Here is a 288,358-nt window from a genome sequence, read left to right on the forward strand (position 1 = left end):
ACCAGATCAGGCTCAAGGCCAATGCTTTTATCATAGTTCTCCCAGGCAAAACACAACCAAGTGTCACACTGCACAGCACATGGCAAAATTCAAATACAGCCTTTAACAAGCTCTCAAATTCAACGTACAGCAAAAAAAAAAAGGAGCATGGCTATGATCAGATAAACCAGTGCCAAGAACAAGTAAATCAACATTGTCACCAGCAACTGTTAAACAGATAAAATAATTATAAGTTCCCTCTAACATGCTGTGGTCAAATTTGTTATCTCAAACCCTTCAAGCCCCACATTGGGCGCCAAAAGGGACTGTTGTGGTATAACTTCACACAGTTGCTTGCTGACTCCCCCACAGTGGGACAGTGAAGAGAATCAGCAGAGTAAAAGTGAAGAAACTTGTGGGCTGAATTAAAGATGGTTTAATAGATAATAAAAAGAAGGAAAAAAAAAAGAAAACAAAGGAAAACAAATCCAAGCAAAAATGATGAAAAAAAATCCCAACTACTTACCACCAGCCAACCAATGTCCAGCGAGTCCCTGAGCAACTCTTGCCCCGGCAAACTTTTTCCACAGTTTTTATTGCTGAGGACCATGCCATATGGTCTGGAATGTCCCCCTGGTCAGTTGGGGTCCTGGCTGCATCCCCTCCCAGCTCCTTGTGCATCCCCAGCCTGCTCAGTGCTAGGGCGGTGTGCGGAGCAGCAAAGGCCTTGATGCTGTGCTCAGCAATAGCTAAACCATCCCTGTGTTATCAACTCTGTTTTCAGGACAAATCCAAAACATGGCCTATAGGAGCTACTGTGAAGAAAATTAACTCCCTCCCAGGCAAAAACCAGTACAGAGCCTAAGTCTTCATAAATAAAATAACCCACATTAGATACTTCATTTGGATGTTGCGGAAGTGACAGCAGAAAAGGGAGACTGGTACAGAATGAATTATTCAGGAGGTAAGACCCAACAATTATAATCTTAGCACATCTAAACCCAAAACAATATATTAGAGGGTGTGTTCTCTCATATAAATGCATCATGGAAGATTATGAACAAAATTCCTGTAGACTTAGAGCTGAACACGTGCTAATCACTAATACTACCCTATGTAAATCTATGTCAACCTTTTGTCAACTACATTTCTCTATTTTTCATAGGCCAACTTTCAGCAAGTAATCAAAAGTTACACATATGTTTATATTTATATATATAAATATACATAGATACACATTCAGTTATGAATACATACTACGTTTATAGGTTGACTAGCAGATACAACTCCGTCAAATTGAGGTCTTGGTGCAGAAGATGTTGTACAACTGTAGGAAACTGTCAGTTCTGCTCCCAGGGCAAAGGGGAAATTAGAACAAGTCGGGTAACTACAGGAAGCCACCTTGATGTACACAATCTCTGTTAATATATTGACACAGACATCTTCCTGAATGGCAAAACAACTCCACAGGATATTTTCTCCTAACAATGAAATACCTTTTGAGACTAACTACAAGTGATATGTAAGCGAGTACTCCTATACCCACTTGCATAAACCAACAAGAAAGTGAAAGCATATAGGGCAGAGGGGGAGAAAGGGAACTGTCTCTTATCACAGCATTATGGATTCACTGCCTAGAAGTATTTATCTGGGTACTGGCATGTGATGGAAAGTTTTGAAGACTTCTTAATATCAACTGTACTGGTGAGTAAAAACCTTTAGTTACTGTAACACGCTACTTGCGTCAAACGCGATGGATCCAAAACTGATCTCTTAACTAATAACCTAAATTCCCTTTATCAACAAGGCACATGAAATACACCCTAGAAGTGTCTGCATCTCATCTTATATCTCATACTTAAGCTGCAAAAAGCCATTTTTTTGGATCAAGCTTTCATCTTTACCCAGTCTCAGGGACAAATCTAAAATAAAAACCAGAGCACACAATGAGAAAAGTAACTACTTTTTTCCTTTTAATATAGATGTAGTACAGAATGTTTAATTACAGCAGGACAGTGGTTCCAGTTAAATAAAATTAAAAACCTTTATTTTCCCCAAATATAAAATTACTAAATTAATGTCTTAAAAGAATAAGAATATGGAAAAAGCTTTAAATTATACCACCATTTACCACAGTAACCATGATCACCAATTACATACTCCATTGCTTTGGCAAAAAAGTTTTTTTCTTTTAATAACTGCATATAAACCTAACATAGCAAAGACTGTATACATCTTTATATTGCATTTATTTATATACAGGAATAAATGAACTGTAAAGTCTGCATATACTTGGAATGAGCAAATTTTCACAATAAACTGAAAGAAGAAGGATAAGAGCTGGCATGGATATTAAAAAATGCTTAGAAATGTAATACATTTATGTACAGACTGTATGGACTGTATTAACAAACAATATGTACAGAACAATTTACTACTATTGATATTTTAGTGTAACTCAGTGTTCATTAATACAGACCTTTGGTTGTATTTAGTTGTTTAATAAGATCTAAGCTCACATACCTCCAAAATGCAACAAGGTATAAAATAAAGCACAACAATTTGCCAAATGGTACAAAAACTACTATTGTCAGTTCCATTAAACCCAAAAAACTAGTGTCTTTGTCTAGCCCCAAAATAGTTCTTGTACTTGGAATCAATCTCTATGTGCCATACACAAAAAGAACACCTGAATGTTACATATCTGCAAAATTACATCCCACAACACTTTTTTTTTTTGTAATGTGCAATTCATTTTAATAATACTTTCTAACGAACAAGAGAAATTAACTTCAACTTTATAATTTTCCAACACGCACCTCTGCAATGACATTGTGAATACTTTTAAATGTTACCAGCAAGATTAAAAAATATATGTGCGCTCCCTTACTCTAAAAGACTATTACCAGTAACTGCTATTTGCTAAGTGTGCCGAGACATTCGTATGAATTATGCAGCTTGCACGTGCCCAACATTTAGCTTCAAAATCATCCTGAGTTTGCACACAACGAAGCAAATCCACATACTTTAAAAAAAAAAAAAAAAAACGAACATACTTTCCTTTACAAAACAATCATGCAACTGAAGAAGAACTGGGCATCCCATGAACTGTTGTGCTTGTCGGAGTTCCGCTTATGGCATTGAAGATGTGTAGCGAATTAGGCATAACACTGGCCTTTTCTTCAACTGGAGTAATCTTAAAACGGAAAACATGTATTTACCAAAATGTTACAAAATGACACAAGCATTTAGAAAAGAGTTAACCAATTTCATAACCTGCTGCCTTGCAACTCCACTTTTTAGTACTCTCTCAATTGCCCCAAAGTTCTTCAGAGGGATGGTTACTCTTTTCAGCCATCCGCTATGAGATTTAGGAGGGCAGTAGTTATTTGTCCAACATCAGTTCTCCTAATTTAGGTTATTACACTGTTCTCCCTACAGGAAGCTTGAATAGATTCTCTCTTTTCTCTTGTTAACTTTCAAAAGGAATTTCACAAGGACAACAGACTTGCTTTTTGCACCACCACCTCCCCCCAGCTTTTTTTCCTGACTTAAATGTATTTTTTGAGCATTTTTATCATAAGCTATCGAAACACCAAAAACACTTCATTCTTAACGGCTATGAATTTACTGATGCTAAGATTAGAAATACTGTAAAAGAAGGAATTATATGAAGATTAGACAAATTAAGAGCAGAAATAAAGAAAACTAATTACCATCCCATCTGATCATATTGGCAAGCAGCAGAGGAGAAAAAAGAAAAATCTGTTAAGATTCTTTTTCTATATTTTTCATAACACAATTTTTGCAATTGTTTAAAATCCACACTATTATAAGACAGCTAATAGTTTTTTTTCAATGACATTACAATAAACATTGTGAGAAGCTCTTTTGCCAAATACAGCAATAGGCAGACACACAAAGGTGACATTTTTAAAGACTTCAGTGAAGAGTATCATGATTCTAAGCCTTCAGGGGAATGGCCAATCTAATTTTTTTTTTTTAAAAAAAAATCAACCCAAAATAGCATATTTTACTTACTTACAACTAATTATATAAAAAGAACACAGTGGTAAGCTAACAGTACACATTACTGCAGTCAGCGCCATACTTTCATATCTGTTCACACTATCTTACCGGCACCAGTTGTTTGCCCCTCCTTCTCTTTGTTTACTTTTAGACAATGTGATTTAGTCCTGAAGTTTCAGGCATTACATGTTTTTTCTTACCATCAGTCTTTGGAAACTCACACACCTGAGCATCTTTTAAAACACACATACCCTGCATTGAGTTCAAAGTATTCTTTCTTGTGTAGAAACTGTCATGATATCCTTTTACTTTTTCCTATGCCAGGGGAATATTAATCTTTCATTTATTATCCTTATCACTAAATTATTTGACCAAAACAGTTTCCTCTCTTTTCTGAAGGGGTCTTCTGTACCTCTGTCTAATTCTCACAGATACCTTGTTCATCTTAATTAGCTGTCCAATCAGTTATCCTCCTTTCTAAAACCCTCCACTGCTTTCCGCTTTTCAATACACCACATCAAAACACAATCAAACTGTCCCATTTCTGTCAGCTAAGCAATCTCTTTTCCTGTTCCATGGATCTTTCAAAACTGTTTTTCTCTACACGCCTGTCTGGAAGATACTGTTTTTCATTAAAAAACAACACCACATGGATTCTGACAAAATGCTATCACTCCCTACAAACATTGTTTCACAATATTCTGTCATTCGTGGTTAAAAAAAAATAGTTTTGTGGTAAGCTTTTCCCTGTGATAGTATAACAAAAGAATAAGAGAATGAAAATAAAGCCTGTACACTCGCTGTATTCTCGTACTTCACCATAATTATACCATAGCACAGAGCTACTCATAGCACGGTACCTGAGCAAACTACATCAGGAAATAATGGAGAGCAAGAAAGTGTGCAAAGTGAACTTTAGCCATTTGACACATTTTTGAAAAGAAAAAAAATCACCATAGAAGTTTTGGATACCATATAAGCAAGGGTAGAATAAAGGTAAATCTTTCTTAGATAAGCCTATGACTATCTTTTTTGAGCAAGTATTTATTGGATAGAGTAATTTAGAGATGTCAAAAAATAGTAAATGGATAAAGTCACTGTACATGTAAAGGATGCAATCCTGAAAAAGAGCTGGAAGATTAACAGAGTGTTTAAATGTCAGCTAGACTGAATGCCTCAGGTAGGTCTCAAGTTTGATTTTTTTTGATAATTTGATTTCTGATAAAGCCTGCAGCATGGACAAGAGAAATTCATAGCTCCTCTTGTATCAACTGGTTATCCAGACTAGGATGCATTAGCCCTAGATTAAAAAAAGTTGCTATTATGGTCATACGTCTCAGACATGTGTGCTTGTAAGGTAAAATATTATCAGAACACACAGGTATCAGAAATACAAGTCTTGAGGGATACGAACTATGAGCCACTCTACGGCTCTGGGAAAAGAGCATACAAATAACAGTGGATGAAAGAAAAGGAACCTGAAGTAGTGATGAATAAAAATGCCAAGAAGGCAGGGATCAAGCGTGAATCTTCAGCCCTTCCTGCCCTCCTGGAAATAACATCCTTGCCTCTGAAGTCAGGAGACATTTCTACCATGGATCCCAGGTGCAAGGTCCTACATCTCAATCCACAAGAGTTTTTCCATATCTACAGTTTGTCTGTAGTGGATTCTCCTCAAGAAAATTACAGCTATGTTTTGAATGCTAATATGTATAATTTAATTTCAGCACATACTTGTTCATGCATTATTTCAGAAAGCTCTTTTGCCATTTCTCTGTAGTTGGCCTTCATTTCTTCTTGATATTCCAACTGATCTTCCTTTATAAGTCGTTCATTTACACCCAGAGCATGACCACAAGCTTCAACAAATTGCCTGATTTAAATAAAACAATAAAAAAAAATAATCTCAATCAGGAACACAAAATCCAAAAGATTAATTCAAAATGACAACTTAAAGTATGTTTTTAATGCTTTTTAATGCATCAAAAGTTTTTTAAAAAAATTCTTGCAATATCAAATCTTGGAAAAAAAGACAATTTTTTTTTTTTTTTTTTTTTTTTTTCAAAAAAACATACCTAAAAACTTCCTTTAGTAGCTTTACTTTATTATCTGGATATCTTTTGGTGTTTGTATCATCTAAGAAAGCTCTTGCATATGCTAACGGACCAGCATTAACCTAAAAAGAAAAGGAATCATGAAAGAGTCAATTCTCTGACATACTGTCTTAGCAATAACAGGTATTAGAGGTGTCTGTCTGATTTGCTTTTCTTAAGAGAATGCATTGATTTCAAAGAAGTTGGACTTATGAAATAAGAAAACTGCTGGAGTAGGAACATAAGAGCAGGAGAGGTCTCGACAGCATTCTATGAATCTGTCCTGGCACAAAGAAAACACTTTGATGATGAGGCAAAGTAACTGCTGATATTGCTAATCTGTCATCTCTGTTTATGAAATTAGGGTGGGAAAATGAGCTAAATCTACTATTGTTTGGTCTGCTCATCTATTGAAGACCCTCTTCCAAGCTGAAAATTATGCAATAATTAGCAGAAATTTAACTGTGCTATTATGGCAGCTACAGGAAAAGTGGATTCAACTATTTCTGACTCATCCCTATTGTTCTTTTGTATTAACAGTAAGAGCCCCTCCCTTCTCATCCCAAATGCTAGCTTGACAACTTCCTGATTTTGGAACCTTGGTGGTTTGTTGCGTTGTTTTTTTCTTCCCTTTTCTCTTCAACATGACAACAGTTCATTTCAGAGGACTGTGTTTACCATTCCCTTGATTTGAATCAGTTAAAAATAATAGAGCAGCACTTCTGTCATTGCGTTCTTAAGTCCCTTACGATAAAGATTTGTATATGCTACAACTGCTTTATGTACCCTATTTTGGTGAATCTGATGGTTTCTTTATACATTTAGTTCTTGTTTGCCTTAGGCAAAACAAAATGTTGCACAGTGAGATTTTCTACTATTACCCTTCTCCTATATTTTGGCACTCCCTCTTCATCTCCATAGGGATCTTACCAAAATACAAGAGCAATAATGACCATGTTGAACATAATGTAAGCAGACCTATATCTAGGCAAAACAGGTTAATTCCTCCTCATATGGGAAGTCACTATTTTATGGTAGTTTCAGCTTTACTCCAAAACCTGGTGGGACTCAGATCAGATTCCAGAGGTGAACCTTAATTCTTTCCTCTAACTGTCCATGATCAATGTTTATATGAAATAACTGCAAACAGTGAGCGTATTTCTAATTTAGGACATTCTTGAATATACGGAATAGAAACTAATGATGAAATGCTACTTATATTTTTTTTTTTCAGGGACAGAAGCAAGTGGAATAGCTGAATGGCAAAGTGTATTGGTCTTACCTGAACACTGACACTTCCTTGTAGCTTCAGCTGCAATTTGATCATATCTACTTCAGCTGAAGAGCAAAGCTGCCTAAGTTCTGCAACTTTTTTACTCATTTCATCAATGGCTACTTCAATTGGGTTTAAATCAGTATGGTGCTGGTACATTACTGGAATGCGCTTTTTCACATATGGGAAACAATGTATAGCTATGGACAGAAATAAGTTTAATATAGTTAGAAACAGGTTTTTGAATAAGGTGTGTTTTGATAGAATTTTATGCTAAAATCTCATTTTGATGTAATTAGGTGCCCAACTTAATAACATATGTAATCAGAAATACTACCAAATGTACAGGAAAACAAAATATTGAAAATGCAAATATGCATAGCTTTACATGTATTATAGCAAAGAAAGATCATTGTCATTACCGCAACTAACAATAACCAAGAAATAAACCATTGGAACTTAATTCATACGAGAACTGTAAAATGAATTCTTATCACCCACATACCTCAAAGAGGAGAAGAATCAAAAATAGCAAAGCTGTATTTGCTATTTCCTCAAAAGTATTAGCTACGGACAGCTGACATAGAAGTCATTTATGTTGTTTTTACCACTATACTAACACAGTGATACAGAAGCTCACATTTAACAGAGACAAAACACAAAATAGTCTTTTTTCCAAGAACACGGAAAGCTAGCCTCCAGATTCACAATTCTTGAAGCTTAAGGAAAAAGAAGAAGAAACCAATATGGAAACCTATACTTGGTTAAATATATGAAAAGTTTTTTAGCTGATAGCTATAAAGGATTTTAAGGAAGTGAAATGGAAAAATCCATACAGAACAGAATTAGACCATTTGAATTAATACTTCCAGTCAAAGCGCAACCTATTATTTCACAAATTCAGAATTACATGTTATACAGAAACATTGCCAAACACACCATAACTTTTAATTATCTCCCTTAAAAGCATAATAAAATGTTTTGCACCAAAGAGCTAAATATTTTTAAAGTTTGAGCCTATGGGGAGATAGATGGGCATTCTCCCTCTCTTTTCTAAAGCTAAGAAATGAGAAACTAAAGTGCAGTGATTAGATCAAAGTCACAATGGAAGAGAGGTTGGAAATCAAACAAGAACCTGCCCTTCAGGCTCTTTTGGAGCTTTTAGCCAGAAGAACCAACACTGCATTTGATAGGTCCAAAGACTGAAAGAATGCTGAAAGACCCCATACCCAAACCAGCAAGCATAACACCACTGTTCTTCGATGTTTTATAGCTAAGAGAGGTAAACACAGGGAAGGGGAAGGGTAAAGGGAGAGACAAAGACACTCCATTATTAAAAAAAACCCAAACAAACCAAAACAAAAGAACAAAATCAACCATCCACACCCCCGCCAACACACAAACAACAACAACAAAAAAGGCAGCTAGAACATAGTAAAATATAAGATTTACTCTTTTTCCGGTATTTAGGGGTTATGGAACCACACAATGATAGATGTATTCTCAGATGGTCATTTATAAGTGTGTTGGCATATCACGTTTTTCAGTATTACTTTCAAGTATGTACTCAGTTTAAAAGACTGTTTTGTCTAATAATATTTTGATATACTTTTCAATCCTTGTCACCTCCAACAGCAATGTGTGAAACTTTCTAAAGAACTTTTTTTTCCTGACAAAATATACAACATATAGAAAAACCTAGTATCAAGAATTAAGAATAAAAAACAAAACAAGAGTAGTTTTCTTTTAAAGGAAATTTCCATCCAGTCAGTACCTGTCAAAATAGTCCGTCGCTTACACTGTTCTTCTACTCCTCCTTGTCTTTTACCAGCTTGAGTAAAAGGCATCTCAAACATAAACCGACGAATGTTATGAGTCCTTTCAAAATCCGTTTTTCTTTCTTGCAATTCTTTTTCTTCAAAGTATGGAATGACATGTGTAACTTGAATATATGCATATTTTGAATCTAAATCCTTAGGATTTACCTTAAAAACATGATAAAAAAACCCCAAACAGCTACATTGTGAATAAAGTGGATTTAACTGTAGTCACACAACTTCCAGAAATTAAATTTGTTCTCAACCTGTTAATTACTGAAAACACAGGAAATGTTAATGCTTGTCTGCATTCCGTTTCTAACTATTCGGAAGACAACACAGCTAGATGCAATACAACATGTTGTGGTTTTGTTAGTTTGTTTTTTAAAATTGATATTTGCTATATGCAGAACTGCAAACAAAAAATGTAATAAAGAGTTTTACCCATGCTTAACACTGGAAGGCACAGAAACAAACACTTGTACTCCATGACAGCTGATACAACAATAGATTGGAGACCAAAAAAAATCCATTGATATAAAAATATCTAATAATTACAAATAAAATCCTACATGGTAAATGCTTCAGATATCACCTTCAGAAGGCACTTCTCCCAATCTGTCTGTCTCAACTCTGACACCCTAGGAGGGTCCCAAACCATACACCGGTGAGAGAAGGGCAAATTGAAGGTTTCACTATTCAGTTATTTTCTTTCTAGAATGGGATGAGTAAGAAAGAGCCTCATGGACTGGCAGATCTTTAATTTGGTAAAAGTGGCAACTAGTCTCCAGCACCAATAGACATGGCCTCCTAAGTCTTTGCCCAACAGGGTTCCTAAATGGACCAAGGATTTTTATTTTTTGTAAATTCCCCCAACCACAGGATAAAGAGGGCACCCTAAACCTGTGCATCTTTCTAAAAGTTGTTGCCTATCATTTTAGTCCCACATCAAATACTCATGTTATCTCTGCCTGTCTCTGAGCAATTTCACTTCTATAAACTAAGTGGGAAAAACAATGCAAGTACACACATGAAATCACCAGGGAAGTCCTGGAGCAAACTGGGAACAGAGCTAAGGTCTCCCTGCTGTTATCCATTTTTATTGGAATGTGCTGCTTGATTAATTAATTTATTTTTTTTAAATCTGGTGGGTTTTTTTTAAGATTATTGGACTGGAACTTAAGTGGTAATTTATGTACTCATTCTAGTACAACTGATAGAAAATGTTCCCTACAAATGCTGACAAATGTATGCATTTTAATTAATTGTAAAGTATTCAGGAGAGTACACTGGGAGAGATGTGAAAAAAATGAGATTACAAAATAAATCTCTTGCTTTCCATGGCATGAAATCTAGCCCTTGCCTAAGTCGTCCTCTCCTTTTAACATTCCAACATTGACAAGGCCACCATTCTGAGTGCTGCATTTCTCAGTCTGAGAAGCACAGAACTTTGTGATCTTACTGGCAGAATGAAGGAACAGAAGAGATAGGAAATTATAATACGAGAAAATCACCATGAAATTTGAAGCCAAACAAAAGTTAAAAATTGGCTGAGGAAAGGAATGCAGAGAGGCATCTTGTGCAGTATGTGTTCTTCTCAGCCTACAGGATACCGTAGCTCTTTTCAGTTCACCAGTTTTGGAGCCTTCAATTACAAAGGAAAGCATTTCCTATGACAAATCTAGACTTCATCAGATGACTTTGTATGAACATTTTTTTCTACAGTTTAAGCATTCATAAAATTGAGAAGGCTCAAGAGACATAGGCAAAGGATAACAGGAACAACTGATACAGAATTAAAATGTTATTTACATGTGGTACTCGTCTCAGAAGAGGGGTCTGTTTTTTATTTCAGAAGAAAGTTTGTACTCTGATCTGGAGGTGCAGGAAAGGGAAAAATTCCAAAGAACGTCTGCATGAACTGGCAAGAAATATAGCTGAAGATAACAAAGGGCTATGATCATAATCCAAATTTGTTCTAAGATACAACTATTATTTTGCGAGGTAACATTACGAAAGTTAAGCTCTTTTGGTTGTTTGTAAAAGTAAACTTAATAGTAGAGGATATTTCTCCCATGCCCTTCAAACGAGCAGAGCTTTTAGACGTAAATGTTTTTGTACCAAATGAGTAAAGGACAGCAATCCCACAGTATTTCAAGTGGATTGACGGAAGTAATACATTAGAATTTTTTAGAGAGAACAAAAGTCATACTTTGCCAGAATCCTGAATCATTTTGACATTTTCAGATCCAAATTTGTCAGAATAGAGTTTTTGGAGTCTTTGGGAAATTTCTGAAAGAGGCGTGAGTTTAGGCTCTTTATAGATATATTCCTTTCCGTCTTCATCCTCAAAGAATCCCTGTTAAAAAAAAGTAATCATAATCTTGGAAAAAACCCATAGGGCAATGATTAAGATGAACATAATGTGTGTGGCTCAAAGCAAATATAAACATTTAACATTAGGATTCAAGCAAATGTAAATAAAGAGAAATTAAAATCTAAGTAAAAAAGGTTTCCTAAGAGAATTTAAAAAAAAAAAAATCAGAAAAATGTAATTGACTACAGAATGAGTGAAAGATAATGGAAACATACAGTTAAAATTTTAAAGGTTTGTTGTAATTTTATGGCGTGCCAAGCCTTTGAGATAACTTTTTTTCACTTTTATTTAAAAGTGAACTTTCAGCACTGTTTCACTTGCCAAAACAGTAATTTTGATACCCAACAGAACCATCTGATTCACAAGTGAGTATATTGTCAATGGTTTACATAGAAATAATCTGAAAAATTTCTTTATGTACTAATAAAAAATTAATTCTGGAAAATGAAATTTTATTTAAAGATCGTAATTTTATGGTGTACTACATTGGCATATACTTCTTTATTTTTATTGCATAAAGCATTTGTTTTAAACCTGTAACTAACAGCAGCATAGAGTACATGGAAAGTGAAACAGGTCATTGGTTTAAAACAAGCCATGTCTGAGTTCATGTTTGAAACCAGAAAATAAATATTTTTGTCATAAACGAAACAGACAAAATAGAAAAGCACAACATATCATGTATAAACACAGGCTAGATTGACAAAAATACCCACATCAAACTACGGTGAAATGCAGTAGTTTTTACTGCATTGCTTGCTTTGTAAGCAGTTACCGTAATTACCTCAACATCTGTTTCACTGTCTGTAAACTGGTATTGCTATAAAGTTATAAAAGACAACAGAATACATGTAAAGTTATACTGCTCAGAGTATTTTACAATTCTCCATGCTCAGCTGAACAATTAGCAACTGGGCTATGCACGTAGACAGTGTATTACTTGACACTGCGTGATACCGTACTGATACATATGCATTCTAGACATGTAGTAGAGGATGTGAAGCTGTCCGATACACAGCCAGAACTTTTGTTTGAAGCATGCAATACTGATGCGTAGAAAAGAGTGACTTGTTCTCTAAATGGAACTTAATGTTAAGTTTTTTAATTGCAATGGCTATTAATGCATACCATTCTAAGAAGCAGCCTTGCAAACCACACTGTAGCACTACAGACATTAAGTCAATACATTGCTAAGAACTGACATTACAGGAAACTTACCGCTGCCTTAAGGTAGTAAATAAAAGAAGAAAAAGAAAAAAAAGCAAAAAATTTACTGAGGAAAATAAGGAAGAAATGTATTGGAATTGATAAGTGTTTTAAACTAAATTATTGATGGTGTTTAATTATTCCTTACAGACCATATTTCTTGTGCTTTTTATGTCATGGTATCAACACAGATGATGAAATAGTATACCTTGTAAAATGAGTTTTTCTTACTGCATAGAGCAGACAAATGAAAGTTAAATAATACTCACCTGTCCAAAGAACGCTACCCTGAAATAAGTTCCCAGCAGTCTCTTGCCTGTATGCATAACTTCCGTTACTTTACTGTATGCTCGATGAAGAGTGTCATATAAATGAGCAAGCCTCTAAAAATAAAAGAAAACAATCACGGGGTAAAAAGAATAATGTAGAACTTTCCTATCTTAAAGCAACAATTAATGACGTCCTTGTAGTTAATAACTAAATATATTGTTTTATTGAACACTAGTAATAGGTTTAGCACTTGTACTAGAATGACAATATGGAAGATATAATTTTTAATTATTTGTATTTAATTAAAGAAAAACATTTTTAATTATTTAAAAATAAAATTTCAACACATTGGTATTTCACTTACAATTGTAATACTGTTATTCTGTGAGGTGCAATGTGTCATGCAGTTAAGACTAAAAAAAATTAGGATTTTTTTTCTTGCTCAAATTTACTTATGATGAATTTAGTACCTCAAAATCTCTCCGTTTTTCATAAATGGGAATTATAAGTTTATATATGTCAGCAATGAGTTCATAGCGTTCTGCCTTCCAGAGTCCATCAGCACACTGCTCCAACAATTCCATCAGCACATCCTAGATTTGGATACACATTTGAAAAAGCAAAACAATTCAGTAGCCATGAAAAGCACGGCAAATAATTATACTAAATGAATTCTTCCCAATGAAAAGGGAGATCCTCCCTCAAATCAAAATTATCTACACAGAGTAATTTAAATTATTGTGGCAATCAAAAATTGCTAAGAGGAAACAAAACATAACAGAATGGTCTGAGTGTACACATGTACCTTTTGGATTTACCGGGAACATCGTTTTTCTTTTAGATGCTCCTGACCTCTTAAGTCCACAAATGACACCTATGTGAGAACCCAAACTTGTCTTACCTTGTAAAATGTTTTTTCAAAGTGTTGGGTTTTTTTGGTTTTGCACAAAGAACATTATTTTTAAAAGGCAGCTATACGAATACTTCCTTGTAATGGTTCTGAAGGAAACTATCAAATAAATTACATCAACAATAAAACAAAAAGATAAAATACCAAAATCCGTACTCAGAATAATTATCAAGGTATAACACTGGAATTTGGTACACTTGGCCCAGAGTGAAAAGATATATAACAACAGTTACAGAAGCTGAGAGATCCTGAAGGGTCAAAACAGAGTCACAAGCAAGAAAACACCTTTGCTTTGTTGGATTTGATCCTAATACTCCGGTAGCAAAAAGATAGTTATTTAAGGTTATACATGAACCACGTTTACCTGTATGTTAGAATGGAAGCATACATTTTGCATTAGTTACATCATAAAGTCCCTTCCTTCAGTTTGTCATAATTATTTACTTTCCATGCATTTAATTTCTTCTACTTCAATACGTGTAACAAAACTAAGATAACGTTATTACTTTGCTCTACTTTTCATAAATTTAAAATCACCTGGCTGACTACATTAACTCAGTTATAACAAACAATTTTACAGGTATTATGGAACAGCTTATAGCTCCTGTGACAAAGCTGTCATATACTTGGTCACAGCTTGAGTGTGACAGAACCACAGTGAAGAAGCCCATTCACATCCACATACCCTAACAGATCTCAGACCTCCTCAAACATGTCTGGAGCCCCAAGAACCTCCACGAGAATCCAAGTCTGAGACTAAGAGGTTTCAGAAGAGATGACATGTCTACTTCTTGAGACTTTCTGGTACCACTCTTACATTGCAGTGTGAAGCCAGAAGCCGGAAATAACTCCTTTTATTCTTAGAAGGGATCCAATGCTACTCTATTCCCTTCCTCCCTTTGGTAGAGCACTAAGACAGCATAGAGACATCACTAAGAAAAGCCAACTTTAATACTGAGAGCAAAAAAGAGACTGAAAAATTCTACACTTGTCCATGTGCTGCAATGGTCCCTAAAACATCTCCTGACTCCCCAGTATCTCCATCTCACAACCAGGTGGTGAGAACTGAAAGACCAGTGTCAGAGCTGGACCACGAGGGCTGCCACAAACAGGTCTTATGACGAGAGTCTTAACTCAGACACCAGAGGGCATCCAAATGCAGTAAAGCAGTAAAATTTTGTTTGCACACAGGAAAAAAAAAATAGAGCAAAAGCTTCATGCAGGAGAGCTGACAGGAGGGAAGAAAAGAACACAGTCTTTCTGGGACACGTCTCAGTGCCTATCCATCCTCATGGGAAGAGGTTTTTTTTTTTTTCAACATATCCATAAGAGTTCTTGTAATCTGCAAGAACGGCCTCTTATTCTTTTACTGTGCACCTCTTAGAAGGGACTGGCACTTTCCCTAACCCCTAACCCAGTGTCTGGACTTTTTCCAGTTTGTTGATATCTCCCTTGATTTTGCGGGGGGCAGCACTGGACACAAAATTACTGATTGGGCACCACAGATGTCAAGCAGGAGGGGAAAACCCACTTCCCTCCACTTCTTGACTCTATGCTCTTTCTAATACAGCCCAGCATGCAGTTGGCCTTCGTTGCCACAAGGCTACGCTGCTGATGCCCATCCAGCCTCTTGTCCAGCATAACTCTCAGGTCTTTCTGCAGAGCTGCTGCCCAGCCAGTCCATCCCCAGCCTGTACTGAGACATCAGATGATTTTTTCGCTGATGCAAGGCTTTGCACTTGTCCTTGTAAAACTTTTGAGAGGCTTCGGTGTTCCTTCGGTTCGAGGTCCCTCTAAATGGCAGCCCTACTCTGCTAAAGAAGATGTTCACCACCAGCCTTTATCACCAAATTTAAAGTATCTTGTATGTTTGGGTAAGTACCTATTTCTGTTTTTCATAAAGTGCTTTAATATACCGAATTACACCGTGTGTTGATCACTTACAAAAGCTGTAATATCCTCTGAGCTGTGAAGCTCTTTCATTTACCAATCTGCAAGTTAGAATAATTGCTCTCATGTAAAGTCATAGCTAACGAGACCAGAAGAAAACACATAGGAAGGTAGAGACTGATGTAGTGTCTGTGGTGGAGCTGTATTCTGGCAGAGTTTATTTTGGAAAAAAAACAACAAGTCTGAATGAAATTGTTTCCAACCTTAATCTGCATGGAATCTGGCACTTGCCACAGGCCTGTTAGCCACAGCTCAGATCTCTCTCAGATGGATTGCTTACAGCAAAGTCCAGCATGGAAAGGATAGCAGGTTCCAGGCTTTTACCTTCCTATTTCTGATACTCAGAAGATTTCTAGTTCTGCAAGGAGAACTTGACTTGTACTGCTGAATAAGCTGTCTGAGTAAACAACTGTTTTAATAAAACACACACAGTAAGTATTTGGGGAGGAAAAAAAAAAAAAAAAGAAAACAACAACATTTTGATTTTTCAATTGGCTAGTTTAGGATATGTGACAGAATAACCCTGGCCTGAGAGAGAATTATTTTAAAATGAGAATTAAACTGAGAATTTTAAAAATCTCAACTTTTTAAGAAAGAAACTACATAAAGTCTTAAGACAAATTTCACTTAATTAGGAAGACTTTATATAAGTTGGAGAATATTTTGCCCTTTTAGAAACATGGAGGGATCCCCCTGAGCTTCCATACTTGTAATTACTCTTTGGAGATTTAACTCTAAATTAAGTAGCATCCAGGGAAATCCCAACTTTTAAGAAAGAAATTCCACATGAGTCATTACCATGTATAGGAATAATTCCCATCAAAGCATCATTTTGCTCAGTAAAGTACAGATTGAAAGATATGTTTCTGCGTTTCTGATTTCTGTACCCAACTGATCTGTCATATGATTTTTTTTTCTTAGAATAATATAGATTTGCTTACATAAGAACATACTGAAGAAACACTCCATATATGAATACGTTCCTATTCACAAAGCAACTAGACTACCTGTTTTGAAGTACTTCTGTGAAATACTAATCATCTTAATTTCTCCATGATTTTTGCCTACTAAAAACCTAACAGATCTTCCCTATTATTACTCTTCCTGGGGTGAACTATATGAAGTTATCTGAAAAATAGTAATTTTTTTCAATATTTAATCAGCTAGAGTACTACATGGTTAAGTTTAAAAAGGGTTGCATGCAGGGGAAAAAATGAAATTTGGCAAGGTTTGGTCCTTTTGGAAGCTCCACAGGCTTATAATTTCACTCTTGGCTTACTTCTGTTCCATGGAAACACTGAGAGATGGAAATAAATTTGCGTAGGGTTCAATGACCCAGAAAAAGCAGTATATCTTTTTGCAGCAACTGACTAATGAGAAAATTAATAAAGACATTCCAATTTAAAAAATACAAAAGAATTTAGCTCTGACAAACGGTTTGTCAGGTAGACACTGTCAAGAATTTCTAACAATTAAGTTTCCATCATCAGTAGTCACTAGAAACCCAACTCTTGGCTTCCTAAGAGCAGCTTACGTTTTGCTTTGAGTAATATGCTAAATTCCATGCTGGATCAGGAGAATCAGTGATTTAAAGAATATAGCACATAAATTCAAAAAAAAGCAATCTCCTACTGTGTGTCTTTGGAAAGAAAAAGCACTATTATTTCTCATTTCAAGTAATTCCAACTCCTGCCTTGCCAGAAAAAGGCAAGTCAACAATGTTTGTCTTAAAACTCTAGAGCAAAGCAGTACCAGAACTTATGAGTAAAACACAGGTACCCTAGGCCTAAACCCAGGCTTAGACCATTAAATCTTTCATCTGTTCCTCCTAAATCTGTTAGTATAGCCACAATTTGTACATTCAAATAATTTTGTCATACACCTTCGCCATCTACAAACTAAAACACACACACAAAAAATATTTTGTTGTACAATTATACTTACACACCAGGGATTTTTCCAACACAGCTACTGCAAGTAGTGGTCTGTGCCTCCCTCCCCCACCTATATTGGCAAATACATAGTGTAGACGTAGCTCTTCGTGAGCAAGATTATTCATAATCTTGTCACATAGACTTCTCAATAGTAAAATTTACTGTGGAACCAGCACAGAAGGATCAGTGAAAACACGAGGAGTGAAACTTAAGCCAGAAAAAGACAACATTGACGCAAGTTTGGTGTCAGTAAAACCACTTTCATTGTTATGGCACATTTGCTTAGGGAAACTGTAATTTTCATGATTGTTGGTATAGTAGCAACCTAAATCAAAGCCAGTTTAAAAAAAAAAAACCCCAAACCAATCAAATCTTGTTAACTCTAATAAATAAGCCACATTTGTGTTCATCCTGTCAACTAGCTTAAAAATCCATTTTGCTTACTTTTATTCCAATAGTAGTGTTGAGTTGATTTGCTAGCACTTTATTTAAAATATATGTATATAGTAAATTTTCTAAAGCTGGAACAGCTCACATATTTTTTTCTTTCAGTTTTAGGATAAGAGTAGCAGCTAAGAAAACAATTATAATATCCCTCCTATTAGTCAACCTCCAGATTGAAACACAAAACTTGGAAAAACAAACAGCACTTCAATGTGCATCAATTCTAACACTTTTGTGTTTACTTACTTCATTGAAGTGAACATCTTGCATTCCAACATCCTCCATCATTGAAGCCTCTTCATCTATATTAGGTGTGATTACTCTGAAAGCAGTACAACCTTGCCTAAACATCCCTGTCATTGAAAAAGAAAAGCAGACAAATTTACTTTTCTCCACCAGGATAAGATTAGGCCATTTTGTGATGCTGGATTAGGCAGAGGCCATATTTAAATATACCTTCCACCAAATTAATAAATAAAAAAAAAAATCCAGCCTCCCACTACATGATTAAAATACTAGACCTCACATTACCTCACATTATCTAAGAATAAATAGATTTTAAAAAATCACAAGTGTTAATATCTGGACTTTTACCTACCAAAATAAGTAGCGTCTGAATCCTCGTATTTTATCTTAAACATGTGTCTAATCTACCCCATCCTAAGTCTAAGGTAATCAAGGTAGCTTTTACAGTATTTAATTAAATTGGTGTGAAGCCATGCTGTAACTGTGTGCACAAACAGGCGTATCAGCTTCCCCAGTCTGAACAATACGAATGGACTGACATCAGCCATACAAAATGATCAAAGGATGGCAAACCAGATTATTCAGCTGTAGATATAGAAAGTCAGTCTACAAACAAGAAAAAACCCCAGCAAACTAACTTCCTGTACTCAAATAAGTATTTAGCAAAAATGGGTTTTCGAATGTTCTAACATGAAACCCACCTCTTTTACCCATTCTAGTTAGATTTTTTTTTTATTAGATCAAATTGCTGAATTAAGAACTTGGGATTTTTGGCCAAAAAATGTATTAAAGCCCCAAGAGCAATTAGTAAATACTACAGAAGCACAAGGACTTGCGCATATTTATTTCACAGCTCATTCCTACAAAGATTCTTTCTGCTCAGGTGGGATTCTGATCACCAGAGGTTTTATCGAATGATTGCCTCAAATGCATGGTTTTGTTTTGTTCCTGGATATATTGCTGAGAGGAAATAACTTCTATATGACAGAAGACAAAAATAGCAGATCAAACAAAGGAATCACAAATTGATACAGATTATCACTAGTTATCAGTTAGTTGTTATCAGACTTCCAAGACGGCATAGTAACTTCAACAAGCAACTTAGTTCCAGATTTGGTCTCAGAGAAGCTTCTGAAATCATTGGGGCAGAGGGGAGAGCCTATACACTACATGAGTATCTGGCAAGAGGCAGGAAAGGACCAGAGAAAAGGCATCTTGTAGATCCACGACTTTGCTTCATTTTGAACAGTCATGAAAAGGCAAAGCTAAAAAGCTGCGAACATGAATTCTTCTCCTACAAAACCAAAACACTAGCTCAACATCATAACCAGTCTGAACAGAATTCCGAAATTTTCTTCTAGAGATCTATTTTTCTTAATAAAAGCCACATAATCTTTTATTTTCTCAAATCTCTGACCGAGAACTCTTCTGATCCTATAGATGAAAGACAGTTTTCTACTTCATCTCTAGGGTCATCAGAAATCTGCTTTTAGAGACAGCTGCTAGCACAGAACAAGACAGGTGAAACATTCTGAGCACAGTTATCACTGATTCAGCATCTGAAAAACCATACAAATTTATTTTGACTTCTCTGGCAATGCCAGGTTTCCCTATATGCAGTGAAAGACTTTGTCGAACAAGAATATTCACTGGTAAATTTGCTTTAGAAAGGGCCTGACTTCAGCTGTTAGCAGCTCTGGTGTAAAGTTATAATTTTTGCTTTCTTAAAAATGGTGATTTACCTTCAACTGAAATGCTGCCCCTTAGATGTGCAAGTATACTCTTAAATATATGAGAATGCTATCCGATTAGGTCAGAATTTTGTCCTTGGTGAACACTGAAACGCCTACCACTTCCTCAGGGAAACTATTGCTTTTCCTAAACTATAATGAAAAAATATAAACATTAAAGTAAGATTTCAAAATCATACCTTTTCGTGTGAGATATTCTGCAACCAGTGCTGCTACGTGGACATAGCACATTGCCGCCTAAAACAGAAACAGTAACAATCTTATAAATCACTACTACAATGGAACTACTAAAAGCAAGGTATATAAGAAGAGCCCTAGCCTGAGACAATTTCTTTGGTTTCCTTCTTGTCGCTTTGCAGATGTCCTATGACTGGTGTAAGAATTCTCCACCTCATTTATGCAAAACAATAACCATGCCAGAGCACTCACTCCTTTACGAGAGCACTGAGTAGCACAGACAGCAGTGCACAATCTGAGAGTGACCACAGATCACAAATTACAAGGTAGGAATGCCGTGCTATAATAAAACCAGACAAATCTCTGTTTGGAATGTATTTTAAGTGTTATGTGAAACAAAAGAGCTATTAATTATTCTACCTAACATTTGATGGTTCTTCTGCTAACCTGTTTTTGTTTGCCTTTTGGCTCCAGACCAAGAAAAATGTAGGAAAAAAAACCCTGGTGACAGATCATCTAAAAGCATCAAAAGAAAAAGAGAAGAGATCAGACCTACTAATGGAATTTGAAGGAATATGGTGAGTGTAGTATGGAAAACAGGAGAAGAGTAGTCTTCAATTAATTGAGATGTTTTATGAAGTTGACACTGCGTGCTTTTCTCCACAGAAAGGACAAAAAAATATTTAAGATTCTTCTTTTACTAAGTAAAAAAGGTTTAGGCTCACAGCAAAGTGTTATTCTAACTGTAATTCTCAACTGAACAGTTTACACGTGGAGGTTGCAGAATCTCAGACACTGAAGGTGAAAGAAAAAGGCAAGCATCTGTCAGAAATTCTCTCTAATTCATACTTTGTATAGGGTTGGGCTTGGTGATTTACAGAGGTCCTCACCTAGTCGTACAAAGATTCCAAGTTTTTAAACAAAAAATTAAAAAACAGACCTGAAAAGGACCGAAAGATCTTGTCTTCTGAGAGAGCTGAAGTTGTTTCCTTCGACATACAAGCTACTAACAGAGTACTGTATAAGCCTTCCGTGTTGCTACCATACAGAAGCAAAGAATTCTAGTACTAAGACGTAAGAGAGCAGCTACTATTTCGTGGAGATATTTACATGCTTACATGATGCTAAGTTTAACAGACACATTTATGAAATTCAGTGATGTCATGTAACGTGATTTACCTTCAGATGGAACAAACATCCAGAAAGAGACAAAATTCATTCTGTATGCTGATAAAATATTTACATCATCAAGACATATAAAAATCCCCACTCCCAACTCTCCTTTTTGCTAGAATTAAATATTTTAACAGCACAGTGGAATCAGATAGCTTTCTTTTTTCAAGCAAAAAATGGTGATTTGTCAATTTTAAGAACATTAGGTGTTTGTTTTTTTTTTTTAAGCAGTCTGGAATAGAAACAAGCTAATTCTGTAAAGGCAACTGGAGAGGAATTCAAGGAGTGGCTGTGTTTTAGCAACAGATAACAAAGATATTTTTAAGTAGGAGGTCTGTGTCTTCCATAGTTTGCAATGAGCATTCCTGGCTTAGTAGCTCGTCAGCTACAGTAGTTAAACATATTCCTTACGTTACTAATCAGAAATTATTTACAGATGTACTTGGGTAGCACAAAAACTTATCAATCATTGAAACTAATCTACTAACAACTCAAAATTTATTAAAAATGCTTATTACATTACTTGCTAACAACTACGTATAGTACATTCAATTTCAAGAAAGATAAGCTTAAGCTTATTACAAAGCTAAAACTAGTTTGATTTTTTTCCTCTTACCTCTGAAAGATCTCCATTTTTAACATGGATCCTTGCCATGCTGTCTAACCACGTCTTCCTTAGTTCAGGTGTACTTGCATAAGACTTGGCCAAACTGTACTGGAGGTCTACAAGCATTTCTGGATCATTCTCATGCTCCTTCATCTGAGCTGTAGCCATCAGTACTGTACGAATCCGTTTTGTTAAATCCTTAACATCAGAAGGGAATGTAGTGTGCTAGAACATGGAAAAGTTAGGTTAACTACCTTTTTCTATTCTTTGCATAATAAAAGGTTGAAACACAATTGCATAAGATGCTATGAATGAGTTTTCAAGCACCTTTCTATAGTACGGAAAGAAGAATAAAAACAGACCTTTATAATCCTGTCATTATTGGCACAATTATTGATGATGGAAAGAGACTGCTGAAATCTAGTTCCTCCAATTCCAACAACATCAGCAATTAACTGGCTTACTGAAATAATAACCTTGACAGAAACAAATGTCTTGTTAGTGCATATTTCATGAAATACCCTTGAGATGTACCTATGAAGCAATTACAAAGGAAGATTTGTTCTTTTTAATTGAAAGATTATTCCCATAAGTAAAATGATATTTGATTATTTTTTTTTTTCCAAAGTTACTTGTAGAGTAACATAGGCAAGAAAAAACAGGCTTGTGTAAATTTAATGCATACACATTGCTAGGTGACTAGTGACTCTCTGCTAAGTAAGCTTAGCCCAGAGGTCAGTAAAGTAGTAAACTATTGTTCCCAGCTTTGTCAAAACACACAATTTTCCATGTATTTGTTTTATTTTAGACTTCTACATGCTTGTTGCTGCATTTTCTTCTTCAGACGCAACAGGGTATGCCATTTAACAATCAAAATAACATCTACAAAACAGAACATTTCTACTGACATAATTTTCTACGAAACACAGGGCCATCCAATTGTTTCTAAGTATTTCCTTGTACTGAACATACTTTTACTGACATCATCTTACTCTTAGAATAGTACCAACCTTGCTTGAACCCAAAATAATTTCATTTATGCCTTTATCTGACAGGGCTTTGCACACTGGTATGCAACTGTGCATCTACAAATAGAATATTTAAAAAACAAAAAATAAAGAAAGTATACTAACTTGCAGATGTGTCCTAACAAAAGACTTCTTCCCTGTGTAATCAAAATTATTTCTCATTAAGAAGTACAGTAACTGTGAAGCTTCAGTACGAATTGAACTCAGTTTGGAATTACAATACTTCAGAATTTCATAGCAGAGTGCAGAACACATATCAGCTCTACCTTCATAAAATGTAGAAGGAAACTGAGGAAAAAATAGAAAAGAAAGAAGTTATTCATTAAAACTAGCTTAAGTTCTTGATAAAATAAGCATGTAAAGAAAAATACAAATATATTAATACTCCCAAATTGTGGAAAAAAAAAATGGTTATAGTAGTTAATGACACAAAATGATTTTAGAGCAATTTAAAGGACAGGTATTCCACATTGTTGGGATCAGATCGGTTTGAATTTGGGATTTTAGTTCTTAAGTTTTTACATAAGTGTATTAACTAAAGAACTGGGTAAGTACTTGAAGACTAGTTGTTTTTAAACCTCTTACCTTAAAAATAAGTGCCCTTAAAGCTATGAAGACATTTTTCAATGCTGTTTCAGACTGATTCTTTTGAAGGAAGCAGAGGTACACATCGAATACTTTCTTCATCAGTGGATTATGCCCATGATCAGTCAGTAGTTGATTCTTGAAATTGATAGTGAGAATTTAGGATTATTATACTGAGATACATTTATACTATTCTAAGAATATACACAGATCATCCAAAAGCCGCAAATTAAAAAAAAAAATAAATCTGCATAGTATTAACACAATGTTTAATAATACTAATTGAATTTTAATTAGATATTTCTAATACTTCATTAACCTTGCTTATAAAGAAAGTTTTGGCTTCTGAGTAGACTTATAGAACACAATTGTTTTTAACAGCTGTTAATTAAAGCAGTTACTATTAACAGTCCTTTGGAGGCACACTCAAAGTATTAACACAGTTCGGTTACACTGGCTTTAGCAGCTGAGACGGGAATTTTCTCATAGCAATACCTCCTACTACTATCTTCTCAAAAAAATCTCCCCCAAAACCAAACTCCCACCTACTCACCATCTTTCTTTACTGTCCTAGAACTAAAACTGAAAGGGCTCTTAAGGACAAAGACAATAGTTACTTTTCAGAGTTTTACCTCCATCAATATTCTCATTCTAAGGCATGCAATACACAGGGTTACTCTTGATTTCTGTATCACCAACAGCTGCCTTCTATCCAGACTTTTTAAAAAAAAAAAAATCTGGTCTTCATCAGTTTCTCTAGCACGGGTACTAGCTGTGCATCTACTTTTAACAGCTCGTATTGCTTCTGTTTTGCTCTGGGGACCTGTTTTCTCCCTTTGCCCACTGAGCGTATGCACTAGGTTCCTATGGGATCCTAGGACAAAACCATGAGGTTTCTCCCCTTCCAAAACACCAAAATAGTTTAATCAACTCGGGCACTGCTCAGTCCAGTCCAGGGAGTCCAGAACTAAGAGGACCATGTTCAGTATTGCTCCCTCTGACTCCACTGGCCCTCTGACATGATTCTACTAAGTCTTGCACCTCTGCAACTCCCCTCTGCACGCTCTACTCTTCTTTGTCATTACTATATACAGGTATCCAAGGGGCATGCTGCAAGGCAGCTCCATCACTATCTCAAGTTTTAAGGTAATATTAACTCAAAGAATCTAGTTCAACAATTTTTTTTAAAAAGATTCTTGAGGCCCAGTATAGACCTGGGGGTCTTGTAGCATGCCTTAAGCTCTCTCAAACATGGAAGAGACATTTAACTGCAGATGTCTCCTTTGCTATTTATGGAGACAGAAGAAATTCTGCAGGCTAAAGAATTTCAGCACAGCCCTAGGCATTTTGAATGTTCCTCAATACTAAAAAAATTGAAGGAGGCAGTCCTCCCATTAAAAGCGATTCTGATAATGTGACTTGCAGACCAGAAGAACTCAGTGTGGTTTCAAGCTTTGTAGATGCATAGATACAAATGCTTGCAGGAGACCAAAGGTCTCCAAATGCTATGCAGTAAAGCCGCAGGCGGGGGCCATTTGAGAGGAAGCTAAACATAAATGGTTGGATATAATCTAATCAGACTATTTGGTCATAGGAAAAAGTTTTATCTCTTGGAAGAGTATACAGATCTCTGTAGATGACCCAAACCTAAACACCTAACTGCAAGTTCTAAAAGATGGTAAGGCTTACTACTTCCACATTTATAGAAAAACAATGAAAAGCTGTCTTACAAACCCTATCCTTTTGAGGAAATTGATATAATATCCTTTCTTCAGATGTCCCAAGATCATAGATAGGTAGTTCACTAAAACCACCTAGAATAGTAGGAATTCACACAGGATCAGTTAAAATTCTACCAAGAAGCAGACATTACTTGTGATTTGCCTGCTGTAATAGATAACACAGATCTGGATCCCCACTGCTGAAAGATGACCTCGAGGGAAAAAGGTTGTCTGCCTTCTATATAACATGCTAATTGTTCCCAAAAGAAGCAGATTGGTATTACTAATCCTGTGGCCTTTTATGATGTAGTGACTGCATCAGTGGACAAGGAAGAGCTATGGATGTCACCTATCTGGACTTATGTAAGGCCTTTGATATGGTTCCCCACAACATTCTTGCTGCTAAACTAGAAACATATGGGTTTGACAGATGGACTGTTAGAAGGGTAAGAAATTGTCTGTATGGCTGCATCCAAAGAGTTACACTCAATGCCTCAATGTTGGAGTGGAAACCAGTAACGAGTGGTGCCCCTCAAGCACCCATATTGGAACCAGTACTACTTATTTTCATGGATGACACAGCCAGTGGGTTTGAGTGCACTCTCAGCAAGTTTGCAGACGATACTAAACTGAGTGGTGCAGTTCATTTGCTGGAGGCTTCCCTGTAATATGCCATTCAGAGGGACCTTGAGAGGCTTAAGAAGTGGGCCCACGTGAACCTCATGAAGTTCAATAAGGCCAAGCGCAAGGCCCAGCACCTGGGTTGGGGCAATCTCCAGTATCAATGTAGACTGGGGGATGAATGGATTGAGAGCAGCCCTGTAGAGACAGACTTGGGGATGCTGGTAGATGAAAAATTGGATATGAGCCATCAATGCGTGCTTGCAGCCCAGAGAGCTAATTGTATCCTGGACTGCATAACAAGAAGCATAGCCAGCAGGTTCAGGGAGGTGATTCTCCTCCTTTACTTCGCTCTCATGAGACCACACCTGGCGTACTGTGTCCAGCTCTGTGGCCTCCAGTATATGAAAGACACAGAAATGTTAGAGCGGGTCCACAGGAGAGCTATGAAACACTGGAACACTTCTCCTATGAAGAAAGGCTAAGAAAGTTGGGGTTGTTCATTCTGGAGAAGGGAAGGCTCAAGGAAGACCTCATTGTGTCTTTTCAATATATAAAGGATGCTTACACAAAATATGGAGAGAGACTTTTTACCAAGGCCTGCAGTGACAGGACAAGGGGCCACAGTTTTAAACTGAAAGAGAATAGGTTCAGATTGGAGATAAAAAGAGGAATGTTTTTGTTTTTTTTTTTTTTTTTTTTTTTTTTTTACAATGAGGGTGGTAAGACACTGGAACAGATTACCCAGAGAAGTTCTGAATGTCCCATCATTGCAAGTTTTCAAGACAAGGCTGGATGGGGCTTTGAGCAACCTGATCTAATGAAAGATGTCCCTGCCCATGGCAGCAGGGTTGGACTAGATGATCTTTCAAGGTCCTTCCAACCTAAACCATTCTATGATTCTATGATTTTATGTATTTTAGTGCAGTTGATTGAATAGAAGCTCCTAATGCTCCTACCTGTTTTGTTTGGATCTTAAAACTATTCTGGTATACTCTTACCTACTTTCTCAACATACTAGACACAGATAACCTTAAAGGGCTGTCATTCCAAGCATGATGGGCAGCTGATAACTAAAAGATTAGTGTTCATTCTTCTTTAAATCTTTAAAACTAGGTATCTTCATTTTCAATTTTGTCATGAAGTCTGTAGACAGAACTGATTCTAAACTCTATCTAACTAAATTGCTAATAAAAGGAATCTCATTATAAATAAGCTCATGTTTTCATAACTAGATTAAAGTTAAGACACTAAATTTGAATCTTCAAGCAAGGATATGGATACATTGCTCTAATTAGGGGAGAAACAAGCTAGAGGTATCATCTCTCCTTTTTATAGCTTCACTTTTAATGTTTTGAAAAGCTCAAAAAACCAGACAGGATGGGTATGCAAGTGGGCGTGCTATAAAAAGATTCCACAGGAGAGCTACAGTAACTGATACAACTAAGAAGAAGTCTTATTAGTGGACAAATTGAAATAAAGTTACAGAAAAGGAACACAGACAACTTACTGTTAATTAGTGAGTGACATAATAGAGGAAGAAGCCAAGTTCAACATAAAAGTCTGATAGTGTCCAATTATGAATTATGGTTTTGCCATACAATAGATCTTTCACCCTCCATGGCCTTTAAAAGACAGTTTTACCACTAATATTAGGTAGACACTAAAGTTTCTAGAAATATTTTTAGGAAGTTAGGATGAGGAAGGAGCTTTTCCCACAGATTAATACTGATCAGTAAGGAGTCTGCGTGCAACGTGTAACTGAAGCCCAAGCATTTTGCTGCGAGAGGTAATCAGCTTTTCCATGACACAATAATGAAATACAATGCTGTAAATGCTAAAAATACAATACTATATCACAAGAATATAAAATATAAACATAATTTAAAATATTTTTTTAAAATATTTTTTCTAAAATATAATTATGGGAGATGTTAACACCAAGTCAAGAACAAACCTTAAAAGCCATTGTGAATAATGACAGAGTATCCAGAATTGTAAGGCAAACTTCAGTGGCAATATTTGCTTCAAGTAAAGACTGGTGAAGAACATCTGCATCTGAATGGCCATAGCCTACAGAAATTCCAAATGAAGTGTAAGTGCTGGATATACTCATTTAAGTGTTTCTCATTTCCAAAAGACTTGCTGAACTAGGAAAAGATTAACAAGTAAAGAGCCTGACAGAAGTTAGTATTCGATACATAAAAATAATTCATATGCTTTTAAATATTTTTCAAATATATGCATATAATTATTCTAATATAATTTGCATAATAAAATATATTAAGTACAAATGTCAACAGAAGCATTAAACAGCAGTTAAAACAATAAATGTCTGATGTTTCATATATATGTGTATGTATGTATACACACGTGTATGTGTATGTACACAGTTATATATATACACATATATATTCTTAAAATAACTGCTGCAGTAGGATGGAGCTGAAAATATGTATCGGTAATTTAGCGCTGTTATAATAATCTCAAAGTCAATCATAAGTCAACCATTATAAAAATACAAAACACTAACTGTTGAAGGAACACAATCATGTACTTACATGCAGCTAAAGACCCAAGTAATTAACCCTGCTCTGTAGCAATACCATGCAATAACTCCATATTTATTCAAAATATTTTATCGCTTCTAGCCCCATAGTGTATTTAAATAATTTTAAAAACATATCCTGCTTCAGGACTGGTTATAATATGTTGTTTACGTTCCCTAACGTTGATCTTTAAGAACCAGATTGACAGATGTACCCTGGTTGCTTTATAAAAATTTGGTCTGGATCATGTTTATATGCTAGATTTACAGACAACTTAACATCACTAAATCAATGACAAGCATGACAAACTTGTTGAGACCAAGAAAAGAACAGAAGAAATGGCATATTCTTTTGTAATAATGCCTGGCCACTTCTTTCTGCACTTTCTTGCCTCCCTGGCTGAACTAGGCACCCATACCCATAACCTGCACTTTCTTTGGATTTATACAATGTTTCTGTTAGGAAGAATACATGTCTTTCCTATCATCTTTTGCATTCTCCCTGCCTCCACCTCTTCCTCCTCCCATTTATTTTGTTTGTGGTTTCAATTCAATAAAGCCTTCACCTCTAATGACGGAAAGCAACAACTGGCATTTGGAAGTAAGCTTTAGCACAACAGCCATTTGCCAAATATTTTTTCTTCTAGTAAAAGTGTTCTTTTCCTTAAAGAAATTCAAAGAAATTTTTTTTTTTTTTTAATAGCAATCACCTTTGGGTGATTCCTTAAATCAGGAATTTTTTTCACCAGAATCATTTTTTCCACCAGAAATCCTTAAATTAGCCCATAGTTTCAATAATGTTGAAGATACCAAGAGATGATGACTATTTTGAGAACTGCATTAAGGACAGGGGAAATATTCTTTAAAGAAGAATACACATGCTAAAAAACTATGCTTGTTTCAATTTTCTATTATTTTGGAGAAGCTAATGTTGTATTCTTCATGTCTAACTAACATACTGGATTCTATTTTTCATGTGTAACTTAAAAAGAAACTATGGAACTACAATTACCACGTGTAATATGGACATCTGCCTGGACACGCACACAAACACGCACCCATACATTCACACTGCTGCAGAGTAATTGGATTTAAAACCATCTAAGAACAATGAAAATGGAATAATCTCTAATGACAATGATCATATCCTGCTACTACAGATCAGGGTATATCTCCTGGATTTCAGTATGTTTGCATGTCACTATCCTACTGAACGTCCTCCTCTCCTCCAGCCACAACAATACACATATAAATCTAAATTCTAGTAGTTGTATTGAGATGCTTTAGAAATTTGAACAAAAGGCCTTCTTTCATACTTAAGCAGAAAAGTATACTGAAATTCCTCAGAGATGTGAAATATCACTTACAGCATTACTTCAGTTCTATTTCTTGCTTAAATGATTAGAAAGGGAGAAATTAAGTTTATTGTTTAGATTTATAGACAACTATCTTGCCAAAGAATCATAATTTTAGAAACAAGTAAAGTAACTATTTCCACAGATACATCTTTCCTGTATGTATACCATACAGGATACCTAAAAAATTTATTCAAGTTCTGAAAACTACTTTGGATACACAATACAGGCAGACTAAATAAAAACAACAACTAAATAAACAACAATGACAACTAAATAAAAAACAACAACAAGACCAAAGATGTAAAAATCAATTTCACGGTTGACACAGTTTTTAGAGCAACATATTTTTACTTTGCAAAACCTCGGTCAATACAAGGTGTAATATCCTGATATTCATTAAATGTCCAAAATTAAAAAAGAAAGCTATTATCACTTTACGCAAAGTTATCTGAATGAGACACCTTCTTTCATAGTTTCCTTCAGATGGAAAAGAACAGAAAGTTTCTTTTTACATAAGCATGCGTTTATTAAAATCTTTCAGCTCACTGTTTCCTAAAAATCAGTAAATTCTGCCAAATTCTGGAAGTATGAAATATCTTTGCGCTGGGTCCAGAAACAGCTGCGTTATTTATTTCCCAGGCATGTTTTTTTAAATTAGTCTTTATCTACAAAGTATTTTACCTTACTGTATGTATAGTCACATAGTGTAAAAGCTCTTTTTGTATATCAAAAAACATCTAGAAATTTTTGTGATACAGTAGTAGCAGATTGATCACAAGAAAAAAATGTAATTTGTACAGCTACATAATTTTCTGACATTTTTAAAATCAAAGAATTGCATTTCTTATATTTAAACAGGCATGAGAACGCATCTGTAAATAGGGAGGTTTGGTGGGATTATTTTTTTTTTTAGTTTTCCACTAGACTATGTGGTAAGTCTTGTGCAATTAGGTTAACTTGCTTTGTATTATAGATAACGAGCTAAAAGATTTTAAAGGACAGTTAGATTTGCTTTGGGAAATAGAAGGATGAACAGAGTGAACATACAGTTGACTCAAATAATTGCTTTACTGCACACAATTCTTTTCTGTACCAGTGTTGCATTTTACTGGATTAGTCAATCAGTTTCATTGGTTTTTGGAGATGAAAACTGAAAAACAGTGCTTCAGAGAACTTTACATACAGTATATTTTGCAATTTAAGAGCAGCATGTTTAAAAAGATAGGCCAGAAGCAGATTTAGTTTTCAATACAGCAGTCTTACACAAACTGACTTCAACCTGATTTAGTCTTACCATTGTCTACAGAAATTCCAAGAATACTTGATATCTTTCTCACACTGAAAACAGAAAAATCACTTCATTATTGGACGCTTTTTCACTTCCAGACAAACCAAATCATGGGCTTCACAATCTCTGTAGAAATTCTAAGAAATTTATTTCTCCTTAGGGGATGTCAAAACATGGAGATATGGTCAAAGTGCATATTTTTACTTTTAGACTAATAATTTATAAGACCAAGTAGGGAAAAAAAATAACGCTTAATAAAGCAAATAGAAAAAATAAGTAAATTTTGTAACTATATGCAGCACAAAGTTGAAGGGCATCTAATTTTATAATTTTAAAATACGCTGTAGTTAACCATGCTCCATGTTATGGCATCAGCCAGCGTCGATTGTTCTATCACAAAGCAGGGAACAGACCATCGACTGATTCCAGCTATTCTTTTGACCTAGAACAATAAAAGTTATTGAAACGCACTGGTGTGGCTCTGGGTCCTGCCTCTGGTGTTGTGGTACTGGTTGAGGATGATGAATGTTATCATGTCATGAGACTTACTGTGGTTAAAAGTGAGAGAGTTATCCAGGCTGCTCAGCTGCTGCAATCTGGCATGCATCATTCCTGTTCTGTTACGGGAAACAGGCAATGTCTGAGATTTTCGATCATGAACTATGGATCCCAACCCCTCCTGGTTCCTGCAAGATGGGTGAAATGGGATAGAAGCAAAAGTTAGACATGTCAAACTGCAGCAAGACAGGAAGTGTTAGTTAAGCACAAGAAGTTTTATAGAAAGAATTATAATGCAACCTATTTACTGTTTTATTTATAAAACAAAAATAGGTAGCTTAAAAAAAAAAAAAGCATCACAGCAAACTCTTTCTTAAAACCTCAAAGCATGAAAGCAAAAGCACACAAGCAGTTGCTCCTGAAGTGCTAAATTTACTTCAGAGCTTTTGAAAAATAAAAATATTTGAGAACATAAATATTCTGAAAATATTCAGAACTCAAAACCAAATCCTCTAGCTTGATTGTAAAAATTTTAGAAAAAAGTTAGAAAGACACACGGTGGTAAAATTAGAAAGCATACATGCAACAGGAGAGCAGGAATTAATTGAGGTATTATCATATATATCTTACCCAAGCAGGAAGGGAGAAGAGCCATATACTTTGTTAAACTTGCAGCAATTAAGTCAAGAAAACAGAAAAGTGATCTGTGTTAGCAATCAGTACAGGCTAACTTCCTATTGTGTACCACCACCAGAGCTGATGAAAAACGAAAACCAGTGCTTGAATTACAGAATTCCCTGTTCCCTTTCATTCTGTCCTTTGTGTATTTTAAGAGTACGTGCATTGATTGTGATATACTTCAGTGTGATGACCATGTGAAAAGACTAGAAAGCTACATTAACTGGGAAAATTCAGTACCTCTGCAGAACACCAGATGATTTCCATAGCTTAACAATTTTAGTGTTAACATGCAGTACACAGACTAGGTGATCAGTAAAAAAAAAAAAAAGAAAGCGTAGTAGTCTTCTCTACAAACCAGTCAAACAAATTAGTTTGAAGAATTTTTACAAAAAGCCTGAAAATTAGAATACTGTAAATCCAGAGTTTGATGTACATTTAAACACAAAGTTTACAATCAAAACCTTAAGAGAGTCAGATTTATTTTGGCCTTTGATTTTTTTTTTTAGGGTATGCAAACAGAGATGAGATTTTTTTTTCTGAAAATTCTCCAAAGAGATAGTCATTTGTTGTTTGTAGAAAAAGATTCACCTATCATTAAATCTAAATCAAAACCCAAAAAGCTAACATTTTAGTTAGAATGCTTTACCACCCAAAGTCAGCAACAACTTTCTCTCTAAGTTCAAGAGGGCCAGAATTTCAACCCCACAAGTTTAATTATAACAGTATTACTATGTTAACCACAGTGTAAAGCCTAAACAAGTTGCTATATTTTACTCTATTAAAAAACTACTTTGCATTAAAACCCACATTAATGCAAAGATATTCAAATAATTTAGTACATGTTTCTGATTCCCACAGATTTTCTCCTAAACAGGCTTCAATGGGAACATAAAGGTATCTAATGCATGTTCTAATGTACATTAGATGATGTAACATCTAACGATCTAACAGACTTCAAATCAAAAAACAGCAGCCTTGGAATGTTCACTACTCACCTTTCAGTAAAAACACTATATATAAAATTTCTAAAATATTTCAACAAATATGATTCTACGGCCAAGTGAATAAACAAAACAATTAAATCATAAAATTTCTTCCCTAAAGACATTATTTCCAGGAGAAAAATACTGTAAAAGATAGCATTTAAGGGGTGGATTTTATAGTGATTGATAATAAACACAACACACACACACCATTCTTAAACAGATACCAGACTTTCAGACAGGATACAGATTTGTTAATATAGTAACCAGTTACTTACTTTGAACTGTTACGTATCATTTCACGATAATTCTTATATTCATGCAATTTATTTGTAATAGAGATTCAAGGCATATTGTGCAGGCTATTACTCTTAGTGAATAAGACACCAAAATTTAAATTCCACACAGTACCTGGCTATGTATCGTTTTCCCATGTACTGGAACTGATGTAAGCATACTCTGCAGAGAACACATAAGTCAGAGAAGCAACACTTAAAACAATCTCTTCTAGATTTATTTACATTGGAATTATTAAATTATTATTTTGTTTAACTTTAAACTCTTACATCATAAAGCTTCTTTATTTCTCCCACCCTTAAAGTTAAAGTTGAAAGTAAAACCTAATTTGCCAGGTGCCTCTGCTTGTCTTCACAACTGGTAAGTACACAACACTGATGACTAATAAACTAGAAGTCACACTTTCAAACCAAGAAAAATGGTGTGAACAGAGGGTGTAATAATGATTTTATTTGACTCTTTTCCCACTGTAAGTAATTATCCTAATAATTTAGAACATGTAATGCAACTTCTCTTGCCTCTTGAGAAGAATATTCTGAAAGTTCTTCTTTAAAGTGTAAATCCAAACTGAAAGGCGGTTTTCAGTCTTGTCTTTTCCATGTACCAGTTGTGAATGAGGGAGAAGACTGGCAAACAGCCTCTTCAACTCAGCTCCATTTTGTACTCAGACCTTAAGTAGATTAGCTGTCTCCAAACTGTGGAGTCAGAATGGCGTTTGCCTCCTCCAAACTTGTCACTCTATTTGCAAACAAACCTCAGTTCCCCTTTCTGATACATTCTTGTCTCTAGATTCTAAGTTTTTCAGAAAAAGTTCTTTGCATGGTGAGTACCTACCTACCAGAAACACTGTCTTACTGCGGTAATGAGAAACTACTGTAATGACCTGTATTAATAAAAATCATCATCAAAACAAACATTATTTGCATTGGCAAAATAGTCCTAGAATTAGAAGAGGTAGACTTTTATGAGCCTTGTTCCTGCTGTAGTTTAAGGAACTGTAATATTATCCACTACACTAATGAGATGGAAATTTTATTCTGTATTCTGTATACTGCTATTGTGATGGAAATCTTCTTTGATAATTAGTAATTTGAGATTACTGATTTGATCACAAACCAATCCTAACCGGCTCTTAAATAAGAAGTATCTAATGTCAAAATGCAGTTCACCACTGATTCTGGCCAGTTTATACCTCACGCTTCAGAGAGTCTACTAAGTAGGCTCATTTACTTGTTCAGTTCTGTCTCTGATACACTCAGTATCACGACAGAGGTACTCAAATGAAGAGTTAAAACACTATCTACAATATATTCCTAAAATAGACCTTGAGTAACACATTCCATAACACAATTAATGACTGATATTATATTGATTGAGCCTCTACTACAGAAACAAAGGAAAGCAGTCCAGTGAAACAAGCAAGGCAAGCAGGTGGCCTCTGTGGTGCACCACTTCAATCAAACAGCATCTTCTTCACTTTTTATTAATGTATCAGTCAATTTTCACGAACAAAGTGTGCACAGGGATGGAGTGTAGCCATTGATAACAAATACTGGATTCATCCTATATCTTTTCCCTTACAGAATGGCAGAAGACACAAGAGGAACGCTCGGAGGATGGTTCATATCCCTTTGTTTCTGAAGTTATGCAATTCAATCAATTTTGATATGCACCCATGTAATTTCAGCAGCTCATGTTACAAGATGCATTTTAATGCAGACAGGTAACAATACAGGTGGCTCCTCTTCCACGACCATAGCAATATTCTGAGCACCACTCACTGTTTAGGAACTTCCCGAGATCACTTCTGTGTAGCCTAATTCCAGAAACTATCATGGAATTGGACAGACATGCAATTTATGCACATCAGGTTAAGGACTTCTAAACAGATCAAGATGGGATTATTTTTTCAAATAAATAAAAACAAACATATACACACACTTACATCCACACTCATGTTTTTAACAGGATAGCTAAACATATGATTTTAAGACCAGCTCAACAAAAATCTTACTCTGTGATCGTGAAAAAGTCCATGAGTTCAGATTTTGTAGCTTTGTTCCAATACGTAAACAATGCATCTAGGAAAAGGAAAAATATTAAAAACAAGACAAAAGACAGCAAACACAAAAATATTAAGAGTTAACATCAGTTCTTAGTTTTCAGATAATGAGGATTCAGAGAATCTAAAAATGGCTTGTGGGGTACAGATAATTATTACTATTTAAAGTTTTCCTTCAAGCTGATTATACGAATGCACATATCAATTCTCCAAATGATTTTCTACAGTAAGCTTTTAATTAATCCATAATATTCCCATACAATTTTGTATTTTAAATAGTAATAATTATGTAAGTCAGTAGTGAACACAGTGTTCTAAAAATATAAGACTTCAGAATACTTTGGATTGTTAGTCCTATAACCTGCTTCTTTATAGATTGGGTCTCAACAGTTTTTAAATTGAAATTTATGATGTCTTCTTTTTAATTTACAATGCTTTACTATGGATACATTTTTCAGCACAGGTTTCAGATTTTCTTTATTTGCACTGATTTAAAAAATGGCTATATATATTTTATAAAGCTTGTAGTTACCTAGCCAAGTCTTTGGTGTCTTGCCAAAAATGTCCAAAATTAGCTAACAAATCCAAAATTATTACAAAGATGTGTGGCAGAGTTTATTTGACACTTGTTCTTCTCCAGGTGAATTGAGACCAAAAAATCCCCACTGTGCTTATGTAAGTTTTAACGTGAATTTTCTAGAGATTACAACTAATTTTTACACGTTTCAAGGTGTAAAATAATGAAAAAGATTTTGAGTTTTACTATTCTTCTTAATTAAAATACATAAAATAGTATTGATGTAGTTACATTAAAATCTAACAGTGTGACCGTATAATGAATACTTATTAACCTTTCAATTCTTATTCTTAAGTGGTGCAATCAATTAGAGTCCAGGTTTACTACATAAACGTGATCTTTAGAAATTAACATCTAAATAGGCAGAAGAAAAAAAATTAACTACTTTTGATATGTTTAGCACAAACCAAAAAATTCAATGTTTTTACCAAAAGGGACTTGCCCTCTATTTTAAATATTGATCAAGGATAGGGATGATTCTGAGTTGTATGATCCTAGTAAAAACTTAAGATTTGTCATTCATCCAGTATTTCTATACCTCCACAACCTTCTCCAGGATAACATGACTCATTCAAAAATTCAATGGATCATCTCACAAACATCCCTAGAGAATGAAGAAGCATTAATATCCCCATTCCAGCCATTGAAATAAACACAGAGATCAAATCATTTGGTTCCTTGTCATATAGGAAGTTCTGCAGAATGGGGGAATGGACTAGCCGGAGACTTTTCTACTGATCAATGAACTATTCTTCACCTCTGTTTCCCAAACCGGACTGTACAACCACACACAAATACTCACTTTCTTACCAAGTCCTTTAGTTAGCCTCAAACTTCGAAGGAATAATGACTATTTAATGCTTGCAAGGTTTCAGTCAGAGTTTAATTTGATCAATCACACATACTTATAAAACACAGCACAACGTGGTACTTACACCTAAAATACTCAGCTGATTTTGAAAAGGCATTAAAATCACAGGCATAACTCCAAAACATGATTTTGAATTTATGAAGAATAGGTGGCACTACCTACCTTCTGACATACTTCTTAAAATATGAAGGAAACACATAAGCAGGCTTTTGATCTCTGCTTGGTCAAGTTTGTCATATCGAACTACAGAACTTCCTAAAGTGCTGCTCTGTTGGTTCTGAAAAGAAAACAGACATATTTGGGCTGAAGGCTGATTTAAACTGATAATAAACTAAAACGTTTTAAATTGCCTTATTAATTCCTGCAACAGAAAAAGGATCTCAGAACAGAGACAAAAATGTTTCATGTAGAGACAGGTCACTAAAACACACATTATACACATGAAGTATACCAATTTAAGCCTCTTCACCTTTGTTTATTTTTATGTTCTCCTTTGTATGATTTTTTTCCCCCCAGAAGGAGGAGTAAGAAGAAAAATTACCTAACAGTGATTATTAATCCAGTTAATTATACACCAATACCCACACCGTAGAAGTCAGGCATGCCCCTTCTGCTTACATGAAATACTTTAAAAATAAATGCTACTGTTAGGTGATACATATATGCTGCTTTGCTTTTGAAGAGACTTTACGCTGAACTGTAGACAGACCTGCCTCTACAAAATTCTTTCCATTTAAAGGTGCAAGAACCTCAAGGAAAACATACACGAATGGCAAGAATACGTGTTCTGGAAGATTACCTACTGATAAATAACTTGGCCTTGCCTGGGGGGGGGAGGGGCGGGAGGGGGAGGGAAGTCTTTCTTCCTGTTCATTTGTTTATACAAAATTCCTGCTCTTGTGGGAATTTAATCAGCAATGCTCAATATTAGAGTCTGTTCAAAAAGAAAAAAAAAAATAACTGATCTTTCAAATTGTGTACCAGAAAAGGAAAAAATAAAACTGTGAGAATATATAAATTGAACCTTAGGCAAAGACCTATCTGTAAAAGAACAATTTCCACACAATCAAGTGTTACAAAATCCTCAGTCTGAGGATTTAAATGTTTGTCTAAAGGATATATTATGCCCTTTTCAGTGCCTAATTCTCACATCCAACATGAGGCCATTATGCAAATAGAAAATGAAACAGACATTTAATAAGTTTGCTGGAAAGTCAAGAGTCCGGTACAATTGACCTGTGAACTCTAGTTTCTACAAGAAAGTTGGAACATCTTGGCTCCATGACCTTTTTAAGAACACATACCAGTGTTGAAAGAAATCCTTCATATCAAAATCAGAAAAAAAATTAAAATAATAAAAACATAGACTCAAGGGAGAAAAGCACTTGGTTTCACAAACCAAGCAAGAAGTGCCAATACCTCAAGGGTAGAACAACCCTTCCAGGAATGCTCGTCACTAAAAGCAGGAGACATGCTAATCCATGAGGGAACATTTCACAGCACACACATCAATCGACTGCTGAGCCCTTTAACACATTTTGTGTAAAAAGGAACAAATTGCTGTCCTAAAACAATCTGTGTAAATCTGTCACATACTAGTCATTCAATGGATGCGCAGTGAAACTGAATGTGAAACTATGATTAATACTAGCCAAAAGTTACTGTAATTTAGGAGCAAATGGACACCTATATAAGCTTGATTATTGCAGATTGTAAAGACCTCACAAACTGTTTATCTTTGAACTCCCTCTGGTGAACAATGAGGTGCTACTCTACAGCTTTATGGATACTGAAATAGAGCAGGCAATTAATGGGTGTCAGAGAAGAAAAAGAATTCGAGTTTCCTAGACTTTCAGATACTGTCCAGAGCACTAGATAATATTCCCTCTAAAATAGCTGAACGTGTACATAGATAAAACTAGGACTATAGCTACTCACAAGCTTAATTTAAAATCATGCCAATAACCTGTAAAGTATTCACATATTAAAATAGAAACTGATATACTTCCAGCCAATTCTGATTCCACAAGTATAGTTCTACAGGTTATTCTGAAAGAAAATTAGAACAAAAACATGGCTCTTCAGTAATGATATGAAGCAATGAGCAAAAATTCGAAGATAACGTGCATGGAACAACTGATCTACTAGAAAGAAAGTTTGGAAAGCAATGAATAAGAAGCCAGGATTAAGTATTATTCAGGGAAAATATTAACACACATGCAAAACATAAATCCTGTATTACCTAAACTGGCAGACCAGAGTAGAATTTTCAAAGGATGTTGACTCCTCTGAAAACCCTTTTACTTGGTAAAAACACTACACATTAGTAATTAACAACATGACAACTAAGTAATAGATGACAGCATTGCCATTTAGCAACAGTGTATGCACAAGATATTTATTTATTTACTTCATCAATGTCGAAGAAGATTCGTTAGTTCTATATATATTAAAAGACCCTAAGACTCAAATTCTGCGAATATTTAAGCTGATCAGATTTTTATGCTTTAATCAAATCATGTACATGAACTAGTCCAGGTTTGGCATTTAATGGCGATTTACATGGATACATTGTACATATTTGGCTTGAGATTCAACTGTTGCAAAAAAGTGGCAAAACTACCGATCACACAGTTCACTCGGAAGCTTAACTATACCAAGCACAAAAACCAAATACTTCTTGTAACTGAAGAGAGAAAGCGGCATGCAAAACTTTCTCTGGCACAGCTGGAATTGTCAGAAGTGAAAAATCCATAGTAACACGGTTTTTCTTTGCAGGGTGAGAATTTTCTTCTTCTTCTCCATTAGGGCGCATCGCATGAGCAGAGTGCCTTCTGAGAAGCTTCTCTCTCTGCCACACGAAGGCATGTCAGAGTCAAGGGGAAAAAGTTAACACGTTGTGACTTGCACAACAAGATCTAAGAAAATGAAATGTGATCACTATCAACACAAGCTCTAGAAAGACATGACTGAATACCTTATAGTTACTGCAGCCAGAGCTCCTAATTTGTAACAGCTTTAAAGTGAAATGATTTATAAAAGTCAAACTAATATAAAAGAAATCACCTAGAGAAAGCACAGCAACTGTTTTTTTAACATTTAAAACATACTACGTATATTGTGTATAGGATGGAGTGAAGGTCTGCACAAAATCAAAAAAGCTGTCCTAACTAGAATTCAGTTCTCAAGTGAAATTCAATACACTTCACCTAGTGCCTTTATCTACCAAAGGAAAAAACAAAACCTCCTTGTTTATGTCTCTACATTGACAATCTTTTTCTATTTTCTACAAAACAGCTTAATAAATGCAATGCAAAAAGAGTTCATAAGATAATTACTTTGCAAAAGAAAAAAACTTATGTAAAATTCTGCTCTACATTTATTCTAGAAAGCTCATTCCCAATGGAGATTACAGAAGTTAACTCATGAGAATTAAGACGAATTTTTAGGAATATACTTTGTGTTCTCCGTTTTTTTTTGTTTGTTTGTTTGTTTTTTTTTTTTTTGTTACCTTGTCAAGGGAATTGCTCTTGTCACTTTGTCTTTCTGGGAGACTGTTTCCTGAGTCTGTACTTATAAGAGAGCCTCTTGAGTCAGCATTCCTCACGCTATTAATATTTGGAGTTGACGTGGTGTATGGGGAAGCTAAAAAAAAAAAAAAACAACAACCCAAAACAATACAAAAAATCACAAACAATACATACACTGAAAAAAGTCACTCCATAGATTAGTCAGACTTCTAAACCCACCATATATGTATATGTTTTTTAAGAAGGCAAATAATTCCATTTAGTTACTTTTAATGAAGACAAACTTGTTCTAGATTTTCAGGAAAGTATTTATGTACGTACATACACACAGACCTATGTAAAACTGCATACACACATGTAAAAACAGATGTAGCAGCACACACACACTTTCATGAAGAAGCATGTATCTCTCAAAAAATTCCCCTTCCCCATCCCATTTTTCATCTGGTTTTCATTTGTTTTTGGTTTTGTTTTTTTTTTTTTTTTTAATTGGCTGGTGACACATTACAGCAGACAACAACAAAAAAAACCACATTAAGACGACAGACAGAAGGATGCCCACAGGTGCGTGCAAGCAGCACTCCACTTGGAGAGGCTGTCTCTACCATCATGCGCGATCATGGATTATGGCACTCTTGCCGCAAGCGACTAAGGCTAGTCTTGTCTCCTATTTCTCTGCAGCAAGATAAGAATGATCACCTTCGAAAAAGCAGCTCTCTCCAGGAAACAGCTTTAGTTTCAAATAGAAAAGCAAAACAAAACCAAAAAAATCCCAAAAGAAAGATTTCATGTACAGACTGTGAATTCTGGCCCACGCTGAACAGCTAACTGCAGTAGGGTTCTGTTAATTACAGCAGCACTAACATTCAAGTATACATGCAGAGAGCAGCCAAAGTTGAACACAGAACAATTATTTCTGGTAACAAACGAAAAAGGAAAACGGTTCCTTTTTAAATTATTGTATTTTTTAAGTGCTTACCAATGCCAGAGATAACACCAAATAGATCTTTAGGAAGATTGTTATCCAATGTGTTTCCTGATTTTTGTGGTGTTACTAGCTGACTTGCAGTTGGCAAATTAAGTGCATCATCCTTTGCACTCTGTTCGGAAAAGAGAGGAAAATTAGATTATTGTGAATATGACATACTTTATCTTCGAGACCGGTATTTGTTATATATTTGTTTCTTAAATTTTAATTTCTATTAAATATGCTCAAAAGGAAGGAATGAGATGTTCGGCTATTTGCACAAACTTAAGATCCCTCAGGAAACATTGAAGAATTTAATATTCCATTGAATTTTAAACACTATAAAACAGATATTGCCCGAAGATCCAAATTACTTTTATTTCAAATACCCAAACATTTCTCTTGGTGGAAGGGTATCGTGAATTTCTTGATACCAAATGGAATACAGCAAGATACGGGCAAAAATAAAATACATTAATAATAAAATCTTCGATTCAAAAATTGTATGCAACTATGATATATCAATATACATCTTCACAAATTCCATTTGAATTCATTCTCCTGTAGCCCTCTTACACTAGAGCTGTTCCAAAAGCACACTCCTTTAAGGTTAAAATTTTTTCTCTAATTTCTAGAAAATTAAATTTTTTTTTTTTTTTTGTGGTCCATTTATTTCAGTGTTAGACTAAACTGGAAAATAAGATCTTTTTAAAAATCTATGACCAATATGCATTTTTTTTTCTGCTGAACAGCAATAGCAACTAACGTATCTGTTGGGATTTGAGTCAACATAACTATGTGTTAGATGTCGGGAGAGTATCCTCTTGCATAAAAATGAAGTACGTGCAAGTGCCTTCAATGCCAGAATCTATAAGAATAGAGGCAAACTGTTTATACAAACTAGCAGGCAGACTAAAGGGAAGTGTAATTTTTGAGTAAAAAACAGAGACAATTCAATGAAATCTCCTCTCACAAAAAATGTATCAAAACTGGTTAACAGATACAAAAAGGAAGGCCATTAAATTGTAGAAACAACTGATATTTTTTACTTGAAATACATTGTTCCTTCAGCTATTTTGGCTGCTTTTCTTAGAGCACTCAAAAAGATGCAGAAGGTCCAATCCTGTTTGGTGTGTAGTTTGTATTGAAACACAGACACATGCACCAGAGATATAGAAAAAGTGGATGTGACATGGCAGTATGATCACATGGCATTAGAATGATGCTGTGGCAATCTTTGTGACCTAGCATTCTCCAAAGACCTTCAGAGGTTCATGTAAAGATCAATAAAGGCACCGTAACCTGTATGTAGGACCAAATTAACCAATTATCATGTTAGGCGTAACTTAGCTGGACCAGACAAACTGCAGCCAAAATCATGAAGGTTAACTAAGCTTTTAATCTTACAGTTTCCCACTAGACTTTGAGGAACCTGGCCTAGTGGGAGGTGTCCCTGCCCATGGCAGGGGGGTTGGAACTACATGGATCCTTAAGGTCCCTTCCAACCCGAACCATTCTATGATTCTATCAAAAGCAAGGAGTACAAACTTGCAGAATTCTGAAGCTTATGAAACTCTGTTTGCCAGAAGTATGGCATTCCATATACATGTTACCAATAAATTATGAAAAAAATAATTCAGAATATCAAATAGAAATGGTCACTCACGTTGCTGGAAGGGTTAACAGGAAATGGAGACACATCTTTAACATTGATTCGCTGAACATTTTCTATGAGCAGTCCAAAGAGTGGCAAATACATAGTGGCTATTCTTGCTTGATGGCTCTAAATAGAGTTTAACAGTTCATTATCAAATTACAGATTTAATTTTTAATCATTAATTTTTTTTAATATTTTTAATATTTTTTAAGCTATTCACTCCTAAGTTACAAAAAAGGAGCATTTAATAAATATTTGCCAAGCCAGAGCCCCCATTCATAAGTTCATAAAAGGCAAAACGAGTGATCATCACTGCATTTAATTCTTATTTACAGAAGGTCAGTAAATTTTATTTACTGTTTCCACATAATGCAGAAAAAACCACTATATTAATGTGATTTTAGCTAAGACAAACCAAGTAAATAAATATTATGTTAGCTTGATAAATTAATGACATGTTCCATTAAAATTTTATGGCTTCTCCACAGCACAGCTGATGTTAAGAATTAAGTCAAGAAAATTAAAAATCACTCAAAAGCTTTCTTATACTCATTTGACAAATAATAGATGATGGAAGGAAAGCTGCGAAATATTACTAGTTAATGTTTAATGAAAATAAGAGCTTTAAAAACATTCGTAAAAATCTGATTACTTTAAGAATAACAGTTAGATTATACTGTGCTAAAATATAATAGACACATGTAACTATGTTAGAAGGTGCCTTGTGCTTTGATTTGGTAAAAATATGGGATTTACCAATTCATTTTGATATAATTTTCATACATATTTTTAATCACAGTCTGAACAGAAATAGCATTACTGCAAATTAACAAGTTTTTTGTGAAAGAAAAAAAAATTTTCTGTGTGTGTGCAAACTTAATATTTATTATTTTGTACTACTAGAATAGCAATACACTTACCCTGGAAGCATATCTGTCATCAAAAGAATGCTTTATCATCAAATTCTTGAGCACACTAATAGCAATCTGCCGCACGTCTCTGAACTCCTGTAATGCATTGCCCACCTCCCTCAGAAGCAGTCCCACTAAGAAGTGATTTTTACAGAACTCATCAGTTAATGAGTAGTCCAGGTGAAGGTCTGGAAGTAAAGTACAAGTTCTATGTAAGGAATGGTATAATTTAAGTCAATTTATCCATTAGCTTAAGGCTGAACTAAAATGTTTCCAACATTATTGACAAATTCATATATATTCATACATATGTAACATTTAATCATTAATATACCCCCAGCCCAATTCACTGCATAATGATGCATTTATTAAAAAGACAAGGATAACATATATTCAATCAACAGAACACAGATAAATCTAAATACGTTATTTTAAAAAGATACATATTTTAAATACTGCCCAATATTCAAAAGTGTTCCTATTAAATTTACTTGGACCAACATCTTACAACTCCAAATTCAAATTTTAAGTCTATATCGAGGCACTGAAACACTTACAGTGCGCAAAGGTTGTGCAAATTCTATCTTTCAGGAATTTAGTTGCATGGTAGAAGTATAATTTAATTTTTAGTCTGTGGTTCAGTCCTAGATTAGTAAATTTGAAGGAGACCAGCTACAAGAGCAGTTTCCCAGGGTCTACCCTACATAATACTACTCCATCAATGACCTGAAAGAGGAGAATTGAGTGCACCCTCATCAAGTTTGTGGATGGGGTACAGTCCATACGCTCAAGGGCAGGGCTGCATTTTAGAAGAATCTAGATTCTACAGGAACAGGTCGACAGAAAGGTCAATTAAATTCAACGAGGACAAATGCCAAATTGTGCACCTGGGATGGATGAACTTCCGGCAATGGTACCAGCTGTGGAATGACTAGATTGGGAGCAGCTCTGCTGAAAAACACCTAGGGGTCCAGGTGGACTGTAGCTTCAACAGGAATTAGCACGGCATCCTGGCAACAACGAAGGCTAACAGCATACTGGGATGTTATCAACAGGATCATTGCCAGTTTACCAAGGGAAGTATTTATTCCCCTTTACTTAGCACTTGTTAGACACGTGTGTAATACTGTGTGTAGTATTTGTGCCTTCCTAGTACAAGAAAGATCTTAACTTGATTGACTTCAGTGAAGGACCACCAAGGTAGGTAGAGGGCTGGAGCACATGCCCTATCAAGAGAAATTGAGGGAACTGAGCTTGTTTCACCTGGAGAAGGGAAGGCTTGAGGTGACCTGAGCAGGAGATTACTACAGACCTAATGAAGTTCCTTTTAACCTGAATGGGTATATGAAAAATGGAAAAGGAAAAAAAAAAAAAAAAAAAAAAGAGCACGCCAAACCTCACACTGCACACCTACCTACAGGAGTCCTGCAGGCTTGCACAGCTAGTGAATTAAAACCTAACTCATGAAAAAAAAGCAAACTTAATAATCATAGCAGGAAATGGAGGCAGAGTCAAGGATGTAGTTTACTATTTCTTTTAATGACTAGATACTTTGGATAGATTACCCTGCTACCTAAACTATTCCTTTAAGTTTAAATGAAAAGATTACAACTTTAGGCTTCTGTTTAACAACTTCAAGGTTTCCAACATCTCATCTGAAGTTACACAGTCTACACATCTAATAACAAAATGGTGACATCTAACAGACGTACCATACACTTCTTTGGAAGAATTTACCTTGATATCTCTGAACTCTGCCTTTTCCAAACGGCATTGGTAGATTCAGAGGTATGTAGTGCTCATGATTACAGACCACACGGAGAAATTCAAATTTGAATTCGAAAAGAGTCTGCAAAAGTAATTTTAAAGGACAAATTAAACAACTGATGCAGTGATTTGAGTAACACATTAAAACCATCTTTCTAACACAAAAGGGTGATTTCTCTCAGTCTTGCAGTATGAAGGATATAGACTTGTCAAAGTTCCATATGTCAGTATAAAATAATTCCAGCATAATTCATACTTGATAACTGGATATAATTCTATTTACTGTTCCCATTATCCAAAGTTTACTAGCACATTACGTATTGATGTAAGAAAAGTTCGGACCCACAGAAGAAATTCTTTGGACATCTGGTACATGCTTTCACCACTAGAGTAAATGTATACCAAAATTTATCAGATGTAAATTCCAACTTTGGCCACTCACATTCAGGCTTAAAATTTCTGCTTAGTGTTGCACCCCCACCCCCCACCACTTTCACAATACACACACTCTAGGGTGATAAAGTTGCCATCTTCCCTGAAGATGGGAATCAAAATATGAAAGGTGATTTGATGGGAAAAAAATGCTATAGGCACAGCACAGGGACTTTTAATGTAACTAGGAAGAAGTCTGAAGAATTAATGCAGGACTCTATCCACATGCATCAAGAAGAGGCAGCTCCTAAAAGTAGTTTTTTCAAAAACACTGAGTACCTTCGGATCTCCTGGGGCAAAGCAGCTGATGTAGTTATTGATTTGCTTGAAAACAAAGCCTCTATCCATAAAAGTAAAACACCTCTGGGGAAAATAAGCAAAACCAAGATAGTGATGATTTAGTACTGTCTCAGTGCTCAGTAATGATATTTCTGTATTTAACAAGTTTATTTTCCAAACACATTATTGATATTTCAGTTTGAATATAAAAAAAAAATAAAACAAACTAAATATATGTATACATATATGAATACCAAATTTTCCCTTAGAGTGCAGAATATAAGCAAATTGTAAATAAAAAGCAGTTTGAAGAGAAGAGCTATATCTTGACAGAAATGAAAATTACATGGCACTAGCAGCTTTATCCACCATTCTATTTCCCATCCTTTTTTCTCCCTACTGGATGTTATTGGCTGAAAAAGGAAAGACACTGAAAGTCTGTCTACATAAACAGCATGCAAATAAAACACCACTCAATGTATGAAGCTGTTATAGGATTAGAAGGCAACCTAGATAATATTTTTAAAGGAGAAAAAAAAAGAAAAATCAAAATACATTTTGGATAAAATATAGATTCATTTAAAAATTATCAAACTTTTGAACAGATGTCTTCTTGATTACAGAAGATGCAAATTATACTTCAATGCATTTTAACTTGGACATAGAATTATACTTAAAAAGCATGATGCTTATTCAATTTTATATGAGTGGGTTTTAACACTCTTTAAAATGCATGAAGCAGTATTACTGAAAAAGTAACCGCAGAGCCCAAGTCACTTGTGTACTTACTTTTATAAAGGCAGCAAGACTATGGTTTGCATTCTTTGAAGCCTCTGGATTGTCTCTGTACTTCTGAGTGATGTGTGGCATTAGCATATTAACAACTGTTTCAACTGCATGATGAAAGGAAGCGGAAAATCTCTGGTTTCGCAACAGCTAGAAACAAATTCAGACATAATATTTAATATAGTTTATAACACCAAAATATATCAGAAAACTTACTTTAGATAAGATATAGATAACCTGACAGGGAGAAGGGAGACAAAGAAAGCTTTCAAATTTTCTCGTTTGTCATTTAAAGCAACATTTTCTTTAAATTCAAGATCTTCCTGAACTTTCTAGACTGAGGGTGAAAAAAGAGCATTTGGTTAAAAGAAAAATATTACAACATGCACTAACATCTGTTATTAAAATTCAGGCAAGGCAGTCTTTGATGACAAAAACACATGTATAAAAGTTTGTAAGTGTAATGCATTAATAATTTTGTATACTACACTAAACTTGATGACAGAAGCCAAGAATAAAAGGGAATCTTTTAATTTTATCCATCTTCCTTTCCAAAGCAGACACCAGCTGGTTCACATACAGTAACTGCATTATCAGACTCCCTTTTCTATTTCGAAAAAATACCCAGTTTTTCCTGTTCTGCAACTAGCTTTTTAGTAACTCCTTTGCCTTTTTCCATTGTGGAAATTCTCATCCATGCTTCTTTCTTTCTCTTGCTCATCAGTGACTTCAAATCCCAGCTCTTCGAGGCTTCAAAATCTTACTCTCCATGTTTTTAAGTTTCCACAATCAGAATTTTTTCCTTTGCTTTTAGGTAGTTTGCCAGTTAACTTAAAAGATTTCCTCTGCGTTCACAATTTCCTGCTTTCCCCTCACCATCTATGCTATCTTCAATGATTTTGTTCATTCTGAACAGTATTGGTCAGTAAGTTCTCTTCAGCTTTTTGGCACTGCAGAGCCTCTTTTATTTCTCTACATCTTACAATCTTTAATAAAGATTCTGTCTTTTGTCTGAAGGGACTTAATGACAGGTGGTGTGAGGCTGAAGAAGTTGATGTTATCAAAAACTGTTTCAACTGTACAGTCATTATGTCTTTTCTTTCTGAAAACTGAAATCAAAACATCCAAGTGCTCTGAATACTTTGTTACTTAAGTAAGTTATTTTAACTATATTGAATGCAACATTCCTAGGCAGAACAAGTCATTGTCAAGGCCCTGCATAAATCAATGATTACACAATTTGCTCCCTTGGTGTTGGAATTCCAAAGTCTCTAGTTCTATTTTTTTTTTTAATAGATATTAAGGTTGAAAAAGATCCCTGAATAAATACCAACACCATTCGTTAATGAAATAACAATTAACAATTAAAAATTCTGTTGGTGGATATGCCATTCAGTGTCCTTGTAACTCAGCCTTTGTTGGACAGTAATTAAGTATTTTTAAAAATACTACAAAATTCCTGCTACAGAAATAATTTTGCTGCACCCATAAATGCACGTTTTTATCGGATCTCATAAGCAGGAAATATCTGAATTCATGTTCCATTTATTCCTTTACTCAGTAAGACAGAAAAAAGCTGGAAAAATAATTTATTTGATATCTAAGGGGTTTGTAAATCAAGAAGCGATGTTCAGGAATGAGGATACGTGCAAACAAGAGGTGAATTCTGCTCCTTTTTCTTTCATGTCACAGGGAAGATGACAACAAGGTTAGTTCTAAAAGCAGAAACATCTTTTTTAACATGAAATGTGGAGACAACAAAAATCTGTCATAAAAACTCACTCCAGTAGTTTATAAGCTATGAACCTTACATCATGTTATTGCAGGGGAGGAACGGGAAATGACAGCCATTCAAGGTGATACACAGGAAAGTACTAGAATCTAAAGGGGTCCGTTAAAAGAATTTCTTTCCTTTGTACAATTGAACAGTTCCTATTTGGAGCCTGCTTTTGAAGATACAATTAAAACCAAACAAAATATTAACCTGAAATGAATGAGGTTCCTATACAATAATACACCTAGCATGCAGAACATTCTATTGAGTAGGACAACAACAGAAACCAAACATACATTTCTCAGTATCATGCTCAGGGTTTTGGGGGTGGGGTTTTTTGGGTTTTAGTTTGGCTTGGTTTTTTTTTTTTCTGCACGCTTCTATACCTACAAGTCCTAACAAAAAACATGGCATCATTTTGGTAGTTTCTGTGCTGCATAAGAAAATCTCTGCATGAACTGTTATCATCGTAGGAAGATTTATGGCCATGGAACCTACTAAGTCTATAAAAAAAAACCTCACTGTGCATCCTTATTTTCTGAAATAAAATGGGGTCTCTTAGAGTTAAAAGTACCGTAAGTATTTAGATCAAATCAAAGAGATGGAAGTCTTTCTGAGTATTAGTTTTGCCGACCCCAATTCACACCATATTTCCATAACACCAGGTAATCAAATCAGTCTCAATAACTGACACACTGTTCCTTTAACAACTTTGTTTTCCCTAAAGTGAAAGTCTTGTCAAATTGAATTTGTTCCTCAGATGTATATGTCATGCTCTCCAAATATAATTTATTATTAGGATTACAGAAACACTGAGGAAATGAGTCAGTATAGCACTTGTGGAGGAAAGAAATAATACTAAAAAATTAAAAAAAAAATATCAAGAACTAGTAGTAACGTGAATGCTCAGCAATGGTAGAATACCATACTATACAAGAAATGCAGATTACATGGGAAAGGATACTAAAAACATGGACACTGGCTGAGTCATTCTGAAAAGTAAATTACATTTGTTTTTTGTTCGTTTACACAGATTCCTGCTTTAAAAAAAGATGACATTCTACTGTACTTATTTTATCCACCATCTGATCTCAATTTAAAAATGTAATCCCTATTGTAAGGAAGTTATAATTAAATTAAGGAAATGGGTTTGCATGGCAGCAAGTTAGTGGTTTCTTTGAAGTTTTTTTTAAACCAATACACTGTTTCCAAACTTGTGAGGATTTCTGCAAGTTTGTTAAAATCAGGAAAAACTAAATAAACTTTGTTTAGCCCAGCAAAACTAGCATGTTGCTGTTTTTCAGAGTATCACCTACCAAATCCAAGAGAAAACATCCTCAAGCTATACAAGTTCCACACACACCATGTTTTGAAAACCTTGCCCAGATGCACCACATTCTATAATTAGAAAAAAATGCATCTTCTCACAGACCTGAATACTGTAAAATAAAAAGTACTGCCAGTACTGTCAGGTAAGTACTGAAACCAACAAAAATTCTTTCCATTCTTTTCAATGTAATTTTTAAATTATAAAATTCTAATTCAATTCTAGAAAGTCTCTAGAAATTTTCACCTTTAAATATGAATCAATGTTTTCTGCTTTATAAGATTATACTTTCATTTCAGTTTAAATGATTAATTAAATTGATACAATTAATTAAACTGATTATGATAAGTTCAAAATAGGGGGGTGAAATAAGTAGTACTCCATTCACAGAGTGAACAGAGGCACAGACTCCTTCAAGGAACATCAAATCAATAATGAAAATATAAGTTTACAGATTCCAAATTATTTGAACAGATACTATGAAACAGGAAAAAAAAAAGAGTGAAGAACAGAAGAAAGTCCATCTGAAATATTATTCTTACTTGGATTTGCATTAAACAGTATTTCTATTGATTAGTGGTAGAAAAGGTTGTCTTTTCTTTTTGCTATAAATTTTGAGGAATTCCCAAACAGCTAATCAGTTCACACGAGCAAGAAGTTTGACATCTTAAATGTGAAAGGATGCACTGCGCTACACGCCCAGCAAACCCGTTATGCATATATTTCCATTCTAAAAGCTCCTAAACAAATGGTAGCTGTCGCAGTTCCCTAGACAGTTTAAGAAGTTAGCAATAAAAGCTTGCCCTCTTTCACACTTCAGAAGACACTTAAATCTGTAGTCCTTGTACCATGTAAATGCTCAACTATGACCACCCCCTCAAACTGCAGACCTATTTCTAGATTAAATGAAGTACAAATACCAGGTAAAAGTTTATGTCTCTACATTGGAGAGTGTCATGTTGTTTTGTGCAAAACATGTCTTTCCTGACAATTGCCTAACCTGTTTCTAAAAAAAAAAAAAAAAAAAAAAAAAAAAAAAAAAATCACCCAATAAAGGTTCCAGCATTTCCAGTACCACTGCTCCAATTAAAAACTGAGATTTTATTTAAAAAACAAAAATTATTTCATCCTCTCTTTTTAGTAACAGAAAGGAGATCACTCTCTTCTTCAAATTTCAATTTCTACAAGGGGTGCAATACTGAAGCCTGGTATCTTTACCTAGTGATGTATTTCAGTAGAATGAGTTCAAGTTCAACTTGAATCCATAAATCATGCTCTTCCTTTTCTCTCTATTATGATATTCTGCAAATTATGTATCAGCATAAGAAATAACACAGAATTAAATACTGATACTTCTCACCGCACATAGAAGGATTGTAAACTGCATGATTCACTCTTCTGAGAGTAATTTTATATCACAGCTACTGTACCGCTCGGGAAAAAGCCCCCACGGGGCTTTTACGTCAAAGACCACTATCTATTGCTTCCAGCTTCATTGTACCATAGGCATTAAAAAAACCTTACTAAAGAGTGATGATTTACACAGACTGCTCTACAGTATGGATTTTAAGGGGTTTTTGTCCTTTTATAACAACATTGAATCTAGCCCTGTAGTTTTTTCTGTCTAATATTTCAACTGTTTTCTCATGCTGCTTTGCTTTTTCCCCTCCCTTTCTTATAAAGTTACTATGTATAAATCATAACCACAATATAAAATTTTTTTTTCTAATATGCAATAAAAATACATGATTGGAGAAAGAAGAGACTATATAAATTCTCTTTAGAATAACATTATTTTCTGCAAAAGTTGACATACCTTCACTTTAGAGTTTTCTATCAAATGCTGAGCCATTGATTTTATCAGAACTTCAAAGAAAAACCATGAATACTGCAGAGAAAAGAAAACATTCTGTAAAATTGCCACATGCATTCAACAACTATTTCAATACAATTAGTTCCTATTCCTCAGTTTTGACCAGATAAGAACATATGGTAAAAAGTATAGTTCAATATATACCTTAAGTAGCTTGTTGCTTGTAAGAAAGTCAGCAGATGGCTTTAAAATTGTCGTCATGGACTTTGTCAGTTCTTCATGTACTGTCTTATATTCAGAAGCAACATAGGGTTCTGCTTTATATGCATACTTGCGGAAGAAAACCGGAATATAATATGAAACTATGACATAATATGAAACAACTGAATTTAAACAGCACAACTAAATTTAAATATACTCCTTTTAAAGAAATAAAAAAGGAAACATTTCATTTACTTCTACCTACCTTGACATAAGACCTCAGGTAGCTATCCAAGCCTTCTTCATGACACTGAGCAACAATATGGATAATAACCCTAAACAGACAGAAGACAAAGCACGTAAGTCTACAAAGAAAGCTATGACTGCAATAGCAAAAACGCTACTCAGTTACAGATTTGTGTGATGATGCAGTCATCACTTAAACTCTAAGAAGCACGTAAAATTCTTTACCTCGTCACATTGACTGCAACTTCCTCTTGAGTTGCTCTAGTGAGAACTCTAAACAGCTGATTTAGAACAGTTGGCAGGAAAGCTATCATCACATGACCTTCCATAGCATGAAGGCTCTGAAAGAAAGCAGTAATACTGTCAATCCCTTCAAAAAACAGCATTTAAACCACAAGTTCTGAAACAATAAATTTTAATGCAAGTCTTTTTTCAAAAATAGATGCTGCTTGCACTATTTGGTGTTAATTATCTGAAATACAACTGGACAGAATGCAATTGAAAATAGTTTCCAACATAAATGTTTGGCAAATATTTTCTACATTTAGGTAAATTAGGGATAAAACTTAGGCACTATTAAAAGGACTTTAGAAGTAGTTATTTGTACTTTTCCACTCAAATGCATACTAGGTAATGTTTCAATGAAAAGACAACTTGTGTATACCACAGCAAGCTGGCGCTGACACTCTGGAATACTTTGCTCTTTCATCCACCAATGAAGATATTTAGCAAACAGGAGTTACACAAAACCATACAGATGTGATGTATGATGTACACATGCTTACCTGTGATAAGTGTAATACTAGTTATACTAGTTACTGCAAAATAATAAACTACTATGTTAAAAAAATAGAATGAAGTAAAATCCCTAGTTACCTAATGCTGGAAATTGGAGACAGTGAATTATTAACCACCCAACTTCTTCATGATATGCCTTTGCATTCCATCACATGCAAAAGATATTACAGACATAACCACCCTGACATGAAAGGCAGTGATGGCATTTCATCCTACATTGTTTTATGCCACAAAATTCCTTGGAGTTAAGGGGAGTTTGACAAAAAAAAAAAAAAAAAAAAAAAAAAGAGTATATTTGCTAAACATGTACGCAGACAACACATTTCCAACATTTCCATTCAGTGTTAAGTAGCTGTCATGTCTTTGAACTGTGCCTGTAGGCACATTCGCGCTATTCAGGACTCAAAACAGTCTTCCCTTCTACGTGATGTGTGATTTTTCTTGCAAACAGCAGTCATACACTGCAAAATCTTTTCTCTAGCTCTTGAACATTAGAGCATTGGGTGGACATGCAAATCGAACTTCGGCTCACACTTTTGTCCAGGATGCAGATGTTTTTTGGTAGAGGTGCTCTTTTAAGCAGGACTCTGAAACAACTCGTAACCCTATTTCTGATGCCTTTGAGTACTCAATTACACTTAGACTGCCAGAAGCAGCTGTGCCCTTTGATCCCTCAGGCAGCAACGCAGGTAACTGCATGCAGATACCTCAACTTATGAGATGCTAAGTGATGTTTGGGCTCATGAAACATGAAGGAAAGCAAACATCTTGAGTCAGGTGAGTCTCAGAAAACCTTTAATTAGAAGTGTCAGATGGTGCTCACACAAAATCCTGTTAGGGAGGGCAAGAACAGATAGAACAGAGAATAGAACACTCGTCAGGTTCAGTAACTCAAGCTACTCTGCCAGTAGCACACTGACTTCGTGGAGGAAAGTAAATCCTAGGTATTTAAATGTGTCATTGCCATTATAGCATAGACATTACCTGCAGGGAACTGTCACCAGCAAACTGAAACGTTGATCTTTAAAAAAAAAAAAAAAACAAAAACATTTAGCCAGGCTGGTTAGACACAGGCTGGTCAAGTCTGGCACAGGTAGGTACAGGAGGCGAGCTCTCAATACACAGAAGCAAAAAGTATTTAGGTCCTTGGGAGGCAAAGCTAGACAGGAATTAGGCCCAATGGAATTGAGAACAGCCATAATTTGTATTTAACACAGAAGATAGTATTTGTTTTCTGTTACCATGAAGCGAGGGAATAAAGTCAATATGATGTGCTAATCTGGTGGCATGGAACATGTTCATACTGTACTGTGCGGTGACAGTATTCTGGTGTTTGACGACAAGCAACAGCTATAAAGAGGTATTGTAGAGTTAAAGACTTATAAAGGTCGCATTATTCTGTTCCAGGGACTTTGGCAAGACATGGTCTTGTCACTGAACCTAAAGAATCTGCTACTGTAGAATTAATATAAATGTAAATAAATTAAGTGTTTAAGCAAAGGAATAAGCTACTGAAACATATTACAGCATATGTGATCATATATGACTGAATTAAATTATGTGATTTGGGAGTGATGTGAGGAAGTGTTCTTTTGAGCTTTCCTTAAAACGATGCTTCAATAGCTGATAGTCATTTTGTTCTACCAGGCTAACAAGAGTTGTGAATATCAAGAAGAGAATCAAGCCTATGATTCCAGCCAATTGTCATTTTTGACCATCAGTGGGCAGCAACATAAATCTGAAATTGCCATGCTAGTCCCTGGAAGAGATTTTGATTACATCAGATTCAAGTAGAGTTCTGGTAAACTTAAGAAACAGTGGGATTTCTTGAAGTACTGTGAATTCCAATGAATCAAACAGGTCAGAAACTGACTGCGCGTTGTTTACAGTTTCAGCTCCTGAAGTAAGAATCAACCAACTGCCCACATCAAAGTACAGGGCCATTCCATTCCTCATAAGATGAAGAGTCACTGCTGCCAGGACCCTGGTAAAGAGGCTCTCCATGGTATGCAAACTGATTTTTTAATAGCACTGATGCAGAATTGTCACGTATGCAGAGATTTTAGTAATAACGGCTCTTCTCATGTAACATCTGACTGTTTCCCAGACAAACGGCTCCATATTATAGCATCAGAAAAAGCAAATTCTGTTTTTTCACCTGAACTTATCAACAAAGATATTAAATTCCCTGAGGTCCAGTATGGGCAATAATCCTTCCCTTCTTCTTGATACCAGGAAACATCTGCTATTTTCTCTGGCACCTCAAGTAGCAGGAAGGCCACATCCCTTGAAAAAAAGTGATGAAAACAATACTGACAATTTTAAAGAGCTTCAATGAGCCACAGGTCAGACTCCAAGACCTCTCACTCATCATGACAGATACTCAGAATATACCATCTTTATTATGTGGAGAGAAAGAAAGACAGGTTAAGCCCAATGATAAAAGGTTCAGTGTCCCAACTGATCTCAAAACCAAAACCAGAGGACAAGAAGGGAAAGCTGTACCAATGAGAAAAAAAGCCTTTTATGAATTAGGACTTATAGAAATCTGGACGATTCCTTTGTTTGTATTTTCATGTAACATGGGAGGAAATTGAATACCAACAACTTTAAATCCCTTGCCAAAAAAGTACCAACAGTAGGAAGTGGGAAGTAAAGATGTTCCTTTCTTCAAACAGACATCTCAGACGGCAGGATCACAATCTCCCGGAAGGATTACTTGGGGAAAGACAGAATATTCCCCTTGGCCTCAAGGCAAGATGAAATACTCTGAAAGCAGCAGTTCTGCTTTTCTGCCTCTATTGGAGAGATTTCTTCAGGGAACAAACCACATATACACAGTTCGAAAGACTATATTTTGAAAAGTGTCACAATGACAGAAGATAGGCAAGTGTTGTATCAGGGAGCATTTCTTCACATAAGCTGCCTCTAACTCCAGTAGGGCCTCTTAATACTGCAGAGTGCTGACTTTTAAAGCCAAAACACTACCAGGTTTAGTGCTAGCGCCACCTAATTGGGGACCATTTGGTACAATTACTGCTGCAGAAAGCAGTGGAAATAAGGATGGCTCCGGATCTAAAACTACCAAGGAACTTGAAACAGATACTTTAAGTGAGAAACACAGAGAAAGGACATCTTATATCAAAACAAGAATGTCAGTAGCAGAAACCCCAGTGAGAGGCATCTCTAATGACTCATTCCAAGTAACAACAGGGGATTATGAAGTTCAGCTACAAGACTACTTGTTCTTTGCCTTATCCTTTTGATGTGAAGCTACCATTGCCAGAATCCATTCTAAAGAGTGGTATTATTGTCACATGCTCTGCCAGCATGTTTTGGGATTGCAAAATTTCAGAAAGATAAAGACAAATAGGAGACCAAGAAACAGGTCTATCAGTAAAAAAAAAGGTAATAATAATTAAAAACCAAAACTATTTCCAAATAGACCTATTCCACCTTCCTGCTGTTAATGTACTGCGTTCTGTTTCGTACCAAAGTTGACCACAAGAGGTCTTGGGGCAAGGAAGAGGGCTCAGAGGTATGGTTTTGACATAACCAAGGTCACAAAGCGAGTCCACTTCATAAGTGTGCCACATTCAATAGTTAAGTTCTTAAATGACCGGAGTACACAGTCTAGTTTTATTAATCAGTGGTATTCAGTTACAACAATAAACTCTGTTGCGCCTAAGAAAATCAGCCTACTGATTTTTGTGCCTAAGAAAATGGGTCTCGGTAAAAACAAAATTGCTGTGGAAACCAGGTGCTCTATTGGTCTAATCCTGAAAGAGGACGGTAAACATGACAATTATGACCCCCTAAGCAAAATTTTAGAAAATTAAGAGTCATCATTCCTTACCATTCCCATGTGAGTTCAATTTGATTCTGTTGACAAACTAAGCCATTAGTGTTTTGAAATCATCACACATAAGACTGATCAATAATGTCTCATTATTTCCTCATGGCTTCCTCTTATATTGCAATTGTAAGTTATCTAGGGCAGGAGTATCTTTTTTTCTTTTTATACTGCATATTCCATTAAAGAGACCTAAAAAATGTCTGAAGCTCCTAGGCTTTGCAAAAGTATAAAAAAATAACGTAGGTTATTCACTGCCATTTTATACCTTAAGATATTTTACAAGATCAGTTCCTAGTGCACGTGCTCCAGACTCTGTCTTCTGACAGTACTGAAAAAAATTATGCAAGTGCTGGTCCTGTCAAAGACAAAAAGAACAATAAATTAAACAATATCTAACATTACTATCCATAATCGAAAACAGAACACGTTAAAAATATTTTTTAATAGAAATCCATATACATGTCCATAGATTCAATTTTCAAAAATAACTGAAGTGCACTACTCCAAAGACTAAATTAGTCTACATGTAACTGATTTCTTTTTGTAATCCACATAAGAAATTTCCAGTGATTTTGGAATACCCATTATATAAAACACCACGTATATTTCACGAAAAGCAACTGACATGCAGAAAATAGCATACTTAATGTTAGTTATCCCAGCTGATCACAATATGTATTTTAAGAGCAGCTATAACAGACTCATCGCTTTGTAGACATGCCAGTAAATAGCTTTCAGACAACTATGACCTCTCATCTAACATGAAAATTCAGATTGGAATAGATGACAATGCTAGACAAAAGGGCCACATTTTGAATATCTTCCATTTAAGATCTACTGTTTTTCACAGATGATGTGAAAGAAAGATACCAAGGAAAGTGTTCAAGAGACAAAAAAATAAAATATCAACACACTGAGTTTAAGAATCTTCTCAAATATTGTATATACATATAATAAACATACATTACTCCTAAAACTTTCTCTGATTTAATTTGTTTTATAACTCACCTGTGTATACACAGTTGACACCAGATGAGTTGATATTTTTAACAGCTGTTTGCCTCCATCTACCCATTTAATTTCAGGACCAGAATGCTGCGCACACACATGTGGAAGAGAAGTAAAATAATATAGCAGTATACTAGAACAAAACAATTTGTTTGTAGTACCACAAACAACAATTTTTTAAAAAAAAACCAGGTTGAAGAAATGTGTGCAATGAATAAAGTCATAAAAAAAGGAAAATTATGCAGGCAATATTACCAAAAGCATTTATGAAGCTTAAAATGTTTTGGGGTTTTGTGTTGTGGGGTTTCTTTGTTTTGGGTTGGGTTTGTTTTTTTTTTTTTTTTTGCGCATCCCCCCCCCCCACCTTTTTTTTTTTTTTTTTTTTTTTTTTTTTTTAAGTCCCACAATAGTTTCCTTAGTGGCTAACAAACCTGCTTTTCTGTAAGTCACAGATTTCACACTTCCCCTGCAACTCCTCAAAGAAACTTCTCACTAGAGAGAAATACGTACTAGTTTTCTGAGAAGAATTTCCACAGACACTGACACAGTTTAAACCTTAACATAGGTCACTGATACGTGAAGCAGCCAGTGCTTCCTTCCCATCTCATTTCCAAAGAACTGAGAATGGGAATGCCCAGCTGTTGACCCTGATAACCAGTTAGGGAGATATTTTATTGCTAGATATACAACTAGTCGTATTGGTCCTAACCTTCTACCCATGGGCATGAGCAGAGACAAACAGCAGAGGCATAAAGAATACACCTAAAATGTGAAAAGATGAAAGACGTGAAGGAGACGATGGTTGGAAAGCTTACAGCAGAGTTTAAGAAAGAAAAGGTGGTAGAATAGGAGGAGAGCAGCACCTCTGGCTGTTGATTTTAGGCCTCTTCCTCCAAAGTGAGTAAATTTTGTCTCTGCATTTCATTCTCTTAGTCAAATCCCCTACCACATTTAACATCTTGTATTCTCCTCGGTATCATTTTTATTACTACAATTTTGCAAGCTTTCTGCTTTGAAAAGTACAACCATAAATTTTACTAGTGAAGTAGAAAGATCACAGAAATCAAGATGTGAGAATAAGACTTTTTCAGGAATAAAGGACTTACTGAAAGGAGACAGCATGAAATGCTAAAAAAAATTTAGTAAAGGACTTCAGATTATTTGCATATCTTAATAAACTCGAAATAGTTTAATGTATTTAAAGTTACTGTAATTTCTAGCTAATTAGTACCACAAAAAAAAGAAACAAACGTTTCCTAAGTACATCAGCTAAATAATAACAGAAATAAGTACTTAACAATTTAAATGAAAAACTATATTACAGGAGGTTGATTCAAATTCTTGTAAAAGTCAGAATTTAGTCCTAAGTTTTGTCTCCTATTTCTGTCTGGGTTGGTTTGTTTCCTCTAAGTCAGATGTCTAACTTTTGCAAAGCACACCATTTCAACTATAAAAGAAAAAAATCCTACTAGAAAATTACTTAACTCTTATCAGACTGAGGAATTACAACCAAACCTCCTCTCCACGTGTGTTTTTGAAAGATTAGAGCAATTTTATATAACATACCTTTCCAACCCCCACTTCTTGATAACTAAGATAGCCTGATGGAAGATTTGCTGACACTGGGATGTGTTGCTCATTGGTCACCACTCTTCCATCTTTTATTAGAGGAAGCCAAGAATACCCAACTACGGAACATGAAAGGCAAGTAATTTAAAATATGTTATGAATCTTTACATAAACCCTTACAACCCTTACTGTACACTTCTGATATGTGATTCATAAACCAGTTACTGCAAGGGCCAAATGATTTGAACTCAAATGATTAGAAATAATTAAAAAGGCAAACAAATTGTCACTGAGTTTGAAGAAACCCCCATATATTTTATAAACATTCTAAAACAACATTTGAAACATTTAAATTAAAATAAGTACTTAATGAAATCTTTCAGTCAGTATAATGTAATTAGAAAGCGCTGTATGGATCACAAAAATCACAGGTTACCATATGAGCATACTTCATAAAATCTCCCCAGTAGTTACTGAAAGTAAAGCATTAGCGTACAAACCTTGTGTTTCAACAACATCTTTCTTCTTTGTACTCCCTTTGCTTGAATTATCACAGCTGACATGGTAGAAGGTGAACAACAAATGGTGCTTTTCATGTAACTGAGTGGGCAATTCTATTTTAATCTGAAAGGCAAAGAATCATAACCTTTGTAGAAGTCTTCAGCTAGAGCACTGACATGCCTTACTGCCTGCACATGTAAAAAGCAATTCCAGGTTATATGTTATTTGAAGCAAGATCAAATCACACACACAAAACTTACAAAAATCTACTTCCAGTGAAACGGGGGGTCTGATTTAACTGAAATAATTGTCAAGAACTTTGCAATCCTCAAATCTTTTCTTGGATTTTTTAAACTTACATAATACTTAAACCAGTAAAAGTTACCTCAGAAAGGTAGCTTACCTCATCATAGAACTCTGGATTTTGATGGTGGTGCAGAACGGCAGCAAACGCACTTCTAGTAAATACTGGTCCACCTGGCCTACCATAGATACACTAATAATAGAAGAAAGAAAAAAAGAACAAAAAAAACCACCCTGTGATCCTTTTTCACTCTCAGTTTAGAATCTGTTTCACCTTGAATTTGAAGTATTTTAACTTGTATTTAACTTGGTTCCTTTGCACAGACAGGGAATTACATGATCTGTAGTCTGCCTGCTGTGCAGTAGAGCTGACACTGATTTCACTTCAGGATTCCTGTACGTTTTTCTGCTTTTCTTCCAGACACCTCTTACACACTGTGGTAGCTCACAAACAAACATGGAGCTTGGCTTTGCAGTCGCTCTAAAGCTTTACTGTTTTAACTTAAAGAACTACTCCTGTAGAGTAGGCATAGGCCACCCTTGTTCACAACAAGTTTATTCTTGGCATTTTTGTTGTTAGAAAGAAATGAAAGGCTCTGAGGGTTCTTTAGTAATCTTTTACATTAAAAACAAGCAAGATATCTAGAAGATACTCTTATGCCAAATGCAAAAAGAGACAGAGCGCCGCCATCCCAAACCAGATAAATTAATGCAGTACTACTGTGTTACTTAGCTAACTGTCCACTATTTTCTTTTATCAGACACAAAAATCAAAAGACTAACCTTTAAAGGCAAAGAATCCTCTTCATCAGAATCCTTGAACTCAATACATACTGCAATGTTTCTAGCCTAAAGAGGTATTTGAAAACAAAACACACGAACACTTAATCATAAGGATCAGAACAGAAATATAATATGTAGACAACCTTACCAAACCTGAGAAAAAAGAATGTACAGTTTTCCTGTACTTACCTTTGCAAAAGACTTTTGACTGTCATATTTCAAGTGCTTTGGATAAACATAAAGATGATTGTTGTAGATGGTGAAAGGCTGAGTGTGTTTTGGTATACAGGGAACAAATTCCTCTATTTCAAATGTTATTAGTGCCTTGGTACTGTTTTCAAACTGTTTCATGGGAATGTATGATGAGTTAACGTAATCTGAAAATACATAAGAAAACCCAATTAAAAAAAATGAAAAGAAAAACCCTGAACGACCATTTAACAGTGTTTATTAATACTTACTTGGAAAATCTGGTGACACATTATCAATTGTAACATCCAGATTTCCTAAAATAACAGGAAGTTTGGCCATCTTTTCAGGTCTATAGGAAAGAAAAAAACCTCAAAGTCAGGCTAAATGCAAAACTATCAGATGCCAGAGAAAAGAGATAATAGGAAACAGAAGCAAAAGTAATATCCTGAAATAGGAGTATGAGAGGAAAGGCAGTTTGGGGGTGGATGACTGATCTGGTCTTGCTTTTTGCCTAGATTCAGTGTTTTCCTCTTCTTTAAATTCTCCAAAAAAAAAAGTAAGGCTTTATTCATGAGTGTAAAGGTAAAGAAAAAAGCATGTTGTTTTTCTTTCTTTAAATCAAAATGAAAAACTTTGTTAAAAGACAGGTTTTGTTTGCCATGTAATAAATCACTATCATTTGTGGCAAAGAGGGGACCTATAAGTAAGCTTTTTAAATCTCAATGGCCAAAGGCATTTATGGTAATGGGGTAAACTTGGGGGAAAAGTAAAGGGGGAGAGAAATCAGTAACTTAACAAAGCGTGTCTTCTACTCACTATTTTTTTTCCTACCTCCTCCTGTTTCCAGAGTAATAACTCACTCTGCAAAATATTTACTATTAACTAGCCTACTATGAATTTTCGTAGATGTTATCATCTAGCTAATTCAGAAACAGGATTTGAAGTAGGAGTATTTTCCATGTTAAAATACCAGTGTAGAACCCTTTACAGTAAAGACAGTCAACAGCATGATTGGTTTTTTTTAAATATTATTGCAAAGGAAGTGGATGCAAAACTTTCCCAAACTGCAATTCCGTGCGGGCAACCTTTTCTGGTTAGAGTCTGGATTCTAATTCCAATAGATAAGCCTTAGACATTACAATCTCCTTCTTACTAAAATTCCTGTATAATACTGCAAACGATTCCACAAACAGGATGCAGAAATAACCAAGCACATTTCCTTAATCCGCAAAGTAAAGTGATGTGGCAGGCTAATTTACCATATTGGTTTCAGTTTCAATAATATTGTTTATGACAAGGAGTATCAATACACAACTTCAATGCTATGTAAACTTCAATGAAACTTTGTGCAGCATGCTGAAATGGAATCATAACATCTGTTACAAACCTCATCTCCTTATCATATTTGTTAGGCAAGAATAAAACAAAGAAACTAGAGCCCAAGCCTTTTGTGATTAGTCATTGTTCAAATTAATACAACTCCAGCTAGCTGCACCATAACAGAAGTGGAAATGCCTTTGTGACGCAGCAAAGATCACTCTATTATTTTACATCCTATTTAATAAGAAAGAGGATTAAAACTAGTTTATTAATAGGGTCATCTATCAGTAGGAGATTCTTAAGCCTTGCACACAAACTGATGGAATACTTTGTCTTCAGGAATACTTTGTAAGAAAGGATGACCAGTGTTCTGTTATTTAGGCATCCTGAGCCACACGCAGTCCCAAAGAAGGTGGCGCGAGAGTGGCTTAAATACTTTTCCCTGAGCGCTAGCATTCTCTGTCCAAGGTCGGTGAACATGAGATTTATGCTCATACTTGTTTTCCTTTGAGAACCAGAAGAGTGCATCATGCAAGCACAACTCCTAACACGGAGCTACTTCAACATATGAAGCTAATTGCATGCTAGACATACCATAATACTTCAGTCCTGCTTGTAGCCCCCAAAAACTGCAAAGGAAAGATCTGTACCTTGTATGAAGGCCTTAATTATATTTATACAACTTCTATATTTGAAGTGAAAAACATAACTGCATACATCAAAAGCTTATATGCTCCACTTCAAGACCATAATAAAAAATGGTGGGGCTTGGAGGAGGGGGTGTGTGTGCGCGTCAAGGTGTGGTTGGTTTGGTTTTGTTTTTTGAAGTGGGGAAATTAGACTTACTTCCTGAAATCTGCTAACAATTTCAGCATATCTTCATTTGAAAGTTTATTACTGTCTTGTCTGAAGAGAGGAGAAAATCTTGCATTTTTGTCCAGGGCTCCTGAGGCATCTTTAAACAGCGTCCTGAAAGTCAAAAGCTTGCTTTCAGCTGAGTTTATGAAAGTGTTGAAATTCACTTCAGGAAATTTCTTTACTACAAATTAGAACATACTGCACCATCCTTTATATTAAGCATTTAATACATATACATAGCTCAGTCTAACAAATCAAGTGTGAACTATTTCATTCTTAGTAAAATAAAAAATATTGACAACAGAAAACAGCTGGCAATATTCAATGGTTTGACTAATAATATAATGAACGTTCATTACTTTTTTCCTACTACAAAGCTGAAGCGTTAAGTTTGTCTGTCAGAAATATTTGGTTAACTGAAAGTAAGACAATAAATAATTAAAATAGCATATTAAGTTTTAGAGGAAGTGAGATGCAGAAAATAAAGTTAAAGAAAAGTTAGAAGAAAATACAGATTGACAAGATCTGTCCTTACCTAGCTGCCCAGGCAAAAGGCATTCTATATTGACCTAATCTCTGGCATGCCTGCTTAGCATTCTTCAAAACTTTCTGTGCAACCTGCAAGGGATATAAGAAATAGCCACATTTTCAAAGCTATATTTTTTTGTACCATTAGTACACAAAAAAAAAAACCCACATATTGACACTGATATGAATTAGAAAATCTTCTTTAGAAGATTAATCCTAAGTATGCAAGTGAAAGACAAAAGAAAATACCTCTTAACAATTCATTTCAGGTTAACCTGATGATTTCACAGCATTTCATGGGTGAAAACACAGATCCTTCTACACTCTCAATAATACATATTTAATTAAGCAAGCAAAAAAAAAAATATTACATACAAAACTCATACAAGAGCTAGAGCAAAATTCAACTTGTTTTTAAGACAAAATTGTGGCTCCAGATAAAAACATTTCCCCCTCACTTGCTCCCCTATTCACCACCCACTCCGTATACCAGAACACATTCCTGCAAAGTAAATAGTAAAGTACTCTGCAATATTTGTATTACAAGGACACACAAAATGAGGGGAGGAGTTCCATGAAGATCACATAAGCAACCCTATATATGGACATGGCAATTTTGTTTTCATTAAAACTTTATATTTTTGCTTTTATTAACTTTTAAGTGAATAAACAATTACATTACAAAGCACCAACCTGTTTAATAATCAGAGCTAGAAACCCACTAGTTTGAGATGTTCAACACTGAGCTGAACCATTTGAGTTAAAACAGAAGCTCCTGACAGAGCAGTGGACTTCTCTTTTCCAGAAACCAGCTTCTCCTACGTGCCTACACAGAGCAAAATTGTCTGCCCGAGGCAAAAAACCACAGAGTAAACCTGCGTGAATATTATCCCTGATCTACGCTGTTGACATTATGGAGAGCTGTTTCTATTAGTGTGTTGTTGGAGCCAACTCTCCATTACCCTTTCCTGTAAAAAGGGGGAGACTGCACTCAGAAGCACAGAACCTTGATAAATTAATCATCATAAATTCACCGTATTCAGTGTTTAAGGGGAGAACAAGTGATCTCTTGGCTACAGAATTTGCTGTTTCCATTTTCCCTTTTTCTTGTCTGGAGTAGTAATTCTGCAGGGAACTGGAACTTGCCCATGGCATTGACACACATGAAGGCTTACATAGCTGGTACTGTTCTGGTTTGTTTCAAATTAATACAGTGCATAAGAAAATAAGAACAGGGGAAAAAAAATCCAAACTAATTGTTCAATTGTATAAAATTACAAGCAAACGAACATCAGAAACGCACAGCGTAAGTTAATATAGCCATGAATTGGCTACTCCTGAAGTACAGGGCAACATAAGCCTAGCACTCAGCATCAAATTTGGGAACACTTGGGCTTACTTAACCATCCCATGTGGCTCAGGCCCAAGACCACCAAAATCAGTTACTCAGTTCAGGTTTGTTTTAACTCAGTAACAGTCAGCGTACACACTTCAAAACTGGACTCTTAAAATACAAAGCTGCTGTTTTCCAACAACAGATGAAAAAAAAATCTCAAGTATTCCTGGAAAAGCAAATCGGCAGTCTGATCTATATTAAGACCAAGTGAAAAATACAGGTTTTTTACATGTAGCTTAGTCGGCATTAAATCAGTAAGAAAAAAAAACACTGTTCCTCTGCAGAGACTGAAATTTAACCCTTCCTTCTTCCCTTTCGCTAGCTAAAAACAGGAAGAACGTCAAGAGTAGCTGACATTGCTTAAAAAAAATCCTTTTCTCCTAGTATCTTGGTCCAACTATTTAAGCACAAATGTAAATCAACAAAACTGAAATTATTTCTTCAGCAACAAACAAGAAGTGGCAACTGACAAAGCTTCTTGTAGATATGTTTCAGAAAACATTAAAATGTTACGCCATCCTAGACTCTTGCAAACTTAAGATGTTTCAGTGGTTTATTTCCAAAAGTGATTTGGAGTTCTACCAGATCTGCAAAGCATTTTATACATAAAGCCTCTGTTTTTATGATCTCCGTGGTTCTCAAGGAAAAAACAGCAAGAGTGCAGATAAAGTTACAGCAAACTGTGGTCACCAAAAAGTGAAACAAAGGAAAATCAGCAACAACGATACAGTAAATAAGATGCATTAACTAAGAGAGACATACAGTTAATTTCTGACCTATATTTAATATTCCATTGTTCAACAATTTTCAACTCAACTTTCACATTGAAGTCTAATACTGTTTTGTCATATCAGTTTATGTAAAGTAATTATAAAAAGTATATTGTCACAATTATAAAAAGCTAAATAAATGTTTCCCAATAATATGTTAGACCTTACCTATAACATTTCAATTAATAATAGTTACTAGTAATAACTACAACTTACTACCTGAATTTCCTATAAAAGAACTAAGCTTTTAATTGATATTTATTAATTTGAAATCAACCTGTCCTGCCTCAGCATTTTTTCCATGCCCCAGAAGAAGATAACATACCTTTGAAGAATCTGAACTTTTCATATATGGTTCAGCACAATGTGTAATACTTCCCTGTAACACTTTTTCTATTCTAGCCACAATGAAAATGTCAGTATGAGGACACGTGACTGAGAAAATTCCCTAGAAATAAAACAAGAGATAAATATAAAAGGAACATGAACACATGTTTTACATCACATAACAGAAAGCCATCTGACGCATGTAGGAAAACTCTCCACTTGTATCCAAAATCCTACTTATTCTTTAGGTTATTAGTACTTACCTGCTTTGGATATTGTAACACAGTTTCATGAACGTCTTGAATTCTGTGTAAGCTATCACCGCTGCCATTCATCATTTGTTGAGATGCATTGGGTATCATGTGCCTTACTGAGGGGTGGTTCAAATCAACATGGAAATCTGCTGAAATCTTCCGGTTGTTTTTAATATCAAATAGTGATAACGTGACAAAGAAAGGTTCTACCTAAACATTTAAAAAAAAGAAGCAAGTGTCATTGCTGGCATCTATATTATTGTAAAACTAAGTATGAAAGGAAGATGAGTTACATTTTTATAAACAGTTACACATGGCCATCACTAGATTACTGACTAGTAATTAGTAGCAGAATTACTTTTCATAGGATTTAGGCTATCATTTTCATTTAAAGGAGTAGAAAACCCCCCCCCAATATAAGTTTCTTAATCACAGGAATTCCTGCCATTAAAAAGTGCCAACAAAATATTAAAGATATTCATTACCATATTAGCAGAAAATAATTAGATGAGTTATTTACATTTGTTGTTGGTCCTTCTTCATTTTCGGCAACGCAGCTTTGCAAATTAAAAGATAAATCATGACACCTCACGAGAATTTTTTTTCCAAATTTTTCTTCAAATGGCTTCACTTCTGGTTCAATACCAGAAAAGTCAAGTTTCTTTAAAAAGAGAAAAGAAAAATTAAGGTAAGGGTTTTTTCATCTCAAAAGGATCAACATAAAAGAAGGTAACATGCTTCCTTGTAAATAGTCTAACCTGTGCATCTGGATCCAAGGTAAAAAGTTTAACTCTGCTTTCACTTTTCAACTTGTTTTCTGCTTCTCTGGTACTCTGTTCAAAATAAGAAAAAAAAAAAGTCTTAATATCACACTATTTAAATTAAAGGGGTTTTCAATTTCATTCTTTTTTCTGTGGTGTTCAAAGCTTTACATATTTTTAATACATGCACTCTGTCTCTCCTTAACTGAGCTTTGCAACTCCTTAGTTTCAAATTGCTCTATCACATCCAAATAAAAAGCCTCTCCTCTAAAGGCTTTTCCAGCCCTAGAAACACAAAAACTTATATCAGCAGCACGTAACCTCCCAAGCTCATGGGAAGTATACTCCAGTGTAGCTCAGATAGCACTTTGCCTCCTGAAACAGTAACTTTCATAACACTACTTTATTAAAAAAAAAAAAAAAGTATGAATGTAGGTTAAAGCTCAGAGCTATCCTGAGACCCTAAGATTGCTCAGGAAACAACAGGTTACCTAAATTAAGAAACACCATCATAGCTTGCTCTCTTTTTTCTTTTTCTTGGTGTGTTGTTTTGGTTTGGGGTTGTTTTTTTTTTCCTTTTCTTTTCTTAAGCTCTACTGCCAAAGAAGTGGTTTTCCTGTGGGTAGATGGAAAAACTCAAAAAACTTCCAAAAGATAAAACCCTCACACTGAAAAGTTACTTTGCAGAGTACACTGTACACTGATCCTGCCTGGGATTACAGTAAACCAAAAGTAAAGTGTAACAAAATAGAATGTGAAAACTGTTGGTATACATAGGTTACTTTTTAAAAAAAAAAAAAAAAAAGTATTATTTGAAGAGTATTCTAGGGTTTTTAAAGTCACAGGACACGACAAATGGATGCACGCACATGCCAAAATTACCCATGTAGGAGAGTTGCCATTCCCAAATTAGTAGCTGGCTAAACAGGAATACAAAGTATTATATTACAGACAGGTATCTATTTTTTGCATCAGCCTCTATGTGTTAAAAGAAATGACCAACCCAGAATGCTCATCACTGACCATCAGCTGGAAGCGATCTACTGTCTACATCTGCTTTGCTAGAGGTTGAAGAAACTCCTACTATGTTTCAAGAAAAATAATAATAAAAAAAATAATAAAAAAACCAAACCACCAAACCAAAAAAACCCCAAAACCAAATCCTCATCAGCTCTAAGAGCTCAAAATCCTACTTTAGGTTGATAATAATAATTAGAAAAAAGAATTTGACTTAACGGATTTACAGCATTACAGAAGCGGAACTTCTGAAGTGTGATTCTGAGTATAGATGCTGTAACAGATTTCATGTACTTTGTTATCTTTAACACACACAGGAGAAAAAACAGGAGTTGCTGTGAAAGACACAACCCAGGCACTTGATACCAGCAGAGCATTGTCAGATTTTGCTTGTTCAACGGCCGGTATGATTGAGAAATACAGGAGTAAACTGTGAAGAAGTTTAAAGACAGCAAGAAGGTTGCATGTATATTTTGGAAAGGGAATAGTCAGTGGCAAGAACTGAAGAGGAAGATGATCTAGTCATTGGAGCAAGACAGAAACTTTCAGCTAAAGCATCTTGAATAGTTTTAGATTCTTTGGTGTTTTGTGCACTAAAGAAAGACAAAAGTATGCATTTTTGGCTAACAGATTAGGGGCAGTCAGTCAGAAGTCAGGAACTGAAAATGTATGTAGTAATTGACTGTCTACAGCACGGCAGTGACTCTGTAATTCCATTTACCCATTTGTAAAACAGGGACAATGTTTTCCTACCTCAAGGAATACTGGGACCCATAATGGTTAAGGAGGTACTTGGGCACACTGATCATGACAGTCACATAGTTATTTAAGAAAGAGGTCAAATTTGTTTTCTCTGAAGACTAAAAACAAAAAAAAAACACAACAAAACCCCCACATTCACTCTTGGTACTTAAGTTACCGATAAAACGAACATGAAGCAGGCAGGCCGGACAGATTGAGATATATGTGTGCACATCTCTGCACTGAAGCGCACAATACCATCTTATTTAGTTTATGTTATAAACTAACAGCTGTTGATAGAAAAATGAAGGCTTGGAGACGTAAACACAAGGGTTAAACCCTTCCCAGGAAGACTGTTTTTTCCCTTATTGTCAGGTGCTCTACAATCACTCCTGAAGGAATTTTTCTTTCCTCATAAGGATATGAGGTCAACTATTGTGAAAATCTCCTAGAACCAACAAAAATAATAGAGCGACTATAAACTCTTCTAAAAGAAGGCTCAATGCTTTATAAGTCTTCCACGGCGAAAAAAGAACCAAACTCAAATAACAGCTGAAAAGACAATGCAAGAAAGAATAGAGGACAAAAAAATCCCCAAAACAAACAGCATTTATATAGAGTAATCAAGTTAAGGCACAAAGAGTGTATTAATTCAAATGGGCAGGGAACTAGGGTTAGAAAAATACTTTAGATTAAATTATTTTGGAAGAGTATTTAGTAAAAGATGAGCTACAATGGCAAAACTGAAAAACTTATTTTGAAGGAAACAGAAATTTAAATGGGTTATAACCATGGAATAAAAAAAGCCAGCATTTAAGAGCGGAGTAAAATAACCTGCTAGAAAAATACCTAGCTTAAAGAGCTGCATGTTACCAATCAGAAAGTTATGGAAACAGGAAGAAGCATTTGTAGTACTAAAACTATATGCAGGTGCCGCAACCCTGAATAAAAGTCCCCTCTGGAAGTCATAAGACATTCCAATAATTCTGACTATAAAGAAAGAAAAATCACAGAATTATAGAATCGTTTTGGTTGGAAGAGACCTTTAAATATTCCATACAAAAAGAGCATCTAATTTTATATTTGTTTCTGAAATAAATTTTCATAGCCTCGTGTAAGTAAGGTGTTTGATGTTTACAGCATACAATCAAGTTTACAAGGAAAACTTGATTGTATGCACCACAATCCAAATTAATTTCCAAATACAGCCGTATCTGGAGCTAGATTATCACATAATAGCTTTTTGTGTACATGTGCTAAGTCAATTACAAAGCACTAATAGAAAGAATTAAGTCAGCCAACCAATTTGGGTGCTAAAAACCTGTTAATGTATTCTGACTGAATCTTTTGATATGTTAGCGAATGTAATAAACAGAAATTGTTTTACTGCTTGTTCTCAGTTTAGAAGCTGCACTCCCTTCAGGAGTAGTTACTAGGTCAGACAGATCGTCAGAAAAGAAGGGGAGAGCATTCCAGAGCATGGTCAAGCAGAAAAGTTTCAAGACTGCAGGCTGTACCACACAGAAGAAAGAGTAAGGAAGTCACAGGAAGGAGTTTGGATGCTGCAACTAGGTCACCAGCTCCAGTCACCAGCTCCAGTCCCTAGGTGATTTAACAAAAATTTCCCCTTAGAAAACTCACAAAACTTATTGCAACACACAAGTCACTGATTTAACGGAAATAAAATCTGCAAGTGGGCTGAGGGAGAGTTACTGTTATTTTCTATTTATTTCTACTTTGTTTTATTCTTATTTCTATTTCTACCACATCTCCGTAAGAACAAAATTGAAAAGCAAGAGCTAGGGCAACACAGGAAGTATTCATGAACTTGCCGGCTCGTTACAAACACAAGCATCTTAAAATACATTCACATCATCACTGCTATTAAGCTTCTCTGGACTAACTATAGAAATGAAACTTGACTTTAGTATAACTAGACTTCTATAGAAATGCTCTAGCACTTACCTGTATGCAATAAAACTGTACAAAATATGCAAAATACAGTAAGCTAATAAAATAATAAAACATGCCGCTTTTAAACAGCATGTCAATATTTATATAAGCAACTTTAAGACAGTAGCTAGTTGGCTTCCAAAAGCAGAAAATAAGGAAGCACAATAAATGAAAATGAAGAATCTCATCTATTCACGACACAGCTTCTAAGCTTCCAAAGCACCACAAACTGACTAGAAGCTAGAAGCCAATATGTTACCTTTACTGAAAGTTCGTGCGGCTAACTTTTAGTTTAGAACCTTATAACCTGAGTTCGTGTTTACAATATATATTACCTTGGCAATTTCAGGATAGTAGTTATCAAAACTACTTGATGAGCTTTCCATTTTGCTTTGTTCATCATCTGAAATTATAAAAGTGCATTTTAAAAAAAATATTAAAAAACAAACAAAACAAAAAAAAAACCCAAAAATCCAAGCTACTCATAAAACTCCATGGCAAAAATATTTTTGTGTTTTTTTTTTTTTTGAAACTCCTACCGCCTCAAAAATGGACAACTCCATCATTGTGATGCAGTCACTTCTTGGAGGACATAACCAGTTACAGAAATTGGTAAAGTAGCAGTTATTTCTAATCTTACCTAGAAAATACCTTTAATATTAATTTTGATATCTGCACAGGGAAAGGGGATACTTAATGCACAAATTTACATTACTCTTTCCACTATGCATTGTAACCTGATTACAAAACAAGTTCCCTCTGTTACTTAAGTAAGTTCCCAGCTCTACTCTCCAATGGTTACTGGATTTACAAAGCAACCATTCCGTTAGCTTACAGCTCTACAGTCAGTTGGAGACCACTGACTGAAACGTCTTTCACAGAGCTACAGGCTTCTCTTTTTCTGATTTGCTTGTGTTGCACACATCATGTTCATTTCTGGCAATCTTCACCAAAGACTGCGATATCTAACTTTAAACTAATGATCCCTTTGGTATATTGTGCTATTTATAAGCAGAACAACCTTCTATAACCTCTTCCAGGTTCTTCTGGATATGCATACACTTGGTCTCACATACCAGTTGCCTTCCCCATCCACTCTCATCAGGAAAAATGCACAAGAGGACACCTAGACTACCCTTTTGTCACCAAACTAACCAAACTACCAACTACATCTACATCACATTCCTTACAGATATCTGCCTTAGCTGTTCTTAAAGGGCTCCAACAGAAAAGATTCTACATCCAACCAATCTATTTCAGTACTTTAGGGAAATATTTGTGCTCAAGGGAGTTACATCTAAATTTAAAGTCCCTCACTGCAAACACAATTTCCTATTCTTCTACCTACAGTGACCACAGAATAGATTATTCCATTTTCAGCAGCATTTTACCCATTTCAAAACAAGTGCCTCCTAAGATTTCTCTTTTCCTTAAACTGCTTCAGTCCATATTTTTCATTGTGGGTTTGATTTTTCTAGACTTCTGATCAATCTCATTATTCTCTTCTGGACTTAACTCAATTGGAATCAATACAGAAGAGTGCTATTTTAATGTCAGAAAGTCAAAACTCTCATCAGTTCAAACAGACAGTGAAAAGATTTATAATTTTTGTCACCAAAGAAAACAAAAAAATTTAGCCACAATAAAGCCATTCTTTCCAAATGCATGTACACAGACACTGTCACATAACCGAATTAGCATTGCTAGAAAGCCTGCTTACCTTCGTGAGACTCTCCATTTCTTTTTTCTTGCATTGCAGCCTCAAAGTTAAGCTGTAGGATTTTGTTCAGAGTGTTTATCCATTCTTCCATTTCAAGTTCACTGTCTGCAGCTAAAAGGTAACTACTCTTGTCTTGCATCTTGAGTTCAAAAGCAAAACGTCTGACTTTATTGTTCTATAAGAAAATAAAAATCTTTATAATATCTTTACATACTGTCAACTCACAATCAAAGGAAGTTACATGTATTTCAGATCTTTTAACAAAAATACATGGTTTGATATTTTGAACAAGTGTATAATTACACTGTTTCTTTTCTAACATTTGACCTCTTGAATTTTTTTATACCTCTGCAACAAGTGGAAATATGAAAGATAACAGCTCATCTTTCAGTTTCCCCACATCGTTCTGCCTGTAATCATTTAAAAAAAAATAATCCTGAAGTAAATGAAAAATCTTAAGAACAGTCACTTTTAACTTTCACAGTATAAAACCTTGACATAGGTTTTCACAAATCACTGAATTAGAGCAACCATATCTATATATGACTATGTCTGTGAATATATACATTGCATATATTATGTGACTGCACTTCTGTTTGATGCAGAAAAGTCACAACATACAGATGCCAAGATGAACACTGATGGTACCGTATAATACGTTGTAGTGTTCAAGACACAAGCCAACTACAAAACTTTAAGCATCCAAAGCACAGTTTTACTTAAAGACTACTGTATCACCCCGAAACCTTACTTGCAGTAGAAAAAAGGAACAGTAATTAAAAAAATAAAAAATAAAAAGCTTCTGACAAAGAAATGTCAGGTTACTTAAACTGAACTGATGGGACAGAAAGTATTTAACAGTACTTCATGAAAAGACGGATTTAGAAAAAAGGTGATTTTCAGGATTAAAAAACAAAAACATTGAATCACAGAATGGTTAAGGATTGGAAGGGCCCTCTGGAGATCATCTGGTGCAACCCCCTTACTCAAGCAGGGGCACCCAGAAGCAGTTGCCCAGGACCACCATGTCCAGATGGCTTTTGAAAACCTCCAAGGATGGAGACTTCACAACCTCCCTGGTTAACCTGTGCCAGTGCTCAGTCACCCTCACAATGAAAAAGTGTTTCCTGATGTTCAAAGGGAACCTCCTGACTTTCAGTTTGTGCCCATTGGCTCTGGTCCTGTCAACTGGGCACCACTGAGCAGAGCCTGGCTCTGTCATCTTTGCACCTCCCTTCAGGTATTTATATTCATTGATGAGATCCCCCTGAGCCTTCTCTTCTCCAGGCTGAACAGACGCAGCTCTCTCAGACTCTCCTCATAGGAGAGATCATAGAATCACGGAATGGTTAGAGTTGGAAGGGACCTTAAAGATCATCTAGTTCCAAACCCCCTGCCATGGGCAGAGACACCTTCCACTCAACTAGGTTGCTCAAAGTCCCATCTAACCTGGCCTTAAAAACCTCCAGGAATGGGGCAATGCTCCATTCTCCATCCTTTCATCATCTTCATAGTCCCTCACTGGAATCTCTCCAATATGTCCGTGTCTCTTTTTTACTGGGGAGCCCAGAACAGGACACAGGACTCCAGGTCTGGCCTCACCAGTGCTATTCAGTGGTTCAGAGGGGAAGGATCACCTCTCTTGACCTGCTGGCAACACTCCCCGCTAATGCAACCCAGGACACCATTGCCGCCTTTGCTGCAAGGGCACATTGCTGGCTTGTGTTCAACCTGGTGTCCACCAGGACCCCCAGATCCTTTCCTGCCAACTGCTTTCCAGCTGAGTGGCCTGTCCAGCATGTACCGGTGCCTGGGGTTGTTCTCCCCAGCTGCAGGCCTTAGCACTCCCCTTTGCTGCAGTGCCTCTCTTTCATTTGTAACTTCGGAAAAATCTCAATGCGTTCTGATGATGTAAACTAATATCGTAGCGCCCACAATAGTCTGTAGCAGAGCCACAGGCTGAGAAGCAGAAACAAGCCATCTCCTAAGTGGGAAACAAAAGGGTCCAGAAACAGCCCAGAAGATGGAGAATTTATATTATCAGAGAGAGGGGTGCCAAAGCAGAGGAAGCTGAGAGTCAGAAAGAAAGACACATTTTAAGTGCAAGACAAAGACTACAACTGTGTTTAGGAACCATTTTTTTGTTTGTTGGTTTGTTTTAAAAACACAGACCAAACTCATTTCAGTGGAGTTGGCCAGAATTGTACTCCTAAGGCAAAACAATTTGTGTAAATCTCTATATACAACTTGCAATATGATTAAATTTACTACAGTTATAAGACTTTCCATGAAAAGTATCTATTAAATGTGGATCCAAAACCATTATTACAATATTTGGAAAAAAGTAATCCTCTGTAAAGCTGTTGTACCTCTCTGCATAAATCTTTAAACAACTTTATACTCAAAAAAATATTATTTAAGAAATATATTTTTATTAAACTTTGCCTGTTTCTATCCAAGTTAACAGAACTCTAAAACGCAAGTGTTTTTTTCCAGGTATGCTGTGCCTAACAAAACAGTTACATGCTGTACTGTAAATACATAACAGAATCACAAGAAAAGAAAACAATCTTTTCTTTGGCACTTGCTACTGACAAACATTTTACCAACGCCCTTAACTTTTTAAAATAAAGAAAAGCACATAAAAGTAACATTACAAAGGTCAAACGAAAGCATCTGGAAGGGTGACTGAATTTAATACAATTCCCACAACAAAAATCCCACACAAGAAGCTATGCAAAACATTTTACAGCTCATGTAAGCACAAAATGCAACTGAAATGAACTTTAATTTTATGCTGTCATTACTTTGCCATGATTTAAAGTTGGTGGGTTTTGTTGTGTTTGCCTTAAAATTTTGTTTGATATTTTTGATACATACAGGACATCAACTAGTAATTTATATTCTTTTCAGAAAGATTTTTAAAATTCTTGCTCCTGCCTTTTAAAATCTCATTCACTGTTCTTGCAAGATCCAGCGTGTCTAATTGTTCCTCTGTATAACAGGTACTTACCTACATCTGTCGAGTTATCTGTATTTTTAAAAAAATTCATTTGCTATCAAACACAGAATTAACTGAAGATTAGGCAGAATAATTATAATTACCTGAACCACACCCATGCACGAATCTAGAAATATTGATCCTTTAGGTTCTTTTGATATTTTTTCATCTTTGTAGAAATTGAGATTATAGGATCCATCACCAAGTTGGATTAAGTGGAAAAATCTTCTTTTAAATGACTAATGAAAAGAAAGGAGGAAATAAATAGAATTACAACACTAGTATTCATCAGCTTCATATTACGAAACCCATAAGTGCTATTTACACAGTAGGTTACAGAAGAAAGTTTTTATTTACACATAACCTTATCAGTATCCTCAGAAAACAAAACAGAAATCATTATTTTAAAAAAAGTAATAATTTAACTTAAAAACCCGCAGCAAGATCGGACTGTATTATTTGAAAATATTTTTGACGCATGGACAGGTATTTAAAACTGACTCTACAATATTATACGTAATAGATATTTATTGTAATAACCGTAAAAATAACTTGTTTGTTTCTAAATAAAGAGTCAATACAAATAAAAACTCATATTGCATAGTCTCTTCTCTACTAATAACACACCAGGGTCCAGTTAAGAAAATTATTTAACACACTGGACTTCTCCCACATAGTGGATTTTTAATGCATTTTTTCTGATTTAATTAGAAGGAAAGTAAGATTTCACAATATACATTACATACACGGTTCCCTCTTTTGTAAACCACATACAAATGGACTTCTCGAAGGTACAGCGATATTTATTTTAATATTAGTGTTCAGTTTTTACCACGCGTAAGACATTTTAAACTTACTCTCATTGTCACACTGATTGCACTATTCATGTTGCCTTTGTACAACCATCCTTGTTTTGTTATCCCACCCTTCTGAGACCCAAGAGATGCTGCATCCTGGAGGTGAAGAAAGGGAGATTGGGGGAGGGGGGAGAAGTAAAGTTTTGCATCACAGTCTGTTATATTTATTGGCATTTTCAGAAGTAATTTTTAAAAGATGGAATAGCTATGAGCATAAGAACATACTAGGAGTCCCTGTTGAAATTCTGTAGCTTTCTAATTCCAATTATTTTATTTAACGACTGGGATAAGACTGACCACATCTAACTTTTGATAGTTAACTTGGCCACATATATAGGCTTCCTCTGTGGCCAGCAGGATGACCCAACTTCTAGATAGCTAAATATTAGTCAAGATAAATCACGCTGAAACAGGGGAAAGAGGGAAAAATCAAAACATTTACTTTGTAAGCTTTTTCACATATTCTAATCTTCCAGTGCAAGAATTTTTACCAATTTCTATTACCAAAAAGAACAATGTAAACTCATGCTTGCCCAAACCTTCAACCAAGATTTCTCAAACCATTTTGCTTTATATGTATTACTTCAAAGATATTACTTTAGAACTTACAGAGAAACGTCTTGAATTCTTGAATTGGATCTGCCCTTTTACAGATGAGAATCAAGGCTTTCAAAAGACAACAAGCCGAAACTTGGCAGAAATGGCAAGTTCACAAACAGCAGAACCAATGCATGCATCACACATCATACCCACTGCCTGTATACCTCTTCCATCTGCCAGCTGATAGAACTTACTAACTATATCAAAACCCACAGGATGCTAACAACTACCAAAAAGCAGTACTCTACCATCAAAACCAATCAAAATGACAGATTTATAATTGTCACAGAAAAAATATTAAATCACCAGTTCAAATAATCTTTTAGAGCAGTACCAAGCTGACTTTACCAGTTGAGGTAATCCATTTTGACACTACAAAACCACTACTGAATTAGACGCATATGAAGATTTTCAACCATCTAGAGGAGACATACTCCTGATAATTTATTATCCAAACATTCAAAATTATTTAAGAATCCAGCTGAAAAAAAAAAACGACAAAACTTCCTCAAGTGCCTCAACTACTTTTTCTAATTTCTCTTCTCAGCTATTAAGAGAACTTGCAACAAAAAGCGGTTACTTATGGGAGACAGTCATTAGTTCAACAACTGAACATTAAACCCAAACTTTGGAACAATATGAATTAGTTTCAGGAACTAAATCAAGGAACATTCTGTAAAAAGTTACTAGTTAACTGTAGCTGTATTTACAGCTTATTTAGTCTGTCTAGCTTGCATATTCATATGCATATGCACACACGAACTTCAAAAAACTGCAAACAGAAGGCAAAAGCTAGATCAATCTGTTCCTTCAAAAATTCTAGTCAGCTTGATACTACAGAAATTAGGTCTAGTAAGGATGACATGGTCACCAATTATCAAAGCATCAGAAGCACAGACAAGAAATACTCAGTAAATTTTTGTGTGCCCCAATGAGTCTCACTATCCAAGCAATACAGTCTACTTGTTTCATATTTTCGAGTCATTACTCCTCAGTCCTGTTCTACTACCTAGATAACAGTTTTTTCTTGTACAACAATCAAGATACAGAGACAACAACTTAACACACTAGGTTTCCAACTATGATTCTCCACCTCCGCTGGTGGGAGTTATCTGCAAGGAAAGGATGGTTTAAAACCACTCTTACAAGTTTAAAATTATGAGTAGATGATGAGTTGTCATCAAAGCCCGGTACAGAACCACTAATGCTTTTCTGTAATAACATAAGACTTACACAGGACTATCTCACATGACAAGAATTCCTTCATTACCCTTGTTAACAAAAATTAAGACCTAGCTCTAATTAAGACTGTTTTTCCAATTCAAAGTCTCTGAGGTGCACTGTTTCCAAACTGTGTTGAACCGCATGATGTTTCCTAACAATAAAGCTGACTGTCATTTGAACCTCTCTAGTTACACCATTTCTTTCTGTCAGGCAGAATTCCTGCCTCCAGAGCCAAAAAGCTACTGAATCTTTCCAGCTGACCACCTGTTAATACAAAGGAACCCAGAACCCAGTCATTAATACATGACTTTTACACTGAAAACATACTTCCTGTTTCCAACTGGTAAGTGAATTTCCTCACTTTTATTATTACTGCTGCACACTGTGCTTCACTTTTTTTTTTTAATGGTCTTTCCCACAAACTGGGCTCCAAAATTTAGTTCAACAGCAACTGTTTCAACAAAAACAATTCCTTATCTTGATCTCATATCCCAGGCTGATTTAAAAATTCCATTTACAAACACCAACCTGATGGCCTGATCGCCCAAATTAGTTTTAAAAGGTAATTCTCTCCTTTTTAATGGTGCAAGATTAAACTTATCTTTATCTGGTTTTCCTCCAATTTTTAATCCCTTGCAGCTTTTTGTTTTCTACCATTCCCCTAATAAATCAGCATTTTTTAAGAAAAAAAAAAAACACACAAACAAAAGAGAAACAAAAAGACCACGAAACAACTTTTAATCTAAGATTTGCATATGCGCTTTTTGGCACACAAAGATGTTAACGTTTGAAAGAAAAACTCTTCCATTAATTCTTCCCTCAGGGAAAGAATTTATGGTTCGCCCCCCACCCTATACCTATTAAGGACCCTTTTCTTCCTAGCACGCTTTTTTCTTGTGTTTATATTTTAAGTTCCTCAACAAAGAGTAACAGACCTCTCCTCCAGTGACTCTACCTCTGAAAGAGATACGACGTTCCTGCCTACTCTGACAGGAAACTGGGCAGAAGGAAACGGGAAGTCCTCCCCACTTATACTTCCTAGTAAATAATACACCATTTGACAATAGCCAAGCTATTTTTTCAGTGTTTAACTAACACTAGCCATAAGTATTTTCCCTAGTAATAACCACAGTAAATTATATTTCCATTTCATTTTTTTCATGTTTAACTCACTGTTAAAAACTAAAACACTAAACTACTAAAACACTTCTCTTTTCAGAAATATTATCACAGTAAAATAATGCCAAGTCTTTTTAATTTAAGTGTAATAGGAAACATAATTATTCCCACCTTACAAATAGGAAGATTTGGATACAGATGCATGAAATTGTTTGTCCAAATATCACAGTGCAGATTAATAGCAGCACTGGAGAAACAGCATCCTGCAACTATCTGTTCAGGAATCTACCTAATCAGATGCACCCCCTGGACTATTTTTTCACATTTTATCCAGAAAAACTTGAAACCTGCATATTTCACATGTAGCAGTTCTGAAGACAAGGAATTTAGAAGCAAAGTAATTATCAAAGGGTAAAACCCACGAAAAACCTTTTTATTTTAAGTCTTTTCTGTGATGCAAGAGTTCAAGTACTCATAAGAAAAGAAAACACTGGCATTTAAACACTGTGTTTTGAAACAGGGTGTGGTAAAAATTAAATAGAACACACAAATAACAGAAGCTTATTTGTGTTACTGAAAAAAGTCTTTGACATTTGAAACACAATTGAAAATTGCTTGAAGCTACAGATATAGAATGATAGAATTGTCTAGGTTGGAAGAGACCTTTCAGATCATCAAGTCCAACCATCAACCTAACACTGACAAAAACCATCACTAAACCATATTGCTAAGCACTACGTCTACCCATCTTTTAAATACCTCCAGGGATGGCGATTCCACCACTTCCCTGGGCAGCATGTTCCAATGCTTGATAAACCTTTCAGTTTAAAATTTTTTTCTAATATCCATCCCAAACCTCCCCTGGCACAACTTGAGGCCGATTTGTCTTATCCTATCACCTGTTACTTGGGAGAAGAGGCCAACCCCCACCCTTTCAGACCAACGCCCTACCCTTTCAGGTAGTTGTAGAGAGCGATAAATTCTCCCCTCAACCTCCTTTTCTCCAGGCTAAACAACCCCAGCTCCCTCAGCCGCTCCTCATAAGACAAAAAAAGAAAATACCTTAGAGTTTTAGTCAATTTTTTTGGCTTTTGTTTCCATGATGGATGTCCAGGTCTTATCCTATACTCAAATTTTTGACAAATTAATTTTAACTCATACTGTATGCTATACTGTCACACATGCTTAAGTGTGTGTACTTTCATGTTGGAACAGATTCACCTATGATTTTACTTGACTTTGTGACTAAACTGCATGAAATATTTCTCTCTATATGCCCACCTATACAGAAACAGTATAAGGCAAGACAGATATTATGAAAGCTGCGGGATTATACATCACAAAGTATTAAAACTTCAATTTCACCATCTGTCAAAACTTGTTCTACTCACATGGGAGATCTCAGGAGTACAAGGCTATTTGAAAGGAAATAGGTAAAATAACTACATTTTTTTTTTCCAATCAGGCTGTCCGAGCTAATCTCTGTTTTCACTTACCGATTTCAACACTTACAACTTGTAACCTCTCCTTACCCAACATTCTTTACTGAAAGCAACAGAAAGTAAGGAATTACTATTATCTCACCTCATCTTTATCTGCTTCTTCATCCACTTCGTATAAATGAACTGGAAGCTTCTCTGCTTTCGTCCCTTTACTATGAAAGAAAAAAAACTTCTAAAATACCAGACATTTTGTGATTAGTTACATATTTCATAGCTGCAAAAATAAAGATGTTATTTTCCTGACTGAAGAGGAAAAAGCCCAAAAATAATGGAGTAAAAGCATGTATTTTTCACGAAACATATTTTTTAGCCAGCAATTTTACTAACTTGCACATCTGGCCACAGCCTTTCTTTTTTTCTGCTTGTCACTGTCCTTACACGTAACTGGAGAGAACTAAATGCCTTCTCATTCACTGCACTCATAATACCTTAGGAGCAAGAATTCATACCTGTAGCCATTGGCTCCTTTTAGGACAATGCATTTATTTAAATTCCTATTGACTAGAGTGGTTTCTCTCCAGGGCAAGTAAAAAACCAGCTACTGACTTTTACAAAATCTGTGAACGTATCAGAACTTTTCATGGGAAAAGGGTGTTATTTCTTAACTGACGGACACAGAAGAGTAGGTAGGGAAGACACAGATCTTCTAGAGTTGTAGAATTCAGAGCACTCAGCAACTCTCAGATATTGAAAAAGTTGGAAAAGATTTCTCTAGCAGATGGGTTAGCAAGTCTGTAATAGACGTGGACTAGGCTTTTGCTTTGAATCATCCTGTGAAAATCCGCACTAGTTCAAACACTTGCTCTAACCATCTCAGTTAGGTTCTATTCCCTAAACTCCTAAAGAGAGTTCCAAAAGCTGCCTTTGAAGCTACAAAAACAGGATATCACCATTTTAGTTACATCTAAACACTAGCCTGTTTTAGTTACAATACTGACATTCACATTGTTAATGATACAATCTCTTGTTTTGACCTGCCTATTAATAAAGCAGAGTTACTATGGTATCTTTCCAGAAAATGGTTTAACAAGATTTTTTCACCTTCATGTTTATCAATATAAATTTCATCCAAGAAATCTTTATCATCTCTATTGACTATTAAATATTGATATGACATATTTCATGTGACATATTACATGTACTAATACATTTCTGTAATAAATACAGTTATATTAAATCCAGTTAGAGTTCCTTCACAAATGCAAAATCTTTATTATACCACTAGATAACACACTTACTTCGGAAGCTGTCGAAACTCTCCTGAGTAATCTTCATATCTATAGTTAACAACATGCCAGTCTGAATTGTAGGTTTTGATGCACTGTTTCAATGAAAACCAAATATCAGTATTAATTAGAAGAGGATTAACATCATTCCCTAGGTGCACACACACAAAAAACCCTCTTAAAATATGTCTGTTTATGAACTACTATGGTTACATGTCAATCTCTGCCAAAGAAGTGAAGTGAACAGAATTTTCAGTTACAGTCTAGTGGAACACAGCTTTCTGCAAAAAGTGATATGTTTCAATAGGAAGTTATCATCTGCTAGATGTGTTATCTTATAAAACTAGAAAATGGTGAATACACTCAGCATTTGGATTAACCATCTTCAGTTGTCTGAAAAGTTAAAGCAGCATTTCGATGCAGCTGAAAACATGACTGAGCCTTTAGAAAACTCAGCATTAAAATACAGGTGCATTATTAAAATAGAATATTCAGTTTTGAACATACAGATATGGAGAAACTAAAACCATCTTTCCTTAAATTTAGACTTCTAGTGCAACTAAATTAATATTTAAACTACATGCTTCCAGCTGTTGAAAAGCAATTATGTGATTAAGTTCTGGACTAGATCACAGGAAATACCATTTTACTCCACCCATATTGCTACAACATAAAAGTACTGATTTATCTAGGCTTTGACCAAAGTAACATAAACCCAACAAAATCTGCTGCCAGAAACCATACAGTACAACCTTTTATGTTACACAAATAGACTTATATGTACTCAAACATAGCATGTAATAATTCAAAAATATTTTCTTTATACTTCAAAATACAAAGTTAATACTTGCCAAGCAATTGTTTCTGCAGAAACTCATTAAACTTAATTAATTACCTATAACACTCCTCCCTCCTTGTCTACCTTCTTCAAGTTTATTTAGAGCTGTTTAGGTTGGGGATTAAAGGTACATATCACTGTGGAGAAAACATTAAGTTCTGACATGGATTCAGCTGAGCTCCTTCAGTTTTCTTAGAATTATAACAGACATTTACTTGTTTTCAGATGTTAAAATACCAGCTTAAAGTATATCAGTAGAAAACCAGTAGATAATATAAAAAAGACAAAAATTCTAAACCTTTCATTGCTAAAAGCCTTCAACTAGACACTGAATGAAACACAACATCCCAGTCAGAACCAAGGGAATGCCAATGTAAGCAAGTAGTTATGAGAAACTTTAGGTTTGAGAATGTTTCTTCTACATACAGCATACAAACTGAGCAGGCATAATAAATTCTGGGCTCTACAGGCATTATAGTTATGAATACCTCTGTTCCAGCAAACTGTACAAGATTATTATGCACAAACAAAGAATGACTGGAGTGAAACACTTCATCAGGAAAAACAAGTCACAATGTTTCATTCAGATTTACTATTGCTCCCAACATTATGTATGTAAATCACCCATGTTCATAAAGAAGGTGAGGGAGAAGCACTTGCAAAAGCCAATCACCCAAACACGAACAAAATAATTCAAAGCTACGCTGTAATCCTTCTTTTCCAGACACCAATGGAAAAATAACTAGGTTTTCCTGGAAATTTTCCCTTGAAATCATTGACAAGTAAATTGCCATAAATATTTAATATTTTTTTCAGGGCTTTTTTCCTTGTTTTTTTTTAAACAGGGTAAATGGTAAATGAAGCAGAAGAAAAACAATTCAGATATAATATTGCTATTACACACAGCCACATACAATTCCAATATTACCTCAGTAACAAACAAGCTTTGAGCTTCCTTCTCTGCATTTTCAGGAACTGTTGAGCGAATATATCGACTCTGCCGTTTCAATAATGCTGTCTGATAAACGACAAAAACAACTATTGAAATTTGCAATTAAAGGAAAGATGACACGTTGTGCAAACACTTGGTTATATAACTATAACTAAGACAGAAGCTCAGCAGAAAACATCCTGTGAATACACTGCTTCAGAATAGCCAATTAATGAGAATTTGCTTTCATTCAAAGATTAGTAACGTGTTCCATCTTTCACAGCAAGGACAAAATTGGAATCAGTAAGAAATAGATGCCATAGAAAAGTGTTTTCCTCTATTTTGTTAACATGGGCAAGAAAATACTCATAAAAATAACTCCACCATGACAACATAACCCCAATATTTTGAAGACATTAAGGTAGTGTTATTACTACATATAAAAACTATTACCCAAGAAAAGTAACAAACCACACCAAAATAAGAAGTTCAACTGTAGATCTCAGCTGAGACATGCATTAAATCATAGATGAAGGTTAAAATGAAGGTTTAGAAAGAAGGCCTGGATCACTAAGAGTACATTTCAGCCTATCGAGTCAGAACTTACTCCTTTCCTGTGCTGGAGTTCAGAGAGTCATAGAAAGGCTGACAGAGAACAGGAAATCTCTCTGTGACCATGAAATTCTGCTTCTCAGATGAACGCTAAAAGCAAGCATCAGGGTACTTCAAATTTGTAAGCGTAAAAGATGAAAACTACAAAATCTTCTGAACCACAAATGAAAATAACTACCAGCAACAGAAGTTATTCTGCACTACGTGGAAAAGAATCTCACAGAGATGGACAAGAGAGTCCCCATAGCCTGGACCTGGAAGAGCATTGTGATCCCTCACCTGTTAAGCTATACTCCCCACATTGCAGCACCAGGAAGGATCAGAGAAAAATGTGAAAAAAACCCCAAACCTCCACATATTGAGAGTCAACAAGAAAGGGTACCCAAGTACATTACTTATCTCTGTTGAGAGTTTGATACATAAGGTGACCATTTCTGTCATTACCAAAGCCTCACCCCGTTATCTGGGGAGGGTATTTGAAGTCAGAGTACTCAAGCACAGTAAAGACTTAAAGAAAAAAAGAAAACCAATAAACTTATCCCATACTCATGGCCAAGTCATTCACCTAGTCCAGAACTTTGCTGAAAAGCGCCAATGCTAACTGCTTGAGTGGGAGAGGCGGGGAGGTATTAAAAGCGAAAACCACAAAACCAAAAATATTTCATGGGACCAGTAAATATTGCAATGTACAGTTAAAAAAACCCCAAAAACCTGCAAGAAGATAATCATTTATATACTAACAGCACTTAAGAAGGAAGTTTTCTGAATTCTAGAAAGATATGCCTCATTTCATTAAAGTATTTGTTTTTACAAGCTACAGGAAGAATGATTATTAAGAGTATTGAGCTACCTTATAAGAGCTAAAGGCCAAAACATCTAGCTCCTCTTCTCAGCCTGAAATAGTCTGATACTTGATAGCAAATTATTTATACTTTGTATAATATATTTTCTATAAGTACACAGGTAGACTATGCTTTTTTAAAAAGTTATCATTATTTAAAAAAACCCCAGAGATTAGGGTGGCATCTTTCCAGGCACTTTTCATGGGAAAGCCATGAACTTGTGAATCAAGTCCTACCACTATAGTGGAACTTGGTAAAATTGAACTAGCAGTACATACTTCTAGAATGTCTGCTGCTGTTATCCTGCTACACAATTATCAATATGATAGTAAAGTTTTTTTCTAGTCTTTCACATACAAAAAGTAGTACTGCAGCAAGGTCAGTGACAAAACAGAAGAATTTCATTTGTCAATTTTGTCCATATTAATAACTGTCTTAACGCATGCTGCCTCTTTCTCAGCTCGTCCATCAGTTGCAGTAATTTACTCAGCTGATATTTTAGAGAAAAGGACTACGGCAGATAAAGGTGAGAGACAGAAGCCAGCCAACACACAACATTCCTCAGGTCCATTTGACCAGCCTTCAAACATGTCCATTTTTGGTTTGTTATTCCTTATCTTTTGCCTTTCTCCCTCCTGTGTTTTTAGCATGGGTGTTTTATATTTTTCTCCCCAATTTGGAGGCGTTCAAGCAGTTTCTGTTATCTGATAAGGTTCTCTTCCTGTCCTGTAAATTTGACAATGTCCACCTAGTGACAGTACTCTTATTCTACACAAGTCTCAGCAGCTACAGGGAACAAAGTATAAAAGATTGCTGCTGACATCACATACTTACTGCCAATACCTGTTTTAAAAATTATTTTTTTCCTCTTCACGTACTCTTTCTGGTGTTGGCTGTTGAATATGAGCTAGTAAAATTTTCCCCCAAAACCACTTTCTCCTCCACATCCCTTTAGGATGCTTGAAATGATGGTTATTAACAGTTGATTATTCAAAACATTAAGAAGGAGTAAAACAAGAAAAAGCCTTAACAGTGTACAAGCGTATATATATAACCAGGTTATAAATAAAGTCCTGTATCTTGCCGGTAAAATAGGGATATGCAAAATGCAGGAAAAACAGGTGGAAGAGTACTGGATTTGAATTCAACAACCACATACTCAGGCCATCCTTACTTTAGATAATGTTAGAGAGGGAAACGCTCAAAAAGCGGTGACAGGAATTGTTTTAAGAGTCGATGGAAAAGATGGCATGCTGTATGTTAGATCATGCCCCTAAAGCTACTACATGCCAGAAGAGACTTTTCAGTTGTATGGGAAGTGCCAGAAGCTGCATTGTAAGGTAATTTCCAAACTAAATTGAAGCCTTGATTTAGAATATTGGTTAAAGATTCAAGGCAAAGCACAAAATAGATTTTAAAATAAAAAAGTCATAGTGAAATTTCTTTGAACGTTTCAAAATAAGTTATTGTATTTTGACCAGTTTACTTTCATAGAATCAATCATAGAGTTGAAAGGGACCTCTGGAGATCATCTAGTCCAACCCACCTGCCAGAGCAGGGTCACCCAGAGCAGGTTGCACAGGAACACGTCCAGGCGGGTTTTGAGTGTCTCCAGAGACGGAGACTCCACCACCTCTCTGGGCAGCCTGTTCCAGTGCTCTGCCACCCTCAAAGGAAAGAAGTTCCTCCTCATGTTGAGGTGGGAGTGCTTTCTAAAGAAAGCACTCTAGACTTTGTGCTGTCTAAAATAAGGACGTTGGTTGAATTTTTTTTTTTTTGCTTGTTCCTTCTACTCAAGATGTGCCTTCTCGTACAATGACCTGGGTTTACTTTTATTTCTGCAAAGTTGGCATAATATCTATTTTCAGAGGTACTTGACTTGTATTAACTAAAAGCCAAGAGCTTTAAGCGAAAGTGTGCTAAATCCACATGGCTCAAAAACAAGAGTGAAACAATGTCTAAGCTAGGCACCAAAATGCCTTCAAAATAACAGTGAGATAACCTTGTAGTGGCACCTTTAATTTAGATAAGAACGTACCCACATTGTATTTCTTACAAGCAAACTTATCCAGTATTGTGAAAAATATTTCTTATTAGAATGGAGATAGTACTCAGAAGTTAGGTATTTTGAAACAAACGCATTTAGATAAAAGATGTCTTACTGCAAAGCAATCATTAGTATAGTTTTGAGTTAAGGTTTCTTTTAACCATTTACCTGCTGTGCAGTTAATGTAAATATCACCAATTCCACAGTCACTGAGCATATAATTTTCATGTGATACACAAAGGTGGTCTGTTTCACACTAATGCTATTTAGTTATGAGGTCATTTCATTATTGAGTAAATTACTGAAATACAGGTGATTTGGAATAATTATAAGCCATGAAAAGCCACAAAATTGGATACAAGAGTACCCAATGGATAGCGATTCAATGTTATGAAAAAGAAGACTCTTCTCAGCAATCATCTAGAAAAGGTATAGGTATAGCCTTGAATGACTGACAGCATTGTAACTGAGAGTAGCACGAACATTAATAGCAGATGTTCCAACAAGTGGCAGGAAAGTGGTTCTATCATCTGAACTAAACAAATGCATTATATGAGGACCATAACAAAAACAAAACAATGACAAAAAAGCAGCTAGAAATGAACAGACTACAAAGAACAAAGGTACTGAAAGTTTAGGCAGCCCAATTACTAAGAATGAAAGGAAACAGTGATGTTAACAGTAAAAAGGATCTCCAAATACAACATATCTGCCCCTATAAACTCAATGAGAACAAGTTATGGAATAACCTGATTAGTGAATTCAGCACAGAAAACTCAGAACTTAAGCCTGTGAAAAGCAACTGAAACAATCTTGAAATGATAAGTTAAAAAATTACATATCATGCTGACTAAGAGCTCTTCTGAAAACTAGAAAACAGCAAATCTTGCTATTATTTGGATATGATGGCATCAAGGAAAATGTAGAAGCTCGAAAGAAAGAAAAAAAAATTACAAGCCTACTTATCTGGATTTGAAGTAGGACAAAAATCATGCTTTTCTGAAAAGGAAATGAGCTGCTACCAAACATATAAAAGGAGAGAAAACAGGATTCATAACCTCAGCTAACCAAGTTTAGGATGATGGCAAATGGATTTAAGTGGAAACCTGGGAAGGTTCATGTAACTAGATCAGTCGGCTGAAGAATAATCCTTCAATCTTTATGAGTTTTCCCAGAGCAAAGCATTTTCTGCTCCATCCTTGCTCAAATATTTCTTTGGTAGTGGTTTGAACTTAAGAGCTGCTTCTGACAGCATGTCTGGAGAACAGTCACAGCTAAACAGAAAAGGGTGACTTACTGGTTTGTTTGTTTTTTCCCCTTTCCCTCACTAGGAAAATAACTTTCATTGGGAAAAGAAAGAAAAGCAAGCTGTATGTGGTCCAAAGAAGCCAGCTGCTGTACAAGCTTTCTCTTCTGATATGGACTAACAATTCTTATCAGTTCTCCTTTAATATTTAGCTTCTCTGAGGTGGTAAGATTTACAAACTGAATGTGGCACTGACCATGACATCAAAATATTTGTTATAAAAATCTTGCCTTTGAATTCCTGCAAGTATTATTACTAGTTATAGGAAAAAGCACACTGAATTAAATTACATTTCAGTTATCTAACCACGTCACCTGAAAAAAGTTATTGAAATTATGCCCAAACATTTGTCTCCAATATCTCCCAAAACAATTTAAACTTCAGCACAAATTCAATAGTGTTATCAATCTGCCTCCTTGAAACTATGTAACTTCTGTAATCTACCAAAAATTGTAGAAGTGTTATCTGGTGCTGAAAATTAGGTATTTTTGTGCTGTTTTAAGTGCTACTTTTAAGGCCAAGCTTGTAACAAAATAACCTTACTCTTAATGTCCTTATAAATTATCAGGGCTTGGCTTCCTTTTTAGGCAAGTGTTTTTTAGATTGTAATCAGTTTAACCTAAGCATGAGGAAAAACTTTGTAAAAATAAAAACTAAATGCTTTATGAGGAAATGGCTTGAACAGGTTTTCAGACAATGGTAGGAGTTTCCACCTATAGACTGTTCTAAGTGTGTATACAGGTAGTTTTAAATACTCTAGCTCACTATTTTAAATTCTTGTTGTGGGGGATGAGGGCAGTATCAAACATTTGTGCCAAGGCTTACTCAAGAGCTGCCCACACATTGTGTGGCAGCAACAAGTTAGAAAAAAGGAATTAAAAAAAAAATATGTGGAGAAGAACGGCAAATACAGAAAATACGCCCCTATTTAAATGATTCAAATGATATTGGCAACCATATCAAGACTAATGGTTTCAAAAGTGTAAATATGATTATGGGAAACTGCACAGGGTTAAAAGGGATTTCTGTTCTCTGATTTGGTAATATTTTCTTAATACACTGAATGACAGATTTAAATGCATAGTGTTGTTGAAAACAAGCTAGTAGACCAAAGTAGTATTGGAAAGTCATGTGTACAATAAAAATATCTGGAGTAAGTTTGTGCCAGCAAATCCTAAAAGGAAATAAATGTTTGATAGCATAATAATAAAGTCTGATGGTACAAACCAGTCTTCATATAAATCAAGTATAAAATGAGACTCTGTCAAAGACTATATAGGGGAAACCCAGAAAATGTATTTAGATATTACACTGCTGAGGGATAAAGAAACAGGAAATCTGACTATATTCCAAACTCGTGACTACCTGAAGGAAATCCTCTGATTAACACTCACTTTAATGACTGCCTTGATGAAAATCTGACCATAGAATCCAAACAAAGCATGACAAAAGGCATAACGGTTTGTGAACACAATTCAGTCACTCCCTTTAACGGACCAGACTGAGAACTATGCACTAGCTTCAGTCATATGGGCCTGAGGTTAAGAATTGCAGAAGATGCCACTTGAAACAGCAGTTAAACACTTCAGATATCCCCCAGACTGCTCAGACAAAACGCCTGAGGATATTCTTGATAGGTTTGTTTCCTCTCCATTGGTAATTCAGAGCTGTTCATCAGAATGACCCCTGGTAATCGCACTAGCCAATTAGAGAGTTATTCATGTAAGAATCAGTAATAATGAAGCACGTAGACTATATTAAAAACAGAGTCCATGTGCACTCATTTAAATATTTTAATATGCTAGAGAGAATTCATGAAAAACTCAACATGTGTAATTCATGGGACTTTATATGCCCTTCTGGAGAAATACACCAAATCATCACCAACTTTCACCATGATAAACAAACTTAGCTTCAACGACTTGGCCCTATAAAGTGCTCAGCTTTTCAGGTAGGTTCTTGGAGAACTAATCTTAGGTATTCAACTATGATACAGTCCCCAGAAACGGTTAATTTAGAGACAGTTCAAATGTCTGCATACTTTTCAAATATAAATAGGTATTTTGACTGCAGGTATGGGCATGTGTGAGAGAGACTTTCCTCAGTATTTACACCAACGCCAATCTCTTAAGATGTTTGGTGGTTATCCTAACTGGATCTACAGTAAGATTTTTAAAAGTGTATTTAAATAAACTATGTATTTAATAAACACAGTTATTTTACAGAAATATATCAAGATGATCCCAAAACTTGGTAAAGTCTGGCTTAATCAAGTCAGAGCCCTGTTATGCAGGGGCTATTTTGCCAAAACACAATTTTAAGTGGCAAAAAGCCGGGGGAAGGATTAAATTACCTGAAAGTCATCATAAGGGAACAGTAGCATCTCACGTAAAGCATCATTCAAAATCTGCGTTTTCCTCTGAACGATGACATTCTCATAGTCTATTGGTTCTATGAGCTTTGGTTTTGCCTAGGAAAAAAAAGAAAATAAATTCAGGTATATTGACAAAAAGTTACAACTGTTGACTCATTTTCAGAAATTATTCCTTAAAAAAATTGGCAGAATGAGATTTCTTCTACATCAAAAATCTACAGTATTCACAATGCAGACTTTATGTCATGCTACACCATATGGACAAGTGCACTGATAATTACAGAGATAAGCATGCTATTTGCCTCAGAAGGAAGAAACAGAACTATTTCACAAAACACACTAAGTCAGAGCTTATCAGAATAATCATGTACGTATTTTCACTGCAAAAAATATTATAAAGAAATTACTAGTCTCTTATGCTGGTAGTTACCTTTGCTTAATATTGCCCACAAAGCTCTGCTCAGGGTTTAGCAGGGATTAAAACAACTTTAGCTCCAAGCTAAGGCCAAGCTTTGTTTTAATTCAGTAGTAACCTGCAGTAGGGGTAGGCTAATTGACATTCCTCCTTCTCTATATTTTTTTTAAAATTCACATAGGCCATCTCCTTCCTCGCAATTGCAGGAGTAGCTTTCTTCAGTTACTACGCATTGATTCAACATTTAAACCCGAGACTGCTGTTAGGGCATTACAGCTGGCTGTGTACAATCAGAGAAAAACCTTCCCCATACCAAGCGTTCTGTTAAATGGTGAGATGGCAAAGCAGGTTTAGAGAGAGTACTCAATGAGGTAGCACTGCCTTGGAGTGTGCAAACTAATGTAAAACCGGAGTTAGAATCTAGCTTGCACTTTCTGCAACTAAAATTGTGCATCACAATTACCTTTTTTTTTTTTTTTTTTTTAAAAACAAGTGGCAATTAGAAGAGACTTTCCAATCGATACTTTCTTAAGATGAGTGGCACTCATTTCAAAGTAAGGTATATTAGACATAAGAACAGCAGCAAGGCCAGCTTATACCATCATTACAGCTCATCAGACAAGATGAGATTTATATATATTTTTGCATAACTTTCCTGAGAAACCATACAGATGTTTTCTTCATCCAAAAGTGAATCAAATACATTCATTTTAGGAAAGCTTTAGTCAGAGAAAGTTACCAGAGTTTTCAGGTTCAATTCAAAGGCTACTCAAAAGTTACTTGAGATCTCCTCATATCTACCACATGAAACCTTTACTGTTAAGCAAAATACAAGAACATAACAGAGCATAACAGCTGAAAAGGCCAAAAAAGCAAAATCTGGAAAATAAATCCACCAAAAAATTATGAGTGAAATGTAGCTTTGTCAACAAAACCAGCTACTATTTACAATCACACTGGAAGGATTTACTAAAAGTTCAAAAGCTATGTTACAACATGCTCAGTACAGATAATACAGCTAGGAGACACAGTGGAAAATTATTATTTTGAGCTTGCCACCTTTCTCCTCAGAGATGGAGAACAGCTGTTCAGTTCACTGTATATTGTACCCCAACACATTTTGAGAGCTTAGCACCTGAACCACAGCTGCTGCTTCTTCTCCTCTCATTCATGAACATGGCTTATCACAAAGCCAAGAACTAACATCAGTGTCCATGAGAAAAGGCTTAAGCTTATGCTTATGTACAGGTCTGTGATGAAGTGGTTGGACCATTTTGACTCCACTCAGAAAAGTACAAGAGAAGCACGTAAACACAGAATAAGAAAAGGTGACATTTTCTCTAATGTACTACTTGCACAAAATATTTTGATTGCAAGAAAACTTTCTGTTGAGCCTGACTTTGAATATTCGGACTGCTGCAATGAATCCCAAACTACTGAAATGGTGTGCTCCAAGCTTTCTCAGTACTCAGAAGGCCAGACACACCTTCTTCACCCAACTATTTGACACATTTCCTAGATGTAGGCTCTACCAAATTACCCCTTCACAAAATTTCAGGTTGAACAGTCCCATTGTGCCAGACTGTCACAAGTTCTGTTTCCAAAGAAATTCCAGTAACTTCACCTACCCTCTCCAACTCTTCACTAAGGCAGTAACTGTCCAGTATAAATTTGCTTCCTTAAGGACACGAGACAGGGATAACACAGAGTATGAAGAGGCCCTCAAACTTTACTGCTTTTTACATGAAATACATTTACATTTGAAGTAAGTTTATATCTACAAATGAAGCTTATCATTCAGAAGGCAAGACAGCTCTCGCTCACCTTTCTCCCACTTTAAACTTAAGTAACAGGTCTCTCTCTGCCTACCCAGGCAAGCAAGATGCTCACCTGTCAATCGCTGAGCTTGAGCTCTTGTGCAGTATACTCTTATGTTAAAATAAGGTTTAGAGACTGCTACAGTACTTTGGCCAAGTCAGTCCATTTGGTCAAGTTGGCCTTTACCACGTGACTGCTCCTTCTGAAGAGTTGAAGGACGCAATGAAAAACAATATGCAACATGCTGCAGTGACAGGCTGAATTGAGTGCGGTGCAGGATGACTTGACCTTGAGGAGAAACAAAGATAAATACTCCAAATTAAACTGGGTCTAAGAAATGAGTAGGGGAGAAAGACCATTTGAGTTGTGTATACAATCAGTCTCCTCTGTTAGCTAAAGATTTGGCTTCACAATTGGCTGAAATTAATTGAAAGAAGAACAGACACTAGAAGGACCCTCTCTTTCGTGGCACGTTCCTCAGCCTTCTCACACTAGTACCAGCACCTGAACAGTCATATTTTGAGACAGATTAGGAGTGATCTTGCTTTAGAGGGTTCCTCCCAACAAGCAAGGTTTCAGCCAGATTCAGGTCTCTGAAATGCTGATCAGATGGCTGCATCACCACTTAATCATAGAAACGTTTAGGTTGGAAAAGACCCTTGGGATCATCGAGTCCAACCATCACCTCCACTCTACAAAGTTCTCCCTTACACCATATCCCTTAACACCACATCTAAACGAGTCTTAAACACATCCAGGGATGGTGACTCCACCACCTCCCTGGGCAGCCTATTCCAGTGTCTGACCACTCTTTCTGTGAAGAATTTGTTCCTAATGTCCAGCCTAAACCTACCCTGCTGCAGCTTGATGTGTTAATAGACAGGATGTCTATTAACTACTAATAGGTGTGTTCACTTGTCTTAATAGACGAGAGCTGATGGGACACTTTCAGAAGCAGGAGAGATTCAGGTTACTAAACAAAACTCTGTCCTTATTAAAAGCTGTTGCTAAAACATTTTTGAATTCTGTTACTCAGCTTCAGTGCAGCTCACAGTTTTTAAAATGTCCTTAAAAAATATATATATATTAATTCAGACCACATATTTTAAGGTACTTAAAATGCAATTTGGGAAGCCTTTTAAAGGAAAGAAGAAATGTATACATAGTCAATACAGCCAGAAGGTTCACGTAGCAGTACATCTACTGTCTGAACTGGTAAACAGATAGTTTACAGCACCAATTCCACTAACTGGTAGCAAGGGAAAGCTGTCACCCCAAATGAGTAATGGATTTTTTTGTGGTGCAGCACACGATCAGCATTTTCATCCTTTTCTCCCTGGTGCTGAAGAGCTACAACCATCCTTCTGTTAATTCTCTTGAGAAGGCAACAGGTAAAGACTGGAAGAAAGCTATCTCTGGCTCCTCTTATTTTACCAAAAACAGAGAAAAAGTATTACTTTTAAAACCAGCATAACTAGAATTATTTCATGGATGCACACACACAAATCATTTCTTTAGCACAGCTAATTCAAAAAACAAAAACGCATATACTGCAGCTTCAGAAAGCATCCAATTCATTGCAAATGTATATCTCTACCCTATAGTCACAAAACAGGCTGACCACAACCAGAAAATTGATAAAAAAGAATCTTAAAAGAAAATGAGCTTTGCTCACATTTTGCTTACGTACTGTAAATACAAGATTTAAAAAGAATCCTCTCTCATTAGAAGCTTTTTAAAGAATCTAAAGTTATCTGGAGCTGAGGTCCTGAATATACACCTCTCTAAGTCAATGGGACACAGAGATAGTGGTACTAGAAAACCACACCATCTTCCTATTTAATCAGTAGAGTTCCTGATTTGCAGAAATATAATTTCTCCAAAAATTCATGAAGAATTTTCTTCCCAAAGTTTCTCCAAAGTGTTACTCATTTCTTTCTTAGTCATTTGTCAGATTCAAAAGGAAGAGGATGTTTTATCAGTTTGAACCAGATGTGAAAAAGAGAAAACAATAAACAGAACACTGCCATTGGCATTTAGCCAAACCTACAGCACCACAAGGAAGCAGATTCTCTCTCAAGCTCTTTTTAAGAAAAAAATATTTTCCGGTCTATTATTTCATGTAATATAAAAGACACTGGGGTAGATACTGTATTGTTGAATATGATTTATGGACCAGCTAACACAGACAAAACTCATCCCAGTCAAAACTGCAAAATCAAGTTTGCAGGTACTAAAAGTCAGTCTTGCAAAAAAGGCTTAACTTTTCCTATTAATTTGCAACAAACAACATTTTTATTTCCATAATCTAAGAAAATGCTAAGAGCATAGGAATTCATAGGGCCCAACACCCAATGCCATATATGTAGGAAGATAAAACAGCAAAGTATCTGTCATACAACTTTGATTTTTGCTGTGTATTATAGATATAGAAACTTATCAAAAATAAGAAGCATTTCAAAACAGCAGTCATGACGCCCGCATGGTAACTATTTTAATCTGCCAGAATATAGTTTATATATTTGGACAAGCAGTGTCAAAAGCCGTAAGATAAAAGGAATTTTAAGTTCAGAGTTCAATGATTGCCTACAATATATTTTTCAGAAAAAATAATACAGTATATTTTTTCTTGCAAGTTTAAATTGAGACAAATGTTATCTCCTTCTTGTCTTCTCACAAAACAAAGAATGGTCAGGTTAAACACACTGAGTATTGCTAGAGTCCTGCTACAAAACATCATTTACCTTATAAAAACATATTTAGCACATACAGCTGCAAATTAACAAGTCCCTATGAAGAGCAGAATGGAGCTACAAGCACTAGCAGGGAACACAGCATACAAGTTGATGAATATATGGTGTTACATATTTCTCAACATTAGCTTGAGAGAAGCCACTTTGGACAAATAACAAGATCATTTAATACCAAACATGAGTAACAGCTCCCTGTATCTTATTGTCCCACAACCACAATAAACTCAAAATAAATTGCCGAGGCAATGTATCTTAGAGCATATTCTTAAATATTACATTCCTCATTATCCCCTTTCTTCGGTATGGTTAACTTTGTGATGTAAACTTTGGGGCAGTGGGAGAAAATAAGCTGCTATAGGTTGATGTGAAAAATGACCACTATGCATGTATTTCAGCAACAATATGCTTTCATTGACAAACTCAAAACTTTTAATTCTCTAGGACTTGAAAGAATGAAATGCATTGTCACCTGTTCTCAAGCTCACATAAACAGATCAGAAGTGCTTACTGGGACTACAGACACAGACTGAGCCACACTAATAGTCAGTTATACAGGAGGTTTTTGCACAGTTTGTTTTTTTTTTTTAAATAATAATTCACTACTTTTTTTTTTACTTTTTTTTTTTCTTCCAGGTTAACCTGAAAGCCTGAAAATTCGTGTTCTATTGTTCACCCAAGTCTTCAGGAGGCTGTAACAGAAGAGAATGGGGGTTTCCAAGACTCAATAAACACAGATTAAATTACAAAGCATTATGCTTTTATTTATAAGAAGTCATTGATGGTCAAGGTCCACTTAAACACAAGAACACTTTTCAGAGCTCAAACATTTTGATAAGACTTTTTGTGTTGCCAGTTTCTACCTCAGATTGTTAATATGGATGCAGTTACAGTTGTTTAATTTCTAGGCTCTGTGATTTGCTCTGCCTTCAGACACAAAGTAAGCATGCTGTGTTATATAAAGTTCTCTTATCAGCACAGAAACTTCTAACACTAGAATCAGACTCAGACAGAAATGCTCAGGTATCCTACATTTTATACTGCCAGCGTGTTTCCAAGCAGAAAGATGGCCTCCAGAAGTTCCAGCTTCCCAGAAACATCATCTGATTTGATAAGCAGTTACTACTTCTGACTATTAACATGCAACTGGACAGCACGTGTGGCAGTTTGGTAACTTCCACAACAGCTAGCACAATAGCAGTTCATCCCAAGTAAGGTTGTGAGGCACCACCCGGAAAATCTAAATGCTTTTTGCATGGGCTCTTCTTGCTTGTTAACCTCAAAAGCAAAGTTATGACACAATCTAATTCAAATCGCAGGAAAACAACAGAGCGCACGTACTAATATACTGGCACTGAAAACAGCAGATGATCCTTTTGTGAACCTACCCACCTATGCTGGAAAAGTTAATTCAGAACAGCACTCAAACAAATAACATTGTTTCAATATCACAGGACATTATAAATACTCAGTTCTCACAACACTCTAGCAGGCTCTCAGTGAACTACAATTAAAAGAATTAAATGAATAACACAAAAAACTTGTTGCTTCCTTCAAGTCCTTTACAGCTGAATCTGTCTCATCTTTATGAAGAATAGTCCAAAACCCCAAGTGCTAGGTAAATCACATCATAATTGCCCATACAAAAGGAATACATCCACACTTGAAAGAATGCTTTAGGCGATAGCCAACGAGAAGTATTACTAGAGCATGCCAGAAGCCTCCTGTTCCAAATGCTTTATAGGATTGCTGTCTAATACAATTCTAAGGTTTAAAATCCAGAAAACAAGAAGACCTGATGTTTACATTTTGTTACACCAATTAGCAATGCTATCACTCCTATTACACCCTATACCAGTGAGAAAACACCTACTTTTATTGTGGCAGTAAAAATCTACTGCAATATCACAACCCAATGAAATAAAAACGAACCCAAATGTCAGTGTTAAATGAAACACAGCGCCCTACTTTTGCTTCGTGCCTAGCAGTACACTTAGTGCCAAGTGCCCTTGCACCATTTCATCTAGTTTTCCTCAATAAACTAGCCAAAAGCAGAAGCAAAAAGGGATATTATACCATCTATAATTATATGCCATATATATGCTTCTCTATATATGTAACAGATTAAGACCAAAATAGCAACTGAAATGACAGCGAAGACATTTTTTATGTGACCTATGTAGAACCTAAATGTTCTTCCCTTGAAATATTGACCTTTTGTTTTGAACGCACCCACTTCATCTGAAAATGAAAAAAAGGCAGGGCAAACACTGGAGTTACATTAATCCATGAACTTAAATCAAGTAGTGCCTGGAAAATTATAAGGATGTACTTCATAAATGGTATAAGTAAGCACAGTAATGTTTTATACTTTTTTCTTTTTTTTTTTTTAAGTACATACGCTTGGCTGATCAACTGCAGTACTCTAAGTATCTGCAGAAACACTAATATCCTCTCTGAGTATTCATGGGGGAATAAAAACAGTTCTAAATAAAGTTAAACATTCCAAAGACAGGAAAGCACACACAAGATTAGCTCATATTGTACTGATGAAAATCTGGACCAGAAATCAGAACACACCCATACAAAAAACCCCACGTTTTACTAACAATTGCTCTGCATAGAATGAAACTAAAGAAAACATTGTAAAGGAAAAGAAAATTTGTCTTACTAACACACATGTAAGTTTTCAGTTATATACAGTAACAATTCCCTTAAAGTTACAGACGTGTATACTAAATACAGATAGTCAAAATGTTTTAGTTCGATTCTTAAATGTGTAGCATGAGGTTCAAATAAGGGGGGGACCATAATTTAAGCATCACAGCTCCCACTAACTTCAACCACACCAGACAAAGAGGAGATTGTCATCCCTTAATTCAGCAATTAAATATGAGATATTACTAAGTAAAATTAGAATTTTAGTAAGAACTATCAAAGCACTTCTTTCTACTGATATATAAGTTATTAGTTTAACAGTCCTCCTCTGTTATTTGAAAAGGTTTATTGTCCTGTCTGGAGAGAGTTGGTGGATTCATTTCAGCTTGCTTATTATGTTCCCTTGCTGTACTATTAAAATTCCAACAGAACTAAGTGTGTAGCAATATATTAAAAAAAAATGTTCTTATTTGATTACTTCCCCCACATATAGAATATTCCCTTTTCCCTCACTGGGAGCTACTTTAAAACTTTGGATTCCTAAATAATGTGCATTGAAGGCACTGAAAAATACATCCTTTAACAGAAGTACACCTGAATTATTTAGACAGTTCTTAGAACATTTAAGTAAAATTTAACCATTACACATACAGTCTTTAGAGAGTTCATATATATTTTAACTGAAAGATATGCTGGGCAGTTAAAAAATAGAGGTGCTAGAAGGGATTTTAAAGCGTAAGTAGTTTTCATGCTAGGTTCAAAGAGCTGTACAACTATCCTAGACAAAACAGACACTGAAAAACAACTAGTATGAAAACCAGTTTCCAAAGTCACACTCAGGGAGAACCAAAGATTTGGTAAACCAGAACAGCAAAAATTAATTAAAAAGGCAGACAACACACAAAGAAACAAACCTAAATCTTAAACACCCCTTGTTCACAAGTAAGAACGCTGGAACTTCTCATTAGCGTCAGATTAAGCAGTTTTTCACTGGCAGTCAGAACTGGAATTATTAAAGGGAAGAAATAGTTTGTTTAATAAATTCTTACCAGCACTACCACAGGACTCTCCACTTCTGCTTCACAAGGACCTGCATCCTTGGACTGCTGCGGAGACTCTATAACAAGCTCTTTCTTAGGATTTCTGTTTGTTCTTGCCTGCATTCTTTGATTGAAAATACGAACAGCTGCAAAATTGTATGCTTTTTGGCATCAAAGTAATCAACATGCCAGTGATCCAGTGAAAACAATAGCTTTTCCCTGTCACAAAGGGCAGAAAGTACAAACTAGTCTAACTTCTCAGCTGCAGTTTGCTAAATCTGTCATGGTGGGAATGCATGACAGACAAAGGCCAGCCCCTAAGCATGTTGTATTCCTCTGGAACCAAAAAAAAAAAGAAAAAAAAAAGGTGGATCCATTTTAATGCCTTAAGGTTATGAGTCAAACACAAAAGAGAATGTGTATTCCTAAAATGAGCACGTAGAACAGTCCAAGTCCAAGGCTTCAATATTTTAAAATACTTTTGTTGTAAAATTTAGCCACTTACTGACAATTGGGCCTCTTTAGAAATATAAAACCCTAAGTGTTACTTTTTTTTTTTTTTTTTTTTTACATTAGTATCACTTACTCAGGTACTATCAAAACCAGCCACTAACCAAGCACATTCTCCAGGACCAATGCCCCAAATAGACATGACGCTCTTTTTTGGGAGTAGGGTGGGGATGCTCTTTTTAATCGTAGTGCTAAATCCATATTAAAAATTTACCTTAACATCAAATTGTCATCACAGTAAAAATCTTATATACTCTACAAAGATACCAACTCAAAATTAAACTCACCCACCCACCCCCTTTATACCTTCAACTTTTAAGCACTTAACTCTTCAAGTAAACTACCAGCCTCCCTCAGCCCCTTTCCTCATTTGAGACAGTTGGCTCACTTGTCTTGCACGTTATTAATGCTCTCAGCTCATTCCTCCCTCCTCAGAACCCTCCATTGTAGATGTCCATCACTGATCATCCTCCAAAAAAAACACTGAGAAGACAACGCAACGATGTCTTCACATATTTTGATTCAAATCACTTGAGAGAACCTCAGCTCTGCGGCCATGAAGACCAGCCAGCCATCACTTGCTGCCTTTAGGATTTTCTCTTTGCTGACAGCACAAAACACTTGCGGGGGTGTCTCCCTTGTCTTCTGAACAGTTTTCAGAAGTGTCTCTTGGCCTTGGAATTCAAGGCTACACAGTGCTCTGTGGTTAATATTTTCCATTCCTGTCCTTAACTGCAACATAAACTCAAGTCATGCTTCAACATCACTTTTGTAATCCAATCTACTCTCCTACTATACTGCTACTTACAGACACTGTTAAGCTTACACACACTCGCAAAATAAGAGGCAGCAATGTTTATCGGGATCATATCTGTAGAATTCTTTAGTGTAGTGCAAAGCAATTTTGTATGCAACCTAGTTGACATTTTTGGTAATTTTGAAGGTTTGACTAATCTAGCTCTCCCATGCAGTAGTTTTAGCATATAACTGTATGCTAAACACATATGCTAAATTCCTCCTGGAAAAAAGTGAACCGCATATGCTAAATTCCTCCTGAAAAAAGTGAACTGTGATGAGCAGTTTTCTCCTGGTTTTGAGAGAGGTATTTTGGTTTCCCTTTGTTTCTTCTTAAAACTAACAAGTTACAACCTCCAAGTACACAAGCCTCAGTGGCTGTATTTACCAAACAAAAATACACCTGAGAAAAAATTCAACTCCTTAGAGAAGCATATCCCTATTTTATTCTCCCTGTCTAGTAAAGCAGTCAGAAAGCTGTAGAAACTAAGCCACCACCTTCATTCGATTCTCAACTCTGCTCCACTTCTTTGGAGAGTTAATTATCTCACTTCAATATAACTGACTTCCTAAATTTAACTTGACATGAATTTTTATGTATTCTCTAATAGAAGAGAAAGTCACCTTAATCTGCAGAAAACAGACTGAGTTATGGAGAAGCTCAAATATCCTCTGTTATTGCCAGTAAGGCAAGAAGGCAGAACTTCAGGCACAGGTTTCTTACTCTTCAGACCTAAGGTAAGATGTTAATACCCCTCTCTCTTCCCCTTCTCTCTGCTCTCACCTCTGCATAAAATATTGTTATTTCAGCTTACCACAATCATGAAATTGAGCCTGACCAAGAGTTTGCCCATCCCATCCACAATGCAAGCACATTTCTAATGTGCTGAAAGAAATCATAAGATTAACTAATAGTCAAGACAATAACGATTTACTATGCTTCCTTTTCTCTAGGAAAACCAAGTTCGACACATTCACTTTTTACACAGTCTCTCTAACACAAAGACACCAAACTCCAGAAAACAACACTCTATAAAGCTTCTTTAAGAGTTAAGAAGGGAACTAGCAGTTTAGTCAATTTTACAAAAACAGATCTTCCTGTGTAAATTAAGGTAGACAATAGTTCAAGAACATGTAGTTACACTTGACTTTTATTTTGCATCAGCCCCTTTTGTTTTCAGAAAACGGAAGTACAGAACAGCTTAGACTAAATTATACCATTACTTGAGGATGCAGCTGCCAAACAGGAATTTGTTTCATTGAGGTGGGCTGCAATTATACTTAACTGCAACAAAAAATGCACAAGGCACTTGCAAACTCACACTAATAAAGACTTAAAAATATTATACACTTTAAATAGTATTTCTTCTGGTTAATTTAGTAAAGGATTCTACTTTTAAACTACAACATTGTTTTATCCTGGTGAGGTGATTCTCTTGAATGCATCTTTAACATACTTTACTTTAGTATAAATGTGCTTTCTTTCCCCATCATTCTCCCTGTTCTTCTCAAAACATGATGAAGGACAAAAAAGAAGGCCAACAAGCCAACATTTTTATAACATCAGTTTAAAAATACAGAAGTTATTTTTTCCTACTGAATGGTTAATGTAATTTCTGGCTTGCATTTCATTAACACACTTATACCACTAGAGGAGGTTCTTTTGTTTAAAGCAACAAACATGTGTACCTCCAGAGCTATATCCTGCATGAAACAGACGTTTAATTGATAAATTGATGCACATTTCCAACATTTATTTTCCGCTGAGGACTTAGTGATTATCTCAGTAATGTAATTCACAGAAAAATACTTAGATTAAAAAAAAAGATACTGTTTAGCCAGGCACCCCACAGACAAAAAGATGCAAGTTACTTTAATAAAGAGGTGCGTTAAAACATTTTACCAGTAACACATTATGATTCAAAAAGTACAAGATGAAAAACAGGACTTTGACATGCTGAAAGTTTATCAATTTGTTACATGACCTGTAGTTTTAAACTATTTAACTGCAATTAAAAAAAAAAAAAAAGTACTCAATTCATTGTATCAGGGTTAGCTGAATAAGGATCAACAGAGAATCCAGGAAAACAATGCATGTAGAAAAAGAATATCACAAATCACAAGAGTTATTCGACTGCATTTCCAACGTGGCTCACAAAATTGCAGGAAATTACTAGCTAAATCAAGACATATCTGCAAAATAAATCAGATTATTATGGAAACAACACATTTCATCTTTTTACAAACACAGTGGCTTGAAGGACTTCCCATGGTACCTTTAACAACAGTGCTTTTCATATCAGTTCCAATTGCCAAATAGTTGTCTCTCTGTTCTTGCATCTTATACCCTTAAGGAATTACCTCTGTATTTACAAAATTACTTATGTAAAAAGTTCTCAGTCTTCCCAGCATACCTCCATGATTCAAGAAGCAAATTTGCTGCCCAGAAGACAAGTTCCCCACATACATACTCTTATTCCTTCAAATCACTTGTCACTCCAAGAGCTTGCTTTCCTAATGTACAAAAGTTAAGTGATAGCAAGGGAACAGTCAGCATATGAGAATTTCCTCTGAACTTGGAAGAATGGACTTCCTCTGAATGGAAGAAAGGATGACTATGCAGCCTCACTGTAGAAACAGGCTAAAACTGGAGCACTTTAGTTTAATGGCACTTCTTTTGCTCCAAGTCCCACATACAATCTGCATCAAGATCACTAAACCCTGTTGAGTGGCCAGTATCAGCATTCACTAAATCGACCAGCTATAATTACAGCTATCAAACTTGTCTCTATTAGCTGTTCTAGAGAAAGAACTGTTGCTTAAGCTCTAGCAACTGGGGGAGGAGGGGAGGAAGGAATAATCCTACTATAGGTTTGCATGTCCTGCATATGTGAAAACAAAAGGATTTGACAACATCACTTACTAAAACCCTACATCTGTTCTCTACTCCTTTGTGGCTCTTTAAATTCCTGGCAACTCACAGCATCTCTTGACAAATAACTTTCAAGAATGAGAAGGATTTTGATGCTTTGTTTCGATGGGGATTTTGGGATGAGGTTTGGGGTTTTTTTGGTTGGTTGGTTTTTGGGTTGGATTGGGTCTTTAAGGCAGTTGCTTATATGAAAATACGGACCCATTTTATCAGAATGACAAGCATCATTAAAAGCCTATACTTCCTCCTCTCATCTGTACTAGAAAGAGATACTCTAGCAATGCCCTCCCACGCTTGGCAGTCTGCCTTGCAGCTGTATTAAAGACATAAAATTTCACATGTCAGTGGAAGATTCCGTGTTGCAACTATACATAGCTTAATACTGCTGAAAGTTGGCCACTTTCATAAGCAACCAACAGATATGCACTAACCCTGGAAGAATATATTCACAAGTTCAAGAGACAAGCTCAGAGAGCTGATAGCAGATGGAATACAGCATGCAATTCACCTGGCGATTCCCTGCCATACACATTACTTTCAGACGAAATACAAAAAGTCACAAGAAAGTCAGTCAGGAAGACTCATTCCTCCAACAGCAAATACTGCAAATGTGTTAACTTGCAGTCTCACCAATACGGAGTACATTCTTTAGCAAGAAAATCGTCAAAAAAAAAAAGAAGAAAAAACATAAAAGCATCAGACACAGATAGGAGTGTGTTACATATTACGTAACTTTTCATGTTGTCAACATCATAACTAAAATACTCCCATTTCACTGACTTGCCTTGGTAAAGCAAGAATTAAGCCCATTCTGGAACAGGTAGAATCACAATCCCTCTTTGGACAGGTATCTCTACATCAAAATGAATCGCACAAATCTCAAATTCTGGATTACAGTTAAAATTACTCTCAAACCATTATTTTTAGGGAGAGATTCAAGTAGCCTGGACAGGACAAAGACGCTGAGATACCACATAGAAGAGGTCTCTGCATTAGTAGGTTGCAAAAGATAACACCAATGCACAGGTCTGTATTACTATTCAAGCAGCTGGAATAAAAAAACTGATCTGCCTGTTTTAGCGGCAGCACAAAGTTAAAGGATTCTCCCAATCAGTGCCTCTACTGGGTCCATAATGATTTTGCACAATGCATTTTTTAAAAGCTCTTTATTTCATGGAATAAGAATTTGGCTAAAGTTGTTAACACCAACATGGTGTATCTCATTAGTATCCCTCAGCTAGTCATTACTATCTGTCAGATAAGATACAGTACCCTAGCTTGGAAACTCTTACTCTGTGACAAATACAAAATAAAATAAGTGTAAAATCACAGCAGAGATAAGCAAAATACAGATTAACTTAAGTCTTGTCCATGTCACAGTTTTGCGTACTGTTATATATGAAGTATCAAGGTGCACTTGTTTGACTCACTGGTGACTGATTAATTTCATATCATCTTAGCAGGTACCTTTCTGTTTTCAGGGAAAACCTAACTTCCTTATGGTCCCAGGCAAAAGAAAAAAGAAGGAAAAAAAAAAAAAAGAACAGAAATCAGTAGAATTTAGTCAGGATAGGAGACTTCAAGATCAAAACTGCACGTCCGCTAAAGGATTTCATTATTGTTCTGACAGGCCTCCTTAGAGACAGCACATGTACAAGCAGACTGACTGCAAGAACAGTATTGGACTAAAGATGGTTTTTTTCCTACCTGGACAGTATCTTAGAATTATCAGAAACTAACAGACACCAAACCAAAGACAAAAAGTGAGTCAAAACCCCAATTCTGAACATCTCGTAAACTGAAACAGTTCTGTGCCAAGCAAGCCCGAGGTAGGAGTCTTCCCACTGCGTAATACCAATCTTACAAGGCTTTTTCCACGAGCGATCCTGAGGAGATTTTTAATTCACCTCTTTCCTTAGGCTGACGTAAGAGTACTTCTTGGTTTTCCTCTAAACTGAAATATAAACCTGTCTTGGACTTCACGCTGTAAATTTCTAAGAAACAAGAACATTGCAAGAATTAGCAGTTGGCTCCCAGCTTTATTTTAATGGCACTTAATTTCATGACAAAATAGGATACCTGCATCTGTGGATGATTCAAATGAGCATTTCAGGCTGTCCCTAAAGCAGGTGGGAGAAAGAACAGAGAAGACAACTCCTTTCTGGGTGTTCACTAAGTCTACTTTAGTCTTGAAAGCACCACCCATGCAGCTTCTCCACCACAGAGGTCGTCTTCCCATTCCCCAAGATCATATAAGGCTTTAAACTTTGGGGGGTTTGGGAGGGTTGGGTTTTTTTGTTGTTCGGAGTTGTGTTGTTGTTTGGGTTTTTTTTTTAACTCCAGACATTTTGTTTGCTTTCAAAGCATGACATCCAGCTCCCCCAAGATCCCCTGCTGCTACATTCAAAGGAAACATGCTTTCTCCCTGGATGCAATATAATGCTCTATTTTTGGGGTTGGATGCCTTTCTGTGCTACTCCTACTTATATTGTCAAGGATGAACGATAGCTTGCATATAGACTTGACCAACTATCCTCAGATTTTTATCCTCAATTTTAAAGAATTTTCCCTGAAGATACAACATTTAATCTTATGTTTTGCATGCCAGTGCACTGAATGCCTGACAACCTATGCCTGATATTCCTCTAACGTGCGTCTTTCAAAGAAGTACATTTGCTGCCGGAACTATGCATTTGGTGAATCTGTGCTGCAATTTCCCCAGCTGAGAGGGCAGACAGATACCAGAGACAGACATTTAAGCATTCTTCCCAAAGGAGTCTACTGAAAGGTCAAAACAAACAAAAAAAGTCTACAGAAACCATCAGGAGATTTAGCCAAAACCACAAGCCAGCACATAAGACACCAGCTTTTTATTCACCAAAAGCAGTAAGATGAAAGGAGATTAAAGAAATGCTCTCATTCAACTGACCCATGAAAAACTATGCAACAGTTAGATGCTGTACCTGTACATGTCTCTTTCTTCCTTATTAAGAGGCCTAATTAGGTCTAATGCTCCAGTTGCTAATGAATAAAAGCCACTTGTAATACAGTTACAAGTTGAAGCAAGTTATGAGAGTGAAATAACAGACTAAGCCATACAAATTATCTGCACACCATTAGAGAATTGCTGCATAAGCTGTTTAAGCACATAAAAAAAAATTCCACTTACTCAGCAGAATTACTTCCTTAGAACTCTCTCCTTTATATATTTCTACTAAACTTTTCTACTTTAAATAAACAAATTGATATTAATTTGTTAATTCAGACAGCCTTAATATAAGGCTTTTTACTAAATTAAGGTTTTAAGGTTTATTTTAAACACCTCACACGTTACGTCAAGGAAAGTCTTTTTTGAAAAATACATAATAAAACCATATAATTTAATATTATTCTGAAATCAAAATATTTACAACTTGAATGTCTACTGTGGAATTATTTCCAGAATGACATAGCTCATTGCCATCATTAATCAATCTTCCCACGTGCAGACTTTGGTATATCTTAACGATGCCACAGTTTATTAATAAACCAAATGACTCATGAGCAGCACAGATAGAGCAGTCACACAAAAAAACTCAGTAACACCCAATAACGACGTTGCTGTCAAGTCGGCAGGTGATGTGGACTAAGAAACTGCAGTTACTAAAATCTAAGGTCTGTGGTTCTGTTTCCAGGAAATACCTAGATCTATCCTATTAAAAGCTGGACATACACTATTTCAAAATGCCCTGCATTTCTTCAAGACCCGTGTAAGCACAAATTAACTAACAGTTATTCAAATTAAGGATATTTTCCATATCAGACTTAATAAATAAAAAGACTACTTAAAATTATTAGACCATATCTTGTACACACTGAAGCTACTAAACTACCTTAAGTAGTTGCTTTCTGCGATCTTCAGACAAATATAAAGAAAAAAAAAATACATTAATGTCCTTCAGCCCAGTCTGTCTCACTTTAGAATTTTCTGTCTCCTCCATTGGTGTTGCTAGCACACTCACCTAGCCTCTTCCTTCACTGAATACTTCAAAAGGCTTATTAGCAAACCCCAAACTTTTAAAATGTTGTTAGTTTTATTGTCACCACATCATTCTCCCTTGCTCATTGTCCATCTTTGTCTACCATCTGAAACAGCCGTTTAGGCCCTAAACTGTACAGTAACACTTCACTCTTAGACAGTCATTGGTTATATTATGATTACCAAAAAATGAAATTTGAATATAAAAACAAAGGCCACGAAAAAAACCCTCCTAACTCAAAGAAACTGCAGCACAGCAGAAATAACATGTAATATCATGCTGAGAATGGATTTAGAAAAAAAACATAGAAAAACCAAAACAAACTAAGTAATGCACATCAAGCGTACAAGCCAATATTTTGAAACTGTATCCTTCAGCTTACTACAAAATTAAACAAATAAGAAAGTATTTTCTGCAAATACTGAGAAAACAATGTCCTAGGTGGACATCTAGGGAAAATAGATTTTCATTAATTTTGATGCAACTTTTAATAGCATCTCGAACTAAATTTATAATCTTTTACTAATACAATTGATTCTTATCCATGTGAACCTGAAGATCCTATGAGATCCTGTGTTCTAGCAAGATAAAGTGTATGTGACAGGCTAGAAATGTTCCCAAACGTAAGAGACAGCATTTTCATTGAAAGTTTGAATGACATCAGATGTATAGAAATAAACTGTACTCCCAAGAAGACATTCTCACCCAGGCTTCATTTTATCTTTCCTTCAAGCAATCAAAAAAGCAGATCTGCTTAAGATAAAACTTCAGTTAGACTTTAGATATAACCTCGTGACCTCTGGATTACAAGGTAAATAAGAAAAATGTATGCTAAATCAACTACTTCTGCCTCCTTATTTCTTCACAGAACAGGAGATTTTTCCTTCAAGGAGAACTACTTCCTGAGAGCCTTCTGTTCACAGAAAACCTTCACAGATTTCCAACATAGGTTTTGCAAGAGAATCAACATGTTCTTAAATTAAAGGACTCCCTGAAATTCACTGGTGTTTTGACAACAGCTCTATATCAGGAGATATTTGATCCAAAATAGCTAAATAGACCAGAGAGTAGGTATAGCCAAAAAGGCAGAGGTAAGAAATTGCAGCTCAAATATCTGTTCCAGCACAGACAAACAAACAGGTGAAGCCATACACCCACGCTTGGATCTGTTGCAACAACCACCAGCAGAAAACCCAGGGAAGTGACACACTGCCGCTCTCTTTTGGTCTTGGCCGTACAGGAATCCTCTTCAGAGAAGAGGATTCCTGGAGTCTTCACCTCCCTGCACGGCTTCTCAGTGAGTAGCAGAGTAATTTCTCCTCCTGAAAGCAACACTTCAGAAGTGGAAGAGCTGGCCAAATTAGCTTTTATAGCGGAGTACAAATATTATATAATTTAAGAGTTGTATGTGTATGCTTAGACAAGTTTCATAAAACCATTTGTCACTGTTGCCAGGACTGCACTATCTTTCCCCCTCTTCCCACTCTTCAGAGAATCCTGCCTTCCGCTCATCAGGGGTAGTAACAACTGCTCCCCAGCCTCAGACAACAACTCAGAAAGCCAGCTCTTGACCATCAAAGAGCATGACCTTTTAAAGAAGTCCCGTTTTTTTCTTGTAAAAATCCTGACTTTTGTTCTTATGGACTACACCAGTCCAGTACAATGAGCAGGAAGTCATTCTGACCCCTCAATTCCGCACACTCTTCCATACTAACCTTCAGGTATTTATCCCAGGAAGAAACTTATCTTGATCCACCACTTCCAGTTAAACCAAGCTGACAAAGCCATACGGGAAAATCAAAAAAAAAAAATAGTATCATTATTTAAAAGCATCTAGGAATTTTGGGGTTGAAAATAAAAACCCTAAGCGACAAATGTGGAACTTTGGTTGTAAACGTCAGACTAAGGATATTTTGTGCTTAATCTTGCCAGTTTGCAAGCCAATTGTGTCAGGCTGAATTACAGAGAAATTATTGCTGTAACAATACCACATGAAACAAAGGAGGAGGGGAAAAAAACAAACACCAATTCAAAAAATTTTCACTGCAACCTCCGAGTTACAATAATTCACACTACATTTTTTAAAAAGTATTTCTAAATTCAATCATCTAACTATATAGAATTTAAGGCCAGTAAAGGGGTTAGGTCCTAAATTCAATGGAGTACAAAAGTTATTGAAAGTATTCATTGTCCAGAGTTTAACAAATGTCTAATAAGCACGTGTATGAGGTTAACTTAAAAATGGCTAACAGTGTAAAAAGGCTTCTAACACCTAGAGGAAGCCATTTTATTTTTAACATCAAACCACATTAAGAATTTATAAAATGCAATACTATCATGAAGGGTAATATACATACTGTAAGTTATTTTAAGCTTCTGAAGATAGTTCAGATTATTCTGTATTCTTTCCTGGAAGCTTGTGGGTGTGTATCCATGTATAGAAGCATATCATATGTGTGTGTGCATATATATATATGCACATATATATATGCACACACACACACAGATACACACATACGTACACACACCCTTTTTTTTCTTATATTTGAGTTCAGCAAGAAAGGACCTGAACAACAAAGCTTTGTGAAATTTCTAAAGGCTTTCCATAACTGCAGTTGCTCAGTGTGGGTATGCCAGCAGGCACTACAAGCTTGTCAAAATCTGTCCAGTTATTTCAGTGTACCACACCCCTCTTATTTCAACTACCTAGCCAGTGACAAAGCAATTAACAAGTAACCCCAAATTATTTTAAATAAATATTTAAATCCTTAACTAGCCTAATTCTGAAGCAAGCAGTGCACAGTAGCTATTGCAATTCCACCCCCTCAAGCCTAAATGCAATACATCTGACGCACAAATGCGTCATTAACCTAGGGGGTACAAAGAAGACAGTCTCACTTTAAAGCCTGTTTTCTTTGCACCAGGCAACACCTAAAAAAGCCTTTGAGAGCAAAGCAGGTTCAGAAAACAGTTATTACTCCCTTTAACCATTTCTTTTTCTTCTAGAATGCTCTTGTATCCCTTTCAGTAAGTTAAACAGAAATAGAATAGTTTCAGAGAAAAAAAAGAAAGAAAATGTACTCAAATCCATCTGAAAAAAAAAAATAAACCTCAAATCCTGGGTTACTGTTTTCCTAACAATGCATTCCTTAGTTTTTCCAAATAATGTAATCATCTGTTTTTCTTCAATTGAAGTGCCAAATACATTCCAAGAGTATGCTTAGAAAGATCAAACAGCAGACAATCCTCTATAACAATCCTGTTTATGGACTGCAAATACTTCAGAGCTATCAATACAAGTCTAAATGATATAACGAATATGAATCATAAGCTTTAACACTACAGCTGCATGCACACGTGTATTACATGTTACATACATGCACTAACATCCCCCAGTATCAAGATTCTCATGTCTGTACACAGTAAACGTTAAATAAACATGTTATCCTGTTTTAAGTTTAGCTTTCAATTAGCACATAACATTATTAAAGAAACAAGTTTGTATTTACCAGGGATGAATGAATCAATATTCCTGAATCTTCATTTGGCAAGCTGAATGCTGTGTATTCAAGGGCATTGTTTTCCCCTTGCTGTTTGCAAATATAACCACAGTTTCTCTCAAAAACTGTACGAATGCCTTTAAACAGAACCACACTTGTAGTGCAACCCATTCCAGATCTGTTGAATTTTGCATTTCTAGCAGCCCCGATTGCATTTGCAGAATGTCTTCTTCCTTTGCTCGGCTCGAATAATTTTCCTGTGCTTCGCAGAAATATTTCTTTGTACCATCTTCATTAGGTCCGACATTTAGTATGTTCCTCGACTAGAAACCATCAGCTACTGAAATGTAATCCTATTTGCTTAAGCCAAACACTGCCAAAAATCCAGCCGCAGAAGACAAAAATCAGGGAGCAATGAAAAGCAAAGGATACCTCAGCTGTAGAAGATAGGAGGCTTTCAGCATGTGCTATACTCCACAACAGAGATTAAAAGATATTCCAGAGGGTCAGGGAAAGAGCTCCTACATTTCAGAGATCCTTGGAACATAATCAAAGATGAAAGGAAACTGCAAAGATACTGCTGCAGTTTCTGCTGCCAGCCACAAAGAATCCTCATCTGCTGCAAGAAAGCACTCTCCCAGAATGCTTAGCACAGAGTTCGTACTGGCAAACATTTCTTTGCTTGACCTATATGTGCTTTTTAGTGTTTAAAACAAAAAACTTCAAAATAAAAAACTCAAAATACGAAGGGAATAATCTTAAATGACTGCTGCTATGGAAAAAACCCAATGTGTTATGTAAACCTGCTTCAATCAAATCTATATGTTATCAGCATGCTGCTATCAGTTCAGGCAAACCACAAGGGAGATGAAGGCTGTCTTTACTTTTTCCTTTCTTCTTCACACGCAAAGTGATCAGTCAATTCCCACCTGCCAGCAACTGACTTTATCTAGTTCTTGACTGCAAATAGTCAATAGTCATAAAAAAAGAAGGGGGGGGGGGGTGGAAGGAACACAGCAGATTGAGCATCTAGTTCAGACCAATACGCAAATCTAAAACAAAATTACAGAATACAATTTAAAATGCTTAAATTCCATGGGTTTATAGTGAATCGCACCTGTACTGATTGAATTTATCACCACAGGATTCTACTCCACATACTGTACTGGTATCTGTTGTAAAAGTATGTAAATATCTTTAAGTGACACAGAAGTGTTAATTTTTTTAAACTACTTTTAAAGGCAAGGAATTTGCAAAAAAATAACTGTCCCAATCCCCACCATAACAGTATCCTGTCAGAGATTGTGGGTTAGTTTTATATTTCTGCTAAATTGAAAGCACTGAGATATATTTACTTACCAAATTGTAAAACTGGTTGAAAGGGTGAACTTACAGACTCAGAATTGTTGCAATGGAGTTAAAAAAAGCTAAATTAAAAGGACTTTAGTGAAGGACGAAAAGAAGGAATAAACAGATTAATTATGTCTGCTACAGATTTGCCCCCATGCAAATTAACTTCTCTCAAGGAAATACTTGCATGCTATAATGAGACCACTCAGAAAAAATATTGAAGATTTATTAGCATTTTTCCCTGACATCTGGCTAGTTAATACATCTCAGTATGCTTCTCATTACATTTCTAACGTAACTACACCATAATAACATGCAGACACATTGATTAAAAAAAAAAACAAAACAAAACAAAAAAATCGATATTTGACAGTGATCCAAGTAGTTCCTGCCAGTCTCATATTCTCAAAGGCAGCAGTTAGCACACTCCACATATTGTAAGAAATACAAATTTTGTTAAGGTAGTTCTGCTAATAAGGAGGAGGAGAATAAAGAAGGTAGTGGTGAAGAATTTGGCATGAATAAATTCTGCTCTGAAGGGCAAAGATACTTCATACATAACCATGAACCTTGCACAGCAATGTCTCTGTACCTTTTTCTGCCTCTCTATCTATTCTACCCTCTTTGAAAACAAGAAGCAGGTCAGTGAGGAAGTGCCTCTGTTCCATTCACTAAGGGCGGATAAACCCATCCCTGCAAACATGTCAGGAAAAAAAGTCATAGGAATTAGCATGGAAGGCACCCCCAAAAAACATATTCAAGTTAACTGTTTCTAGTGCAGAAGCCCTTCGTTCCCACCTGGAATGTAGGATTACAGAGACCTGACAAAATTCAGGTTCCACACACGATATCAAAAGTTAGGAGGTTGTTAAAAGAAAGCACTGTTAAAAGGGTTCTCCAGGCAATTTCAGAGACTCCATAATAGGAAATCTTTCTACAAAAAAAAAAAAAAAAAAAGAAAGAAAAAAGTAGCTCATTCCTTAAGAGAGGATGAGAAAAATAAGTAAGTTTGCAACAAATTATCATGCACTAGACAGTTCCTTCAAATGCATAGAAAATGACGTCACTTCTAATGCACTAGGTAGGATGTGGAGAGACAGGAAGACAAAAAGATTTCATTTGGAAAGACAAACACATGACAGAATCACAGACTAAGTCAGGTTGGAAGTGACCCTGGGAGGTGTTCTAATTCAAAACCAATTAAGAACAAATTTAATTCTGATTATATCTTGAATAAATTTAGCATCGTGTTTCTACACTGTTTTAGAAAAGGCAACTGAAACTGACTTGGATCACCACAGTGGTAACAGCAACGACAAAAAAAGCATTCCAAACAGAGACTGAAAGGGAGATAAATATGGGGACATGAGGGGTGATGAAGAAACCACAGGGAGGAGGAGCTTGGCCAGATGCTTAAATATTAATATTATGAGAAATCTGAACAGTATGCAATGTAAAGCAGTTTGTCAACAAGCAAACATTTTCCTAGGACATTAATTTGGTGCAAAGAAGTTTCCAGCTTCACCAAGGAGGTTCCTGCAACTGTAATGAGCAACCCCACTGCACAAGCAGTGAACATCCAGACAGAAATGTGACACAATGTAATATTATCCATTACAGTATCACATCTCAAAGTGAAAAGGGAGGCTGGAAAAAAATAATCTTGTAAAGGTCTGACAGAACTTGCTCTACCAAGCTAAAAGCCAGCCTAAGGTAGGTAAAACTCTTAATCCAATGGTAAAAGAAAAAACAGAACAAAAAAAACCCAACATATGAACAAGCCCAGACTGTACATCCCATGAGCAGCAAGTTAGACATTGGAAACTGCCTCTAGCTGAGACTGGGTTCTGAAAATGTCTTTTTCCATAAGGAAGAGTGGAGGGCAGGAAAGGAAGGCTGTAAAGAAGAGACATTACTAATACCTGTCTTCTCCTGGTTTGTGAAAAAGGGTCTGCACCAGAAAGCGTGCGGACTTATGAAGAGCTATTTGAGCTAGTATATATTGTAAATATTACATTACTAAGCCAAAGCGCCTGTTTAGATGGGGAGCAATAAGCTCCTCCTTGCTATATACTATATTGAATCGGTACTGGCTGCACTACGAGATTCCCGAAGACAAAAAGATGAATTAGTTGTGTTAGTTCCAAGTCATTGACAATCATATTTTTTTTAAGACCTGCTCTCTTAGACAGGTAATAAAGAAGCTCTAGTTCCCTTCCAAAAAAATTGTTGGGAACTGTTTAACAGTACAGTTACACAATTGTTTTAAGGGTCTAACCACCAGTCCCCTCCTCTAATTACAGTAAATGCCTAATAATCACTTTTCACTTGGGAACTGGAGGACTTCAAATCAACACGTTAAGCAACCCTTTCACAGCCAAATGACTTCCAGCAAACACAATCACACAGATACAAACTAAACACGTGTAATAGAAATCAGTCAGTTCTAACCAACACTTACACGTTTCCATTTGTCATTGTTTAACATTTGCAAAGGTAAAAGTCTTTAGGGAATTCATTACCTGGGTCGATTTACAATCTTCAGGGGATCCTATAAAATTCTCACTAACAAAATGAGAACTTATTAGAGGCACCTAGACAGAAATTGAATGGTTGAGAGGATACAGATCAAACCAGGGAGACCTTCCAATGGAACGTGTTACTACAAAACAACATGGACAGTCTGTCTTCAGACATGCCACCACTAAAGTAAAACATTCCATGAAGTCACAAGCCCACATCTGCAAGAGAACACACTTCAGGCAGGACTCAAGCATCTAGGGACAGGGCCCTAGCATAAGGGCCACAAAAATATCCTTAATCTCTTGAAACATTAGAAGCAGGTATTTACATTTTTACCTTCAAGTTGTCCTTGATATTTAACACGTACAAATTGATGCCATCTTGACAGGAGTGAGCATCTGGTTCCTTAGAGATCTTAACACATCCTTACTGAATGCAGCTTTTCACAAAACATGACAGTATTTGTAGGTGGAGCACTACCTTCCATCTGGCAACTGCCTGTATATCAGCTCAGAATGCTAGAGATGTGGGCCTAAAGCCTCCTGAGCTCAGAGACTAACACCAACATCACTTAGCACTCTTCGGAGTGCCTTAACAACCAGATGATAGTACATTAAAGCCAATGTGCTTGCTTCTGCCTGATAAAGCTGCGTTGCAGGAAAGAACTGAAGATCCAATAGCCCTGCAAGAGGGGAAAAGTGCATATACAACAGTTCATACTTAATAGGAGTATTCCTAGAGAAGACGAAGAAGAGTGCTGGTTCCTGTTGCAAGGGCTGTTTCTGCAATGATTGCTTCATGCAAATTTCATGGAAGGGCTTCTTCAGGCAATTGTCTGCAAGAACTCATGTTTCTTCAGCAAGAAGGAATTGTGCTAAAAGCTGCTTTGTGGCCACAACAGTGAGTTTTACTCTGTATCAAGAGTAAAACTCTTAAGCACCTGATTTGTCAAAACTAGTACAGAGCGTCTGTTTGAATATGGCTTATTCTTAGTAACCCTCATATCTCTTTTCCAGAATGGCAAGAAGGAGAATATGGGGAACTACAGGCTGGTCAGGTTCATTGCAGTCTCCAGGAAAATCATGACGCTAACCCTCCTGGAAGCTATTTCCCAACATATAAAGAATAAGAAGGTGGCTCAAAGTAGACAACATGGATTTACCAAGGATAAATTATGCCTGACCAACCTGTTTGCCTTCTGTAATGAGCAGGTTGACTCTGTGAACAAGGAGATAGCAATGGACCTTGAATAATGTTAGTAAAACAACGCTTCTGACATAGTCTCCCATAGCATCCTTGTAGCCAAATTAGGCAGATGTGGTCTGAATGAGCGGATAAGGATGACATCTTGTTGGACAGCAACTTGAACACACTGAGCAGGCTTCTGAGTATATGAAAGACATTGACATATTGGACTGAGTCTGTTGGAGGGCCATCATGATGGTTTAGGGGCTGCAGCATATGACACGAGAAAAATCTAAGAGACCTTGGATGGTTTAGCCATAAGTGAAGGATAAAGTGAAATCTTATTGCTGCCTGCAACTACCCAATAGTGAGGTAAAGAGAGGACAGAGCCCAACTCTTCTTGAAGGTACAGTCATAGGACAAGAGGCAACAGACACATAATATTCCATTTGCATAAAAGGATTATTTTTTTTTTTAAACCATGAGGGTTGTGAGCTACCAGGGTTAAAGTATTTCCATCTTTGTGGATATTAAAACCAGATTGGCATAGTCTCTGAGCAACGTGCTCTAACCAGAACCATCTTGAGCAAGAGATTGCACTAGGTGACTTTGAGAGGTTTTCCTTTCAACCTGTACTTTTCCATGATTCTGTGGCATTACACTGGGTAGCCACACACTAACCACAGAGACAGAAAAAGAGAAAAGATCCAAGAAAATTCCATCCTTCAGAACAAAGCCGATACGATTACTCCAGTAGGTGGCTTGAGAATAGCATTCTTGGATTCCCATGTAATTTTGACCGAGAATCTGCACTCCCTAAGAAGAGATTTGCATCCAACGGAAACAAAAAACTACTGTGACATTAAAAATACTAAGTATATCACCAGGCTGAAGACCAGAGGCAGTTTATCATTCATATGAGGTGCTTCTAATGTCAAAAGTAAAAAATAATGCTTATGAAAATCAGAGCAAGATTTAGCTCTGTCCTATCTAGTCAAGGAAGCTGTCATAGCTGGCTAATATCACAAGTTTCTTTTAATCAACAAACAAGGGAATGTTTGTGTCCATTACATCTTTTATACATTTAGAGAAGTGGGAAGGAAGCATAAATGATGCAATCCAAGAAATGCTATTCCAGAGATTTTAATCTTGTACACATTATTATGTGTTGATGGAGAGGTGGACACAAATTTTAAATCCTGCTAGTTACAAAATCCTAAATACCATAACTAATAGTTTTAGGTCACATAGTTGACAGCTGCAGAAAGGTCAGTCTTCTCACAAGTCCATTCTTACATGAATAACAATACACTTCTATCCATAAATGAGCACTAGGAGCTGTCAATGAAGCACACAGCTTAAGTTCAAACTTAATTCAAGTATACCTTGAGGATAGACATACCAAGAATAACCCAAACAACTTCAGGAAGCTGGCCAAGTCCATCTCAACTGAACAGATGAACATTTATTCTTAACCATGAGACATAAAACACCTAGCCTTTTTAGATGTTTTACATTTTCAAGCCATAACATAGGATTTCTAGTATTGAAATATGCTCACTGGACTCCATCTAGTGGTCACATAACTTTCAGCTTTCTGAAGCTGAAGTGATTATTCCGGGCTCTTAAATAACTAAGAACAGAAATGTATTATTATTAGAGAGCCACAGAACAAGTTACTAATTATAGGATATTATTTTCAGAAACACTGATCAAACCATGCCAGAATAAATAGTGGTCAGCAGTAGAGTAGACTAGGAAAAAAAATAATACTAAAACCCAGTTTTTGAGCAACCTTACTGTGTTCAGGGAAGAGCACCAGAACCTTCAGGGCTAATACATCCTTTTTATACTTTTAATCCTTCCATAGAGGTTATTCAGATCCAGGTCTTTCTCCTTCCCTTTGTTCTTAGTCCAGTCACGAACAAGTTCCAACTTCCCCTCCAGCAGACCATTAGCTGCCAAAATATTACGCTTGAAGTATTGTCTCTTGAACATTACCAGGATTATTTTTTTTCCTATTAGAAGCCTCATATTTCATGTGATGAAAAACTTACTGGATCATGCTGTACATTCTGGCAGGGAAGAAATTAATATACAACATTATTCAGACATCTAAGAGCCTATACAATACCAGGCAAATAACTCCAAGGTGCTAACAAACCTGGCAAGCAAATATCCCAAGACAATTTCTGAAGGAAACTAGAATAGCATCCTTCAAATAATTATGATGTGTGTCATCTCTTCATTAACCTGAATGTTCTTTTTAAACTTACTGACGTTTGAGGTCCAACATGAATTTAAAATCCCTCTTGGACTAGCAAACAGTAAGAGTGAAGCCTCCTTGAACATTCCTTAAAGAGAAACATACTACTAATTTTCAGCTAAACCACCTACTACATCAGATGACATTACATTGTGCAAGTATCTGTGCCAGCACAAGTGGGTGCAAATATGCTTTAAGGCCTGAAATACCACTTATCATCACTGTATTGGGGCAAATGAGGAATGGGCTAGGTGAGGCGACTTTCAAACTTATTTTCACAAAGCTTCAGTTCTGTATTATTTTATTGCTTGGTTGTAGTCACTTAGAACCACGCTTACAAACGAGCCCAGAAAGTCAACAAGTGAAGTGCAAACACTTCAGTCAGTATCAGCGCTGTGGTGAAGAAGAGTACGCCTGAAACCAAAGGATATAAAAACCATTACGCAATATTAAAGAACAAAGATCACTAAGTAGCATCGGCAATGTGATCAAACTGGAAAACAGATGACTACCTTTCCATTATCTTAAAACCAAAGCCTCTTTTCTACATGTTAATAACCACAATGCTAGCTAGCGTACCCATTTCACTTCTGATTTCTTCACAATCCTGTTAAAATGATACCAAGAGCTATCTTACTATCCTATCCTTTGCCTCTCCCACTGAAAACTCCCAGCTCTTTCTGTGGAGCTTCTATTTTTCTTATTCATGTATGTTTCTGTACTCCTTCCAGCATATGAAGGACAGCTGTGACTTAGGTAACCAATAAGGTGGCAAGATCATATAAATGTCAAAACACAAGCATCCAAAGGCAGTGGAGGCTCTGGACTTGCAAGCTGAAACCAAATTAAACGTCTACAAACTCAGGTACCTTCAATTCCAGGCTCCTGAAATCAACTACATTTCACTTATGATAACACAAAAATTGCAATTTATTACATCCTGCACTGATGTAAACAGATATTTAAGTGCTTTCTCTACTTAAAATTATACAAACATTATCCATTCTGAGTATAATGTGTAGTCACTCTTTGTTGGGGGGTTAATTTTATAGTAGTAAAAATATAAACTCATCTTATCTCTGAATTCACCAAGTAACTCCTTCCTATCCAGGAATGTACAGAGTACCTGGAAGTACTAAAAGCTGTTTAGCCTGTGCCTCAAATTTCCAAACCTAGGTCAGTACCTGTCAACATGCCATCTCTTTTTAAGTCAATAGCTACACCTGAGTATCAAAAAGCACACAGAATTATACAAAGCAGCAGCTAAGGATTATTTATTTACAACGATGGACCTATATTACAGGCTTCCCTGTATTCTAGCAGCTCTGGATCAGCATTACTCCTCAGCTTTGTTGTGACTACACTTTTTTTTTTTTTATTGTTTTGGGAGTGGGGAGTTGGGGTTGGTTTTCTTGTTTTGTTTGGGAGGTTTGGGGAGGAGTTGTGTTTTAAAGTACATTTTATGTGAGGTCACTTGATATTCCTACTGCATGAACAACTATGTTTCTTAGTAAAAGAAACTTCAAAAGGGACTATTTGATTTCAACTTGTAGGGACTGTTTATGCACAAACTCATTCATCCCTGAAAATCTCACACATGTTTCAAAGAATGAGGTATCATTTTGAAAAGTGAGTGGTTCTGTTGATTTAGTGTCTCATATTTATTAATTTCTAGTATTCTTTCCCAGAATTATCACTGGAAGAAACTTTTCAAGAGTACTACAATAGCAATTAGGAGAAAAAAAGACAGTCTAAACCAAACAGACTTACCAGCATTGGCAATGTTGTATATAGCAAGGTCTACTTTACATTTAAACTTTCCACAGAAATCCCATGAATCAGATTTTTCAGGCAATGTTTAGCCTCAACTGACTTATATCTTCCTCCTCATTGTCTCAAGATAGAAAAATGATTCTGAACTTTGATGTTCTTTTTTGACACAATAATTCCAGTGGCTGAATAACAAATTTCCTTCTTAAACTACCTGCCATCCTTTCCTTCAACTGGTGAGCAGAAAGAAATTCTAGCTGGTCCTGTAACGGGAACAGGCCTTTTTACTCAGAGAGGGCCCCAAACCAAAGCTTGGCCTGGGCTCAGAGGCTTAAAGCAAGAATTCCAGATAAGGCCTCAATTTACACTGACACCACCAAGTACTCCAGTCTGAATCAGCCCGCAATCTGCTTGCTTCCTCAGCACACAGAGCTAAGATCACTTAGTTCTTAAAAAGCAAACTAATACCTTATAGAACAAGTACACAAGAGTCCAGTTCTGGGCTCCCCAGCACAAAAGAGTCATGGATGTACTGGAGAGAGTCCAGCAAGGGGCCACAAAGATGATGAAGGGACTGGAGCATGTCTTCTATGAGGAGAGGCTGAGAGACCTGGGGCTGTTCAGCCTGGAAAAGAAAAGGCTCGGGGGATCTCATCAACGTATATAAATACCTGAAGGGAGGGTGCAAAGAGGACACAGTCAGGCTCTTCTCAGCGGTGCCCAGGGACAGGATCAGAGCCAATGGGCACAAATTGGAACACGGGAGGTTCCCTCTGAACATCAGGAAAACACTTGTTCATTGTGAAGGTAACTGAGCACTGGCACCGGTTACCCAGGGAGGTTGTGGAATCTTCATCCTTAGTGATACTCAAAAACCATCTGGAGACAGCCCTGGGCAACCAGCTCTAAGTGGCCCAGCTTAAGCAGAGGGTAGGACCAGATGATCTGCAGAGGTCCCTTCCAGCCTGTGATTGCGTAAGAAAACCACAGCATCCCTTTGCACCACATCCCTTGGAGAGATCTTTCCTGCTGCCTCTTTTTTTTTTTTTTTATTCTGGATATTCACCAGTAGCCCCAAGGCAACACTGCTACCTTAAATGGAGCGCTAATCACAGAATAGAGTGGTTAGTTGCGTCTGAGGTGCCGGATCCAGACAGTTTTCAACAAAGGCTCTTAATATCTTCTTTCTCATTTTTCCTTTACTTGAGCTGACCGAGTCTCCAAACCAGGCAGCAATCTCTGGAGACAGTACGAAAATGCAGAAGACAGTATCTGGATTCCCCATTCCTCCTGTCATATCCGATTCATAGGGCATAGATGAGGAGATGACAAAGTGTTCTAACAGACGCAGTAATTCATCCTTACGCCAAGAATCACATCTCTCACTCCTGCAGTCAGATTAAGATTTTTATTTTCTTAATGTTTCTGCAGCAAAGCTGCTATTTCTCTCAACCAGTTACAATGGGAGCGTAGCAGGAGACAAACTCAGCTACAGATGTTGGATTTCTCCAACAAAACCTTTTTTCTTCATAAAAGCCCTTTCAGAGTTTCTGCTCAACTGAAGACCTTTAGACATCTAGTAAACTTTTTTTCCAAAGCAGAGTCCATCATACCAATGAAATCCTGGCCCTTGCTTAGTACAAGAAGTCTTGTCCACAATGTTAACCAGGTTGCTTTTTAAGGCCCCTAAGACTGTTAATTTAACGTTTTTTTTCATATTACAGGAAGTCTCTATTTTGAGATAATATATGCTCACTTGCATTCTCACGAAAAGAACCTTAAGGATCCCTTACAGAAAAATTGAAGAAAAAAAAATAATTCCATAGCTTTCTCATTATGCAATACCTACCACTATTTCATAAATTATTAAGTTTAAGATACTAAGTACATCAGTACCTCTGGACTAAGACAGAATGTAATCCTCCCTTCACAAATCTATCTGTCTTCTAAATTAAGGTCTAAAATAAGTTACATGCACAGAATTATTGCAGTACCTTCTCATCTTTAGATATAAGTTATTTCAAAAATGTTTGAATAAGAAAGACATTGTGTAATATACAGACAACTTGTGCAACTTTATGTCTTTTCTGCCTTTCATAATTAATGCTTTTCATGGACACAGAAAACCTAAGTGGGGCAAGGGAGAATGAATGTGTCTTTACCCTTTTGCAAATGAAGGAGTTTTGCCTTCAGTATCTATGTCAAGTAAAGTATTTGAGATCATTCGACCTCAAAATCCAAAATAAACACTAGCTAAGGAAGGAAGTTTAATGTACATTTTTAATATATAATATTTTTTAAGATCACTGCACTAGGTAAGTTCTTCAATCGCCATCAGAAATTTCAGGTCTAAATAAGAGCTTCCTGGACACTGGCACTGAAGCTATTACACCTTTTCTTTATCTCCATAAAGAGCCACTGGCATCTAATCACCTCTAAAAGTTACAAAAATTCTTAAATAAACGCAATATAGGCAATACATTTCTCAGGAGGACACAATCAAGATTCTTGCTATCTGGAAAACTAAACTCCCCTTATTTGCTTCAATGACTTATCAGCAATTTTTCTCTACTATTTTTAAAGCACACATGCATGAATTTGGCAAAATCTTAAAGCTACCTCAGAAATACAAATATCTGGTTAAACTGCCTAATTCACAAATTGAGCTTGCATATACATGCATATACCTGATGGCTATCTAATCTCAGGCACATGCTACTGACATGCAAGTGACTACTCAGTCTAATAACCATATATCCTTAAAAGTAACTTGAACGTCTACACCTATGCAACAGAAAAACCAGTTGACATTAAAGGTCTAGTTTTCAAACTGAGTAATTACAGACCCTTTTGAAACATTTGCATAGAAGCGCAATGCAGTTTAACCAAATGACTTTAAGCGGGGTACGCGGTTTTAAATTTATTGGACAAGATCTTCACTATGGGAAAAAAAATAAACCATGGGTTGTGATATTCACAATTTTAAATTCAGGTGTAATGAGCACTACTTCCATTGAGATACAAATATGCGATCCTGATTGTGTATCAAAGGGCATGAGTAGGAGGAAGAGAGGAAAGAGAGGGTATTCCATGCTGCATGGGAGCTGCTGCCACCATAGACTGAAAATCTAATCCAGCATCACCCTACATCTGACATTTGTTTTATTAGACACAACTATTTTTAAGGCACTTACTCCTCTATGTTAAATATGACTATCCTTATCTAGTGGGACAGAAAAAGTTCCAGAAAATAATATAGAAATAACGTGCAGCCAACAAGAATGATCTAATGTTATTGAATGGTTAAATGTATTTTTGTTCACACAGGAAATTAGCTGTCCTGTATTTTCCCCCTTACATTCCCTTTCTGAACAAGAAGCTTACCGACATTTAAAATTCAAATAATTTTAATGCTATTCATTAATAGAAACTTTTGTACTATAGTCCAGCTTCTGAATCTTCACAACCACAGAAATGTTTGTCATACTCGGTAAGTCTTAGCAGTATCAGACTTGTCAGAAGTAACACATAGTTTTCTTACTAGTATTTGTATGCAATCAAAAAGGGGTTTATATGCACTTCGCTAAAACAAAATTAGTACCTTTATCAAAAAGATCTTATTCTCTGCCAATTTTTACTTCCTTTAGGAAAGGTAAGCAGTACATACCATAAACTAAAATAACTTCTTCAGGGTTGAGTATCAGGTTTCCCCCCCCCGGCAAGTAAAGAGAAAGTTCAACAGTTCAGAGAGCGACTGAATAAGTGTTACTGTCCGCATCAAGTTCCTCCAAGATGAGATGTGTTAGGATGATGTTCATTGTCAGCAGCAATCTTTTTCCTTTAAAATCTTCAGTGTCAGTACTCATTTCCCTGCTTTCACTCATCCATTCATAACAATTTGCTTCTTCCAAATTCCTTATGTAAACAATTTCACATTCCATTTACAGAAAGCTCAAGTTTTATCCATGTTTCCAACTCTTCTGTACCCATCAGCTCTAAAAGATCCCAGTCCTCCCTCATCCCTTTAGCATTACATGCCACTTTTGAGTTCCTACTTTCCTAAAGCAAGTCATCAACTATCTCTCTTTACACAAACATTGCAACTGAAGTCTCGCAGTCAATGAAGTTCCAAACACTCCATTCATCATCTACAGAGAAGCCGCTTTGCAGAACAGCACACAAGCCCTCTGTGCACAGGGCATACGAAAGGATACACGAATCAAAAAGGAAAAATACGAAATTGAAATTAATAGTACATAATCCTCCCAGTAACCGTATTCTTGGAACGCCACTATGTTACAAACGTTGTAATGATATAGCATAGAGTACACCTAGCCGTCTTTTTTTATGGAGTTGAGATTCACAAAAAGCAGAGATTTGTCTTTGGAAAGACAAAGTTGACATCGTGTTAAAATCAGGAATAAGTCTTCTTTAAAAAAAAGAAAGAACATTAGTGAGTTTGAGATCAAAGACTTGTTAGGAGATCCAAGCATTGTCTTTATGATATACTGATTTTCCTCCACATCTGAAAAGCTAAATTTCTGCAAGAGTTTTAGAACTCAAGAGCTCTGCCAGGTACCTGAAATTAACATATAAAGCCCAAGACTGTATTAAGATATGATGATTTGAGCCTTCAAATACTCAAACCTATTTTATATACCCAAATCATAAAGGAGAACTGCACAGAACAATCTGGGAATCACTCAGATTTTATCCTGTTTTCCCATATCAAGTTTCTTCAATATAATGTTAATTTTGACATAGAGGAAACAATTTTTCCTGTGTTATTTGGTATATTTAAACATTTTCATTATGTGCCTACTTGATAAGGACATTTTATTGACAGCTAGGCAAGTTTGCCAAACATTCTCTTAATTGCTTATTATCCTTAAGTCTCAGCTTAATTTAATATAGGGTAGAACGCATTGTTTTGTCACTGAGATAATTTATCACTAATGTATCATTGAACAAGACACCACATACCCATCCTGAAGTCCTACTGATCTGTATGCAACACGCTTTGGGTAACTCATCACCACTTAGAGACCACTTCCAATTATGTGTAATACTAAAATTGCATTGAAAACTGCTCTTGGTAAGATTGCTGGTTTAAGAGACAGACTTGTCATCCCCAGACATAAATGTATTTGGGTGGCCAGAGGCACCACATTAAGTCACGTGGCTAGTCTGAAGTCAAAACAACATCAACAATGCACAAGGCAATACTCAGCAAGGATGCTGCTGTCAAGCTGAAAATAGCAAAAACTGAACCCAAATAATCAAGATATATATATATTACGTGCCTTATACTACAGTGAAAAGCTGATTGCCAAATAAGAAGTTTTCAGTTCAGGCAACCAAATGTACTTGTTGGTTCAGCAAACTAAATCTAACAGAAAAAACATACAAGATGTCAAATGCTGACCAGATAGCTTGCTTCATTCTGTGATGAAAACTAGCTTGGCTGACCACATCTGCTTAATGTTTTTTTACTATTCAGCCAAGCTATTTAGTCTGTCAGTTAACTGAAAATCTATGGCTTTTAGTTCCATTGAAGAGAAATCTGAAAATTTAAGATATACCATGCTATCCTACTGACATCCTGTTTTCATCCCTCTTTGATCAATATGATCCTAAGAACATTTATAACGCAGAAAAGACAAGCATATTTTAGAAATGTGATCTATTAAACCTCATTTAAGGATGGGAAATACCTTTTAATTATTTAATTTTTAAGTCTAGCAATACATCGATGATGGTAAAAATGGACTGAACACTAGCCACAATAACAAGTTAGAGAAGCTACACAACCTCAGAGGTATTAGCAGTTCACTTTTATCTGCTACTGCAAGTAAAGACTGGTTGACTTGCATCACTGCTCAGTACATTCTGCTGCAGAGATGTACAGTCAGAAGCAATATTCGGTTGTACATATCTGGACAGATCACCCACCAAGAACTGCTAGTTTGAATTTACTCTTTCCAACCTCCAGATGCTACATTGCAAGCCAAGCCAATGGAAAACAGTTCCGGTATTCTTTCAGTATTTGAAAACTTCAGTATTCGTTCATGAGCAAGCGGGGACAGTAAGGTCACATTAGTTACCAATGCTGAACGATGTTTTAAGCAAGACATTTTGTTGACAGCTCAGTTTAAAAAATCCTCAGGAAGTTCTATCAAAGAGCTTTGAGAGGTAACTTAGGAAAAAGAGCGGGTCTCCCTTTGTTTAAAGCCACACATCTGAATGCAGTATTCCACAACCACTATAATGCTGGTAACAATACCATGTTCACCAGATCAGCATAAGAGATTTTTCAGACAAAGCCCAGACACACCAACAGCTAAGAAACAGTTCAAGCTGCCAAACTTATAGAAGTAAATATTTTTTAAAGTCTTTTATAGCAAAGAAAAATACTATCCCACCTGAACTCCTCCTTTTTAAAAAAAAAAAAAAAAAAGTACAATTTCATTCCAAACATCACAACGCTCAACAAAGAGAGTTCATTCAAAGGGGGAAGAAAAGGTTAGGTGGTAAAGGTAGACCTGCAATCATTAGCCTTTTATTTCATGATTTAAACAGTGTGTGAGCAGGAACATAGGAATTCAGTGATAAAATGAACAGCATTTATGATAGTAGGAAAGATGTAACAGCAGGGGCAAAATAAGGCTGAAACAGGAAGGTGAATTTCAGCACAAGACTGTATGGGAGAGAGATGGGGATTTTGCTCCATGCATCAAGCTAACAGAAAAGGATCACAAACCTGACATGAATGTTAAGTTGCCATCAATGTTAAGTCACTATTTTTGCTTTCTAAAATAGTGATGGAAGACCAGAATAAGATTGAGACAGTACACCACTTCACACCGTCAATTCTTTCATCTCCTTAAAATTCTGCAGAATATGATGTTGCAGCAAAAATACCTGGAATATTAGTGAATATCATCCTTTTATGTATTTAGTCAACCTGAATGAATGAAAGAATCGATCAGTATTTTCCAGCTCATCTCAATGACATTAGTCATAAGTGAAATAAGAAAAAAAACTTCTAAAGGAGGAGAGGGGGAGGGCAGGGTTGCCAATTACTGCAAAAGAAACATTTATTTCTGTCATGAAAACACCTAAGTCCCTTTCATGCTCCCTCAATACAAAAAATATTTTTAAATATATATATAGCCGCCTTCTGCTCTTCCCAGGAAAGACTTGATCCCTGGAGAAGTGTTAACATATATTGGATGGTCATTACACGTATACATGCTAGTGTCTTGTGGAAAGCTGTCAGTATTCAGGTGGACCCTGAACTATGCATATTATGTCTTCTATCATATATCCCATGACCCATATAGAGTAATTTAATTTTAGACCTATCATTTTATTAAAGAAAGGTATTTGAATTAGAGCTACACCATTTGTTACTCTCACAACACAGCTATGACAAGACAAACACATTGTGACAAGCAGTTAAAAAAGTTAGACAAGACCACACTTAGCATTATCAGAAGTGAAAAACAAATGACAGATCAGTTTCCAGTATCAGGAACGCCAGCATCAAAAACTCTCTACTTACACAGGGTTAAATGCTTACTGAAACATTCCCCTTGGAGATAACAAAACCACATGGAAAACAAATGCATACCATGAATAAAAGCCTCAAGACAGAAGCTCTGAAAAATCTTGCTGAGGCTGTTTAAGATATCGTCACCTGGGTAGAGCCAGGCCAAAAAACATACCTCGCTCCCTCTCGGTCCCAGCTGCCTCTAGCACCTTCACACAAATTTACTTTCAGCGGTTTAAATTAAATTAATGGGCCCATTTGTGAACTGGCAAGAACAACTACCATGTGCTAACACAGTACAGGCAGTAGAGACAACATACTAAAGCGTTCCTGCTACGCTTGCCAGCACTCATCTTTCATTCCACACGAAACACGCAACAAAAAACGCGCTTTAGCTGTCCGGTGTGCAGACACGAGTAAGGCGAAAACCCACTTTCGCACCACTATTTTCAGACGGGCGAAAGCCCTTGGGTCAGGTACGGCCGAGCGCCAGCCGCACCCGCGCTACAGGTGGAGGAGACAGGCGGCAGCCAGGCCCCTCCGCCCGGCCTCAAGCGGCTTACGGCCGGCAGGAGGCCACCGCCGCTCCCCGGCCCCGGGGCTGCCCCGCATCGCTTCAGGCCGGGGAGAAGTTCACCGCGGGGAGGGCGGGAGCGCCCGGCCGTGCCCGCCGCATCCCATGGCTGCCTCCGCGTCCCCGTCTAACCCGCCCGCTGCAGCCTCCGGGGGGAGGCGAGGAGCCGCAAGCCCGGCACGGGGCCGCGCCGACCTTACCCCCACCACCGCCGCCGCCGTGACAGCCCGGGCGGGATCAAAGGGCCCGGGGCCCCCGCCTGCCCCCCCCGAGAGGCCCCGGCGCAGCCTCTCCCGGGCCGCCCCCCCCCGCACTCACCAGCAGGACGGAGCCGCGCACCACCTCGGAGACGCTCTGCCGCAGCTCGGCCGCCGTGCCGGGCTTGCTCAGCGCCCGCGTGAACTTCCGAGTCTCCGGGGCCATCAGTGCCATGGCTGCTGCTGCTGCTGCCGCCGCTGACCGCCGCCTCCGCGCTCCTCCGGCCCGGGCCGCCCGCTGCCCTCACGGCCCGGCCGCCGGGCGGCCCCTCAGGCGGGGGCGGCCCTTATGGGTGGTGGGGGGGGAGGCGGGCAGGGCACGAGCCCCCGCCGGCGGGTGCCGCAGCCGGCGCCGCTCTCCGGGCAGGTAGCCCCTCCCCCCGCGGAGCCGGCGCGCACCGCGCCGCGCCCCCCCCCCCCCCTGCACCTCTCCACACCACAGCCCCGCGGGCGCGCCGCCGCCGAGGCCGATTGGCGGGCGGGGCGAAGGGGGCGGGGCGAAGAGACGCGAGGCCCCGCCCCCACCTGTCCCCTGCGCGCGGCGGCTTTCCGATTGGGCGGCCGGTTACCTGCCCGGCTGCCACTCCCCACCCTCATTGGCTTAGGCGCGGGGCCGAGGCCGAGGTGAGGGGCGGGGTCGGCCGGCCAGAGCCGGAAGTTCCCGCCCTTTGCCCGGCAGGCCCCGCCCTCGACGGGGCGGGCTGAGGGGGGCGGTGGCGGTCGCCTCAGCGTTCCGGCGGTGGTGGGGCTGCGCTCGGCTCGGGCACCCCGCGGTGTGGCAGGGAGCAGTATTCGGCCCTGAGTCGGCGGCAAAGCGCGGGCGGAGCTGGGGGTTGTTGCCGGTGAGGGCCGGTAATAAAGCGCTGTAAGTGGGGGCTGTGGCGGCCCGGCCCGGCCCGGGCTCTGCGACAGCGGCCCCTGCCCGTGTTTGTACCTGTATCTGTACGTACAGGCGTGATGTAGCGAAAAACAAACAAGTTGGGAAGCTGGTGCTGGAGCTGCGGCAGGCGCAGCTGGGCGCCAGCGTGTCCGCTTGGCGCTGGCCGTGCCGCCTAATGAAACTTCGGGTGTTTGAGGGTTTTTCCTTCGGGCGGTTTTCTCCTCGCAGATAATCCGTGGGTGAAGCTGCGCGCCTGTGCTCAGTTGCATAAAAGCACATGGCCGTGGATTTTTTTCTTTTGATTACCGTGAATTGTGCATTCTTCCGAGACAGTGGTTGGTGGTGCTGTCAAACTCGGCGGGTGCGCGGGCATCGGGCACTTCATGGCTACATTTAAATGCTTGGAGCATTTCAGACCTTGCAAACCTTTATCTTTTTACGCATCTCTCTATATAAACTAAAAACACTTTTCTACGTGGAACTATATACAGCTTACCAATGGCTGAGTGCTGTGGGTGAGTTGGAGGGGTGGGTGCCTTTCAGGTGGGAAAAAAAGATCACAAAGTGCTTGTACCCGAGGTTGCTTACTCAAGAAATGCCTGCAAGAGAAAGGGCCTCCTTTTTTGAATGCTTCACAAATACATCCACAATTTATAAGATTCAAAATAGTTGAGGCAATTCTTTCAGAAAGATGGCAGATAAAAAGTCCAAATACACAAATGTATAGAATACGCTGAGGGAGTGTTTGTTGGTGAAGGATCTTTCCACTGATATTGTAGACATGTAGCTAAGGCTCATTTATTCAAATGTGTGATCTATGTTATTTTAGTAGGACGTCTGTCACAACTTGAGCATTCGTGTTATTTTATACCTTAAGAAAGACAATGCACAGAGAGGTAGACTCATCAGGCTCATTAAAGATACCTAGAGTTCCTGATCTCACAAATCCAAGACCTGGTGTGTTTATGAGTCAATGTTTAGACTGATAAATCAGAAAATTGGACACTGGTGAGACAGATTATCGGAATACAGAACTGGATGAGCAGCTATGTAAACATTTAACTAGAGTACCTAGGATGAGCTATCTTGGGATCATCTTTTTATCTCAATCTGTAGAGTACGTCTAGATCTCAAACCTCCAGAAATAAACATGTCCTAGATTTTGTATAAATAATAGACGAGCATTTTCTAAAATAAAATCATGTGCTATTTTCAAAGCACTCAGGTGCTTTGAATTCTGAGGGGGGAAAAAAAAGACTAGTTACTGAATTTATGTTTGCTTAAATGTAAAATGGCATAATTTAACTACATTTGCTATATATAAATATTTCTCTTATATATTATGCAGCTTTGCTGGAAAAGGGACAGTGTTCCAAGTCTGAAGAAAACTGAATGATACTTGTGTAGGTAGAGATACATAGGAAAAATACATCAAATAAGTAAATGGTAGTTTAGGAGGACTGTATACAGGATACCCAAAAGATGATGTTACCGCAATCATCAAAGTTTTTTTTTTTCAGCTGAACGCATTCAGTTAAAGAAAGAAAGTAAAAGCGACAATTAAAATGTGTATAAAACGAAAGGAAAAATGTGGAAGCTGATAAGCAGGAGTGATAAGCTAGCAGTTGTGAAACAATGAGAATGAATAATAGTAGCTAAATATAGGAATGAAAAGGCTTGTTGGCTAATGTACATTTTTTTAAAGGGACTACATTTTTTAAAATGTCGGGATCAAGAAAGAAAACATCTCGGCAGTGGCATGGTTTTCCTGCTACTTTGAAATATTTCATTTTTAAGTAACAATGATGATGTACAAGTGTTTCTTTTCTTTATTTGATAGAAACCTGGATAATGCGGTACTACTTATGGATATAATTGCCCGTGTGTTATTCAGTCATTACTTAGTAAGGATGCTAAATAGCAACAGGTAAAGGTAAAAACATTTAAACTTTCAGGACCAACTAAGTCATGTCCCAGAATTCTATAGGATTCTGAATCATTCCTGGTAATATCAACCTATGTTCATTCCAGAAATGAAAGAGAGAAACTGACTTAGTGCCCATTAGAAATGTAAAGTAAAATGTTATTTGAGCTAAAATAAAACCTTTGGCAAAATCACGAAAGTCAAACATAAGAATGACATTTAGGAATTAGAGAATTTTGGAGTTTCTGATATCAGCAAGATTGGCTGGAATTTAGGCCTGCTGTTTAATGGGATTAGTATTTCACCTGGCAAAGGTAACTGTATAATTTTGAGCTTCTATAAAGACGGTATGCAATATTCTATTTAGTGCCAATATTCTATTTTAAAATATTTTTATACAAAACTTGCAACATATATTTATCTGAACATAAAAAAAAATTACTAGATCTGAAAAGCAATTATATCTTGAAAATCATCATTGAATGGAGACCTGTTTAGCAAAGTACATCAAGGATTTGGTTTTATTCCAATCCTATTAATAATCTTTATTAACTTACATAAAGAAAATACAAAATGATCACTAATAACATAGATGCAGTACAGCCATAAATGTTTATAGGGAGATGTTATGTCTGAAGCAGAGCCTGCCTTTTTGGGGGGGAGGTATGGGGGGGTGGATTGGGGCTGAACTGTTTACTTGAATACAGATGAGTGGAAAGGCATCTAAGTAGAAAGAATATTAAGTCAAATTATAGAGGAGTTATAGTGTGTTTATGAACAACTCAAGAAGATTCATGCTTATGGTACAAATCTTGGATGTAAAAGCAGAGGAATATTAAGAAGTAGTAATAATGTTGTTGTTATATATGGCATTCATCAAACTATTACAAAAATAGTGGTATTGCATTTTAACACAAGTAGCTGACAAACTGGGAAACCCATGAGAATCTGCCTTGCAGGGAGAGGCTGAAGAAGCATCTGTTTAGTGTATACAAAAGCTTGATCATAACATACTAGGATTTGCAAGAGAAGAAAATTTCAAATATTAAAAGGCTCTTTAATCTGTCAGATAAGATGACAGTGAGAATCAGTAACTGGCAGGTGAAATTATACTAACTTAGAATAAGCACAAGATCCTTTTCTTTTAGCCACAAGAGGAGTTGTTTGGTATAATATCCTGGAAGACCCGCTAAACTCGTATCTCCCAAATTCTAAATTAAGATTCAATACATTTTCTAAATCCTGGGCTCGAAGTCATCCCTCAAATTATAGACTCAAAGCAAAATTCACGTTATAAAATTTCTTGTCTTATATTGCTATGGAGGTCATAATAACCTTTCTAGTCTGCAAATCCATTCAGTTAGGAAAAGAGCTGACGAGCTAATGGCCACCAAATCATAACAAATTATGTGGTCGGAGTAAGTGCTAAAAGAATAGAGGAAGCAAGGGAGTCCTCACGAAACATTAGATATGCAGACAGTCTGGAGGTTTCACAGATAATAAACAACTTAGAACTGGGTCTTAAAATCCAGAGAAGATGCATTGCTTTTTTTGTGCTCTAAAAGGCAGAAGCATAGGAAGCTACATTTTGATAGCCTTTTATCAGTATTTTAATTTAAACTGGGCTACTAGTTCTGTATAGTTGTAAAAATTTAAGTAAAACAATACAACTGATGGATGGCTTTCTTAGCATCTTCAAACATACTAACCCGTTCCATGATGTGCTGGAGCAGGTTGATTTGAGCGCCTTTTTAAAATTCTCCCAATGCCCAAAAGGAATAATGGAGGGGTTTTTCTGCATCTGGCTAAGACTGACTTTTTCCCAGATACAGCTGATCTATCCTTCCAAATACTACGCAAGCAGCGCACAGAGATATTTCTGAATAGCAGCTTTTACTTCTTTTAGTTTTGGGTTTTTTCTTTTTTCAGTGGAATATAACAGTGTGCCCAAGTTTATGTACAGAAATGTACAAACATTTACAAATTACTTTGATTATACGACACTGGTATACCTCATTAAATCCGTAATATGTATTCTTAAGATAACATCATTTTTTATCAGATGGTGTCCCCAGGTCTGCAAACTCTTCAAATACCTGAAACCTGCTATTTCGTGTAAGGTAGAGGAAATGTGTATTTCCACTGAGCGAGTACACCATGAATTACTTTGATGTTGTTTCCTTTGATTATGTTAGTAAGAAAGAGCACGTATATGTATGTGTGTCTCTGTTGCTCCTAAATGGAAATGCAAAAAATATTCCTTTTTATTCCTTGCTTGGAAATTTGGGTATATCATGTGGTGAAGGGCAGGAAGATTTAGTGGAAGTTTCTTAGTAACTTCCAGCACATTACTGTTCATAAAAACTACATGCATTACCAGCTTTGCAGAATCATGTAATCCGTTTCAGTGTAACCCTGTGTTTTAGGCTTAATTATTGTAACTCTGCCAATAGAAACTTGAGGAAGGACCAAGTATGTGCTCTGTAATCATTCTACCCATTCGGGTGCAGTTCTAAAAGCTCATTTTTCCAATTATTTCTCATATTCAGAAGAGGTATTGCAGGATTAATGTAAGCAACTAAATTTTTCTCTGCATTGAGGCATGGCACAAATATGCCTTTTTAAAAAAAAAAAAAGAAAAAAGCAGTGGTGGTGTTCCCTCTCATGCCCAAGCTGAACTCCAACTAGGGTAACTATATTTCTACGTAAATGAATTCCTGTGCAAGTTCAGGAGGATACAGAATAATTCACTTCCTGTCTTTTCCACTGACTCATAAGTCAATTATGACACTTCTTTCAGTTTATCAGTCAATTAATCAGTGTAATTCAGGTTTCGGGCATAATATTCCTTTTTCGGTGTTAGTTGGAGCTTATCTGTGAGTATTAGTAAAATCTTTTGGGCAGTTAGTCATGTAATACGAACAGAATTTCACATAATTTTCTTCAGTTTTCAGTGGAGTACAACAAATGTGTGATTTTAAACCTGAAAGGGAAGCGAGGCAGAACTTCTGAGTAGCTACTCTGAATTTGTTGTAGATTGTTTAGGTCTGTCAAAACTCAGTTTAGATAGTTTGTGTTAAGCTGAGGTAATGAAGGCTACATTTAACAAAAGTAAAAATGGATGCATAAGGTTTTGTACCAATTAACTCAGGTTTCTAAAATATTTAGTTTAATTTCTATAATTTTAAGTATTTGTTTTCACAGCTTTCATTGAACTGCTGTCCAGGGTGGTTGTGTACTTTTAAGAGAGGCCTCATGTCACGTCATGACCACCAGCAGGGGCTTAAGTGCATACCATGGGACACATCTTTCTTTTATTATCAGCATAAGGGTTGTTGTAGCCCTTAGAAGAGGATTTTTCTGCTCAGTAGTGGTGGAGGTTTCCAGCTAAGCCAGACCATATGCTGATTCCCAGATTTCTTATCCGTAATCAGTCTTTATTGATGTTGTCGAAGATGTTTCCATTAAAACCGCGGAATGATTCTGGCGCTTCAGTTCTTCAGTGTTCAGGAACAATATTTATTATTACGAAGCTACATCCCTTACTACACAAACCAGGAACATATTTCTTGCAGTGTTAATACTTGTGACTCCCCGCCCACTTTAGACTAAGAGCAGCATGGAGAAGATGGCTGATAACCTCCTAGCACATAAAAGTACTGACAAGGTCTCCTGCAGACACCATAATTCAAAGTAGTCTTTATGACTACAAATCCTCCATTATTGACTTGGCTGCTCATTCCCCAAATTTGGCATAGCTCACATTTCTTTCATTCCGAGTAGGCAACATCTTCATCCAGGGAGAATTTGGATAAATGCTCCTTGTTTCGAGGTCAGTTTAGACGCAGTTCCAAGACCTGAGCTGAGAAATAAGTAATAGGATGTGAGCTGTATTCAGCAAAGCGATCAAGCGGTGATTGTTTACACTGAATGTGAGTCCAAAAGCTCGTAGTTCTTATCTCCATGGCAGAGTAACTGATGCGGCGGCGATCTTTGCTGGCATCAGGGAACAGTTTTCACCATATGCTGTTCACAAGAAAAGGAAAACAAAATTTTTTTTGTATAGTGCATGCTTGTCCAGTATCCATTACAGTAGTGTGTTTAGGAGCTTGTTTGTCCAGTATAAATATATACTCCAAAATACTAGACTTTGTTTCCTATGCTTTCTTCCTTGCCAGTTCATCTGGCTGTCATTTAGAATAATCATAGCAGTTATACTGTCAAAAGTAAATGTCATACACTGTCACAGAATAAAAAAACCTATACAATATTTTATTGTATAGATATTTATATTTTTATACAATAATGAAGCTAATAACAATAACTGCATAGTGTCTAATTTCTAGTGGCTAAAGGTTTGGCAGATTTTGAAACTGATTGCTGTCCCATGGTTGATTTACATAAAGTAAATCAGTGGAAGCAGTTTTCAGACTTTTTAAAGTTATTTTTAAATAGCTGCAGGGCAATCTTAAAACAAAACAAAAAAAACCAAGCAAAACAAAAAAAAAGAATACATATCCAAACCCAAAAGAAATTATTTAGAGGGTTTGAAAGTTTCCTGTCCCTTTATAATTTTTGCATATTTGTAGCCTGTGATGGTATACCACAACAATAAGCCTTATTCACATGGGTAACCACAATGAAACTACTAGAAATAATCACATGAGGAACAGCTGCAAGAGTGAATTTGTGGATGTGGTGTAAATAAGAAAATCACAAAACAGAATGCTGAAATTATCGTGACTAGCACAGAACGAAGGGGCAAAAGTCATACATCTTTCCAAGAAATAAAGATAATTACTTCGTAATCAATCCTGGGCTATATGACGGACTTTGGAATTTAAAACCTGGTGCAATACTACCTAAAAGCAATAGCTCCTAATCAAAATAATAATTCAAATGAGTATTTGAAACCTTTCAAATGTCACCAATGACCGATGTGACTTAGGATAAAACTCAGATTTCTTAGAAGGGCAATTGGAATGCGCTTAGCTGTTAAGCACGATGGTCTTGGAGGAGGATCCCTGTGCATGAATCAATACAGACCGGCTCAAGATGCCTGCTGTCTCCTATTTTCCTATGAAACATGATGAATGGAAGCTCATGAGCATTTGTCAGCTTTCCTTTGCAAGGACAAGGGAAAAAAGTCATTTTAGATGTGATGTCCTGGGTTTTCCTGATGTGCCATTTAGTAGGCATTTATGTGGTTTTAAAAAAAAAAAAAAAAGAAAGAAATTTACATTCAGAACTGGTCTTGCTTGCTACAGAGGACTTACATCGCTTAGATTTTAAAACTCTTCTGTGTTCCAGAAACGACCAAACAGTCCTTACATTTAATTTCAACTGCATGCATGAACAAAATAAGGTGTCAATAAAATGATCAGGTTATTGTTTATTTGCAAGCTGCAGCTGCCTTGTTGTGTGTAGTATTATCTGTAGCAACCATAACATCTGAGAGGCTTCCAGAAGCTTATTAAACAATGTGACTAACTTTTTTTTTTTTCTCTCATAGAAAAGAGTGTGTCTCCTGGAATGTTTTTTAATAAAACACGTTCCATCCATCTGTCAACATATTATCTTCTTTTTTCTGTTAGACAAGAAAAATTCACCTTCAAAGCCTGTGGTGCAGAGCGGGGAAAAAATTGCAGGAGATCCCTGGGAGGCTCTGGCTCCTCCATTGGAAGTCTCACTTGTCAGAAGATGGAGCAGCCAAACCCAGATTTATTTTGGAGCCGTGTCGTCCTTAGGTTCTCTCCTAAACACTCTGCAGCTGTCCTCTAAACTGATAAATCCTTCAGAAGCTAACATGGCTTATACTCCAAATATAAAAGCAGCTGTAGGGAGACGCGGGGCCACAGATTTACTGGCACATTCCAGTGGCTGCAGCAGTGACAAATTGTGTGTAAACCTCACGTTTGCTGTACAAACAACCATATAAACATTTTTATGTTTTACACATATCACAAGTAACCAAACATAAAGCCTTGCTTGTCATTTCTTCTGATGCAAATTTTGTTTCCATTTCTCAGCATGGTTGCCCAATCCTATGATAACAGTAAAATCAGACTAAATACGAATACTACTTCTTTCAGAAAGCTTTGCATTTATTTCGCAAAGAGATCCATAATATGTTGGGCCATGAAAAAGAGGTCTTCAGTCCTTATCATCTTTCAGATCTGTGTTCAAGTAACAGGCAGATTGGGTCAAACCGTCCTCTGTCCCTGTGGCTCGCTCAAACAGCATTCCAGCCCTGTCCTTCCTCACTTTCTCACTTTCTCAGGGTCATCTCCTTGCATCTTAATTCTAAGAAAAGGGGTCATCTGAGTTTGCAGAGCAGGGATCTGTTTGGGATACCATTTGTCTTACAGTATCATCCCTAGATTCGTTGTTTGCTGAGCCTTATTAAATCATGTTTCCATTTCTTTCTTCGGGTTGTATATTATGCTCTAGTTATCTTCACTCACAGTTTCTCCTTGTCCAACTTATTTTTTTAAGGAAAAATCCCCATGTCTTTCTTCCAACTCAATCCACCCATTACCTTCTTTCTTTCTCTTCCTTTCGTTTGTGGTCTGCTTTAGTTTTGTTCCTTAGAGCAAACGCTGTTTTTATTGTTCTTATCACAGACTTTCCTGCTTACATTCTTCTTTGGATTACTGACCATGTAATTAGGAAGCCTGGAAAGGGATACAAAAAATGTCTTTAACCTGTTTTAAAAATTTAGCATATCCCTAACAAATTTAAAGGAGTGAGTCCCGTAAACTGGAAGGGCTGTTAGAAAATGCTGGTTGCTGGTTTAAGTAGATAATCCAATATAAGGTAAAAGAACCACACGAAAGAACAAATAATTAGAGGTTAGGATAAAAAAAAAAAGAAAATAAAAAAATCACACAAATACCAAAACAATGTAACAGAAAAGGAAAAGAAACAAAGATTTAAGCCAGCTCCTTAAGTGATGTCCAGTTAGGACTACGCATAGGAGGAATGGTGTAAAGGAAATTCTGACTTCCAGTTAACAATCCTGCTGCTGCAGTTTTAACTTCTTGTAATTGTAACCTAAGAGTTTCCTGGAAACTCCTAGCACGGAAACACATTCAGCCTACTGAAAAGCATGTTTTGCAAGCCAAACATTTTGCTTGCTGCTAAAATGAACTTGAAATCTGAATTTAGTCTATTTTTTAAAGTGTATCACACTTTAAAAAGCTGCGGTGAACCAAGGTAAATGGTTATAGGTCCAATAACTATGAGCTTAAAAAAGAGCAAATACATCAAACGGGAAAAAAATACATAATTTTGTTTGAGATCAGGCCTGTGAAAAACTACTGTCCTATGCCACCTTCTCCTTCAAAAATTAACTATTCCCTTGTCCACAAGTCTATATTGATTTAGACTGAAAAGAGCGAATAACTCTGATTTAAAGAGCAGCGTAAGCGGGTGTTCTAGAAAACTGAGACTGTGTCTTTCCACTCAAAAGAGTATTTTGTTCCAGCAGCCAGAGGAGCTAATGAAACCTAACAGTCAGCTCCTTGAACATGGGTGCGAGCACCAGTAAGGGGCTGCCCTGCAGCAATGTCATGTCCACCAGCTCTGCTTGGCCATCAGCTGCCATCGCAGCATCCTGTTTCCAGCCAGATCTCCAGCCCCTGTAGCCTTTCCATAGACCAGAGCTTCTCGTAAGATGTACTCATATCAGCTCCAGGTGTGGCAGCAGGAGTGTAAGCTCCAGTGTGGAAAAGTTGATGAGATCTGCAGGACCCCATGGAAGAGGAACCCCACGGGCTGTGCCAGATGTGGTGTATTGGCGAAAAATGCTAAGGAAAAGCCTGCTGTAATGGCTGGATACAGCAAAATCTGAACTTCAAATACTGGCTTCTACCACAGCCTATGTGCAGTGTCTTCACACAAATGCGTAACAAAGCCCTTTATACCTATGATTTTTATTATCATAAGACTATTTTTTGGGTGGCAAAGAGTTGAGTTGGCAGAATGGCTCCCTCACGCCCCAATCAGAATAACCTGAAACAGCAGCTCAGTCAGAGACCATTTTGGCTTTGGCAATAGCTGGGAGGTGTTCACTAGAGAGGGTGTCAGGTTGTTCGGGTTTACACTGAGTCCTGGAGAGGTGCTGCTGCAGTCTCGGGGAAGCTGCAAATTTCCAGGAGCCCTGGGATGCCACCAAAGGCTTTGCATGTGACTCACATGTGGGGAAGGCCTAAGTGGCTCATTTACACCTAAAAGGCATAAATGGCTTGGTCCTGTTTACTAAACAAAGTAGAGGTTTAAGGTGGGGTACATCTCACCACCTAAATAGTTGCCTGAAGCCCGCTATGTAGATAAAGGACGGCAACCAGTATCTCCAGAGGGCAGTTCATTTGATCTACTTCAGCCATTTACCTTAGAGTGAGACGAATTGCCCTCTGGAGGTGTCTCTGTTCGTCCATCACCACTAAAGGAAGCATAATGCAACTGGTATAGATATGGATATCCATCTTTTAGATACCTAACTTTCCTCCCCACATCTGTCCTGTGTGAGATTCTGCAGCCTGAGGGAGGATGAAAGTATAAAACTGGAGCTTTGGCAAGGATACGGGTGGGTTATGCTTGCACCATGCAATCAAAATGAATTGTAAAACTTTTTAAAATCAGGGTGGCTTTCTCCATCAATGAGTTTTCCACAGTTGTGCCTCCCCCGTGCAGAAGAATCAAAGTTTTTCCTCGCAATTTCCTTAGCTGTTGCAAAAAGATTAAGGTTTAGTTGGTGGGGGAGGTTGAGGAATCCTCACAGGATAGCTCCTCTAGTCAATACAGCCCTGTCAGTGGGGTCAGCGCAGGTAACCTGTGACCCCCTTACAGGACAATCCTTACAGGATTGTGGTCTGAACTTTTCCTGTGTAGTAATTTCCTTTGGCACTTCGAAACGTATTTGATTGTGCTTTTCATTTGGAGATGCAGAACGGAATAAACCTTCTTCTGTTTTATACATAGAAATACAGACGAACAAAACACCCTCCCCGTGTAGTCTTTGTTGGGGCTTCATTAGATCAGGTGTCTATGTTTCATTTACTTTTTAAGAGAGTAAGAAAAAAATAAAAGAAGGGAAATTACCTATGATAGTATTTGCATTAATAGAATTCTGTGAATTGGTAACGGATCTTGCACAGTTTAGTATATTTAGCCTCCGAGGTATATTACATGTACTTCAAGTATTTGACTGGTAAAATTAAACTTGGGAGTTTCTATAACTATAGTTTGTTGCAGATAAGCTTTCAGTGGAAGCGTCAAAGAATGACTTATCCCTATTCATAACTAGTTCCGGTTCTAATAAATATATCAAAGACTTAGCAGATTTTAAACTTGAGTTTTGAACATAGCATGTAAAAATAAATTCCTATAAGTTATTACATAAATAAATCAAACATCATATAACATTCAGAGAAATCTATCAAATTCAGTGATTTGTTTACTATTAAAGTCCACCTTAAAAGTGTTGCCAGTTCTGCTCATACCAAGATGCATCTTGTTCCCTGAAAAGTCCCCTTGGAATAAAAATTCTTTTGGAAAATGTGGTAATAATCCTAAAAAGACGTAAAGTTAGGGTATTACAATTTCTAGCAGAATCAGACCAGACTTAATGATCGTATATCTGCAAATATAAAATTGACTAAACATTCAGGCAGTATTTTACCTACAAATGATGTGCTGTGGGTATCACTTATAAATACACTACAATAGGCAAAACCGTATGTTTTATTTCATTGTTCTAGATATCAGAAGCCCTATGATTTTGTAAAAGGAGCTTTTCCATAGACGGATTGGTTTACCTACGATGGATTCTGACACAAAATTTCAGAGAACATCTGCTGTGATAAGAACAATTACTACTTGTACTGGGAAACTGTTTAAGTGTAAGCTAAGTTGTATAAGAAGTCCAGTTAAGTATGTGCTTAATTGTGTGAAGATAATTTCTTTCAGGCTGACCGAGTCTTTGCTTATACCTTTAAATCTAGTTTTAATGGTGATTTTCTAACCTTGCCCTTCTCAATAACATTCTTCCTTTCGAAAGTCTCCATCACCCGTAATATACTTTTCACTTCTCATTGATTCAGCCGCTCTTAGGGCTGCCGTAACTCTGGCAGTTCAATTACTTTATTTCTGCCTACCGTTTCCTTTTCTCATTAAAGCTGAACATGCAGCTTTGGGAAGGAGCTTTTGCAGCGCACTCTACGTAAGATGGTACTGGGAGGTATGAATGAAACAGCTGACAATGGTGATAGTCCCTGTGAAAGCTTTGCATTGATGCTTGAAAGGCTGCAGTGGCTTCCTATTTGTATATCGGCGTGTTGCAATTGGATCTTTAAAGTGCTATGTGGTCTGGATCCTATCTATTTACAATACCACTTCCGTCCCAGTGACAGCTGAGATAATCACATCTGCTTTGGTTTGCAGCTCAGATACTATTAGGTGACTAAAATAGTAAAAAGAGCGAGAAAAAAAAAACAAACCTAGAAAGCCCACCTCCAGCCTGGTGTCAGGTCCTTGACTCTGTCAGCGCTTGATCCAACGGAGTCCAAGGGCATGTCACAGAACTGAAAGTAACCATGTCTTTAAAATGTTTGCTATCGTACTTGCGATAGCTTGAGTTTAGACAGGGCTCCATGGGACCGATGGTTTTGCGTCAGGCAACACTAGGACGGAACCCGGGGCTGACCACATCCACACAGAGATACGGTCAGGAAAAGAAAAGGAAAAGGAAAAAAAAAAAAAAAAAAGTTTTGTTTTTCATGCAATAACTGTGGGTCTTTGAAAAACTCTCCCCACCGATTCTGGTGCACATGAACTCACCGGTGGTGCCAGCGGGGGCTCGCGCTCCCACCCTGAACAATATCAGTACACAGAGCAGGCTGAATCACCATTTGGCTTCCCCTCCACTAAAGGATCCCATAGCTGTGGGCATCTGTGGCTCTAGGCAAGACAGGGATTTTCAGCTTCGTGTGGGTGTCACTTCTCAAAACGTTACTACTTTTTTTTTTTTTCCATTAAGAAGAAACGTTAACAGCAGTGTTCTGTTCCTGGCAGTAACGCACAGTTATCTAGTGGCTTGTCGCTGAGTAACAGATAGCCTACGTAATGACTGCAAGATGTTCCCAAAGCACTGGCTTCTGACATGAGAGGCTTTGCTAAGGAGTAATATCTGGGAAGCGGCTGTTGAAATTCCTCCTGCCTGCTCTGCAAATGCAGGCTATCGGCAGAGCTTGGATGGGCACACGGAGCTCTGCCTGCGCTCCGGGAGGATGAGCTGAGGCTCAGCCATAAAATGCCTCAGCTTGGCATCAGGTTATCATGGTATCACGGATAACCTCTTAAAGCTTCCCTTTCTCCCTTTCTGGGAATAGTACCGGCATATCTCTGAATTATTTTTCTTCTGTCTCAACTGAAAACCCTTACAGCACGTATTTGAAGTCTTACTTTTCTGGGGTGAAGCGAAGTATAGGGAAGTAAGTCAAGATGTGGAAGGGAGTGATTTTCATGGAACTTCAAGACAGCTGGAAAAGGGGATAAGCAGGATTGACTGAAATATTGCAAACATTGCATACCCAAATGCTGTCCTGAGACCCTGGATTTTCTCTATCCTTCAAGGTGACGTAATGGTTACCAGAAAGGCAGCCTTCATGGAAATGAAGAGCTGACTCTTCTAGTAACATACTTGAGGCCCCGAAAGAAAAGTCCAGAACTAGTGAAAGGTGACATGATGTGGGCTGAGTGGCATCTGTTGTGTTTTCACAGCCCCTCATGATACTACACTTCCCAGGGGACGAGTCTTGATTTTCGCTGGAAAGTGAAAGTTCCAGAACTGGATGAAAAACTTATTTTTCACCACCATGAACACGGTGTGAGCTGAGCTTTTTATTCGAGGGTGTCATAGAGATTTTGGAGGCTCAAGGCAACATAGTGAAGGCCTTTGCCTTGTAGCGTATGTGGATTGTCTCCACAGCATGCCTGAAGATGGGGTCTGGTCAACTGAGTGCCGTGGGCTGGAGAGCCATTCTGTGTGGCCACGGTGCATCTAACTGCAGTGCCTACATGGGTCAGATATGCAATGCACACACACAAGGTGGCCCAAATGCGGTATTGGAGATACAGCTTGTGTACGGTTTATCCATTTAAGTGCCGAGGCTGCTTCCTGATGGTCCCCAAGAGTGGCCAGCTGCTATGAAAATACAGGAAAAGCCACATCTTGCGTCGAGCAATGCCAGGCATCCTGTAAAGTCCGCAGCAATCCTAGCCCTGGCCGATCAGTCTCACATTGAGGGCTTGGGCCCGCCGCTGTTTCCGTAGCCTCGCAAACCTTGACAAAGGCACCTTTCTCACGGCAGATTTTTCTGCATTCCCCTCTTGCTAGAGGTAATGCTGTCGTTTTGCCATTTTTGGATTCGGTCCTTGTATGCCAGCACTCTTGCCGCCCCAACCCCAGCTTTGCAGATGCTTGCAAAGCCACCTGCAGCAGGTAGTGTTAAATACGTCTCTCCAGGAATCTGTGACCAGAGTCTTACTAAGGTGATTCTCAACATTCTCCTTCAATTAGCTCAGCCCTCAATTCACCTAGAGATAGAGCGAACAGCAAAAATCAAAAGACACGCCAGTGGTCTCCCACTTAAAGCTTTTCAGCCTTTGCAGTCCTTGTTGCACAGAGAGGGTCTTCAGATTCCCTACAACTGTCCCACAGTTCTGCCTCCGTCTCTGCCAGATCTTTCTCCTTAAGGCAGTGCACCCCTGCTACTGATGATCAGCGAGCCAGAGCGAGAACAGATTTATTTTTTTTTCCCTTGCCAGCCTTTTACTGCTGTAGATTTTCCTGCGTACCAGTGGCCTTTGGCATCACGCTGGCTTGCACACCTGAGCGCAAATATCCTGTTTGTTCTCCGAACAATGCTTCCTTCTTTCCTTCCTCCCCCTTCTTCGCTCGCTCGCCCGTTCCCCTGGCACGCTGTACCCTCAGTGCTTGTACAAAGCATTCCTCTGAGCTGGCGGGGCTGCTGTCATCCCTCCCAGCCTGCTGGGCACAACCTGCTACTGCTGGCAGGCTCTTGCGGAGTGATGTAATCCTCTGCAGATCTTACACCAACATCCCCATGCCAGACATTGTGTTGGCTCGTGTTTTTTGTTGCAATGTGTATGGCTCATTATCATTATTATTATTTTTTCTTTCTTCCAAAGGATTTGAAATTTGATCCGTGCTTGTCTTTCTGCTTCTGGGCTTTTCTGCTGGAGAGCTCTGAGACCTCTGTGTTGGCATCTCTGCAAGGCGGTTGTCCTGCCTCTCGTCCGTTCCAGCTGGGCTAGGTAACTTCCTCTGTTTCACAAATACTAGTTGCTTTGTTAACATTTAACCCAAGTCTTCCACTTTTCCAATTCTGAATCTTATGTTCCAGATTCAAATAGTCTTGCCTCATCCAAGTCAACTATTCAAAGCAGTCAGCCCTAGACCGGTCAGCCTTCTCCAGCGTTTCACCCTCTCCATCTACCTTCTGATGAAAATAGCTTTCTTGTATGCTTCAGTTCACTTTTATTTTCACGTTCTGTAATACTCTTTCATAATTTATCTGCCTGGTTTCATGAAACACTATCAAAGGTATTAAGTGCTTCATCTCCTTGCCAGAAACAAAACTATGACCTGGCTGCTTTCCATTTTGCTGCGGTTGTAGTATTGTTATAGCCATTATCTTCCAAGTACCCAGACAAAATAAATTTTGTAACAAAAAAGGCAAAATACCTTTCATTAGCCTGACTTTTTACCGGCACCTCTCTGATTTCTCCTCCCACGTGAAAGTCAAAAACATGCCCACTTATCCTCTACATTCTCAGGTGTTTTTAGCACTAGTGGACCAACATGCAGCTCCGTGGTCCTGCTCAGACATTTTCCTAAGTTTCTTTTCTTCACAACAGTGTTTGTTTGCTCAGCGATGACTCAGAACAGAAAAGTACGAAAGAGGTCAACCTAGTTCAGTTTCTCCGCCTTGCAGGGGTGCAGTTATCCACCCCAACAGGAAATACGAGACATGGATGCTACAGAGCTATCGAGGCTAGAGAAGCCATGGTGCCATGGTCTACCTAGCGTGTATGCGAGGTGACTTGGCCTAAATTAATTACATTAATTTAATGGAGGTAAGAATCTTCCTTGAATTGAATATACTGAAAAGAGAAAGGATTTACAGACTGTCCTAGGAGGAACCTGAAAAGGGTTTGCTCCTCTTCCTGTGCCCTAAAAGCCCGTGTATTGGTGGCCGTAGCCTGGAAGGAAATCCTCTCACCAGACCCACGCTAACCCCTGACAGGTTAGAAAGGTGATTTGTTCAGGCCCAAGGTTGGGTAAATAACTTTAAATGTACAGCTTATATGTTACCAAATGAGACAATATGAACAAGCAGGTATTACAAATTGGCAGTCATCGCGTAATATGGGAAAACACAGATGTTCCAGATGTGTTTGTAAGACACCTCACACACAGGGCGGGTCTGAATATTGAGGAACACCATGGAGATGGCTGGAATCTCCCCCATCTGCCTAAATGCGTCCGGATTTGGATCAGCAAAGCTCACTGAAGCGTTTCAGGATTTTACATCTACCCTCTGACTGCACGGTTACAATGTTGACTCAGCCTCCAGTTAACTTCCTCTTGGATTTCCCCATCTTCAGAGATTTTTTCCTCTGTCTATTGTAGGAGTGAGCTGTTACAAAACAGGAGTTGAGATCCTTTTATGAACATTGCTTTTGAGTAAAATTATGGATCAAGATGGAGTTGTAATAACTGAGACTTTTTTTTTCTTTTTCTTTTGAGGATTGACACTGATTTCTTGTTCCTGGCTGAAGGAGACACAAAATCCTGGTCCTGTGCTATCAGCAGCCCTTTGGCAGCACTCTCTTCAGCACCATGCACCTTACTGTGATAATTCCCTTTTAGCAATGTGCTTTGTAATCCATTACATTAAAGTAACAAAAGTCAGATTTGTTCAACTTCCAAGGAGCAACCCCTGAGAAGCGAGGAGTCTCCGTTTCCTCACTTGCGAACAGGATATGGAGAATGGTGCAAGAAAATTTTAATTAGGGACAGTATCTGTGCCGTGTAATATTCTTAAGTACCTAAATCACACTTTAAGCACTTCAGGTGCTTTTTCTGTTCTGTTAATAAATCCTTATGTGACTCTCATTGAGTGACTGCCGTTTGGGCGAGGAGAGGCAGGGCAACTTGCCTATGGCAACAGGAGTCATTGGTGGAATAAGGATTACGACACAGGATTTCCTGCCTCCCAAATCTCTTCTGGTTCTTCCAGATCAGGCTGGCTCCCAAACAGGTAATTAGATACATATCAGTCACACCTCTTATAATTTTCTTATCTTTATTTATGAGCAGTGATTCTCCTACTTAAGGCAGTTGTACTTCACAGTATTAATTAGCTGTGCTGTACAAAACAACTCAGAGAAGTTTTTCATTTGTGCGTTCATGAAGTCAGCTCCAAGAAAGGCATTAACTAAGCTTTTAACAAGGCTAAACAAAAAAAAACACCCAAGGCCCAATTACAATATATTTAAAGGTGCTTACCTCCCTGCCAACCAAATACGGCAAAGCCATTTAATCGCCCACAACTATGAGGGCAAATTAGTCACACAAAAAATTATAGCTGCATATATTGTGTGCAGGCGGGAGAACCGCGGGCTTAAACAAAATGAACTTTAACACAGTTAAAAGAAACTCATACATCTTGTAAGTGAGATGCTTCTATATAAAGTGGTGAGAGGGAGCTGTATCTGTGCTCGGTTGTGGAGGAGGAAGGAGTCAGATCCTCAAACTGCAACAAATGGGTTTTGGTTCAAGGGAATGAATGGACGGAGCTAGATTGACTTAATCCATGTAAGGATCTGCATCAAATTTTCTTATAACCACGAAACATGAGACTTTCAACTCTGAAATTCCTTTTGACAGGGGGAGAGGAAATGGCTGTGTTGAAAGCAATCTCGCTTACACATTGAGGAAACTGTTGGCCGATTTTGTTAGATTTGTTGTATTGTTTCATTTTCCACGTCATTGAACAATTCTGCTCTCCATTCCAGTCATGCAGTATTTTATCACCTGGGGTTGGTTGTTTTTTTTAAAAATATCTCATCCTTTTGATATTTTATCCAACCCAAACTGCTTCATTGTTTCTGAAGAATTCTTGCCTCTCTGTCTCTGTTGAAGAAGGGGCACGTAGCAATAGGGATGTCAGCTCTGCACACCAAGACAAAGATAGATGATACTCCCCAGAATACCTAGAGAAGTGAACATGAAGTCTGAGCACAGGGTTTCTGTATGCTTTCAACTATTTTGAATTTATACAGGCACAATCCATTTCTTAAAATGAATCATTACCTGGCGTGCTGCCTCTGACCCCTTCCAATCTCCCCAAAGAAGAGCCGTATTGGCTAGCTGTGTTTTAAGATCATCTGTAGGCAAGGCCCAAGAAGTTCAAGAAAACACAACAGGACCATTGCTCTATCCTTTGCATAGCTGGTCGGGATGAGGGACCAGAGCATATTGCAAAAAAAAGAGTAGTAATGCATTATAATTGGTTTTTTGGTACGAGTGATTGCATAGGTGAAGTAGGGCAGAAGTGACCCTACACAATACTGCAAATTGCATTTCCCAAAGCACATGAGTCAGCCTCCCCGGATAATAATGTGCCTTTTATGATTTTTGGTGTTTTCCTTCTGAATCTCTGTGGCAAACTTGCATCACAATTTTCAAAACTTTCTTTGCAATGTCAAGACCTCAAAACTTTTCCTTTGGAAAAATCAAAGCAAGAGATTCTCAGGAAATCTCTGAATTTCAGTCTCTGGGGTTAAAAGAAGACCACAAAATATAGTAAGTCTCATGATAAAATTACAGGATGCTGTAATACATCTGGGCTGCTTTTTCATCTTGCAGCCTCTCCAGCGCTGAGGCAGAATGGCGAAGGCGGGTACTGAAACACACGTTGCTACCAGCCTGTTCGTACTTGTACTCCAGACAAACAATTCCACGCTCCAGGGCTATCAGTCATGATGAGCAAAATGTGTGTGTGTGTGTATGTATATCTATCTATCTATCTATCTATCTATCTATCTATCTATCTATCTATAACAATTGAATCTGAGTTCACATGAATGCAAAAGGAGAATCAAACCTTTACCTTTGCATCATTTTTGAGTACTCGTCTACACAAGGAACGGTCAAAACAGAAAAGGAAATAAGTAGAGTCAGCACATAACCTAGTCATGGGGTTTACAGACAAGGAGAAACTCCCATACAGCCACCCGAGCTGTTGAGCTGGTATGCAGAAATAGCCCCTGCTGAGCTCTACGTTCACAGGTCAGGGGGTACGTAGGGCTGCATGTGAAAGAGATGAAACAGCTGAGCGGTACAGCACCAGTCTCTCTGTCTCGTATAAGGACACGCTTCCCATGGAAGCTTCTTCATTGCTGAAGGTAATGGTGGAGAAGGTGAGGGAGTACTTTAGCCCCCTGAATCACCTGGACAAAGCCCCAGCTAGAGAGAGACACACATTTGATTCCCACTTGTAAACCTGTACCGGAGAGCAGCCTTTTTACCATCATTGCCTTGTTCCCAATGTGTTCTTGCGGTCAGAGCAGAGATGCCTGGATGCTCCTCGGTTTCTTTTATCCCCTGTAGCTGCAAGGTGGCACTGGCCAGCATCCATATCTTCACACACCTCAGCTTTCCTTCTCTCCATAATTCTTGTAAATACCAGCAGCACTATCTAGGAGCTGATGTGTCAGCTAGCATAATGCCCAGTTTATCTCCTTGTTGGCTTCCATTCCCTCTTCATACGGGGTATTTTTTCCTGGTGCCCGAGCTTTGAGACTTAAAAACCCCACTGTCTGGGGTTTGTGCACTCTTCCTCTTCTAAGGAAGAGTCCTTTAAAACAGTGAGCATTCTGGACCCTCCTTTTTAGCTGGGTAAATACCAAATCTTTGGTTAATGAAAAACCTCAAAATCCTTTCTAAAATGGACAATCTTGATTCAGTCACTCTTGAGTTTATTGTTTCTGAATCCCTGAATAAATCCTTCTCGGTTTATGAGTGGTCTAGTGAGATTATAAATCATCTGTTTGAGACTGCTCATCCACCACTCCAGCACACATTCTCGTTAGGACTGATGAAAAGCATCTGAGAGAAGTAAATGTTGTTGGTTCTGAGCACGAGTTATGAAAACTTTCACCAAACCTGTTTACATGAAGGAAAAGCCTGAAACAAGTCGTGCTAGAAGATGCTGTGTACCAAGTGATAGCATCGAGTCTCTTGATGGTGTTTTGTGCGCAAAAGTTATTCTGTGTTGGGTTATGATAAACCTCAACACAGCTTCTCTTGCAAAATAGGAAAGTCCATGCAGAGGGCACATATTAAATAGCTATTAAGCTCTAATTGTGTTTCATACCTATTGCAGAAGGCTTGCCACATGGAGACAAGCCTTAAGAAAAGGTCACTTGACGTAGGAAGAGGGTGGATGAGGTATTTGGCCCCTGGCACTTTTGCCACACAGCGTATGAGGCCACAGCTCCATTTTCTTTCTCTTGAGCCCACATAATTTAACTAGGCTCCTCTCCTGCCATAAAGCGGCATGGCTGATTGAAAGACTAGGTATCTGTGCAAAGAAACTGTGGCAAAGCCATAGTAGCAGCCAGCTCCCTCATGCTTGGGCAGTGGGAATGTGCAGAATCAGCCCATCAAATTATGAGCACGCTCATAGCGAGGAAGAGACAAAATAATCCCTGTGGGTCAGGAGACAGTTTGGTTATGAAAGCAGTACATCTGCCACCAAATATTCCTAAGCATAGAAGTGATTTAGCAGACAGACTACCCCGTTTTTTTTGTCATACCGTGAATAAAATACCAGACACTCATTTGTAGACTGTGACTTAAGGGGCCAGGCTTATTGGTCAACACACCTTTGTAGGAGACAAGAACAACTGTTGTTTAATCATCTCATCAAATAGACATGCCAAAACCTAGAGTTCCTTACATTTTTTGCTAGACTAAATTGTCACTTGTAAATACGTTATAATCTCCTCCATTCCTTGGATCCGTGGGAAAGTCAGTCAGGGTGCTGACAGAGGGATGATAATTGCTGCGGTCTAGTCAAGACAATATTTGTACCTGGGTTTTGACGATACTGCCTGTTGGTTCCTCAGGAATAGTGGCTTTCCTGCTGGATGTGAGGGCACAGAAAAAGAGAGAACACTGCACCTCCACCTTTAACTCTGTCCACCGCGAAAGACCACCAGATCTTTTTTCCATGCACTAATTAAATCCTTGAACGTCTTCATTCAGCAGTGAGTAACCTACTACCCATTTGGATCTTAGTTCTGTTCTTAAAGGTCTGAAACGCTCTTATCTTGAATCCAGGCCAATGCCTTCCTAATTATGTCTGAGAAGATCATCTTGGTTGTTACTATATCAGCAAGACAAAATGAAGAAATACAATACGTGATGAAAGACACACACCCTTCATAATTTTCCATCTTGATGAAGTGTTTCTCAGGCCTCACCCTAAATTCTTACAGTAGGTGGTTACACAACATCATTTGAATGAAGCGATCCACTTATTGATTTTTCTTCCTTGAGCTTCTTTCAGAGACGGGAGAAGCCAGGTTGCATACTCCCTGGATTCAGAAAGTATTAACCTTTTACTTGCAAAGAACTTTGAAACTTCCTTAAGAGTGCTTGTAGCAGTCACCAAAACACCGGTGAGTCATCAAGTTTCAGTTCAAAGTCTATATAATCGAGTTTTGAATTACATTAGGATTTGTTCCGCATAGCACTGTTAGATCTCTTCACATTTTCTGCCCGTATGAGGCAAGGGTTCATTCTCTTAGGCTGAAGCTGCTGATGAGGCTTTTTTGCATGTGTCATTACTTTTGATTACTGTGAAATAGCCACCTGATGATCATCCCAGGTTTCTGTTCAGCACTTTCCATGACAGAAGCACCAATATTAGACAAAATGACTTTTCAAACTGTGGGGTTTTTTTGCTGGAGCAGTACCCTGACCTCTTCAGCTGGCCTCTCAGCGCCTCCTTAGTTTAGCTCACTGATTATGGATTGTGTGTATTGTGGCTGCGTATGTGCACGTACACAGAATATTTATTGACAAGCACTCCCCAAGAAAGTTACTTACCTGCACATTATTCGGAGTGTTTAGCCATGCGCTGCCTACACGCACACACACACTCAGAAGTTCCTATAACATTTGGATTCTGCAAAGGGAAGACATTTTCTGTACCTCTTTTGTACTTTGTGTGGAACACGAGGGTACTCATGATACAGGACATCCTACCTAGGCAGTGCAGCTCAGAAAACCCTTTCATCGCACAAACTTGCAGAAAAAGAAACTCTATGGATACAACATACAAGGCAACCAGAATTCTTCAAGATAATTCAGCAACTCTTCTTTTTCTTTGTCTTTTTTTCTTTATCTCATTTTCTTTATCTCATGTTCTCTTTCATTTTTTCTTTCTTTTTTTTTTTTTTTTTAAGTCATAATTCCCCCGTGCACAGGCCACCTGGGCTCCATCCCATTGGTGTTACCCTTCTTGTCAATTCCCCTTTGCCACATCTCCTCCTCAGAGCTTTTTATGGATTCCTCCTCTGCCAGTAGCAGATTTAAGAACCTGCCAAGTTGCATAACCCCAAGCGTGCCTCTGTTTTTTCCCCTGTCTCTTGCTCCACCCCGTGCTAATTCCGCACATTCCACCCGGCCTTCCCCTCCGACCACTCCCTTCCTCTCTCTTTTTTTGTTCTGGCCTTAATATCTTCTTTCATGCCGTCGCCATCCACGTTGAGCAAAGGCGGCCTCCCACGCAATGTTCGCCGCGCATCCTCCCGCTTCCCGTCTCCAAACAAGGCTGGAGCATGGCAGAGCCTGGCTGTTCCCTGAATCAGCCCCGGCGGTGACTGGCAATTTCCATCTGCCCCGGCGGCTCGCTGCTCTGCACGCTGTGGTTTGGAAGTTTAAAGCGCACCCTTCTGAGCCAAAACCCCCGCCGAAAGCACATCAGGACTCTCGCTGTTGAAGTCAGGGCGCTTTGAATCAGGCCAGAAATCATCTGGGGCAGACATGCTCTTTTTTTTTTTTTGGTTGCATTTTTTTTTTCCTTCCTGTTTGACAGCATAATGTACTGACACATCTCAAGCGTGGCATCAAATGCAGGTACTTAAGCCCAAACCCAGTGCTTTTTCTGGACATTCTGTCTGTCTTTTTACAGCATGACCTTCAGAGGAAAACAGTTTACCTGCAAGTAAGCAAAATTTCTGGGGTATGATATCCAAATACAGCCTAGGATACAAAAGCTTAATTTTTGCCCCTGGAAGTACATGTGGCCTGCAAGATCACCGATGCTGAATTCAGCCTGCAAACTGCTTCTCCTGTGTATGCAAACATACCAGTTCCTGCTCATATTGATGGGTAATATGTTTCAATTGTTTGTTATCGAGCCCCCAGCCATGCAGTTGTGGAAGGACTAACTGCACTGAAAACTGGAATAAAAGCCGTAGGAAAATTACTGAAAATACTTTCTCCTCACTATACTTTCACATATAAAAATAATCAAAAGTATTGTCCTGCCCAGTATTCTTGAATTAAACCAATATTTGCACTAGTAATTTTTTGTCATCTGTGTAACATGACTTGTGTTGTAAATACATACTTACTAGTAGATATACTTGGAGAACAAATATTAAGGAACAATAAAAATATTAAGGAAAAATTAATATTAAGGAACAAATGTCGCAGTGAATACAGGTCTTGTACGTACAAATGAGCTTATTGACTTTGCTGGTTTATTTTTCTCCTACTTTAAAAGCTTGCTAACTTAGTTCACAGTAGGGACAAAACAATAAACTTGAGTTTTAGTATGAGCTAATTTAGTGTTCAATTGTTTTTTCTTGACACGATTACCATGCCAAAAATGGCCTTAATGCAACCTCTTGTCCAACTGCCAGATGAGTATCTGAGCAGGTAAGACGCCGCTGGACTCCAACCACCCAGCACGGCCATTTGCCCACAACCCCAGAGGGGTCTGTGGCAAGTGCCTGTAACCACAGAAAAGATTAATGTTGTGGTTTACACACCCCTTTCAAACAAGGCCTTCCAGTTCCTCCTCTTCCAGTGAATTCCCGCTTGCTGTCTCATTTCCCCTGGCCACGGGTGCATTTGCTGGAGAGGAGCCACCAAGCCGCCCCAAAGCATGGAGGCACGGAGCCCGGGCTGGTCTGCTGCTGAAGGCAGAGCACAAATGTCCCCCAAAAGCTTCAGCATCTGGGCTTTTGGGGGTTTGCTTCAAAAATTACGATGGCATGAAATGTGGGCGCTTGTTTCTCTGGTTTGACACCCTGGTTGAGTCTGTCCTGGGAGCTCAGTGGAAAACCACCCTCACCGTTGTGCCGGCTGACCAGAAAATGGGATCATCCCACCTCCTGGGTAAGGAGAGGAGAGGAAGAGCCCGCAAAGGCAGCTGAGCACAGGTCCAGAACATCATCTTTGCGCCAGGAAACATTTCTTTGCCACAGGCACTGATTTCTGCTACAACTGGCCCCGTGAACACGGATTTTGGTAGTGCCTCCCAACCCCAATTTATAAAGTACTGCAAAACATCAGTATGCATTCAATAAAATGATGAGATTTAAGCATACTGCTCAGGAGACCCAATTAAGAAATCCATTAGGAGGGCAAAATAATATGTCTAGCGTTGCATAATGCAACGTACTTTGCATATCTGTACTCTTTGATGCATACTAGAGATGAAGCACTAGCCATCTATTCCAGATAGATAGCTTCAAATCTATTGCATTTATAAACTACTCTATTTAAAAAAAAAAAAAGGATTATATTAACCTGTGTTGAGCAAGAAAAACAAGAAATACTTCCTACATGCAGAGAAGGGCACTAAAGGAACAGTAAGAATGCCAGCTTTTGCATTTAATTAGTTTTATACTTCAGTCTGAGACCAGATGTAATCCTCAATTTTAGAAATCTCCCTAGCATAATAGTGCTTGTAGCAGCAAACAGAAAATGGGCCACGCTGGAAAAAGTATAGCATAAGATCAAGAATAATTGTAATAAACCATGGGTTTTTTTTATTATTTCTAATAGCTCTGCTGTATTTAAATGAGATTTATCAATACAATTGATTTTTTTTTTACAACAGTTCCTCTTTTTGATAATGAAGAGCAGTTTAGTTTTCGGATGGCAATTTAAAGGCCGCAGCTGGTCAAAATTTTACACTTTTGTGTCATACAGATTTTTGGCACCTAACTTTGCCATTACTAATATTTTTAAAGGAAAAAACAAACCCTGGGAATGCTTATTTCCTGGAAGCCTACATATTTCTATTGCAAATATCGTGCAAGTACAGTTCTGTGGTGAACATCCTTTAACCTTGTACAAGTTCTTCCAAGGGATCATTGTATTTCAATAAAATTATAAGAACACGACCATCCTTTGGTATGGGTAATTAGAGTTAGGGGACAGAAAGACGAGACTATTCCTTCATGCTTGAATTTAAATCAAATACAAATAATATAACAACTTTTTGGGAGAAGAAGTGCTTAAAGCTTTAGCCTTTTTTTTTATCTCTTAGCAGTGTTATGCTAGAGGCCTGACAACATCATGATGTGGGTGGCCACATATTCCCTTAAACACAGATTTGCCTCTGCGTGTCAATACGGGTGTTTATAACCTTTGCACTGTGTGGAGATACACAGATAGATAGCAGTACAATACAGATGTGAAGCAAGAGGAGGATTATCTGAGAAACATGGGTAGGTATCAGGGAGGAAAAAAATCCTTTGAACACCCCTATAAGTATCTTCTAAAATGTAATTTTCAGAATAGGCAATTTCAACACAGCCATACCTGTATGGAACAATGCAACTCGTTTGCTGCATCTTAAAGGCTTAAGTTTTTTGCTATTGCTGACAGTTATCTTGGATAATTTAGCATATACTCCAGATCACAAAGACACTCTTTGACATAAATTCAGTCTGAAACAGACGGCTAGCTCTTCATCTCTAGTATGCATCAAAGAGTACAGATATGCAAAGTATGTTGCATTATGCAATGCTAGACATAATATTTTGCCCCCCTAATGGATTCATTAATTGGGTCTTCTGAGCACTATGCTTAAATCTCATCATTTTATTGATGCTTACTGATGTTTTGCAATTTACCTCGTAGTAAACTAATGCCCTTCAGATCTAAGATCCAGTGACAGCTGCTCAGCCAAGGGCGGCAGAACCAGTGTATTTTTAATTCTCACAGAATGAAGTCTCACCTAAGTCAAATGGAACATAAACATAGAACACTAAACATAAAAACTGAGATCAAAATCAACAATTAAGAAACATCAGAACCAATTTGCCTATCTTAAACTCATTTTCCTAATGTGTTTGTATTAGGATCTAGTTCCTGGTTATGCCACCATATGGTCTTGTTTTTCACAGGATCTCAACCGTCATTGAAATAGCCTGGCTCCTGGGACAAAGAATTTAAGGATGATAACTTTAAGGGAGTGTCTTATAAGTATTTAGAGACAAAGCTGCTGATCAAGCCCTTGGTTCTGCCCCTGCACACAGAGATGCCAACACCTGGGTGCATGTGGTGTCAGTGGTTAGGATCACGTGGTTGGCTGTGAATAGGGAAGCGATGGTAAAGACTTTTCAGTGTAAAACTGTCAGTGTGTACGTTCAGTCCACAAAGACACAGTGAGAAGAAGAAAGCAAGGTTGCCTCCACAGGTCCAGGCAAGCACTTTTTTCCTCATGCTTCCTCCATGCATCTCTGCAAGAAGTACTGTGCCGTTGTTCTCCTCTCACCCTCATTTGAGGGACATGACATGAATCCAGAAGGTGGCAGATGCAGCACGTTTCTGGTGACTTGCTGGGACAAAACAGAGACACTTGCTGGAAGGTAGTGAAGGCTGAGAGGGACACAGCGATGAAGTGGGCATGAAAAGGCCCTGGCTGGGGATGGTGGTGAGCAATGCGAAGAGAAGGAGCCGGTGGCTGCTGGTGGCCACCAGCTGGTGACTTGGCTCAGCTCCAGATGAGCCAGTCCCTTAAACACCGTACGGTGATTGCCTGCCATTTGGGGTTCTAGCTGAAAAACAAGATAGTGCTGTTTGAGTTACTAAAGCAATAGTTACTCACGTATTTGTATTACCAGACATTGATACGGAGTTCAGGTTTAACGTGGTGTTTAAAATTTTACAAAAAGTCTCATTGAAATCACTAGAACAAATGAAAAACTTTTGAGCACACTTTACATTTTTTCTAACTGTGTGATGCAAAATAAATTGAAAAAAACCGACTCAGATAAAAGCCAGTACTCTTGCTATTTTCTCCACTAGATTGCCTTCCTTTGCGCACTTCATTAGAACTTAAGAAACACCTCAAATTTCCTCCTTTAGCCACTCTGTTGCTCCTCACATTAACTGTAAGCCTACCAGCTCTACATGGAAAGAACTAATCTAGAAAATGTTCTGTATATTCTAGCTATAGTAAAAAAAAAATAAAAACCTGTGTAGTAAAATGAGCCCGCTACAGTTTGAGGACAGCAGGTCTGCTGCAATCCAAAGCTTTATTCACTTCTGAGGGAGTGAGAGAAATTCTCTAATTTTGGAAAGGCACAGGACCAATCAGTCTGATTTCAGCTCCATGAATCTCTGCCTTCTGCCCTTCCTCCTGTTCCCATGCAAGCAGCTACCGGCAAGCTGCACTGCCACAGAAGTCTCCTCTGTGGGGTATGTATGGTGCACGGCTATCTTCTTTGCAGCCTTCTGTAACTGAAAACAAGGGTTGGAAACCATAGGGAGAAGTTACTGGAATCACTAAGCCTAACATTAACCTCTTTTCAGGTTATTTTCTAATATTTCAGGTATTTTCCAATATTTCAGGTAATTGTAATAGCTGCAGATGTTACTATCAATGCCATGGAAACCCCAGACGCCAGAGATGTAGACCACCTTCTATTAACTTGCAGAATCATTAACCTGCACTGAGTAAAGACAGAACGCGAGGTGTTACATTTCCACCCTGTTTTACTCTTCCACTATCTTTCATTCTATATGGCAGGGGAACATCTGACTGTTGGAGATTAATTAGTAATTAAGAGTTGGTTCGAGAACATCACAAGTTCAGAGAAGAAAGCAACCTAATCATGTCAGAAAACAGATAGAAATATAAATTACAGTCTCCTGGGATTTTCTTCTGAGCAGGAAATTTAGATCACTTTATTTTGAACATACCAAATTGACCCCACTAACGAGATGTAATAAACAAATGGAGATATTTAAGCTGACATTTGAGCAGTGTCAAAGCCTTCTAAGCTTGTTCTGAGTAGATTAGTAGATAAGTGCTAGCCTTCCTATTCTGGGATATGTTCCAAGGCAAGCATGAGGACTGATGATTTCATTTAACTCCAAAGTGGACAACACTGTATATTTAAATAATGCAAATAATTTGCATAATTCTTATGACGAGCTACTAGTTGATACTGACATTGTTGGGATAAAAAAATATCTCTGCTTGGCATTGTATCCGAGGCCAAAAACTACATTTCCTCTACTGTTCAATCAGTATGTGAAACTATAATTATTAGCATGGGGTATGTAGTTTCTAAAAAACACGTAGCGTATCTCATCCCAGAAATCCCTGATCTAATCCCAGAAAAACTGACTTAATAAATCTTTTTTGGAATGAGGGATATCATTGGATGTTTCATAGACTAATTAATAAATTTGTATATACTTAAATAAGATAGTGGCAAATAAATATCCCAGCAGTACTAACAAACCTGCAAGTAGTTTAGTGCGTTGTTGGGAGAAGCTTGCTGACTGTTGCTACTGACTCAGTTTTGCTGTATCTGTCAGTGATAACAGGTCCACAGAGCTGCTTTCAAAATAGCTCTTAAATATTTGCCCAAATGCATCCTTATTCAGCAAAACATATGCATAAGTCTCTAGTACATTTAATAATTCTGACTTCAATCCAATTCCAGCGCTTGGTGTTGCAGAGAAGAATCCCTCTAATACGATTACCCTTGTAGGACATCAATCTAGGGAAATCTTCAAAACTGAGCTTATAAAATAGAGGAACACTAGTTCTCGCCTATCAGGACTGTAAACCTCTAAATGAATGATTTCTCTGTCACTCCATTCTGTGCGACTGTGAAAAGAGATAAAAGTAAGCTTTATCTTTAGCATTAAAACAGCAACCCTAAGCTTATTAGACAGGCAATGCTGGAAAAGTTTTCAGGTTTTATCCTCACCTCTGTGAAAGCCAGATCCACAAAAAGGCTTAATTACTTTAAATGGAGGTTAGTCAAAAAAGTCCAGAGTGGTGATTAATTAATCAATCCATGAGTACCTCATTAGATCTCTACAGCTTCAGGAGGCACCCAAGCTTTTCCCAATGAGGTTTCACACTGGGACTATTACAAGCTTTGCACCTCATTATTTACCTTCCCTTTCCTTAGGAATGAAGGTTGCCAGTGGCTTATGTACAGTTATGTGCACTCAGCAGCATGCTGGCAAGACAGAGTTTGCATATGTAACATACAGCAGCCAGAGCCATTTGCATTTGAAAGGAGAATTTCTGTAGCAAATCACTTCTTCCAGCTGTGCTTTAGCAGCAAAGAGTAAGCCAGCTGTCTGTAGCCAAAGACACAACGTACCTGATGGGTTTCGTGCTGAGAATCCAATTTAGATTCTTTGCTGAGGAAAGATCCTCAGCTTGGGAGAGAGTCAGGATTTTCCATGCACCATTGTTTCGATTCTTCCTTCTAGCTAGTTTAGACATACCTCCTGCGCCGTGAGTTGACTCTGAATCCCATTCCCACCTGCCTGACTGTGGGCCCCGTACAGAGGACAAGGGAGCGACAGAAATCTGAAATTAGTACTGGGAGGTGGACATTTTAAAATTACATATTGATATGCTGAACTTTGCTTAAGTCTTTGTGGATGCAAGCTAAGGTCTTTTTATGTCCCCTTGACGACATTAAGAGATTTTGTTTACAGTCAGGATCTTTGCATTCAGGATAGTCGCGTTTGAATGTAGTTATTAAGAGGCATATTCATATTTGGTGTTATGTAAGAACGGAGAGGAGCATCATCACCTTTTAAAAGCCTAGCGTGACTTATTTCCGTAAACGCTGATTTCCACACGGACTGGAAAACGTAATTGAAATTTGGTGCCTGAATAATGAGGGGACCTCATCAATGCTTATAGATATCTAAAGGGCGGGTGTCAGGAGGATGGGGCCAAACTCTTCTCAGTGGTGCCTGGGGACAGGACAAGGGGCAACGGACACGAACTGGAACACAGGAAATTCCATCTGAACATGAGGAAAAAAATCTTTCCTTTGAGGGTGGCAGAGCACTGGAACAGGCTGCCCAGAGAGGCGGTGGAGTCTCCATCTCTGGAGATGTTCAAAACCCACTTGGACACATTCCTGTGCAGCCTGCTGTGGGTGACCCTGCTCTGGCAGGGGGGTTGGACTAGATGATCTACAGAGGTCCCTTTCAAGCCCTACCATTCTGTGATTCTGTAATCCTAGCCTTATTATAGAATTATATCACATTATTATACCACATCTGAACAAATTGGGAATTTGGCTCACCTTATATTAGGTGTCCACCATGCTGCTGGAGTGGTTGGTGTCCAACTGGCCGTTACAGCTAGTGGGAATGTGATCGGTGGAGTCCAGGGCGCAATTAATTTCACCTTAAAGAAGACACCTGCATTTGATGATCTGAAAAGCGTATTGACTACGTCCCTGTTAGCTGTAACGAGCGCTTACCCATGGTGCCTAATTAGGCCCTCACCTTGTGTACTCCCCCAAATGAGGGTGAGCCTAGGCCATTGCCCCTTCCAGCAAGCGCGAGGAGCCGGCCTCCCCCACGGCAAGTGATGCGTTTCAGACTTAAAGCGCCTCCATAAAGCCGCAAGTAATTAATATATGGCATTGGTAGGCTTCGAGCGCACCCTGCCCTTCCCTCCCGCCTCAGGGCCTGCCAGCGCCCTCTCACAGCACCCGCCACCAGCAGCTGCCCCGCGGGTTAATTAACGGAATGTATTCCCTCTAGAGGGGGTCGTGGCCACCCGCTTCGCTGGCAGCGAGCCCGGCGGGCGAGCGGGGGGGCTGGGGGGTGGCGAGGGCGGGGCTGGAGGGTGGCGAAGGCGGGGGGGGGGCGGCGGAGCCCCGCCGCCCCCCCCCCCCACCTTCGCCACCCCCACCCCCCCGCGAGCCCGGCGGGCCCGGCAGGGGGCGCCGTCCGCTTGGCTGAACGGCGGCGTTTTGGCCCATCGCGGCCGCCTTAGCCGCGCCGTCCGCGGCCCGCCGCGGTTCCTCGGGGTCTACCGGGCCTCGGGGACGGCAGGCGGGAGGGGGGGGGGAAGCGGGGGGAGTGTGCGCGCGCGTTCCGCCAGCGGCGTCCGCCGCGGCCGGGCCGGCGCCATGTTCACCAGCACCGGCTCCAACGGGCTCTGTGAGTAGCGGGGAGGAGGGAGCCGGGAAGAGGGAGGTGGCGAGGGGTGTGTCGGGGTGGCCCGGCCCCCCCCCCGCTTCGCTGTGGGACGGGGGGCGCCGCCATGAGGGACCTGAGGCGGGGCAGGGGGGAGCGGCTCCCGCCGCCCGGCCTGGGCCTGAGGGAGCTGCTGGCTTCCCTCCCGTTTTCCCCCGCGGAACAAAACTTCTCAGGTATTGAGGGCTGTGCCCCCGAGGCTGTTTGCAGGGCTGGAGGAAGAAGAAGGAAAGAAGAAGAAGAAAAAGACTTGGAAGAACTGGACCGACTGCGGCGTGGACTTTGGCGCCGCAGCCCTGAAGAGCAGGCTGTGGGACAAATGATAAGTCAAAACTTTGCTGACTAACGGCGTGCCTCGCACAAAATCCAAATCTGAGCGTGAAAGCGCCCTCCGACTAGGAAGGAATAAGTCTGGCGTTTTAGAAGGGTTATTAGTTGTAGCTGTATTCTCTCTGAGGCATCCACGTGAGGTGGGAGGGAGTATTTTTTGCAGATGGATCTGATAACACTGTACTTGATTCGCAGCTCCTGATTTTTTTTAAAATCCCCTCCCCCCAGTAATAGATACTGTCAAAGAACAACCTTTTAGTGGCCACGTGTGTTGTATAATTCCATGAGAAAGAAGGCAGTGTGAAAAGTATACTTGTTTGGGCAAATGGCTGGAGAGTCACGGTCAGTATTTGAAAGTTTTTCCAAGATAGGTCCGTCAGAAGGATGAGTGGAAAATTGTAGTCATAAGAAACATATTTGTGCGAGGAGAAAAAACTAGAGAAGATACCATTCTGCAAACAGTAAATGTTTTAGCTTTTTTTATTTTTTCTTCTGGGAAACTGTTACAATGTGCACTCTTACTGGACTAACCTGTTGACCTAAAGTAATTTTTCACAATAGGACTTGGCTGGTATAGGTGCACTGACAAACTCTACTAGGGTCAGGGATTTAGGTGGCAGTGACATAGGCCCACCTAGTGCACAACTACGGCAGTTTAAGATGTCCCTGTGCCCTCAGACTTCTGCTTCTGCCTTTGTCGCAGAAGTGTCTACTGCAGAAGCAGCAGGTATGTAGGATTCAGTCATTCAGTCACTGATGTGCAGAATCTGATGGTTTAGGCAGTCAATTAATCAGTGCCTGATGTTGCATCGGGGAAGCGTATGTGTGCGTCCATGTTCTGCTCTGCCCCAGGGTCTTGGGAGCAATATCCTCTAGCAGAAGGGCAATGACAATAATATTGTCAAGGGCAATGGTAGATAAATAGACCTGTGTCAGAGACCTGAGATAAACAGACACCTGGTTCAGCAGCGATAAGTCTAAGGCTCCTGTAGCCTGGTGTGCCCTCTCTGTCAGACTTCTCAACATCCATACACTTTGGTTCAATCAGTACCACAATACCATTTGGTAAAACTTTGTAATGCTAAGAGCTTTGTAGACATGTGTATCTTATGTTATTTCAAAAAGTGACCCAGTTCTTGATTATATTTCTAGTAGATTAAGGCTTTTAGCATCTTCAGAGGTTGATGTGGTGGTAGAAATGTAAGAGGTTACTGTGTTCTTTTTGCCTTGTTTTCACCCCTTTCTGCAGAATTCCCCTCTTTAGCAATGGCAAAACAAACAAAAAACAAATAACACCAGGGTTCTACTAGATTTTGGTAATGTGAATTTTTACTGGGCTTCTTATGTGTTTTAAAAAGGGTGCCAGAGACACCCTTGTACCTATTTTTTTAGAAGGAATCCTGGTTTTGGCCTGCTCACCTTTTTAAAAAGCTTCTTTTTGATCTTGAAACTTCTTATCAGAAGCTAAGTAATTAACTCGCTTGTAGTATTCTGGTTCTTACAAATTCTTCTGGTTAGTTAATTCTTGAAATTGCATCTGTTACTTTTCTGAAAGAGGTAAGAGTAACCAGTGGCTCTTAGTGTCAGCAGTTGCAGCTGGATATAAACTTTTTGCTCCATCTGGTAGTATTAATCTAATGAAGGGTGATAGAATCTTGGACCAGGATATTATTGTCTATGTTCTTTGAATTCTTTGTTTATTATTTCTTCTGCTAATTTTAGAATAAACCAAAATAAATAACAGTGGACTATATAATTGTAACAGATTGTGGAAACAATATAAAGATTAATTTAATAGTCTGTTGTCATTAGAGGTCTAAATGAGAGAAACAGCTCAAGAATCCTTGTGTTTTATTTGATGCAGTAAATAGATCAAATTCGTAATCAGTGTCCTACGAAGCCTCTCTCTTTTTGACTAATACTCCATTAGTCCCTTTTTCCCTTCTCACATCCTGTCTTCTTGGTGTTTCTAGGCTGCCTCTCTCATCTCTTGATGTTTTGATGAAAACAAAACTCTTCTTTTAAAGTATAGGGAGACTGACGTGATTAGGATATTTTCAAGCTGTTTGCTAAATACGTATTTTAAACTGGTCTTTGACCCTCATTGTGTAGAATTAATTTAATTGGAATAGTAAGTTTTGGGCATTTTTCATCATACGTTATTCCTCTAGCTGTAAAAAAATTTATGGAACTTCGACTGACCCTATAATAAATTCTGTCTTTCGTTATGTCCCAGGCATGTAACTGTATGTGCTTAAGAGAAGAGGGCTTATAATTCAAATAAAAAGCCTGTGTGCTTGTTAAAATTAAGTTACTGTTTAGTATTCCAAACATTTAATATGACAAAATGAAGAGATGACTGAACTTTGGTAGACCAGTGCCACTTAGCAGTATACTGATGTACTGTTTCTAGGGAACATGGGAGGAAGACACTGTGGCTTTCTTTTAGCATAATTTATTTATAACATTTATTTGGGAAACTCTTTGTCTGTATGCATGAACAAAATCTTGAGTGCTAGTGAGTAAGTAAAAAACTTAAGCATCTTAATTTTATCAATAAAAGGAGTTCAGCTGTGTATCTATTTGTGCAGATTACTGAGTAGCTGCAATTCCAGATTTCTAGATCAAGAATACTGTCGGGTTCGCTTAATCCGAATGCATTTTAGTTTTATATTATCAGGTGGCCCTGACATACTACTACTGACATAAGTTTAGCTCAGATAAACTTTTCTGAAGTCCACTTATCTACTGTAGCTGTCCTGGTTGTTATTGTTCTTCGTTCGGGGTAAAGTTGTTGTTGCATTATTTAGAGTCAGTTGATAAAACGGCCCTAAAAAACACCATCTAGATCTAGCCATAGATAGAGCCTTTGTCTCTTTTTGTTACGTGGATCTTTGCTTGGTTGATGGCCAAATTTTATTTCTGCTAAATGTACCCCTGCTATGCTGAACAAACAATATTTTCAAAGTTGTTAGCAAGTACAAACTATTTCTGTATTACTTACCTTGAGATAACTTTATGGATCATCTCTGTACTACGGGTGCCAGTGGATGCTATGCTATGATATGATATGTGGCTAGACAGAAAAGTACATTTCACGTCCTAGCCCCATAATTCAGTGAGGTGAATGATATTATCTTCATCCAAGGAGTATTACAAACTTGTAAGTTCTTTATCATAGATTCAGCTTCAAGTATTCCTCATAAGTTTGACTGCTTCTGTTGAAGTTAGTCTTTATTGTAAATAATGCTTGAATAGTTGGGCCTGTGTAGTGAAGTCCTTGACCTTGTCTGTGTGCCTTTTAAGGAGATGTCTCATGACCAAGCACCGCAGTTAAGGTGAGTACTTAAAGTGTTTCTTTTAATATTTTGTTATTCTAGTTTAAGAGGTTCTGCGTATACATTCTCCCTCCTGCTTCTCCTCTTCAGTATCTTTTAAAACCATATGCGTAGGCAAAGAGGTTCTTTAAAAGTGACATTATAAGAAGCAGATATAGAAAAGCAAACTCCTCCAAAAAACAAACGGTCTAACCCCAGGTGCATGTGAGCCAGTTCAGACAAGTAGGTCCTTTGCTAGCAGTGATACGCTGGATTCCTAACGGGCAGTATCAGGTGTAGCAGATGATGACGCTTTTGGGAGCCGACAACACGCCTACTGAGGGCATGACACACACGAGTTTGGTTAAGGAGGTGTAAAAATAACCATACCTGGTACAAGTTACAACTACGAGATATGGAAGTCAGGAAACAAGTAGGAACAGCATTTAAAAGGACAAAGACAGTTTGCCCTTGTTAAGGGAAACTGTTTCTGTTATCTGGAATATTGGAAGAGCTCGTATGCCCTGGGGGGAAAAAAGCCAATTACTCTGGATAGTAGAAAGCACAGCATGGGCATATACAAAATGCTAACTCGGTTGAGTTGACTTGTAAAATGACATTGCAGTATGTTCAGGAGGCATGTTGCATCACCTGGCTTTCAGGAAGGGCTGTGATGCTGGACCCAGACTGGTTTCTTGTGTTGCAGTCTGCCAGCAACGTCCCATGAAGAACGCTGCTGAAACACTTCAGTGGCTCTGCAAAGGCCAGCATGAGTGCAGGAAGACTGACACTGGGCTGGCCGTTTGCTTTACTGTAGTGCTGCTTAGCTGCATTTGCTGCTTGTTCTCCAGCAAGAAGCAAAGTGTGGTACACAGAAGGCTTTCTGTTACAAGACACCAAGGCCTTTCCAACAACTTAAATCTGTAAGACCAACACCAAACTTTTCTGCAGGCATTGTAATACCCCTTCCCAATACCCCTTCGCGCTATGTGCAATACTGCATGTGACTATAGTAGGAAAGCCTATTAAAGCTCGTCTTTACTAAGGTAAAATCTGAGTCCGTGTTTTAAAGCCTATCTACTTGCTACATCTGGAAAATATTTGACTACTTTGCCTACTACACACAAGCTACTTCATGTAGTAGTAGAGAGTAGAGTCCTTTGAACTTGCATGTAAGCGTTTCCGTTAATGCAGCTTATGCTTTTGCCTTTCTTTGAAACTTGTAGTGCAGTGCTAGCAATTTGTTAAAAATCCCCAAGGCAAGAAGGGAACGCTGTGCTCCTCTGCTTGCATAACCTGCAAGACTGAACCGTGTTGTGCACAGGCGTCAGGAAAATAATAAAGGTATGTAAATTGATGCTTTGTGGTACAACTGAAGGAAAAACGAAGTATGTGTTGAATATATCAGACTTCTGTGCATAACTATTATTCAGTACAGTGCTATATGGGAAAACAAATTAGCTTGTACATCAGCATGCCACAGTGCAACCTGGTTCAAAGTATTAGCTTGAGTTCTGAGAGCAGCATAGCCACATCAGTTCCATTAGCCATGCATTGAACGCCACAAAAATGTGGCTATTCTGCTGCTGCTGCAGAGCTAGCTTATTTCAAGCTAGTGTGGGGAGCTCCATGTGGTGGTGTGGTGTAGCCATACCTGATATTTCTCATAGTGTATACTAATAGTAGTATGGTAATATGATCTGTGGTTGGGAGGAAGAAGAGGCTGCTCAGTGAGGTGAGCATTTTTGTTAACTTCAACCTTTTCGAATATCCCTTTTAGAAACAAAGGTTTTCTTTTTTTTTTTCTTTTTGTAGCTCATTCTGTTATCGTTTGTGACCTAGGGTAAAACCATCAGTTTTCTCAACAGTAAATGTATAGGTAACTGGTTTGATTATAGTCTTACCCGTGCCTTTTAAAAATAAATTTAAAACATGATCACAGTTGGTTTCTTTATTGACTTTCTTAGTATGTATACTAACGTTATTCACCTCTCAGCTTCTGCATTAGGTTTATAAGTATTTGATGAAAAATTGTTCCTGTAGTGATACTCTTGTTACTGTGTTCATTACTGTGTTCACTTGCAGGCATCACAGTGATTAACCACCAGAGTATGCTGTGAAGTGACAGTCTGAACACAGGATCCCCATCCTGTGTCTGTGCCCTGTGCCCGGACCAGGGGCAAGAGATGCTCCCCTGACCCAGAATGCTTTCATTCCATCATGTAATACAGGCAGCAGTAACTTCACTGCTTTTGCAGGGTCCTCTGGTATTGTGTGGGGTTTTTTCAAAGGATGAAATACTACAAAAATACTTAAACTAGATTGAACAAACTCTAAAAAATCATCCTACGGTTAAATTCCATCCTACCAGTCAGCACACAGTCTCCTGGTGTCGTCCAGATTCCTCAGAGAGTATTACACATGTCAGTATCTCTTGTCATTCTCCGTGCATGGCATGCTCTCATTTATTCTTGGCTGCTGTTCAGAACTTAGTGCATAGTTATAATAATGACAAGCTTTTACTCCTCAGATCTAATAGGATTGCTCCAGTCTCCCAAAGGCAGACACTGATGTCTAGGAAGCACTTAAAAATTACTTTTCAGATTCGAATATCTGACAGTGAGTTTCATCAATAAAGGACAAGCAAGATTGTCCAGTGTTCAGGAGGAGGTGTTCCTGCTGTGAATGCTATTTCTGTCTGATGTGTAACAAACTTAGATCTGAAGGAAAAATAGTATGCCAGAGTCCTTGAAAACTGGCCATTTTGAAACCTCACTTTTGGCTGATGAACCTGCTGCAGGTCTTGGCTAGATTTTGCAATACAGTAGATGAGTATCTGCATGATGGCTTAATGCGGGAATTGCAAAACCACCCAAAATACAGTTTCCATAAGTGCATTTCGGAAGTACTGTGCATTCAGATGTGCATCAGTTATGGTTCAGAAGGTTCACAGATCTTGTGTATCAGCATCAAAAGGTGGTTGGTTCATGCATGTTTCACGCCATTATAGTAGCCCCCAGCAGTTAATTTTCTGTATGAAAGTGATGTGTCTGCCTCATAGCAGCTGGGTTTGGGAAATTTGCAGGGTAGAGTGGGGAAAAAAAAAGCTGTTACACAGCATGTTTCATCTGCAGCACTGGTGAAAGCTCAGTAGGGAGCCCCGCAAAAACTGTCCTGAGCTAATTTGAGCTTCTGCAGCCACTGCTCGTCAGCTGGCACTGGCAATGAGCTCCTCCTTGGCCAAGTCAATGCTTGAGTTTTGGGCTCAGAATAGCAGTCCAGGGGGTGAAGTTGTTCCTTGAAAAGCCCTTCTGAAACAGTAGCTTGGTCTGCCTGTCTGTTTTGACATGCTCATCTGCTGTCTCTTCTCACCTGGGGGTGGTGAGCAGGCAGGGAACAGGAAAATAATTTCAAAAACTGTAGCCGTTTCTGCGACCACAACTTTCGTATTCTTCTCATTAGTGCAATGGGAGCTTCTGAAGTGGCAACTACCTGAGCAGTTGTGCCATAACCCTCCCCCCCACCAAGCTTGTGACAGACAGACACGTATATTCCTTAACTCTCTGTACTTTGGATGGGGTATTGGCAGCCAAAAAAGTGTTAGGTTGTGGAGGATGACAGTTCATTTGCTTTGTAATGAGTGTAGGGGTAGAATGTAAAGATTTACAGGTGGTTTTCTGAATCATGTTGCATTTTAGCATCAGCCTCACATTGCACAGTGGTAGCACAAAGGTTGGGACATTGCCTGTGAGATTATGAGGGCAATTTTGGAGAGAACTTCTCCATTGCACCAGAGGGAAGCAAAGATCTGTAGCAGAAGCTACTTCTTTGCTCTTCGTCATAGCATGGGAATGTTTGCTGGTTATTACAAGATTACACTGTTCACTTAGATGAAGTTCAGTACGTGTGCTGTAGCACCAATGCTATTACTGCCTGTTGTTTGAAAAAATTGCCACTTAAGGAGTACTTTGGGATTGCAAATTTATTCCAAGGTCTTTGAAGTTAGTCTTTGATGTATTTTAACTCTTCAGGGTCAAAATGAGAGTTTATCCTTTCATTCTACTTTCTTTACGTGGTATAGAGGCACTGTGTTTTTCTCCTCCTTGTGCACATTTACCTTGGTGCTGCCAGTAGACACTGGTGCCCAGTATAGGTTGTTAGTACATGTTTCCGTCCTGCACACAGTTGCAAATCCATTGGACTAGAATTTTGCTTTCTGATTTTACCTTTACGTTCTAAGGAAGGAATTTGACTTGGATGTCAGAGTGCCTGATTGTACAGTATCTGAAATCATTAGTAATTTTTGGTGTTACTGGTTGAGACATTCCACAGCAGTGGGAGGGTTAGTTCTTCACTGCTGACCTCACAGTGGTCCTTGATAAGGATCCGTATGCTGTTGAGGGGTAAAGCAAACTATTGCATTGTATAGTGAAACCCTTGGAAAAAACATTTCAGGAGATGCGTTGTTTATTGGGAAGAGTTTGTCTTTCTCAAGTTTACTGGACAAGAATAAACTTAATCAACCATAATGACATTTTGAGAAGCTTGAGAGTAAAAGTTTCCGTTACTCATGTGACGTTCTCTGTGGGTGACTGTCACATTAATGGGTTAGTTCCTTCTGTGGTTTTTCACTTGGCGACACGCTTAAAATTAAGTACTTTGCCTCTATAACAAGGTTTAAAGTGTCTAAACTAAAAGCTAAAAGGAGGCTCATAATAAAAATGTGTGTTCACACTTTTGGAGAAAATAGATAAGGTTCTGTTGGTTGGTTATTTCTGAACGCATTCAAATTAGGAATGAACTTGATAAGCTAAAGTAGTTCAAGTGTGTATTACCTGTAATGTAAAAATGATCTAATGATACAAAAATTACAGTAAAAAATAAATTTTAAACCTGTATAGAAATATATAGTGGGAAATCTAGTGATCTGCCTGTCACGTTTTTTTTGGTAACATGATCCTTATGTGAAAATTATTACAGGATTAATGAGTTCATGTAAAAATTCATTTAAACTCATGAAATAATGTAAATGTATTTGATAGTAAAATAGCAGGTTTTTTCAGACTTTGGTTTAGGAAAGTCTACTGTTGTGACTACTGCTATTGTTCTGATTTAGACTATACTTACAAATATCTCTTGTATCCTAGTTATAAAACTGACCTTTTCACATTAAGAAATGTTAATTTAATTAACTGAAGGAGCACTGTCTGAGGTTTCAAGTGAATATGTGTGTGCATTGTGTGCACAGTAATTTTCAGGCAGCTCCAGCTTCTTTTTTCCCTGCAGTGTTCTACAGTACTCTGATGGCTGAGTACAGACTTTTTTGAAGCATCCAACTAAATAAATAATTTTAAAAATGGACATCTAAAGACTATAGACTTTATTTTTGGACAGCAAAAAAAAAAATAAATCCAAAGAAAGATATTAAATTGAAAGGTGGATAATTTAATTGCATTTAAAAAAAAAAAATCAAACAGGCTTTCTGCCCTCCTGATATGTCTCTCAGAGAAAACCTAATCATAAAAGTAGAGTTTATGGTTAGCCCAGTAACATCAACCTGTGTCAATCCAAATCACTGCCTAGTTTCTATAAAGGGATAGTTCTTCAAGGCATTAATTGCTTAAATGGAGTAAGGAAAGTGAGTCTGTGAATAATGAACTCAAAGGTCTAGATTAGCAACTGAAAGAGGAGTTTTAAGTACAAGTTTACCTTACGATGCACATAGGAAGAGATGTTTTCTTCACATGGTGAGCATCAGAAGACTGCAGACTTCAAGGTGGTGTGAACTGAGAACAGTTAACAGTGCCCATCAAAGTTCTTGGTGTCATTTGTTAGTACTTGGATGAGAATCCTGCTTAAATTACGTAGTCAGAACCATTTTTTATGTCAGTGGGATTGTGCCATGATCAGAATCTTGGCTTTGGTGCCTATTACCATCTTCCTTTTCCAGCAGTTCACTCGTCTAGTGTTCAGCAGATATTGACAGAATCATTTATGGTAGTCAGTTTACCTGGATACACACTAATGTTTCCTGCGTTGCACTTTTTTAATGCAGTTTTGTTCTTCCTGTGCTTCTGCTCTTTTTTTCCCATTAGCACTTTTAGAGTAGTCTTATTGCTCCTTTTGTTATCTAAGAATAATGGCAACAGAGCTACAGATTTCATAATACCATGCAAAAAGGCAGTTGTCTGAAAATTACTAGGTTCTGTGCTGTAACTGGGATGCTTGGGAAGGAAGTAAATGTGATTAAAGTTGCGTGTGTGAAAAGAGGAGAAGTCATAGAAGAAAAAATATTTCAGAGTTTCTGTATTGGCTTGATTGGTTGGGCAACAGTTTGCGTTTTGTTGCATCAACTACACCAACAATTTAGGATGAATTGCTGGGTCTGCTCCTGCTGGATGTTCCACTTGACTGTTTTTAGTAAACATGTATTGCAGATTTCTTTGTTCTCTGCTTGCTTTCTTCTGAATGTCCTTTCTGAAAGTCATGCTACTAGGGGAAGAAAGTTCTGATTTCACAAACATCCTGATTTTATTAATTTCTTTATTAATAATTGCAATGACTAAATGGAAGGAAGATGAATGTCATATAAATTAACTTAGATACGTTTCTTTGAACGGTGAATCCAAGTGTCGTGAAGAGAAGGTCAGTTTATTCAGGACACTTATTCAAGTAGTTCCTGCTTCATAGTCTCTAGAATAAAAGCTAACCTTAATCCCTAACGCAAAGGAAACAGGTATTTGTTTTAACTAAATGTGCATGTGTATTTTGCTAGTGAAAAACAGTGATTGTTTTATTTCTGGAAACATGATTGAGCCTTAGGAGGGCTGCATAGGAGGGCATGACCTCTGTAGGTGCAGAGAGCTTAGGTTTGAGTACAGCCAAGCAATTAATTTTATGAGAGAATGTTGAAAACCAAAGGTCTGATTAATATTTAACTGTCATTAATATCTACAAAGACTTCCTTTGGTTGGTGTGTTTTTCCTATCTATTTGCAAGTTGTTGAGAACTTGGGAAGTTGTTGAGATAAAAAGTCAAGGTGGTGCCACTGCTATTATGTTTTCCAATCACCTGTTTAAATATGTCACTTTTTAAATGTGAGAAATTTTTCTCTAAGATGCGTTTTTTGTTGTTTGTTTTTTGTCTTTAAGATAAGGCACCTTTGTCAAAGAGTCTGTTATTAGTCCCAAGTGCCATCTCGATTCTGTTGACTTTGCTCTTCCAACATTATCAGAAGTTCTTTGCATATAACCTACAAGCTATAAAAGAGGATTTTCAGGTAAGAGTCAGTTCATTTTGTGTGGAAAGAGACTGCAAATGATGCTCTTCTATGTGATTTACCTGCCCGCCCCTCCCCCAATCTGTTTCTTCTCTGGTTCTTTCCCTTTGTTGTAGACCAGCTTGTTCTTACCTTTTTTTATGTCACCTCAGTAGGCCACTATTTGGAAAAAGTGAGGACAAACTGGTCTGAAACTTAGCAACGTAGCTTTTCATTTTGTTCTTTTGTCTGGGAAATGATTGGGTTTGTATCATTTTTCTTCCACTGGCGTTTGGAAGCTTGCTGTGAATAAAGTGTGATTTAACCCATGTAATAATATAAGTATTTTGATATGCATGTCACTATCTCATTTTGCTTAGTTTTTGAGGTTGAAGAGGGCTATTGTGATCAGGTGCTCTGATTAAATATGATTTATTTTAATAACAGAGGCCATAACTTTCACTCTGTAACTTCTGCTGTAGTTAGTTGTCGGAAACTAAAATTTTCCTGTCGAAGAGAACTGCTGCTTCTAATACGAAGTATTAGAATTCCTGTAAATTAGAATTCATGTTTTTATTCATGTAAAAACATGATGGGGGAAATTGCCATCCTCCCCACTAATGTGCTGAATTGTTTAATTATCTTACTAGACATTTCTTGTTTATTCCCAGTTCAAACTGAGAAACTTTATCTTCAGGTATTGTATCTTGTAAGGTTTTGTTCTCAGCTTAATTAAGAATCCTCTAGTATCAGTTGTAATTGTCCAAATAATGCACTTGGAAGTGATTAAAGTTTTCTGGGGATTTGTTGGTTTGATTTTTTTTCTTTTTTGGAAATGGCATACTGCTGCTCAACAGAGAAGGGTCAGCAAATGCCTCTGTAATTATCTTACCCATATGTTTTACAGTTGCATCAGAAAAAAGTATGTAGTCCACTTAATGTCTTTGAGAACGCCGACTGTAGCCTGTAAGCCTTAAAAGATTATTAGACCTACCAAGTGATTCTCCATGCTGTTGCACTGTGAACTTTCTTGTCAAGAACAAGAGCTTTATTGTAATGATGTAGATTACAGCTCATATTTTCCAAGTGTCTTGCTAATGCTGTGCAGCAAAAATACATAAACTAATATCTGTCTTCTAAAAGCATTACAACCAAGTGTTTGGGGAGGAGAAGGAGAAAGTCTGAGAAACTGTTCAAGTTTTAAGTGGAAATTTTGTGGGTTTGGGGTTTGTTTACTTGTATGTTTGTTTTGCAGTTTGTCTTTAGAAGAGTCCTTTCCATTTGTTTGATCTGCTGAAAAACAGTAGTAGCTGCGTTTTATTCAAAGAAACCATCTTTACTGTGTCTTAAGCATAAACATTTGCAAGTGTCTGTAGAAGCTATGATACTTTTATTGTGATGCTTTGGGGAACTTGTGGGTTTGGGTTTTTTTCTTTCCTGAAATTGTTGTTTCATTTATTGTGGTAGCCTTTGGAGTAAGCTATGTACTATATAATTGTGAACCCCTGAGATCAGGGAGGCCAGATTGTTTGACGCCTGTCTGATGCTAATATTCAAATGAGAACACTTAAAAGAAAAATTGTTTAGAATAAATTCATATATGGGGATGAGTTTAATGGAATGGAATTTTTCCAGAGGCTGAACAGACATTTTGGATATTGGATATTAACGCTTGTTAAAGCTGGTAGAGAGTGTAGGAAATAAAGTGTGCAGTTGAAGACTGAATTTGATTTGGAAGGCAAAATATGTACTGTCCAAAACTAAAAGATCTTCGTCTCCATAAAGCGGATCCTCAAGAGCAGTGAGAATGCTGTGTGTAAAAGGAAGATCTTTATTACATTAGACCTATGCATTTTTTAAGCTGGCTGAAGTAAAGAGCAATTAGGCTTAGAAGCCTTCCATAGTCTATATGAGGGCTGTTCAGTTAAAGTGTGTCAAGAAATGTTGAGCTGCAATGTCACAGCCCTGCCAGTTTGGACTTCAGGAGGGGTGGTACTTATGCTGCTGGCTAGGTTTTAACATTGGGCATGTTGACATGGAACAGCTAGAATGGCGAGGTCCCACTTCTTTCTTCTTGTTCAGTCCTCTGGTATGCTGGGGAAGTTAGTGGCAGAAGCATCAGTTAAGGCCTAAAGACCTGGAGAAACGTAAGGCCCAGGTGGTGTGTTGGCACTTGGACTTCCATGGAGGGGAGAATGCATAGTGGGATGGGACTTAGGAAATGGAGCAGGGAGAGCCAAAGATGAGATGGAAACTAGCGAGGAAGATGAAGGACAGCAAGGAAGGTTTCTGTAAGTACATCTGCAGCAAAAGAAAGGCTTAAGGAGAGCATGGACCCAGTCCTTATTGTGGTAGGGGACTAGGTGACAAGACATATGGAAAATGCCGAGGTATTCAGGCAGATATACTTACTGGTTTGTACTAGTATGTTTTGCCTTCAGGCCTCCAAGGTCACTACACCTCCTAGTAAAGTCTGTGAGAGTGAAGCAGTATCCACTGTGAGAAAAATAGAGTTAGGGATCACTTAACCCAAGTTAATGGGACCAGATGGGTTGCCTCTGAGGGTGCCAAAGGAGCTGGAAGTGTAATTGTGAGATCTTTCTCTAGAATCTTTGAAAGGTCTTGGCAGAAGGAAGGTCATGACTGGAGAAAGGCTAATGTTACAGCCGTCTTCAGGAAGGGCAGGAAGGAGAATCCATGTAACATCAGGCCACTCAGCCTTAGCTTAGTCCCTAGGAAGATGATGTAGCAAATCTTTTTAAAGCCATTTCTGAACACATGCAGGACACAAAGGTGACTGGGAGCAGCCAACCAAAGTGAAGTGGACAGATCCTGTGGGTCACAATTGGTTGCACAGCTGGTATTGGCAACAGGGTTTTGTGCCCATAGGACCCTCTCTGAGGATTGAGGACTACTTGGAAGAGATGGGACCCACCTAACCGAGTGGGACAGAAGCATCTTTCCTAACAGGCTGACCAACTTGGTGAGGAGGTTGGAGAAGACAGGAACAACACAGGAGGGAGATGACAACCCACAGTCAAGTGAGGAGGCAGTGGACTGGGTTAGCCAGCTAAGGCTACAGGGTGACATAAGCGGAGGGGATCTCGTAATCGACAAAACAGGACTGAAAGGGGCCTATCTCAAGTGTATGCACATAAATAAGGAAGTGCATACAGGACGGCATTATGTGGGACACCCCGGTATGTTTTCTGGGAAATCAGCACGACTGGGTGCCTCTCATAAGTGTCTGTACACTAGTGCCTGCTACATAGGGAACAAATAAGAGGAATTAGAGGTCATATGCCATTACAGGGCTGCAACCTCACTGGGGTCACAGAGATGTGGTAGGTTAGCTCATGTGATGGGAGTGCTGCAACAGGCAGATGGAAGTTCTTTAGGAAAGACAGACAAGGCAGGAAATTGCTCTTTATGTGAAAGTGCAGCAGGACTGCACAGAGCTTGGTCCTGAGACATGAGGAGGTTGAGAGTCTATGGGTCAGGATTAGGGGGCAGACCAACACAGCCAACTTTGGTGGTGGTATTTGCTACGGGCCACCTGATCATAAAGAAATAGATGAGGCCTTCCTCAGACATCTGGAAGAAACCTCACAATTTCAGGCGATGGCTCTCATGGAGAACATTAACCATCCTGATATGTGGTGGGAAGGCAACACAGCAAGGCACAAGCAGTGCAGGAGGTTTCTGGAGTGCATTGATAGCAACTTCCTAACACAGATCATTGAGGAGCTGATGAGGGGAGATGTTTTGTGTGGACCTCATACTTACAAACAAGGAAGAAGAACTGGTTGGGCATGTGAAGATCAGGGGCAGCCTCGGTTGCAGTGACCGTGAGATGGTAAAGTTCATAGCCCTGAGAGGAGGGGACAAGGCAAATTGCAGGACTGCAGCCCTGGCTTCAGGAGAGCAGACTTTGGCCTGTTCAGAGATCTGCTTGGAAGACTCCTATGGGATACAGTTCTGGAAAAAAAAGTGTACCAGCAGATCTGGTTGGTTTTTGAGGGTCATGTCCTTCAAGCTCAAGAATGGCTCATCCAGTGTGCAGTAAGTTAAGCGAAGGTGTCAAGAGGCCTGCATGGATGAACAAGGAGCTCCTTTTATGTTTGACTAAACTCAAACATAAAAACAAAGCACACAAGAGGTGGAAGCAGATCAGGTGACCTGGGAGGAATATAGAGACATTGTCTGAGCATGCAAGGATCGATTAGGAAAGTGAGAGCCCACCTGGAGTTGAATCTGACAAAGGATGTGAAGTGCAACAAGAAGGGCTTCTACGGGAATATCACCAAATGGAAGACTAAGGAAAATGCGAGCCTGCTGCTGCATGGGAATGGGGACTGGGAGACGGAAGACATAGAAAAGCCCAACATATCCAGTGCTTGCATTGCCTCGGTTCTTTGCTAGTAAGGCTTGGTTTTAGCAATCCCAGGCCCCTGACATCAGCATGAAGATCTGGAGCAACGAAGGCTTAAACTTGATGAAGGAGGATCCGGCTAGGGAGCATTTAAACTAACTGAACATACACAAGTCCATGAGACCTGATGGTATACACCCACAAGTTTTGAAGGAGTTGGCTTATGTCACTGTGAGGCCACTCTGGATTATCTCTGAAAGGTCATTGCAGTCAAGGAAGCTTCCTGAGGACTGGAAGAGAGCAGATGTCATTCCTATCTTCAGGAAAGGCAAGCAAGGAGATTGGAGAACTACAGGCCAGTCAGCATCATCTGGATCTCTGGGAAGGTGATGAAACAGGTCCTCCCAGAAATAATTTTCAGGCACAACAATAAAGTCACTGGGTGTAATCAGCACAAATTTATGAAGTGGAAATCTTGACTACCTGTTAGCCTTCTGTGGTGAGGGTAGATGACTGTCTTAGTGGGTGAGGGGAGAAAAGTGGATGTTGTTTATTTTGACTTAGTTGCTTTTTACACTGTCTCCCGTAACATCCTCAGACAAACTGATAAAGTACAGATGAGATAAGTGGGCAGTGAAGTGGATTGAAACCTGGCTGAATTGATGGGCTTACACGGTTGTGATCAGTGGTATAAAGTCCAGCTGGAGGCCAGTCATTAGTGGTGTACACCAGGGATGAATATGGGGGCCAGTACTATTTAGTGTCTTCATAACATGGACAGCAGGACAGAGTGTGCTCTCAACAAGCCTGTGGATGATGTAAAACTAGTTGATACATCAGTTAGTTCTTCTGCCTTTCAGAGGGGAGAAGAGGGTCAACAGGAATCTTATGAAGTTCAGCAAAGGCAAATGCAAAGTCCCGCCCCTGGAGAAGAGTAACCCCATGCACCTGTACAAGCTGGGGGCTGACCAGCTGGAAATTTGCTTTACAAAAGAGGCCCCAGGGGTCATAGCGGAGACTAAGTTGAACAGGAGCCAGCAATGCAGCATTGTGGCTAAAAAGGCCAACAGCGTCCTGGGCTGTGTTAGGAAGAACTTCACAAGGAGGCCTGGTGGGGCGATCCTTGCTCTCTACTCAGCCTCAGTGAGACCTCATCTGGAGTCCTGTCCCTTGTGCTGGGCCTCCTGAGTACAAGATAGACCTTGACATACTGCAGGGAGTCTGGATTAAGGCCAACAAGTATGGTCAGGGGCTGGAGCATTCGGCATATGAGGAGAGGCTGAGAGAGCTGAGATTGTTTAGCCTGGAGAAGTGAAGGCTTATGGTGGATCTTACTTACCAGTGTATGTAAACACCTGACAGGAGGGAGCAAAGAAGAGGGAGCCAGGACCAGTGAAAGAACAAGAGGCAATAGACACAAATGGAAATACAAGAAATTCCATTTAAAGAAAAAGCTTTTTTAATGTAAGGCTGATGGAACAGAGGAACAGCTTCCCCAGAGAAATTGTGTAGTCTCCATCCTTGGAGATATTCAAAACCAGGCTGGACATGGTCAGTTAATGTCCTGCTCTAGTTGACTTTGTTTTGAGTGAGAATGTCAGACTAGATGATCTCCAGAGGTCCTTTCCTACCTCAACCATTCTGTGATTCTATGAAAGCGTGCCTGACCAACTGGTTGCTTTCCTCCATGAGGCAAGTGGTGCTGCAGATAGCAGTAAGTCAGTGGATTTTGCGTACCTTGACTTTAGCTGGGCCTTTAACTCAGTCTTCCATGATGTCCTTGAAGCCAAATTGGTGAGATATGCATTGAATAACTGGACAAGATGATGGATGGAAAAATGGCTGGATTCTCAATGGAGTTATGGTCATTAGTGCAAAGTCCAGTTGGCAGGTATTCATTAGGGGAGGACCCCTCAAAGATCAGTGCTGGCACCAGTACCGTTTAATGTCTTCATTAGCGACCTGGATGATGGGATGGAGTGCTCTCTAAACAAGTTTGTGGGTGATCCAGAATTGTTGGGAATGGTCAATATGTTGAAAGGGCTGCTATTCAGAGAGACCTTGGTAAGCTCAAGAAATGGGCTGATGGGAACTTCATGAATTGGAGTGTCCTGCTTCTGGGATGGAATAACCCCAGGCTGCAACAGTGCAGGTGGGGACAGGGGTGGGGAGGGGGGCAAGTGCTTGGAAGTAGCTCTGCAGAGAAGGACCTGTGGATCTTGGTGGACAACAGGATTCAACAGTGCGCTCTTGCAGCGAAGAAGGCCAACCATCTCATGGACTGTTAGGGAGAGTGTGGTCAGTAGATCAAGGCAAGTGACTCTACTCCTCTAGTTGATGCAGTGCTCTAGATGTGGTCTCACAAGAGCCGAGTTCTGGGATCCTCAGTACAAAAAAGATACGAACACACTGGAGCGGGTCCACCAGGACAGTCAGGGGGTTGGAACATGTGACATACAAGGAGAGGCTGAGACAACTGGGTCTGTCCAGCCTCAAGAAGAGAAAGGAAAGAGGAGACACCTTATTGCTGTCCACAAGTACCTGATCAGAAGCTATAGAGAAGTTGGAGCCAGAGTCTGCTCAGAGGTGCACTGAGGTAGTGCAAGAGATAGTGGATGCAAGGTGGAAGATCAGAAATTCTGCCTAGATGTAAGGACTTGATTTAGTTTTTATAAACCATGGAGGTGGCCAAACACTGGCACAGGTTGCCCAGAGAGGTTATGGAATCTCCATCCTTGGAGGTGATCGCTTGACATGGCCCCGAGCAAGCTGATCTGATTAGACCTGCTTAGAGCAGTACACTGGACTAGTTGGTATCTCAAGGTTGCCTCAAAAATAATTGTTTTTTCTGTAATTCTATAATTTACCAGGGTTGTGATTTCCATTTTTATTTGTAAATGTGAACTAGGGAAATAAAAATGTATTTTATTTCATTTCAATTGTAAATTTATTTTCACAGGTACCTCTTCCTTGAAAATGTTTTATTTTTAAACAGACTTTTGAACTCTCCATAACATTGTACTCTATTTCCCTCCTTAAATGCACTGCATTCCTGTTGTCTGAATTCGGTATTATATTCACTCTAAGCACAAATTCTGTAAAGAATTTCCTTGAAGGAAGAGAGACTTAACATGACAATCTTTAACCTTCTAGATTTGGAGAATTGTATGTGGGAGAACAATATGTCTTGATTTGAAAGACACGTTCTGCAGCAGTCTGCTCATTTACAACTTTAGAATATTTGAAAGAAGATATGGCAGCCGAAAATTTTCAGTAAGTTCCAGTTTGTTTTTTTTTTTAACAGAAACTGTTTTTTATGCTGGTTATGTTCTCATAGTCTTGGAGTAATATTGCAGTTTTATTACTAGCATTTTGGATAGAAATTTATGTTAAAGCGTTTTAAAAAGAATTCGGTTTCCATAGATCTAAATTTCTATTGATAGTATCTTGCAGTTGGTAGATTATTCTAATTAAAGTTTGCAGCTGTATCAGTTGAAAGTTATCAGACCCATAGAATTTAATTTTGCTAACAAATGGAACTCTTCATTCTTCAGTATCTAGACATGTAGATATGTAATTATTAATTATTAATAATTGTGCTAAAGATTTTATTTGTCTTAGTGGAACTAGTATAGTGGTTTTCTTGTTTTTTTCTTTTATTTGGAGATACATTAAAACCTTGTTCTTAAACTGTTGAATTAATTCAAATTAAACTTTTTCTTTCCAGTCCTTTTTGCTGGGTGCCTGGATGCTCTCAGCTTTGTTTGATCTTCTCCTTGTAGAAATCGCTGAGTATGTATTTGGCATCACCATCAACAGCTTGCCTTCTGGTTTGTAAGTAGCTCCTAATGAATTAGTTATTTTAGATGTAATTTCAAGGGATTATTTTGTGCAGATTTTAATTAAAAAAACCCCCAAACTCTTCATGTAACCCTTCAAATTAAATTGAATCCTTTTTTGAACTACAGTGTAAAGATTCTTGGCACAGCTATTATATTTTCAAACACTCGTTTCCTAGTTGTGATCTGTGGTTAATTAATTTATAATTTATCCATATAGTGATTACTTTCCATTCTGCTAGTCCTATTTCCACTATCAGCATGATTGAAATACAATTTGCAGTGCATAAATTATTGCCATATTTGGTTTTGTTCAATTCCGTAAATCTGAAAACTGAAATCAGGTTGGTGCTGATTTCTTTCTTAAATCACAAAGACGGCACAACTGGAATTCATATCTTTATGTTCACTTTTAAATGCGTATGCAGTTATATGCATTCCATATTGGTATTTCATATGCTTGTGTTTCAAAAATTGAGTGCTAGAGCATGTTATTCCATTTAGCGCTTGCATCTGAAGTCCTTAAAGCTGTAAGGTGTTTAGTGGTTCAGTTTCGCATAATCTGTATTTGAGACTTCTGCACTTAGTAAGAGTTGTACATGTTAGAGCTGTAGAGCTTGCAGAGCCTTTGTGGTTAAGCTGCTGACAAGCGACATCAGCCTCATACAGGCTTGAGTTTCCATGTGTTGCACGCCCTGAGGTCATAATAAAAGCTTTTGGAGTGAAATTTTTAATACCAAACACCATGCTAGGCTTTTTTTTACTTCTGCTTTTTTAGTGTGTCTCTTAAGGGCTGATTTAATAAGGAAGAACAAGCATGCGTTTGACATTATGAAGATATATATTTTTTTTGTAGTGTGCGAGTATTCAAAAGGAGTCGAAAGCTTGAGTAGTACTGCAGTTATGCGTCATGTTTGCTACCTTGATGTTTGTAGCTAGGACATAGGCTGCTAATGTGTCTGCACAAATTCAGTATTTTCATCTGTGTAAAAAGATACTTTGTGGAAGAGCAGGGTGTAATAAATGCGCACATCACACCCACAGGGAACTAATGAACAGTTTGACTATCGTACCTTCTGATGGTATTTTTATCTATAACTACAGAATGTTGTCAGTTACAAAGAAATCAACATCAAAGAAATTTTTAGTTGAATGAAATATAAATGTTACATATGCTTTCTCTTTAAGTCATGCTAACATTGATCTGGAGAGAATTAAGCTAATTTTAGAAGTGTGGGATGTACAATAGTTTCAGGAGCATTTGTTGTGCAAATATAAAAAAATTAATATATACATTGCATCATAATTCTTCACTGTTGTCTGCTTTATTATACTAATACTATTTCATGTCTGGCAATATTCACAATCTTGAGATGACGAAAGCATTGGAAAGTTTAACACTGATGATACTAGGTTTTAGTTCATTTCAGATTTACAAAAGCTGCTGAGCAAATATAAAGAGGTGCAATTATTATTCTGCTTCTCTCATATTTACAGTGCAACAAATATATCTTGTTTTTTCTGGCTATAGAACATTCTTCAGTGTAGTAAGAATGCTAGAATTCAGAAAAATAATCACTTGCTTACATTATAAAATTCCCCTGACCTTTTTTTCCTCTTTTTATATCATTTCACTGTTGATATTAGTGAGTGATCTTACACTCCCAGTTCGAAAACTTTTCCTGCGCACACTTCGAAGGTAATTGCGATAAAGGATTACACTGATGACTCTTGCCTGAAATTGTTTAGAAACGATATAGTACAGTATAACATCCAAGCATGTACTGAGATTCATGAGAAAGGTGGTAAAGGCTGCCCATGGATTGTAAGCTGTTCCTTCTTCCTGCAACATCAGGAAGGCAAAGCAAATGTGGAAGGGTACAAAGCAGATGAGTACTTGAGCAATCAGAGTAACTATAATTCTTATGGATCTCTCCTTGGCCTTAGGCTTCAGTTTGGAAGTCTTGCCGCGGATAAAATTGTAAATAATGACTAGGTAACACCCCATCATGATAAACAAGGGAATCAAAAAGAAAAAAATCAAGCGAGAGAAGTTCAATGTATTTACTTCCTTCAAATGGATGATATCAAGCATTTTCAGGCAGGTGGTGAAATTCGAGGTTTTGTCTGGGTCAGATTGTAAAAACAGCAATGGGGATGTTGTTGCGAGGGTCATGATCCAGATTCCAGTGCAAGCCAGCACAGCTTTTTTTGTATTTTTTAGTTCTTTGACATGCTTGGGCTGGACAATAGCCATAAATCTGTCTACGCTTATAAAAGTGAGCAACCACAGAGCAATGGCTGGATAAAATACAGTGAAAGCACTGATAATCCGACAGAATGTATCTCCGAAAGGCCATGTTTCTTTCCCATGGTAGATTATCCGAAAAGGCAAAGAAAGTATGAAAATTATGTCAAGTAATGCCACATTCATCATATATACAGTTATTGTTGTTCTCTTCTTGGTAGTGCAGCTGAAAACCCATAGTGCGGTGGCATTCACCAGCAATCCCACTGTGAATACAAAACTGTAGAAGACCAGTGATGCAATCCTGTATTCTTCAGGGTGCTGATTTCCAGGCATCATATTTTAACTGAATTTAGGAATAGTTGTTGCACTCCATATATACCCTGAAAATAGACGAAATATGAAAAGTTATTTATTATATCAAATAAAAACTGTATTTAGACACAAACAAGATGTTGTAGGATGGCGTCTAGTGATGAGATTGTGTTTAGCTGTGAAAATGTGCTAGCCTTGCTGCTTTTTCTGACTACCAATACATTATTGTGCTCTGAAGGAAGTACATGTACTGTGAGACTTGTGAGAAATAGTATTTATAAGCTAGTTTTAATTAAATATTTTTAATTAAGAGATTTCTTATATAAGGAATCACAAAGTCTAGACTGATCAGCTACTTGTAGTGTGCTTTAGTAGCTGATGATTAGACTGAAACAGTTGTAACTGAGTAAGAGAGCTATTTTCTAAAGAAAATATTTCTTCAAGTTGTCCCTGTTGAAAAATTAATGACTAAAACTAGTTATAAAAAGAAATAAGTGAGCATGGCATGTAGTGACATTTCGGTATGCAAAGTGAAGTATTGACTTTGCATTTTATCTGTGTAAGGAACTACTTAGCTCCCAAACGAATAGGTGCATGCCGTTGCTCATAAAAGACATTAAAAAGCTACCTTAATAGCTATGTAGCTTCTAATATAGTATTTAATCCCAGGGCGACAGAACCAACCAGCTGACGTATGAATGAGATGGAGAGATCGATAAACTTCCTAGTTAAAAAAGTAAAAAGATGGGAAGCAGCTCAGTCTCTAACCAGGGCCTGTGTGAACAGTGTTTTTGGGGGGGACAAGTTGCTGTCTGGTGCCTAGCTGCCCCAGAGCACACTTGTGTTGCCTCTCTCAGCTTCTTGGCCATAGGAGCTGGACATCTGAAATGTCATTATGCAGACCCCAGTGATGACAGCTGAAAGAGGTTATCCTCTGGTTTATTCTGGAGCCATATGAGGATGGCAGACCTTACCTGGTGTTTGCATGGGTGCTTTGGTTCACCCGCACCCCACCCCACTTTCCTGGCTCTTGCTGTGGTCACGGTTTCATGACTTTGCATGGGAGGGTTCCTCTTTGGCCTTTTACCCAGCCCTGTGGCAGCTTTGTGAAGAGGAGGAGGAAAGAGTTAGTTGTTTATCTGATCTTCCCACTTGTGACAGATAGCCAAGTAACTTCTACAGCATCAGTTAGGCACCAAAACTGTTCCCAAGAGGGCACAATTCCTGTGTATTTTATCTCCAAAAATGGAGAATGTATTAAATAAAAGCTTATTGTTACTGCTCGCCTGGTTTATGCTTTCACTGTAATGTTAACAGGTACTTTTTTCAGTGGTACAGGAATACATCATGGATCGAACCAGTGTTTGTTAATCTGGCATTCTGGTTCGACACTGCTATCAGCTGTTTCTGAGAAGAGTATCCATGGCATAACTATCTTAAGTATGACCTATTAAATCTTTTCTCAGATTAGTTTCTGCTGTGAAATACGAAGTTTGGACTTCTGATTTTCTCAAAATTCTCCAGTTTACAGATATAAAAATACATAGAAGTCTCTAGCCCTACACTTTTATCTCAAAGATTTTTTTTTTTTATTAGCTGTACAAAACAAAAAGGTGTGTTTTCGGATCAGATGAGGTCATTAGAACATGTAACAGAATGTATATTTTGTACGGGAAAAGCTATACGTATAATACTGACAAAAAAAGATGTTTGGAGGGCATCTATGTGAATGCCTCTAAAATACCTCATGGTGTGAAGAACACTAAAAATAAAAAAATTAAAGTGTGATAGCAAACCTTATTGAAAGAAAATTTTTGTAGCACACACTTGCACAGTTGAAATATTATCTGGCATAGTGTTCCGCTTTCATTACTGTTGCATAAAATTGTCCAAATACTGCTTAATGCACACACACCCCCCATCCCCTGCCCCACACATTAAATTGTTTTTTTTCTTCTCTGTTCTTTTTTTTTCTCTCTTGCTAATGGTTGTGTATGACACAGTACATGTCTACTTATCTCAAGATCCTGACTGATTTAGCAGGTGAATTGAGTAGTAATGTATAGGGTAGGTAGAAGAATTTGCTTTTTATAGACGAATGTTAATAAACAGCATGGATTTTGGTTTTGGTTTTGCTCTTCTCTCCTTTTGACTTGCAGTGACTGTAATCATTTCTGGTCAGGTCTTGTTTCCGAAATAACCAGCAGGCCGATGTTGATGGGAAGAGGGGAAGCTGAATCTGGCGTGAGCTTCTATCGGAACCTGTGGTTCTATGTCTTGTTTGCTGGTTATTTCAAGTTTGTGCCAGTTTTGAGATATCTCAAAGAATTGGGCCTACTGTAACAAAAAGGGTTGGATTTTTGTGTTTAGTTGTTGAAGACACTGTTTCCAAATTTTGTGGGTTTAAATACATGTCAGTGTTATAATTAGGTATTTCTCCTAAATATAATTTTAAGAATCTAAGACTTAACATTTATTTAATAATTAAAAATAAATGATATTTAATAAAAATTATTAAATAATGAGATTTTCTAAAAGTGTGTAGTTACCTATCTGCATTTATACATGAATGCAGATGTTCTGCTTTTTCATCAGTACTCGTCTGCATGGAGTTCAGGTTGATATCTCCCAGGTCAGCCCAAGTAGATCTCTGGGTGGATGGTTTTGCCCTAGGTGTCGTTTTTCATAATGGGAACACTTACTTACTGGTATTGATTAAAGCGCCTGCTGAAGAGCCCCTGGAGTCACTGGTTTCCAGATGTCTGTCTGTGTTAATTCTACACGATTACTCTGATGTTGGTCTGTATGTTTTATCAATCTGGGTTAATTTTTTAATGATAGCTGAGGTCCTGAATGTCTAACGTGAATTGTGAAACCCATACAGGTGCTGTGTACAAGAACAAAGACTTTCAGAACAAAACTAGAATTAAATCTTTTACTCGAGATTCTTACTATGAGTTAGGTAACAGTGACTCCATTTAAAGGACTGTGTGTGTATCTCTCTTCCCAATCCCCTTTTATTTTTTCCTTTGGCTGTCCCTTACGTTTGCTCACATTTCCCTGAGGAGGACCTGGCTTTCACTGAAGCACAGAGAGACCAAGCAACAAGATCTTCTACTGGTTTTAGTTTAATGAAAACAAACATTTTTCCCTTAGTGATAACTTACTTACCAATGCTTTTTGTTATTGCGTATTTTAAAATTTATTGTTAAAATGCTAAACAACAGTATTTATGGTACAGTGCTTTTACAAATGCAGTCGTTTCACTTTAAATGTTCTTTATAGAATGCTGCTGATACTTTGAAAGTGCATTAAAGAACGTCTTTTCGTAACGGTTGGACTCAGTGACCTTAAAGGTCCCTTCCAACCTAGACGATGCTACGGTTCTGTGGAATAAATGCACATGTTCAGCTTCTGAAGAAACAAGTCTATCTTAGCAACATATATAAACATCCAAGTTACTTTGTTGGCATAGCATAATGGATTGTTACTCACCTTTCGTGGACTACGGAGTTTCTTCAGAGATGCTCCTTTCATAGCCCCAGTTCTGGAGAAGGTTTACACTTCCTCTTCCCTGCTCAGCTTCACTTAGCTAAAATAGCTCCTCTTCGCAGGCAGGAAACAATGACGCAGTCTAGCTACTTCTGAACTTTTATTGGTCATACTTGAAAGTATCTTGCTGAAATTTCATGTACATGTGGTGTCTGTGAACTGATAATTCTATTACCTTTGAACAGGCAAGCTTTTATAGTATTTCCAGTGTGGTCATACTGGGCTGTTGTACTATGTATCTTTTTATAATAAATTTTTAAATGTTTGTGGTATAACGAAAGCATATGTTTGGTTGGTGTTTACATGCAAAGGTATCTGGAAGAGTATCCATCTTAGTTATGCAAAAGTTTCTAATAAGTGCAATGTGAATGTGTTTTCTGTAAAGCATAGTCTGTGTTTTGTGGAAATCCCCGTTGTATTTATCTTTGCCTTGGATAGTAGTCAGCCTGAAAGTGACAGAAACTTGCTACATTTGAAACGAGAAGTTTGATTCACTTGAATACATGGCTTCATTTAGGCCCGTACTTACCATATTTTACTAACACCACAGCAGTAATGTTTCTATATTTTATTTGCTGTCTAAAATAATAACATGCGTAATTAAGAGCTTTGCAGAAAAACACAGTATGAAGGTTTTAGCCTTTATTAAAATGGAGTAAAATCTCTGAACTGTGTCACTGCAACAGACATCTTTGGGAAGATAAGAGTATTCACAAAGGCTAATAGGTAAAGAAGACTAATTTCCTGCATTTTCTCTTTGTCAGTTCAAAAAAAGAGCCAGCCTTTGAAAGAACCATTCAGAGAAGGAGATCATGCCAAATTCTCTGTAGAGTGCTCGCTAGCTCCAGGTCTCTGACCATCAGTCTTTGGCACACTAAAGCACACTATGGAGAGTTTGTTACTTCTTGTGGCCTCCACTTTTTTCCCCTCAAATGAAGCAAAAAGGGAGGTGTGTTGCGGAAGGGAACAGTAATATTTTGGTGTCCTCCTGGCATGCAGTCAGGAATTTTCTGGGATGTGCACGTGGTGCCAGAAGGAACAAAGTCCTGCAGTTCAGATGCAGACAGAATCAGGTTTGTTTCTGGGGACATCTTTCTTCACTGACGTAAAAGTAATGTACGTAGGTGATCCTCAGTTAGCGCTAAAGATAACTTCTGTGAAAAACACCCTCTGTGCTGGAGTCATGTAATTTATTTCAGCCGAATGGATTTGTGGTAGTGCGTAGGTATTTGCATGGGTCAGTGTGATGGGTGAAGTTATCACAGGGAGGGACCTGGGTGTGGTTTTCAATGTGTAGATTAACAATGTATTTAAATACTTGGTCTTTCCCTGTGATGGTTCCAAAGACCTCTTAAATGCACTGAGCTGCAAATCCTACCCAGACCATCCTATAGAAATATAAATCTATTAAAAAGTGCTTAATATTTTAGGATTAAGGAGTATCTTAAAAGGACTAGCCAGTGTTGAAAACTCTTCAGTGGCTTTATCATTAGCAAGACAACTCTGGAGCATGCTCCAGCAGGATGAGTCGCTCATACTGTTTTTAAGTTTAGTGAAAGCTCATTGAAATTCGGTGACACATATTTTTAAAAGGTTTAAAAAAGAGTGTGTGGCTCCTGGAAGAGAATAAGGAGGCTTTTGAACTGAACTGTGCCACTGCAACAGACACAGTTGGCAAGAGTACTTTATTTTGGGAAAAATAATGCACAGAAGTCCATGGGACTTCTTTTTCTGGGATCAGAAAAGCTGTATGAGTGAACTGCCTCTTGGCTTGCTGTCTTCTTGGGGGAGCTCGGGAGGGTGAGGTTTTATAGCCGTGTCTCATTTTGTCTGGAGAGAGTGGCTGACGTCCCCACCCTGCAGGGGAGCTCACGCCTTGTGAGGGCAGCTGGAATCAAGTCTAACTTAGCAGTTTACACAGGTGGATAACAGCAGCCCAGTTGAGTTTACAGGCACGCTAGCCATCCAGCTGGTTTGCCATAGCATAATATGTGCCAGTCCATGTTCTGCTTTCACTCATGCTTTTCACAGTCTGCCTGGTGAAGAGGCAGACAAACAGCTCTGCTGCTGACAAGCTGGAAGGCCTTCCCCCTCAGCATGGAGCCATGTGCTGAGAAGAAATGTTTGCAGGACCAGCAAGCATGTGCTCATTCTTGTCTAGGTGCTCAGACTGCCTGCAGCTGCAGGGTGATAAACATTTGGAGGTGAACACCCCAGTGAAAAATTGCACTGGCTGTGGTTTGCGAGAGGCAGGGGACCGCTCTGCTGTGCTATGTTCCCCTGGCGCTTTGGTTTCTGTTGTAGGAAGCACCTGACTCTATTTTTGTTTTCTTCTCCTTCTGTACTGTTTTATCAGCTAGAGATGACCGTCTTGCATTGGTTTCCCTCAAATGGGTGAGTACTTCCACCACTCCAGCTTTTACTGAAATAAATGCTTGGTTCCCTCCAGAGTCTTTTTTTTTTTTGCTATTCTGGAGTTCGGGGAGTAAAGAAGATCATTTTAGTTGTGTTATGTTGTATTAAAGCCGGTTTTGAGTAGTTAAAAGCTAAGGCAATGTACTTCATGTTGGAGGATAAGGCAGAGTGCACATGGGGTATGTTACGGTGCCTTCACTCACTGGCGGTAAGCCTTAGAAGAAATGAGCTTGATCACTTGCAACAGCGTGAAAGTGCAGCACTGAAGGGTTTGTCTTCGTGCTGTTGTTTTTGCAGGAGTAATGTACTGCTGGGTCTTTCTCTTTCAGTGGCTTGGTTATGGTATGGAAAAGTATGTTTTGCCTCTCCAGTTGCTGTGTAATGTAAGCTTTGTCCAGCTGATATAGAGAAGTTCTGCACGCAGAGGGGCAGAAGGATCACCCACCGCTTCAGTTTGGTAAGGAGCAGGCTTGTTGAGCTTGTGTCCTCCTCCTTCTGAACTTCCCAGCATTTGGACCTATTGAAAAGAAAGAACTGAAGCTTCTTGCACGGTCCAGTGCACCAGTGGTGCTGGAAGCAACTTTCCCATGAGTCAATTTGTTAATTTACAGGCTTGCTGTTGTGGCTGAGTTCCAATGCAGTTTTGGGTTACTGTTCTCAACCTTGATGAAATTGTGCTTCATTTTTTTTATGCCCATATTGTGTGTACCATAGTGAAGGCTTAAGAATAGACTAGTGGTTAAAAGCTGTCATGGCACTGAATGCATAAACTTCTTGCAATTGTTTCCAGTTTTGCCATGTGCGTGTTACTCAGAGGCTGCGTCATGGCATAGCTGTCCCTCCTCTCCCACGCCTCAACCTGTGAGTGAGTATAAATGCCATGTGCAGCAGAGCTGAAGGAGTGGGAAATGGAGCAGCTTAAGAGGACTGCAGCCTAGTTATCCATACCCTACATGTCCTAATTACTGTCAATTTTGCTTTCTCTTCTGTGTTTTGCTAGAATTTGGTATGGTTTGAGGAAAGAGTTCCTGATTTTTTCCTTTAAAAAAAAAAAAAAATCAATAATGAAATTGAGATTCCATGTTTGTCCTAGGGTTTTTGCTTTTTTTCCCCCTTCCTCCTCTTGTACACCTGGGATACACTCTGTGTCACTAAATACCCTAAAAATATACACTGCATCTGGCCTCTAGTTCATCTGTTCAGCAGCGTCAGCCTTTGAAAGAAGAAATACTTCTACAAAAATTAATTGAAATGAAAGTTGCGTCTCTAAGATGTCTGAGAGTGGGGTAGTGGGCTAGAGACAGTGGTTTGTTATGCAGCAGCAATCTCAGAACGTGTGTTCTCTAATATTACAAGAGCCAACGCAGCTCCGTGCTTGTTGATGAACCCGCATTACCTTTGGCAGATTTCTTAAAATGTTGTGTCTGTGTTCTGCTTTCCACCTGTGTTCTGTTGTGTTGGGAAGCAGGTTTTTGTTTTCCAAAAAGTACAGATTTCTCATGACAAATATTTCATAGTTGCTTAAAATCTGCATGAATACTCAGCTTTTTCTCTTTTCTTTTCAAAATCTGTATGCGTTGTCAGGAGCTATGCAGTAAGTTAGTTGCTCCAGTTTGGAAGTGTCTGGGAGAGCTTTTTCAAATACCCTTTCCTTGCTAAGTATGTGTTGTGTAATATTTTTACTATTAAACTGCTCTTAAAATTCTCAGGTGCGTAGGAGTACTGTTCTGAAACTTGATATGCCTCCCAGGGATAGAGTTAATGTTTGAAGAGAAATGTCTTCATTGGGAGCTGCTTATACTCGGGTTCTTTTGATGAAGTCTAGTGCAGAAGTAGGGAAAATTGTTTTGACACCTCCAGAGTTCAGGAGGTTGGACAAACTCTTGCTTAGTGACTAGCCTGAGTATATGTAATCAGAAATTAAATAATTACAAAATGCTGCATGCGCTTTACCATTCCAGTGAAGTGTTTAATCAAAAGTTCCTGAAGTGAGAGGGAGTTGTGCAGATCAACAAACACCGTAGTGTGCTGAGGTTGTGAAGCTTGGTGTGCTGCGGTGGAGTTGAGCTGACACGGGAGGGAACGTTCAGGGTGGTAAGGGGGCTGGAACAATCCAGACTGGGACAAAGCAGCTCAGATCCTGCCACATAGCAGGGGATCTGGTTAGTTAGGATCTCTGCAGGGCAGAGCTGCTCGCTGTGTAGGCTCAGCACTGCCCTTTGGAGGAGAAGTTGAGTGTGAATACGCTCAGTGCACCTGAACTGAGCACGAGGCCAGCTGATGCTGTGAGCTGGCAAAAGAAGACAGCAGAGCTGGCTGCAAGCAGATGATTTCAGAGAAGTCACTCTCTTTGCACCTGACGTACAGACATGGCATTCTGTCATATCGCTTTGTGCTGTCTCTGCTATGTGAAAAATACCAAGGGAGGCAGACTACCCAACTGCTCCATGAAGGCAAATTATCAGAGTGCCATTCTTTTCTGCGCTTTGAAATGCAGTTATCTTTAGACTTGGAAAGGCAAGAAATAAAGGCCTTTAATGCCTTTTTCATCATATCTCAACTAGTTACAGTGCTGTGTCCTTTCAGAGGACTCTCTACTTTCTGACAAACTATTAAAGTACTTAAAGAGGGCCTACAGGAAAGATGGGGACAAACTTTTTAGCAGGGTCTGTTGTGATAGGACAAGGGGTAATGGCTTTAAACTAAAAGAGGGTAGATTCAGACTAGATGTGAGGAAGAAATTTTTTACAGTGAGGGTGGTGAAATACTGGAGCAAGTTGCCTGGAGAAGTGGTAGATGCCCCATCCCTGGAAAAATTCAAGGTCAGGTTGGCTGGGGCTCTGAGCAACCTGATCTAGTTGAAGATGTCCCTGCTTATTGCAGGGGGGTTGGACTAGATGACCCTTAAAGGTTCCTTCCGGACAAACTATTCTATTCTATGATTCTGAACTACAAAAATAAATATATGTTATATTTATGTATTTTACACACACACTCTTTAAAGGGAAGGGGCCGAAGACTCCTGAACTTTATCGTGACAGGAAGCCTAGCAGAATAAGGCAGGGCATAGATTTGAATTTCAGTAATTTAAGCAGCAAGTTTCCTTATGTAGACGCTGTTTTGGCAAAGATAGCTAGCTCTAAGAGAGGATGAGGCAGTGAAGCTGAGCAGGGGCTTGTGTGGCTAGAATTTTCTTGACACTTTGATCCTTTGCCTCCAGATCATACTGGCTGTCAGTGCATTTTTATTTTTGTCCTAGAACATCTGGGACATTGCTTTCATTTGCTTGTAACTGAGCTCTGTGCTGTGTGGTTATGTGGGACACCAAATTCATAGCACTTGCCCAAACTGCAGAAATGGGAGGGACTGCGCAGCTTGTTTTGAATAAGGTGCAGTGGAGGAAGAGTGGGCGATAAAGGTGGAGGGATGTGGGACATCTCTGTATTCCTCCTTCTTTCTAATTTGACAGCATATGGAGGTAACCGAAAGAACTATACCAGCAGCCCATGGCTCACAGCGCTCGTTACTGTCGAGATGATGTAGTTTATTTCCAAGATGATGGGCCTAAACTGTCATGGATATTGTGTGGGTTCTTGGCATAGTATCTTTTAGTAGCGTTGGTGGATTTGGCTTCTCTTTACTGCCAGACAATTCCTGTCCCGGTGCTAAGATCTCTGACATCTGAAAATGGGGCTTAGGCTCCAATAAGAAACACTTCAGTGAAACGGTTTTTGGCCTCTGCTCTGGTGAAGATTAATTACTGCATCAATGCTGCCATCTACAGATCTTTGTCTAGCACAGCAACAGAGCTTTGGAACAGCAGAAAACCAGTGTCATGGGGTCATTCCTTTATACGCCTGCACTACTTAGTCGCATGCGCAGGTAAACGGATTATGAAGAGTGAAGAACTTTTTCTTTTTGAACGATGAGGCACAATTGAGTTGTAAGCAAACATTTCCTTACTCTGTGTAGTCTGAATTTACCCAGGAAAAATGAAGAATTAGAAGACATCGAGTGGGGGAAAGAGAAGGAGGACAGGAAAAAGCGTTTGCCATTATTCTTCTGGCTTTGTTATATAATGGAGTGATAAAAACTAAAATTAAAAATTAAGCAACCCTGTGTTTTTAAAGCTACCCACCTCCTGATTTTGTTGTGTTTTATTTGTCTGATGTATGTCTATCAAAATAAGACACAATAGCAACAACGTTCTTACCACTGCACTTCATTTTTCTGAAGGAGTGAGTGTGTTCTAAACGTTTTATAATTAAATTGCTTCATGAAAATAAGCAATGCCTTCTTTCCTATGTGGTAATAGGGGGGCTCTTCTTTAGCTTAATAGTTGACCCTTGAAGATTGTTTTCAATCTATGTGGCGATGATCCCCTCTAAGAAAATCAGATGCCTTTACTGGCAGCTTTTGGGTTTTTTTTCTCCACTTTTCTTCCTCTTTCAGGAAGTAGCAACACCTTGTTTGTTCCTCATGTTCAACCATAGTAAAGGAAGACAGGGATGTGGAAGTCCCTTTGGAGTTTAAAAGGAAATCCTGCATCTAATTGTAGATGTCTGTGCCAAACAATTCTGTACAAATGATAATTTCTGCTATTGTTTGCAAATTGGCTTACTGTCAGTGGTGCCCCACATTACTTCATCTGAAGGAAAACACTCTCAAAGTAGTTATTACCTCCTAGAAACATCAGTTGTCTCCTATCTGTAGAAGTTCTGCTATCAGCATGGGTTGTTACAACATTTTTGTTTTAAGGGTCTGGTATCTTTTCATATACGGGATAAAGTATCCCCCTCCATGATGGAATGAACTGCCTCCATTCCAGTGATGGTCTATGTGTCTCTCTCTTCTCTCTCCTCATAGTTTTAGGGCAGCTAATTATTTGATTGGGGTGGAGGAAAAAGGAAAAAAAAATGGAGGAAAAATTCTTTAAAGCAGTTGGAGATGTTATTAGTATGAGAAGATATTGTGTCTGTCCTGTCTTTTTGCAAAATAAAGAGTGTATGATTGCTCTCTTAGGACAAAGAGGAGAAGCGTAACTGAGTAACTTCACAAAGGGCATCTTGCAGTGACTGATGCTTGATGCTTGAAACCCCTCTTGATTTACCAAAGTAATGGACAGAAGTTGATTCAGTAAGTTCAGTGGTTTTCTGAGAAGGGACAGTTGCATGATTGAGACTTTAAAAAACAAATAGACAAGACACAGGACAGTGCATATAGTTAGTAAAAAAACTAATGTGGTTGCTTCACTAAATAATAAAGAAATTAGAACTTATCTTTTTCAGAGTTAAAGGACTTTGCAGACTTTCTGTGTAAATAACAAGACTTTTTGGTATGACTTTCTTTTAAAATTTCCTCTTTGCTTTTATTTTATGCTTACTGAATACTCTCCTTTTGTTTAGTCATCACTTTGCTTCAAGCACCTAGGTCTGTAGTTCTGAAAAAGGGTTATATGGTGGTCGTAATGGGGAAGTATTTTTTGCAAAGAAATCACTTCTCTGCTACAGCTTTTCTATTTTGTTTCTGTTTTGTCATGAACAAGCTAAACAATTTCCTGCCAGCAGCTTGGGCCTTAGAATACTTAGAGAGCTCTCTTTGGAAAAAGAAAAGATAAGCTATAGCCACAAATCAACAGAAAGTGTGAATGGTGTCTTGGCAAAAAAAAAATAAAAATATTTGTGGGAAGCATTTTAATTTTCAAATATTGTGAAGTAAGCCAAACTGTGTGAATAAGATGAACACTAAAACCTCTCTTTACTACTCCATAGCCTTTGAAGACGTTATGATGTCTGTTACAATGTACTAATTATAATGTGGTAAGTTATGAGAAGAGATTTGATTTTTTTTTATAATTTTTTTTTAGCCATCCACAAGCGGATATATGAGTCACATTTCAGTAGTTAGTTCCAACTTACTGTCTCCACCATGAAAATGGGTCATAATAAATGCGGCAAAAATAGCTTACATGCTTTGCAACTTAGGTCATAAATTGCCGTGCTTTGGCTCCTCTCTGCCCAAGCTTTACGCTAAAAACAGATCCTGATAAAAGATCATCATTAAATCAGTGGGGAGCCAGGAGCGAAGACCCTCTTCAGCCCATCACATAAAGAGATATGTACCCTTGGGTTGCTTAGGTGTGGACGGGGTGATGTGCATGGTATGTGGGATCAGGAGGGTGGAGAGAAGCAGGGTTTCTGTGCTGGAACATGGGAACTCATAGTGCAGTGGGGGATTTGATGTTAGAAGCTGGTAGGAAAAGATGAAGCTCTCATTCACCTGTGGTGCCCACCTCTCCCTCCCCAGCACAGACAGTTGTCACGTAGTCAGACTTGTCCATGCAAATGGTTCTGTGAGGCTGACGCTACCCTGCACCTCTCCCTCTGCCTTTCATTTACACCAGAAACATGTGAAGTTATGGGAACCGTAAGTTCAGGTAGGACTTGCACGCTTTAAAAAGAAAATATTTCTCCCATGAAATAAGAATGGCTACCAAACTAATCATGTTCAAAAGCAAATGAAATTGTAACTGTTTGAAGTCATGTGTGTAACATAACCAGGGTCCTGGATCACTACTGATCAAATGTATTTTCTCTAAGGCAAGAAATTTGCAGAATGAAAATGTATATATTAGATACAGAGTTAAATGCCAGTCCCTATTACAAGTTGGACCATTCCCAATATAAGGTTCCACTTTTAAACTTATATTGTATCTCAAGGGCCTCTTGAAGTAAGTGCCTATCTTGCTTCTTGGTTCAGTAGAGTAGCTCATGAATGGCAGGTTACCAGAATAAGTGTCAAGATCCCCAGCAACGGCTAGATAGCTCTCTAGTCTTTAGATTCATAAAGATTGTAAAAGGCTCAACTGACCCTTGTAGACACAATGAGTTTGATTGCTTCCAGGCTATACCTGTCCAGGCTTGGAGGGCACTTTACTCAAGCTGGGATGTGTACCCCAAGTAACAGGAAATAGGACAAGAGGAAATGGCCTCAAGTTGCCCCAGGGGAGGTTTAGACTGGATATTAGGAAAAATTTCTTCACCAAAAGGGTTATCAAGCATTGGAACAGGCTGCCCAGGGAAGTGGTGGAATCACGATCCCTGGAGGTATTTAAAAGATGTGCAGACGTGGTGCTTAGGGATATGGTTTAGTGGTGGTTGTGGCAGTGTTAAGTTTACAGTTGGACTCGATGATCTCTTCGATCTACAGTTGGACTCCTCTCTCTCTAGGTCTCTTCCAACCTAGACAATTCTATGATTCTATATCCCTCTGGACTTGTGTAGCTTCAGTGAGCCACTTGGCAGTACGTCCATACATGATGCTTTGCTCACTTCTCGCCTTGCACATAGGCAGAGTTTGAAAGAGTGTACAGTGGTGGTAAGACACACACCCATAGGATTTAGCCTTTTGTCTTCTACCATTATCAGGTATGTAGTCACAGATTTCTGTTACTTAAACCAGGAACCTTCTCTCTGTTATCTCTGGAGGCACAGAGACCTTGTGTCTTGAGTTTCCCTGTCTGTGCACCAGACATGCAACAGCTTCTGACAAGGTGGGTGGCTAGGCGATCCTTTTGTCTGTCAAGGTTAAATTTATCCAAACAGTGATAGCTGACAGTACCATGGTGTATTACGCAGATGTGAGGGGTGACATACCACCCTCTTGCTTTGGTTAGGGATGTCGATCATTTGGTAGAAGTTACTTTACTTATTGCCAAATTATTGAGCAGGGTTTTGAGTGCCTAAGTCAGGTGTGTCACAAGCAGGAGAACTGACATGATTTTTCAGGAGTATTTTTAAAAATGTTTTCCTCTGTTCGTGAGGCCCCCTTTTCCAGTTTTCTGATGATACAGAGGGATCGGTCAGGATGCAGACGAGTTAGTTGTGGTGACACCACTCCATCCGAGAGGCAGCTTTCATTCAAGACTGTCTCAGCTAACAATGCAGTCGCCTCACGTCTGCTTCTTTGTCATTGCATTCCGGTCTGGGGATAGCTTTTGGGATTGGTAAGCACATCCACTGAACTGCGGTAAGAAACAGTCACTCAAGAAGAAGCACTTACTCTCTTGCAGTTCTTAAATTAACTGATTTTTCCTGTGGTCTGAGACAAAACAGTGTTTTGTGTGTTTTAAAACTTCTATTCATTTTTTTTATGTTTTTACTTACGTGTCTTGCACACTTAAGAAAATAAAATCGGTTCCATAAAGGGGATACTCAGCAGTAATCTCTGCGCTTTTCTGTGGAGAGCTTTTCTGTCGCTTGTCACCATGGGTTTTATCAAGGCCTTGATGAGGGAGGTGGTTTTGTTCGTTTGATTTGCCTTCGCTTAATGATCCTTTTCTATAATGGGATGTTAATTTAGCGATTTAGTGCTGTCTTTTCTCATGCTACAGCTCTTTGAGCCTGTGGTCACCAGTACTTTTCACCTTTTGATGAAGATAATGTTTTGGTAGCTGTGTGCTCTGCCAGGAGTGTGAAAGCAGATTCAAGCCTGTGTGGCTGAAGCAGTGTGACATCCTGTGCTTCCCCTCTTTTCTTTTTAAGGTTCTCCTCAGAATTCAACCCAGATTCACACATCGCTTGTCAGAAAATCAGACTGCTGGTGTTTTATCTAAACCCTCACATTTCTAGAACTGGGTCATCTCTGTACCTCCTGGACGTCAAACACACTTCCTTTTTTTTATATTTCTAAAGGTCATTCAGGAGTGTTTCTTGCTTCTTCAGTGTGATAACTGTCTCTGTACTGATTGTCATAGTGAACAGCAGACTGTGAGACAACGCGGAAGCTAGAGGTAAACACTAAGCGTGAGCCTCAGTGTCCGCAGTGGAATCATTAAGGAAGATATCCACGCCAGAAATAAAAAATGGAGTTGTATTTACACCTTAGTGAAAGCGGTGCTTTGGCTGCAGGTCTGAGACAGCATTTGCAGTAGCTGTTGTGCAGTCTGATCTCTCTTACCCTGACCACTGTGTTCCTTCTTCAAGTAATTTCTTTGGGCTGCAGTTAAGAGGTGTGTGCTTGCAGTAATCCCGGTCAATGTTCATACAAACATTCATTCCAAGGAAAAGAAGGATGGCTTGCTTATAGCTGGAGATTGGTATGTGTTGTCTATGTGCATACCTCCATCTTCTTATCTACTCCTGAACCTCTTCTTTGTTTTGGAAGTGTGAGATGGGGAAATGGCGAAGACAAGGTATGCTTCACTCCTTCCACAGTATGTTCAACCAACAATGGAAGTAGACAGTCAGGAGTCCGCCTTACTCGTATTCTTAAGCTAAAAGTCTTTGCCCTTAAGTTCTTAAGTTACGGACTTCCAGACTATGAATTATTTATCCTATGCCAAAAAAATCTTGGATTAAATACATGCACCAGTAAACTCAATTAATTTCTGCTTAATATAGTAGTGATTGTGAAAAGAGATTAAAGAGTAAGGGGACAGGATTAGAAAATGAGACCTGGCATATTTAGAATTTTGAGAGAATCGTGAAAATCCTAATACGTGGGGCAGAGGAGATAGAATAATGGTAGACAAAAAAAACTGTGAACAAATGCAAAGTGACAATCGGTGTAAGGGGAATTAAGACACCCGTGCTCTGGACTGAGGGCTCTGCCGTGTGTTCGGCTGATGGAAAGAGCTGTGCTAGTTCAAAGCATAAACCTGGCTTCCCCGGCTGTGTTCTCCACTCCTCTACCAGATCCTTGCAAAGGAGGCAGGCAGAACATAATGGGTGGCTTTGCTTCCCCTGCTGAAGGTGCAGTTTTATAGCAGGGCTGAGCCGGTTGAAGCGTAGGCTGCCTCTTACGGAGCAAGCGCTTGGCCTCAGCCTGTACTTTCCTATCTACCGCTTGCAGTGCAAGTCATCTGACTTCCTACAGTCAGTGGTTATAGGGAGATAAAGTAATGTTTAAAAATAAAACATATATATTTTTGCAAGGATCATTTCCCACTGGCTTAAGTTGCTAAACCTGCTCACTTCTGGGTGGTTGAATGGCAGTGCCAGAGCGAGGAAAGCGATGGGAACGTGTGGCTGGAAGGCAGAACGGGGTCTTTCTCCTTCCCTTATTCTGCTTACCGCAAGATTCACAGTTGATTGCTTCAGCCCAGGTTCAGGTGCTTGAGGTTAGGGCATGTGTTGCTGTAGAGTCAGTAACCTCTGCCAGAGGAAGGGGGCAGGTAGGGTAGAAGACCATAACCTCTGAACTGGGGTTCTCTGCAGTTTATCACACCGAGGCCTGATTTTAGTAACTGTAAGAAGAAACCAAAAAGTCTTTATCAGCCAAAAGCTCTGCCCTACACAAAGCTGTGCCATCTGAGATATCAGACTGTAATAGCAAATGGATAATCATCTGTTTCTTAACTGGTGTCAGGATTTGCTGAGGATTTTGAGGTTTTTTTTTGAAATGCGGCAGTGCTCCATTTTCACAGTAATTAGAATGCTTACCTCTGCATTGCAGTTGGGATGTGAAGTCTATCTGCTATCGCACCTCTCAGATGGGCATGCATGCGTGCACACAAAATACACAGTTGGGTAACATTATTTAAGAGGATGAAAGCAGGGGGAGGTAATTTGACAAAAAGTATTACCAGTGGTTGAATGTCTCTGGAAGCAAAGTGGTACACCTCTGAACGGGCTTCCGTGAGATGAGCTGCCCTTTTCAAATTCAGAGAGTACTAAGTGGCACTTGTATTTGCAGGCTGTCACCACTTTCACACTTACCTTTTTTAATTGCTTTTATTAAGTGGAAAGTACCAGGCAAGTCATTATTAGATATCTGTGAACTAAGTGTAATTATTCAGATTGAAAATGTGTTTTTATTTAAGGGGAGAGAAGCTGGTCATCCCTGCAGCAGGATTAATCTTTGCAGTCAGTATTCCACAAGCAGCTTATGGAGGTAAACATTACATATGGCTTTGCCAGCTTGGCTAAATATTGCCAGCTGTCTTAACACTTTTTAAAGATAAATGAGCTGTAATTGGATTTACGTACTGGGTAGTTTTTAACAAGGGCTATTAGAAGAAGCAGTAATTGTTATGAAGACACTGCACAATAGGCATATTATTATGAGACGTTGCATCTCTCTGAGTGACTTAGTATTTGTCTATAAGAATCAGGGTAGCAGATTAGAGGGAAACGTGCTTTGATGTGACGATTCCAATTATTCTTATTAAGTGTGAGGAAACAGAAACGGTAACGAAGTTTGGGTTAAGTTGGCCTGGGGTGGGGGTAGAGGGTTATGCTAGTGAGAGTTACTTTGCACCAACATTGTGAACTTTTAAAAATTAAATTGAAAGAAGAGGAAAGATAAATTGATTACTATCTTTTATATTTCTACAAAACTTTCAAAAATAAAACCAGACACTATTTTTGTCTGCAATAATACACTTTTTAAAAATAAAATAATTTAAAATTTCAATCAGATGTTTTTTCTCCGTACAGCCAGTTTCTCTAGGAGTGGAAAATATTTGTTTCAACAGAATTGTAACCACTCTGATGGTAATCTTTGCTTCATGCCTGTTGCAAAATATTAAAAAGTTAAAACTGAAGCCAAATGAGGAGAGCAAATTTCATTTGCCCGGTCTTGTTACCAAAGGCCAGCAAGTGTTTTTTGAGAAGCACAGGTAAGAGTATCGAATAGTAAAATCTTAAGTTTTCAAATTAAGAGGTATTTTTATTTCACCAGTTTGTTTTGAACAAATAAAACACAAGTTTATTTAGCTTCTGAGGTATTTGTGGTTTTGCTGACACTAGGATTTAAGCTTTTAGGTATGAAGCACAGAAATCACTAAAAATGTTTAGCCATTTTTCCTGAGTTTGTGTAGCATTAATTGGTTTTTATATTTTTATGTGTTTGTTCCCATCCTAAACACCCTAAAAGGTGGGAGTTTTTTCAAATTCATATTTTAATTCCTTGTTTTCTTACAACCACTGCTTCATTACCGTTTTTCTCAAAGGAAGCACTGCTTGATTCTCTCAGATTTTAGAATAGCTCACTGTTATGTTCCCCATGACTAGTAATTTGTGTGCAGTTTTTTTCTTTATTATCCTTTGCAAAGCCCTGTCATTCGTTTGTCCACTTTCATTCTGGTCATAACAAAAATTCAATAATTTAAGTTTTTTAACATAATCACTTTGGTCTTTTTTATTTGAAAGAATACTTTTATTTTGGAGAAAAAGAATTATGAATCATCTTTTATCCTGCTCATGTTGGCAGTTGGAAAAGTGATAAATTACTAAGTGTTTTCCACTGAGGAGAGGACAGGTCTTTCTGGATCCCAGTAACAAAGGCATAAAACTTGCAAGGCAGATAACTATTAATTAATAGCCCGTAAATGCCAATAGCAAGTTAGGAAATCTTTCATCTCTTCTGATGAACCTTCTGGGAACCTCGAGGTGTTACAACATTGGCTGGACCTCTGGTCAGGGACAGCACACAGCGCAGATCCCATTCATGGTGAGGTTCACCAGTTCTGAGATCACTAGTGTTCCTCTAGGGTCTTGCTCGCAGTACAGATTCATCAGTCACTGACGGAATCAAGCTGGGAGCAAGGACTTAGCTTTTAAGACTATGTTGGACAACGTACTCTCTTATTCTTATCTCATTAATCAAGCTGCAGTCCCAGAACTGTTGTGTATGATAATTCACATGAATGAGACAATACACTGTGCGTATACTTAAGATTAAATGTGCATTGACTGCACATTGAGTAATTATGTATTGACTGTCTATACATTGATTTATTATACCATTGATTAGATATGCCTTGATTAAGTAGCAGTCATGTAGTATCCATGATACAGAGGCATACACCTTGATTAGTGGTTATGTGGATCACTAACTCTTCACAGAATAGTCATCCACTGCTAGCTACTACAGTAGATAAAAAAATAATTATTGGTAAGGTTAATTCTGCAATTGCAAACATTTTGGTTCAAAGTACTGCTGATTTTCTGGTTTCTTATGGATCGAAGAAGTACTGCTGTTCAAAGCAAAGGTCACTTAACTAAAGTAAAATTTCCTTTATAGTTCTGAGGGGCTCTGCAGTTCTTGGTGCATCTCACTGGTAGACCCTGACATCCTTCCCCTCCCACTTGGCCACTGCTGTCATTGTCCTGTGTGTGGGAGAGTCCTGTTGTGAGCAATTGAGTTATATCACCAGATCAGATGGAGTGTAAATCATAGTTCTTACTTACTTAGCCTTTTTTTTTTTTTTGGAGACGCTGATGAAGTTGGATAAAACTGTTAAAAGCAGGTAGCAAAAACTTCTTCCACCAACATGTCTGTGGCCAGTGAGGCGCGTTTGTTTCCTGTTTTTTGTTTGTGACAAGAAAATGGCACCTTGTGAAGAAGCATTAGAATCAGGTTTCTGACAAGTAATTTCAGAATTCAGGCTCCATCTTTATGCCTTGCTAATTGTAGCTATTTTGACAGAGGATGTAAATTAACCAATAAAGATTGCTCAGTCTTAGAAAAACTGATTAAAACATTGAAGACAAATATTACTCTTTTTTTTCTTTTCTTTCTTTTTTCCTTTTTTTCTTTAAGTTGTAAAGACTATCTAGGCCATATGACAATGAGACTTCATCTGTGGTTAAAATACATTATGTTACTAACTCTTTATTGATATCTTTTACAAAAATCTTTTTTATGAACACTTTGAAATTACGGTTAATAATTTAGTTTCAGCAGGAATTTGCAAGTTGCAGCACAAGAAGCACTGCAAAGGGATATATGATGGCAGTGTGGTGCTTGACTGCTTGAATAGAGATGCTGAGCTGTACAGTAAGTGCCTCCGCTATTAGGAAGGCAGGGGCGTAGCCAGGGGAATTAATTTTTCCAAGTTCAGTTACCACACGCAGTGGAGGAAATGTAGAGACCTTTTATGGAGGCAGTAAAATCAGTTCAGACAACAGGAGGCATTTCCCTGACCCTAGGCTCTCCATCTACAGTGGTCCTCAGCTAGTTGCTCTCAGCCACGAGCTTGGCCTCTGTAGGTTTGCCTAGCTGTGGTCAGCTCTCCCTGCGCTCCTGGGTATGGAGGGACTCCTCATGGCCAAGGGCACGGGATGCGGGGGCTAGCCAAATGGCTGGAACAACGTGGGAGAAAAGCAAGGAGGGGCAAAGAGATGGCCTGGCTGTGCCCAGAGTTGTAAGCTGCTCATTTTGCCGTCTTCCTTGGCGCTTGTGGTCACTGGTGCTGCTTGCCGGTGATGATGTGCAAGCATGCTAGTTTTAGAGCGCCAGCTTCTGGGTTAAGAGGACTTAAAGAGGGAAGATCCTTTGCTTAATGAAATTAATAGAATGTAGTCTGTTACATCAGTAATTTCAGATAGCTTGATTATTATTATTTTTTTCTCTCCACAGAACTGAGATACTTTCTTCCAGGTCAGATTTTTAATAGTGACATACAATGTGTTATATTCTAGCCACCCTCTTTCTAGATGTCCTGTCTGATCATTTATGTCAGTTTTTGTCTAGAACAAAGTCACTAGGAGAGAGCACAAGATGTTGTTAAGGGTTGGGGATATGAATGTGAAGCTTTAGCCTTTGTCCCTCGTTTATCATAGATGATGTTGTTATGTGTCTATCCTAGTAGCTAGCCCTGACACATTTAAAATAGTTGCTTTGCGCTCATCTGAGTGAAGGAGTAAGATTCTCATGGGTGTTTAGCTGTTTCAAATAGCTGGCATTTCGAATACACTGTATTTATTTTTTAAGGGACAAAAAAAAAAATTGTCTCAGAGTTGTCTTTATAGTCTGATAACTTGTCAGGAGTCCAGGAGTCTTCCATTGTCTCTTTCTGTCAAAAATGCCTCATACACGCAGCTGGCAGGGGTGCCTCATCTCTTCCTGTTCAACTGGGGACAATGGCAGAATTGCTGTAACTTTCCACACACAGAGGTTGTGATATTAAGGTTTCATCAAGTTCATAGCCCCTTAGTATCGGCAGATGCTGATAAAACATTATCTGTCTGTTTTGTAGGCTCGTAAGTTGAGAATAATCAGTTTTCAGCATCTCTATATTTAAAGTAGGCTGGCTCAGAGTGCCTCCTGCTAACTAACCACAACTTCCCTCGAAAGTTACGTGCCACAGGAAGGATGAAACTGCTAAGTCTAGCTTATTAGAGGGAGGAACATAGCTCTCCTTGTGCATGGTATAAGACAATGTATACTTTTCTGGAGGGGATAGGATAACCACAAATGTTGCTGCCTTCAGAACAGGTGCAAAACTTGCTATTTTAATTTAGCTCTTTGCACAACATCTGTCACAACTGAGGAAAAGAAAAGAGGAAGAGGAGAAACTCATATTTTTGCACTGAGGAAAAATGAACACAGCTTTTTGGAAGGAAATCTAGGCCATGTCTTGACCTTTCTTTATTTTAGGAGGATGCTAATGACAGCATTTTGATAAGGGCTTAAATAGAGGACAACACTAGAAGATTCTAAAGTTATATTATTTGCTGGTTTTACTGCAAGGCCATTGAGTTTCACATTGCTTTCTTGTATAACTTAATCAGAGTTCTGACCAAATTTGTTAGTCATAGAATGACACAGGTTGAAAGGAGCCTCTGGAGATTGTCTTGTAGTGCCAGCCCTGGTAGTGCCAATTTAATCAGGACTGTGTCCAGTCAAGTTTTGAGTATTTCTAAGAAGACAGATTTCATAGGCTTTCTGTGCAATCTTTCCCGATGTCTGACTAACCTCGTGATAAAAAAATGCTTCCTAATGTTTAGTTGTTCCTTGCTGCAGCTTGTGCCCATTACTGTGTGTTGCCATCTTTTCTGTACCCCTCCCCATTAAGTAGTTGAAGGCAGTGATAACATTTTTTCTCAGTCTTCTCTCTCTAGGCTAAAGCATCTCAGCTCTTTCAGCCTCTCCTCCTGTAGCATGTGCTGCAGCCCCTTCATCCTTTTTGGTGGCTCTCTGCTGGATATGTCAGTATCTTTCTTGGACTGGGAAGCCCAAAACTGGGTACAGGACTCCAGGTACAACTTCACAAGTTCTGAGTGGAGGGGAAAGGTCACTTCCCTTGACATTCTTTCCAACACAGTCCTATACACATTTGGCTATGAGGTCACATTACTGACTCCTTTTGAACTTGTTGTCCGCCAGCTTTTTTTATGCCAAGCTGCTTTCTAACCAGGCAGTGCCCAGCCTGCACTCTCATGTGGGGTTATTCCATCTCAGATGCAGAGCTTCGTGTTTGACTTTGCTGAACTTTATGAGTTTCCTGGGAGACCATTTTTCCAGACCACTGAAGTCCGGTGGTTCTTTATTTAATGTGCCTGAGCAAGGTTATCCAAATTTGGAAGTCGTGGGGCAAGATCCTAATTCCCAGACTTACCTCTGTGCTACTGTGGTAGGAAAAGTAAATCAGCACACCGTTGATCTCCCCATGTGTAGAGATGCCCTGTTCTCTTCTGCCATCCAGCTCAAACACATTGGATTTGCATTCTTTCTTTGGACTTACCTTCTTTCCTTCCTCTCTCTACAATTTGATGAAGTGGTGAACAGTTTTGATCTGACTCTCGATAGGAGAAGGGCCTAGATGACTTGAAGGAAGGGGATTTGATGTAGGTCTGTAAAATCACAGGTAATGCGGACAGGGTAAATAGGGAATCACTGTGTTCACTCATTTCTAGTACAAGAAGCAGGGGACTTCAAATGAAACCAACAGGTGTCACAAGCGAAAGAAAATGGCTGCTCACACCATGGATAGTTAGACTGTGGGACTTCTTGCTGCAAGATGTTGCAGGCACAGAAATTTTATTTGAGTTCAAAAAGGGGCCAGACAGGCTGATGGAAGAAAAATTAATTGAGGACTGTCCTGTGCAAAAATGAGACATCTGCCTCAGGACATCCGAAGTTAGACACTACAGGAAGCCAAGAGAGTATTCTGAGGGGGAAAAAAAAAAATTGAGGAAATATGTCTGAGCATTTACTACACAAACAGCAATTCCCCTGTTTTTCTTTACAAAAGGGCTGCAGCTTGGCTGAGTTCATTTTGTACCATAGCCTTAGTCTGCAGGCTGTGGCTTAGCCAAGACTATATTAGGAAATATTTCACTCAGAAGAATTGGATGGTTTTTAGTGATTCTTGGTGTCTGTTGACCTTGTCTGTATTGAGCCAGCACAGCGGGATACTGTAAGATACAAACCTTAGTTTGTCTCAAGTTCTTCCCCTGCTCTGTACCACAAATGTGGAGACAGAAGAGACAGAGTACGTCACTGCTTTTCAGTTCCTCCAAAATTGGTCATGTAAGGCGCAGCTTCTCTTCAGTTGCACCCCATTTTTCTTATCTTGCAGGCTGTCTCATCGTTTCCTTCTATTATTAGTCTGTTCGTTCCTTGCTTACCTGTAAGCTTTTGAGTTTGAGAACAAAGATAGTCTTTAATGCAACATCTGTTTAAAAAAAAAAAAACCAAACACAAACCCCTCTATTTTATTCCTTGTAATAATGAGCTTCCTGCTTTAAGAGGGTTTATTAACCACCTTCAGGAATCGTGTTATTTGTGGTAGTGTGTTTACCATTTTGGACAGTTGCTGTCTTTTGCTAGGAGATCACCATGTTGCTGAGAGGTTCCTCATCTGCATAGCTTTCAGGGCCAAAGCCAAAAGAGTCAGGCAGCGATGCCTTGGGGAATACTTGTCCTCTTCTGCTGGGACTGTAAGCCACAGAAGATTGTGTTTTTTATCTCCACACTTTGAGTTAGGCTTCAATATCTTCAAACCCAAGGTGGCTGAAGGAACCTGTCTGAACACTTGCAGTAGTACTCCTTAGTTTTGCATTCTCAGCGAAAGAAAACATGAAGGTACTAAATGCTCTTTTGCTGAAAATGCATTTCTGTTCCGGGTTTTTTCACATGATGCACCTTCACTTTGTCATGTGTTCAACAACACGTGTCTATACAACTTTCTTTTCTGGACTTGGAACAGACACAGCCAAAATGTACCATTTGACCCCCATCATCATTTTTATTTCTATGTGCTCTGTCATATTTCCTACCAGGTAAGATTGAGAGAGATATCAGCAGTGGACACGTAGTCTAGGTGGAGTCCTCTTAGCAACTGCCCCAGCCCTGCACTCCAAAGTGTAGAGTTAAAAGATACTCTATTGTTTTGTCATGAATGCGAGTTTTAAGATCCTGACTGGTCTTCATCCTCCAAAGAGACCCAGTTTCTCTGAAGAACTTCAATCAGATCCTGATAAGGAGCAAGCCATTTGAACCCGCTGCTACTTGTCAGTTGCTTTATTTATATGCGAAAAGGGTGAGTGAGCTCCGGATCTGTATGACCATTACCCAGCCTTTCACGAAGAAGGGGGCATTTCCTAGAATGTATCAAAAGCTTTTGCCAAAGCAAAAGCTCATTTTCTTTTGCAAAGCTCATACTGCTTCAGCCGTATGTTGCGTGGCATGGCATGCTCACGTCTTTTAAGACAGACACGTTTGTTATATACTTAGTGTATAAGTAAGAAAAAGAGTATAAGAGGAAAAGAGATACCAGGTATGGCTTTACCCCCTTTATTCATGTCTATGCAGCAGGCAGGAGGAGAGGGACCTGAGGTGTGCCACTGCAGGGAACTGCGATTGTAAAAATACTCCAACAAACAGTACTGGGGGAAGAGTACCAGTGGGATGAATGAATTAGGGCATCCTGAAGAAAATCAGTTGTTTGAGAACATCTGCAAGTTTTCAGTATTACTGCTCTCACTTGCTCCCGTGCAGCAGCTTGTTACCATCTCTCTGGTGGTGGCTACCAGCCCCACAGCACGGCTGGGAGAAGAAGTAGGACAGATGCTCTCTGAACAACTTCAATGCAGTGTCCCAGGCCAGCTGAAACCACCACCCCTACTTTTGGCGGTTTCAGATAAGCACACAGAAAAGAGGCTCCTCATTGATACGAGTGTGCACGAGCTGTGAGTGCGTGCGGACAAGTTGTGAGGGGAAGCAGTGGCATCAGCTGCCACAGCTATAAATTGTCACTGTCTGTGCCTCTGTTCTTGTCAGGAAGCTGTGCTTATTTTAGCTTGTAAAGGTTTTTATTTTATTGGTTTCTTCAGCATTTGAGAAATATTAAAATAAGGAGAAAAAACCAGCTTTTATCAAACCCATATGTAACTGGACCAACACTCTATGGTTTATTAGAGCAAAACTAGTATTTGGATTTAAAGGTAGCTGTTTGAGAATGTGTTGATGTGATTTATAAAAAAAAGTCTAAACTTGAAAATAACAGAATTGCTAATATGAGAAAACAGGGATAGAGAAAGATTTTCAATTCAGATCTTAACTTTGTTTCCACTTAGAAGAGAACAAGTATCTGCATTATGTGGTGGAGATAATAATATTTGAGTTATATTTTACAGACAAATACTTCTTGCCTTTAAGGTTTTATAATCACAGTTAGATGAAATGCATATCAAAATAAAAAAACACATTAGAATAAAATGAGCTTGTACTGGTGTGATGTTAATAATACGGATATTTTATTTCTACAGCTTCTAGGTATCCATGAGCAGTCTGTCTGTGGTTTTATCAGGTTATCATTTGCTTACTCCAATAGTAACAAATTCTTAAATAATATTTTAAAATAGTTTATTAAAAAGCAGACAAGAACAGAACTGCTATAGCATACAGAATTAAGTAGAACTTCTCCCGTTAAAAGTGATTTTTTTCTTACTTCGTTTTTCTGTAGGTGCATAGTGTCTTTTTAGAAAATCAATTTTGACAATCTTAAGTGGTACGAAATATAGGGGGTTTTGCATTTTCTTTCCAATAAGAAAGTAATTGTTAATTTAATGTCTCTGTGCTGGTGTTCAGATATGACCCTTCCATGTTTGCAGGTAGGCAGAGGTCAATGTGAGGAAGGAAGGAACTGCAAAGATGACAAGTGTAACTATGTTTGTTTGACTTCCCCTACAACCTCAATGCCAGAGAGATACAGCTGCAATAAATAACATTTATTCTGACATGTGGCATAGCTGTTACCAGTAATTATTAGGTGTTCTTTGATTTTCCTTTTCCATCACAACCTCATGGTGCAATTACCAAATGCTGTTGGCAGATGAAGGCATATTAATAAGATAAAAGACAAAAGAAGAGACATGGGGGCCAGGAATAAAGTAGGGAAGGAAACTGATACATGACGGAAGGGCACAACAGCAGGAACCCAGGGCTTGCATCCTGGATACTCAACTGGTATTGAGCCGATTCCAGCAGGATGTGTTTAAGTCATTTGGTCTCTTTCCTGGCCCAATTTCACTGTGCCCAAAGGGATCCGAGATACGCTGTGGGAAGGCGTGATGGGAAAGCTCGTTCTTTCCCAGCCAATCTGCTGCTCTCATTTACTGATCTCTCGGGTAAACAGCGCTTAAAAAGATGTGGTCATCTCACACCATCAGAATTACCCATTAATTTACTTTTTGACGACTTCAACTGTGAACGCTTATTCCTGTTTCTAAAGCATTTGTCTTGTGTCCGTGTCTGACTTCAGCACAAGTCCTGAAGAACCCTGTATTGCTGCTCTTTTAGCTGAAACGGTGCAGTTTTCATATTACAGTCTCTTGCTTGAACTTATTTTTTGTGTTTATAAATAATTTATATACAACTAGAGTAGAGACTCTTTACAATACACACTAGAAAGAAAAGTCCTCCTTTAGGAGAAGGGGTAAAGAGATAATAAACCTTGCAAATATGAGTGATTTAACATACAGGGGATATTCAGTGTGGGGAGAACCAAACAGTTCATTAACTTTTCATCTATTACATTTAACAATGTCATCTATGTGAATTATCCAATAAGACATTCATGCTCCAAATACTCTAAAATGCAGTTTCACCTCCAAAGGGCTATAAACTAAGCACTTGTGACAGTCAAACGTGCACAGAAATTGTCCATTTTATCTCCAAGTTTGATTCCTTTGCTTGTGTGGCTTAGCTAACAAAGCCATTGCTGTAGTTGGAGCTCAGGTAGAGGTCTTGCAATTCTCAGACGTTCTGGTTGTCGTCAGTCTGAATTGTAAGCTATTTTTGTTTAATCCTTCCTCAGACACCCAGTTAAACTGTAAATGGAGTCTTTGCTTGAGTTAATAACATCCAGGCATATGTATGTGCAGTACAGAATTGGAACATTCACAGTGGTGCATATTTCCTGGAAAATATAATGAGATCAGTCAAAATGATGCAGCTAGGAAATTATAATGCTGATTTTTCCTGCTGTTCTATGACAATTCTTTTTCAGTCCAACATCACTCCTTGATTTCCTGACACCCTGAGAAAAGGAATCTTACTTAAGCTGCTGTACAGGGAGCACTAAGAGTGTTTTACTGTAGACCCTGGACTTTTAAGCTTCCTTCACTGTGCCATGCTACAGACTTTATTTTTCAGGTAGCTTTCCATTGGAAGATTTTGCAAGTACCGTCATTTGTGTTTCTCCCACGTCGCGTGAGCTTTCTTCGTGATGTGACCTGGCAGCGCTTGAAATTGATACGCTCACTTGTCGTCTCAGTATTTTCATTACAGTTCTCTTGTATCCTTTGCATGCAAAGAAATAGATGAAGGGATCTAGGCAGCAGTTAAAATTCATCAAAAACACGGTATAATGGAGTGACTTCTGGAAAATTTTATTTTCAGTGCAGGAGGGTTCATTCTGAAGCTTCTTAATCATGTGTTGTATGATTGCAACATGATAAGGGGTAAAGCAGATGATGAACACTATAATTACAAATATGATTGTATTGATGGCTTTTTTGTTTATCCCCGATTTTTCAGTCAGTGGATTTTCCTTAGCTGTTTGAAAAAGTTTGCAGCTAATTTGAGAGTAACAAAATAGTATGATCCCCAGGGGAATAAGGTACCCTACTAAACAGGCAGCAAGAAGTATAAATGGTAGATGTGCTATTTTTTCAAAGTTTGGATATTCCATACACGTAGTCCTTTCTTTTTCTTCCTGTGACATGGGTTGTATGAGTAACGGGAAAGTTTGACTAAATACAAGAAACCAGATAAAAACACAAATCCCCTTGGCATATTTAATCCTCCTGATCTTGTATCGGAAGGGGTGGACGACGGCGAAAAACCTGTCAATGCTCAAACACGTCATGAAGTTTACACCTGCGTAGGTGTTGATATAGAACAAGAGGGCGGTTATTCGGCATAATGCTTCTCCAAATGGCCAGTGAAATCCCATGGCGTAGTAGGCTATCCTTGTAGGCAAGGCGATACAGAACAGGAGATCGGAGAAGACGAGATTTGTGGAATAGAGGGTAGTGGAGTTGATCTTCTTCCTGTTTTTAAAAATGACGGTGAGGGCAATGGTGTTTCCAAGCACCCCAAGAATTAAGATTGAGCTGTAGAAGACAGACAGTAGTATCCGTGCTGTATCTTTGTGCTCATATAAGTCACAGGTGGAACTGTTTGTCTCAAAAGCTGTGAAAGCGTCCATTTCTGTAACCACTGTTGTTGCAGGAAGCTCAGTAGACCTAATATGAAAAAAAAAAAAAAAGGAACGTTTTGTAATGAAATGTGGATAGAATTTGCTCCATAACAACGGCCAACCTCTGTTGCAAAAGGCAAGATTGTAAAAAAAAAATTGAAATGAAACTTCATTATGGTGAAATACTTTTCAAGGCTCCTTCCGAAAACAAACAAACAAAAAGATGGCTCTTTTTGGCTTTTTTTGTTTTGACCCCAATTCCTTCTCTCCTGAAAAAAATAAGACAGGAGGCAAAACAATAAACAAAATCTAGTGTACTTGGAAAGTGAAGTTTATTGATGGTCAGGAGGTGGGAGACTGTTTAAAGCAACCTGAGAGGAAAAAGGAGTCTGAAGAAACCACGTGGTAAAGGATCATATGAAGGCACCAAGGGTCAGACAAGCAGAAAAAAATCTTTCAGATGTGTTTCAGTTAACTTTTAGGGAGTTTTTGTTTCTAACAATTCATGTTGTGATGGTTTAACTTGTTTAGAGAAACTAAATTTTTTCAGCATTCTTATATTATAATAATTCAGCTTGTTTAATAGTAGTTTTAAGAATTGGCTTCTGGAATCTAATTTAAATATTGTTACGTACAGAAATTCTTAAGACTTTAGTCAGTCTTTAGTGGTGCTGCAAAAGAGAGATAATCCAGCTGAAATATTTCACACGTTTTCAGTTTAGTAGATCTTTGAAATTGTTTAACCTGCACAGTCAGAAGTAGCATGGAAGAGCTGCAATGCAAAGTGGCAGTGATTCGGGGGACTTAAAAATATAAAAAATGATCCAGCAGAATTTCAGAAATGGAAAGGACCCCATCCTGTTGATATTGCTTCCAGTGCAAATTATTTCTTAGGTGTGTTGTTACCTGACAGTTGGATAGTGTAACCATAAATGTTGGAAAGGATAGGGCATCTAACGTTACTCCTTGGGCAGCTGTTCTGCAAAATTATGGATTAAAACAGCAGTTAAAACAAGATCGCTTCTGCTTTAATGCAAAATACTATCTGGAGAGAAAAGCTGTTGTAACCTGAGTTTTAAGTCTGTCTGGTACCTTTAATTTAAAATTTCTATGTTATTTCTGAGGATCTGCCTTTCAACACTCAATATTTACAAACAACTGTAGCTTGTTGTACATTAAAAAAAAAAGTCTTGCTGGAAGGTACTTCTCAGTTTTAAGGATTTTAAGCTACACACTTTAGAAAGTATTCATTATCCTTTTATTAACTTGTGAAAGCATTAAAAGATCAGTATCTTCTTTCATGTTTTGAGGAGATTGTCCTACTTATTTCAGATTGTTCACAATTAGTGTACCTGTAACATCTACTGTATTATAAGCCAATCTGGAGAGATTAGCAGGGGTGCACAAGGTTCTCTGTAAACAGTGAACCTGTGGATAGTGAATGATGTGTATTAAAATACATGAATGAGTTATATTACGTATGTTTAAGGAAGAAATTTAGCATCCACGTAGTATATGAAGTCTATATTTGCTGTGTTGCACAGGCAGTAGGAAAGACAGGTAAGTGATTTCTGACTGATAGATGTACAATGTTCTGATTTTTTTGATACCCATGAAGTATGTACCATGTGTCAAGAGGTGGGAATACTGCAGTCAGGGTTAGAAGTCAAATCTGAACTGGGATGTTTGTGGTTTGAATAAAGGGATTAAACAGCAACTCCAGCTGTAGCGCAGTGGTTAATTCTGCATTGTTTATGGTATCTTGGTGGTGGTGTGTTTGATGATTGATTAATACAGTAGTAATTACCCTGAGGATAATTCTGGTATACTTTCCTCCTGTTTTGTCTTTTTCTTTACAGAAGTGTGTAGGATGGCTCTTGTTTTATGTAAGTGTAACAGACTGCTTTTTGCAGAAAATGGTGTGGGCACCTGGATAAGAATCAATAAGATATTTTGTTTCGTTTCTCATATTTAAATGCTTCTGATTACTTATTCACACTCCCAGCATGACATCTCCCTTGAAATTTAGGTAAAATAATTTTTTAAACTTATGTACGGAAGAATAATCTAACATTTATGATAAACAGTTCTATTGCAGTAACTAGCTACAGCATATTAACTGCCTAATTGTGTTTTCACTGTAAAGTTGTAATAGTTTGGGTTCATAAATAATAATCTGCATAATTGTCATGTCCATTCTTTTGACTTTCTATAAATGTTTGTAAAATGTAGAATAAATATTATACAAATGCATTTAACTATGGTTTAGGAAAAAGTCTGAAATTTCAGTGATTTTTTTTTTTTTTTAACGTCAAGAGTAGAATTTCATAAAACTCACATTAGTAGGATCTTTAATGTAACAAATTACTCTGTTGCTCAAACTAGGATGTTCACCCTCACATAGAACCATGGCTATATTGAGGAGTCTTAGCTGAGAGAGTGTTTGTGTCCATCCATGGTCCCAGCAGGGATATACGTGGGGAGCAGTTCCATGGCAGGACAAACTGGCCACCAAGAGATGAGAAGAAAACTGGAGGACCACAGCTCTTGCGCCTTCTGGGGCAGTGTGCACGTCAGCTAAGCTGTGCTCCTTTACGGAGGATGTCAGCCGGCTCTTCTGCCGGCTGTGGGAGTCAGCCCTGAGTGGGGAAAGTGTTCTTTCTGATCCTCTGTTATCCCCCAAATATCTTGACTGTTAATATAGGGAGCACATTTTATAATACTCTAGATGAGTATTAGTATTTTCTCTATATGTAGGTATGTATGGGCATTTTTGAGCAGTCACCGTAGTGTCTAGGTGCTATATTACCTGAATATATTTAATTTTATTTTTAAAAAAAAACAACCTCAAAATACTGTATCTGGTTTGGGGCCTAAACAGATGATAAAGCTGCTGGCATCTGACAATTTAATGTGCATCACCTAAACTATGCTAACTTCTTTGTACATCTGAGCTCTTACTGTTGTTGGATAAACTCCATTCACCTCAGCAGGTATTTCACTTTTTCTGGTCAATCTTGAACAGGGCTGCTTTTAAAAAAAAACACTTTCTTCCTAAAAAGTGTGCAGACTATTAAGTAAAACAAGACCTTTTTCTTTGAGTCCTATTCCTTGTGTCAGGTTGCGGTTTATTTCTTGGAAGCGATCCTCAGTGATGAGCTTATTATATTTACAGAGCATATGCCATCCTCTACAGCATGTAACTGAAAAAACAACAGCACGCCCATTTTGTGTACTTTTCCCGTGTTTTGCATTCTTTGAGCAAAAATGGAGAATGTTACCTCCTTACTGCTGCAAACCTCAAACTAGGTGGACTTGATTCTTAGTGATTTTAATGAGCTGTGTGACTGAATATCTTAAGAGAACATGGCCATTTAATGTCATGGATCCAGATGCATTGTCGAAGCTATACTCTAGAACCACTACCAGAATGCTTGCTCTTCTAGGTTGTTGGATTGAATATCCCTCCCCAGTGGCTTTCTGAGTTTATTAACAATAGTAATTTAAATTACATCTTTGAAAAAAAAATATATTTCATTAATTTACTTTACCAATTTAATCATTTTAGAAAACATTGCCACAGTTTTTTGGCATAGAGGTACATGTGAAATTTTAAGGCATAAATATTTGAAATTACTCTCTTCATATTGGTATTGTAAAGAAGGTTCTTCAGATTTTTACTTTTTCTGGAGTCTGCAGACACACAATGCTCAATAACACAGGTGTAGGAAGTTGTAGTGCAAAGAGACCCTTTACTCACTTAATGTGACGACTTCTAATATCCAGGTTATGTTATTATTTTAGTTATTTGTGTATAGATTCCACTTACTCTTCATCTAAAGCATATTTTCCAAAATGCTGTTTGGTCTTGATGTGGAGAGCTGAAGAGAAAAAGAATTAGCTATTTGTATTGTATTTTTTGGTCAGTCAGCCTCCCTGTTAAAAAATATGTGGGTGTCTCTTATTTCAATTTCTCTAAAATTAATTTGCAGTTGCTGTTTTTGTGGAGCCTTTCCTCTTTATACAATCCCATGGTTTTGGCAATTCAAGGTGAACTTGTCAAATGTCTCACCGCAAGGCAAAATAGTCCTGTGACATCTGTTCTAACCCCAGCTTAGTCCCACGCGGGAGGTGGGGTTTCAGATGCCTCCTGGTATTGGTGTACCTGGCAGCATACTCACCACTCGCCCCTGCTTTTTCTGCTCGGTTGATTAGGTGTCCAAGACAGTTGTGTAGCATTGCTCTGCAAGCTTGGGATGTTAGTTCATTGTGATCCCGGAGTACTTTTCAGATTCACTGTGTCCTAGGATATCTCCAGTCTAGGGGCATGGCCAATGCTTTCTGCTTCTACCTGGCTGGACCTTACACCTGGGAGAGTTTAAAATTAATTTTAATATTGTGCCCAGGCTTGCAACCAGTGTAGGTTGTTCTCTCTCACTTGCCATTTCAAGTCTTAGCATTGTATTTGCTTTCTGATCACAAATGGAAAAAAGTTTTTCTTTAACCAATCACTTCATGAGATTTGATAGTTAGCCAGCTTTTAATCTATTCTGTGTGCTTTCTTGGTGCTTGATAGCAAAAGTATCCACTTGTGCAAAAAAATCACAGTACCGTTGTCAAGGTGCTCAGAAAATCTAGCATGTCTGAAATCTGTGCAGGTGCCTTTCTAAGCCAATTTTGTAATTTCATCAAAGAAGGAAAGTAAGTTGTTTTAGATGATTGTTTTTCTGTTAAAATGTTCAACTGGCATTATTCATTTGTTTTACATTTATACTGCAGTATGCAAGAGCCCAGCTCAAAGTAAAGTCCCGGTGCAAAAGGCGTTAAATGAACAGAATGGTGTCCCCAGGCTGCAAGTACTACATAACCCAAAGCCCTGATTCGTAGAGATGTTCATGTATCACGAGCTTTATATATAGGATCGTAATGTTACATACATTTAACTATTAATAAGGATAGACTTAAGCTATGAGCCAGCGATTGCACTGTGGCAACCTTAGATTACGTGGGTTTGGATTATGTACAAGCACTGATACAAAGCTCGCTCTCTCTCTCTGTATGCTAAATGAGGGTTTTTTTTCTTGTTCTCATCTCTTGCTTTTGCTGAAAGAGCACCATCTGTCTTTTCAGCAGAACAGGGAACGTGTAAAAGGCTTTAACTAGGTATTGTAATCTAATGTGTGATTTGCCTGCCTCTCTTCGTAATTTTCGTTCTTTGGAGGTGAATACCTGGTCCATCTGCCCAGTAGCTAATTTAAGAGAGATACCAATTAAATTCTTGGGATGGCACAGCAGATCATTGTAAAGATCTCTCCTAGGCTCTGTACATAGTTTGGTTTAGTCATTTCGAGAGGGATGAACAGTATTTCTTTAACACACAGTATTGGGGAATGATGCTGTTCATGTATGTGTGAAGAGTATAAATGAGTTAAAAGGCTTAGTCGGGATACTCCTCTTTCCCTGCAACACCTGACTTGAGGATTTACTTAGTTTACAGTCCTCTATAGGTGTAAACTGTGTAAGTCTTCCAGCATTTAAAAACAGTAGAAGATGGGAAATATACAGTGCTCTCATTGTGTAGGGTTTTTTTTTCCTTAATCTCTAAAATTAATTGTTTTCTTTTGACCTTGACCACTCATATTTACTGTTTGAATGTCTAATTTATCATAAAAATGATATTTGTTGTAGAATGTTTTTTCTGTTTGAGAAAAAGGCTCGATTCCACTAAGTTATATATGTTAAAAAGTGTGCGTGTTAAGTCCCATAGCAGACTGCTTTGTTAATAGAGAAAGAACATAAAGCAAAGGTATATATATCTTGGTGCATCTATTGGCAGCTTGGGAAGTACATGTGGCTTAATAAAAGTTGAGGCAAGAGACAGGCGTGTCCTAAAGCTTCCTGTTTCTTTCTAAAACCTTAACACTCGTATGCTTCTAATGCATTATGTTAATTTACCTTTTTTCAAAAGCTGTTGAGTTTTGTGTCCTAAATGACGACGAGTAGGCCTAATGACCTGAAGACTGAATCCTCAGGTCGCAACCCACAGCTAATTTTGGTGAGATAGTTTCCAGGCTACTGCTTCCTTGGTGCAGACCCAGCTTTGTTGGAGTACTAAAGCCAAATTTGTAAGCCACGCATCAGAGAATCCCAAGTATGCATTTCATGAATGAAATGGTCTTAATGATGGCTATGAAGAATTATAATATTAAGTGCCTAACAGAATTTGCACACACTGTGGGGTCTTTATGGTCCTAGATTTATCTATTACTATAGATTTTGCAAAGTTGTATGACGGTTACATTTGGTGCTCAAAAATAATAGAAGCTACAGTAAGCGAAGTGGAAATAAAGAAGTCAAGTTGCAATGCTGCATAACTAGTTAAACAAAAAGTGGAAGTCATTTGAAGTGTACATTCTTGCTCTTATCTGGTGGATCTCTTTCCAAATGTGATCCGTCTTATCAAAAGTGTGAGAATTATCTAACATAAATCATCTCTGCCAAACATGCATGTTAATGTGAAGAGCCGTGCTGATGCTGAGATGATTAACCTCCCTTCAGTTTACTTGCCTAAGTGTACTAAATGTAAAAAGGAGAGAGCCTAAAATATAGCAAATAAACAAGCCAAAAATCTAAGCCACTGACAATTACATTTCTGCAAGCAGAAATAAAAAAGGGGTCAAATAACAATTTGTATTTTAGTACTAGAAAACATGCACACCTTCTATATTATTTTTTTTCTGTGTGATATGGAATCTGTACAGGTACAGTTATTAATTTTAGGGATTAGGACTTCCGAACTCTAGCTTAAATTTATTATTCATTACACATATACATACTCTTCAGTCTTTCAAATGGAAAGGGATGAGATTTGAGCTCTTAAAGACTAATTGCCAAGTAAGTTTTCCATTCCCTTGTCCCTTCAGGAGGAGCCAGGAAAATGTTAGACAGACCTCTTGTATTCTGTGCTCAAAGGCATGCATGCCGTCGTCTCTGTTTCTTAAGATAAATTATAGTTGAGTTATTGTCTGTTGAACAGTTTTGCCTTATTTTGCCAGTATATTAGGAAAAATGGATCCTTTTTAATTGGTAAAATGTAAAAAAATCATATAACTTGTGCTATTTCTTTGGGTTTGTGGCATAAAGGTGAGTAATAAGGAGAAAGGTGTTTGGTGACTGTGAATCAGAAAAATAATTCCTTCTAAAAACTTTGAAAGAAATGCATGTCAGAAGGTAAAAGAGGAATTAACTCATAAGACTTTGAATTCTTAGAATATTCTGTTGCAATATCTAGATGTGAGAAGAGTGACTGAGGATTTCTTGCGCTGATAATAAAGGCTGTTTCAAAGACAAGGACCGCATGTGATAGAGCAAGCTGTGCATTCACGACCATAGTGCAGATTTCTTTTAAGGCTCTCTCCTAGTATTAAAGTATTCTGGGAGGTTCAGTGAATGGCTTAAGAACTGCAGTGCTTCCCTTACTACTTGTACAGTAGTTATTTCTGTGTTAGTATAATTTAAATTACTACTGATAAAAAAATTCTCTAAGCTAAAGCAGTTATCAAATGTTTCCCTGTGGTTGTCAGAAGACTGTATTACAAGAAAGGACTTGAAATAACTTCTTGATGCTGCGGGTCAACAGATCCTTTAAATAAAAATTAAATGGCAGCATATTAATATGTGAACATAAAATATCACAGAATTTCTTCCACGACCCTTGTCTCTCCCATCCAAAGATGACTTATCCTTCCTACCACATGAAAATATTCAGTATAATGCAAAAAAAGAAATAATCTTTCTGGAATTGTTTGCTGTTGTACAGTGGGGAAAAAAAATAATTAATTCTTTTCTGTACTTACATATCTGTAGCTTCTTGGATCCTCTGAGCAGTTAAGGGCATTAGCAGGATGGCTTGACTGCGAAAGTTTACCCTTGCACATTGTTTTCAAGAGTGATTACGTGAGTCTTTGTGGGAGGGGTAGGTTTTTTCAAGTGCTTAAAAAAAAAAAAACCAACCGTTTGTTTGTACGCCTGTCTTGATTTGCTGCCTACTGTTTTATGGGATGTGAAAGCATCTATTTTTAATCCTTTTACAATTAGTCTGTTCGAAGAGAGTAATTAGAAACAACCCTCCCCATCCGTCCCCCTGCGACGTTACGCATTACTGACTTTCATAGAAGGGACTTTACCCAGAGGTTTACGTGACTAATTGTTGACCAAATAAAATCCCTGAGTAAAAAACTTTGTTTATATGCTATTTGCATTTAAAAATAACTTAAATTTAGTTTGTACCAAAGAGCTGCATGATCATTACATGTGTTAAAACTGCTTCTTAGTGATCAGATCTGACGCAGCACAAGAAAACCTCAGACCTGAGACATACTGAGATGCTGTGTAAAAACTGACATCTTGACAGCCCCTGTGCATTCCCAGCACTGTTTTAGTATCGTAATGATGAGGCTTTACAGAAATGCCCTTTGAAAATATATGAGGGAGTTGAAGAACTCCGGTGGCTTGAGAGATTAATGAGGATGTGTGCCTTTGTAAGCTGTTCGCTGCATTTTGAGCAAGGATAATAATAATATTAATATTGCATATGTAAGGTAAATACATTAAAGATAAAAAGCTTTTAAAATATAAATCTGATTCCCCTAAAATGATATTGATAAGAATGGGTGGCTGGAGAATAGGAAAGGAATGGGATGTCAAATTGTGAGGTAATAACCTTGTTTCTGGGTAAAGAACATTGATGTAAGAGTTGAAGAGTGTGTGTGTGTGTGTGTGTTAAGAGGGTTTTGGAGATCAGAGATAGATGGAAAATCCTGTCGTTTGCTGTTAGGGGCTGTGGTTGAGAGTTACCTGGGATTTTCCCCAAAAACTCATACTGATCGTTCATGACTATTTATCTTTAAAGTGGCCTCATTTGGTGGCCTGATTTTAAAGACCCAGTGAGTAGGCATGATGATGCTATTTTTGGCAGGTCCACCCCATGCAGAGGGTGGAATGCTTCTTTGAAAATGCCTCTTGGGGCTGTGTTCATGGCACAAGCTGACGTTTGCAGACATTGCGGTGTTGGAGGTGTGCAGAGATACAATCTCAGCTAACACATCCATCTCACCAGAAAGCCTGAAGTAAACACAGGTCTAATGACAAAGTTAAACTTTACTGCATGTACCTCATCTTATGGGAAATGTTTTTGCTATAGCAGAATGAAGTAGAGCCTTGTGAGCTACTTTTGTGCCTTTTTGGAGCTTTTGGTTGGCACTATACACTGATTTTTCTGGTGCTGAACTCCCAGTGCAGACGTGGCTTGATTCCCCTTAGATGCCAGGGAGCTGAAGAGCTCAATCCTCGTTTTTTATGGGGCATTTATCTTCTAACACCAAATTCAGAAAGTCTTTGAGAGAACTTACTGATCTTGTTCTGGATTTTTTTCTTTTCTTGTTTTTGAATTATTTTTTAAGTACTCAGCTTCATCACAGAGTAGGCTCCCTTTACGTGAAGTCAGGAGAATTGAAGACTGTTTAAAGGGGAATTGCACAGGGAACTTGCTTCATATGTACACAAAGTGTACGTGTGTGGTTCCCTGCAATGTGGTTCCCTGTCCAGCAGCAAAAATACGTCATAGTAATGGCAAATTTTGAGATACACAAGCATGTAGTAGTCTTTGCTCAAGGGCTGACATTAGCACCACAGGTTCATATTAAAGGAAATGTTTATTTTAAAATAGCCTTACCATTATAAAATAATGCCAATATGAATTTCCTGCTCTGATCTGATAAAATACTGCCTTCCTTTGATTAAGATACATTGCTAGATTGTACTCTTTGAGTCATACTGGTGTGTTAGCTACCAATCCAGCCTAGCATGATGTGATGTTAATTACCTGAGCTAAATAATACTCTTTATCCTTCTAGCTATTGGTTTTCTGTTCTTATACAGCAGCTGTTTCTTCAGTATCTGCTTGACTGTCCCAGGATTTGAACATTTAAACCAAGAAATGGCGTTTATCAAAAAGCGTGACACACGTTTTGGTTTACAATTTGTGTGCAAAAGCTTACTGTTTTGGTTTTGGTATGCAAGGAGAGTAACATGTAAACTAATATACTAATTTGTTACTTTCGGAGATGGTGACATCAAAGCAGTGCAGTTAATATTTTGACCAGTACGTCATGATGCCTGTGATGATTTATTTTCTGTCTGCTTTCTTAGTCCCTACTCTGAGCAGTTTACAAATGGTACTGGATTTAGCTTTACAATGCCATATGTAGAGAGCTACTACCCAAGGTAAGAAATGACTTCTGAATTACACAGGATGTTTTGGATCAACCAGAAAATGAAGCCAGCCAGCCTGTTTCTTAACTGCGAAACTGCCTTTCCTTCCCAAACTAACTCCTTTTGTTTTCAGTGAGACAGGTCAGGTATCTAGAACTAACCTGCAGCTGAATCCTGTCTTTTTTTTGTGAACAAACATGATTCCTCAAGTGACTTGAGTAAGAGGAACAGTAAAGGATGAATCACCAGTGATTCATGATTACTCTGTAGAGGCCACATAAAATGTGTTGGGCTAATCTAGATGAAGAAGACACAATTAAGCACCCAAGCTTAGATGAACTTGGGACACTAAAAATTTCAATACAGCTTTTGAACTGTACCTCCTCAACAAAATACTCCACAATCTAAATCCCTTCAAAGTTTCCTTGTGCCTTCATATGTCTTCTGCCCATCTCCAGTGTCTGTGCCAGATTTAGCTGAGTATTGGATTCACTGGAAGCCCCTGCCTTTTAGAAAGGTGCAAACTCCTCTCTCTTGCTGAGCTCAAACTCTGGTTTGGTTAATGCGATCAGCCATGAAAGCAAAGCTACCTGGTAAGCTGTCACCATCAGTCACTCGCTGCAGACATCTGATGTAGAGCAGCAACTGTCAGTAGGTAAGCAGGGGTAACGGACTCTGTAACCCCTAGTTGACATTAATAACTTACCAGTTAAGGATAAGTACTTGTCCCTGTGATACTCTACTCAATTGTGGCACAGAGTTTGGCCAGCCATTGCTATACCACTCCCTCGGTTTCATCTGTATCTCCATGCTTTGGTCTTCACTTGAATGGCAGCATGCTAATCATATGTTAAATAAAGAACAGGGGCCTTGATTTAAAACAAATAAAAAATAAAAATATCTTCATAGTGCTATAAGCTGAATAATTCTTTGATGGTCTGCAGGAATTGCTTGCCTGCGGGCAGTATATTGTGAATGCCGAACTGAAGAAATCTTATGTTGCGTGTTGGAGCAGCCTGGTAGAATAGCAATGGTCGGGTACCATAAGGCAGCTTTGCACAACAAAAGTTTGGGGGAGATAGCATTAACTGATCTTTTTAGAAAAAGCTAAAGAATAATGATTATATATGCTAGCATCTTATTAATGATGAATACATTAAAACTGAAATCGGAAGAAAGATGCTAGCGAGCAGAAAAGGAGGGGTCTGGATTAGCTCAATGGAGCTGAACAGTTTACGGAATAAATTGTTGAATGGTCTTGGCATTAAAAACTCAAGCTTTTTTTAGGAGTTGTGGGTGTCTTGACTCCGGTCTTCATGAGGGGATTGTAAAGTGTTCGTTCATCTCTTATTTTAATGAACCCAAAGTTGCAGTGATTCTGCTGAGATATCCATGGACAGGAGGAACCGTTCTTTTCCTCTCAAGATGCACAACTTCAAGTTTTGTCTTGTTTTTTTTGTTGTTGTATTTTTTTTCCCCTGCTTTCTTCCTGCATTCCTGTGAAATATTGGCAGTTAGATATATGGGTAATGTACCCTAATGCTTTTGCTGGTATTGAGAGGCCTCAGGCACTGGGGTGTCATGCTCATGTGTAGCAATAGATGGTTCCTTTTACTCCTGGGGTCCATCAAGCTGAGGATCCCAGTTGTCAAGGGTGGTCATATTGCAGGGATTTACCTAATTTTAAGGGATGTTATTGAGAACGTTTAATATTTTCAGAATAAAGGCTAGCACCTGAAGTGTAATATGGCAGCATCTGGACAGCCTGCAGGAATGCAGTGCACTGAAGTAATTTCATAATTTAAATTACAGGCACACTGTTTACATGCTCTGTATTATCTGCAGCTGCTTTTATAACTGATATTTTTAGTCCCCCCCAAAAATACGTGGTTGTGCATTTGTCAGGTTGATGTTTTTATGACGAACTTTTATGAAGAAAAATACGGCACCACAGTTAGTAAGTGCAGTGAGTCATTCTGAATAGAATAACAGGTTATTTCTGCAAGTTTAATTCCACAGAACATCCATTGACAACAGCAGGTATTTTTGCAGAAGTAACATTTAGCTTTCTACGCATTTGCTCATACATTTTGGAACCATTTTTTCTGTATTTTGTGCATATATTTACTTCTGTTAAAATATTTTATTTTAATCTGCATTTAATATTCGCCTTTTTAAACTTTTAAGTAGCAGGTTTCTCGTATAAGAAGTGCTTGCCCCTGATTCTTTCTTCTCTACCAGTAGTATCTACATCTCTGGTTTTATTTTTGTCAAGGTTATTGTTTCTTAAAGTTGTTTTTTTTCTCTGTGTAAAACCTATCTCATCACTTCATACAACATAGAATGTTCTCATCTGGTCTGCTGTGTTTCTTTTTCACTGACTGTTGAAATTTAACGTGCTTTCTGAAATGAAGACATAATTGTTGCAGAGCCTGCTATTACAGTACACCTTTGGGATGGACATGGTGTCCATATACAGTGTTCAAACTCTAGAATTTAATATTTCAGGTTTTAGAGTTTTCTGGTTTGTTTGAAATTTTTATTTTTTAACCCACATGCCTGAAATTAACTTCCTAAACGTGAAGTGGGCATAAACTCAGTTTAGAGTCAGCACGTATTTGTGTCTATGGCCTGTCTTTGCATACAGACATCTCAAGTTTCCAGTAGAAGTTAATCATGGCACTTGAAAGGATGTTCCTGATATTCTCATAGTTTAATGAACAAAAGGCCAGGACGAAGGTCTCTGGAAAAGGAGAGAGAGTAGAGGAAAGAAGATTAAAAGGGATGAGGGGAAAAGCAAAAATAAGAGGAAAAGAGAGAACTGAAGTAGTCCTTCAATAAGAGTATGTTTTCTTCTTGTAGATGTTGAATCTGACTATATGTTACCAAACAATTAATTAGCATAATTAAGAGTTAAGAACAAGACCTTTTATTTACAGTATATGGATGGATGTTTGTACCTGTCTAGTGAAATACAGGAACAGAAGTCCCTCTAGTGATTATGAACTTTAGGAACAGGGCTTTGATTGTTCTCAGAATAATGGAGTAGCTTAAGTTTGACAGGACCTCTGGTGGTCATCTAGTTCCCCTCTGGTTCAAAGCATGTCTGCCAAGAACAGGTTCCTTAGGGCTGTGTGTCCAGGCTGTATCTCTGAGGATGTAGATTCTAGCTCTGGGCAACCTGGTACGGTACTGGATCATCATTATCCCCAGCTTGACTTGCTCCATATCAATGCCTTTCTTGAAGCGAGGAGCCCAAAAGTGGACACAATGATATCTATGCCATTGCACAGGGTTATTCTGATCCAGGTGGAAGACTCCACAGTTGCTTTTCTTGAACTCCATAAGGTTCCTGTCAGCCCATTTCTCCAGCCCATCAAGGAGTATTTGAATGTGGCCCTGCTCTGCAAAGTATTGACTGCTCCCTCCAATATGATGTCATTCACCAACTTGCTGAGAGCGCGCTCTGTCCTGTCATCCAGGTCATTAATAAAGACAATAAATAGAGTTGGCCCCAGTGTGGATCCCTGAGGGAAACTGCAAGTAACTAGCTGCCGCTTGTACTTTGTATTGCTGGTCAGATCCCTTTGAGTCCCAGCAGTGTAGCCAGTTTCCCTCAAGTCTGCTTATCCAGTCCTCATCTCCCACATTTTCTTCAAGGACACAAGAGGAGATTGAGTCAAAGGCCATCCTAAAGTCTGAGCATACAACATTTGCTGCCTTCCACTTTCTTGTCCACAGCACCAGAGTCACTCTTGGTAAATCCATAGGGGCTGTTAGCAATCACCTTGTCCATCATGTGGCTGGAAATCACTTTTAGGAGATTTGCAGTATAACTTTCCCAGGGACAGAGCTGAGGCTTCTAGCTACCTGAATCCTCTTCTTGCCGTCTTTAAAGATGACATTTGCGTTTTTCCAGTCATCAGGAACCTGCTCTGATCACCACAATGTTTCAGTAGTAGTAACATCAGACATCTGCCTCAGCACCTTGAGGTGCATCCCATCTGGTCCCGCTGACTCCTGTATGGCCAGTTGGGCTGAAGAGCTTCCTAACTGTCTTCCTTTACAGCAGGTGTTGCTCCAGTCCTGCAGGAGGCCCAGGTCCCTGGGAGGTCTGAGGGCAGAACTAACCCGTGAAAACTGAGGCAAAAAAGGCAAACAATACTTTGCCTTTTTTCATGTCCTTAGTCACTAGGTCCCTTTTTCCACCAGACAGTGGGTCCACATTTTTCTTAGCCACCCTTTGGCTGTCCCTTAATGTGTCAGTCATATTCTAGTATTGTTTCATAGATAACTTCTCTGAAAGACCTGCGATACATGAGCAGCATTTCCATGTAGGTACTCTAAAACAAGGCATGAGTAATGCATAGAAAATTCTGAAGGCAACAGAAAAGATTAACTGACATTTTCCAAGTAGAAATACAGACTTCTATAATGACAGTTGAGGGTGAAAGTTTTAAATTAATAGGAATCACTTTTCATCCAGTGGATTTACTTGTAGGAGTGAGTTTCACAAAATATTTTGAAGGGCACTAGTTTGGACATTTAAAAAAAAGGTACCTGAGTGGATATTTGTGTAATACCTATTTATACTAGATGTGAACTCTGTCTAAAAAAACAAAACCTAATGTTTTTGGAGGCGTACATCTTTGCTGCCTATGAACTTACTGGTTTACGAGAAATGGTCCATCACTAGGTTTCCTTCAGCTCCTCTGCATTGTCGGGTACCAAGCAGTGTCAGACACTAGACTTTGAATTACAAGGGTGACTCCCCTGGACCAGAGTCATGTTTTCTATGGTCTCTGTTGACATTAATGGTGAATATTAACATTTAAAGAACCTTTTAACATTCTCTAATCTCTTTTAAAAAGGCACTTGCAGTCATGGGAAATTCCTTTTTGTACTTTCCCATCTTATGATTGAGTGCAGTTTTGCATGTGAAATCTCTGTGTCTGAGTCACTATTTATCACAGGAGGAATAAAACCTGAAAAGCATGCCATAATTTTGGTACTCCCTTGGGTAATTTGTGAAGAGTAGAAAGAAATAATTTAAAATTACTTTTCTAGGAGGGTTAAAGATATTTTTTCTTTGTTTTTCTTCTCTTCATTTACAAAACCTGATTTACTTCAGTGAATGTTGCCTACAATGGAACGCTTCTGATGAAGAATTATTTTTTTATGTGGCACTCTTGTAGCTGTGCCTATCAACTCCTACAACTTAAATTATTTGAATTTATTTTAAGAATGTGTTGTGTGTGTTTATACACGTGGGGTTTGTTTATGTAAGAATGATTCTGTGCAAAATTGAACATTTTTCAGTAGTTCCTGAGTTAGCATTCTCTATACATCCAAGCGCATCTGACTGTGTTAAACAGATGATACTAAAAATATTTCTATAATGAAACTGTATTTAAGTCCTCAGAGAGGAAGCTTTTCAGCAAGCTGAATTTCAAATATAACAAACAAAATGATAATGAAATGCTCTTAAGCCACAGACCATTAAACGAGTAAAAATAATATTCGAAGGGGTTTTTTCGTAGCTGTGGGTGTTGCATTTGGCAGTTATTCATGAAATGTAAAGTTTTAATATTCAGACCATCATTTCTCACACAGTATTACTCCTATCAGTAGCTCTTCCTGAAGGGAAATGTATTTTTGAGTGAATGCTTCAAGTTATTTAGGTCCTGGTTTGTGCTGTTTGTAGAATTCCTGCCAAGTATAATAAGGTCCCTTTTGTGTAGAGGCCTGTGGAAACTGCAACTCTTGAAAGTTTTAATAAGCCGGTGAGCAGTGAAAAATTACCCCGTGCAGCATCCAGCACCTGCCAGACACAAAGCAGCACAGATGATTTGGCTGGAGAAGACGTGCACTTTGCCGATAGCCTCCCCCTGCAGCTGGCTGCCTGCAGGTCACCACCACCGCAGCTCCACCAGTGGAGCAGATTGTGTCTACCTGAAGTGACCTCATTATCTTCCCCTTCTCCATCCTAGGAAATATTTTTCTTCCAGAATCTCCCACTCGCACACCTTTGGCATTGGTTCTGCTGTGGCCTCTCCTGTTGTTCTTAATACATGGTTTAGTTTTCTGGATGTTTTGTCATGAAGAACACAGGTTTTGTATCTGGGCATGTGAAATGCTCTGGTTATGTTCAGAGGTTCAATCTAGGTGTCTGGTCATTGTAAAAGGTGCTTGAGTTATGAATTCTACAAAACTGCTTCCAACAAGAGTTTAGAAACTTAATAAACATCTTGTGCTGTGATTAAGGTGAGGACCCTAAAGAAAGTTAGTTATTTGTAGGACCATGGAATTCACTGGCAAAGGGAACTAAATCAAATTGTCAGTATTCCCATCTTAAATACTGCAGTCTGTCGGCAGTCCTCTAACACCTAAACCTGTGTGAATATGAAGCTTAGCTTCATAAGTGAAGTGGTTTCTATGACCTTTTAGGATATATATAATCCTTACCCTTTGTCCGCTTGGATCAAAGGAGTTTTGTTCTGATGCGGGAGACTACTGCTGTTCTTTTTGTGTGCTGTATTTTATTTTATAGAAACAGTGTGCTATTAGACTAAATATGTTGCCTTCTCCGCTGCCTCCGATCCTAAACATTTGGAAATAAGATACTTTTTGTCACCTGTTTCTTCTTTGCAAGGATATTTGCCAAAGACTAATGGTTCATTATTTGCTAATGAATCTGTTATCCTGAACACCACAAGTTACCTAATCATTGTTTACCAAAAAAGACCTTTGCTTGCAAGATGGTATTACATTTTGTTAGTTCTGTACTTAGGATTGATTACTTTTGATTGCTTTACGCTACTTTTGCTACTATCATTCTCATTAACCATCTCTATCTTTCTTTTTGCAGCTTGGGTCCTGTGTTTGCTCTGTTCGTACCATTTTATTCCTCCATTCCAAGAGTGCAGGTGACACAAGTATTAGGCCACTTTTCTATCACAAACAAGACACTGGTCTATATACTGGGTTTACAGGTATGGTATGTACTTGCTTGTTCATCTTTTAATGAATTACTAATGTAATAGTATTTCTGTATGTTCGTCTATGAATTTTGATGCTTCCACGTGTATGATTCCACGGGTGTTTAGCTAGTGACTGTCCCATCAACTAAAACACTGAAGAACATGTGTTGCTAATATGCATTTCTGTATGCTGAAATGGTGGGCAAGTGATCTATTTTTCTGGTGTCTTCTATCTTGATTGTCTTGCACAGGAAAATATAATAGACAACTCTATAATTTTTTTTTTTTTTGTAAACTACGTGAACTAGATGAAAACAGATGAAACTTGATGCTAAGGCATATTTATCTTTCACCTTTCTAATTTGCTTATATTCTTGGTTTTGTTTTTTTCCCCTTGTCTGTTAGAGCTCAAACAAAGCTATAGAATACAGTACTTTTCTATGTTAAGACTCCTGGTAAATGATAAAGATTTTGGCTGAATTCCACTTTTATATAAATAAATATTATTTGTATATCAAGCATTACCATGTTACAGGTAATTTTAAATAGTGTAATGTAGAGCACAGCAACATCATGTAGTATTATGTTAAATATGAGTGGAAAATACAGGTACTTGATACAGAAAAAAAGAACAAAAAAACCCAGTAGCCTAGAAATGAATGGACATTCATGTCAAACCTGAATTATGAAACAGGAGATGTGCAAACTTTTGAGAAATTATACTCATTACATATTCCAGGGACACAAAAATAGCTCTAGCACTAGCAATGGAAAGCACCATAGTTATGTGAAGTGCGGTAGAGAGTATTTTAGAATGAATGGTCAGTTTCAGAATATTGACTCATGCTCCACACGAACATTTCATTCATGCAGTTTGCTGTTCAGCCTTTGGACTCCTTCCATTTCTGCTCCAGCAACCTTGTTGTCTTGATCGTATGGAAAACTTGTTTCCTGTCTTCCAGACCCATCAATATCACTATTATTCCAGTCTCTGGGAAAGCCATAGCATTGTCTGAGCTCTTTTCCAACGTGTCCTTTGCCTTTGGCTTTCATGCACACACCGCCTCCGGTACAGATCATTGCTCTTACTAATCACTGTATCTTCACTGGATCTTTCCCTGCTGCGTACAGAACGGTTGCTGCCGTCACACAGCGGCTGAGGGAAAAATCATTTGCTTTTTCCTCATTTGTAAACTCTGCCCTTACCTCAAGTCACTTTTTCCATAGTCAGAAGTGTAGAGGGAAGGTGTTCTCGTGATCCAGTCAGCATCATGCAGAACTATTTTAGTAACCAGTATCAGTCTAATTTTCAGACTGTTTTCCCAGTTGGTAATAACCTTCTCCAAGTGATTAATCACATACTTTACTAGAAACAATGGGTTGCCCTCTTGGCTTATCAGGATGTTTTTTTAAAATTCACTTCGACCTGTTTCTGTGATTTCATGTCGACAAATATACCACTGGGTGAGAACTTAATTCCTTTAATTTTGATGCTCACGTTTACTCTCTCCGTGACTGTACCTCTGAGAGCTTCACTTGCACTGCCTGCCCTGCTTGGAACTCTTCTCCTGTTGCTGCTGAGTCATTTCCTTTGCTTCAGTCTGTCTTTCAGACTTGTTTTTCTGTGCAGCCTATAACTGACATCCTGTTATAGTTAGTACGCTATATGAAAATAAAATGCATTGTTCTGTAGAAGGAGAACAAGTGTTGGATCCCTGTGTTTTTTCCACTTCTGCTACTTCTGGACTACATCTTTTTTAATGTTAAACTGAATTTTCACAGAAATAGATGTCTGACTTCTCCCGTTGTCATGATAAGTACATAGCCTGCATAATATTGCAACGTAGTAGCTCAGACAACAAAAGCTATGTAAAATTAAAATTTTAAATCAATGCTTTTGTCTTCTAGCTCTTAACCTCTGGTTCCTACATCTGGATTTTAGCCTTAAGTGGATTGGTAAGTCTTACTGTTTTAAAAATCGTGTGTTGCTTAAAGCACTGTGTTATGTATACAATCAGTGCGGTATATTTGGAACAGAACTTACTGAGTAATGTTTTTATTTGTAATGGTAAGTAGGAAGTTTTCATCTTTAACGTCCAAAGGTGTAAAGCACTGACTGTCTGGCCAGTGATAAATAGACAACAAAAGTCCTGGTTAACGTTTGCAAGCTGCTGCTGCTCTCTGACCCTCTAAAATTAATTTTACTGCCGTGGATATAGCTTTAAGCCCACAGCTGTAAATGAGACTATTGAGGAAATGGTAGAAATGTTTACCTTATTTCTTTTTTCCCAGTTTGCAGCAAGCCTAAAGGTTTTATTCCAGGAAGCAGCTTTTAACAATTCTGCCCTGAGAATTTAATTATGTTTTGCTGTTCTCCTAGGACATCCGTAATATAGCTGTTTCTCACTATGACAACGGCATTAAGAGTGCAAAATCACTTTCTTCACACTGGTCAGATAAAGTCAGGTGTGGTCTGTCTTTTTCCTATCTGACTCTGTTCTTAGCACTAAGGCACTTAGTGCTAAAACAGATTGTACTAAATCTTCCAGATTGTGAGGTACTGATAAGCTGCTTTTAAAATTTTACAAACTTAGAAGGAGCTCAGACTCTGATTTCTTGGCCCGAAATACTGTCTGCTTTTACAACAGTGAAAGTGCCACCTCTTCCAAAGCAGTTCATTGTTAGGTCGATGCAGTCTTAAGAAGAACTTAAATTGTGCCCCTGCTATTTAGAACCTACTAATTTGAATTTGCAGTGAGCTCAGGGTGAAATGCCTGTTGACACTTCACATATTGCAGGTATAACTCAGTAGTTGGGGCTCTTACCGTTTGCATTGACTGTTCCAAAATATTCTGAGCTCGCAGGATAACTAACAGGAGTGACGGAGCAGTAAATAGGGAAATCTGCTCAGGAGTTTTGTCTGACCATAAATATCGATGCAAACAGTGCAGCTTACAAACCAGAATTTCTCTCTCCTGGAGAGCAGCCTAAGCCTCTGTGCCCGCCTAAGGACCTGTGACTTCCTCCAAACGCACTACCCTTCCTCTTGCTCTTCTGGCTCTTTTAATAGCCCTTCCTTTTGAGCAGGTGTTCATTAGAGAGGGAAGGGAAGGGAAGGAAAGGAAAGGAAAGGCATTTTAACTCTCTCTTTCCTGGTGGCAGGAACAGTATGTATACTTGATTAAACAGACGTAGAAAAAAAGGGCTCAAATTTTTTTTTTTCAAAATATATTATGTGGTTCTCTCATTCCCTTTTAATGAACAGTTTTATTCCGATGTATAATGCAGCTTTCTTAGGATTCTTTTTCATAAATGACATTTTTTTAATTGCGGGTTGATAGTATGTTTTACATAGGTCTAAATCCATAGAAATAAATTGATCTTTCTCTGTGTCATAGGAAGGCTTAAACAAATCATTTGAATTTTCATATTGCTTCAGTCAGCGTAAATTAAGTCATCGATGATGATGTGTTTTCAGTCTCAATTTTTTCTGCAGCAAGCAGAGAGCTGCACTGTGCTGTTTCGTAGTAGGTGCTACAATTTGGAAAGAAGTTCAGGTTATGAATTTCAGCCGTTTTTTGCACAGCATATTTGTCGCACTTCTGTGAATAGGAATCTCTTTTTCTCCTCTGTTGTAAATGATAATTTGGCATCTTTTGAGAAAACTTGATAAAAGAGTAAAGTTGCACGTTATATTAAATAATCTGAAGAAGGGTATGAAACACTATAAAGGTACCTTTTAGCACTACAAGTGTAGATACTTGATAACATATGTATACGTACAATTACAGAAATACGTAGGTTGTCAAATCAATGGTAAATCATTCTGACAACCTATGTATTTTTGTCATTCTTACTGCTCTTCACATTTTCTAGCATACTATGTCTTTGTTGAATCAAATTTTCATGGATTTGTACAAAAAGGCTGAGGAAATGTCAAGTCAGCTAGGTGTGATATTTAGTCACTAGTTCATTGCTTGTTAGACACATCGGTGTATTTTTAGCTCTAAAGATCACTTAGACACTCATATGACTGTATATGATGCTGTTCTGCAATTTAGCTTTTGTTGCACTTCTGCTTATGTAGAGAATTAAAATGGACGGTGCCGGCACAGTTTCTGAATTGTTGTCAGTTTCCACTTTCTCTTCACCATGTTCCCAGTTTAGGTTTATTTAAATTCTCACAATTTATAGTTTAATGTGTGATCAACAATTAATGTAATGTAATGTGTAATCGCTAAATGCGATCTGACTTTGCAGGTATAAGATGTGGCACTGGAGATTGATTTCTGTGTTCATCCTCGCTAATGCTGTTGGACTTCCCTGTGAATTCCAGGCAGGGTGTACAGCAACTGGGAATTCTACTGCCTTGAGTTCTTGTTTTCAGTGGTTTTGAGCGATGCAATCATCACAGAAATGTGTGCCTGTGTATGTGTTTGCATGTGTGTATGAGTCTACGTATGCAGGTAGACAATGATGTAATGAGCCTGGTGATAGGGGATTTTAGACAATTTGTAGTTTGACGCTGGATCGTTCTCAGTTACTGACATTACAGCACGAGTTTTGTTACTGGAATACAAAAGGTCTGCTGTGTCTGTCTTTGCCGTAAGGTGTATCTTCCTAGCTCTCTAATTTTGAATCAGCATAGGAACATACTCTTAAAGGCAGCTTCCTTACTCTTCAGATGAAACTGGAGTACTTCTCAATTATTGTTCTTTTGGTATGTCAGTATCAGCCTGGTAATTTCAGTTGCTGGTGTGTTGTATAAAACATGCTGCTTAAATACATGTTTATTCACAAAAAAGGGAGAATTTAAGAAGTAGACTGTAAACAAATTCACAAATCTGATGTAATCAGTAATCTGTAATGTTGTTATAATTTATGAGGCTGGTTTAGTTTCTTGCGATTTGTTTTGCCAGGAATATACCGTACTTGGTACATACAGTCTAGATTTGTTTCTTATGATAAGGGTTTTTTTATGTCATAAAATTAGGAAACTTCATATTAGAGATGCAGATGTATCATGCAAGTCATACGATTTCCATTTGACTTTAAGCTAGAAATTCTTCCAATAGTTGTTTACAGAAGTGCTTCCATATGATGCATATCACTCAGTTTAGTGAAGGCCAGAAACAGTTTCCCTACTATTTTTTTTTTTTTTTCTTTAAAACAGTCAAAACACCTTAGGAAATGGTATCCACTTGAATGTTTCCCTGGACGCATACATATCAACCAATCTTCTCTCCTTCCCCCCTCCTCACCCCACTCCCCCCTTGAAAATCTCTTGGGTTCTTAGCTTACATTTCTCATTGCTATACTCTTGCAGGATTGAAATTTGAGGGGCACATCAAGGCTCACTCAGGCATAGCTACAGCATACCTGCTTCAAGCAGTAAGCTCAGGTTGGTACCAGCAGATGAGATGTGCCTACGGGGACATGCATTTCCCTCCGCTCATCAGTATAATGTTGTCATCATACAGATCACATGCCAGGGTTTCTGCTAACCATGTAGCTAGGTCTGTATTTCATCGGGGAAAGTTATTTTTCAGGCCTTTTCTGTGATTTTGCTGTTGTAGACTCTTCTTATCTAGTGTCATTCGTTTGCAAGGTGACCTGCATTGCATAAAGTTCAAAATTTGGAATGAAGTCTTCTGTGAGCTGCCTTGAACTTGTGTAGAGTTCCGTTCAAACTTTAGGAAGCTGAAATTGTCTTAACCTCACAAACGCTGAAGTTTGTAAAACCCTGTTTACTTTGCAGATCTCACCAGGCCAAAATCAATTTTTGCAAAAAATGCAAAATCTGCATTATTTCTGTACTGCACTGTGATTTACTTTTCTCAGGTTGTATGAAAAGTTGCACTTGTTATACTTCAGATATTGGAAATCTATACAGAATCCGTAATTTATAGCATGTACTTTAAAGACTTAAGTAAGTTAGATAAGACTAAGATAGTTCAGCGTTGAGTGCTTAGTTTTAATTTCAGTTCTGATTTTTGTCTGCCTTAGTTTTTATTCATGATTTTGAATTTCCTAACTTGGTTTTACACAGACTACAGATATCTGTTTGCTAAATGCCGAGGAGTGTACTTTGGATTGTTTTGAGTTCTATTTGTTAAAAACTTTATTCATCCTTTCTGTTTCCTATTTGTTTGGCTGAAGCCTTTTGCTATAGTGAATTCCCGTCCATGATACATCAGCCTTTTTAAGATAAGATGTAATTGGGCTGGGGACCAAAATACTTAAACCAGATTTTCATTTTTTTAGTTCTTGTGTTAAAAATAACATTACGTAGTTTATATCAGATCAGAGCTAAGAATAGTTGATTTTCTTGTTGTTCTTCCTCTTGCACATCTTTCTTAAGTGATTTTAAACAGTCCTTACTCTGAATTATTTTTGTTTTTAAAAAGGTTTTGAAGGGAATATAGAAACATTTGTATTACCCCCCAGTGGAGTATTCACACTTAAAATATCATGCCTTCTACATGCGTAAAATTAGTATTAAATACGTGCTGACTTTATTGAAGAGAATCTTTGATCAGAGCCTGATAATGTAGTATGCAGTTGGTTTCACATTCATGTCCTGCCATGCGTCCTTCTTCATCCTCACGTTAATATGGGTAAGTCGAAGATGTCCTCCAGACTTAGTCTTTTGTAGATCTGTAGTCAACATCAAAGTATGATATTCCTTGAATTCTTTGTAATTGTGTAATTATAAATGGTGATTCAGATAAGTCTACTTATATCTAGTTAAATGTAGTAGTGTTGTGGTAGTGTTTTGGTGACACAGAAGAGGGTCAGTATAATAGGAATGAGTTTGGATAATTTAAAAAAATAGATCAAGGCTATTCATTAGTTGTTTTATACACTGTTGATTTATAGCCAAGTAATATTTGAATTGGGACTTCAGGACAGATAAAAATCAATGACTTGCAGTAACTGAAATCACATTTTTAATTCATTCTTTTAAATTTGGATTTATGAAAAGCTATGGTGAAAGCAAAACTTATTAGAAGTATGAATTAAATAAATAAAACAATATTAAGAAATAATTAAATTATGTGTTACTGTTTTAAACATTGTTACTGTGTAAAGTAAAATCCAGTGCACTAACAATAACATTAATAGCCTTTAAAAAACCTCTGATTGCTATTTTTTCATCTTCAGCTTGTTTTCACCCAAAAGCCTTGTAACAGACTACTTCACAGTGCATTTCTGACTTGAAAAATTGACACAAAAGGGGGGGTATCCCTAACAGTATCTTTTAAACTTTAAATAGTTTTATAAGTATATTGTAGCCTTCTCATTGATTTTTTTTTTTTTTAAGTCTTTAGTTTTGTGGAAACATTGGATGATCACAGGGGAACATATTTTTATCATTATCAGTAGCAAGAAGCATAATTTTTAGAAGAAATAGCTAAGAAAATTTAAGTAAATCTGAGAACATAGATTATTTAAAGGTTTGCTGCTGCTGTCTTGTCTTTAACTGCAATTGGTACATAAGCTTCTGTTTTGAAATGAGTGTGCCTGGTTGGAGTTGGAACTGCCCCTGGCTGTACAGCTAAGGCTGAGCGTGTGCGAAGGTGCGGTGAGCCAAGATGTCATTTTCAGCTGATTACCCAGTGTCATTGACCACACCATCGAGAAATCCCATTAAACACCCCATGGCTGTTGCTCTGGAGATACACGGGGCTGCTCTGTATAGAGCTGTGCCTGCTGCACCTACTTCGTGGGCTGGGCTTTCCAGCTCAGGCTAGAGCACTTGCATGGGTCCTGTTTTGCCTGTCAGCAAAGATCCTATGTACATACCTACACCCGTGTAACAAAGTGCTATAGAGGTCTTCAGTCTGCAGCTAGATCATATTGCATATTACTGTGGATTATGTTCTAAAAACGGCAGCAAAAGGTTTTATTGTGTAAAAGATGTGAATGAAAATATTGACCAGGATACAACTTCAAGACCTAATACTCCAATTAAAGCACCAGTCCTTTTTGGATTTTATGGATAACCTCAGCTCTTTTTCAGGAAAGTTTGTAAAGATGCAGAAAGTATAACCAACACTTTTGATTTGTTTTCTTTTTTCTTCTTTTTCTTGGCAGTGTTTCTTGAAGTCCTAGCCCAAGAAGTAAGGAGTTTTGAGGGAATGTCAGTTTTCCTAGTAGTAAAACAAGTTTTTAATCCTTGAGCAAACTACTGCTTCAAAATCCAAAAGAAAATCCCAAAGGCTTAGAAATAATGAAGGAAACTTTTTAAAAAATAATAATAATTTAAAAACCCACAACAAAAAACCCAACCAAACAAAAACCATAAAACCTGATTATGATTTTAAGACAATCTAGGTAGTGACTTTTCAGAACTTGAATTGTGATTTCTGAATATTTGGCATTGGTTTTACAATATTTGTATCAGTAGTATTGCTAATACCAGTGAGACTACTCACTTACTAAAAATTCTGCATATGCTGAAGTATTTTCCTAAATGAAAACGTATATTTTATGTGTAACTGATGTGATACTCTTTTGCTCATAGTACTGCCTACCAAAGTCCAAGTGGGAAGGCAGTTCACAGAATCATAGAATCACTGGGACTGACATCTAGTCTAACACCCTGCTCAAGCAGGGCCACCTAGAGATGGTTTCCCAGGACAAAGCCCAGATGGCTTTTGAGTATCTCCATCCAAGGATGGACACTCTACCACCTCTCCGGGCAACCTCAGCACATAGGTTGTGAAGTGCATAGCCTGAAATAAGAAATGGGAAAGCAACAGAAGAACAGAGATTGGGGAATGAAAAAGAGGCATTGTCTGTTTGTCTGTCCTAACTTTAGGACAGGTGCAGATACCCATATGTAAGCTAACAGATGTGCTGTATCCCACCCAAAATTAACGTGAGGTACCTACGTGTGAGCAATGGTCAGTTTACAGTTGGGTGACTGTAGGTGGCTTAATTTGAGATGAATGTTTCTACATTCTACTGACTGTATTGACTTGATCTCCTTTGTGGTGGGAACTTAAACACCTTGCTGATGTCTAGACAGCTACATGGAAACACATGACAACTTACTGCTCAATCACGTAAAGGTTCTGGGAAGAAAAGTAGTTGATCCATCTGGCACACGGGGCATGTTAGTGTGGAAGTGAGGTTGTAATTGTTTGGGGAGGAGAGAGATGCGTATTATTTTCAATTCTGGAAGAAGGAGAAAGTAAGTAGTGGGAAGGGAGGGGAGAAAGTAGTAACGTGTCAGAAGATACTTTCTCTTTTATATCCACGGCTTCTGAGATCCTGTAGAAAATTTGATTTTAGTTTTCCATTTGTATTTCACTTCAAAGTCTTCAGCTTCTCTCTCAGATTTGAGGAAGAGTTTGTGAGCCCAAAATCTGGTCTACTTTGTCAATTGTGCCAACTGGTTCAGTAAGAGGTAGATTGCTTCTGTCAAGTTTTTCTAGCCTATACATGAACACCATCATGGCTGCAACGTTACCATTGTTTAGAGAGGGAATCCGTGAGAGTAATTCAGCTGTGTGTGTACTTTGGAGACATCTGCCATAGGATGAGTCACATCTTAACAGTGCCTCTTTCTCTCTGTTGACTATGAAATAAACTTTAAACAAGCAGCTTATATGTAGGCTTTTAAATTACAGATGTCTACGTTGGGGAAGATAAATCCAGTCATGATCTTTCATGTAAAGAGGTTTGGTTAACAATATGATAACGATCACCTGCAGAGCTCTAGCAGAGACCCGTGGGAACCTATCCTTAGGTCACAAGTTAAGATTAGATGTACTGTGCTGAAATGGCAGTACAGTCATACTTGCCCATACGCAAAGAATGACTGAGATCTAGTAATGATTGCACCTGACCAATGAAGTTAGCATTGATGGACTCCAAAGGAAAAAAAAACCTGAGAAATTTATGAACCCGCTCAACTGGGAAGGAAATTGAATAGAATTCATTTATTATTATTATAATCTTATTTTTCTATCAAACTAACTATTGCAAAACGCTGTTTATACTCTTAGTGACTATTTCTGCAAATAAAATTGCAACAAAATAATCTGTTGTGCCACAAATACATTGCAGGTTATAACTACAAGTTGAAAATACATGTGTAGTGATTTTATTTGTTGAGTGGTTTTCACACGATCTCTCTTGGTGTGATAAACGTGCTTCTCTAAACAAGTTAAGTACAGAATCTTGACACAAACTTAACCCCTTGTTTTGATTCTAGTTGTATAGAATTCAGAACATACTGAGGATAAAGCAGATAAAATAGGTATAAAAATGTCACTTCATTTTAAGAATACTGTTGTTTCATAGAATCATAGAATCATAGAACCATAGGGTTGGAAGGGACCTCTGGAGATCATCTAGTCCTACCCCCTGCCAGAGCAGGGTCACCTAGAGCAAGTTGCACAGGAACGCATCCAGGCGGGTTTTGAATGTCTCCAGAGATGGAGACTCCACCACCTCTCTGGGCAGCCTGTGCCAGTGCTCTGCCACCCTCAAAGGAAAGAAGTTCCTCCTCATGTTTAGGTGGAACTTCCTATGCTCAAGTTTGTGCCCGTTACCTCTTGTCCTGTCGCAGGGCACCACTAACAAGAGCCTGGCCCCATCCTCCTGACACCCACCCTTTAAGTATTTGTAAGTGTTGATAAGATCCCACCTCAGCTGTCTTTTTTCCAGACTGAAGAGACCCAAGTTCCTCAGCCTTTCCTCATGAGAGAGGTGTTCCAATCCCCTAATCATCTTGGTAGCTCTCTGCTGCACCCTCTCCAGCAGTTCCCTGTCCCTCTTGAACCGGGGAGCCCAGAACTGGACACAGTACTCCAGGTGCGGCCTCACCAAGGCAGAGTAGAGGGGGAGGATGACCTCCCTCGACCTGCTGGCCACAGTCTTTTTGATGCATCCCAGGATGCCATTGGCCTTCTTGGCCACAAGGGCACATTGCTGGCTCATGGTCATCCTGTTGTCCACCAGGACTCCCAGGTCTCTTTCAGCTGAGCTGCTCTCCAGCAGGTCCGCCCCCAACCTGTCCTGGTGCATGGGGTTATTCCTCCCCAGGTGCAGCACCCTACACTTGCCCTTGTTGAATTTCATAAGGTTCCTCTCTGCCCAGATCTCCAGCCTGTCCAGGTCTCTCTGTATGGTGACACAGCCTTCCGGTGTGTCAGCCACCCCACCCCAGCTTTGTGTCATCAGCAAACTTGCTGAGGGTGCACTCTATCCCCTCATCCAGGTCATTGATGAATATATTGAAGAGGACTGGACCCAGTACTGACCCCTGGGGTACACCAGTCGTCACTGACCTCCAATTAGACTCTGTGCCCCTAATCACGACCCTCTGAGCTCTGTCTTTCAACCAGTTATCTGTCCACCTTACTGTCCATTCATCTAGCCCACTCTTCCTAATCTTCCCTATGAGGATGCTGTGGGAGACCGTGTCGAACGCCTTGCTGAAGTCAAGGTAGACCACGTCTACCACCCTCCCCTCATCTACCCATCCAGTCATGCCATCATAGAAGGCTATCAGATTAGTCAGACACGATTTCCCCTTGGTGAATCCATGTTGAGTACTTCTGATAGCTTTCCTTTCCTCCACATGCCTTGAGATGATGCCCAGAACGAGCTGTTCCATCATCTTTCTGGGGATGGAGGTGAGGCTGACCGGCCTGTAGTTCCCTGGCTCCTCCTTCTTGCCTTTTTTGAAGACTGGAGTGACATTGGCTTTCCTCCAGTCCTCAGGCACCTTGCCTGTTCTCCAGGACCTTTCAAAGATGATGGAGAGTGGCCCAGCAATGACTTCCGCCAGCTCCCTCAGCACTCTTGGGTGCATCCCATCGGGGCCCATGGACTTGTGAATATCTAATTGATCCCTCACTCGATCCTCCTCAACCCAAGGGAAGTCTTCTTTCCCCATTACTTCCCCCAGTGCCTGGGACTCCTGAGGGCTGGGCCGAGCAGTAAAGACTGAAGCAAAGAAGGCATTCAGTAACTCCGCGCTCTCCGCATCCTCCATCACCATGGCTCCTGTCTCATTCAGCAGTGGGCCCACAACTTCTCTGGTCTTCCTTTTGCTTCCAATATACTTGTAGAAGCCCTTCCTGTTGAGCTTGACATCCCTGGCCAGGTTTAATTCCAAGGCGGCCTTGGCTTTCCTTGTTTCATCCCTGCACGCTCTGGCAGCATTCTTGTAATCCTCCCAAGGGGTCAGTCCCTTCTTCCACTTACTGTGAACTTCCTTCTTCCACTTGAGCTTTTTCAGAAGCTCCCTGCTCAGCCATGCAGGTCTCCTGCGTCCCTTGGCCAATTTCTTGCCGGTTTGCTTTCAGTTTGTTGATATCTGAAAATAGCAAAGTCTTGAATACACGTCATGAATATATTTAAATTATTTAGAACAAAATAATTGGATATTTGCTGATATTTAATTCTGTCAAGTTGTCACCATTAGGTGAAATAATTTTCAACATAGTTTTCTACACCAGTCTGCCTACTGTTTATTTGATTTCCTTTTTTTGATGTTAATCAAGTACAGTGATTTTAAATATTTCAGTTAGTAGTGAAGCATATGTGTCTTTGTCGTGTAAAATATTGGTGAGCTCCCAAGTTGTGGTTCACCTAATCTAAAAGAGAAACTACAGCTACTTCCTTTTTCTAAAACGTGTACAACTTTGGAGGGACATGAGGGAAGGAGAGAGGAAGTTGTGCTTTCTACAGGGGTGGGAAGAGGTTAGGAAACTTCAGAAGGACCAGTAGTAAGCCATGATGTTAAGAAACTGAAAAACTGTGAGCATGCTTTTTTCTGCAGCATGCCAGACAGTTTCTAGCATACTCCATTTCCTCTGCTTAGCATTTTGCCTGATACGATATGGTGGGTGATGTTGTAGGTTATGATGGTATGACTACAAGAAAACAACTAAGATCCATTTTACATTGCCAGACAAAAATTCTCCATTCTAACAATGTGAACTTAACTGCAACATCTTTCTGCGGTAACTTTTTAGAGCCTAAAATACTCTGGAGGCTCGTCTGTTTGGGCATTGTAGCCCTTTAACCTGATATACAGTGTTGAAGTTAGGATATAATGAGGTCATCTTACCTTCATTGAATAAACAAAGTTGGTCTACTTTCTTAAACACTAGAAATTCACTACATGTCTGTAGAAAGTTACTTTATGCTTTGTCAAAGCTTGGGTTTTTTAAAAATGATATATATCAAGTTCTACATATGCACCAGCCAAAGAGGAAGTTCTTTGGAAATACTTGACATTAAGATGGGGGTATGACACTAAACCAGACTGAATCACGAGACCTATTTTAACTACATATGTCTCCATTCTGGGTTTATTGGAAATATGCAAATAGGTATCTCTTCCTCACTAGGTGGAACTTCTTGAAAATTTGTTACAACTGAGCACAGCGTTTAAAGTTTCTTGTACTTCCGTCTAATGGCTTTATATTTGGAGCAGTAAATCAAAGGAGAGAAGGGGAGCGGCACTGAAATCCTAACAGATGTGGAGGTAGGAAGGTGGATTGCCAGTGTACACTTGGTGCGCTTCACAGCCCAGTCTGTCCTTCCATCTGCTTATACTTGTGAAGATCTGCAGTCTCACACAATTGCCCTGAACAGTTACTGGTGCACAGTAAGTTTCTTGGCAACTATATGTAGAAGATACACCTCTCTTCTGCTACTCTCACACAATTTTGTCTTATTCCTTCACCAGGTGCTTTTTATTTTAGTTTTTACTGTGAATTTTATATTGTCAGACTTCTTGGCTTCCTGCTCTGCAAGCACAGAAGTCCACACGTTTTGGTTACACAATGGGTTTCTGTCTAAGGCAGGACAAGGAGGGGCCAGGACACTAGTTTGGTGTTGAGGAGCAGCAAGAAGAGAGAGGACCGCCCACTGCAACTGGTGCATTGCCTATAGACCAAGCGTGCTACTCCAGTGAGCTCAGTAAGGCTAGGAGGGCAGGTAGGAGCCGTGTGTATGAGTCTCACGAGCAGTGCTAAATGCCGTCCTCCATTTTAGCAACGTCCATAAACTTTTAGCCTTATAAAGCCTTTTCTTCTGATTAAATGCTCTGGAACAACTTGCTCTCTAAAACTGCCAGAAAGGTTGTAACGAGGTGGGTGTTGGTCTCTTTTCCCAAATAGGACAAGAGGAAACGCCCTGAAGTTGCACCAGGGGAGGTTTAGATTGAATATTAGGAAAAGTTTCTTCACCAAAAGGGTTATCAAGCACTGGAACAGGCTGCCCAGGGAAGTGGTTGAGTCACCATCCCTGGAGGTATTAAAAGACGTGTAGACGTGGTGCTGAGGGATATGGTTTAATGGTGGACTTGGTAGCGTTAAGTTTACAGTTGGACTTGATGATCTTAAAGGTCTTTTCCAACCTAAATGATTTTATGACTAGCTGTCACTACTTAGAAAAACACGAGAATGTTTTTACTGATGCAGCTTCTAGTAGTTGCTTGCAGTACACTTTCCCTTCTGAGACAAACAACTCCCAAAGTACTGACACTAAAGACATTCTGTTGCTATCTCTTTGCTGTATTTTCTATCTTGAGTAGGTAAAAGAATGGTTCTGTTTGTGGTTAATGTGTTCAGACACGTGTCGAGATTTGTCATACATTTCAGGGAGATGTAGATTTTCCTATCACCGCTTGTTTTGTTTTGTTCTTGTGACTTTTTGAACCCGTTCAAGGTTTAGGGTACCCTGAAAACAGTAGACCTTAACAAAGGAGTGTAGGTGATAAGAGAGGGCAGAGATCAATATCTGGGAGGGACATCTGGAAGAAGTGAGGGAATGCTGGTGTGATGTTGGACAAAGTGTTTCGAGCTGGAGTGCTGTTTCCCTGCCTCGTTGCACCTGTGCAACCAGTAATAAAAAATCCCTGGGACCAAAGCGGGGGCCTGGCTCCATAGCCTAAAGATATGAGATGGGAGGAAGGAAGATAGTTTGTAGGTTCTGGTGCTGCTTGTGCATTTTGCATGTAAGAAATCATCGGATTAAATATATACATAATATTTGCAATCTGGTTCAGTAATTCTTGCTCCCAAAAAAGTGACCTTCCTGGTAGCCCTACAATCTAGGTTTTCTTGAGCGAGGAGCCTATCTACATAACTCTCTTGGGACTCAGTGTTTAGCTTCTGAGGGACCTTCTTGCTAGGTAGATATCTCAAGTACTACATACCAAAAGTAGATGAATTGCAGGAGTGATACGAATTTTCCTTCACTTATTCTTTGGCGATTATAGTTCTATGTTAGTTTCCAGTTGATGTGCGCAAGTTTTGGTCGTGAGTTTACAGTCATCTGGAACAGTTTCACTAGAGCTGCGGAAAGAATTTCTGAGGTCATGAAGATGCTTCTGTTCCAGTGCCCTGTCATTCCTGGAGTCCAGTCCGGACCTCTCTTTGAATACAGAAAATTTTTTCTTAAAGACAGCTTTCGCTATGATGCCACAGATTATGGCCTTCCTTTCATCCCATCCTATTTACCTCCTTCCTCAGAGCACAAAGGATTGAAGGGATTAAGGGTAGTTTAATACCCTTCTTTCTCATTTTAGAATGGTAACCTGTGTTCGGTGTTACAACCGAAGACCAGTCATAAAATGAAAGTAGAATAAAATGAAAATCGGTGTTTCCCAAAGCAGAACGTATTTTTCCTAAAAATCTCATCATCTCACTGGGTAGTTAACAATAACCTTGTAGATAATCTGAAAAATAGCCCCCTCCCAAAGAATGTTGCATTTTCCTACACTGTCTCCCTTTGTATATGTAGCAATGCGTTTGGTACGTTTATACAAATGTCAGTGAGGTAAAATAAGTATCCCCAAATAAATAGCCCAGATGTGGAGTTTCTACACTGCTTCTAGCATAGTTGCATTGTTTGGGTGTGTTTACAGATTTTTTTGGGTTCATATCTCTTCCTGTTCATTTCACTCTGTTGTCATAGCATAATTCTTGTGCCATAACAGACCGTAAATAGTAGTGAATACTGAAATGTGGCATAAAGCAGAATGGCAGACTCGGAATTTGTGCAAGAACTTGGACCTTCCTGACGGACCACTTTGGGCTCAAATGCTAGAGCTTCGTAATGGGATTTAAAATGGTGGTTGGGTGATGACTGTAGATCATTTAGGGGACACATGGATTTCTGTTGCTCCTCCTGAGTCTGAAATTAAATCAAGTTCCAAGGCAAGCATGAGTGTGAATGCAGGGAACGGGGTGGGAGAAGTGCATCACAAAGACTTTTTCAATATCACTGTTTTTAATGAACTAGTTTTTGAACCTTTTTTTTTCTCCTATGAGGTAGATGGGATCCTTTTGGAATAAGTCTGTGCATACTCTTAGACTTAACTTCAGATCAGGTGGTTTGTGTTTGTTTTTACTAGAAAGAGAGAGATCTGGGTGGTGGGGGCAGAAGCCTTAAGGGGGCTGTTTTTTTGAGGAGTGTTTACAGTGCTTCATCATCCTCAAGGGCAGCCTTAATCTTCTTGGCTCAGCATGCAGCATACCCTGACCATTTCCTTTACTAGAAATGAAAATTTTGTTTCAATTTTGACCTGTTTGAGAAAGGGTCGCTTACTTTGGGCTCAGATTCTGAAACAAACAAAAAACCCCAAGCAGCTTTCTGAGTCACAGGCAATGCAGCACACAGATTTAAAAAAAATAATACTCCGTAGTTGTGGGGAAGTTGGAAGTAAAGAAATCCCCTGATCTTTCTCTCATTCTTGACTGAGAACTCTGGGTAAATACGATAAAAAGTGCTTTAAAAAACAGACCAACTGCTAGCTGCAGCTAAATACAAAGTAAATTTTGGGTTGGGTTTTGGGTTTTTTTTAACATGTTTGTTTGTTTGTTTATTTGTTTTAGGTTTCTGGGATTTGCTACAATAGCAGTATATTAAAAGTTCATCGAATTCTTTGTGTACCCAGCTGGGTAGCAAAGATATTTTCATGGACTCTTGAACCAATCTTCTCATCTGCGGAACCAACAAATGAAGTTCGTGTGGGAATGGGAGCAACAGTTGACATTCAGAGGCAGCAGAGAATGGAGTTACTGGATCGTCAAATCATGATGTCTCAGGTTGCCCAAATGAGGCGGCAAAGGCAGCAGCAGGTATTGATACACGTTCTGTAAGGATTATATTAAGTTATGGGAAAAATATATTTTTGATTTATATATCTTTTATGATTCCTGTTTCTTAAAAATAATTTATTTCTTTATTCTTCCCCATCAGTCTTTCATACACTGTTGTACTGCTAATAGCCATGTAAGTGTTTTATATAGCATTATAACTTAAAACTGCTTCATCAGATGTAAGCAGAATATCAGACAATCCTGTTAGGATATCAATACTTCTGGCATTCTTTCACCAAAAATGAGACTCAAAGGTAAAGTAATTGCGTGTCGATGGTCCTTATTAAGAGCCATTGCAGAAAGTTAGGAAGCCAAAATGCTCCTGACTCTTCTGAGTATTTGTATTGTTAGCATACTTCTCAGAGAGGTTGAAAATTGTCTACCTATCTCCTTTGTTTGCAGATGTACTTTGAATAAGGCTTGTTTCTTTTAAGAAAGTGCAGAAATTAAATTCTGTAACTTTCTTACAGAGGTCAACCACAGGGACTTTCTGCTTGCTGCATTTAATGCTCTTGTTTTATTTCCTTATTTAATAGAATAGCGGAGCCTGTTTATTTTCTCTGTTTTAGTCAAACCAGCAAATGCAGATGTGCACATACTTTGCGTTGTTGGGCAGTAAACCAAGGCAGATGGTGTCTCAATTCACTTTTTCCAGTATCTTAGATATGCGTGTTACTACTCTATCAAACCTAGTGAACACCACAGGCCTTTCGTTGCTCTATGTGAACATATATTGCTCATAATTTAGTTGCAGCCTACCAGCTTGAGGTCTTTACTGAGTTTCCTCTGCCTGAAACACAGCTCTGTACTGATACACAGCTCTGTACTGATACACAAGTTGTCGTTGTGTTTGCGGTAGTGTAGTGCAAGTCGGTATAGCTATGTTACCGTTAATATATTAACAGAATTAGAGGTGTGATAGCATAAAGCTTTGGCCAACAACTGAGTATAAATCCTTGTTTCCAGTCCCTGATAACACAATTCCATTTTCCTTGATTCCTTAACATTTCAATCTGATGAAATTCTTCCCCAGGTAGAAGATACTAATCTCCTTTTCTCTATTCCCATTAGAACGTTAATCACTTTTAACGTAAGAACTGAACTAGCAATTACTCAGTTCTTGAATGTTGCCGTTGTAATAGAAACTGAATTGAAAGTGTCTGTTGGGCTACAAGCTGCTGGGAAGAGCGCAGCCAAGTTTCTTCAGATAGGAGGAAGAAGCCATTTCCAGTTACGAAGGAGAATCTTTATAATATATCTTTAATTGCAAAAAGTGGTAAATAAGTTCAGAACAGTAAATGATAAAAGAAGAGTTTATAAGGTTTTCTTTTCATCTTCTCCTTTCCTTAGGCTATAAACAATGAAAGTGGAAAAACATCTTTTCATGTTTGACTTCAAATAGAGTTCTTTTAAAAGGTGGAGAGGTTTAAGTAAAATAAATGAACATTGTTTGAACATCACCAAGATGCATCCCTTTACAACTTGCTGAAACACTTTCAAGTTACCTTCATGTTTGGCCCTTAACTTGGGCGTGGCATTGAGTTAACTGCTAGCGCTAATCTGTGAAACCAATGATTGGAAGGCAATGGGATCAATGTATGAACGTTGCAGAGAAGCTCTTCAGAAAAGATGTGTCATGAAAGCTTTTGACCAGCCCTTTTTTAATGACTCACTCAAAGAATTTACTGTCCATCGACTAAATCAAAAAGGGCATCATTCACAAATGTTGAGATATAGCGGTAAAAATGAAAAGCAGACTAATTTCAATCTCAATATTTTAAAAATTGAAAATAGCTTTGCGGGTTGTTGTACTTGGCCAATTGTTTTGCCTTTGGAGGCTTGGAAAGGTGTAATTTGAAGACAGTGCAGTTGAACAGATCATGTTACAGAATTTAGATGATAATTTACGTGTCGGAGTGAAGCTGGTAAAGAATGCACATCAGTTTCTTAGGGAGTTTTTTTTGTGAAACTCAAAATAATAAAAGCTGTGAAGTATATATCAGTCATCAAATAAGGCTTTGAATTATATTCTAGGAGAACGTTGCCCAGATTTCTGGAGTCCCAATATGCTGTCCATAGGTAATGTGCCGTAGATGAGACAAATTAACATCATCTCTCCTGCTTTCTGTTTTGTTTGGTGAGGGAAATTAACTTTCCTTTGTGTGCTGTAGTGCAACAATTTTGTTTAGTTGCCCCTTGAGAACGTGCTCTGCGCATTCCTCCTTTACCCCTTCAGCTCATCATTTGAGAAAAGAGACAATGCAGTTTCCCTGCATATTGGTAGCATTTGGAAGGAGAACACAAGAACATGACAGGTAGAGCTCCATTGCCTGCACAATGTGGCAAACTGTTCTGGCCGTAAGGAGGCCCCTTTCTTAAGTAGATGCTTTCTGTAGTAAGCTTATTCTCCAGGTCTTTGCAAGAAATTTTGAAGAATGTGAGCCTGACAAGTTAGGCAAGCCAACACAAAAGGAGTAAAAGTTTAAAAAAAAAATAGTTAAAAAACCAAGGAAAGTAACTGGAGAAAAAACGTTTCTCGTAAGTAGTTTTGACTGTAGTAAAACAGTACTTGGATACTGTAGTATCCAAGATACTGGAATGTAAGTAATTTTATCTCTTTTATCCAAAGCAGAATTAACTTTGGATGCTTTCTACCAAAAAAAAAAACAACCCCCAAAAAAACCGCCAAAAACCAACCACCCCAGAATTTCTTTGCCGGCAACTCTTTGAGCTTTACATTTCCCAGTCTTTCTCTAGCTGAAATGTTCTGGTGTGGAGGAGCCCAAAGCACAGGGCTGTGCGTGTGAGTGCTGGGTTATCAGACACAAATAACTTCGAGGAGTAGGTTGAGTATGTGGTAGAATTTGAAAATAAACCACCAACTTCATTACTTGATGTACCTCATTTCTGCCCTGTGTCTGAATATGTTGTTAGAAACTGAAAAAACTGTCTTACATTGCTAGTTTCTCAGGGGTGTGTGGTTGCATGGTGACTGATTTTTGTCTTGGTTTTTAGTTGCTGTGGATACAGCCTTTAAACAGATGGTAGCGTGCATATCGAAAACTTTCTGTTCTTTTTTTTCTTCCGTAGATAATCCTGAGAAATTATGGATGCACGGAGCTGCATCACCTCCGTGCCGCTTTTGAGACAGTAGAATAAAATGTGTGCCATATGTATTCATTCCCTCAAAAAATACCAGCTTGCTGTTTTGTTACTGCTTTTAAAACATTAGTTTCTTCGTTCTTTTCTTTCACGCTCTTTTGTCTGTCCTCTTTTCTAATTTAAATAATTTATCCTACTTTTCTTTTTTTCCCATTAATCTGATGTCTTTTTTCCCTTCATACCTTTTTCACATTTTCATTCCCCACTATGCCGTTTTCCTCCCACATTTTCATCATCTCTTCCCCTTCATCTCCATTGTTTCCCATACTTTGTGTTTGCTCCTGTAAAAAATCCTTCTTCGCTTTGGGGGAAGTTCTCTCCCATCCTGTCTCACCACCAGTAATCATTTGCTGATGCATCGTAAAGCTCATAGGATTTTAGGGATAGATGCCTCTTGCCTTTCTCTGATTTGGACAAGGTGTAGTTGAGGCCTTTGGGTACTATTTTATCCTTTAAATTTTGTAATATCAATTAACACTTTTGGTCTTCCTCTCCTGACTTTTCTATTTCTTGATCGCTTTCATTTCCTAGCATTTTTCTAAAGTTTATCTTTCTGTAACCCAAATTAAAGCCCTGGTAGGAAAAGGGAAGCAATTGCTGCATCTGCACACCAGTGTGGTAGCAGGGAGTCGACTTTCACTTCTTATTAAGAAACTTGGAGGGAGGCTGGCAGATAACCAAATTGCAAATAGATAAGGGAGCAGTCTTTGCCTAAGTATTATTGACAACACTGTTGTCACTAAAGACAGATACATGGAAGGTGGTGGAAAGTTGCAGAAAAGGTGGTCAGCGCCTTATGTTGGCAACTAAACACCACTTCTCCTTTGAGCGCTCATCCCTGTGCCTACTCTGGGGGGGCGGTGTATGAGCCTCAGTCCCTTCATCTTTAAAAAATGCTTTGTGTATCCACAGAGCACTTACTCCTTTATTCATGCTGAGTATGTTAAAGACACTGTGTTGCCTGCTTATTGGTTTCTCTTAAGTTTCTTTGTTCAGAAAAGCGCTTCACCAGGTTGCTCCAGACTGTGTGATAAGCCTACAGCCGTCTATGAAAATCTTCACTTCATTACCCTTTTTCTGCACCATCTTCCACTTTGAGATTATTTTTGCCTTTTCCCTCCTGTCTTTTTGTTCTTCTATTCCAGCTGCCATTACTTTTCAGGGAGGCCAGACTCTCTTTTGATTCATATCACACGGCATCTCTATATGAGATTCTGCTGCTTGCAAAGAGCAGACTACTTCTATAACAATGTGACTTCCTCTAATTGTTCATTCATTAGATGTCTTTCTCCTGGGACACTGGAGAGATGCTCTGTGGGTAGGCACACTGAGTATCTTTATTGTTATGGGGAGTCTCATATCCTGAGAAATGTGCGAGTTTCACATTTTTTCACGTAAGGACTGTGACGCTAGATTGCTGATTTACCTTCTGGCTGTACCTAAGTGATTAACTCCTGACCCTGGGAAGAAGTAAATTAGCGGAGCAAAGACTTTCCTGGCACAAGAATTCCTCGTCAGGAATGTTATCCTCATTCACAATAGTAGAAAAAAGTATCCCTTGGTGAAGATATTCCCAGACAGTCCATTTCTGCCTTCTTAAAGAAGTTTAAGAACCAGATCTCAGCATATTCTTTAGCTCTCCCACTGGCACTGAGAGATGCCGCCTTGGTGAAGTCGTCTTGAATAATTTCAGAAGTTTGAGCACCAAGAACAAGTCCTTCAAACAGACATTGTGAACCCTGAAGAACTTCTGCAACTTTTATATGTTGCTGTGTCCCATATAAACTCTTGCTGTCACAGACGGGACTTTGGATAGAAGCAGCTTGTTCATATTGTTCCACGTATGTACATGTTATTATCAGGAAGGAATCTACCAGACTGCTTTACCTGAATAAACGGCTGAGATTTTCAACCAAGTGTTACACAAAGCCTTTTGCTCGAATTAGGTTTCCATTCCAACTAGTCTGTGTTACCTAAGGCTACTTTGGGATTTTGTGACATAGCTGAATAGAAACAGCCCTTAGCAACCTTGCCATAAACTTCAAAGCAAACTATACGTAAGGTACCGATAGGATAGAAAAGTTCTTTGAGCTCAGACTCCTGAGATGTGTGTATACAGGAGTTGACATAGTATTTTTAAAGAATTCTGTTAACTAATAAGTGGTTTATGGGTTTACTTCAGCCCATGAATGAAGCACGTATGCTGCGGCAGTAATCATTGTGGCTAAATTTAGATTCAGTATTCCTTCATTCTTTCCTTCCTCTCCATGTCAATGTACGTGTGTGGACACACCCCAAGCCTTTTTTTGAAATCACAGACAGCTTCCATTTTTGTAGAGAAAACAGTATCTTCTCCTTCAGACCTCAGTGAGTCTTTAACTCATCCCTTGCTTTTTAACACTCTTATGGCATTTTCAAATCTTGATTATTCTCTGTAACTGTTTAATAATGTTTTCTTTGTTGAGAATAAGCCTGTTTTTACTTCAAAAGAGAAGCTTTACTCTTAGAGGTTGTTGAGTATAAAAACCGCATACCCCGCTGATGTTGGCATGTGTGTACTCTGTTTTTTGTATTGTTTCATTTCAATAACATATTTGCAGCAGTTGATAACCCACTCCTATTTAGATACTTTTGTTTTCTCTTTCTGAATATTTTTTTTTCATGGATACCAGGTATGAAATTAAAATTGTTGAATTTCCAGGGTGCTGATCCAGGTAACAAACAGCTTTGGACTATTTCCTCCACAGACCGCTTTATTTTTCTGTCTTTTTCATGGAAATTGCTAACTCCACAAGCTGATAGACACTACTGTTACTGAATGTGTCTCATTAACAGCCAGTTGTAACAGTCATAAGGCTAACTGTCCGTGACTCCTAGTCCTTGGTAGCACCCTGCTCACACATTGAACTATCATCTTTTTCTTGGACTGGAATTACGAAATTTGCTTTCTGTCTGACTGGGCTTTTGAGCTATAGCCTTTGAATTTGGTTTAATATTTCTAATCAGTTTCCCTAGAGAAGCAGTGGTTGGACGACTTCCTAAAGCAAAGTACTATTTTATTTCAAAGCAAATAATTTTTGCAGAAATAGAGTATGTTTATTCTCCTGTGTTCAATATTCTCTTCCTCTGACAATTTAACTTGAAGTAGTTCCCCCATAAGAAAGCTCCTGGAGTACAAATGTCCCTAAACATTTCCAGAGTATTTAGTTCTCTGTTACCTGATCAGTTCCTTTTTACAGAAGGCAAGTTTCTTTTTAGCTGTACCTGTCCCTTCATTTCTAGCTTTGAACATGGGGTAAATAAGGCATCCAGTTTGGGGGTTGGTTGGTTATTGGATTCCAGGGCTGCTTCTATTGTCCTTCCAGTCTGCACTGTGAGAGACTTGACGGGAGGCCATTTCTTCTTCCTAGTGTCATCTTCCATAGCATGTAGTAACCAAGAAGCATGTAGTTCAGATAGTAAGTGGTCCACCCTAGTATGATTCAGGTTTTCTGATTAGCACCTGGATATTAGCACATAACAATTGCGGATCAGTTTCACTGGTTGTTCCTTAATGCACTATCTTAAGAGGCACAATAGAGACGAAAGTTTCGCCAAACAGCGTTGCAAGTATGGCACCTTGTCTGTTGACTTTGGGATGTCAACAAATGGAAGCCGCTCCTATTTGCAACCTAAGACAGAACTTGAATCTTTACATCTCAAAATGGGATGCTAATCTGTTTTTTTTCCCTACATCATCACAGCCCTTTATATACTCAAGTATGTGTTTATGCTAGTATGTTGGAGAATTTGGGTTTGAGTTTTCTTTGTGCCCAGAGTTTGTTATCTCAGCTTGTCAAATCAAAACAATCTTGGAACTCCAGTTTCTCATTTTTGTTTCAGCCTCTACTTGTTCCTCTTTGAAAAGGTTTGTGCACAGGAGGTGAATGAAGAATTATCTGTCTAATCATTATGCTTTAATAACAGTCCACTGTCGCCAGTCAACATCCAGGGAGCCATGTTCTAAGGGTTAGAACTGTCTCTGTTTTGTGTAAAACGTCTAAAATGGAGCTAACATCATTTCATCAAGCCCAGACTCAGTGTTCATGCTGGTAGACCTGCCTTCAGCATTTGGCACACTGGACCCCCCCACGCAATTAATCGCACTCAGGAAGTATTGAATGCCCAATGTAAAACAGCTCCAAATCATGTTATTCCTTTAAAATTCAGGTGGTGATTACAATTGACAGCTTCATCTCTCAGAAGGCACTCACTTATAAAGACTCATTTTTAATAACTTTTCAATATGAACTTTTCAATATATACCTGAGATCCTGTGGGGAAAAACTGACAAGGCCCGCTGCCAATAGTATGTCACTGATGCGTGTTTTCAACTGATGTAGCAACGACCATATCTGTGATGTCACACGTCACAGCAAGAGCCCAGTTTGGATGAAGAGCAAAAGTGAAGCCAGAAAGTTTGGAAAAGGAAGTGCTTTGAAAAGGTGGTTGAAGACCTGCCTCTGTTGTCTAGGGAAGATCCAAATCTCCATTTGTTAGTGCAAACAAAGCCTAAGAATCCTGATCCACGCTTCCTTAATGTTAGACAAATGAATAACATGAGTTCTAAAAAATGCTATCTTTCAACTTCTGCTTGAGACGAAATATCTTCTTGGCATAGTGATCCGTCACTTTCTGGCTGAATTACTGCATCAGGGCAGTACTGAAAAGTGCACCTCCCTGAATGCAGTAGCAGAAGCGGCCGTTCCCACCTCACCTCCACGGAGCAGACAGCCTGCCCGTTGGCATTTCTGGCTTCTGCTACTACGAAAGCATCATCCCTGTGCTGAAATCCCTTCCATTGTCTCTCAGGCAGCTTCAGAGACCAGATTAAGGTATTCGTCCTAGATTTCAAAGGAAATAGCTGATCAAGCTTCAGAAAAGACCACATGTGGATTTCTGAACTTCTGTGAACACATGAGCTCCTCTGGGACAATGCAGGCATCAAAGTTCAGGATGCAGCAACTAAGAGCTGGAGACAGAGCCTCTTGGCTAAGGAGGCTTGTCTGTAGGGTAAATTTACACAGGAAATTGAAATATCATTAGAAATTGCTAGAGTGCTTTCCTTGGTGAAAAATTCATTCCATCATTAAGAAAAATGCTCACAACACTAATACTGTTAGATTTCTACCCCCTTTCAAAAGACGTTATTAAAGTAAAAAATAATAATAAAAAAAAAAACCCAACCAAACAAAAAAGCCCAACCAAAAAAACAGAAGAGTTTTGTCCTTGCAGATAAGAGGCAGGCTAGGCATTTGAATAAGTCTATGGCAAATTTCGATCTTTCTTTCGATCTGGCCATCGATCTTTCTTATGTATTGTTGAGGGCAGCAGGTGTCATTGTGTCATTCACGGCTATGCTTTTTCTTTGCTTATACCATCAGTATGTGTACTTCGGAATCAATAATTTGTAGAAAAAAAACTGTCTGAAAAGCAAATAAGTGTTTCTTGCTTTCAGTATGTTTTTTAAAATGAAGATTTATTTGAAAGAAGTAAGACAGTATTTATGTCTGTACCAAGTAATGGCTCCTGTGCAGAGTAGCAAACTTTAAAAATGTTACTTTAAAAGATGAAATGCAAAGCAATTTCCTTTTTCTTTTCTTTCTCTGCGGTTGTTATGTTAAGAAAAGGTGAACAGGACAGATATCAGGAGGTGCTTCCTGTTTGTGCAAACAGATGGCGAGTTGGCATTAACCATATACATGAGATAAGATTATCAAAATATCTTAACCACATACATCACTTTCAAGAGGACTTTTATAAAGCATTTTATATCATTTCTTTTTAAATTATTCTAATTCAAATAGGTGCAGATGTGACAGCTACTTAACTGGATATTTGTTAATTGTCCATAATACAGCATTTTAATTGTCAGGCCTTGGATAAGAAGTGCTTTTACAAAATACGCCAAGGAGCAGGTACGTATATGGGAAACGGGTAGAGTTGCCTTTTCAAAAAGAGAGGAAGGAGACTGCTTGAAAAGAAATTGCATAACTAGGGTTTTAGTGAGCTGTACAATCAGAGACATTTGCTAGCTCTAGACTGGTATGTGTATCTCTTCCTTATTCTGTAGGAAAGGAGGATATTCCTTTCCTTGCAAACGGTATTGTCCCAGACACCATAAAAGAAGAACAACAACCCAAAACAAAAAAAGACATCAAGGATGTGACCTCATAAGGCACAACTTCAGTACGTAAAGCTCTGGCAGCTATCCAAGAATAAGTTGTCAGTATGGCATTTCCTTACAACCTTTTCTGCAATGAAGAGTTGCCATTTTCCCATTCCTTTAATTCAGTCAGTTCTTAAATCTCATTCTTTGGTCATCTAACCTTGTGACTGGTTTGGTGTCTTCCTGTAACAGAAGTTCCGACATCCCTGATGTTCTCCTAATCCGCTTCTAGTAGTGATTTATCAGAGATCAGTAAAAAGGTCTCCTTGGTATTTTTGTCTTCTACCAGGCAGTAACAAAGAATTCACAATTTAGCAATTCACCCAGCCTTTGCACTGCTAAAACCAAAGGAAACTGAATTTTTCTTTTGTTAAAAAATTGCAAACTTAGGAGCAAGGGAAGGGGAAAGGCTTATAAGACTTTCTTAGGTGTGTCCATCACCCTTTTAGTCAACTAACTAATGAAACAGTCTTTTTGTCAAGTGTTTTTCCCAATGACGTGGAAAACTGTTGCGGACAGGAATAAGGGCCCCGTCACCAGTTTGTACAAAGTATTTTTATGAATGATAGTCTGTAGACTGAATTTTTCAGTGTTTCTCTCTCGTAGCGCAGCAGTCAGGATTTCTGAAACAGAGTTTCTCATTAATGCCATGAAAACGGGTATGACAACTGGCAATGGGGACTAGCAGTTCTTCATAGTATCCCACTGCAGGGACTGGGACCAGTGCATGCAAACTGATGGGAACCTTCTGCCTCTCGACCGCAGTGAGCTTGGTGCCGTTTTCACACCATAAGCAGAGAATGCCTCCTCGAGCCTCTCAACCTGCAACACAAACAAAGCAACGGAGAAATTAAATGTATTTAAAAAAAATAAATCCTTTTGCTGTAGTAAATCTTGCAGCATTTGCACAACTGGTCATGGAAAATTTGGACTAAGAAAACAGAGGTGAACAAGAAATCTTACCTTCGTGTAGATAATGTGACAAATGGCTACTGTCCCGAGCACTGAATGGGGCAAGGAGTTGGTTTATGTCATGTCCCCGCGTGCACCAACAGGCTCTCTGTGCTGGGGGCCAGCTCTGGTACAGTACAGCGCTTCAGCCTTGGAGCAGACTTGTGTGAGAGAGCGGTGGTTAGAAACACCTGAGAAGCCTTGTTGGGACCTCGCTCACTTTGACTGGGAGCTGCTTTTAAGTGGCCCCTGCTGAACTTCCTTGTGGATACGGATGTGTCAAGCCATGTTATCTCCCTCCCTAGTCCTGACCCACTGACTTGACTTCTAGTCTGGATCTTACACCTGCCTCATGACTGGATTTGCATGGGAATCTGGACTTTTGACTGGACATGGTTACTGTCACTGGACCTGCTCTTCTCACTTGGATCCTGTGGAAGCACACCGCATTTCAACAAGGCCACTGCCCTGCTGTCACCCTTGGCTCTCAGCTTGCCTTTCCTCTTGGAGCAGCACTTGCATTTGCTGCTCCCCGACACCTAAGAATGAGGACCAAGAAAAATGTCACCTGAGAGAATCTCGGTGCAAGACCGCCTGAGTCTGTCAGTTACCAAAACTGTCTCTGGACATAAGAGGCTTAATCCATCCTCCTTACCTAGTTCTGAGCCATGTTAAGTCTCAGCCCCAAAACCACTTAGTATTAAACTTAATGCTTTTTATAACAAACCAACAAACTAGAATCGCAGAATAACTGCCTGGATTTTTCCTTTAATGGATTAGACTGGTAGAGACGTGTCACTGAAAGTGCTTTGTGGGAAAGGAGCTTGCATACTGGACCCTTGGTGATCCTCACTGCTTAATTATTGGCTCCTTTTCTGCCACTCTTTTGGAGCACTCCGGAGAGCTCTGTTACCTGAGACAAGGCTCCTGTGGAGGCTAAGGAGATGGATATGAGCTCATCTGTGCTGTTGGGTGCTGGTGCCAGGGTTCAAGTATATTGTAAAATGCAGAAATATTGTTTACTGATTCCCCAGTAGGGACTCTCAGATGGTTTAGAAGCGTCATTTAAATAAATTCATCACATTGGATATCTTCATGTGAAATCTTGCTGAATTCTCGCAGCGTGTGTTAGCACAGTCAAAAGCCACTGTAATACAGAAATCATCATAAAATTATGAAGGGGAGGTCTGCAAAATTTCTGTGAGGCAAGGCAGAGTATTGGCCTGGAAATCTTCTTCTGCACATTTTTTAACTGGAATTTTTTATGTTTACTTAAGGCATTTTTTGCTGCTTGCTTGGGGTCAAATTAAAATTCACAAGTCGAAATTATTTATGCTGTGATAGTTAAGGTTGTCTGAAGGTCTTTAAGCAGTCACCATCCACACTGGAAATCCGTGGCCTTGATCTCCATCTTCTGTGTATCTGAGACATCAGCTGCACTTCCTAATTTTTCCTTGCCTTTACCCTATGGGATTGGCCCCAGTCCCATAGTTCCTGCTGCGGTTGCCTGAATCTCTACATTTTGAAACCTGACTTTGTGCACGTCCATCATGTAATTAGAGGCAAGTCTGTGAGGGGAAACAATTTTCTTGCAGTCAAGGTAAAGAAGCCTGATGTGCCTGGCTTTGGTGCAGTTTGTAAAGTAATACACAGATGAGAAGCGTTCACGTACCGTTAAGGGTTTCAGCCTTTAATTCTTACTGTTGCATGCTGGGTATTCTTACCCCATTCATATAGTTAAGAAGTGATGGGTTATGTTTGACACAGTTTTCAAAGGTAATTGAAATATTCTGACGGCAACTGAAAAAGATCTTTTCACAACTATTTTAATCTAATTTGTCTAGTCTGTTATTTCTGGGAAAGGCTTAGTAGTCTCCACATGGAACTCTTCTGAATGCATCAGTCTGTAGTTTATCAAGATACCTGCTGTAAACCTTCAAAACTAAATAATTATCTTAGGAATCTGCTTTTTTTTTTTCTGAAAGTAATGAATTCTGTATGCATTAGTTTAAAATGCGTTGTAAGTTTAGGGTAAGGAGGTAGACAAGTCTCTGTTGTGTTATGTGACAGCGCACAGGACAGAGAAGGTGCAACATCAGGGTGGAATAGGCAGCTCTGTAATGAATCTGAGGGCACAGCTGGAAAAGTACATTTATTTCAGTCTTGAGATATGCTGGAATACTGCTGAATTAATTCATTTATTGTAGAATTTATATTTCATACACATTATGCTGTATGACTTCTGACAAAGAAATGTGTCATAGTCTTGTAAGCATTTTTCAATTCACCAATTTAACATGAATGACCCTGGTAAGCATTATTTTCTCCCCTCAAGTCTTTTCAAAAGAATAAAAACAGGCAAAGCAGCATTAGTGCAGCATTCTTGCTGAACTATAGAACTTAGCAGACTTTTGGAAATGCAAAGTTAATGAGTTAAAACTCAACGTAATTCTGAGTTGGGGGAAATTATAGATGGGGAAGTACATGATGTGATTTTCCAAAACCATAGAGTAGTGCAGTGGTGTCAGTAGAAGGTCTGAGATCCCTCTCTAGGTTTAAACTACAAACCAGTTCTCTTTTTTACGACGCTACGCTGTTTGGCTGACACAAGGCTTATGCAGAATCCTTTGGTTAAAACCTCATGACTTTTACGCAGATGTTTTATATGGTGTGCAAAACAGAAAAGTAGATACGTAATCATTTTTTAAATTCAGAATCACTAAGGGTGGAAACTATGTCTTGAAATCCCGTGAGGACTCCTAGCTATTGCACACCTTCACAGGGAAAGACATGCTCTAGTGTATAAGGGACCAGAACGCTTTGCAAGCTAGCATTTCAAATGTCACGACTCCCAAAATGCTTTTTTTTAAAGTGTGTTATTGCACTGCCCCCTGTGGTGTCTGGGCTGGCTGGGTCTCCTCTGAAGAGAAAGGAAGAAAACAAAAGGAAAGGGCAGGAAAACTAAATAAATGAAATGATTGGTTTTTTGGTCTAGGAGCAGGTTTAGTTGCTGCTGATCTGATTGAGCAGACAACATTTAATACTCTAGGGGTACATAAAGGCAGGAAGAGCCCTCGGTGAGAGAGAAAAGAAAAAACTCCCTTAAGAGGAAGGTCTTCTGAGAAACGACAGTATAGAACTAAAATAGAGCAACGAGAGGAAGGAAGTCCATGTCCTATATATACAGAAAGGGAGGGGGGATCTTCTCCATAGTAACAGAGGGAGCAGGGGAAGAGGGAAAGGACAACACCAACTGCAAAAGGTGTTTTAACAAATTATACAGAAGAGAAACACTTGGGGTTTGCTTTTCTTCCCCACTTGCAGGGCCTGTGGTTTTGTGTGATACAAAATCCCTTAAAAATGTTTGAGTAAGCTAATAAAATGAAGATCAGTTATTTCTGGACAATTACAAAGTTTGCACTTTATTATTTGTACTTCATATTCTAAACGTCTTATCATTACAAGACTTGAAGCTCAGCTGTTGAAAGAAAGTTTCAGTTCTGTGATTTACACCATATGTTACTGTTGTGTATCTGTATTGTTACTATGTACTTACGAAATGTTTTGATACTGGAATACAGCCAGATTTTGCAGTGGCATTTACTGCACGGAAGTTAGGTGAGGTGGTCGGTGCGTCTGTAACGGTTGCACTGGTGTCACAGAAGTAATCACTTACATGGAAATCACAGTCTTAAAATGGTTTGGGTTGGAAGGGACCTCAAAGATCATCTAGTTCCAACCCCCCTGCCCTGGGCAGGGACACCTCCCACTAGACCAGGCTGCTCAAAGCTCCATCCAGCCTGGCCTTGAACACCTCCAGGGACGGGGCATCCACAGCCTCCCTGGGGAATCTGTTCCAGTGCCTCACCACCCTCACAGTAAAGAATTTCTTCCTAATATCTAAACTCAATCTCCCCTCTTTCAGTTTTATGTCCCAGTCCAGAAAAATTCTTAGAGACGCATTTCACATTAATGCTATGAATGTCTCTCCCTCAAGTGCTTCATTAGGATCAAGACATTAATTAGCTCACACTAATTTAATAGAAAATTAAGGCTTCTGATCTCAAAGCTGTTCCAAGTTTCCTGATGCGGTTTTGCTGATGCACTGGGAATCCCTTTTTGGTTTTCCCCCCCACTTATTTCTCGCGGTCTCTTTCCCCGGTTAACTCCAGCGCAGTCTTGCAAAGCGCTCGCAGGACCCGCTGTTGCGTCTCTTGCCAGGCAAATCCCTATTGACAGCGAGAGCTGGGCCTTCAGCCTCGGAAATCTAGCACTCCAGTAAACCAAATCTTTCACAATGGATGTGAAACATCCTTTCCTCTTTCTATTAGCACTCTTCCTTAATTTGCAGTGATTACTTCTAATAACCAATAAAGCAATAACCAGTGCCAATTTTGACTTCATAAGAGACTGCAGCAGTTTTTGTTGTTTAAAATAATGTATTTTACTCAAACGTTTGCCTTTCATATTATGTGGAGTGGGTGATCTTTTTGTTTAAAAATATCTGTAGTTCTTTTTGCAAAGACTGACAGCACTGTCTGGTTTCAGGGTGGGATGATTAACTGGAATAGACTGTTTCCTCCTTTACGTCATAGACATAATGCGAATTACCAAGATCATCGCCCGTCTGAACAAGACACACCTCCACCTACCGAGGTTTCTGAAGAGCAGGTAAACATTCTTCTATTTTAAAATGGCATTAAAAAACTGGTTAAAAATTACCTCTACTATTTCTTTTATCATCTGTTGACACGGTTTCTTAAACGTTCTCTGTAGTAGCATAAATTAGAATATCAGATAACAGTCACAATCCAGAGACAGCGAATTGTCATTGCCATCCAAACCAGAATTACAAATCAACTTGGGAATTTCTGCTTTTATGTGTAACTGTCTTTTGTATTTAAAGATGAGAAAGTTTCACTAGTGGCGGCTATTCAAATCTGATAAACGTTTCAAAGAAGGAAGAATGACAAATAGATTTCATTGTAGACATGCAAGTTTTCCTTCACTGAGGTCTCCAGCTTAAGTTTGCAGTTCAGTCATGCAATTTTTTTGGAAACAAGAGTGTTACACCAGCTGTGGACTGCAACACGCTACTTGGTGTAAAACTTGGATGTTTCCCTCAATAACGGGATTGACTGATTTCATGTACTGATGCCACAGAGTTTATGTCTTTTCTACCAACTATACATGTAGACTTACTGTATAGATTTAATCTTTTAGACTTTTGTTGGTAGTTTTATTCTCAAAAGAGAGGAAATTTACTACTACTGTGAAATTTAAGAATTTGGTATTAGTTTTATTTCTGTATTGAACAAGAGTAGGTTTCAAGGGTGAGTTTTTCTTTCTATTTTTCTGGGAGATAAATCAACCCTTGCTAGCACAACGCCGTCATTCTAGTTAGTTTAAAATGAGATTGTCCCAAACAGAAATCTTTTTGCTATGATCTGATTTCTAGTTTTAATTCAATGTTAGATTATGTTTAAAATGTTAAAACTAGAAGTCAGATCATGGCTTTTTGCCTTTTCGGCACTGGCGACTTTGACTGCAGACCTGTTGGGCTACATACCAAAAGGCAAAAAGAACGCCAAAGAACGCCAAAAAACACCTTCTGAGATGAAACCCAGAAACTTAGTTTTGGTTGGCCTGAAAACCAACTCAGTGACAGGTATGGGGTGGACTGCTGGGTTGGTTTGTTTATTTGTTGTATTGACAGATTCTGCTTATGGGAACTTTTATTGTTGGGCTGGAACTAATGAAATAGTTACTAGTCAAATTTATGTTGTATTCTTGCCCAACGCCTTTAGGCCCAGATTTATGAAAGCAATACATGCTGATATTTTCTCATGCGTTGAAGTTGTAGAGCTCACCCGATTGCTGTCTAGTTACCCTGCAAAGAAGAAAGTAGTCTAAGCACCTTTGATTTCTCAGGACTATACTAATAACTGCACAAGTTTTCTTAGAATGGCAGAAATGCAAGGTTTTCTTCTGTTGTTCAGATTAAAATTTGCAAGCGTTTGCAATGCATTTGGTACAAAAATCTCTGCATTTGTTGTGGGTTTTTGAGCACCCTAAATTACCGTTACCAGTATACATCTCTGTTTCCTGGAGCTGGAATCAGTTCCTGTGGTTAAAATATACTCAGATGAAAAGAGTTTTTTGTTGTTACAATCTGTTCCCCGTGGTGCTCGCTGGGAGCATTACACTTCCATCCACCACTTCTTAAGGTTAGAATTCATGGCAGCTATGGTAAAAAGCTTTCTTCTGAAATTTACTTCTGTGGTTAGCTTTTATTCCACTACCTGCCCTTCTTCTCATAAAAAACATGATCTTAGATGAAAAATCAGACAGAGAAAACTTTAGAAAGTTGCAGGTTATGAAATCCAGTTTGAAGTTGCGCTATTGTTACAGAGGTGTCGAAAGTAGCAATTCATTCCTCTCTCTACAAGAAGGTGAGAAACCAACGTTGGGTTGTAACGGGGGAGAAGAGGGCAACACACAAAATAATTGGTAGCGTATTTGATATTGCAACAGCCAAGGCAGCTGTTTTCAAACATTTTGTAACGGTGTATTTAGATGAAGAGAATGAGGACCTACACATCTGGGCATACTTGGCAGTAGTGTATTTCTCAGTAAGCTGCCAAAGCAAAGAAGATTAAAAATACTGAAAGCTCTGGAGGTGTCTTAGAGGAAGGAGAGGTGGCTTTTAATGGCACCTTTCTTTTAAAATGCATTTAAAGTACTTTCAGTACGTTGTTCTTGCACCCCGGGAAGAGTCCTCCTCAGACGTAAATGGCTTCTGCTGCCTTCCTGCTCTGCTGCATCCTGCTGCTGCCGCAGGCTCCGTGGAAGCAGAGGAGGAGCAGCGGTAGCTCCCAGGCAGCTTCTGCAGCACAGCACTTCCAGGTTCGGGAGCTGTAGTGTCTGGTCACAAGCCATTTGGAGCAGGACAGGGAATGCTTTATGCTGCCAGCGGCCACGGTTAACTTTACAAAGCTGCCCCCCCGCCTTGCTTTTCCCCTCTCTGGAAGGTTAACTATAAAAGTGAATGAGTTATATGGTGACTTTCATATTCAGTCAAGAATTGTAGATTTTAAATGTACTTTAGATGGGAATTTAACCAATTTAAATTAAATTTGGTTATACCTACATTGCTTTTTACATGTGGTAATTTGAGTATCTGTTAGCACAGAGGAAAAAGGTTAGGTGTGTCGAGTACCTGATATTATAAAGAGGGATGCTCAAGTGGTTATTGATTACCAAAATCACTGTCTTAATATGCCCTTTTCTGGGTAATTCTTCCATCAAATGTCATTGACTTAAGCTGTCTTGAGACTGTTTAGTTTGCAGTTGTCATGTGTGGTGCCATACTTTCTATTTTACTCTTTTTCCAAAACTGGACCGGCTAGAAATACACAGGTGGGGCATTTTCAGCAAAGGGTTAGTTTTGAGTAAACTATCAGAAAGCAGGCTTCTCTCTCTGTGGCAAAGTTTTCAAGCATGCTGTCCCAGATACGTCATCATGATGGTGCATAGCCATGCTTGCTTACTCTCTGGAGAGGTAAGCTTTTGAACAGCCTGATCAGTGGAAAAGTGATCTCTGACACTGTTAACGTGACTAATGCGCAGACATTTTAAGACTTCGGTTTTAAAGAGGCATTATTTCTTTTCCAGGTTGCACGACTTATGGAAATGGGATTTTCCCGGGGAGACGCTCTAGAAGCTCTGAGGGCTTCAAATAATGACTTAAACGTAGCCACTAATTTTCTACTGCAGCACTGATGGTTTTCTGTGTGAAGGAACTTGACTCGATGGGTTCGTACACGTCTGAAAGGGGATCAAAGCCACCTGCTGGACAGACTCACGAAGGTCGTCCCCGCAAGAGCGTCAGAAAAGAGAAACTGGCTCCGCATGACTGGTGATTCAAAGTGATGTTAATGAATGACGTGAACTGTTCCCAAGCCTTCAGATCACTTGGTGGTTTCTAGTCTGGTTATCCTTTTCAACGTAACTTTAGTTTCTGCTTATTACTGGATATCACCTAAATTTATTTTTAAAATAAAGTAGGTGGTTTTTTTCTTGTAAATCCTTGTTAGACATGTTATCAGACTTAATGACTAGGAAAAGAAGCTCCAACAACCACAATGACTAGATTTACCTGTCAAGCAAAATCGCATTTTCTTCATTTACCGGTCTAATTTCTCTAGCTTACATGTTATTTCACAGTACTTGATTTCTGATTACAGTAATAAGAGGTTTGAAGATCACTTCATTTTCAACTCAGTAAAGGTTTATGGGACTATTATGTCATTCTTCAGAAAGTTTTATTAATGCTTGTAATATTTTATTTCTTGAATTCCTTTTTAAATAAAAGTTGTCATTCAGCACATAATACACAGATAGGGTGCGAGAAAATTCATGTGCGTACTGCAAGCTATGGTAAGTGACCACTGTAAATTTCAATTTTTACAAACTGAGTGAATTGCCGCTCAGACACAGGTCATGAAGATACTCACTGGGAGCAATAAAGGTGAATGGAATGATACGATAAGATCAGAACTGAAATGACTGGAATGACTTCCACGTCTAATTCAGGCAGACTTCTCTAACAATGGATGTATGCTCAGTGTCCTATGTGCTGGTTTCATTTTTTGAGCTGGCTACATACTGTCTTAAAAGAAAATGATAAAAAGCTAACTTTTCTATACATAGTTCTAGTTTTCTACTGTCAGAGATGCGGATGACCCTGCATTTGCTGAATCCTTACTGTCTGAAGTAACTTGCTGTTGATCACAGACTGGAATATTAACCTTAAGGGTGATTCGGGCTAACACAGGAGGTAACAGGACGCTAATGCCAAGGTAGTACAATATTGGTTGTGAAGTTTAGATTGATAAATAAACTTACTTGGCTTGACTCTTAGAAGTGCTCAGTATTAGCACCTTAGGAGTTTCAGGAGGTGGGGTGGAGAGAGGTGAACATCTCTGTAAAACCAAGGTGAAGTAATACGAGATTCCAAACTGTGACTCCATGAAACCAATCTACACATGTATCTCAAGCATTTAATCTATGTTTCTGTATGTACCTTTTTTTGTACATTGTGTGAACATATGTGTCTATTTATATACACACAGGCATATTTAATACATATGTGTATTTAGAATAAGATATAGATCATCAGAAGCATAACAAAGGCAATAGCAGGTGCAAAGGGGAGGAGGTGAGAGAATACAAGAGAGAGAAGGATGTTTTGAACATCCAAATGAACATGTGTGTACCAAAGTACTGACCTGCACAGTCTCACTTGGCCTGGAAATTATACTGGGAAATTACAGGAACAGATTTAGGGAGAGAGAAGTACCTTTTTTTTTTTTTTTTTTAATTGACTGGTAAAACTGAAAAAAGTCCTTCAGGCATTCAGGTCCTTATCCAGAAATGACATCAAATTTGTGCAACTTTTGACACGTGACATAATTTTTAATAAAGTCAATGTCCTGTATGTATTTTTTAGTGTTTTCCAGTGGGTGAAATAAGGGGGTTTTGGAATGACCGTGTGTTTTCCTGGGCTTTGATCAACCTCGTTCAGGGTCTGGCTTGCTGCTATGATCACATTATTTGGGCAGGATCTGCTTTTGAATGGAAAGGTTTTGTTTGTGTGAAGCTGAGTGGCTCTGTGGGTGTGTAGGCTGGAGACATTTCTGTACCCAGAGAACTCTGGAAATCTGCTGTCTTACAAAGGAAAGGGCAAATATAAGGGGGAAAAAAAAGCCCTACAATAATTTGTGTAGGTAAACTAGTTAAATGATTTGAAACAAGTTCAGGTTTTAATTTTGAAACACACGGATTCTCCTTTCACAAATATTTTATCAAAAGCAGCAATAAAGACTAGTGAATTACTTAGGAAGTCAAATTTTGGCTGTAGGAAATAAAGGTCCGCCTTGCCCAAGGCAAATTAACTATGACCTGCCCCTTCAGACTTTGCCCTGCTCTAGGGACAAGCGCAAAGAGCATTTATTCTTTGGAATTTTAAAATGAGTCGAGTAGCGTCTGGGACATGTAAGTGGGTATTCTCCGAGTCTAAATCCTTTCTTACTATTGTCTGTGCAAGGGATATCCAAACGTCACAGTTGTTTGGGAAACCCCATTTTGCTGGGCATTTCACAAAACGTGGTCAAACATAACGGGTAAAATTCAGGTCGTGGTGATGTCAGTTGAAAACTCCCCTTGATATCTGTGAGAACAGTTTGCGCTCAAAATGCTTCCAGGGCTGTGATTTCCAATTTAAAAAAAAAAAAAAAAAAAGAAGTGGTAAAAGGAAGGGTCTTGGGTGCCGTTGAACATAGTTCCTGTTTTGTGCAAGAACCACAGAATAAAGTTTCACTTGTTAGAGCTGGAAAACAACTCGGGTTCCACTAGATGGAGAAACTTTCATGGACCGTTTCTGGGAATGCGAGGAGCATGTTTTTCACAGCCTGTGCAGTGTTTGTCCAATACAGTTTTGAATATCTCGTCACACTTTCTATTCCGTGTGTGACCCGACGGTATTTTTTAGGCAGCGAGAGAATGCAGAATACTTTTCTATGGAGAGGGTTTTAAGTGCCTGGGAACTTCATGCTGGTTTTAGCTTGGCTGGTAAAGCCAAGATTTGGTATTTTGAAATGAAAGTAGTCGCTGCTGTTGAATTTTGTCTACTAGACTGGGAATGTTGTGTTTTGAGACAACATCGGAGTAATTTATTGGGGACTTTCCTAGACGGTTATGTGATACTTCGAAATACACCCACAGCGAGGCTTGTATTTGTGGAAATCTGCCTGATAAGCCACCAGGTTCTCAAGCCTTAACTTTTTGCTAAGATGCAGAAATGATTGGGCTCCATACCTACCAAAACCGTTTTCCGTTCCCAAAACAAGTGCTAAAGGTTGTCTGCTGCTTATGTGAATGCACGGGCCATCACGGTTGGTTCATGTTCCAGCCCGTGCTGTCTAATGCCTGTCGGTGCCTTTGTGAACATGTGATGGAGAAAAGGTCTCATCATTTTTCTCTGAAACGGAAGAACAAGCAAGCAAAACATATTGCAAGGTACCAGGCAAATGGCAACATTTGGCTCCTGTTTGTGTGCATATATATATATACACACATGTATGCATATGTATATATACGGAGAGTGAGTGAGAATATTTATGTATTGGTTTGTTGAATTTAACTGGAGCTAAGAATTTGTTGAAGAAAATTAAAAGTCTGTATTCAAAGACTCCCATCTCTCAGACACGTGTGTCTTTGGAGTACACATGCACTTGCAAAAGCACCCAAATTTGAATAGGCTCTGAAAAATCTACAGCTGCCGTGTTGCAGGGGAGCTGCCTCTGTCCGAGGATAAGTAAGTGCATGGTATTAATTTGAACTAAGAGGAGGTTTTGATACGACTGCAATTAATTTCTTGTGTGTGTTCTTCCACAAGGAAAACCTAAATGAGATTAGCTTCCTTTAAGTGGGTAGCCATGCTACTAAGTAGTTTATATAAATGAGTATAAATACTATGTTATTAGGAGAGTCACGTGAACACACAAGCACTATATGTGTTTATATATATGCACACATATGCATATTTTACTACATATATGTATATATATACATGCTCATTTAAAACATGCCGGGTTTGGTTTGATTTTTGGTAGGACTACATTCCTCCTGTTTGCGTGTATAAAGGGATGCATTCACCATAGAAAGTCCACTTGTAATTGAAAGGGGTACGTGCTACCAATAGTTTTCAGTCCAAATAGAAGACAAGAAACTGATGTTGGGCGTGGATGAACGGTACCACCTGATGGATGGCTGTGACTGATGAGAAGCTCAGCAAACGGGGGGGTCAGCTGCTGTCATTTGATTTTTTTTTTTTTTTTTGCAAAGGAGAGTTTTAGAGGAAAGGAGAAGTTAGCTGGGCTCGCGCGTGTTTGTAGGGGACTATTCCCAAACCTGAATGGTAGCAGCGGAGAAAGCAGGAATATGCATACTTTAAAAGTGCGTGAAAAATTCCAGGATCGTGGCTGAACTGAAAGCAGAATTTGGCTTTTTGACCAGAGATAAGTAGAGACCATAAATGCAAGATTAGCAAAGGAGAGGACTGGAGGGAGTTTGGGGAGGTGGAACCGAGTTGGAACAAAGGGTTTAGAGAAAAGGAGCAAAAGCAGAAGATAGACTGCAGAGGCCAGAAAGAAAAGACCCGATGGGAGGAGGGAGGCGGGAGGTCACGTTGCGCTTCATTCAGTTTTGAAAGCATTCACAGAGATTCTGTGCGGAAAATGCAAATACGCGATATTGTGGCTAATCTTGTACTGAAACTCCACGCTCTTTTTCGGGGGAATCCTTCTATTTGATTTGGTCGGTTTTACGTGAGATGGTAGGTGTACGCGAGAGAGAAAGCAGCGTAATCCCAAGCAACCTGGCAGTGAATAACAGAATGGTAGGGGTTGGAAGGGACCTTCGGAGATCATCTAGTCCAACCCGCCTGACAGAGCAGGGTCACCTAGCGAATCAAACCCTGGAGTCACCACAGTACGTGAGAAAGCAGATGTTCCTGGTTTTCAAAGCGCGGTTAGTGCTGCCAACCTGACTCTTCTTCTGGCACCCCATCCCAGCTGCGGAGAGACCTGCTCCAGAAAGGACACGGGTCCCACCGCTCTTCCCACGCCAGGTTTATTTATAAATCCCCGTGCCATGAGAGCACACCACCTTCCTGGGGAAACAAGTGTCCTGCGTAAAGGGGGTGGATGGAGAGCTCGTGCTTGGCCCCCGCCGCTTCTGAGCGTTGGCTTTGCTTGTGGGGGGAAGGGGCACACGTGCACCTCTGAGAAGAAAACAGCTGCCCACATCACTTGGCCCGAACAATCACACCGGGGATTGTTACTTGGCAGCGAGAAGCTTTTATTTTAAGTAGATATGTGCGTTTTTACATGGCAATATTTTACTGGCTTACAAAGATGGATGTCGCGACGTGCAATAGCCTCAATTCAGGACAATTTAAAGCACAGACTGAAGAGGTGTGTTGTACGGCGCAGGGAGTTTACCAACAGGCGATGTCTAACTGCAGCCAGGAGCTGTTGCGCCCCAGCGCTCCCCTGGAAATTTATGCTTTTAGCTGAAAGCATCAAGTTTGGAACCACAGCTAAGGGAAAAAGGCAGCGCTGTTTGAGCTCCGTGTGCTTATTTGCCATCAAGATACGGCTTGTCAGAGATGCAGATCGTCTGCAGAGCTCCTGTCTACTTTCTGCACTCCATTCCACTGCAGTGAGCTAATCACCCTCCTGCAGAAGTTCAGGAGAAACCTGAAAACGCACTGTGTTAGCGGGGTTTGGCTCACAAGGGTCACCGCACGAGTTCGCCAAGGAAGTCTCAGTTGGCACCACGCAGGTGTGTGATCTGTACGTGGGAATGGCACTAGCGTGTGACCGCAGAAAGTGTCCTCGCCGCCCTTAGATAAAAATGCAGTTTTCCCTTCTTAGAAGACAGTATGGCAATAGGCTGCGGTCTAAGGGTGAAGTAAGAAACACCGGCGTGCTGTGCAGGAATAACTCTCTACCTGGAACGCCGTCAGGGATCCATCCCGTGGCGCTGGCGTGTGCTCGCCGTAGGCATCACAGCCACCCTCCTCATCAAACGCACCGTGCTCCTATGTGGCAGGAGACGCGTGGGGGGGGAGCACCGGCTGCATCGAGTATATTTTTTTTAGATTCGTGGGCGTATTTTTAACCCCGAGTAAAGGTTTCAACTCCCTCTTTCGGCAGGAACCGGCGTTGCCCTTGTCCTCTTTGCAGAGCCGCGCCGCGGAGGCTGCACCGAGCCCCTCGTTTGTGTTTCTGGGGGCTATGTATATACTCTGCCTTTTCCTCAGGAGGCTTCGTCACAGATTTGCCTCTGCCATAGGCTCCAGCCTGGCAAAGCATCTCTGCGCCTTGGTCTTGAGAAGAAGGGTTGGCCACCGCTGCAGACCTGTGCTCCGGTGTTCGTGTGGGGGTTCGCTGAGACCCATGGCTACATAACTCTGCTCTCCTGGCAGCTCCCGCCACAGTCCTATGGGAATGTGGGTTACAAAGATGACAGAGCCAAGCTCTCCTCAGCAGGAGTGGGTGATGTTAGCGGTGACAGCCACCAGCTGAGGATGGGGAGGTTCACACTGGACAGTGGGGAAGATGTTGTCATCCGGAGGGCGATGCAGCACGGGAACCGTCACCTCGGCAGGGGGAAGCCTCCTTGCCTGGAGTTCCCAAGCCTCGGCTAGACGAAGCCGTGGCCAGCCTGACATCGTGCCAGCCGTGGTCCTGCTTTGAGCAGGCTGTCAGACGAGGTGATGCCGAGAGGTCCCTGCCAGCCAGCACTTCTTCGGTAAATTAAGAGTGCACCAGAACCGTACAGCAGCTGCCAGCCAAGCCAGGCTCCTTTAGAGTGACCATTGATAAATCCTCATATTATTGCATAGCAGCTCTTCCTTCTCCATTGTAACATGGTTTTTAGGACACAGGCTCCCTTCAGGCCAGCACTGAGGTTAGACCTGCTTTGAGGAGGGCTCAGATGACCTCCTGGAAGGACCTACTGGACGGAGTCCCTTTCCCACCTGAATTATTTTAGGCATCCCTCTTAGTCAGCCTTCAGGATGCTACAGTCACCGTACCATAAGTAAAACCATCGTCATGCAAAAGCTCGTTCATGTGCATTTAAACAATAAAGGGCTTCATGTGACACTATTATTAACTTTCTAGCCATAAGAAAGGTTATTACCTTAAGGAATGAATTTGTAATAATCACAGGTGGCCGTTCATGAAACTTCAGCTTTACTTTTCAGCAAAATAAAGCTGCTTTTTTCTACCCTTCATGTCTCTGTGCGTGTCTCTGTCCCTTCCAACCTCCAACACAAGACCAGCCGCCCCAGGAACCGTGAAATCCCACATGTGGGGTTTTTTATCGTAGCCCAGCAACTTTGGAAAAAGAGCCAAGGAGGTCCTTGCTCCTGCCAATTTCTCCTCGTTGCACGGGCTCAAAAGTGAATGGGAACCCGACGTCTGGGAGCTCCTCCTCTCGCTCTGGCCATCGTCATGTGTAACTTGCCCTGAGCAAGGCTCCCGGATTTGTCAGGGCGCTGGATTCTTGCAAAGGTCAGTCAAGGTCACGTCAGGCCACCCTCAGTCCTTGTCCCCTTTCCTCTGCTCCCTTCAAGTTAAGGAGGGGTGGGAAGGTTTCGCCCTCAGGGCGGGTTTGCAGCCTTGCAGCCGAGCTGGGAGCCAGGCCAGCCCCGGCATCCCCTTCCTGGTGGCAGCTGCCGGGGCGACCGCAGCCTGAAGGGTACCCTGGGGAAGGAAGGAGCAGCCGCCCGAGTGGCGGACGCGGGCAGCGGTGCTCACGGGAGCTCTGCAAATTCATCCCCTCGCCCCTCTCCCTTGGAGAAGGGCTTTTCCCGCAGCTCCTGCGCTTACCGCACACGCCGTGCAGCGCCCCGGGGCAGGATCGGGATGCTGGGCAGGGGGAAGAGCGGAGCGGATGTTTGCCGGTGTGAGGAAGGAGCTGTAGGCAACTTTCTGCATGGAAGTAGCATCCCGGCCTGTTCCTGAAATTCCCTGAGTCCATGTGCTCCGTGCTGGCCGCCCCAAGCCCCACAGGGATGCTGCCCTAGCGCTCCGGGGCCAGTGCAGGGGACAGGGATGGGGAGGCAGGGATAGCCATGGTGGCTACCAGCAGTCGCCAGCCCCTCAGGGGATGTGGGACAGGCGTGGGAGGCCGGCGTGGCGTGGTGATGGGAAACCCCCAGCAGTGTTTGTCAGCCAGAGTGGTTGCACAAGCTGCTTTCCTCTGGATTTGGGATGAAAATGTGCCCCTCCGTGCTCCAGGATGGTGGGTCCAGCAGCGCGGAGCTCAGAGCCAGGCGTGTGGAGCCAGGCAGGGCTGTGTCCCGGTGGGGTTGGCTTTGCAAGAGCCCCCGGCTCCAGGCAGGGGAGCGATGGATCCTGTGGGAGGTGCTGGTCCTGCTCTGCAGTCGGGCTCCGGCTCCTGCCACCGGGGGTGGTCCATAAGCTGCAGGCCAGAGCGAAAGGGAGGGGGTTGCGCCACTAGACGGAGACAGATCCGGGCGGCTGGCTGTTGCTGTTGCTCTCAGAGGGTGTCTTGGCAGTGGAGGAGGTGGCCATGGAGCCGCTGTTCCTGAAGATGCGGAGCAGCCTCCGCTTGTAGCCCCTGAAGGCAAAGAAGTAGATGATGGGGTCGATGCAGCAGTTGAGGTTCATGAATGCCACAGTGACTTGCAGGGACATCTTGAAGGCTTGCTGCTCGCGGCAGGACGGCTGGTAGAGGATCTTCCTGACCATGAACTGGACGATGTTGAGGTGGTAGGGGCTGAAGCAGAGAAGGACGGCCAGCAGCACCACCAGGATGACAGTGAAGGCCCGGCGGTGGTGCCCGTTCTTCACCGTCAGGGGGTTCTCTTTGGCCGTCTGGCAGAGCTTGAGGTTGATCCTCACGTAACACACCAAGATGATGCCCACGGGCAGGAAGAAGCCGAGCACGCAGGCCCCCAGGAGCAGGTAGGGCAGCTTGGGAACCTCCTCGAAGTTGAAGTACTCCATGCAGGTCAGCTTGTCCCCCATCCTCCGCGTCATGGGCCGCAGAAGCAGCGGCGCCGTCTGCAGGAACACCAAGGACCAGATGAGGACACAGACGCCCCTGGCACGGCTCATCTTCCGGATCCTGCCGGGGTGCCTGGTGCGCACCACGGCGATGTAGCGGTCCACGCTCACACAGGTCATGAAGTAGATGCCCACGTAGGTGTTCATGTAGAAAATGAAGGCTGTGGCCCGGCAGAACCAGTCCCCGAAGGGCCAGTCAAACTCCAGGATGTAGTAGGCGATCCTGCCGGGCAGTGCCAGGGTGAAGAGGGCATCGGAGAGGGCCAGGTTCACCAGGTAGAGGTCGGTGGAGTTGAGCTTCTTCTTCCTGCGCTGGAAGGTGATGCAGAGGGCCAGGATGTTCCCGCAGGCGCCGAACACCAGCAGGGCGGTGTAGAAGAGGGAGAAGGTGACTTTGGCGGAGAAGTGGTGGTTGTGCACGTTGCAGCTGCTCTGGTTGCTGGAGGTGAGGTTGGCGGGCGGGAACGCGGCAGCCTCCGCAACAGCCATTTCCACGGTGCCTCGCCGAGCTCTTGCCCTCTCCCTTGGAATAAGAACAGACGTGAAACTTGCAGCTTATCGATAACGGGAGCGGCACCCGCCGGGCCTGTGAAAGGCCTGTCCCCAGCTCCCTGCCACCCCCCCCACCCTTGGCAGCACCCAGCTCGAGTCATTTGGAAAAACGCATCTCTTGTGATTTCGGTGCGAGAGTCTCAACAAAGGCTGTGACTCATTGTCGTCTTCTTGTCACCAACTCCTCTTATTTTTGTGGGTTTTTTTGCAAGTCCAATCAATACCAGAAAGGAACGGGTGGGGGGGGGGGGGGAGGGCGGGGGGTGCTGGGAAGGGGGGAATCAACTGTCGCACAAACAAGGTCCCAAACTCATCTGGTGGCAGCGATGTCATTTATTCCTCACCGCGGGGAAGTGGGGGGGAATGGGGAGCTTCATTGAGAAAATGCCCAGAAAGTGGTGGGGCTGGGCGGGGGGGGGCCGGGGGGGCTGGGCGGGGGGCCGGCGAACAGAGGTGACCAGAAGCACCTCCGCACCCCTCGGGCCGGGGCCAGAGCAGAAACCAAACCGAAGGAATCCGAAGAGAGTAAAAAATCCCAGCCTTCCCCGCAAAAAATCCCGTGCCCCACGCCCGCCTGAAGCGGGGGGCGAACACCCCCCACCCCTCCCCGGCACCGAACTCCGGCGCCCCGCACGCCCTCCCGCCGCTCCCCCTGCTCCTGGACCCGGGTTCGAGCCCCCCCTCCTCCGCGCCGGGCCGGGGGGGACAGCGCCGTGCCCTCCGCCCCCGGGGGCTGCAGCAGCTCCCGGGGCGCCCGTTCCCCCCTGTCCCGTCCCGTCCCGCCGCGCCCCCCGGCCCCGCCGCTCACCGCTCCGCACGCTGCCGCCCCCGGGGCCGCCTCCCGCCGCCGGGCTCCGCTCGGGACGGGACGGGACGCGACGGTGCGTCCCGGCTGCACCGCGCCGCCCGCCCCCCCGCCGACAGCGGTGGACCCCCCTGAGGGGCTGAGATGCTCACACGAACACGCGCGAAAGAGAAATCAGGGGCTCCAACCTGGGAGCGGCGGTGCCGCCTCCTCCTCCTCCTCCTCCTCCTCCTCCTCCTCCTCCTCCCGCCCGATGCTGGGGACGCGGGGGGGGGGGGGCGGGCGCGGAGCCTCCCCGTGCCCGCACCCGGCGCTGGGGCTGCCCGTCCGTCTGAGCGCCTCAGGGGAATCGCTCACGTTATAAAAGCACCGTGAGGTCTGGGGTTAGTTTTTCTTTTTTTTTTTTTTTTTTTTCTTTCTCTTAGGCTTAGTAAAAATACGTGTTCTTTCTGTGGGTTTTTTTTTTTTTGGTTGGGTTTTTTTTTTTTCTTTTTTTTTTTTTTTTTTTTCTCGGTGTGTGAGAGGCATTTGGCTGCAGCGCGGGGGGTTATTCTCAGTAGCGGCTGGGCTGGGGAAGATAAATGACTGTACCTGCGCGGCAATCGCTCCCGACATCTGAGCCGACTTTGGGTTTTACTCCGAAAATTTCTGCAAGGATGCAAAATGCAACTGAACAATGAAAAAAAAAAAAAAACAAAACCAACAAAAAAAGCCTCAGCTCTGGTTCACGTGCGGTCCGGAGGGTTCATCCCTGGGCACGACGTACATATGGCCACTGGCAGCACGATGGGAACGTGGCATCTTTTTGGATACAGTTGGGACTAATCCCCCTGTGGAGCTTATTGTGCCCGTGGCCAGCGCAAGCCACACTATGCCCGGCTCCCCAAGCTGCGGTGAAGCCCAGATTTGCCTTTCGCACGCACACGGGGAGACCACCAGGCACGGCTCCCTGAGCCAGAGGCTAACCTGAGTGGAATGAGACTGTCTGCCCTTAATGGAAAAATATTTTCATTATTAGGATGATATATTATGTTGTGAACGTAGGGCAAAGCCCCTCATCTCAGCCAGAGCTCTCTGCGCAGGCTTCATCCCTGCAGGGCAGTGGAGGGCTCTGATTTACCCCACGTCCCCGTGTGCGGGTGGCCGGCAGGGCCGTGGCGTGGCCGGGGAGACACCATGAGCACCACAGCCCCGGCCACGGCACGGTGCTGCCGGAGATGGGGCGAGGGGTGTGGGCAGCCAGCGTGTCCTTGCAGTGGGGACGGAGTGCTTTCCTCCTCCGGCACTTCCCAAAATGTTTGCAGAAGCGCAGCCTGCCCTGTGGCCAGCAGGATGGCCTTCCCCACGGCGGCTACTTACTGGAGACCACTGGGGCTTTCAATTCCCAAGAGGATTTTATGCTGTTCTTAGTGGTTTTAGGGGGTTTTTTGTTGTTGGTGGTGATGATCTTGCTTGTTTTCTTTTTTTTCCACCTCCCAAAAACTCCTAGTAAACTAGGAAATTCCCATCACGAGACATTCAGGGTGCTGCTGAAAAATACTGAGGCTGAAAAATGTCAAGGTTAAGATTACAGCTAACTAAACTTAAATTGCTCTCTCAGCTAGCAAAGCTCAGCCAATTCTTTAATTGCATAATCTTTATAATGTTTTACAACATAGCAGCATTAAACTCAACACTAATCTGTGTAGTCATGTACAGTGAGTCATTTGTATAGAAATTACACACTGCGTGATACTGCCATGAATTACTACAAGGTGAAGGTACTTAGCAAGAATAATAGTGAAAATTTGCTAACAACCATCTGTTAATGGAGATACTTTTGTTGCTCAGGGGTTTATATTGCACGAAGGGAAAGGTCTGCTAATAAGAGAATAACTGCTGAGTAAATATTAAAAACATTCCTTAGTAAGATGGGGATTTTCTGTGTGCGCATTTGTCAAGAGTTAAGCTCATCAGACTTGTGCGGGGCTCGAATGTTTCTTGAACTGCTTCATCGTGATGATGAGAACACCTGATGGATATAACATTAAAGAAGCGTTATCCCAGCAGAAATCTTGAGCCCACAATCAGGGAGCGGATCCAGGACTATCCTTTCGTCCACCCGATGCATCGCAGGAAACACAGCGGCGGCTGAAATAAATCCTGGTCCCCCTGAAGTCAGGGGCCACTGTGGCACTGGTGGTGGAAGAGCTGATGCTTTGCCCACGAAAGGCTCCTGCCCGCCCCCGTGACGCTCTCTCACATGACAGTTTATTAACACCATCAAGGAAATAAATCTGGGATGAAGCCGGGCAAAACGCCATCACCTTCCAGCCAGGTGCCCGCAACACCTCGGGCCGGTCGCCGTCACCGTCCCTCAGCGATGACGGACGGGGCATTTTTGCGATGCAAATTCACGCCTGGGACTTTCTCCATGTGGTCAAACACCCCCCCTACCCCAGTACGAGCCCTCTCGTCCCTCGGGCTCTGCGCTCACGCAGGCGCTAAAAATGGAGCTGCAGATCCCAGAAGGGGAATTATGTGCGGATAACCCAGCAGCGCCCGCCCCGCCACAGACACCAACCCTGGGGACAGGGGGGCTTCTTGTGGGAGCCCCTGGGAGCGGAAAGGCATCGCTGGGACAAAGGGGGGCCTGGACAAAGGGGGGCCTGGGGGGGCTCAGCCCCTGAGCGGAGGGTGAGGTCCTTGCCGGGGGACAGTCACAGAGCGGGTCCTGGGAAGCCGGAGGAGGAAGATGCCCCAAGTGGCATCACCAGCCTCAAAAAACAGTGGAGGAGCCCAAAGGTCCAGGTGACGACCGCGTCCGGGGACTTGGGAATGAGGAGGAGGGAAAACAATGCCGGCTGCCTGCTTTTATTTTTCTTTTTGCAATGCAGAAGAAAGGAAGTGGCTTCTTCTTTTGTGCAAAAACATGCTCCTGCCCTGCGTGCAGCAGGTGCCGCGCTACAGGACTGCAACCCAGCTCCACCCGTCTGCAGGGCCCCGGCGGCCCCACCAAGCCCAGCCGCGCTGCGCCCCACCGCAGGCAACTGGCCCTTTTGGGTGGGGGTGCGGGGATGGGGGGACACCCCCTTCCCAGCTGCTGGGACCCGGCTCCCTGCATCTGCAACCCTGGGTAAGCTGGAAAGGGACCACCACCGCCACCGCCACCAGGCAGCGTAGAGAAGCCCTGCCCACCCCAGCTGGCCGCCGTCTACTTCAAGGGATATTGCCCTTTGCTGAGCCCAGCGGTCGGATGAGACGTGGTGCGGGGTTTGGGGCATGAGGTTCACCTTCAAAGCTGGGTCCAGCTTTTCTTCTGCCCTGTCCGTGTTTGCACAAAGCCGCTTTGCCCTGGGCCCGGCAGGGAGGAGGCAAAGGGTGCCGCAGCCCGGGTACCTGGCCCAGGGTGAGCGGGAACTGCTCCCCCAGGGTGTCCCTGCAGCCGGACACCCGGCTGGGTTACGGGGGACACCTTCTAGGGGACACCTGCGCAAACACTCAGCCTGAAAGTTCCCTTTCCTGACACGTGCATCATGGATGTCAACCACGACACGACCCTAGGTGGGTCCCTGCCACACTTCTTGCCCGGCGGTCGGTGCCACCATTCCCAGAACCAGCTGTTGGGGATTTTGGGGTAGACGTGTGCCTCCAAGTCACCGCGGCTCTCTCTCACATCATCCTCACAGAGGACATCGCTCTCTGCCCTCCCTTAGAGGCTCCCTGCGGCCCCCTCTCCCTCCTGTAAGCCTTTGCACGGACGTTTCATCCCGGCCCAGCAGAAAAATCATCCCACAGCCCCTCCAGGGTCAGGTCCTTCAGGCCATCAGCCGTCAGCCCAACCATGGCGGTGGCTGCGATTGGCGAGGAAAGCTTGCAAGGAGCCATCAGAGCCACCCTAGGCAGGAGCTGGGAGAGCGGGCACCGGGCTTGCTCCAGAGCTTCGCCTTCGGGTGCAAAGCCAGGCTCGGGGGTGCCGGGGCTGTTGTTTACACCTGGTGGTGGGGTTTCCCAGAGTTGAGAGATGATTTGGAGCTGGACTTTCTGAAGGCAAGGCAGCATAACAAATGAGGTAACAGCCCCTTGGCGGGGAGAGGGCAGGAAGTTTGCGCCTCCTCTTTCCATTGTATCATCGCCTCTCCTTCTTTCCTTTCCCTGACGACTTCGGTTACCTTTTCTTGTCTTCTCGTGCAAAACATTTTCAAGAAGCGTCGGGTTTAGACACAAAAATCTCAAATCCAGGTGCTTTCGGTTTCAGCACAAGAGGCAGGGATTTTCCACAGCTCGGCCCCTGGATCTCAGGCCACCGCTAGTCACCTGGTGGTAGAGCAGAAATTAGGAGAACATCTGATTTTAACATCCACTTCTCCATTCAATAACAGCAGCTATGCGAGGAGGACCACGTTTGAGAGACATTAACTCAAGATGATGAGGACTCTAGGGAAAGCAAAATCTGTACCGAGATTCCTACCAATTAGTGACAAAAATCTGAAGAAAATAATTACTGGGGTTTTGGTACGCTTGAAACCTAGTCTGGCCCTAAATCTAAGTGGGGAGCGCTGAATAACGAAGCAGCTGAGATCTGCTTCTCTGTGACATGACCTGATTTATTCTGCGTGTGCAGCACCAGCTCTAGAAATGATGCCGCAGCACCACGTCAGGACACGGTCAGAGGAGCAGCCCAGCTCGCTCCAACGTCCCGAGTGGTGGGCCACAACGTGGCTGCTCCGGGAGCTGCTTCCTTCCACGTCCCCTCATCTTCGGTCCCGAAATACGGGCATGAAGCCTCACGTGTGGGCCCCGTAACCCCCTGGGTTTCCATGTGCCCATGGTTTCCCTGAGGCTGGCTGCAGGGAGGGGGCAGGTGTACAAACAGGGGCAACTCTTAGTCACGTAGGTCTGGGCACCTCGGTAGGAGAAATACCGATGAAATTCACTTTGTGAAATAACTTCCTCCAGCGAGCATGAAAGGCCCCTGTTCCCACGCTGCGCTGTGACTTAGAAGCTCCATTTTGATTTTGCAGGAATAAGATGAAAGTTTTCTTGGTATCTGATTTCTGTGGTTAAAAACAATGTTTAAACACTTGTTAAAAAAAAAAAAAAACAACACACAACACAATCATAAGGCAAGTTTGGAGAACTGAGGTCCTATTTTTATCTGTTTTTTCTTACGCCAGGGCCACATATACTATATACGCACACACACATTTGTAACTTGCAGCTACGACACAAACAAAAGCAACCGGTGTAGAAGATGATCACAAAATGCAGAAATGAGTGTTCACGATAGAGAAAGTGCCAAAAACATCCCTCAATTCAGTCTGGATCTCCATGATCCTATAGAAGAGCGTCTTTTGGCAGAACACCTTGTTTTGTGACTTGTTAGTCTTTTTTTTTTTTCTTAATTTCCATTTATTCTTCACAGTCAGTATTTAGGCCATGTTATGACCAGGTTTTGTCCATGTTTAACACTTGTTCCTATGATAAATGGAAAAATTGCCATCCTTAGGAGCATTTCTGTGGGGCATTTCTGTGTACCAATGCCTCACAGATACACAGAATGGTTGAGGTTGGAAGGCACCTCTGGAGGTCATCTGGTCCAACCCCCCTGCTCAGTCTGGGCCACCCGGAGCTGGTTGTCCGAGACCTTGTCCAGACAGCTTTTGAATATCTCCAGGGAAGAAGAATCCACAGCCTCCCTGGGCAACCTGTGCCAGTGCTCGGTCACCCTCACAATGAAAAAGTGTTTCCTGATGTTCAGAGGGAACCTCCCGTGTATCAGTGCATGCCCATTGCCTCTGGTCCTGTCACTGGGCAACACTGAGCCTCTGTCCTCTTTGCAGCCTCCCTTCAGGTACTTCTATACATTGATGAGATCCCCCTGAGCCTTCTCTTCTCCAGCCTGAGCAGTCCCACCTCTCCCAGTTTCTCCTCATAGGAGAGATGCTTTGGTCCCTTCATCATCTTTGTGGCCCTTTGCTGGACTCTCTCCAGCATGTCTGTGTCTCTATCGTACTGAAGAGCCCAGAACTGAACCCAACACTCCAGATGTGGCCCTAACAGTGCTGAGTAGAGGAGAAGGACCACCTCCCTTGGCCTACTGGCAATACTTAGCCTAATGCAGCCCAGGACACCATCAGCCTTCTTTGCTGCAAGGGCACATTGCTGGCTCATGTTCAACTTGGTGTCCACCAGGACCCCCAGGTCCTTTTCTGCCGAGCTGCTTTCCAGCTGGTCGGCCACCAGCTTCTACTGGTGCCTGGTCTTGTTCTTCTCCAGGTGCAGGATTTTGCAGTTCTCCTTGTTGAACTTGATGAGGTTCCTACCAGCCCATTTCTCCAGCCTGTCAAGGTCCCTCTGGATGGCATCGTGATACTCTGGCATATCATCCACTCAGCAGCCGGTTTGGTGTCATCTGCAAATTTGATGAGGGTACACTCTGCCTCGTCATCCAGGTCATTAGTGAAGATGTTGAACAGGATTGGAGCCCATATTGACCTCTGGAGCCCACCGCTAGTTCCTGGTCTACAACTAGGCTTTGTGCTGCTGATCACCACCCTCTGGACCCGGCCGTTCATTCCATTTTCAATCCAGCTCAGCGCCTCAGCATCCTCTGCTGATGCATCTATCCAGCACTTGCGTGCATGCAAGTGGGGTGCTCTCTGCTTTATTGTGGCAAAGGAAACCTCAGAGGAGTCATGGTGAACAGTGACTAGTGACCAAGTGACCAAGGTGGAGACCTTGGCACCTGATTTATTTTCAGAGCGGTTCGTTGTTGCTTGCTCAAAGCGTGGCTGTAACTGGGTGTAGCACCAGCCCCAAGTGCTCAGAACTTCTGTGCATTCCCACCACCCCGGATCCTGCAGAGTCCCATGGCTTTTGGGAGAAGCTGGGTCCAGCTCGTGGTGGCATAAAAACCTTCCTTAATGAAAACCTTCCTTAATGAGAGCCTCCCTTACCAGCGGCGGTCAGAGGGAGCTCTAGCTCTTGCGGCTGTCGCCGCTTAGACTTGGTGTGGGCAGAGGAAAGAGCGCAGCCCGTTCGCACCACAGCAGTGATTCACCCGCAGAGGGTTGCCCACACGGCGCCGAGTGCGGCACGGTCTCGGGGAGAAAACAGTTGGCAATCACCCAGCCAAAGGCTGTCACACGTGGGGCGGGTGTGCACGGGGCCTGGGCCGACTTCGTCCAGTTTGAATGTCGGCTAGTCTCCTCATTTGTAAGAGTAGGAACGCAACTTTAACGTGGACTTCTGCTGTTACTTTTGTTTCTTCCCTCTTCTTTTTATGCTGCTTGGGAGAGCGGGCAGGAGAAGGGAGACGTGGCACCTCAGAGAGCTGTGATGCTTGCCGGTGCCGGCCACCACCACGGGCACGGCGCAGACCTCCGTGCCCTGCCGTGACACTCGCCATCTCTACAGGGAGACAAGGAGCATCACGGGCCAAGTTGCTTCACAGCTGGTCCCTAGACAGCAAGGGAAAGCAGAGGTGTGGGTGCGCATCAGTTCCTGCTGGGAGACGTGTTCGACTGATGGCTGTCCTCCTGGAGCTGCCGGCGTCTCGCTCCCTCCGCAGGCCCGGCCAGTGCCGGGTCCTCCCAGGGACCCTGCCGGTCCCGCTTGCAAGTGTTGTGCAGCAGTGTATGGATGAGACCCTCGGGCAACTGGGGGCAAACACCAGCATTTCTACGGAGATGATATTTTGAGGGGACCTGCAGCTTGGCCAGAGGATGCGGGAATTCCATGCAACAAGCAAGAAGACGATGGCCACATCCTTGTAGGCACGTCCCTCTGTAATGGTTGGCTCCCTTGGGGGAGCTTTATTCTTTCACGTACAAAAGGAAATGTCTCTCTTGAATTTTACCTTCAGAAATCATTAAGCCATTTTTTAGGTGGAATTTTCTGGCAGCATTCACCCCGAGGCAGTCTTTCGGCACAAATAGCCCCAAACCCAAACCATACCTGTCTGTCCAAAGCCGTACGGACACAAAAGATGCTGCACAATAGAAAGTGCTGGGGACGTGTAACCACAGCGAGCGCTGACAGTGCTCCTGCGCTGCTCCCAAACAGCTCCTGCTCCCACCTCGCAGCCAGACCAGGCTCCGACCCTGCTCACGGCACCAGGGGGCTCTCCTGGAGATGCAGCAGGGCATCCCATGGGATGGATGTAGGACATCCATGTGTCCTCCCAGAGATGCAGCAGGGCATCCCATAGGATGGATGTAGGACATCCATGTGTTCTCCCAGAGATGCAGCAGGGCATCCCATAGGATGGATGTAGGCCATCCATGTGTTCTCACAGAGATGCAGCAGGGCATCCCATAGGATGGATGTAGGACATCCATGTGTTCTCACAGAGATGCAGCAGGGCATCCCATAGGATGGATGTAGGCCATCCATGTGTTCTCACAGAGATGCAGCAGGGCATCCCATAGGATGGATGTAGGCCATCCATGCATTCTCCTGGCGATGTGGCAAGACATCCCACAGGACAGATGTAGGACATCCATGCATGTTGCAAATGAAAGGGACTTTGCCATTTAAAAACAGAATTGAGAGCCCAGGATACAAATGTTTTTGTACGTGCATCTACACAAATCTCCATGTACCAGAGGATTTCATGAGGAGCTGGGAAACTGGGAACAGAGACCAGGCACTTCTGGGGCTGAACAATAAGTAGAGCGCAACATCTCAGGGTGAATTCTCCAGTTTGCTTTGCGGTTTCCCCGTGAAGGACCACGTTCATGCCAGTAAGATTTTGTTCAAGGCTGCAAGAAAAATTGGCTGTTAGGGAACAGTAGCCTCAAAAAAGTTGGAAGTTGGTGGGGACAGGGAAGGGAGACGTTCTTAGAATCATAGCATCATTTAGGTTGGAAAAGACCTTCAAGATTATCGAGTCCAACCTGTTAACCCCACATTGCCAAGTCCACAACCTTCAGTCACATGGTGCAATTCTGGTGAGGGTCTCAGCGTTCTCCCCCAGTAAAATGGTACCGACCCCCCATGCAGATCCTGCGTAGGGCCTGGTCCTGCATTTCCCTCCAGCTCCCTTCCCTGGTGGAGTTTTCCCCCTGAAACCCACTTGCGTCAGGCGATGGTTGCTTCACTAAACCCCCTCCATGACTTCTGCCCCTTCCCTTGGTAAGGGCTGTGGCACGGCTCTGTGTGCCCACGTAGCAAAATGTGCTGCTTAAACCAGATTGACCTCAAACCCAGACATTTAACCACATTGAATTTTGGTGATGCTTTAAATGTGTGGGTTATATTGAAGGATTCATTTTGCAGTCAGCAGATTTTACCTTTTTGCCCTTACTTGTAAGACCAGACGTGCATCTTAAACCTTACCACCTTAAATGTCCTTAAATATCAAGGGGTTTTTTTGCTAAATCTTAGTGTGTTAATGCGTTTATTACATGCCTTTGCTTCTCCATTCTTGTCTCCTGTGGAGAATGTGGCCATTCATGGCCAGGCTTGATGAGGCTCTGAGCAACCTGATCTAGTTGAAGATGTCCCTGTTTACCGCAGGGGGGTTGGACTGGATGGCCTTTAAAGGTCCCTTCCAACCCAACACATTCTATGATTCTATGATTCTATGATTCCTGAGTCCAAGTTGAGGTGGGTCTCCTCTCTTACACACTTGGGAATATAGTTACCAAATTACTTCTGCAGAGTGGAAATTTTACTTCCTGGGGTTTCACTCGCTTTTAACGTATTCGTGGAGACTGCAACATTTTAGCCACTAAGGCTTATTGAAAACACTTGGGTCTCTGGGCTCTAATGTAGCTACGTTTGATGCTTAATGCTTTACATGATTTGTGACCATGAAGAGTTTGGTCTGATGGCGTAAATGTGAGTGGAGAGATTTCTGAGCACTCCATAAAAAATAATAAAAAAAAAATGGCACAAGCTTTTGCAGCTTTGAGGGAGTTTTCTATGTATGTGGTAGATAGAGAAAATTGACCTCAAAATGAAGCTTTTTTGGGAAAAAGCAGAATCAGATGTCGACACAACAGAAGACCCTTCCAAGAAACAACAAAACCCCTCTGTACACATAAAAATACAGCCTGCTCAGCATCACATTCAGCTATCCCAAAAAGCCAGGAGCCACAGGTTAGCCAGGCCAACAGGTGCCCCTGCCCAACTTCAGCAGGGGGGAAAGAAAATCAGCTTTTAACACCCCGCGTGAGAGCCCTGGCCGTGGCTTGCTCCAAGCCCCTTCTTGCTGGGAAGGCTGGCCTCGCGGAGGGAGGGATAATTCCCCCCCATCTGCCCCCCAACCTACCCGCTGCTCACTGCCCCGGCATCGGCACAGGTTTTTCCCCGGCCAGGAGAGACGGAGGAATGATTTGCATCTCACAGATGGGGATGAGAGGCAGGGGATGAGGTGGTCTGGATCGCTTTCTTTGCAAATTGTATGGTTTAGCATCACGCAGCCAGAAATCTTAAAGTGGGACGTTGTCTGTAGGCCTTGCTGGAAACTTGTAGAGGCTGTCAAAGCCATGAATTTGTTATTCAGCGAGTATTTTGCTTGTGACAAAATACCACACGGCTTAGCGTGTGTTTCTGATTTATTTTTTTAATTTTTTTTTTTTTTTTTGGTTTGGCTCTCCGCCAGCGTTAATTGTCTGCAGCAACCCATGCAGTTCGGAGCTGTTAAAATGTGTAATCTCGAAACGTGCAGTCAGAGAGCAGCGTTTTGTTCTTCATGCCCCCCGATCCAAGTCTGACCTCGAAGTTGCCTAAAAATCCCGATTACTTGGAAATGGTTTTCAAACGCAGGAACAGGTCTCTGTCCTTACATGGCTACTGCGGCATCCTCCTGGTTCTTTAGTACCACCACACGTAGCGCAGGTGGGTGTCGCATCATCTGCCACCCACGACCCTCAAGCCAGCAGGGATTTAGCACTTTTTCTAAATGTGTCTTTAATCACCGTCTCCCTATAACCGTGTGAACGTCCCTGCCTGGGAGGGGATGTGACGGCTCTGGTTGCAAATGGTTGGTGTCAGAATGAGTCAAAGCTTGGCTGATAGAAAATGGGAATAACAAAGAGTATTTCTAAAAGGACAAGAAATAAAGGGTATTTTTTTTCAAGAGCTGAGGGAAATTTGAGGGAAGCCAGTAATTTCCCGTCTCTCCAGCGTTGTAGTCATCTGGTAACTTCAGTTGGCCTTGACCATTGATTACTAAATACACAATTTCACATGAGATGACCTGTTTCCCATGGCCTTATTAGTTTGTGGGTTTTTTTTAAAAAAATGCATTCAAGTAGTGTGGGACAAGAGAGACATCGTCCTAATCTGATTTGAATGCCAGCTCCTAAGAAGAGTAAAATTAGTATTTACTAGAAATGAAGGCAGTGTCGTTTCAAGAGCTAGACTTAGGTACTCCTCAGAAGGTGTAGGTAAGGATATGCACCGTCTCCCCACCCACACTTGGTTCACAAATTAATGGCCTTGGTCTGGCTGGCAGACTGAATGCTTCTCGCTGTGAAAAAGCAGTTTCTGCCTTCACCTCTTTTTCATAACAGGGAACAAAAGGTCCAGTCACGGCCATGCTGCCCTGGCCACCGCCACCAGTGGGGTGCCCACAGGCAGCCAGTCCTACCACCCTCCCGAAGGTGCCCAGGGCTCACAGCAGGAGCCTCCCAATGTTTCCCACCACCCAGCTCCCACCGCCTCGCCACGTCTCGCCGGTCGGAGCTGTGTTTTGCTTCCAGGCTCTGTTTGCACGGGCGACCCAGCAAACCCTCAGCAGCCGGACATGAAGCCGGACCCACCAACACGGATGGGCGTTCGCCTGCTGGTTTCATGCTGCTGGGTCAGGCTCCTGCACCCAAATCATTCTTAATTTCAGTGCTTGCATGGTTCTTATTTCATGGGCAGTTGTTCCCAATATTTGTTTTGCATGGACAATCTGTGACTTAAACAACTATAAACACTTTTTTTGGTGCAATCCGTGTTGATGATGAGATTAATGTTTGTAATTGGGCGCAGACTGGGGTGAGGATGGGGACGAAGGTGGTTTTATGCTCAGGAGCGTGTTTTCTTCTTGAGATGTGAATGTCTTCATCCTACTCTTCAAGGCAGAGCATACCTGTGGCTGGAGTCCACATGGCTGGCTGGGTCCAAGGGCTCGTGCACTGGCACACAGGGCTCTTGTGAAAGAAGATGAGGAAAGGCTGAGAGACCTGGGTCTGTTCAGCCTGGAGAAGAGAAGACTGAGAGGGGATCTCATCAATGCTTGTCAATATCTAAAGGGCGGGTGTCAAGAGGATGGGGCCAGACTCTTCTCAGTGGTGCCTGGGGACAGGACAAGGGGCAACGGACACAAGCTGGAACACAGGAAGTTCCACCTAAACATGACGAGGAACTTCTTTCCTTTGAGGGTGGCAGAGCACTGGCACAGGCTGCCCAGAGAGGTGGTGGAGTCTCCGTCTCTGGAGACATTCAAAACCCACCTGGACACATTCCTGTGAAACCTGCTCTAGGTGACCCTGCTCTGGCAGGGGGGTTGGACTAGATGATCTCCAGAGGTCCCTTCCAACCCCACCGTTCTGTGATTCTGTGAAGAAGGTCTTGTAAAATATACTAAGCTCAGCAGGGAAAAGGTACTTACCACTTGGATGACCCAGTTTTTCATCAGAAACCAGTCTGCGGTAAAAGAAAGGTACCGCACTGGGGCCCTTGAGTAAGGTCCACTGAGCAAATGCTAATTAGATTCAAATTAACGCACGAGGTGTAGGCTTTTGTGGAAAGAAATGTCCCTGAACAGAGAGATCATGCTCTCTGCAGGGCAAGCGGAGACCGGGTCCACAGCGGGAATTAAATGGGCATCCCCCAAGACACCCAGCTCAAGAGGCAGCAAATCACGTCCTTACACCAATCTAAAAGTTTGCTTAAAGATCGTTTCCTCCAAAGAAACATTTACTAAGATGCCTCCATACTGCCGGGTGCGATGTGCTGCCTGCCAGCAAGGAGCCAGGTGGCATGGAGCAATGCTGCAGCGGAGTGGGACAGCCCTGCTGGAGGAAGGGAGTGTCCCAAGGTGCAACAGCCCCTTTTGCA

The 288,358-nt window shown here is 39.3% G+C and overlaps 5 protein-coding genes across 28 annotated transcripts; 1 reads left to right on the top strand and 4 right to left on the bottom strand.

The window, feature by feature from the left end:
• Nucleotides 1-1,931: 1,931 nt before the first annotated feature.
• DOCK9 (dedicator of cytokinesis 9) lies at nucleotides 1,932-130,510 on the bottom strand. Of its 20 annotated transcripts, XM_063336913.1 has the most exons (55): nucleotides 130,154-130,509; nucleotides 92,158-92,274; nucleotides 84,995-85,084; nucleotides 83,241-83,323; nucleotides 82,085-82,154; nucleotides 77,558-77,653; nucleotides 76,805-76,939; nucleotides 73,700-73,874; nucleotides 72,315-72,382; nucleotides 68,266-68,340; nucleotides 68,028-68,168; nucleotides 67,517-67,717; nucleotides 67,252-67,374; nucleotides 64,768-64,850; nucleotides 64,221-64,343; nucleotides 62,324-62,403; nucleotides 62,052-62,239; nucleotides 61,863-61,928; nucleotides 61,180-61,272; nucleotides 60,776-60,899; nucleotides 60,273-60,394; nucleotides 58,707-58,793; nucleotides 57,964-58,053; nucleotides 53,270-53,385; nucleotides 53,064-53,133; nucleotides 52,802-52,927; nucleotides 52,601-52,672; nucleotides 47,687-47,833; nucleotides 46,898-46,981; nucleotides 46,157-46,268; nucleotides 44,429-44,607; nucleotides 43,518-43,634; nucleotides 41,864-41,984; nucleotides 40,866-40,999; nucleotides 37,517-37,631; nucleotides 35,859-35,925; nucleotides 33,959-34,006; nucleotides 31,935-32,002; nucleotides 28,149-28,264; nucleotides 23,850-23,987; nucleotides 23,370-23,552; nucleotides 22,599-22,712; nucleotides 22,246-22,461; nucleotides 20,459-20,516; nucleotides 18,529-18,635; nucleotides 13,515-13,637; nucleotides 13,044-13,157; nucleotides 12,787-12,792; nucleotides 12,353-12,388; nucleotides 11,404-11,550; nucleotides 9,149-9,359; nucleotides 7,384-7,574; nucleotides 6,084-6,184; nucleotides 5,743-5,881; nucleotides 1,932-3,175 (listed from the first exon to the last, which is right to left on the bottom strand). In XM_063336913.1, the coding sequence occupies exons 1-55, from the start codon at nucleotides 130,265-130,267 to the stop codon at nucleotides 3,053-3,055; spliced, it is 6,243 nt and encodes a 2,080-aa protein (XP_063192983.1). In that variant the 5' UTR covers nucleotides 130,268-130,509; the 3' UTR covers nucleotides 1,932-3,052. The 20 variants fall into 20 exon arrangements, with proteins under 20 accessions (XP_063192983.1, XP_063192832.1, XP_063192968.1 ...); XM_063336762.1 differs by lacking the exons at nucleotides 12,353-12,388; nucleotides 12,787-12,792 and adding an exon at nucleotides 40,032-40,205 and having other exon boundaries at nucleotides 31,935-32,071; nucleotides 130,154-130,510; XM_063336898.1 differs by lacking the exons at nucleotides 12,787-12,792; nucleotides 31,935-32,002; nucleotides 130,154-130,509 and adding exons at nucleotides 31,392-31,435; nucleotides 112,625-113,234.
• Nucleotides 130,511-162,313: 31,803 nt separating this feature from the next.
• Nucleotides 162,314-265,685, top strand: UBAC2 (UBA domain containing 2). Of its 4 annotated transcripts, none has more exons than XM_063336941.1 (9): nucleotides 162,314-162,465; nucleotides 173,300-173,427; nucleotides 180,932-181,051; nucleotides 181,506-181,612; nucleotides 229,723-229,846; nucleotides 231,743-231,790; nucleotides 246,706-246,951; nucleotides 261,842-261,964; nucleotides 264,968-265,685. In XM_063336941.1, the coding sequence occupies exons 1-9, from the start codon at nucleotides 162,435-162,437 to the stop codon at nucleotides 265,073-265,075; spliced, it is 1,035 nt and encodes a 344-aa protein (XP_063193011.1). In that variant the 5' UTR covers nucleotides 162,314-162,434; the 3' UTR covers nucleotides 265,076-265,685. The 4 variants fall into 4 exon arrangements, with proteins under 4 accessions (XP_063193011.1, XP_063193001.1, XP_063192995.1 ...); XM_063336931.1 differs by lacking the exon at nucleotides 162,314-162,465 and adding an exon at nucleotides 162,552-162,677; XM_063336925.1 differs by lacking the exon at nucleotides 162,314-162,465 and adding an exon at nucleotides 162,558-162,823 and having other exon boundaries at nucleotides 173,299-173,427.
• GPR18 (G protein-coupled receptor 18) lies at nucleotides 182,277-187,760 on the bottom strand. The gene is made up of 3 exons (XM_063345558.1): nucleotides 187,676-187,760; nucleotides 185,155-185,282; nucleotides 182,277-184,248 (listed from the first exon to the last, which is right to left on the bottom strand). Exon 3 carries the CDS (start codon nucleotides 184,202-184,204, stop codon nucleotides 183,239-183,241), a length of 966 nt encoding a protein of 321 aa, XP_063201628.1. The 5' UTR covers nucleotides 184,205-184,248; nucleotides 185,155-185,282; nucleotides 187,676-187,760; the 3' UTR covers nucleotides 182,277-183,238.
• Nucleotides 209,760-220,516, bottom strand: GPR183 (G protein-coupled receptor 183). 2 transcript variants are annotated; one of them, XM_063345776.1, is made up of 3 exons: nucleotides 220,439-220,511; nucleotides 216,764-216,950; nucleotides 209,760-212,628 (listed from the first exon to the last, which is right to left on the bottom strand). In XM_063345776.1, the coding sequence occupies exon 3, from the start codon at nucleotides 212,589-212,591 to the stop codon at nucleotides 211,524-211,526; it is 1,068 nt and encodes a 355-aa protein (XP_063201846.1). In that variant the 5' UTR covers nucleotides 212,592-212,628; nucleotides 216,764-216,950; nucleotides 220,439-220,511; the 3' UTR covers nucleotides 209,760-211,523. The 2 variants fall into 2 exon arrangements, with proteins under 2 accessions (XP_063201846.1, XP_063201755.1); XM_063345685.1 differs by lacking the exon at nucleotides 216,764-216,950 and having other exon boundaries at nucleotides 220,439-220,516.
• A 7,617-nt stretch (nucleotides 265,686-273,302) lies between the features above and the next one.
• Nucleotides 273,303-275,465, bottom strand: LOC134520473 (G-protein coupled receptor 183-like). The gene is made up of 2 exons (XM_063345913.1): nucleotides 275,321-275,465; nucleotides 273,303-274,483 (listed from the first exon to the last, which is right to left on the bottom strand). Exon 2 carries the CDS (start codon nucleotides 274,447-274,449, stop codon nucleotides 273,388-273,390), a length of 1,062 nt encoding a protein of 353 aa, XP_063201983.1. The 5' UTR covers nucleotides 274,450-274,483; nucleotides 275,321-275,465; the 3' UTR covers nucleotides 273,303-273,387.
• Nucleotides 275,466-288,358: the final 12,893 nt, after the last annotated feature.

The sequence above is a fragment of the Chroicocephalus ridibundus genome, chromosome 1 (genome assembly GCF_963924245.1).
Source record: "Chroicocephalus ridibundus chromosome 1, bChrRid1.1, whole genome shotgun sequence".
Taxonomy (NCBI): domain Eukaryota; kingdom Metazoa; phylum Chordata; class Aves; order Charadriiformes; family Laridae; genus Chroicocephalus; species Chroicocephalus ridibundus.

What these genes read in the sequence shown, in the direction of transcription:
- DOCK9 (XM_063336753.1), bottom strand. Translation starts at nt 112,786, where the DNA reads ATGGGTTGCACTACAAGTGTGGTTCTGTTTAAAGGCATTCGTACAGTT. An exon ending in ACTATCCTGAAATTGCCAAG is followed by an intron (nt 68,341 to 72,314) that starts GTAATATATATT and finishes TATTTTGAACAG; the next exon opens with AGTACCAGAGAAGCAGAAAA. An exon ending in GTCAAAAGTCTTTTGCAAAG is followed by an intron (nt 61,929 to 62,051) that starts GTAAGTACAGGA and finishes ATACCTCTTTAG; the next exon opens with GCTAGAAACATTGCAGTATG.
- UBAC2 (XM_063336925.1), top strand. Translation starts at nt 162,569, where the DNA reads ATGAGGGACCTGAGGCGGGGCAGGGGGGAGCGGCTCCCGCCGCCCGGC. An exon ending in TTTTAGCCTTAAGTGGATTG is followed by an intron (nt 231,791 to 246,705) that starts GTAAGTCTTACT and finishes TATTTGTTTTAG; the next exon opens with GTTTCTGGGATTTGCTACAA. An exon ending in GGCGGCAAAGGCAGCAGCAG is followed by an intron (nt 246,952 to 261,841) that starts GTATTGATACAC and finishes GTCTGGTTTCAG; the next exon opens with GGTGGGATGATTAACTGGAA.
- GPR18 (XM_063345558.1), bottom strand. Translation starts at nt 184,204, where the DNA reads ATGATGCCTGGAAATCAGCACCCTGAAGAATACAGGATTGCATCACTG.
- GPR183 (XM_063345685.1), bottom strand. Translation starts at nt 220,479, where the DNA reads ATGCCCTTAACTGCTCAGAGGATCCAAGAAGCTACAGATAT. An exon ending in ATCCAAGAAGCTACAGATAT is followed by an intron (nt 212,629 to 220,438) that starts GTAAGTACAGAA and finishes TTTTCATATTAG; the next exon opens with GTCTACTGAGCTTCCTGCAA.
- LOC134520473 (XM_063345913.1), bottom strand. Translation starts at nt 274,449, where the DNA reads ATGGCTGTTGCGGAGGCTGCCGCGTTCCCGCCCGCCAACCTCACCTCC.